A 288,358-nucleotide genomic window follows, 5' to 3' on the forward strand; every position below is an offset into this window, starting at 1 on the left:
TTAAGACAATAGAACATGCACTTATAAGAGACCAAGGTAAAAGTAGTTGTGGCCCTACTGAACAATTCTAGAACTGGCCCAAGGACAGCAGCATAGGGCATTTGAAAGATATCTTATAACAAGCATTTGAACTCTTTTGTTCCCCCTTCTGAACAGTAGATAAGATATTTCAGGGTCTTTGATATCCACCTTAGATCAGTGCTGTAGGAAAAAGAAAATTTAAGATGGTTAATTAACTTTGTTAAAACACCTGCAGTTAGTCATCCCATCAGGACACTTAGGATGCCCTTTCAGGACTACATTGTCCTTTGTTGTTAACATGTAGCTTACATAATAGCCAAAGTGCAATGCAATTAACTCCTTCCCCTGCTGAAATTTAAACCAGCAATTGTTGTTATAATTTACTCAGCAAAGCGTCAGGCACCTTTGCTCAGAGAACTTTCCAGCTCTGTTCAAAATATGCCTGATTTACTTTTATGGACAAGATAAAACAATATCAGTTGCTACATTTAATTGTTTAGTACTGAATGGTGTCTAGGGCCCAATTTTCATTTAGATTAGGCCCCTTTACATTGCTACAGCAACATAAAAGGGGCCTTAAAGGGGATGTAAGAGTAATTTACATCCATTTTAAGGCTCCTTTACGCTGCTGGAGCTTTACACTATTTTAGTGAAAAAGTGAATCAGACTCCTAATTAGGCCTATTTTAAAATCTGTTGTGGGCCATATTCTCAGCGGGTGTAACTAGTGTAGATTCGGTGATCTTGGTGGAGCCGCTAGCTAAGGAACTGGCCCAGTATCTTCTGCTGACCTCAGAATACAAAGCACCCAGCTGATCTGCATCTCCTCATTAACTCACTTCTAACTGAAACAGACTGAACTCTCTGTATGTTCAGACACGTACTGTTGGCAGTCACGTCAAGCCACTGACTTGAACTGGTGCAGCCAGGAAGAGTATCTGCATGGCACCATGTCTCCTCTTCTTTAGCATCCAAACGATTTTTCTTCAATCCCTAACTATCCCTCCATAATGTATTAAAGTTCCAGAAAATGTGGAATTGCCTTTCACACACGTGTGCAATCCTTTACCCTGAGCCTGAGTGTGACTGTTGTGTGTGTATATAAAGCATGATAAAACACAAATGGAGTCAACACAAATTCATGTTCCCTTAAATTTTCCTTTTCCATGGGGCATGCTGGTAGTTTTTACAGACAGATACTCCAACGAAAGACTCCCATCACTCACACTGAAAGAGTTAATTTCTGTGACCCAAATATGGAGACCCATTTTAAACTTGCTGGAAATTGCTTTTTAATCCTAGCTCTCGAGGATTTCCTTTGAAACCATCTGCTGTGCACCCTGGGTACTCTATTTTTGCATGCAGAATTACTATACTATAGACCTTCTTTTGTGTACCCAATACTTTTCAGCACATTCCTGAAATAAAATCCATAGTTTTAGTGTTTTCATTTTTGTTTTCTGACTTCAAGCACAGATTAGAAAACAATTGTAAAGGCCAAAAGCAATTATAAATGCATATCAAGGGCAAATAGAACCACAATTCTTTTCCCTTTGCAGTATTTTGAAATAAATCTAAAAATATAGATTTATATTCATAACGCCTCCTTATTTATAAAAGGTTTTACTTCTCATTGGAAATTGCTTCCTTCTCACTGGAGTCAATGGGTCATAAGCACATGCTTAATTTTAATTCTCTGAATAGGGATGGACTTAGTGCTTTTCTGGATCAGGGCCATAGTTTGGAGGTTGGAAGGTAACACTAAAATGCATCATAACTAGAGCCTGGTACATATAATAAAATAAATGTTTGCAGCTACTCACTTGACTTTTTAAATGATTTATTTTCAGACCCCGTGTGAACTTTTTGCATTTGCTTCCTGCGAACATTTGTTCTGCTGAGTTTTACCGGCGCAAATATTGGCAGAGAGTGAATTTTAAAGTCACGCTCACAAATACGTTCAAGGGAAACAGAATTCTAAATTGTCATGTGCAAGTGCTTGTTTCAGAAATGTTTAATCACAGCAAACCAATACTATGGTTTTTATGTGACCAATCACAGCTAACCGAAAAAGTAGGAATAGCTGAGACACACAGAGGACTGTTTTCAAGCAGTCGATTGGCTCAATCCATAGAGTTCAACAACAACTAAAATTGAATGCTTTCAGCAATAAGTATGTTTGAGGAAATTGCAGTCTGTCTGCAAGCATTCTGAGAGCAGAGAAGGATGTGAATTATTTGCTTTGTTCTAATGATATAAGGTGCAATTAACTTCTATGAAGAGGACCAGCTTAAGGCCTGTGCGCCCCTTACGTCTCGTGTGAGCCCGTGAGACTGAGGTCAGATCCTCAAAGGTATTTAGGCAGCTAAATCCCACTGATTTCAATGGGCATTGGGTGCCTAAATACCTCTGAGGATGTGGGCCCTCTGTATAGGGATTTATATCACCCACCAGGTTCATTTTCGAAAAAAATAATCACCTGGCATGCAGTGTAGGTGGATAGAAATATAGAAACTTTAATCTCCGACCAAAATATTCAGTTGCCTAAATGAAGACAGAATTCCATATTCTTTGATGCATTATTCTAGCACGTGAGCAATCAATGTTGGAAATGATTAATATACAGGAGAGAGCTACACATGCAGATGTTAGAAGAATGTGAGGAGAAAAAAAACCCCAAGCAAATCATTTTATTTCAGCAATAACAGATGTTGGAGCATCATCCTGCAGCCATGTAACTTTTAATGCAAAATGGCTTTCAGAGTGAGGGGTGGGGGAGTGGAATCAATGCCAAATTACCCATTTATTTCAGCATTTTCATTTTAATGAGATCCTGTATCATTTTGTCTTTACAGTTGTCCTTCGCTAATAATCCTCTCAAATGAGTTTTGTCTTAAGCATCAGTGAAAGAGAATCAGCTGTTTTAAAATGTATTTCCCCCCCTTCTATGTCTGTCTCTAGTACGTTCTACGGCAGAGACAAATTCTACTCTCACTTACACCAGTGTAAATCCAGAGTAATGCCCCTGAAACCTGTGGAGTTTTTCTGGATCTATACTGGCTTAATTGAGCAGATTCAGGCCCTGTTACTTTTCCTTAAAGTTGTTGGCTGATGTGTGCCCCACCACACTGAAGATCATTGCTCTGATACCGGGCCTGTGTCAGCTTCTGAAAGTCCCCAGAATACAGGCATCACAAACATAGCTTAAAGCCACCTTTGCACCTTACTCCATTCCTCTGCTCAGCTCAGGAATGGACTAACGGAGGCCTGTCTACACTAGAAACTATTGCCAGCATAGAGAAAAGGAGTACTTGTGGCACCTTAGAGACTAACCAATTTATTTGAGCATGAGCTTTCGTGAGCTACAGCTCACTTCATCAGATGTATGCCGTGGAAACTGCAGCAGACTTTATATATACACAGAGAATATGAAAAAATACCTCCTCCCACCCCATTGTCCAGCTGGTAATAGCTTATCTAAAGTGACCACCTGATGATCACTTTAGATAAGCTATTACCAGCTGGACAATGGGGTGGGAGGAGGTATTTTTTCATATTCTCTGTGTATATATAAAGTCTGCTGCAGTTTCCACGGCACACATCTGATGAAGTGAGCTGTAGCTCACGAAAGCTCATGCTCAAATAAATTGGTTAGTCTCTAAGGTGCCACAAGTACTCCTTTTCTTTTTGCGTATACAGACTAACACGGCTGTTACTCTGAAACCTGCCAGCATAGTAATTTTGTTTCGAGGGGGCGGGGGTGATTTTCTTTTTTACCACATTTTAATACCAGCAAAACCCTAGTGTAGACAAGGCAAGAGAGTGCTTTTGTTGGTATAACTTATTTCACTTGGGGAACTAGCATAAACTGCACCAGCAAAATCACCATCTGAATCAGGAGGGTTTTCCCAGTATACCTATAATGACAAACCCTTTCTTGTGTAGGCAAGGCTTCAGAATCAGGGCCTATGTGTCTTCACTGAGATATGAACGATCTTACATGCCCTGATTTCAGCTCAACACAATGGAAATTGTGGGGTCGTTACACCCCATATTCTTCATAGAAATATGGTTATGATATAAATATGGCACAACTAAGATATACTTTATGCAAGATGGCTCTTGTAAGATACCATTGGAAAGGTTATGATTTACTGAATGTGATTATCCAATTTGTATGCGTGTCTCATTTCTGTATCTAAAGTGAGGAATATGGACTATGTAACAATTACAGCTGTGTGTGTATTTGGGAGACACCCACTAGACAACCGGCCATCACAGCCTTGATGGCCCATTAAGAAGAAACAATAGAACGGTGAAGATACTAATCTCTCTCCTTCCCGAGAGGTGTCCTGGGACATAGCTGTGACACCACCAGGGCAGGTGGTTCTGTCGCCTAATACAAAATACCACCTTGGACACTGCTGGTTCATTTCCTCTGTAGGGGGATGGGGATCAAACAAAGTTTTCCCACCTTAGGTAAATCCTTTTTAAGGCTTGGGGTGGGGGAATGGTTAATCTGAACTCTCCTCCATGGCCTACCCAAGAAGAAAGATTGCTGAAAGTATCTCAGGGGAAAGGCAGGGGTGAGTCCAGACTGAGACAGGGGTCCAGTCTGTAAGAAGAGATAACTGGAACTCTAAGCTACAGAATCTTTGCATCCTGCCTAATTCAACATTTAGGGTGAGAAATTACATTTTGTAATCTGTTTCTTTAGTTTGCACTTTTTCTTTTATTTGCTCAGTAATCTGCTTTGTTCTGTTTGCTATCCCTTATAATCACTTAAAATCTGTCTTTTGTAGTTGTTAAACTTATTTCTTGTTTATAACATAACCCAGTTTTGTGCAATCCATATCTGGGGCAGGAAACAGCTGTACATATCTCTCTTCACATTGAGGGAGAGGGTGAATTTTTATGAGTTTCCGCTGTGCAGATTTTTCTATACAGCACAAGACAATATACCTTTGGGTCTTCACTCCAAGGGAGGTGCGCACCCGAGTGCTGGGGCAAATCCCTTAAGATGAGTCTTCCCAGAGCTAATCTCAGTGTCTGTGTCTTTCTGCAGCTGGGTGTGGCCCTCCCTGTGTGTGTGCTGGAGGAGGTTTAAGAGGCTGTCTCAGCAAGACAGGATAAAGGGGGCCCAGGCTGGCGAAACAGGCAGGCTCAGTGGCATCCCAGGACATCAGGTGGCACCTTAAAGGTGGGCAACACATCACACTCTTGTTTGTTTTTTCTAGGTTGATTATAACCAAGGCTTTCCTTCCAGTACAATCTGCTATCTGCAGATACAGCTTGAGTCTGGTATTGAGTGGGTACTTCAGTAACCACTGTACCCCCCAAACAGCTTGTTTGCCTACTCTACCTAAATCCTATTAACTTGTTTCTTCGAACCGCATATAAACCAGAGGATAGAAGATTTTAAAGAATACGTCAATGTATAAAAGCCATTCAAGTCTATCAGACCCATCCTCCTAAGGTACTGTGAGCAAAATTCTCTGTGGTGTAATTTCATCGACTTCAAGGGAGTTACATCAGCAGAAATATAGAAGGGAATCTGGTCCTTCATTTTCACTGGATAATATGTAATTGCTCTTGTTCAACTCCAGTGCCTGTGCCTAAAATACCATCTGACAGATTTATCAGTCTCTGAATGGAAAAGCGCATCATTGGTCCAGCTTTGCACAGACCTATACTTGGTCCACTGTCCTGAGCTTCTCCCTCACTTGCACCCTGGACACCAAGGCAGGTGAGATGAAAGCTTGGGAAGTCAAAGCTATAGAGCTAGTTTCGTGGGCCCCTATGTAACTTTAATAGGCCCATTCACACGCAGTAGTTGGTCTCTGCAGGATCAGGCCCGGAGATATTATTAGTAAAACAAGTAAGAGGAATATTTAAATTCGGGGTCATAGTCTCAGCTGGTGGAAACTGATCATCTGGCCCATGGGCTTTATAGTCACAGTACGGATGGGAAGTTGACACTGAAGTCAACAGAATAACTCCAGATATAGCTGAGATAAGGTGCAGGATTTCCAACCTGTCTGTCGCCTTTGCATTACCTGTACATAGTCCTGGGCCTTGTGTATACTAGGGATTTGCCATGATTACATTAGGACTGCCACATTGATGCAAACCCCTAGTGTAGACACGTTATTCACACCAGTGCTGCTTACCCTGGTTTCAAGCAAGAGTAAGCTCCTCTGATACAAACAGTGGCTTTACCCATCTGCATTAGGGGTTTATCAGTGCAGCTACAGCAGTGTCTGGAAAGGGCAAAGTGTAGTCAAAGTCAGCTAGCCCTAGCCCTGTCTTTTCTATTCCATCTCTCTGAGGTCTCTGAGGTCCATTGATGAGCTAACCAGGAGTGAAAGGGGATTTACTGAAGACCAGAAGCGTGCATTTTAGTCATCATGGATGCTTTTTGTCTATATCTTTTAGCCATAAAATGTCTAGAAATTTTGTATCCATGAACTACTGTATATCTTTATGAGCCACTCTTTTGATATATTTGAAAGTCCATTGAAGTATGGTTAGAAATCATTTTTCTCTTCTCCATTCATGAAGTGTCTGCAAAAACATGAGCTAAAAGCAATATCCAGCCCAGGGGAAATGAGGTATTGTCTATCTTTCTAAAGTTCCCTCCATTATCCAGATATAACTCTCTCTCTAACTATATATATATTTATAGTAACAGAGTTCACCCCTGGAAACTGGGATGCTTGCTAGGGAAAAATGGGACATTAAGCAGCTGTGAGAAACCACATCCACAGCCATGTGTTTTAGTCGGCTGACACATGCTGTCTGCCTCTGATGCGGCACAAATAAGTACAGGAAAGTTGCACTAGCAGTAATTCTGCAATGATTCTGACTTATGCTACATTGAATCCAATCAAAGTAAACAGCAGAAGCTTCGTTTAATTGATTCCCCCCTAACCCCCATTTGAGGAACCACTGCTAGAAGGTCAAAGAACCTGAAAAGTTTCTTCTGACCCCTGTTTCTATCATCTGACCTAGTCTAGTTCCTCATTAGTTCTTGAAGAATCCAATACGCCCTGCCTTACCCTGTCTCTCTACCCTTCTCCTTCTGTCTCTGTACATTCAACTGCAGACCCCAGCAGCTCTTGGCAACCCCAGCTGTTGGCCTCCTGGGTGGAATCTGCTTTGGCTTTCTCTCTGCACTGTGCTTCCTTGTGTACATTCTTTATGCACTTCACAGCATAAGAGATTTAAATTCAGTGGTGAGTGAGGCTGCAAGAGCAGCTGGAATATCAGTAGGATCTGAAAATATATGGGGCAAGGTTGTGAGAAGAGACTGTAAGGTAGGGCCAGAAGGGGCAGTTTAGGAATTGCAGGTTAAGAAGGATGTAGCTGGGGATACGCTGAAAGTGAAAGAACACTGCCATTTTGAGGAGTTGGGGGGTGGGAGGGGAGATGGAAATGGCATCACAGAAGCTCAAATTAAGGTTTAGTTGGAGGGATGTATGAAGGGTCAAACCATTATTTTCCTGTGATCTGGTTAATCTGACCCTGGTTCTAGATCTAGTCAATTTTTATCTGACTAACGGATACAATGCAGAGCACGTTTAGCTACTCTTGATAGCAAATATGCAGTGACATAGCCTGGTTTGTTTGTTATTGACAATGCTACTATAATCTATAAGACAAATATTGCTATGTGGGGAGCTATATATTTGCATGCATACCACTGAAGATTTAAATAGCATTTATGGTATATACAAATAATCATCCAGTCCAATGCCGATTAAAGTCAATGGGAGTCTATTCTCTTCAGTGGGCATTGGATTGGAGCCCAGGTGAAGGGCTGGGCATTCATAACTCTAACTGACTCACTCAAGATCAGGCCAACTATAGGTTGTCTTGAACAATTACATTGTGTTATGGTATTTTTCCCCTCCAGCCTAAAATGTCTGTGACTATTTATTTTTAGCTACTTAATTTTATTAGTACTGGCTCTTTAATGTTTCATTTCCCATTTTTATTAACTTTTTAAATGTATAAATTCTATGCTTATTTAGTCTTTAGATGCAGATAAGTTCTCCTTAAACATTCATATGTACACTTTTCCATAGGGCATTAGTTTTATGGGAGCCTAAGGGTTAATCGTCCTCTGCCAAGAGTGGAAAACTTTACCCTGCAGTTTTCACCTTGAGAGACAGACAAGTTTTTCCTGTCAGAGGCTTTCATAAGGGCATTTGAGGTAAAGGATCAATGCATTAACAGGTGGCTGCGGAACATGACATTTTTCTTAAATGTGCTTTTCAACATTTGTCCTTTTGTAGAGCAGGCGCCTTAATGGGGACAAATGGAGTGGAGGAAAATCAGAAAAATGCAAATTAGGTGCTTATTTTAGTCTAATCAATCTCTGTAAGGCTCTCATATCTTACCAAGCATGTGTTTAGGAGGATAATTATTATAATTGATTAATGCAAAAAGCTTATTTCTACCCTGCATGCAGCATTTAGAGAGCTTTGTAGCCACTCCCTCTGAGCCACATGGTTCAAAGGTAGTAAAGGGAACTTTAAAAGGGTTTCCAGACAAAATTTCAGATTATTTCATCCTAAACTGTATCCTTCAAAACCCCCACACCTAAAAAACCTGCTCTCCATATAAACCTCACATTTGCAGGTACCACTCAGATAATTGCATGTACGGGCAAGTCCTTGGGTGAGACTATATTTCACAGCACTTACGTGCCACGCTGTGGAATGTTAACCTTTAATATGTACTGTGCTCTGGAACTTTGCAAAAATGTCTAAAATTTAAGATGTGTTAGTAATAAATTGTACTTTCATAGCTCCTTCACACTGGTAGGTTCTAGCCGAGAAGCCAGTGTGTAAACACTGAGTAGTTTGAGGCTCACTCTCCGTTATGCAGTTGGCGAATACTGTGCCCCAATTCTGCCCACACTAGATTATTAGATACACAGCTTAATCATACCATAAAAATTATCAGTGACACATTGAAGCCAACAAAACTGGTATGGTTACTGTCCTAGCCAACATTCCCCACCTAACATATAGTGTCAGAATGCAGCCAACAAACTGATCATCATGATACAGCAAATGCCACCCTTGCCACTGTTCACTGATATATGGGATGCACCCTTCCATCAACTGCATAGCAGAAATTCCATTTGGACAGTGCTGCAAACTTTCCAGCTAGCTGAAAACATCTACAGCTCAGGCAGACAGAATGGGAGAGAGCCTCTGCCACTAATAGGAACTCCTACATCAACATCAGGTTGGATGAATGGCTACTTGGCTTTAGGCTCCCCAGCAACCTCTGGAGCCAACTTAATAGGTTCACGTGTGGTGTGGTTTGCGCCAAGACCAACCATGCCTGAGGCGTCCAGGCTGCCCACTGTGTATGTGTGGTGCTGTGGAGGATGCTTTACATGTCCTGGATGGTTGCTGTTTCCATGTTGGACTCCCTGGACATTTTCTCAGGCTGAACACTGCTGACTCAGAGGCCATTGAGTGGCTCATTTAGCTTTTATTTTACCTTGCTTATATATATATAATCTTCTTCTATCCAAGCTCTTAATCACTAATGAAATAAGGCTCACAACAAGCCTATGAACTAGGTCAATACTGTTAACTAGATAAGTATTCCCCATTTTACATATGGGGAAACCAAGGCAGAGAGGTTCAGTAACTTGCCCATGGTCACAGAGTAGGTCTGTAGCAGAGCCAATAATAGAACTGATCTCCTTACCTCCAGTGCTTTAGTTACCAGACCTTGCTTCCCTTCCTTTACCTTGGAATATTTTAAAAAGTGATGCATACTCTCACCCAGGCTGCAGCACTGTGGAGAATGCACACCGATTCACCATTGCAGCCAAACCAAAATGATCCTTTCTCTCACCCTTCCATGCCACATCCTAAATCTTTTGAGCTCTTGCCCCATGCTGCAACAGGTGCAAAAGCTCCTTTCAATTGCAAAAATATCTGTGCAATCTAGTTGGTGGTAATGTACCTCTAATCAGGAACTTGCTCCATTGCACTAACACCCTTTGCTGTCTCTGAGGTAGGGTTAACATCAGGGAGGACATGACCAAGAGAGTTAATCCTGATCTGCTTAATATGCTAGGATGACAATTTTCAGAGCATCAACCTATGGAGGAGATCACTTTGTAGATTGTTGAACTTTCCAAAACTTTGGGTTCCATAATAACTATTAAGTCCATGTGACTCGAGTGGCTTTGAAATGGAATTGTATAGGATTCCTGGTTCCTTTTCAAAATAAAGACCTTTTTACATAACTTTAGACTGTTCAGTGCCTGTCATGTTCCTTTTCACTTTGGGGGAGATTTTTCAGAAGTGGCTAAAGGATTTAGGAGCCTAAATCTAATGTTTAATTTTGACCCATCACCTCTGCAGGCTGTAGCCACTACTCGGGCCACATCAACACACATGTCAGCTCAGGTCATGTGCACAAATAGTAGCCAGAACTGGATAATGTGCTTAGTTGACTTACATCTACACAAAGGAGTAGTTAGTTACATGACAGTGAAGCTCTTATATGGTAACTGGCTATTGCTTCCTCTTCTTGCTACTTTTCTCCCTTATTTCTCCAGAAGACTAAATGGCTTCTCACATATGATGGAATATGAAGCTACAGTGGCTAGCTTCTGAACTATATCTATCCAACAAAGTTAGGTTAGACTGTGGCTTCTCTTTGGATGGCTCCCTCCTCGTTAGCTCCAGAGGCAGATTCTGAGATCACATCACAGCTATCTAGAGAGCCTTAAAATTCCACATTCCCTGAAGGCCGAGTTCCATGGACTAATATTAATCCTATGGGGAAAAGACAAGACCCTCCCCTCCAGGATACACGTGGGGTTTTAAGACAGCAGGACACTATCTATATGGCATCTGGTACCATCATGGTGGCATCAGGCACTCAGACACTGCAGTGATGGGGGACATAAAAGCACTTAGATCTTTGCATCAGCTAAGAGCCCAGCTGCTGTGAGTTCTGAGAGCTCTCTTGTTCTTCTGGATGACACATAGTTCCCTTTTGGCTTTAGTATTGTTTGAGAAATCTGCTTAGCTATAAGAATAAGATCCTTCATAAATTGTTTACGAGATCTGTGGGCAAAGACATTTAACATCCCAAAAGGGGCTGTTTGAAGCAAGCACCTGGTTCTGTATGTGTGTGTATAAATCTACACATTTCCCATCTTTTAATATGCTGCCATGGATGCTGTTTCTTTCAAAAACAGAGTCCTTGATGTTTGCAGAAACATCATTCTTACAACTGACTGATCCTTCAATGCTGCAGAGATGAATGATGTATAAGTAATTGATGTGAATCTCCAGAAGGGAGTATCGCTGTTAGTTATCTTGATATGAGAAATTCAGGCCTGAAGGATAAATTATAACCGCAAGATGAACTAGAGAAAAGCTTCTACTAGGTAGCTCATTTATCTAGCCAAGGTAGCTCTTAAAGGAACACTCTCAAGCTAAGAATCACACTTCTTAAAATTTCCATATTATATTATCAATACAACCTGAAATGATTAAATTTGAGAGAATGTTTAGAATCTAATTTCTTTCTACCATTAATGCTGATTATTTATACAACTCATTCAACTTACACAATAAATATACATAGGTCAGTACAGCTGGTTGAAAAATTTTAAAAATTTCATGGAAGATTTCAAAATTGCAAAGTTGTTTCCACTTTTTTCAAAAGTTTTCCCAACGTTTTTATAGACATTATTATAAAAAAATGTTATCAGTGTTTATCAGCAATTTTGTTGAATGAAATGGGGGTTTTCAGTAAATGAAAACAATTGATAATGTTCTAGATAAAGTTTCAGTTAAAAATGTCATGGACATTTTCACAAAAAAATGAAAATTTTTGAAAATGTCAATTATTTTTGAGACATTTTTCTTTTTTCTTTCTTGTTTTGTTGTTGTTTTTAAAGGCCATTTTATGATGAAAAAACTGCTTCAGGAATTTCAACCCTCTTTCCAGGTCAGTTTCATTTTTGTTTCCAGACAGTTTCACTTTCCAATTATCATTCAGGAGAGTGCAAGAAAAAAGATGATCCCTGTATTTACGGATCTGAAAAAGTTTTATTCACACATTGGGCTGAGGTTCAGTTCTGTTAGTCTTTCAGATGTATTGGGCTTTCCTATTCCTATACAGATTACTCTCAACTCCTCTAACCAGGTAGGTATCTTAGCTGTGTTATAGCCATCTTTACTGCTTCATGAAGAACAGAGGCTCTGGGGAAATAGGAACAGCCAAGAAAGCCCCCCCCCCAACTCCACCCCCACCCTCTGAAAGACTATTGAATGCTTCTAGATTTACACTGCAAAACATAATCTCTTTCTTTTACCCTTACAACAAGCCTTAGGGTGAGGGACGGTTGCTTTCATCTCATTTTCTGAATTATTTTAAAGTGTTAATGTACTGTAGCTAATACACTGGAGAGGGAATTGCATAATGGCTCTTTGAGCTCAATCATATTTCAGACCAACTTTTGACATCTTCTGTTTCAGGACCCAATTCAGCAAGATGCTTAACCTTACTGAATCAGGGCCTAATAGAGGGCCTTTCAGCAGAGTTGCAAAGAAGGGTAAGACTAATGCCTTCAAGAGAAATATATTGATACTGCCAGTACCCACCCCACAAATAATTCAAAACCTTGGGAAAGCACTTTTGTCTGAAGCATATTGTGCTCAGATACCAAAATGCATGATATAAATACCTAGGTAGCATGGTTGATGTATAGTATAATGATCTGTCTACAACTTCTGCAGCCAATGTATGATATGTGCCTTAAATACCTTATTTTCCCTCGTAGGCAGCACAACACAAGTTTATTTTCTAAAGGGAAACAAACAGCTGCCTTCAAATATAGAAATATTTAAAGTGATTCTCAAAATGTACGGTTTGCGAAGTACCATTTCATCTGGACTTTTGTAATCCAAATCAGTGTCCCTCAGATTTAGGAAACAAATCACGGGCATAGGTTCTCTGAAAAGACAGCAGATGTTTTAACCAAAATAATGCACGTGTACCTGCTCCTAGGTTCTCCTAGCAAGTCTAAACACTGACAGGGATTCTCCCAAGGCCATCAGGAAATCAAACACCCAGAGGTGGCTGCCTATTCAGGTGGAAAAATATCAACAAGGGCTCTTAAACTAACGGAATTCTCCATGTACACCGTAATGATTGATGTCTGTCTAACCACAGAAACAGATCTTCAAACCACTTGAACAAGTAATGCCCAGGTCACATATAAATGTTAACCATTTCCCAACTTTCATCCTCCCTTTATCTTTTCTGATCAAGCAGACTTGGATGGAGGGAGAAAATGGATTGGATGACACAAAAGCTCAGCGGTGGCATTAAGTGACTATGCTTGTGTTCAGGACTGACCAAAATAAATTCGCAAGGTGCAAAGTGTGTGATTAGTGTCATGTATACTTGTCTCTAGTGTTAAACCTCACAACCTTCAGCTGCATGCCTCACAATGCACCCAGCATGTGTGTATAAGAACACTGTAACAAAATAACTGTGCCATACAGTGCTAATTATACAATCCACTGCTAATGTACATATGTGAAAGAAAACAAGAGGATCAACAGCACCATGAGTAAGTGACAGTTCAGTGAACTCTGATCCCAGTGTTTGATGGGCTGAGAGAACTAGACTCCTATAGACTTTACTTATACAAGTATCAGTTGAGCTTGTTGCCTGAATGAGATTGCAATATGAGGCCCTAAGAGAATATAATTCCATTCTTGTCTACTTACAGGCAAGGGACACAAAACACTGGTGACCAGATCCTCATCTGGGATAAATCAGTATAGCTCTGCTGACTTCAAAGGAGGTATGCTGATTTATAACCTCCGAAAATCTGGCCCTGTGCTATTTTCAGCTAAAGTACTTTAGCTCACACAGGAGAGCATGGCCACAAAGAACTAGCGATATTTTTAAGTAATAAAACACAAGAGGCAGTGCAAGTGTTTGCCACTATTCCATGCTTTAGGTGCACTGTGGGGTACAAAGCTGAAGGTCAACTGAGTTCAACTTGCCTGAGAACAGCGACAAATTCCTAGAACTTGGGTGGCTAGCGTGGTGAGATTTCTGTTGTTGAACTGATATTGCCACGAAAAAAAAAATAATAAAGAAGGAAAGGTCTTTTTAGCTGCACATTTACTATAGATTACTCACTTGGGATTGGTGACTCAAAATTCCACTAGGCAATAGGGATCCCATCACAGTCACTTAACAATCTCTATCTGTTTCCCACCTGTAATATAGGGTTTACTGTGCTTTGAGATCTATAGATGAAAAGTGCTCTATAAATCCTACATAGTATTAGCTATGGTGTCGGTTCAAACTGCCTGTAATCTGAGACCACTCTCACATCCTGTAAATTCAGGAATCCAATGAAGCATTTGCACTGATAAACTCAAGAGGTGCAAATGTCTGCTCATGATTAGTAATTGCTGGCAATGGCAGTAGTAATGTAGTCAATTTTTCCTGTGGCAAGTTATGTTGTTTTTCTAGGGTATCAGCACAATAATCCAGCGCCTCTCTGAGTCTGCCTACGCATTCATTTGTACTTTGTAGAGCGCTCCCAAGTAAGAGAAAAATCCCATTGGTTCTAATGCGAGCAGGATAAAGCCAATTTTTGTCCTTGGGGTGATATAGTACCATAGCAAGCAGGACGTTTTGGCTTGTGCTCAGGATTTCAAGGCAGTTTTTATAATATGCTGCTATTGTTTGTGGCATGCAGGCTCTATATTCCCATGGCCTAGAGGTACTTCCAAGAATACAGACTGCTGGGTCACCGTGGTGGTAGAAGGTAGTGCTGGTTTGAGGAGGAATGTGCTTACAAGCATGGGCATTTACTGTGCATAGAGAGATTTCTGGCTTGTTTAATGATACAACTTGTCATTTCTGCCTAATGGGCCTTATGTGTACCTAATGGTTACATTACAATGTGCAAGCACCGCTCCTTACCAATATTATGTCAAGAATAATTTAATTACTATAAATGATTCATCTGGGTATGCATAAACATAGTTGTTGATTTAAATGGTTTCCCCCACCTCTCCCTTGATATAACAAACCATATTTATGTGTTGAACCTGCCTGAAGGCCTTCCCCATTATCAGTCAAACTTATTTCAAAATGAAGTTGACACAAGAAGACTTCAGAGGTGCTACTTTGGGTGCCATTCTGAGTTGGGCGTAACAGAAATACTTTCTCTCGTTATTCCTGTCTAACGCAGAAAAGCATAGAGCCTGATTCTGATGTCACTTATCCTGGCATAAATCAAGAGCAGCTCCAATGAAATTAGTGATGTAATGGAAGTTAGATCAGAGTATTTCTCTGTAGCAATGGGGGTGGGGGGTGAAGTTCATGAACAGAACAATAACAGGAAGTGAAAAAGCTGACACTTATTTTTAGGCTTGTTCCCCTGAACACTTATGCACATGTGTAACTTTATTCACATGAGTAGTCCGACTGAGTTTAATAGGGCTACTCCTGTAAGAAGAGTTACTCCTACATAAGTATTTGTAAGATCAGGCCCTAGTTTGCATAATATTTTATTTCTCTTTTTTCAGTTCTCTTGTATTTCTTTGTCTGCTACTATTTTTTCTTAATTCCATTTGCATTTCTCCTTTCTAGCAAAGTGCTCAGTTTCCTATGTTTGGCTTTATGTGCCGGAAAAAAAGGCTTCTTGAGGGGGAGGACATAATTCAAAACCTGTTAAAGGAAATGTTATTAGCAAGAAGATTTAGTCTGTATTTTAGGATAACGGTTTTGAATTAATGGGGGAAACTGAAACTAAAAGGAAACGGAATAATCTATTTTCTTTTTCCAAGCCAAAATGCAATAAAGATATCATATTTAGTAAAAACTAAATTTCATATGTAAAATGTCTCCAGTATAATGATCTAAGGCAGTGTTTCCCAAACTTGTTCTGCCGCTTGTTCAGGGAAAGCCCCTGGCGGGCCGGGCTGGTTTGTTTACCTGCTGCATCCACAGGTTCAGCCGATCGCAGCTCCCACTGGCTGGGGTTCGCCGCTCCAGGCCAATGGGGGCTCCGGGAAATGGCGGCTGGTATGTCCCTCAGCCCACACCGCTTCCCACATAAACACCCCAGGGTGGTTTGCAGTGAGAAGTGGAGAAAAAGGAGAAGGGAATCCAGACAGAATGGGCACGGAGTAATCATATAATCTGGATCAGACTCTGAATGAGTGTAGATCATCAGCATAGTTCCACTGACTTCAGTGAGATTATGCATGTGCTCAAGGTTATGCTCATTCTTAACTAACTTGTTGAACTGGGGCCTCAGTGACTCTACAACCTTCTACCGCCTCATAGTTAAAAGAGTTTTCTTTTAGCTCACATAGCAGAGGCCTGTCCTTTCGGTGCTGAAAGTCCTGGATTTGATCCTCCCTCACATGCATGATGATCGTGTGTGTGGTTTGCTACAGGTGCATGGTCAGGGAGCTGCATGGAACCTTGTAAGCTATGCTGCCAGGACTGCAAAGGGGACTGCCAACACAATGTGTGCATCTGTGGGTCCTGATGCTGAATCTCACATAGGTCTTTGGACTCAGTCTTTGTTCCAATTTGAACTTTGAAATGAGGAATTTGCCTTCCTACCTTAGGTGACCATGTCTGAAAAATAAGTCTTCAGTCATATTAAAACAAATTTAATTAATACATATGAGTAAAATCCTACGCAGATAACTACAGATATTATGATTTGAAAACAAACAAGTTCTGTGTCTCCCCTGTAACTGCTTTTAGGGCCTGATCTGAACACTCTGAAGTCAATGTCAATCTTTTTGTTGGCTTTGGATCAGGTCCTTGAGCACACTAACTTGGCCACTTTGATCCTCCCAACCTTCCTGGGCACATACTGAGTCCATACCCACATCCTCCCCAGAGCACCCAGACAAACTGAATTAGGCCCTAATCCTGCAAACTCATATACGTGGGTAAATGGATCTCTGTACCTGCATGAAGCCTCATTGACTCTTCCGCGTCTCTTCATTCTTGAAATGTGCCTTATTACTAGCTCCAAAACAACACCACAACACAAACCTTCCTACTCAAGCTGTTTAAGGTATAGGAAAATACTCAATCCCCCCCCCTCAATTTTATTAATAGATGCACTGATTTGCTTATAATTTTGTACCAAAAAAAAAAAAAAGTTTGAGATGAAGCCTCAACTAACTTATTCTTCATGAGAAAAGGCCTTTTAATATGGAGATGCTTTAATTCTGTAGCCTTTTTGTATTTTCTGTGTGTATTAAATATATTTACTGTCTTCTGTATGTGAGGAACCATTCACCTAATTAGAGCAGGATGTTTATTTGAAAAGCCAAAAAAAAAAATCTAATTAGCATATATTAACATAACACTGCATTTATGACATCTTAATGGCATCAGTAGGATTTATGAATAAAATATAACCCGGGCATTTACATTCTTCAGTGTTCTGTTGCTGGCTGTAGAGTTGTGTATTGGGGTGCGTGTGGGCTGGTAAACACCCACATGGTAAATTTTCAATAGGCCAGCTCAGAGGCCCTTTGTACAGATTCTTGTCTTTGACTGATCCACAAGTATCCTATTATGCTTTGTTCCTTGTGAAATATTACATAATTTTTTGCATGAATGGGTCAAAAGAAGGGATATACACAAGGGCTCAAGGGCATTTACGCACATAACTGCTTTCAGCTATGAAGTCAAGAGAGGCTTTCTAATATTCAAATTTCTGTTCTCACTAGTTCCAGCAGTATATGAATATTACCATATGCCCAGTACTGGCCCATGTATTGTACACAATACAGGATGATGCCACCCATTGTGTAGAGTTTTTAAATTAAGGAAGGCAATTGTGCATAACATTTTGAAGACTCTCCAAGTGCTATCTGGGCCTGATATCCACGGCCTTCCTCCATTTAACTTTGTGCAGAATTAGTGCAAGATGTTGCCAAAAGGATTCCACCTGTGCAAAGTGAGTGGCGAATCAGGTCCAGGGAAGTCCACATGTTGATCGGACATACTACCTTTTCACAAAGGAACTGGGCTGTATTCTGTGCAACTAACTTTGCCATATGCCATGTAGTTTTTAGTGGATTTAGGCAAGTAGGTCTGACACACATGTAGACTAAGTGCCAGTGTTCAGTGTTGGATACACAAACAGTCCTCTTGCTACCACTTTATAGCACCGTTAGTGTGAACAAAATAGCAACAGACAGATGCATGTCCCCATGAATAACTGGCTTCACCAGTAAAAGATGAGAATTGATCTGTCATGTTTCATCAACAACAGTCACCAATCAGATATCTCCATGCATCACTGAGACCAACAAATTAGTTTCAATCAATCTGGGCTTTGGCATGGTCTTGTGCAGTCTCTACCTGCACCGTCCAAACTAATGCAGGTTAGATTCTGCAAACAGCTTCACTGACATCAGAAGGACTACACATGAAATAAGGTGCTATTCAGCATGAGGAAAATTGCACAGTCTGGCCCTGGAGGATTGGAACGGTGAAAAGAAAAGCTGTGAAGCACACATAATAGTATATGACAACTTGATTCCGCACCCTACACTAAGTAGGGCTTACTAACACAAGCTGTAAGTGCTACTCATTGTGAATAAAGGGCAGCTGCATTAAGTTCCGAATGAAGTAACTAAGGGTATCTTAGAAGTGACGAGCATCCTGTCTATTTTTTCTGTACATCTTATATTCCCTTAAATGGTTCAGTAGAAAAGTTTTACACATTTCAATGTCACTTAATCTCTGTTTCTGCCCATCTTTAAAAAAAGAAACTGACTGTTTAAATGGTTATCTTGCAAGGGCTGTCCATCAATTTTTAAAAAATAATTCATTCCTCTCATGTGCTCATGGTCTTTTTAAATATACAGCAGCAGACTTTCCTGGTGATAGTTCTTTTGGTTTATGCTACAACATACTTTCATTTTTTTTCTTTTTCTTGCAGCTGTCAGAGCAGGTGTGGTATTCTGCAAAAAAGATGATCAAGTGAAAGCAGGAAGGGGAACCTTGTCCCCTTCTCTGAGTGTGTGTGGGACGCCAAAAAAAGCAGTAGAACTGGTAAGGAGACTACAACATGGGGAACCCAAAGAGGGGGTTTGCAGACCCTGCATGCCAGCGAGATATATGGTTCCGTCCATGCGGTCATCTGCCAGAACTGGGTGTGGATACCTCAGATAAATGCATCCCTTCAAACACTCTCTCTCATCAGCCCTCCACTTGATTGATGAGTAAGAACTGGCCCTCAATCTCATTTAAACAAACAAACAGGAAGGGCACATGAGACACACTACTTTTCCTAATAGTAACAGATAACACTTCAGTGGTGCTTTTTGGTCATTCGACTCAACACACACAATGATCGGGTACCATTAAATATCTTTATCTCCATTCAACAGATGGGGAAACTGGGGCAAAGTGATTTGTAGTGTTTTGGCCAAGTCACACACCGAGGCAGTGGTGACAGAGCCAGAACTGGAACCCAGCTTTCCTACCTCCCACACCTGTGTCCTATTTACTGGAGCACACTCCCAATGCAGATGAATACACCTATAGTTTAAGCTTGTGTGTGCCCATGAGCAGACTTGGAATGCAGATGCATTGGAGTACAACAGCTTTTGCTATACACTACAGAGGGCTTTGCAAGATTAAGTTCATAATGGAAGGCACGATCCTCGGCTTTATAGTGCAGTAATGATCATTGCTATTAGTTGTGATGATTAGTTTTCTTTTTTTTAAAAGGAACAATTTTTTCCAGATGTTGACATACAGTACTTTCCATAGTACATTTTAGACCAAGAATTTTATGTAAATAAAATAAAAAGTAACACAATTCACTAAGGACCAGATTCAAAACCCAATGAAATCAGTGGAAAGTCTCCTATTAACTGGAATGGGCTTGGGATCACATATAGATGACAAACTACACTGTCAACATTTGCTATGTGACCTTGTATCACACACCACTGTTCTGTCACATTTATTAGTGTTCTTTTTGCTTTTGATGACCCATTTCCTATACTTCTAAATTTCACCAATAATGCAGAAGTGTTCCTCTCAGGATGTTGGTTAGACCAGTGGTTCTCAACCTTCCTAGACTATAGTACCCCTTTCAGGAGTGTTATTTGTTTCACCTCATTTTAAAACTACTTGCTTACAAAATCAGACACAAAAATACAAAAAAGTGTCACAGCACACTATTACTGAAAAATTGCTTATGTTCTCATTTTTTACCATATCGTTATAAAATAAATCAATTGGAATATAAATATTGTACTTACATTTCAGTGTATCGTCTATAGAGCAGTATAAACAAGTCATTGTGTCTATGAAATTTTAGTTTGTACTGACTTTGCTAATGCTTTTTATGTAGCCTGTTGTAAAACTAGCCCAATACCTACATGAGTTGATGTACCCCCTGGAAGATGTGTGAGTAACCCGAGGGGACACATACCCCCCTGTTTGAGAACCACGGGGCTACACCACTCTAGAATGTGTGAGATTAGTCTTTTCTTGCCAGATAATACTTTTGTAGTGAGATTTAGATCAGTGTCTTGTTATAGTATAATGTTGCGTCCAACAAAATCTTCCCTTGCTCTAGCTGGTGTTTCCATAATTATTTCCAGTGCTGTTGCTTTGTAAGAGCAACATATTGGTGCAGCTATTATGAAAAACAAATGCAATGTTTCACAGTAATTCCTAATTATATCTCATTTACTGATTTTTATAGTAAATCCAGAAAGCATGATTCAGAATTCTGAAGTCAAACTCCGTTTGTAAGACAAATTATAATATGTGTATGTACACATACAATCTTAATACAATATATTCATTAGTAACCAAATTATCCAGAGGTGACTACTAATTCTGGAGCCCCATCTTGAGGTATGCTGGGCCTAATTTGCAGAAGTGCTTAGCAGCAGTTGTAGTCAATGATAGCTATTAATGCTCAGCACCTCTAAAAATCAGGCCTTATTTATTTCAAATTGGACATCCATAATTAAAAAAAAACCACCTGGCTTAGGTTTATATACATTAAACTGAGGCAAAGATATGTTAAAGCCCTGATTTTAAAATTAAACAGGATTAGGATCAGAAGTTAATGAGTAACATTTTTCTGGTTGGACCATAACCCCTGCCATCCCCTACAGGGGGCACTTGCTTAACATAGAGGTCCATATTCACCTCATGGTATGTATACTCTTCCATTACCATTAAAAGCCCCAGTCTTGCCAAAGCTTCAGCACCTATGTAACTTTGTTCACATGATTTCAACAAGATTACTCACATGTGTAAAGTAACAAGTACTTAGGTGGTTTGCAGAATCAGGACCAAAGTAAGTAAAAATACGAGGTACAAACAAATGCAGTGGAGAGTTTGCAAGTCTGTTAGAATAATGAATAAATCATAATAAAATGTGGAACACAAATTAAGACCTTTGAATGAAAGATACAATAGAAGTATTTTTATTAATTAGACATACATTGTGCACCTGTAAGGATATTTCAGGACCACAGCTTATTTTACGAACCACGCAAAGCAGACAAACACTGCTTGCTGTAGCAGACAAAAACCGCTACTCACTACACTTTCAAATCCAAGGAGCAGGTTTATTTTCAACACAGGTACAGAATACCACACAGGCATGATCAACTGAAGTGTAACAGACCAATGATTTGGCTACAGGTAGCACAAACAACGGATGTGTACAAACTAGGGCAAAGCACCTCTTTGTCAGAGAATAGCTTGAAACAGGACTATTCCTAATACTTATATCTTTTTTAAAATCTAAAAGACCTTTTTGCTGTTTCTGTACACAACGAGCAACACACAGGTATCATGCTCAGGGTACTGGACTTACGCCACAAGTAATTTACAGTGGCAAACTGCAGCATTTAATCCATCCTGGGTCCTGGAGAAGATGCTGAAAGGAATGCAGCCCCCAGTATGCTACTGATGGCTCAAGAAAGTACAAAAGATAATCTGTATGAATATCATATGGTGCTTCCCTGAGCTTATCTGGCGACCTGTGTGCTTCTGAGAAAGTGGTAACAGCTGCGTTGGGTAGCACTGATAGGAATGAGTGGAGCTGATTCAAATCTCCTCAGTAGCACAGTACCTGAAGGAGCTAGGCTCTGCCAGTGGAAACAGCCTGACATCTTCACACACAACTTTCAAATACACTATCAACTTTGAAAGACAATAAATAAGTACATTACAGGAGTTCCAGATTATGTTGGGACCATTTTTGCTCTTTCTAATCAGCAGCAAGCCAGTTTATAATTCATTTACAGATCAGTGGCAAGAGTAAGAAAAATGAGCTCTTGTTCTTTCTCTCCAGCCTCTCCACCCACTCCAGCATTTGTGACTTCCAATCTGTGAAGTTTGCAACATATTTAGTAAATACACTGATGCAAATTCATCCTTGCTGTAACTTCATTGACCCACTGTTCTGGGACATATGTGACCCATCCAATCTAACTGTGGCCCAGTTCTAAAAACATTTATGTAGGTGCACTGACTTCAATGTACTACTTATGTACATTAAATTACACAAGTGTTTGCAGGGGTAGAGCCTGAATTTCCATACAGAGAGGTCTATTTTAGGCATCTGCAAAGCACTTGTGATTATAGTATGTAGGTGCTTGCCTGGGAACAGCCACCAAAATATCACATCTTGTTTGCCATTTGCTCTTGATCAGAGAATTACACTAAGGAGGTTAGGTCCAAACTGGATTTTCCCCCTTTAATAATATTTCTTTCATGCAATCTGCAAAAAGTGTTGGCATCACGGAAGGGCAAAGGGTGTTTTAACAAGATCACGTTGTACCATTTTTGTGGGTTTTGTTTGTTCATTTTTAACTCCTTGCAGGTAATCCAGGAGTGATCTATGTGTGCTAAACTCAAATTGGTGCACACGCTGTTTGCCCTGTTGGTGGCTTCTATGCCTTAGATTCCTGCATTTCTCCTGAGGATAGTGTTTGCCTGCTTCCCTATTTAGCATCCCAGTGCAAGATACTTAGGGGTGAAGCTCTGTATTCTGAACCACATTCATGGCTCCCACTGACTTCAATGAGAGAGTGAGCAGGCATCAAAAGACACAATTTGGACCTCCTCCCCGCCCAAAATGCAAACAACACCTGATCTTAAATCTTCTCTCTTTTGATGTACAATAATGAAGTTTGCTCATTAGTGGATCATGACACTAAGAAAAATTCCACCAAATGTTGGTGGAATGTTTGCAAAACCGGACAATACTCTACATACAAATTTTCGCTGCCAACGTTTGTAAAATGTAATTGACATACCTAGTTTTACCAAAAATTCTTCACGTCTTCTACCAATGTGTCAAACAAGATGCTAAAGGTATTAACAGCCTATTCTTATCAGAATTCGGCTAATATAACTATTTTGAAGCTTTCAAGAAAGTACATACCACAAAGTCTTCCTGGTTCTGTGATGGGATTACACATAAAGTAATTTTAGCTTCTTCTGTACTGTTATAAAAACAGCACAATGATTTGGCTGTTGCCTTTTTAGCATAGGGACAGAAGTTTGAATAATAAGAGAAAGGGCTTGTCTCCACAGGGAATTTGACCGGCAGTATAATTATACCACTATAGTTCTGCCGGTCAATTCCCCTATGTAGATAAGCTCCCAGTGTCAGCTGGGGAGGAGTAAGCAGGGCTGTCAACTTGCTCACACTTGAGGATGACACCTGCAAATTCACTCTGTCAGTCATTCTTCCTCTGACACTGAATTGCTACCCTGCCTGTCTAATTAAAATATATTTTAAAAAACTCTCTCTCACCATTTAGTAAATTTTTATGCATTTCCCATAACAATACTTGGGTTAGAGTCTAAGGACAATGAGTTATAGAAAATTAAAGCTGCCTCTCAGATTTGAGCAGTATTTTCAAATTTACTCATGCATATATGGAATGTGTCCTTATTTTGTGTCTGCCTCTTTTGGCTCATACACATTGCATTTCCTTATACGATTTGGGAGAATCATTTTGAATTATTGGACTTTATTCACTCCAGAAACCACCACCTTAAAAATAAATCAAGCAAGGATGCGATATACAAAAATATACTTGGCTTATTTATTTTGGAGAGTGACCTTTATTTTAACTTTGGATAGGACTGCTGAGTATGCTAGTAAATATTCAGTAGCAGATGTTGTAAAAGTATTAAAACCTTTGTAATGTAAGATTTCACAACAGCGTCTGTTACTAAACCCAGGTCTGCACTTCAGACACATATCAGTCTACCTAAATCGCTCAGGGCTGTTAAAAATCCACATCCCCTGAGCGACATGGTTATACCGACCTAACGCCCTGTGTAGACAGCACTGTGTGAACAGGAGAGATGCTTCCACAGACACAGCTACGGCCTCCCGGGGAAGTGGATCAACTCTGCTGAGAAGTGAGAGAAGACGACCCTTGTTTTGGAGGGAGGCGAGGGTCGCTGGGGGTTTTAGAAACAAGGTTCTCTATTAGCCATACCCTGGCTCCGCTTCCGAGCTGGGTCAGGACACCCAGGTCCAAGAGATCAGATTATCTCTGACACTGCAGGGACCCCCCCGGTCTCCCTTTGGTTCGAGTCAGTTTCACTTGCTGGTTTTCACACCCCAGCAGGTTACTGCCCCTCAAGCAGCGAGCCATTTAAAACCAACCCCCCCCCTTTAAAAAAAACAACCCCACAAACGTATTTCTAGCAGTTGGGCTGGACCAACGGTTCTTTTTGGGCAGTTTATTTTGTTGGGGGGGGGGGTCAGAGGGGTTTAAGGCTCCCCTGGCCTAGATCCTTGATTCCACAGGTTGGGGCGGGCGGATAAAGCCCGATGCTGCCCTAAGGCGATGCACTCACGCCGGCCACCCTCAGGCAAGGAGGGCCACGCTGCGGGCGGCCTGCCAAGCAGCCAGCGGCGGGGCTGACAGGCCAGGGTGAGGGGGGCTTGGGGGCAACACGGAGCCCTGCGTCTGCGGCCTGCCCGCGCCTTCGTGCCCCCACCCCCGCGCAGCCTGGCAAGCGGCGGCTACCACCAGCCCTCGGTCATCTCAGGCTTCCGGAAGTTCCTGCTCCCTTAGGCCCCTCCCTCCACGCCGCCCCAGCTCCGAAACCGACCCCACTTGCCCCTCTTCTCTTGCCAGTAGCGTCCTTACCTCACCCCGCCCGCCCGCTCCTCTCGGATTGGCTGCTTCTCCTGCTCATCGCGTCCATCCCTGCCTCTGACTGGTCGTCTGGCCTCCGCGGAAGGTGGTACAAGCCGCTTCCTGGTCCGTCACAGGGAACCTCCCTGTTACGATTTGAAGTACGACAGCTCCATCAGCATCCGTCACTGGCGAGAAGGGCTGTCAATCAGCATGAGTTCCCGCCTTCAAGCTCTATTGGCCCGGTGACCTTTTTGGGGGTGGGTTTTAGCTGTGGGGAGAGCCGGTTGGTCAGTTGGGAGAAACAGAGCTATGTGATTGGCCAGTAAGGTGAAAAAGGTGCGGCCATTCGAGGTGAGGGTTGTGTGAGGTGAGGGAATCTCGCGGGGTCTCGCCGGCTCTGGGCGGGAAGGCGTGTGGTGATTGGATAGCAGGGCCAGGCAGGCGGGACTGAGTCTCGGAGACTCTGCAGCCGCCGAAGCCTACGGGCTGGCTGAGCTCCGCTCTGCACGGTGATTGGCTAGGGGCGGCTCTCGCGGAGCCTGGTGGGCCGGGTCCGATTGGCTGCGGGCGGGTGTCGGGCACGCGCCCCGCATGGGTGGTGGGGTGGGGAGGGGAGGCCGGGTGCGCGTGCCCGCCGCTCGCTCGCTGTGCGCTCCGCTCAGGGGCTCCGTGAGGAGGTGAGTCTCGGCGGCAGGAGCGGCGGCGGCGGCGGCGGGTCGGGCGGCTGAGGAGGAGGAGGAGGCAGCTGCCGGGGGGCGGAGCGGCGCCTTGCGGCGGGGGCCTGAGGACCCCCCCCTCCTTCCCGCACACACTCTGCGGGAGACCCTCTCCCCTCCCCCCATCCCGGCTCCTGCTCCTTCCCCTCCCTGCCTGAGGGGGGGGCTGCAGCCTCCGGGCTCCCCCCCCACCCACTGCCCCCCCCCCCGCACTGGGTCAGGCTGTCAAGGCCCCGGGGAGGCAGCCACAGAGGGGGCTGGGGCTCCTGCCGCCTCTCTCCCTCCTCCCCCCCTCGTTTTCTCTTCCCCCCCTTTATTCTCCTCTCATTCCCTTCCCCACTCCTTCATTTGTCACTTTCCCTCTCCCTTCTCTCATCCCTCCTCCTGTCTCACATCTTGATCCCCCCCCCATTTATTTTATCTCCGTTTTTTCCTCCCCCTTCTGATTCTCATCCCTTCTCTGGCTGCTCTGTGCGTGTGCACAGCGCGCTTCTCTGTCTTTGCAGGGAAAGTTGCGAGCCTCCCAAGTTTTTAGTCTATTTCAGGGGGTGGGGGTATAAAAGAGGGGAGTGATGTAGACGGCCTGGGGGAATCTCTTGGAAGGTTTTGACGTAGACGATGTGGGAATGGAAGGGGTAGGCTTGTCAGTACTCTCAAACTATTCCAGGGGGGTGACTTCAAATCCTTTTTCTGGGGGGGAGGGGGAGTGATCATTTTATTTCGAAAGACTGGCGCAAAAAGCCCCAACAACCTAAGGATGGAGTTTTAGTAGCCAACCACGGCAGAACTCTTGGGGGGGGAAAGGGGGGTTTGGGGCGCACAGGCTCACGTGTACGTGAAAAGGTTCGTCAGATTGTTTGGCTTGATGGAGATGTGAAGCTAGTTGAGCTCAATGCTTTTAAAGGTGGGCCGGGTATGATGAAACCTGACTTCTTTTAAAGTGTAGCAAATTTCATTTTTTATGGCCAAATGACAGCTTGACCCAGTTGTTATCCAGTCAAAGGGCATTTTTTTGAATGTCTCTTTGTGGCACAACAGCCAACGCAAAAATGATGGCGGCTTACAATGGCGGTACGTCTGCAGCTGCAGCAGGTCACCACCACCACCATCATCACCACCTTCCTCACCTCCCCCCTCCTCACCTCCATCACCACCACCACCCTCAACATCACTTGCATCCAGGCTCTGCGGCTGCAGTACATCCCGTACAGCAGCATGCCTCTTCAGCAGCTGCGGCCGCGGCAGCTGCGGCCGCAGCTGCGGCAATGTTAAACCCAGGGCAGCAACAGCCATATTTCCCATCACCGGCACCGGGTCAGGCCCCTGGACCAGCTGCAGCGGCCCCTGCTCAGGTACAGGCTGCAGCAGCTGCTGCAGTTAAAGCGCACCACCATCAGCACTCACATCATCCACAACAGCAACTGGATATTGAGCCGGACAGACCTATTGGATATGGAGCCTTTGGTGTTGTCTGGTGAGTACAGAAAATAAACTCAGCTAATTTTTCCTTTTCATTGTTTGCCAAATCATAACTCATTTTTGTCATTTGGGCCTGAATACAAGAAAGCTACTTACTTACAAATTGCTTTTAGTGATTCATATCTATTGTAGAAAGTTGGTTTCACTTGTTTTTGTGGGGCAACAACCTCATACCCTTAGGCCATGCTGTAAGGCAAGTCAGTTTTTGGATGACACCATTATTTTGAGACAAAGGCAACATATTTATACATATCTTAAGAATGAAATGGCATTTGTTTTCCTTAGAGGTGAACTGCATAGCTTTAAAATAAAATATTAATTTTAGATAACAATTGAGTAATGGAATATACTTTTAGACTTAAGAGTTTCAAATGGGAAATGTGAAAATTAATACTTTCTTTAGACACCTGCCAAGATTTTAGTTGAGCAGGCTACATTTGCTTTACGGTAACACGTTACAGACCACCTAAGACAGTGATCCCTGTACTTTGCACTTTCATCATAAATGGGTATTTCTAGTTTACCTCTGAATGTCCTGTCTTCCCCCCAGCCACTTATTTCAGTAGATTTTATTTTTGGAACGTAATCTCTTAAAATAGAATTTGTGGCCACTCAAACTTTAGCCTATTTAATTCCCTTTAGCCCTTCTTTCCAGGGTCATGGAAAGAAAACCAGTGTTTATTTTTCATTTTTATATGATGTTGATTTTAAATCAACAAATTTACCACTGACTGGAAGATGTTAGAAACACGAAGTATGTCTGGGTTTTGGTTTTTGATAGAGCAGGCATATTGCAGCACACTTCCTGTATCACAAATATGAAGTCACAAGCATATCATAATTGTGGCATGACCCCATGAAACTTCTTACTGCATTTGTTTAACATAACTTCTTGGTGTCATTTAAGGGACATCTGCCTTAGCAGCTTTCCTATAATTTCATTTTACTTAAATAAAAGTACTGTATCCTTTAAAGCTGTGATTGTCTTTGTATGCTGGTACGTACTGCAGCTCCAGAGTGTTTTACAGTAGAAGTCTTTGAAAAACAAGACTTTATTCTTTTTAAAAGATAGGTGATTGAACTATCCAGACAAATGTATTCATTACAGAATCATCTTTTTAAGAAGACAAAACATGTGGCTTAAACTAGATAAGCCTTTAGGGGCTGAGTTAATATTATAACCTGCATTTTTACTCTTTAAGAGGAAACTTTGAATTTCTAGATCTCCAAACTGTAAATTAATGAAATACTAATTTTTCAAAGTCAAAAGATGACGCATGCTGTATCCCTAGGAAAGGTGCTTTTGCCACTATTCAGTGTAACGTGATTTAAGTTTAAGATGATAAAAACTAGAAAGAAGCCCACTGTAAAGATATATCCAAATATTATTTCCACCTGTCCCTGATTTTTATTACTTGAGATATATCTATCTCTATATTTTGGAATATAGTTTACTGTAGGCTGTGTTAATTTTGGCTACTATGTAAGATCATTTGGTGCAAACATTTTGCTATTGTATGCATTTCCTTAGGTGTCTGTTTTGTCTGTTCTGTTTGCAAACTGCAAAAAGAGACTCCCTTTTGTTGTTAGTACTTTGTAAATATTTCTTTTTTTTAAATAAAAAGGTGCAGAATAAAAAAGTATGTCAGCATTAAGTGACAGCAAGAAAAAGGAAAATGTTGTTGAAATAGCAGTTGGCTGTGACTACAGTAGAATGATGGCCAAATGTTTCACTGGTATTAATTTAGCCCTGATCCTCCAATTGGATCCAGGCAGATGGAAGGGTCTCCCAGTGTGGCTTCAGTTGCAGAATTGTGATCTCCGTATTTACTTCAAGATAAACTGTGGAATTTTTAATTAAAAAGGTTAAGATCACCATAGTGTGGTGCACAGGATTATCCAGCATAGAATTTAGTATATTCCTATGCACTGAGCAGTTAGTTATGTTTAAATTATGTATTTGCAAAATTAGTTTCTGTTTTGCACATACTAAATATGATGAAGAGAGCTGTAGCTCACAAAAGCTTATGCTCAAATAAATGTGTTAGTCTCTAAGGTGCCAAGAGTACTCCTTTTCTTTTTGAGATAATTCAATGGTCCTTGCTCTGCTTTTGGCATTTGATGTTATTGTCTCTTCCAGGTGAAATGCATCCAGAATTTAAGATTTAGCATGTAAGCAAATTGTGTTTTAAAATATAAGAATGCATTTATAATTTAAGTTTGTTTATATGAAATCACCTAAGTTTATTTAGATATGAAAAATGTAAGTTTGGTACCTGTGTGACCTGAGAGCTGTAATGAAACCTAAACTAATTTTATATAATGAATCTCTCTCTTCCTAAACACATCATGGCACTAATTAATTGATGAAAAAAGTAATGCATATGATTTTGAAGGAAATTGGTATTACTTATGCATGTAGATGAGATTTGTAGAAGTAATCCTGCGATTTACCATTCAAATTTATTACTGAATAGTTAGTCAACTGGGACTTGATTTATCTTGGTGCTGAATGTAGCCAGTGAAATAAGTTATCAGCAATGGACAGTTTTGTAAAGGTATTGAATTTCCTGTTAGCTGGCTGGTAAAGATTTTGTTTTGACAATTGAATTAATGTTTGTAATTAACAGTGCCTGTTAGGTTTTGTTTACATCCAAAGGTTTTAGTTTATTTGGCTGGTATGCTGATGTTTTGGTGCAGTCAGTGTGCTGTTGTACTTCACCACTCATGAGTTGTCAAAGCATCATGCTTCAGTGTTTTCCATACTATCTCATTCAGACTTGTTCTGCTACTGTTGTTCGTATACACAGATTATATCCTTGTTTATGTGGGCACCACTGCAGCATAATTTGAGTGTCCTTGACAAATGTCATCTCCCTCAACTACAGGTAGATTCTGAAATAAGCTTAATTTAGCTGGTTTAGCCGTAAGGACTCTCCAACAGACTGAATAGCCATAAGTAAATCACTTTACAGTTCAGGGTCCGGTACATTTTAGCAAAGAATAAACAGGTACCTGCAGTAACTTAACCAAAGACTGGTACTTACGAAAGGTTGGTGAAAGTGAAAAAAAGTTGTTAAAGCAGTGAACCATTTAAAAGTGCCTTAGCTAGGGACATCTAAAATTTATTTAACTAAGGTCTGTGTTGTCAACTTGCCAACAGTCCAAGGACTACAACTTAACTTGCTTAAAACAGAGCAGTTTGTAGATGTCCTTGTCTTTAAAGGATCAGTGTCAGCTCAAACTTAAATATGTTAAAAATTCTGTCTTATAAATCTTTATCCTTAGTGAAAGCTGTGTGTATTCCTTATTTCAATCCTAAATATGTTTTTGCAAGACTCCTGTACATCCTTAGAATGTGCACATGCACAAGGAGCTGTCCTCCACAGGAGTGCTTCTGTGTTGCTAGGGAGACCTGCTGCCAGCTGGTGGGATTCCCCTACAAAGAAAGGGGCTGTGGCTCAGGGGCTTGGTATCAGAGAAGAAGAGAAAACGCTAGTGCCTGTAAAGCTTCCTCAGGATGGATGTAGAGAAGCTGAAGCAGCCACTGCAGAGCACCCCACTACACCCTGGGCCAATGATGAGGGGTAGATGCTGCTAGGGAGCCCCTTAGGAGAGCAAATGAGTAACTACTTGTGCTGTTTGTGGGAGTTGGATCTGGTTTTGCTGCCAGCGTGCTCCCACAATAGGAGGTGAAGACACAAAGGGATTGGGAACACTTGATGGTGGTCAGGAGACACTATATATGCTTATAGCTCCAATAGTATCTGGAGCACCCCTCCCAAAAGGGTGAGGAACCAACCAGTGCTGGAGAAGATCTGTTATGAAACCTTAAGTGATTTTGACAGTTTGCTTGCATATGTGGGGAGCAGGGGTTTGTGTGTGGGAGGGAGAATAGTGTTTTAGAAGGTGCTTACTACAGCCACTAATGTTAATACCTAGATCTTAAATAGTGCTTTTCATCTGTAGATCCCAAAGCACTTTTCAAAGGAAGGAGGTCAGTGTCATTATCCCCATTTTACAGATGGGGAAACTGAGGCATGGGGCTTTGAAGAGATTGGCCTAAAGTGACTGAGCAGGCCAGTGGTGGAGTTGGGAACTAAACTGAGGTCTCCTTAAATCTCCAGTCCAATGTCCTATCCATAAGAATACAGCATCCTTACTTGGGGTCCATTTCCTAAGGTGTGTGGGAGAAATCCATTTAGTTTCTTAAAAGGTGATGGTAAGGGACTGCTGTTGGAGGGAAGTCCAAACTTAAAGTGGTGTAAATGTAATGCACAGAAAATGTGCAAACTCTGAAAAGCTTAAAAACTTGGTAGGTTAATTTACTAGCATTCACATTTTAAGTACATAGCTTTGAATAGTGGCAACTATGACTTTGTATTCTTGTGTAGCTCATGGAAGAGGATGTATATGGCTTCCAGCTCATTGCATAACATAATGTCCTCTCACTGGTGCATCTGAACTGCCGGCGCTAGGATGTCAACATATATTTCTATACAAATTATGTGTATACAAATAAGCTATAAAACTGAAGACCAGTCCAATTTTGAAGTCTCAAAGTGAAATGAGTTTTAAAGTGTTCATTTGCTTCAAGTTGAAAAACAAAATTGTAAAGCTTAACCCTCTCCCTTATGGCTTACCAAGTGGTCTGGTTGCTCATATAAAGATGAGACTAGCTTGAAACTGTATTAAAGATAAGGACAGTCAGGAGATGCAGTTGGTCACTGGCCTGTACTTAGATCTGAAATGGTTAAAGCAAATACTAAGTAACTCCTGAAAACATGATTATACGTAATTGATATTGTTTTAAGTGGATAAAATATGGGCCTGAAATTTGTGTTTCAAAGTGAGGTACATCATTGATATTAAATGCTCCAGCCATGAAGATGTTTCTAAAATCAACTGATAACCTTTTAATATTTTTGTGAAAGCGTTTTGTGTGCTGAGCAAGAGTACAGTACATATGATTTTGTTTAGGAAAAAATATGTTGGATAGTATAGTAGAACAAACAATTGAGGCTGCAAGTTCAGAATCCTATAAACAAGTATAGGATAAACTCTCCTTTTGTGTCCAGATGCTGATGGGAACCAGGATGCTGTTTTGCATTGGGTGTTAATGCAAATCCAAGCTATAAAAGCCTAGAGCTAGTTTAGTAAAGTATGGAAACTCAGCATATAGTCGAGTGATTCAAAAGCTTTCATTAAACAGCTTTCAAGAGGAGTTTTGCTATGTTTGCAGACATTACTTTTTGTGGAGCCATTTTGTGTGAAGGTAATTTTCCAATGACACAAAGCTCACCTGTGAGAACCAGGAGAGACATTTGTGGTGATGGTGTTTTTTTTCCTGCTAGCAAACACTGTGTTATCCATGCAGCAAATGAATCAGGAAGTGATTCTAACAATCAGAAAAATATTCTTGTGTTGACTGACATCTGGGAAGGCAGTTACTCACTTTTTCAATTACTTCATCTGCAGCTTTGCAATAATCTAGAATGATTTTTCCAATATTGGCATATCCCCCCCCCCATCTTAAAGTTTTTCCTTGGAGTTTTAAATGCTAATGAGGCTGAGTAATACTTGAACTGCAAACAGGAAATGCTAGCTCACCTAGATATAGCCAGGTATCAGTAGGAGGCTGTGGAAGTACTGATAACATATTATCCATAGAGAAGGCCACTGCCGAAATTGTTGTAACAAAACAAAACATGCTAGTTGAGCAAACCTGAGACAATTCCAATGAGACTATTGGAAAAAAAGTACTAATATGACTAATGGTCTGGAGTTGGTCTTTGCCAAGTAAAGTATATAACTTAATTTTCTTCTTTTTTCTGAAGAAAGATCCCCTATTCAAAATGTGCCGTAAAATATCCGTTTTGCCCAGTAAACCTCTCTTTCCTCATGATGGACTCTAGAACTCTGGTTAGGAGTGCATAAATAAAATGGAAAAAAGTGCATGAGTGCGTGTGTAGAATTAAAAAATGTTCCTGACCAAGTGCTTGTTTACACCTGGAAAACTCAACTGCAGAAAAATGGGTATTACATTCAGCATTGCTGATAATTCTCTCTTCTAGCTATCTATAAATGCCAGTTCATTCAACAAATTTATCTGGTTTGTCTAGAGCAATGCCATAATCTGAAAATTGGATCTACACATTTCTGATAGAAAAGCATGTTATCACAGTTACTGCTTCCATAGTTTGTCTTGTTGTGTGAAGATCTGTTCAGAACACCCAGAAATATGAGATACTGAGGTTGGCGTTGATGTTGTAGTACACTTTCCTGACTTATACTTTAATCTAATGTGTAGGTTTGAAATGTGACCACTAATTGTTCATTTAGGCAAAAACTCTTTAGTAGTAGCAGGCTATCTTGAATGGATTGAAGACATTGGGTGGGACCATTTCAAACTTGAAAATTACATTAGAGATTTATCTATGAAGTATTCCTGTACTTGTATCATGCTGTAATAAATTCTTTTGTTGCCTGGGACATATAATGGAGCTAATCATCATTTCTTAACTAAGATATTATGTCAGTTTCATATCACTGGTGCTTAGAGGAAACCATGACAGAGCCTGAGGCAAAAGATGCAGTGCTGACAATGACAACGTGACAGAGCAGTGCATATATCGTACCTAACTCTGACTACCACACTTTAAGAATAAATGGGTATACATCCTTATATGGGTATGCTGGTATTGCTGAAAGGAGTGCTATATTTAAATAATTCAGGGTTGTGATTTTCAGAGTTTTGTTGGCTGTAAATATATACATCATGGTAGCATGATCTTATTCTTGAAATTTTATGTTGGGTATATTGAGATGCTCCTTATGTGTCAAAATTTCACTTCCCAATATTTGTGAAAAGAGAGAACCTATTTTAACATAGATATAATCTTTCCCAGGCGTTGCTGAATTAAATCAAATGTATGTAAATGACATCTCTAAATATTTTTTTGTCATGAGGTATTGTACAGGAAAAATGTTCTTTCAGCATTGGCATAGTTTCTTATTATATCCAGTTACTAGCTATGAAGAAATTATCTGGAAGCTGGGTGACATACTAAGTAATAAAGTCTGAATTGTTGCCTTGCAAGATGGCATAAAAAACAAGGAATATGGACAATATATTTTTTTTCTCTCAAAGGTGGGTGAGACTCTTTTCAGGCAAATCAGTTTGCAGTAAGTTATGCTCAGGTCATTGTTTCATGACTAACTTTATAGGCCATTTTGTTCTATTAGACCATTTGCAAGTCTTGATATTGTTTGTATCCATATGTAAATGCATGTTGGCAATACAGCACATGATAGAATCCAATATTTGTTCTTTCAGCTCAGCTCTGCAAATGTTGTAGCTGAACAGCTTGTAACTGGATTGGGAATCAAAATTAGGTTTTCACAAGATATTTATATTTCAGATGTGACTCCATCCCCCGACTAATGCATTGTTTTTAGCTCTTAATTTGTTTTTACTTAGGAGTTTTAGGAGAGAATACACAAAAAGCAGAATTTGAGTCACTTAAATTGTCCACTTTTAGAAGAAACAAAACACATGCAGCATTTAGCAACAGACCAAGGCAGGGTGGTAAGAGTGAAGCAGAGTAACAAGCATTTGTGTGGTGCCACGACGCTATGTTGTGGGGTATGCTAGTTGCCTAATTTCTTGGGAGAACCATGGAACTGGGGGAGAGAAGAGGGTAAGAATTAATGTGCTCTGGAGCCAGGGACTGGGATGCGGAATGGGAGGAAGTTGACATGTCTGATTCTGGGCTGGGTTGTGATTGTTGTATCTGGGACTCATTTAGCCTTAATCCACTTGGGTAGGATTTTTAAAAACTTACCTATGAGTCTAGGACATGAAATATGAGGTAATGTTTTGAGTTGTTTTCCATGAAAGGCAACATACATAGTATAGAATTGTTTCTTAGGCTGAATTTTTGTTGTTAAAATGAGTATCTTAAATAAAAAGACTTTTAAAATTGGAATATTTAGAAACCATTTCCGAAGGTGCTGAGAGTCAAAATTAGCTTTACATATATGTTAACTTTTTTTCCGGGGAAATCTTGAATGTTTGCGAGGCTACGCAGAATGGTGTGTGTGTTTGTGTGTTTTTGCAGGCTCCTGTATGGAAATATAGTTGCATCTGTTTTGAATTTCCAGGACTGCTTTTGAAGTTCTGCTTATCTGGCCTAGTGTAAGATATTGAAAAGTAGCTTGCCTGTTAACTTTTTGGTTTGGGTTGGACAAGACATTGCTCCCAGTTTTTATGGTTGTGGTTTTGTTATCCAGGTGGTGTATGTATTTGATGTTTCACTACTCAAAAGATTACAATAGAGAGGTGTCAGCTGGCAAGCCCCTTTTGTAAAGAGAGTGACAAAGGTTGTTTTTTTCCTGATTATTTCTACTTGTCGTGGGGAGAGGAATGAACCCCTTTTCTGGGTTGGTATGGAGTATGTGGGACATTGTACAAACACTTTGCATGATCCAAATTCTTCAGTTTGTTTTTATATAGGAAGATTAAAATACTTTTATTAGTTTACCTGTGGAGTAGATCTATCTTCAGACAAGCCAAATTTCAGATTACATGGTTGCCATTAGAACCTATTCCAATATTGTCAATCATCTGATAACCATTGTGTTCCCTGTACAGTACTTAGTATAGGGAGTACTGAAGTAACTTTAATTATTCGCAAATTAGAGATGTAAAGATTATGATGGAGACCCACTGCATGAGCTTAGTTGAAATAAACAGTGCTTGTTTCAGTGTGTGACTCTGTATATGTATGAGAACATTCAGTGCACATTGTGCATTCAAGTGTTGTGAAATTTAGTTTTCTAAATAAAGTAGCTATTGCACATGCACCAAAGTAATAAAGTTGAGAAATTAAAGGCAGTGATGTCAGAAAATCCAAAACTATATTATTCTTAGCTGTGGTAACGTCAGTATTGCATATACTAGACACAAGTTACCAACATATGCATTAGTAGCATTCTAGGTGATGTCGTTAAAGTAGTTGTGGGAACCTAATAATGCTGGATTTCGTGACACGTGTACATTTAAATTATGAACTATAATGTTGAATAAACATGGGAATTTTAGTTACTGAATTATAATAATCTAATTTGGGGGTTTGCAGTAATTAGGCCACTATAATAGTGTTACATGGATGTTCTTTATAGCTGCCATTTAAACAAAATGGATGACACTTTAACTTTTTTAAAGTGGTCTTTCTTGGTTTTGATATAAATGTAGTCTACCAAAACAACAAACCTACCAAACCAAAACCTAGAGTGTCACAAATGTTAAAACATGAAATCATGCTTTAAAGTACAGCTGGGCTATAGGAATTACTGGTAGCAACTATGGAGCAAATAGATACTGCAAAGTTTGTTATAAAAAATACCAACAAAAACAATGTAATACTTGAGGTGAGATGGGGGAGAAAATACTGGCAGGGAAAGATTTTACTAATCAAGGTAGAAATTCCATGGACTTTTTTTTTCTGTACTCTTTGCAACCATTAATATGTAAAATAAAAGGAGTACTTGTGGCACCTTAGAGACTTACAGCTAGCTCACGAAAGCTTATGCTCAAATAAATTTGTTAGTCTGTAAGGTGCCACAAGTACTCCTTTTCTTTTTGCGAATACAGACTAACATGGCTGCTACTTTGAAAGCTGTCATTAATATGTAGTGTGTATTTGCGTGCAATGTTTAGATTTGACTTTTTTTGTAAATTCTAGGTCCTATCTATATGTACAGTGCTGCAGTGACGCAGCTGCATCGTGTCTGGTGAAGACACTCTATGCCGATGGAAGAGAGCTCTCCCATCGGAATAATAAAAACACCTCCACGAGCGGCAGAAGCTATGTCTGCAGGAGAAGCTTTCCTGCCGATGTAGTGCTGTCCACACTGGTGATTGTCTGTGTAAATTATCACTTGAGGGGAGAGGGGGGAAAGTGTTGTTCATTCCCTGAGTTACATAAGTTCTGTCAACATAAGCTATAGTGTAGACATAGCTGTAATTTTTGAGCTTACAGATATGTCTATACTACACAGACTGTACTGGTATAGCTGCATTCCTATAGCTATCCTGGCATAACTCTGTAGTGTAGACGCAGCCTAGACCAATGGAAGGTGCTTATGTCCTTGTGGATTTTTCACACCTCTGACTGATGTAGCTATGCTGACAAAACCCCCATTGTAGACATGGCTGTGTCACTGGAAGAGGGCTTCCATTGCTGTAACTAACTTTGTTCAGGGAAATGATATTCCTACACTGACAGAAAAACTCCTTTTGTTGGTGTAAGCTGGTATAGTCTCTGCAGTCTAGACATACCCTAAGTTAGTTCCTTTGCTCTACTGCAGGGGTTCTTAAACTTCATTACACCGTGACCCCCTTCTGACAACAATAATTACTGCATGACCCCAGGAGGGGGGACTGAAGCCTGAACCCAACCAAGCCCTGCTGCCCCGTGACGGGTGTGGCAAAGTTAAAGCCCGAGCCTCACCATCCCTAGCGGGGGTCGGGGGCAAAGCCCAAAGGCTTTAACCCCAGACAGGGGGCCTGTAATTTGAGCCCTGCTGGCCAGGGCTTAGTCTTTGGTCCCAGGCGGTGAGGCTCAGGCTTTGGTTTTAGCTCTAGGCCCCAGTAAGTCTAAGCCAGCCCTGGTGAACCCATTAAAACGGCTTTGTGACCAGTTCGGGGTCCTGACCCACAGTTTGAGAACCCCTGGTCTCCTGGATCTTAAATTTTAATAAATTCCACCCAAAACAAGACTATTTGCATATTCAAAAGTAGAGGGGGAAAATAACTTTTTCTTTGCAAATCTGTGAAAATAAAGTAGCTTAACTTTTTAAAACTATGATAGCTTCACATTTTTCTGAAGCTGCAGACCAGTAGGAAACTAGACGCAGTCAGTTTTTTCAACTTTATTTTTTATGATTTCCTCACTACCTTTCTCTAATGTTGAAGACGTGAGAGGAAGTATTTGCTTAAGGATTAGCAACAGAAAAGAGAGGACTAAGGGGGGATATGATAGAGGTCTATAAAATCATGACTGGTGTGGAGAAAGTAAATAGGAAAGTGTTATTTACTCCTTCTGGTAACACAAGAACTAGGGGTCACCAAATGAAATTAATAGGTAGCAGGTTTAAAACAAACAAAATGAAATATTTCTTCACACAACGCACAGTCAACCTATGGAACTCTTTGCTAGAGGATGTTGTGAAGGCCAAGACTATAACAGGGTTTAAAAAAAGAACTAGATCAGTTCGTGGAGGATAGGTCCATCAATGGCTATTAGCCAGGATGGACAGGGATGGTGTGTCTAGCCCGTTTGCCAGAAGCTGGGAATTGGGCGAAAGGGGATGGATTACTTGATGATTACTTGTCCTGTTCATTTCCTCTCGGGTACCTGGTTTTTGGCTACTTCTGGAAGATAGGATACTGGGCTAGCTGGACTTTTGGTCTGACCCAGTGTGGCTGTTCTTATGAAAGCTATCTGGTGAACTTTGGATTTTGTTTGTGAGCTTTTTAGAATATAGTACGGCATATACAGCGCACATTACGATTTAGTTTAACATCCCTTTCAGATTTTGTGCTTAAAAAAAGAGAAAAAAGAAAAAAAGTCATTGTGAGCTGATGCGACAGTATTGTCAGGTTCACTCTTCTGTGTTCCTCAGTACCAAATAATTCAATTGTTAAACTCCTTTTCCATAAATCAGCCATTGTTTCCCAAAGGTAACTACTATTTGTACACGTACATGTTTGTGCGAGTGTAATAAAACCTTTACACACGTATGTACTGGAATACAATATTAAGTTTTGAATCAGCCTAAAATTTTATAAGCACAGGGAACACTTAGTAAAAGTGTCCTTAATTAAAATGTCATCCATTATTCAAAAAGTGTACACTTGACTGCAGAGTTGATTTACAAGCACTAATTTAAGCCTTGTCTACCTCTAGAGGATTTCATGCTATTTCTACCCTATCCCATGATGTGTCTACTTAAAAAAGTGGTTCAGTTGATTGTCATGGTAACAACAATCATTGCAGTTTACCCCAGTATTGTGTTGGGGTAAAATCTCGATTGATTGCGGTTCCGTCAGTTAGAATGCCATTGTGGATGCGACACACTAGCACAGTTGGTGCACTGCCAACACTGAGAGCTGTCATCTTTGTCATCTCCCTTAGCTGTCAAATTTCCTGAGTGAGAGAAATTTTAGTGGCTTGGCTGAGAACCTGCCGAGCTGAAGCTGAGGGAATTACTGGAGTCGGGGAGCATGGTGAGGAAGCGGGGAGGTAAGATGGGAGAGGCTGAGAAACTATGGAGTTGGAGAAGGGCATTTCTGGTAATGGTAATGGAGGTGGGGAGAAACATGGCTTGGGGGAATGTTTCTGGGGAGGGGGAAAGTGGGGGATGTGGCATGGGGACAGAGAAGGGAGGCTTGTTGGCTGAGGCAGCTGTCAGATCTTCAGTTGTCAAAGATGACAGCTACCTCTCCGGAATCAGGGTAAGGCAACTCTACTTTGGATACAAGGACAAGCTTTTACAGCACTTTGAGATGGCTAGTGTGGATGTGCTCAATTGCTTGTGCTTTAGTTAATTGTTCTGCAGACAACTGAGTGCCGAAGGTGTAGGTAAGACCTCATCTATACAGTTCTAAAGTACATCGTTTAGTAGAGGCTGTAAGTCTTTTGCTTTACTGTGAGTCAAACTAGCTATTATACCCAATTTTGTAGACCCCTGAGTGAGGCAATTGAAGTTTAAATGCAAGTGGCTTGTGACAAGCAGTGTAAATATGTATGTAAAGGATAGAAGTTTATGTGGTTAATGTTTTATTTATAGATAATAGTATTTTAACAATCACAGGCAGCCAGAAAGAAATCAGTGAAAGCAGTAGTGAAAAAGAATGGGTGATAGTTACAGGTGATGCATACCGAAGTAATTATGTGCAGCTCTAAATACAAGAGGATGGAAAAATTAATTTTTAGCAGAAAAATGTATGTTTGGCTCATTTAAAGTAACAAATCTTAGCTTTTAAAAATGTTTTTTCACTTAGTCGTTCTAAATTAAAACCATTCTTTAACATCACCCAGTATCTTATCATGTGCTCTATATGTGAAGTGAAGCTTGCCAACAGCATGCTTAAATAAGGACATACACCTGTGTTGAAAAAGGGAGGAAAAAATAGCTGTCATTGCTTCTAAACATGTAGACAATCAAAGCCCCATCCATGGCCAGGCTGTTGTGAGGGCAATGGGGAAGTGGGTGCACTCTTCTGCCTGCATAATAGCCACAGCTGCACTTCTAGTTGTCTGTTTCCTTTCTAGGAGATAAATCTTGTCCGAAGCATGGTTTAAAACTGGTTGGTTTGTTTGTTTTATGTCAATTTGAGGCCCCCTCACTTATGCTGTTAAATGTCTAGTCTCACTGTTCTTTGTGGGGAATTTTATTGGTAAATCTTTTCCCCTAAGGCAAGTCATGGTCCCTGCAAAAAGAAGCAGATCTCAGTAAGACTTCCCATATCTGTTCATGCTTGCCTACCTTTCTAAGCATCAATGAAGGATTTTTCCTATGTAGTGTATAACTTGCAAATATCTCTAATATTCACCAGAAGAATTTATACTTCAGTCCTACAGTAGGATCCTGTGGTGTGGACTTTTACACTAGCAAGGAATCCTAATGAAGACATTAGGGCCTTTAAACTCGGGTTTGGAAGAGGTTAGCTAACGTGCTAGCTACCACATGTTAACAGTCTAGTATAGATAAAACACGTGTTGAACTGATCAAGTTAAAACCTTTAACTTGACCAGTTTAACATGTTTACAGCACACTGCCTTGTTAACAACCTAATGTAGACATGTTAGCTAACACCTTTCAAATCTAACATGGGCTTGGAATTAATACCAGGGTAGAAATCTCTGCTGGTAGATCATGTGCTGGTAGATCATGGGACCTTAGTAGTTTGAAGGGGAAAAACAAACAAACTGACTAACTAAAGGCAGATCTGTATCTATAAAACTTCATTCTAGTCAACTGATTTTTTTGTTGTGAGCCAAATATTTCTGAATTTGCTACTATTGAGTTAGACAACACATAACAGTAAACAGAAAAACATTCACAAAACTGAACATTTTCCACTGAAACTTCTAACTTGTGTATGATCAAAAGTGCATTACTTTGGAAGTTGTTTCATGCTGGGGGAGGTCAAGTTAGTAATATCAGGATTTTTAAGGGGCTGCTACTTCTAATGAATAGTGTAAATATTGTAGCTGTACATTGACATCCATTGCAGTTTAGGTTGTCATCATATATCATTCTTCTCACTTGTGGGAGAATATACTTTTGCCATAATCTCTGGCTGGGAGTCACTGTTTTTATAAGAAAATGTTTTTAAAATTCACTGTTAAATTTAATAACTACTTAATATGCATTTTTGTACTACTGTGTACATCCTAAATATGAAGTGAAACAGTAGACTGGAACAACTCTATCAGGGTAAAGAAGCTATTTTACAAAAGATCGGAACAGCTGTGTTGGAGACATTCCAAACTGTTGGACAAACATAATCTTTATTTCAGGTGGCTCAAGCTTCCATGAAAGAATTACATTTTTGTACGTGATTTGCTAGGTTTGATTTTACAGGCTGTTAGAACAGCTTCAGCATTAAAGGACAGCTAATGCTATGTCTTTAGCTATTGCACTGTGTGTGTGTAATGTCTGAATTAAGGATAGACTTATGTCAGCCTTAACATTAATTGTCCTACCTTTGGTCATCTTGTGAACCCTCCAAGTTACCATATTAAGTTTTTTTTAAAGTGCTTAATAAGAGGTCTGAAAAGTAATAATAAAGGCAGTAAGCAGGATCACCAACATAAGAATGTCCATACTGGGTCAGACCAAAGGTCCATCTAGCCCAGCATCCTGTCTTCCAGCAGTGGCCAATGCCAGGTTCCCCAGAGGGAATGAACAGAACAGGTATTCATCAAGTGATCCATCCCCTGTTGTCTATTCTCAGCTTCTGGCAAACAGAGACTAGGGATACCATCCCTGCCCATCCTGACTAATAGCCATTGATGGACCTATCCTCCATGAATTTATCTAGTTCTTTTTTGAACCCTATTATAGTCTTGGCCTTCACAACATCCTCTGGCAAGGAGTTCCACAGATTGACTGTGTGTTATGTGAAAAAATACTTCCTTTTGTTTGTTTTAAACCTGATACCTATTAATTTCATTTGGTGACCCCTAGTCCTTGTGTTATCAGAAGGAGTAAATAACGCTTCCTTATTTCCTTTCTTCACACCAGTTATGGTTTTATAGACCTCGATCATATCGCCCCTTAGTCGTCTCTTTTCCAAGCTGAAAAGTCCTAAGTCCTAGTAGTAGCTTTCTTTAAGGAATAGACACCTAGAAGAAATGTACAGATTTCAAACATTGCATCTGAGACTTAAACCTCTAATACTCTTTAAGCTGCTGTGGCTAACACTACACTGATTATAGCTTACGGAGTTTACAGAAATTAGGTGCTGATAAATAATTTTTTTTTGCATCTTACCATGTGATATATTCTGATGGCATTAACAGTGTAATTGAAAAGTATGTAATAAAAGTGTTCTTTTCTTATTAATTGTTACAAATTCGCGTGGGCATTACAATGTGTCATATAGGTTCAAGTGGCCTCTGGAATCTTGGGACATTAGAACATGATTCCCTTCCTCTCTGAGTCAAATACTGTAAAATTGAGCAAAGGATAAAAAAGGTTGGTCAAGGACTGTGGTGTGTTCAGCCTTCTTGTCGTTTTGGACTTGGATTATTTCTAGTTTTAATCTCTAACCTCTTCCATTCCACATCACCCCATACCACTAGGTGATGAACTTAGTTTCCTTTCCCCTCCAAACAATGTAGCCTGAGAATGGACTACATCTTTGTTGATTTGGCAGTAGTGCTGAGATTGCTTGTGCAGTTGGCAAACTAACAGTCAAGCAAGAGTTCTGGCTCTGATCTTAATTATTTGGTAACATACTTCTTGAAAGCAGATAACATCCCCCAACTTAGTTTGTGTAGTTTTTGATATTCCTTATAAATATTTTTATTATTCCATATAAATATTGGCAACTATGTTTTTTAAAAAGGCATCATGGGCTAATCCTAATCTAGGAAGTAAAATGGTTATCATTTTATGGGTTCAAATGGCTTCTCAACTACTGAGTAAAATTGTTAGGTGGCTCAATCTTTTCTATTTGCTGTTGATAACCTCAGCATTTGTTTAGCGGACCCTGTGTAATCCTTATTTTATTTTTAAAAGGAGATTATCTTCTGGAGATTCTCCTAAAAGTAGCAGCTGAGACACACATGTGAAACAAGATCCAAAAATCAGACACCAGGAAGAGTGATGTGGAAGGATTTCTTTAACATAAAGTAAAACTTTCTATAATTTTGGTTTCGTGATTAAATAATCTGTATAACAGAGATCAGCAGGTTTCAGTGGGATGCAAATAAATTTGGTTCTAATAAAACAAGTTTTTATTTACTATATTTAAATTGGTGTCTTGGAGTAGTGTATTCCTCATCTGGACTTCAGTGTAAAAGGTAGCTCTCATACTAAGGTAAATTTATTTGGGGCATTGTCTTCAGATAAGAAAGGTCCTTAGCACTGGATCTTTATCGTGCTTGCATCATTGGAGGCAGAGATGGATCTATGAGAACTTCTCTGTCACTCCCTCAAGCTGCTGCTCCTGAATAATCTGTTAGTTCTCTCTCTCTGTGGCTGAAGGCAGGAAGAACTTAGACTGCTATAGAGCTTAGGTTCTTCTCTCCCAAAAAAACAAAATCTTAATTTCGGATTAAAGCTGTAATAATGATTTAATATTCCCTTTCTTTGTTTGAAGCAACTCTCCCTTTGGTACCACCAGAGCTAGCGTTCCCCCCTGTTTCTCCCCAACACAAATCCACCTTAGGTAGGGCTAAATGCACTTCCAAAATGATAAATATCTACATGGCTTAAATGGCATGTATTAGAACCATACAAAGCAAGGAATAGAGTTTTTCTATTAGTAGACATTGCTTGTTCCTTAAGGGCAATGGCCACATCTAGGGATGAGAGATCCTACTCGTATGAAGAGATTTCTAAGGTCACATTTCCCATTTTTTCCCAATGAGACTTAAGAACCTACTCAGATTTTCGGTAGGTTCGTAATTAATAGAGTGAAGGATGGTTGCAGTTACAAGGTGAGCTGTCCCCTAGACCTCTTTTAGTCCCTCCTAAGTGCATCCCTGAGGTAATAGGACTGGCTTCCTGCACCTCTCTCGAAGGTTGAACCCCACTTTTCAACTACTGTGGGACTGGATCAATGGGAGGCAGCATCCCCCATTTCCCAACCAAGTTACACCATGGGCCCGTTTGGCATGTGTAAGCCCTCTTCTTCTGGGAGCCCATGACTGCAGCTGATTAAAGTGACTTTAAATCAGCTTCTTCAGAACAAAGCATTATTTATTCACCCAAAGATACATAGCATGCAGGGTTAAAACAAAAAAGGCCTATACTCAAGGGATTTTTCTACACTGTAGTGTTTAATTGCAAGCTTTTGTAAATTCCCTTTCATGCAGTTACCTCCATCTCTGTGTTGGGAGAGAAAGGCTACACTGGTGACCTACCCAACCCCACTTCTTCCATAGGCCAACATCTTTAAGATTTTATTATCCTCTTTGAGCCTAAACTCAGGTCTGGGAAAAATAAACCTTGCCAACCTGGCTGGAGGTATTCCCCAAAGAGTATCTTCCACATTGTTTACTCAGAAACTCTTTGTCTTTTCTGGACATTACCTTAACTTTGCCATTGTTTCCTGTTTGTTTTCCACCAACAGTCTCCTTTTATTTTAACTCATTCCAGTCATGCAGGATAATATTGAACAGGTAACCTGTGGCACCTTGGATAGTCATAAAAATAATACAGATCTCCTTCGTTCTCCACTAGGATATAAAAGTTAAAATGACTAGAATCCTTATCTGTGGAAGTTATTGCAACTGCCCTGCGGTATTGTGAGTGACCAATAGGTCTGTTTCTGCCAATGCTGCAAACAAATACTATTTATTAATAGCTTCAGATCCGTGGACTTCTTAAAAATACTGACCATTTAGTTGCTTATGAGAAACTTAGTAGCCTGAACCAGACCCTCCATTCCATGCCCTATTCCCTTTTAGGGCAAGTCCGCCTGGGTGATTTTGAAGATTCTGTAGAGGTCAAAAAGTCAGTTGCACAAAAGCCACTTTCCAAAATGCATTTTATGTGAAGGGCTTCTATTTTCATGCTGCTGCAGAATAATATGCATTGTAAGTTACTTGACGCTGGTTCTAGAACTGAATGGAGAAGTGGATATTTGGAGAAATATTCTTTGTATTCTTAAGGTGCTTCAGTGAAAGTAAAATACAGTAAGTGCAAAAGGAAAAGCAATTTTTCTGGTTATGAACATAGGGTTTCAGATACCTATTTGTGTGATGTGCAAAAGCAATGCAAGAATATATAGTAATAAGTATCTCGGGTAGCAAGTAGATAACAAACAGTTGTCTTGCATTTCCATTTTACTGGGTGATTTTTATGATTCAGCCTTTGAGAGAAGTAGACCAGGCAGACAGTGATTGTGAAGCCAAAGAGGATTTGTCTATCTGAAAAGAAATGATTCCTGACAGCTTTTGTTAAGCAAATTCCAAAAGATGATAGAGACAAATTTACTTTTGATACAAGGCTTGTAATATCTGAAAGATAAAAGTAGGCTTGCTTTTTTGCCTCATTTTGTTTGTTTTGTGTTGTTCTGTGTTGTGGGAGATGTGGAGAAAGCAAACGGTAAGCATGGCAATACAAAAGGAAAAAAACCATGAGGTGGAAGTGGAACTGGAAGCTTTAGCAAGTAAATTTTTGGAGGAACAAAATGGATTGTTGAAAAGTCTGAGCGAAGATGAGATTAAATAATTTTAAATTGAAACTACCCCATGTGTGATAAATCTGAAGTAAAAAACACTCAGGTTCATGGTATTGGTAAAGCTTTTAATCAAAACTTAGTGGTCTTGCAGTCACTTAGCTTGTTTTATCAAGTCATGACTACTGTTTTAATAGTGTGAATATATCCAGAACAGACAAGAAAATAAGTAAAAAGAGGTATCTTGGAAAATGATAGAACCTGCCGACGTTATTTTAACACCAAATTTCCTTCAGGTGATCATTCCAGGAACTTTATTGTTAAGAGCGTTTAAGGGAAAACAAAAGTTAATTGTTTAAATTTTCTGTTGATTGGCTCCTGTTTCTATGAATTCAGAGAACATATGAACTTCTTAAGATGTTCATGAACAAACATTAGCACAAGTAACTATAATGACCAAGTGTATTACATGTTTTTCTGTATTTAAATGTAAATACTGTATAAGCAGGCAGAAGAAGTTCTTCCAGAATAGATGTATGTATATTAGTCATACTATCACATCTTTGTGACTAGGTTCTAATTGCTTTAGAGAGATTCCAATGTAACATTCCCTGTAAATTTTGTAAACCTTATGAACAGACGGAATTTATTTTTTCCCCCACCTCTTAGTCACTATGACAAGTTAATCCAGGCTCTTCTGAGCCGCTGATGTGTTATCTTTTCTTGATTGTTTTAAGGAGTGACACAATGAAACATATATGTTGAAAGTTCCAGTTTTAATTCTAGAAACTAAACATAATAAGTCACTTAACCTGTAAGATGCCAGTAATCAGTTGGGGGTGAGGGAAGTATCCAAGTAGTGAGTTTGAATTATAGAACAAAATCAAAGGGGGAAGGGAAATGAATACCTACTGTCATATCCTCTGTGAGGTTGTCTTACATACAGTAGTTTGTAGGTACAATTATTTAAGTAGGTGAGTTTTGTGAATTTATGACCATGCAAGGCAGCATATTACTTTCTCCAAACGGATCCAGTCTACGTCTTGAAGTAGGGTGGGTTTATAGAATATTTTATGCCACCAATCTTTCAGGCAGTATGAATAGCTCAAATTCCACATACTAGCAATGATTATGCATAACTAGTCTGATAGTGTATATATAGTAAAGAAAATATTGTCTCTGCCATGGTTGGTTTTGCTCAAAACAAGAAGTCAGTATATATTGTTACGTATCTCAGTTTGTATTGATTCAAGCATCTATGCTGGAGTTCTATCTTAACATGAAACTGCTTTGTCTTCTAGAGATGTAGTGGACAGCAAAAATCCGATGAAGTGAGCTGTAGCTCACGAAAGCTTATGCTCAAATAAATTGGTTAGTCTCTAAGGTGCCACAAGTACTCCTTTTCTTTTAGCAAAAATATTGTTGTGTTTTGCCTTTAATTACTTCTTGATATATAAAGATGGGCTTAAATGTACCCAAATATCTTTCTAATTGTTTTTTACGTTTGAAAAGTCAGGAATAAGCAGGTCCTTGCATCCAACTCTTTGCTGGACCTTGACAACTCTAGAGCAGTGCTACTCAAAGTGGTGGTCCGCAGACCGGTGCTGGTCCGCGAGTCAGTGGCTGCCAGTCTGCGCGCATATTGGGAAAAAAAAATTGCTGGTCCCCCACATCAGATAGCTTGAGAAGCACTGCTCTAGAGGATCTGAATATTGAGTCACCCAAAGCTGTAACCTGAATTGCAGCTCTCCTTCTGCCCTTACTGAAAGAGGAAAGGATTCTTATTCTCAGAATTGGAAACTTGGTCTGTGAATTTCTCAACTTCTTGAGGCAGCATGATCTAATGGAAAGAATACTGGACAGGGAGGCATGAATTAGAGCTGTCCCGAAAACAATTTCCCCCAAAATGTTGAGGTTTTAAGATCTGTTTTTGTTTGTCTGTGGAGTGAAACTGGAACATTTAAAAAAAAAAATTGAGCAAGACAAAGAACACAACCACCTCAGAATAGCCAATAGGAAATTGTAACCTGTTGATTAGGGCAAAAGCCTGGGACGTGGGAGACTAAGGTTCAAGTTCTGGTGTGTGTGTCTGTCCATCCATCCCAATCCTGGACCCAAGAAACCGTCTGGATGAAATTTGTGTTGAAACATGTATATTTTCACAAAACATTTAGTTTTTGACCAAATGGACCTGAGTCTGCAGAAAGATTGTTCCAGGGCTTCTGCTGCTTTTCTCAGCTTTGCTAGGCAGTAGCAGCATAAAATTAACAAGGCTCTGGTCGGTTTCTCTACTGCTACAAATCTTTGACACCTACTAACCAGAGCCAGACACAAAGAATGAAAACTTCTAAACTGGTGTCTGGACACACTATCCTGGTAGTGGTCCCAGCAGCTGGAGAGGAGTTGGGGACTAGGCTTTTCAATAAAGCATTACTCCTGATCCTCACTGGTAGGCTTCCTTCCTCTTCTTTTTTGTAGTTAAGCCAGTGAGTTTAGTTCTCTGGCTAATACATGCTTGAATTTTTCAAGCCATGGTCAAATATATTAAGCTAGAAATTGATACCTTTTTAACAAGAAATCAAAACAGAATGGTCCATATCGGGGTAGTTGAAACTAAAGAAATAAGGACATTCTGAATGACGTTATCCTTTTCTGTGCATGTAAGTACTGGAAATACCTCTGGGTGGCACACTGTTTATTAGCGGAGAATAAACTGTACATCAGCTTTTCAGTATTGCCTTCTGTATCTGCCCTTTTTATGCGTGAAGTAACTCTGTGCTGTATATTTTAATCTCATCAGCTTTTTGTATGGCTGGTGAGATCACAGTCTGATTCATCTGTTTCAGAGGTTGGTCATTTTAATTAATTTTTTGAGTTACTGTGTTCTACCTCAATCTAAAAACTCTGTTTTTTTAGGATAAATAACACAGCTTCTAAGAGTGTATAATTGAAACTTTCAACTTAGAATTTGCTTCCATTTCATATTGCTGTTGACTGAGTTGTGTACACACGTTTAGTTTCACTGATGCATTTTTATGAGTATTAAAGTGTTTTGAATTACAGTGAAATAAATTACACTTAAAATTCTATGTTCTGCAGTTAAATAGGCAATGGTGTAAGAAATCCCTTTAAGTAAGAATGCTTATGTTTTAAAATACTGTACTAGCTTCAATAATGAAGCAGTGATACCATCTTATTATAAAAGAAATGTAAACATTTGTGCCTACAGACAGGAGAAGTATGTATATTTAATTATATCTTGTAACTCCACAGTTAGGTATAAATCATAGGAAAATTAAGGTTTTTAAAAACCACTACAGAACTTGAAGTTTGAGGAAGAGAACAGCCGTTAGCTGCTACTCTGCCTTGTGCCATGCAGTTCTTAAAAAATCATTCCATTAATCTAGTAAGAAGCACAAAAGTAAACAGCAATTTGACTCAACTCCCATCAACAACAGTATTCTGTCATCACTTCCTTCTTGTTTTGTCTTCTCCCTCAAATTAACAGAATTGTTGATTTTTCTCCTCAAGGATGAAATACAGGAATTACGTATAAATGTCTTACTAACCTGAATGCTATTTTCTTCCACTTCCCCTTTTCTTCCTCAGTTTCCCTTTCTCCTTGTTTATTTTGTGTTCAATGTTCATCCTCTTCCTGTGTATCTATCTTATATATGTAACTTTTTTTTTTACAAGAAAATAACTCTTCATTTTTGTTTTGTTTCCCCTCCCCATTGTGTTGTCTATCTTTACTTTCTCATAGTCTTTTCCTGCTACCGAACATCCTGAATTAGGAGCTTCAATAGGCAGGATTCCTTCCTCTCTTTCCTTTCCACAAAGATAAAAGATATTTTAGCTACTGAGAGGCAAGCTCCTGATCAAGCAGTCTAAAAAAAGTTAAACTGGAGGAGGAGAAGGAAGTAGGCATTCAAATCAACTTGATGCATAGTGTTGTTAGATTAAATTTCCAACAGTGGAATGTAACTGCTGTTAGGTTTAACTATTGCACATTGTCCCAGAGAGAGTCTTTTTAAAATTCAGACATTTAAAATGCTAAAATGTTTTGGAATTTCAGCTACTGATTACAGCAGCATTGTAGAGAGTACTAGAATTGATTATGATAGATAAGCAATGCATTCTACCTGAAGATTGTACAGGAGATTTTTCAAAGCCCACAATGTTTCACTTACTGACTTCTGAATCAGTTAATCTGTTGTGTGTTATATCATTAGACGTGATGAAGAACTATATGCGTTACTTACCAGGCTGTCTGTCAGAGATAGAAATAGAAAGAATTGGAAAAATATTTCATCCAAATTCTCTCTCAGCAAATGTCAGTCTATCCAAGGACTTCATACATTACAACATCCTGCCTGTCTCTCTTAGGGTTTTCTGTAGTAACTGTCACCATAGTATCTATGCACTTCCTAAGTTCTCTTCTGAATATAAAGAAGAATGCTCTTTTTGGAAGCTTTTTTTGAAGCTTTTACAAAGAGATGAATAAGGAGCTAAATACTACTGAATGAAGACAAATACATCTGCTGAACAGCTGGTTTGTAGTTACTCTATGCTTGTTCAACACTCAGGTTTCGTTGTCTGTTCCTTGGCATTATGCAGGATGACTCTACAGTTTTGGTCACCAACACAGCTTTATAAAACAATAAACCACTAAGGGATTTTGAATAGTGAATAAATAGTGAATATTTCTAATGCTTATATATGAAATCTCAAAATCCTAAGACAAAAGATAAGGAGACTGTCACTGATGTGGTAATGACCCCAGCTGCTACAGCCAAAATAAAAAGTATCACTTGCAATTTAAATTATTCCTGGCTTGGAACAAATTTTAAATAACTAATTAATGTATGAGATGCAGAAAATGAATTTTCTTTAGTAGAAGTGATAATTATTCAAACAACTATAAATAAAAACTTATCTGGTATGCTGTTTATTCCTCTTGGATATGTCAGATTACTTTCCATTTTTTAGGTTATTTATTTAGTGACAATAAGTTTCCTGATGATACAGCATGCGATGAAAAAAATATTTTCTAGAGCTGGTGACAAGTGATCTGTGCAGATCATCCCTAGACGTAAATTTTGTATAAAGAACAGCTTTTTGGAAATGGGAAGGCATTTTCCTTTACCCAAAAAATAAATTTTTCTTTGCTTATGCTGAAATCAGTTTATAGTCCCAAAAATAAATGGAGAACAGGAGCTTGTTCATGAAGATATGATGGCTTTCTTAGATCTCCCAAAAAAATAAAAAAGAGTGAGAGAGAGAGATTGCCAGGAGTGAACCAGAAGTGAAGTCCTCAGAATTTAATTTAAATTTTATAATTACTTCTTTAAGATGAAAATGACAAGCAGTTCCTGAAAAAGGAGTTTGTTTCCACTACTTACAACCCAAAATAATGTCCTGCCATCCTTCCACCCTTTTTATAGACTGTAGCTTCCAGATCCGGATAAATCTTTCAATGAGGGCTGCCAAGAAGAAAAAGTGAAAGTTGTGTATATATTCTGAAATTACAAATTTGTATATAGTTTTTCATCTAAAAGGCCCCAAAGCCATCTACAAATAGTTTTCAGTTTGTTTATATATGGCCCATGAGTAGATACCAAATTCATCATAATCTGTTTAAAATATCTGACTTTCTCTTTAAATTTAAAAGTAAACTACCAAGCTAAAATTGAAGTTGAGTTAGTCTCAGATTTTGGTGCTGAAAACTTTCACTGGCAAATCTTAGGTGGGACTTTGATATTCAGCAAATAAACTTTATCAGACATTTACAGAATTCAAAATGACCTTGACACATTGGAGAACTTGTCTGAATTCATCAAGATGAAGTTCAGTTAAATCAAGTGCAAAGTACTACATTTAGGAAGGCAATATCAAATGCACAACTGCTAAATGGGGAATAACTGTCTAGGTGGTAGTACTGCAGAAAAGGATCTGGGGGTTATAGGGGATTACAAATTGGGTACAAATCAACAGTGTGATGATACATCTGCGAAAAAGACTAATATCATTCTGGGGTGTATTAACAGGAGTGTTGCATGTAAGACATGAAAGGCAGTTATCCTGCTCTGCTTGGCATTGGTGAGGCCTCAGCTGGAATACTGTGTCCAGTTCCAGGCACCACACTTTAGGAAAGAGGTGGGCAAATTGGGGAGAGTCCAGAGGAGGGCAACAAAAACGATAGAAGGTTAAAAATCTGACTTATGAGGAAAGGTTTAAAAAAACCTTGGGCATGTTTAGTCTTGAGAAAAGACGATTAGGGGGAACCTGATAAGTCTTCAAATATGTTGAGGGTTGTTCTAAAATAGGAACGAACAAGTAGACTTTTAATACCTTTAATATACAAAGATTGCATATTAGTGATTCTTCATCATTCACGTCTTATAGAATTATGCCATTGATTAAAAGAAAAAAAATCTACTTGCCTTTTTTTAAGGAATGGAGGGGAAAATGGGAACATAGGCTTCCTAAATGGTGTAATAACTTGGTGTCACCAAGATTCATGCATATAAATCAGGAGGTAAATGAAAATGTTAGAGCATAGCAGCTAGCCAGAAGAAGTTGCATAAATAGAGAAATATAAACTTGATTTGGAAATGGTTTCAGTTTTAAGCTTCCATGGAGTAAGGCAAATTAAACATTTTTAAAGGCGTTAACCATGACAGTATCTCTTTAATTTCCTATCCTTTCTTGTAAGTTAGATACTCTGAATCAATTTTTGTTCAAGGAGACAGATTTCTTTCAGTAATCAGTTTTGCTTTTAGCTCTGATTTTTAAAGAATAAGTGATAATGGCACACATGCTTGAGGGGGTGATTAGAGTGCAACATTAAAAGGCTTTTTAGGACATCTACAGTTGAAAAAGGAGCTCTGGAGAGGTCTGCATTTGGCAGCTGAACAAGATGTGAATAAAGCTTACCTTTGAAGTATATCATGAAGAGCAAGTTGCTTAACCCCTTCGTGTGAAAAATGCCTTTTTGGTTTTAGAGAAGGCTAAATATGGGTGTTTTTAGATTCAGCTTAAAGTTAACCATTAAATCTATTACTTGCATTCAATCCTGTCTTCCCCAAACAGATCCTGTACCCTAAAATAGACTACCCATCAAGCATATGTGTTAGAGAGACTTATATTTGGAATGAGTGAAACTTTGTCAGGTGCTCATAGTATTCTATTAGATATTTCCATGCAATTTTATTGCAGTTTTTGAGAATAGAAATATTACATTTGCCATATAGCAGGCTGTCTGTCAGAAGAAAACAGCCTTTATTAAAGGAAATGGTTTTCTTTGCAGCCTTTTTAACACATTGCTGGTGATCAAACAAAAATCCCAGGATACGAAATTCATTTTGGCTGCCTAAATTGCAGGAAAATATTTAGCTGGCAAAATACAGCTTTACAGGTCCCAGATGTCTAATTATAACTGTAAGACATTTTCTGCTTTTGTTTGCTAATACATTCATCCAGCTTTTATCAATTCACTTCTGCCTGCAAACAGGATATAAAAAAAATAAAAATAGAAAGGACATGACTAAAGCTGTGGTTCTGCAACTCTGTTTAATTTGTTGGGTGATCTGCAGTTGGATTGTGGACTGAAAACCAGGCGAGAAACTTAAAGTTGACCTTCAGAGTAAAAGGACAAAAAGAGGGACATATTTTGTCACTAAAAGACAAAAGAACTTATTGGCCTTAGAATATAAACGGTGCACATTTTACAATTTCGGTAAATGACAAAAGCTGAACCTAAATGGACTGCTAAAGGAAAAATTAACATTTTTTTAGCCAATAGAGTTGATATAATATTTTAACTTAAAACTGAGTATGCTATAAAGTTCACTGTGTGTGTGTGTGTGTGTATCACTGTGCTTATTTTTTATTTTTAACTTCTGATTTTGAAAAGATTAACATATCATATAACGTGGTAGATACATCTATCAGTGCCACAATGAGAACTATTCTAGCTAGCACCAAGTGCAAAATTAATGTATCTTCTATTTGTGACTTTTTTTTATTAGGATAATTTTTTACAGAACCTCTCAACATGTAATATAAAACACTCTAAAGTTACGTTCCTGTATCCATCGTTAGGCTTCTAAGTAAAAGACGAGATATTTCAGAAGCACTGAACAGGCAGCAGTTGCCTCTGAGGTAAATAGGCACATCTGCTTTAGAGAAGGCAGTGGCTTCCTGAAAATGGATGAGAGAGTGTTGGAAGGTCAGAGCTGCACTTGGGGAAGAGAGATGCGTCCTGGATCTCGGGTGGGAGGGAGGAGAGGGACAAGAGGTTCCTAGCCACACTCCATACACAACTCCGATTCTCCAGCTAGCCCACCCCCTGGCACAGCACTAGGCTTGCCTCAGTTTCAAGTCTGTGACGCAGCCAGGGCTGGAATGGAGTTCTCTTTGGTTCTAGTCCATTGCCTTAACCACAGAACCACCCTTTATCTTTGTGAAGGCCCCTGCTTCGTTCACTTCACGGTGATTCTATCTATGTGCAACTGTTCGATAGGCAAATTCAGTTGTAGCTTGCAGCACTTTGTTGAGATGGGGTTGAGGACTGGACATACAAGTTTTAGGCTGATCCTACTTTTGAGATTTTAGAGAGGATATTTACAAAATATTGGCTTTAAACAGAAATTAAGCTACATCCTTCATGTTCGGCTTCAGCTTCACCGTAATAGTCATTCTCCACCCTCACTTTCGAAATCAGATGCCCATTTATTTAGAAATCATTCTAAGTGTCTTCCTTTCAGTCCCTCAGGGAAACCCACAACTCTGTTCAGTCAAACAAAATTCTCTAAGATTTTCAATCTAATATATATTTTCTGGAAAGGCACCATGTTTTAATTGTAATTGCCTGCTCCTCTGATGGATGACGGGAATCATAGAATATCAGGGTTGGAAGGGACCTCAGGAGGTCATCTAGTCCAACCCCCTGCTCAAAGCAGGACCAATCCCCAATTTTTGCCCCAGATCCCTAAATGGCCCCCTCAAGGATTGAACTCACAACCCTGGGTTTAGCAGGCCAATGCTCAAACCACTGAGCTATAGCAGGCTTCACATTTTTTTGGCACCTTTCTGAATTGTTCCTTTCAACTGTGACTTTCTCTGACTTGAAAAGAAATAAATAAGAATTTCTGTGTTTCTTTTGAGAGGATTCATAAGAAGTTTAATATGGGCAACAACTTTTACACAGGTGTGTAGTAAGTTGAGGGTGAATTGTGTTTCAAGCCTGACTGAGAAATTCATAATGCAAACCGTGGTCACAAATTGAATCCAAGAGGTTGTAGTGAAGGTCTCCATTTCACATTAAGTTTTCTCCTAAAAAGTTTTAGTGCTTGGCATGTCTTCTCTGAGTTTAAAGCAATGGTGGTGGACTATATGCTTTAGATAAAGGAGCCAGTGTTTGGCGAAACAGCTATTATGTTCCTTTTATTTTTGTCCCATCTTGATGTTTCACTAGCTATTGACACTCTCTGGGATTTTCCCAGTATTGTTGGAAGAGTTTTGAGAGCAAAATCAGTGAAGTGATAAGGTTTTCCCAGCAGACTTATGAAATTTGTATACAAAGTTGTGTTGCCCTGTGACATGGCTGATAGGCAGTTGAATTTGCTTCCTTCTCCCTTGTTGCATTTTATACTGGCTGCAAATACTCAGTGAATACTGCAGACTTTTTATCACTTACTATGTAGTGATGTAATATTATGTAAGTTATTTATAATGCGCGCTTCAGTTTCCTTAAGAGAATTCTTAGAATAACTAGAATAACATTTGAAAGTTTAGATCAGAATTGTCACATTTTTCTCAAAGCAATTCAAGTTATGAAATTTTAACTAATTGCATGTATGCCAGTTTATTAAGCACCTACCAGGAAATATTGAGAATGCTTTATCTGGGTGTAATGATACTGTTGAATTATACCAATATCTTTAGATGTTATTGCTTGAAAAACAGGTTAGTACCTGGCTAGAATATTTTGTAGAAAACTTAAATTTTTTTAGACAAGTTTATTAAGTTATCCAAATTTTGGTAATATATTCACCACAATCAGATTATAGTTCAGTCTTAAACATTCCAATATTTTATATTGAGAATACTCAAATACAGCAGTGCATTTTGTAAAGGTCTGTTTTGTCGTATTTAGTATTTCCTCACGGAACGTGTTGCCTTGAAATCACTGCTTAAAATTCTTCATTGTTGCTGTCCTGTAAATTGGCATTGCTAATGTGGGACTTGTTTTCACAGTCTGAGCAGGGTCTCCAGAGGATATAGCTTCCAAGGTTTTGTAAACCCTGGAATTGTGCTTTCAGCCTGACAAGTTAATTCTCACTTTCTACACTCTAAGGATTTTTGATTAAAAACTTCAAGATGGGCTTTCTAAGTAGACCAGCTAAACTTCATGAACACTTTGAGAACTTTATCAGAAATGTGTAAAGAATCTGTAAGAGTAAATCACTCTGTATTTCAGTATTTTAATTAAAATATAGATTAGCCGGATGTTGCTAACAAATAGATAAACACTCTTTCAGTGAACTTATAAGGAGTTCTAAAAATACTTTCACCTCTAGGTCATTACTCAGCATACATCCCATGTTGATTGTGACTGAAAGTTTGTTTGTTTTTAACTAACTGATGGCTGTTTGCAAAACATTGAAATAATTGCAGTTTCCAGACTAGTTCCTAATAGACAGCTGTCCATTTCAAAGTCCCCCATTACAATTGGGTGTTTTGGCAGTCTCAGTCCCACTGCGTGGATCTGGATATTGTTTTCAATAATTTGTCATTACAGATAAATGCACTGGGCATCTGTTTAAAGATGGGATAGCTATGTTACTAAAAAGTGACATAGTATGGACAGCTAGGATGTAGCCCATAGATTAGTAGGTCCTTATGACATGCAGCCTAAGAAGCTAAGGACCTACTGTAATGAATTTGCCAAACCAGTGGTAGTCATATTTAATAAATCATGAAGATCTGGGAAGATGCTAGAGAATGAGAAAAAGCAAAACAATGTAAGGCTTTCCGAAAGGATGAGCAGTTGTGGCAATGATCATCTGCAAATGTAAATTTATCCCTAGCAAAATAGGGATTGAGAAACTGGACTTGTAAAAGTTTGAAAACTGCATTATTTACTAAAGCTAACACATTATTAGAGAAATACTAGAGAAATCCGTGTTTTAGACTAGTGGTCTAAAAATGGTTATAGTTGAGCATCTTTGCTGTTTCAAACCCTTTTGCCAGTGAAGAGGAATTATATTCAATTATTCAAGTGGCTTATTTATTTTAAACCCATCTGGATTCATTATGGAATTTTGCTAATTGCACATTTAAAACTGCAAAAATGCAAGTTTAGCTCTTAATAAAAGTTACTTGCATGCTTATATTTAAATTCCACAAACAAATTAGTTCACTAACTACTTGGCAGTCTTTAAAAACTGCACTTTTATGTACAATATAAAACTTTCCTAATCACTCAGACTAATAATTTTTTTGCAGGTCTAAAAAGCAAAAACAATTACATGAAAAATTGTACTTTCTGACTGATAACTTGTATGTTAATTTTCAGCTTGATTTTATTTTGCTTAAACTTTAAGGCTAAAGGTTCATGATGGAAATTATGATGATCTGTAAAGACATTTAAAAGTGCCTTGGTTGTTTTATAACAAATCATTACCACCTAGCATAAGAACAGCTTTTATTACAGTAATTCTGAAGCTTGGGAAAATGCCAGATAGTGGCTAAAATTACTGGCCAGTTTGGTTAATAAATGTAGACTGCTAAGTATTGGCAGGGGTTCTGGCAAACAGATTGTAAACTGCCCTCTATGGTATTATTCACCTTAAGCTAGTGGGCTTCAGCGAAAACAGGTTTTCCTTTATTGTGAGATACTCGCTAAATATATAGTAAAATCCACTTATAATGAAATTGGATGTAGTAAAACTGCATTTTTGAGTGGAATAAAAATCCTGAGTTGCTTTAGTACATTTCAGTTGGTTTTCACTCTGCTTTAGTTTTGTTCCACTATAAGGTCTTGGCTATATTGGAAAAATGCATCATATTACAAAGTTTGTTCAGTTAAGTAACATGGTTTAACTAGTTTCAGAGTAACAGCCGTGTTAGTCTGTATTCGCAAAAAGAAAAGGAGTACTTGTGGCACCTTAGAGACTAACCAATTTATTTGAGCATAAGCTTTCGTGAGCTACAGCTCACTTCATCGGATGCATACTGTGGAAAGTACGCAAGATCTTTTTATACACACAAACAATGGAAAAAATGGGTGTTTACCACTACAAAAGGTTTTGTCTCCCCCCACCCCACTCTCCTGCTGGTAATAGCTTATCTAAAGTGATCACTCTCCTTACAATGTGTATGATAATCAAGGTGGGCCATTTCCAGCACAAATCCGGGGTTTAACAAGAACGTGGGGGGCGGGGGGAGGAAAAAACAAGGGGAAATAGGTTACCTTGCATAATGACTTAGCCACTCCCAGTCTCTATTCAAGCCTAAGTTAATTGTATCCAATTTGCAAATGAATTCCAATTCAGCAGTCTCTCTCTGGAGTCTGGTTTTGAAGTTTTTCTGTTGTAATATCGCAACTTTCATGTCTGTAATCGCGTGACCAGAGAGTTTAACTAGCACAGAGTTACAGGATTTTGCCTTTGGTGTGGACGAGGTTAAGCATGACCAACCAGTTCTTTTAAACATCTGTCCACAATAACCAACTTCAAATCATCCAGCTATGCACATAGCTGACTCTGCTGCAAACACATTATTAGCCTTCCCTTATCCTCCCATCTCCATTGTTTTTGATTGATTGTTACACCGATTTGTTGCATCTTGTCTTATATTTAACTCTAATTTTTCTGGGGCAGGCATTGTCTTGTACTCTATATTGTACAGCATCTAGCACAATGGGGTTTCATTTCTGACTGGGGCTTTGAAGCACAACTGCAGTACAGTTAATAAATAGAAAAAACATCACCTGACAGCTCTGAAATATGACATTTCATTGTAGATATGCTTGTTCTGTGAAATTGTTTTTAAATCATACAGCTAACCATATAAAGAATTCCAGCAAATTGAAAGGCTATAGTTATATACCATTACAAAAAATATGGTAAAGTTGACTGCATTCTCAGGTTGCAAAGTGGTGATGATGGGTAAAATTAAGACACATGCATAAATACATGCTGTGAGGAAGAGATGTGGTGGTTGCACTATTATTCAAATACCCTATACCTTCTAGATCTATTGGGCCCTTCACTCAAATTGTCAGAGTTTTTTCTTGATCGTGGCTGGTTGCTTTTGCAGTTACTAGTCTTGGATGTCTGTTTCATGCAGCTAAATCCAAGTCAAAGCCAGGTTTTCATTGATGGCCCTAGATGGATGGTGGGTAATGCCCCATCCCTAGCTATCTCTTTCAATAATGCTCTTTTAACATATCTCCCAAAATAAAAGGATCTTTGTTTCATGCTGACTTCTGATTTATCCTTTGACAGCCACCTCCTTTGCTGTCTCCAGGATTTCATTTTATCTTCTTTGAAATATTGTCAGGTTGAGACCCCAGCTCAACAATAAAGACCTGGAAATCACTATAACTAATATATTATGTTTTCTTAAATGTATCTCCAAAGGGTACAACCTCTGTGGTGATATGTATCTTTTTAACACTGCAGCCTTTCACTTATTTTCTAGGGTAAAATGCAAGAACTTCACTTACCTAGTACTACTTTTCCCTCAATGAATACTTCTAAGCCTTGTTATTAGAGCTGTGTGAATCTTTTGTTGTGAAACCACATGAAGCTCTGTAGTTTTGTGACTTCTACATAAAATAGTGTAGCTCTGGTTTGTGAAAACTTTTGGGTCTGTGAACCTTTGTGATGCAGGGGAATGAGCATACTTTATAAAAGTTTTGAGTTTGTTACAAAACTGTTTCGGGTCACGTAGTGAAAGTACCATCATACGGGTCACCAATTAGCTGCCACCTCAGCATAGTCAGGCATGACAGCCATAATGCCATTTGAAAACAGGTATTAAACGATTTTGTGCTTGACTGTGCTCTGGTTATATATTTTCCAAAGCACAAAAAAGTAAGTGTCTTTGTGTTTTACATTGAATTGTTATGTCTGGGTGGGGAAAGAGACGAAGTATTTTGCATTTAGCAAAAAGCTCCAGCATGAATTTCTTACCTCAATGTACTTTACAAATGTTATTTTCATTAAAAGATGCTATGTAACTGCGAAGTATTAGGTCTTGGTGAGGTAATCCTGGGGCCTATGTGCACAATGCAAGCCCAGTAAAGTTTAGTACTTCAGTATAGGTACAATTTTTTTCATCTAATCTGTTCATAAAGTAGTAGCATGGACAGAAACAATTATCACAACAAAGAGATCACAACAGAGACAACCATCGTGCAAAAACACCCAATACATCTCAGTCCTTGTTTACACCTGGCAATTGATCAGAATAGAGATTTCAGAATAACTATTCTGCAGTGGCTGTTCTGGAATAGCTCCCCCTATGGATACTCCATTCTGTAGCAAAATTGGCCTTATTCCAAAATAATTATGCTATTCACAAAGCAGAGTAATTCTTCTGGAATAAAATCACTTTTATTCTGGAATTTTGTGCCCACATGAGGGAGTTACTCCCGAATAGCGATGCCGGTCAGTTTCCCCTTTGTAGACAAGGCCCTGGAAAAAGACTGTATCTGAGGGCCTATAGCTAAATGCACAGAACAAAGTTTAGGGAGATTGGGGCATCTTATTGTTTTCATAATTTTCCACTTTTAACCAGGCATTTCTGTCCTTGGTATACCCAAAACTGAGAGCTGCTAGCTTTAAATTGAATTTATATTTAAAATCCCAGTAGTGTGTCCTCCACCGCAGTCAATGAAGCATCAGTGGTTAAGTGTACCTTCTCCTAGGCCAGTGTCTCTGGCTGTTGCATGGAGATCCAGTCAAAGTTCCTTTTAGTGCACCTCCTGTAGGTGGCATCAGCATTGGGCCCTGTTTTTCTCATTCATACAGGCTCCCACACTCATATATTGCATGATTTTGCAGCGTCTACTTTTTCTTCATCAGCGTCTATCCTATGGCTGCTTGAATCTGTTGATGTCCGCCTTTCGCCACCCTGCTTGTGATGACAGGCCTCCTTTTCAAGCTGGATATCTCCAAAGTGCTAGAGCTCTCCAGAAACTTCTGTTAGGGTAGCAAGACAGTTTCTAATGTTATGTGTAGATGACATTGTGTGACAACCAGGGTGAAGTGACCCACACCAAAGACCCTACTCTGCAGTGCGATGACTTGGAGAGCAGGATAAAGGCATTGCACCTGCTATCATATTCTCCTCCTCCTGTCGTGGTTGTGGGTGGCATTTCCTTTTTTTTTTTTTTTAAGACCATTAAAATAGTTAATTATGTCTATATCCTTCCAAGTGCAGTCTGCCAACTTCTAGAACTCTTAAACCAAACATCCAAAGATAGGGAGGAAAAACACTTATGGAACTGTGCTAATTAGGTGAAAGTGTATGCTTCTCTGCCCAATCTGCAAAACCTGCAACAAAAATAAACCTACCTCACTCCTAACTACAACCCACAGCTAGCCACTTATAGATGGTCACCAGTCCTGTTTCTGATCGCAAATGAAGCGTAACTAGCACCATAGTTAGGGCATGGAGTTTAATCAAACTTGTCATTCCTAGTACTGTACCTCTGAATTCAGAGTGGCACCGGGGAGACAAGAAACTCAAGTGAAATTCAAGGGCTGTGAAGGTCAAAAAAACTGTGTAACCCCAAATCAACAAGGCTGATACATCTTTGATTTTTACCATAAAACTGGTGTGTGTGTGTGCGTGTGCGTGCGTGCTCTGCATTTACCAACTGAACAGTCTACCTTCTGCTCAGAAAAGAAAAGCTGCAGCCCATTAAGACAAAGTATTTTATATGCATCTGTGAATGTGGACAGTAATTGCCAGGAACCACTTGAGAAAGTGAACTCTTCAATTTGTGACTGTCAAATCAATAGAAATATCTCCTCCAAGGAAATGGTGAGGGAATCTACAACATTACATGTGCAATGCCTCACCCATGTCTCTTAATAGTGCTGTACTAATAGGATGGGTAAAATGACAGTATGCAATGTGTTCATTTTTTTTTTGTACTAAATGTTCAGTTCATCAAATCAGAGCAGATCATAGTCCAAACTTAAATTTCCTAGTAACGTTTGAACAAAGAAATCTAGTGTAAAACTTTTGTATTTTTAGAATAACTTCTCGAGTGATATATCACGTCATTTAGATATTCCCAGTGTTCAGTTAAATCTTATCAAACTGCTTGCAGTAGTGGGTTAGTAAGGCTCATTATTCTTTAGTGTTCCTGCGGAAAGAGCAGATATATTGGGCCTGATTGCCTTTTCCTGTTTGTAAACTTTATGCACCTGATCATACCTTTTCCACTCTCTCTTTTTTACCCCCCTTTCTATATTCTCCTTCTGCCTTATCCCCCAGTCGAAGTGATGTTGGATTTTATTTGCAAATTTGAAATAATCATTTTAGTAATTGAACTAAAAGCTTTTTATTCATCCTAAAAAAAGTGGTTTTGATGTATGCCAAACTGCGATCATCTATTGTAAGAAGATATACAATATGCAAAATGTCTTCATTGAGCCTTGGCCAAAAAAACATTGCTTAAGTCAGCAAACAAGTTACTGAGCCACCCTGATAGGAAGAATCTTGTGTCACTGTCAAGAACATGCAGCAGCAATGTATTTATTTTGAAGTGATCCACACATTTTACCCCACCCCCACCCCCCCAAGTGTCTTGTTTTCTTGGAAAGGGTACACCACATTGTTGTGGGTGAACAGGAGAAGCTCTTGGATGCTCATTACATGCCTAAAACATTTAGGTTAAGTTAAGGCTTTCTGAAAGAGAGTTGCAATTATTTAGAAAGTTTCTATTATCCGGTGTTTTGGACTAATCACCACTTTTACTTACCAAGTTTTTGAAAGTTTCTTTCCATTCTGAATGTCTTAGGTAGGTGTTGCCTATAGTACATGTGAGAGAAGGTTACTTCCCTCTTAACTTTCACTTAACAGTTTTCCCACTCCATCCTGTGAGAACATTCTTTCATTATCTTTTTCTGTATAATAACTGCAATTGAGTAGTCACAAACTTGTTTTTCTACCAGTTGAGACTCTAGAACAAAGTATAACCTTGCTAAATGAGCTGGATTCAGAAAGGAAAAAGGAACTACTGGCATAATCATTAGCCTAAGTGTTTGCCATAAACATGGTGGAAAGTCACTTGAGGCTTCAAAGGGTTAAATTCCTGAAAAGGATAGTTATCTGAAATAAGCATTACCTCTGACAACATGACATACCTAAGGGGCTGGGTCATTAATCCTTTCTGCAGCTCCACAATTTATCTTAAAATTATATTTTCCAAAGCTTTTAGCCTATAAATCCTCCACTCTGTAAACAAATATGTAAAACATTCCTATTTCTCATAGACTGTATTTGTCAAGGCTTCATTTCATTCTGTGTTTGTGAACAACATGCATAGTAAACAAGGGCAGTTTTCAGAGCGTGGGAAAGATGATTCGGTTGGTGGGACTCTGGACTGGGATTCAGGAGACCTGAGTTTAGTTTCTGGCTCAGTCACAGACTTCCTATGTGATTTTAGGTAAGTTATTGTTATCTACCCTGTGCATCAGTTCCCCATCTGAACAGTTGTGATAATACTTCCCCACTTCACAAAGGTGTTGTGAGGATAAAAATTAATTGTGAAATGCTCAGATCCTGTGGTGATGAGGGCTGTATAAATATCTAGATCGACTACACTTTTTGTTTAGAAAAAAATCTTGACTCTCCAATTTGCAACGTAAGTGACCGGTACTGTAGCGTAAGTGTCAGTTTCTAGTAGGACTTCCACTTTTTAAAATAAAGTGACCTGTGATTTACTAGGGCTATTGGAATCTCTGATCTTACAGGAAAATCCTCATTTGCCCTTAAGGTGAACATATTTGAAATTGGATCAAGGATGCTGCCAGAGATTTTCTGACACTCCTGGTAAATATACTTTACTCCTGGTAAATATACTCGGATTTTCTAAAAGCAGTGTGCTTAAATAGACTTTGATACTTTTTTCATGCTAAGTATAAAATGCTTAAGATTTGCAACATCAGTTTAAATTGAACCATGCAGTTTTGGGGGAAAGAAAATAAGTCTTCATGTTTAGCAGTGCTTTGTATGAATTAGGTTAAGGCAACATCAAGCCAAATCTTGGGCTAATAACTTTTTGAAAAACAATCATTGAAGTAAAAATGGGATAAACTGTAATATGAATGTCTAAATCATTGTTCCTAGTGTGTATTAGAATAAATGGCAGTTTTGTATGCTAGAAAAAAGCATACAGTATGTCTTTTGCCTATATTCAGTTTAAATTAGTCAATCCCAGAAAGTTGGTTGAGGAAACCTTGTTGCAGGACTATGATTCTTGGGTAAGGTGCAATATTTTAAATGTACCAGTGAATAAATAAAATAACTAAATGAACAAGAATGAAGACAAAACAAGTGGATTTTAAGAGAGGGCTTGCATTTCAGAAATAGGCATTTCTTTCTTGGCAAGTAAATGGCTTGTTCCTCCAAGTTCAGATAAAGTATTACAAAACCCAGTGTTTCTAAAAAGATGAACTTTCAACTCAGCTGAGGATGTCGAGTAAGCTGTTTCCCAGGCAGCTCAAGAAACACTTTTTCCTCTAGCAACAAAGACACTGTCACTTGTAAGACAAGATTCACAATCTAAACTGTCCCTTAAACTCTCTAGCAGGTTCTCTTTAAACTCTACTTTTGTAAGTGTCAGGCTACCTGAAATCTCAGTTTTAACTAATCTTTCATTTAAAAAAAAAAAAGAGTATCAATCTGTTGATCACCTGAGTAGATAACTGAACCCAATTCAGTAAAATGTGGATAGTTGAATAGGTAACAGGATGCACTCTTTGAAAATTTACCTTATGTTCTAGTTTTCATCAGGCTATTATTTGATTGACCATACTCAATGTCTGATAAATTGTATATTCTCTTTTGTACCATGTCATGTGTTATTCAGGGCCATTTCAAGAACTAATGTTGGCTTCGAATTTCCTTATGGATGCAGTTTAGTTTAATATGTTGAGTCCAAGACGCATTGTGGCTATAAAATTTTTTCATATGTAAAGTCTGTCAAGCTAAGTATTTAAAATTATAACAAGTCAAAACATTAACGTGTTTTAAATTGATGTGGCAATTTTTATCACAAACATTGTTTGACTTTGATTCAAAGTGCTATTGTTTCTCTCCTTAGAAATTTAGTTCTCTAAGTTTTTTTGTGAACTTCAGTGCGAATTTGAATCTGTAGAAACTTTCTTTATAGCTTTTGATTATTTGGCTGGGTCTAGCCCGCCAATATCTGAGAGATCTGCTGGATAACAAGACTGCTATTAATACCCTGCAGTTTTCCACAATGGAATTTGCATACATTTTGGATCTGAAAAATTAATTGTCCTTCAAAGCTAACTTAGGTCAAGGAATGTGCTAGTACTGTATTCCACTTGTGTGTGGTAGAATTCTGACTGCAGAATCTCAAGTCTTGACCAACAAGTTGTGTGGTCACTGTATGTGGGAGTCCTTATTGGCTATTAAAATATAGAGGTACTGTACAGTTTAGTTTAATCCAGGAGTTCTCAGGTCGAGTTGTGAGTTTTTACTGGCTCTTGGAAAATAAATGTGCTGTACAATTTATTGGTTAATCCAGTTAATTTACTGGTTAATTCAGGGACTCCTAAGTAGAGCTGTGTGAATAACTAATTTTTCATTTCACTAGCAGTTCCAAAAATTTGTGGGGGAGGATTGCTTTGGGTCAACCAGTGGTCATTGGTTCTGAAGCTTCGTCCACATGATTGCTTCCTAAATATGCTCATGAGTTGCTGGTGGTTATCATAATTTAAAAAAAATTGTTTACTAATAATTTTGATCACTTGTTCAATTTTTGTCTTGTTAGTAATTACTGGGCACACTTTCTGTGGAAAGGAACTATGCTTTTCTTGTGTCAGAACATGAACAAAAAAAGTCTTGTAGAGTTTCTAACTATATTTTTCTCTCTGTGGAACGTTCCATTGAGTGCAGCTGGTCTTTGTCTCTTTCACCAGTGCTGCCTCAAAGTAAAGTCACTGCCATCTGCACTGTAGGCAGTAGCTATGCAATCCATGAAGACTTCAGCAACAGTACCCCTACTAGTCCCATCTGTTGAGTGCATGTCTGTCTGTGTTGATAATTTTGTCCTTTATTTACAGACCTCGGTCTACTTCATGTGTGAATGCAAATCTTGGTGAAGGCAGGTGGAAAAACAGTCCCCAAAAGAGTCCTCTTGGAAATATTGTGCACATCTTGGAGGGGGTTATATTTTTTTAGTGCAGAAAAATAGATTTATATTGCACTGCCCAAAACTTTAAAGTATGGGTTTAAAAACTTATTTTGTATTCCTCCTAGCATTTACAGAATTGACTTCTTTAATGCACATTTGACACAAGCTTATTTTGCTGAACTCTGAAAATTTCTAATATAAAGTTTTTGCAAATGTTTGTATTCAGCATTTTTTCAGATTAAACATTCAATGGGACCTCTTTGAAATAGTCACTAAATATTTTAAAGAGAAATTGACTATATTTCAAGGTGACAGTTTCCCAAAATGAATTTAAAAGTAGTTTGCCTACTTTACCTGCACTTTAATATCTTTGCAATTTTTTTTGGTGAGTTGGTAATCACTTTGCTATTCTTAAATATTTTCTCTCCTTTGTTGATACATGAAAGACCCTTCTTTCCTTTTCGCTGCTCCATCTAACAGATACAGACATGCACAACTAAGTTGACACTACTGAGAACAGTGAAATTGTTAAAATGAACAAAATGCTATCAAATGCATGATGTAAACAAACAATCAAGAAATAACTTTCTGTAATCTTTTGGGTATAGTAATCTTAGGTGTTGCTTGTGACAATAGATGATGAAAAATAATTAGTTAGTTTTAAGTTGGAAACCCTTTGCAAATAGTTGAATCTGAAGCAAATAAAGTGGGGAGAAATTAACACAGGTATTGTCACCAGGGAATTTACTTTCATACATTGATTGCGTAGTAGCAGCGAAGGTCAAGACATGCAACAGCCTTCTTAGCAAGGCTGGCAGGTTCTTCATGGGGAGCGGATGCTCCAGCCCTAAAGGACCTCAGCCCTTGCCATCTCATACTCAATAGCAGAGTACTGTTGCACATGTATGGAATTGATCGACACACACCAAACTTGTTGTCATGCAACTCAACAATGCGCATTATAACAGGAGCGCTCCGATTGACTCATCTTTCATGGTTTCCAGTTCTGAGCCACATTGCCCCTCCTTACATTCGAGGGAGATTGCAGCTGGCAAGCTGCTTGAGAAGATGTGCCAACCCAAGCTTGCCCTTGTTTAGCGACCTTTTTAGCCCACCAGCTACATGTCTTTCATCGCAACACCCACTGTGATCGAGGCTGCCACGCCAGCACATGACAGTGGAGTCCCTGTGGCGGGAAGACTGGTGCTTAACATCAACCACCAATCAGTTCCTTGTCACAGACCCTCTTGCTTGCCCCCCCCCCCCCGACTTCAACCTACCATGTTGTCAGTGGCCCTTCTTAACCAATTCCGGACTGGGCAATGCCTCTGTACAGCCATCCAGCACTGTTGGGGTCTTAGAGGCGATCCACGCTGCAGCTGCGTCACAGATCAAACGGTGATGCCCATTGTCAAGGAGTGCCCGCTAACCAAATTCAGCAGTGAGCTCCAAGAGCTCCACTTGGCCACTGAGAATGCTATTGTTTGGCTCGGCGAATACGCAAATGCTAAATAAATAAATAACTTAGCGGGAATAATAAGGGGAGAGAATATCTCAATAAACTTGTGTTGTCTTTCACAATATATTTTGTAAAATGAATTTACATAATTGTATTCTATCATTATTAGGTACATTGAAGTTGAGTGTTTGTGGAAGGTAACTGAGTCATGTTAACAAGCTGTGTACAAATGTTTTTACAATGGTTCAGATTGTGAACCTCTCAGACACAATACTGAGCACTTACTCATACGACTAGTTCCGGTAACATTAGCAGAATGACATATGTGAATAAAAGTTCACTAGAGTAAGTAAGGAATTTACAACATGACTGTAAGTAGCTTGAGCCAAACATTTTGCCGTAAATGTAAAGTATTGGTATTGCAGATATATTTTTCCTTTAATATGTACAATATAACATGAAATCCTAAAGATGGTGCAAGTAAGATGCATTGTCTTGAATTCTCATAGTAATATCTAGATTAAATACTTATTAAAGACCTGGTTACATATAAACTAGACCTTCATGAACTCACTGTGAGGCTGTATTTACCTATTTAATTTTTTTCCAATATGGATAACATTTTTCTTAGGTTATTTTTAGTTTAAATCCTCTCAGTCTCTTATCTATCTCCAGCTACACTTGATGCTTAATAAGTGAGACCTTTGCAGACTTCTGTAGTGGCTTGAAAGAGCACCCCACTGACTCTGTGCTGAGTGATGGATAGATTCCCTGCCTGCTGTTCACTTTACTGCTAGATTCACCTAGGGTGCAATATCCTAACAAAGCAGAGCAGGGAATTGAAATGTGTTCTTCTGAGAACAGCAGTAAGTAAAGCTTCCTTTCTAGCTATTCTCTCAATTAGCTCCTAGGAGACTTTCATGCTTTAGCTAGTTTCTCTTGGGAATTTGTGACCTGATAACATATTGCTATAAATAATTATTTTACCAGTATCAAAGTATGTACTGTATACAAAATGCAAATGACACTTTTTGGCATCTCTATGAGATGCTGTAAATAGCAGTTGTTTTCAGGCAAGCTTTTTTTTTCTTTTTTTTTGGCTTGCAGTCTTGTTACTTCCAATCTTTGACCCCAGTGGTTAGTTTCATGCTGCTCCCTGAAGTGAAATTGACAATGAGTAGTGCAGAGCTCACCAGCGGAGGTGAGGGTGTAGAGAGCAGTGTGAAATTAACTTGCCGTTATTTTGGGGAGATCAGGTTGATAGTTAGATATTCTGGTGATTATTGGTTACATTGTGGGGGTATGATCAGGAAAAGCTGGCCCCTTTATACGTATGCTCCAGTGATCCATTTCACACATTTGATACCCCACACTCCAGAACAGGATACCCAGTAGCCTTTTCCTGACTAAAACCTACTTTTGGAAGGAACAGACCTTCAAAAAACAAGATGAAAGCAGAGGTCACTTTAGATCCTGCTTATTCAGCCATGATGGAGTTTAACAATTGTAACTGATCAGTGTATTTGGTCCACTAAGGATGAGGCCTACACCTGAGAAATGTGCATAATCAGGTTTAGAAACTTGTAATAGCTCTGGTAGTCAACGTAAACTAGACCAGACCATTTTATGGCTTGATCAGCGGCCTTGTATTCACAAGCCCCTTTCCTAGGAAATCTTCCACTGTTACTATTGGGCAGTGACACCGATGGTGTAATGTGTAAGTAACAAGCATAGGTGTAAATACGATGCTGGCATTCACTGACATTTTTTTCACTGTCATCTAACATGCACGGACCTTTTTCTTGCTGTTCAATAGGCATTACCACAATATAAGTGTTAAAGTATTATGGTGGCTTGGGTTTGCTACTCTATAGTTAAAGTTGAGAGGTTTTTTGTATGTAAAGTAAGGATTCTACTGTGTAGGGAAAATATGCATATTCTCCAGAATTTCAGCACTGACTTATTGGATACACCATGAAATTTCTGAGGATTCACAATTATAGTCTTTGAATTTGAGGGGAACTGATGTTTTGGTGAATGTGGAAAAGATGATGGGGAACTTGGGGTGTGTGGGTAAGTCAGGAAGTATGAAAAGCTGAACTCTTACGCTCTGATTACTTTTTGGTTCTCCAAAGTGGTATAAAATAATCAAAACATCTCAGTGAATCTGACCCTAAATTTCAGATTTTATTTGTGTGTGCGTGCGCACATGTATTTTGCATAACATGAATTTTATAAAAAAGATTGATAATGCCTATCATCATCATTATTAGATATCACGTTCTCTTTGTGTTTCTTGTTCACTGTTCATGTATTAAATGCTTATTTAATAAGTACGTTGAGGATTTAAGGTTGAGTATGTATGAATAATTCGGGGTGAAAAAGATTACATGGATGTTGTAACTATCCACAAAATAAGCAGCATAAACCCAAGAAATTCAGAGTTAAAGTTGAATGTCAAACGAATAAAACATGTTATGGCATGGAAATACACAGTTCAGCACCTGAACAACTTTAACTCTGCCCTGTAGTGTCACTAAGAAAGGGGGGGGCAGGGAGAAATCTAATGTCTTCCTTTAAAAATCAGTTTAACTTAATCTGGGACTACACACACTAGTATGCATTAATCATAAGTGTATGGTTATTGCATGATGTCATTGCAGGGTCGGAGTTAAGACTGTTCGAATGCTCTAACTATGCTTTCCCAGGAATGCTACCTCAGTTTCCCTAGTGATAGCATAGGGAAGCTTCACTTATAGAGATATTGAGGTTTAATGCTTGTTTGTAAATAGCTTCCAAGATGCCATATAGGGACAAGTATAAGATACTGCTCTAAGTAGTAGTTGCAAGTCTTCAGTTTTCCTTTAGTATGCTTGTAGCCAACACTTTTGAGTGCATTTGAGTCTTATTTTATATTTAACGTACAAAATCTAATTTTTTTTTGTAGCAAAATGTTAATTACCTTATTGAAAGGCACTGGGAGCCTGAATGCATTTTTGACAACTATGAAATATCTGTCAGGGATGGTTTAGGTTTACTTGGTCCTGCTCAGCTCAAGAGTCTGGAGTTTGATGACCTCTCAAGGTCCCTTCCAGCCCTACATTTCTGTGATTCCATTTGTCTACATTTAGATTAAATACATGGCCTCTACAGCCCTTATGGATAAAACTAGAGTGAATGAGGAAGAAGGTGGAGAAATCTGTTCAATCTGTTTTCAGAAATTATAAAAGTCTTATGCTTTTTTCTTTCTCTTTCACTGTTTTTTACATAATTTCTTCAATATAAGCAAGAGTTTAAATAATTTTATGGCTAAAAGGAGGGAACTGATTTAAGAATTTAGCTCTAGATATTATATCCGTAGCTTATTTTTAAAGACAACTATGTTTTAATTTTGTGATTAAAAGCAGGGAAAGCATTCCTGATTTTTAATTGTATTTTTGGAATAGGGAAGGGGAAATGGAGTGTGATTTCATAATTGGAAAACTGAATATTTAGTGCCCATAAAAAACATAATGTCCAATTGTTTTATTATTGAGCATATCAATTTAATGTTGATTTATCAGAACTATCAATTATGTAACTATAAACTCTAAGAGCTCTATGCCTTGCTGTGTAGCGGAAGCTGCTTATCTGCATAAACAAATGTGTTGGTCTGCAGAGTGACCAGTTTTCATGGATTAAAGTCTTATTTCTCCAACTGGAAAATGCTTCCACAAATTGGCAGTCCTAAACTCTTGCAATGTGTTGCACAGAATCGGCATGTTTTTATAGCAGAAGGAATGTAATGCTCCAGATCTGCTGCAAGAGAAATCCAACTGCATTAGCATGTTGTAAGGAGGCACTAAACATCTTTTTTTCTCTACATTGTGTCATGCTCTTGCAATTTCTTATGTTCCGTTTGCCTGTTGCCACACTACTTCAGTCAAAATTTACATCTGGGCTTCAGACTATGTTGTCTCCACAAAAACCTGTTGTCACATCCATTCCCTCACCAATCGTCTTTGAAGCTCTTCATGGGCAAGTGGACAAAAATGAGGTATGTGTAGGGCTGCTACTTCAATATGTCAATACTATTACAGTTATTTTGGTGGAATCAAGCCACTGAACACCAAAATGATATAAAGCTTTACCAAAAAATAAAATAAAAATCCACATGTACAGCCATGGAGGCAGTATAGATGGATAACTCTAGTTGTAAATAACTAAGTTTACAGTGTTGATCACACTATATGTTAAAATTTCCAAAAATTTGGACAGTTTGGATTGAGTATTCTTGTTGTGTTACATTAATCTCTCAAATTTAACATTTTGCTTGATAATCTCTGGGATTAGTAGTTTTAAACAATAGGTGTTTGCCATTCAGTTTTCATGTTTTATGAGAATCAGGAATGGCATTTCTTCAATCTACAAAATTATCTTTTAGTTCATTTAGTAATTTCCACCTGTGTCTAGTCGTACCCTTGTCTGAAGAGCAAATGTGCATGTGGGTGGGGGGTAGTTTTTAACCATTTATGGTGGATTAGTAGCACTCACTGGGCATTAGTGTACAGGCAAACTGTACTTTGTGCTGTGTTGTTCTTCTCATTTGTAAAACTTCTGCCATTCCAGCTTGTACATTATTAATTGTGATAACATATTTTTTACATTTGACAAATGTGCACTAAACTGACATTCTGTAATGTATTTACTTATGACATCAGCAAGACTTGAACTTTGAGTTCCAGAAGCAAGTATATTAATATGTAACCCAATTTACCATCTATGTCTGTCACTGATAGTCTTTGGATTCAGGTAAATCTAAGACTTTTACAGATTTTTATAGTTAGAGGGCAGCAGTGTTTTCCAGTAGATAGAGTACTGGATTGAGAGTCAGGAAGACCTGGATTTTGTACTTGACTCTCTTTGATCTACTGTGAGATCTTAGTCAAGTTACTTCCGCTCTCAGTACCTGTTTCCCCATCTGTAAAATGAAGACAATTGTGCATTCTCTTAAAAAGAGCTTTGACATGTATAGTTGAAAAGTACAGTGCAAGATTAAATTATTATTCTTAATGCCTTGCACTTTAATGTTTTTAAAAATAACAAATTTTCTAAGTAAATTGACTTAAAGTTTATATAATATCTATTGTTGTAATAATTAGGCCTATAAATTTACCGTAATTGCGAGCTCAAATGTAAGAAGTGAAAGTTTATAAAATGTCACAATCACCTATAATAATAAGTGCTGATGGAAGAAGGTGCAAAAAGGAGACAGACTGAATTAATCCAAACAAAAAGGCCTACTGATGTAACTCAAGGATTGCGTTAAGATCATGCCTGTTAAATAAGAGAAGTGTGGGACCGCGAATCACACCAATTTTGGTCCACTATCAGAAATTAGGCCTAATTGGTGAACAAAATAATGAGGGGATGGGGTATTCCACCCCCTCCCCTTCTTGAGGTCCTTAAAAGAAAAAGCTTTTGGGGGAATAATCAAGAAGCAGCAGCTGTCTGCTAACAACTGTTGCAGTGGGCTTTACCATCATAGCTGTCACCCTCACCATCTCATGGGACCCTGGGATCTATCATAACACTGTGGGACCTTGGTTGTCCTGAGAGAGTTCCGGACTGGGCTAGAAAAAGGGACTCAAATGATGTTAGGATTGCCACCTCCCCCAACTTTGGCTAAATCCCAAACTCCACCTGGGATGTGGCATTTTTTTCACGTAACCCCCACGCCCTTGTGTGTCCTCCTCCTTCTTGCCCTTATTTCTTTTCTTGTCTTCTGTCTCTCCTTTTGCCTTCTGTATAATAAGAGACTGGCTTAGCTGGCCAAGACTGTGTGTATTTTGAAGCACTGCTCTAAGCCTGTGACCTGAAAGAGGCAGCTAATAGCAAAGCCTTAAACAGCCCAATGCTGATGCAAGTTGCCAGGTCTCAGAGGCTAATAAGACCATGTGCAATGTCTGAGTTTCTCTAGCAGTGAGATGGCAAATAGGAACCAACCCCAGAGACAGAAGCTGCATTTTCTATCTTTGCTGTTCTCTCCCCTCTTGTGTTTATCTTTTAGTAAATGGGATTGGACCTCTGCAGCAATAGCTCCAGCCACTTCCAACTAATTTCTTCTCTTTTCCCCAAAATGACAATTATTACCATCATTAATACTATCTAAAATACTGTGAAAATGAGGATGGAAGGGAGGGTTCTTTTTAAAAAGTTTCTCCAGCTAGCAGGAAAAGAAACAAGGAATGTTGTTAAAATGAAAGCTTTACTTTCAATTTCAAAGGCTTTACCCGATTTTCCTTTTCTATGTGTTTAATAAAAGGTTACGATTTTTATCAGTGTGTTTGCCGTGGTACTAAGCAGGCCAGGATCTCTGAATACTAAACCTTGAACTTAGCTTGAAACTGTTTTATGTTGGGCAGTAACAGGCTCATGTTAACACCTTTGAGTATTTGGGCCTGTATAGTCCATCTAAATGAATGCAACCCACCTTTTACCAGTAAAATGAAGTTTCATTTAAGGTTTTATATAAAAATCGGGTATACATTATGATTTATATAATGTGTTAAATGAGACAATCTAATGTCATTAAAGCACTTAATACTAAAAAAAAAATTATGCTGTAAAGTTTAATGTAAAAAGTAACTGGTCAGTAAGACATCCGCGCTCTCTCATGGAGAGGGTCATTTTCACTCGAGATAACAGAAGCTGCCTTCAGAGCTGTTCATTATCTTTACAGCCTGAGATTCATTAGCTAATACAGATGGGATAACCAGTGTGTCTCAGCACCAGAAGACTCAGCACAGCAAGTCTTTCAGCAACAAAGAAAATAAAAGCATTCCTGTGTAACAGGCTTCAGCACTTATCTCTGTTCTCTGGTACTGTTTGTGCTGAACCAAAGCAGCTGCTCCTCCAAGTTAAGAGAGAACAAACTCAACATGGTGTGAAATTACTGCACTACCATTCACATTCATTAGACTTATATTGTTACCAGCTACAAGCATGACTGGTCTTTGCATGAATAATAAAATGAAATGCTACTTTGTGAGTTTTACCGTAGAACACTGACAAGCCAGAACACTAACCTTGAAACCACATACAGTAGAACCTCAGAATGACCAACGCCTCAGGAATGGACGTTGTTCGTAACTCTGAAATGTTTGACTCTGAACAAAACATTATGGTGGTTCTTTCAAAAGTTTACAACTGAACATTTACTTAATGCAGCTTTGAAACTTTACTATGCAGAAGAAAAATGCTGCTTTTAACATTCTTAATTTAAATGAAACAAGCAAAGAAACAGTTTCCTTTCCTTGTCAAATCTTTTTTTTTAAACTTTCCCTTTTTTTTTTTAGTAGCTTACGTTTAGCATGGTACTGTAGTTTATTTGCATTTTTTTGTCTCTGCTGCTGCCTGATTGTGTACTCCTGGTTCCAAGTGAGGTGTTTGGTTGACCAATCAGTCCTAACTCTGAGGTTCTATTGTATAGTACAGGGGTGAGCAAACTTTTTGGCCCGAGGGCCACATCGGGGTTGCGAAACGGTATGGAGGGCCGGGTAGGGAAGGCTGTGCCTCCGCAAACAGCCTGGCCCCTGCCCCCTCACACTTCCCCGACTGTCCCCCTCAGAACCCCCCACCCATCCAACCCCCCCTGTTTGTTGTCCCCTGACTGCCCCCTCTTGGGACCCCCCACCCCAACCGCCCCCCCTTCTCCCTGTCCCCTGACTGCCCTGCCCTCTATCCGCACCCCTGCCCTGACAGGTCCCCCGGAACTCCCGACCCATCCAACCCCTCCTCCACTCCTTGTCCCCTGACCGCCCCCTCCCGGGACTCCCGTCCCTAACTGCGCCCCCTTCCTGCCCCCCAGGACCCCACTCCCTATCCACCCCCCCTGCTCCTTGCCTCCCCCCATCCAACCCCCCCTGCTCCCTGTACCCTGACTGCCCCCTGGGACAACTTGCCCCTTAGCCAACCCCCCGTACCCCCTTACCAGGCCGCTCAGAGCGGCGGGACAGGCTTTTTGGAAAGCCTGGGAAGTGGGTGGGCGCAAGCTGTGCTGCCTGCGCGGCAGTGTGGCTGCAGGGGAAGGGGGACAGTGGGGGAGGGGCCGTGGGCGAGCCTCCCCGGCCGGGAGCTCATGGGCCAGGCAGGACGGTTCCGCGGGCCATAGTTTGCCCACCTCTGGTATAGTATCACCACATTTGGGTTAATTTTACAGCAACTATCCTGTCCAATGTTGGAAGAGGGTTTATAGTTATGAGACTTGAAAAATGCAGGTTTGAAGCATGCAGGAGAAAACATGGTAAATAGATGTGGTTATTAAAAAGAGCAGTTTCTTGGTATGGGTTCCTATAATTTTTTCTGCTTCCAAAATATGCAGCCCCTTACAGACTTCAGATGGAGCCTCTTCATAGGGGAAGCAAATCTCTCACAAATCCATGAGACTAAAAAGGTTCTTCTCCTCTTGTTCAATTAGAAATGATCTAATGAGAGACCAGAGACTCTCAGCTCGTATTTATTCCTCCTCTAGCAGAGATATGTTTAATTTCATACACAACTTTTCAGTCTGTCTCCAGTTTGAGTATTTTGCGAGTGCTGCAGTTATGAGATTGCAAGAGACTTTTAAGATGGCTGCAAATGCTCCACATGCATAATTTTTCCAAGATGGCTTTTACCTTTGTGCAGTCCAGTCACCCCCTGAAAGCCAAAGGAACTTCAAAACTCTTTCCAAGAGGTGAATTAACAAAGCAACACCTGGAGAGTGACCAGACATTTGTTAGCTTTTGTCATAAATATAAAGGGAAGGGTAAACACCTTTAAAATCCCTCCTGGCCAGAGGAAAACCCTTTCATCTGTAAAGGGTTAAGAAGCTAGGATAACCTCGCTGGCACCTGACCAAAATGACCAATGAGGAGACAAGATACTTTCAAAGCTGGGGTGGGGGGAGAAACAAAGGTTCTCTCTGTCTGTGTGATGCTTTTGTCGGGAATAGAAAAGGCATGGAGTCTTAGAACTTAGTAAGTAATCTAGCTAGATATGCGTTAGATTCTGTTTTGTTTAAATGGCTGATAAAATAAACTGTGCTGAATGGAAAATATATTCCTGTTTTTGTGTCTTTTTGTAATTTAAGGTTTTGCCTAGAGGGATTCTCTGTTTTGAATCTGATTACCCTCTAAGGTATTTACCATCCTGATTTTACAGAGGTGATTCTTCTATTTTTTCTTCAATTAAAATTCTTCTTTTAAGAACCTGATTGCTTTTTCATTGTTCTTAAGATCCAAGGGTTTGGGTCTGTGTTCACCTATGCAAATTGGTGAGGATTTTTATCAAGCCTTCCCCAGGAAAGGGGGTGTAGGGTTTGGGAGGATTTTTTGGGGAAAGACGTTTCCAAGCGGGCTCTTTCCCGGTTATATAGCTTTAGATGCTTGGTGGTGGCAGCAATAAAGTCCAAGGGCAAAAGATAAAATAGTTTGTACCTTGGGGAAGTTTTAACCTAAGCTGGTAAAAATAAGCTTAGGGGGTTTTCATGCAGGTCCCCACATCTGTATCCTAGAGTTCAAAGTGGGGAAGGAACCTTGACAAAAATCCTCACCAATTTGCATAGGTGAACACAGACCCTAGGCAAAACTTTAAGTTACAAAAAGACACAAAAACAGGAATATACCTTCCATTCAGCACAGCTTATTTTATCAGCCATTTAAACAAAACAGAATCTAATGCATATCTAGCTAGATTACAAGGCCCGATTGTTCTAAGTGCTGTACGCTCCAGAAGACATGGTCCCCTCTACAGAGAGTTCACAACCTAAAAAAAATGGTGGAGAAGAGATGAGGAATACATAACACATGTTGTCTGCAAGCAGTCGCTTGGTAATCAGTGTACTCTTAGTCCTCTCTGTAAATGAGTGGTATCCATCCTTTTTACGCCCAAGGTAACTTTTTGAATCTAAGAGCAACCCAGGATCTGCCCCACCCCTTCCCCAAAGCCCCATGCCGCTGATTCCATTCCCCGCCCCACCTTCCCCCCATTGCTTGCTCTCCCCAACCCTCATTCACTTTCACCGGGCTGGGGCAAGGGGTTGGGGTTTGACCAGTTGGTGACCACTGCTGTAGACTAAATGCCCTGGTTTCAGATAGTAAGTTTTATTCATCATGGAAGACAGACAGGAGGATTGAAAGTCTTTCTTGGTCTCTTGTCTTTTAAGGTGTATTTGTCCATTGCTTCTGTTTAATGTTTCTTTCCTCCATCTGCCATTACCTTAAACCTGTGCTCACATACGCATACATTAGTATGGGTTTCCTTTGCTGCATATTCCCATAAATATTAGCCATAAGTATTTAGCACCCAATCCAACTCCCATTAAAGTCAATTAAAAGACTTCTGCTAGCAGTAGTTGAAGCTTACTGAATTTCAATTTTTCAGTGATTTCTTTAGTTTTTGACCAAACCCTCTCAAATGTATGACAATTTTGGCATGTGGGTTTTTTGTTTTTGTTTTTTCTAAATTCTAGTTCTAACTTCAGGTGGAATTGGATCAGGACCTTTAAAACCAGATCATAAGTGAGAGGGGGAAACTCTCTCAAACTCCTTTTCATCTAAAGTGTGCACTATCCTTAAATGGAAAAGATGGCTGGACTCACTTTGCGTTGCCTCTAAACTCATTCATAAGGAACATATCCCAGAATTTTTTTGAAGCAAAGTAATAGTCTTTTTCCAGGATGCAGCTAAGGTGCATCTTGATATAATTTGTGGTATGGAAGACTAAGAACATGTAGTAGGTTGAAAGTGTTTTATAACATGTCAAGAAAAAAGATTTTTAGCTATAAAATAATGACCCATTATTTGGAAGGCAGCCTTCTCCCAGTATGCAAACTTTATCTGCTGATTCCTTGGAGAAAACACTGGATTATTTCTAATTGAAGTGAAAGGGGAAGGACTAATTGCTACATTGTCTCATACAGTGTTAATTTGACACAAAGATGGGTATTGACTTGAGGAAATATGTTTACTGAGGACCACTGGTTTATATGGTGCAGCTCAAACAGATGCAAGGTGAGTGAGAGATAGTAAACTTCGTGACTCTTGCTCAAACATACCAACATGGATGTCTTGCCCATCATTAGTATAGGTAATGAGATGTCTAGCTGCCTGAGGCATTTCCTTCTGAGAGGAAGAGACTGAAGGTGTGGCATGAAACTAAATTGCTGGTTGAGTTGCCTGTGTGGATAGAGCATGAGAAGTTTGTGACCAAATTTCTCATTTGAAGTAGCATTACATTTCCCAGAAGAGAAATTAGCCTCATTACATTTGGTTTTGGGCACCAATTCTCAGGTATGTCAACGTGGTTTTTATACTAACTAGCTTTTTTAGAAGTATGGTGCATCTTAATCCCATTTTCAAAGAATCAGATTAATGAAAAAGATTCATGAACAAACATTTCATCCGATGAAGTGAGCTGTAGCTCACGAAAGCTTATGCTCAAATAAATAGTTCAATCCTTGAGTAGGCCATTTAGGGATGTGGGGCAAAAATTGGGGATTGGTCCTGCTTTGAGCAGGGGGTTGGACTAGATGACCTCCTGAGGTCCCTTCCAACCCTGATATTCTATGATATGATAAATTGGTTAGTCTCTAAGGTGCCACAAGTCCTCCTTTTTGCGAATACAGACTAACACGGCTGCTACTCTGAAACATGAACAAACATGGCATTTCTGAGCGTGTCTGCAGGTATTCCATCCTGTTTCTCTGCAGAAAATACTGTGGCCAAAGAATAACAATAATATTAGGATTATATAAGGAGTACTTGTGGCACCTTAGAGACTAACCAATTTATTTGAGCATAAGCTTTCATGAGCTACAGCTCACTTCACGAAAGCTTATGCTCAAATAAATTGGTTAGTCTCTAAGGTGCCACAAGTACTCCTTTTCTTTTTGCGAATACAGACTAACACGGCTGTTACTCTGAAACCTGTCATTAGGATTATATAGTAGCAAATACTTTATTTTAAAGAGAGCCAATTTATCAAGTGATAATATTGACGTAGCCAGGGTAAGAATTGAGTGGCTAGAGGTTGTGGTAGGCTTGTAGCAAAACCGAAGTTTGTTTTGTTACAAGTACTTTCAGGTGGTACGACAGCCCCCAAGTCATCCTACCAATTGTTGTTGTTTTACTATTTCACATTCCTATTTTAAAAACATTTCTTCTCCATGTTGTTGGGACAATCGGGAAGCTTCCCTTAAAGAGAAAAAGTGATACAGAGTACATGGTGTGCTGTGCACTGCATGAAAAAACAAACTGAAAAACTAGAGATTTTTTTTCAATCAGAGTTGTTTTCCAACAAAGTTGATATGTCCCTTTAGACATACAGATTCATGTTTGTGACTTCCGACGAAGGTATTTTAGTTATGTCCCTTTTAGACATACAAATTCATGTTTGTGACTAAGTTACTCATGTTGAATTATTTAAGGACATGACCTAAACCTAGAAATAGGTGTGTGTATGGAACTGTTTATAGGTTAATAGTAAGGAGGTTTTTTTTAGGTAAAAGGAAATGTATGGAAGGTGTGAAACTGCAGTTGTTTCCCTCAGTGAAATCTGACTACAGCCCAATCATCTTTAGATCACATCCTTGTTTTATGACACCCATTCATGTCTTCCCTCCGCTCTGCAGGATGGAAAAAAGTGACCCAAGACAATTTGTCTGTAGCCTATTTACAGATTAATCCCGTTCTGATTACAGCACTAATTCAGTGCAGATCATATGACTGGAAACTGTAGAAACACGTGTTTGAGAGTGATCTTACATGCTGTCTTGATGTAGATTAGGGATTATTGCCACTGTTCCAGTTACTCTTTAAGAACCCTTTGAAACAACTTCAAGACCAGTAGTTTCTTTAGTTTATCAAAGTATTTGTATGGACAGATAACGAAGCTGAATTTTGTTTGCCTTTATTCACTGTAATTTAAGGCTGATTATATTCATCTCTGATTAGATCCTTCTGGTAATATAACTAAACTAGGACATATACTGTAATCATTCCCTCAATCAAAGAAGTTTGCAAACTGTTGCAGTATTTTGGGACCTTAATTGAACCAGATTCACAAGATGATGTAAGTGATTTTTGTCCAATAGTTAGCCCTCCTAGGATTGGCTATTTGCATTTCATTTCTGAGAAAAACAATGTGGTGAAATATTGGGATGTTTTCATTTCATACTGAATAACTTTCACAATCAGAGTAACAATTTACTGTAGTAAAAATACCCACTGTTAAATATACCTTTATTAGAAGCAGAAATTGGCCTTTTTGTTGAATATTCAGCTATTGTGAATTTTACATTCTGAGTGTTTTTTAGTGAGATTACTCAACATGTGCTAAAATAAATGAGCAGCCTGTTATCTTCAATAGAAGCTGAAGTCCACTTTTTTCCCTTGTGGAATTGTTTGTGCTAAAAGCCCATTATGTAGGACATGGCAGTGACATTTGGATGAAGGTAGGGATTTAAACTTCTAGCATGCATTCATTTCATGTAATTGCTTTAATGATTATAAGCATAGAATAAAAACCAACTGGATTTGGATACTAATCCTGTCATAGTATTCCTCTTAAACCTTTCCCTATTTTATTAAACAATGGTGCAGCCTCCAGAGATGATGCAACCTACCACTGTACATAGTACGCTGTACACAGATTAGCAAATAAATAAGCCTTCGAAACACTCACTACTTGAGCTGTTCTGTCATCATGTTCATCATAAGAGGAAGAATGAAGACCCTCTGTGAAATGTGGCATTTTGCTAATGGGGAGAGAGCATGAGTTACCTTCAGTTATTTTTCTGAATCTGTGCCTGAGCATTTGTCTGTAGAGTTTATTTCTTACTGTATTACTTTAGTGAGGAGAGGAGACAGTTACCTGAAAATGTTCTTCATGAATACTTTAGATATGTCAGGTAGAAATGTGCAAGGTAGATGAATATGAATTTAAAATGTAAGTTGGTACCTAAATGAGTAATTTTTCTGTAAGTAGTCATTTTAACTCTATTTGCAAATAGTACAAGAATCTAATTTGTAAACCTCTCAGTTTTTGCCCATGGTAGTATTGTGTACAATGAGATATTTTTTTTTTTTTTTTTTAAATAAAGCGTCTCAAATTTCAGTTATTAGCTGATTCTACTTAATGCAGCTTCATTGTGCCACTGTGAAAGTGGATTGCGTATATTTGAGAGAGAGATCAATCCCACTTAATTTAAGTATTTTTTTTTCAGTCAAACTGCGCTGCTTCCTTGAAAATAATTTGGTACTTAAACTGTAAGTTAAGATGCAGCTTGGTTTAATTGGATAATTTATTTAGAAACTTAACTACACTTACTGTATGTGCACTTCTGTCTTTTCATTTTCTACCTTTTTTCTGAAATGTGTAGATGTCCCCATGAAATGTGAAGCCAAGCTGGTAACTGTATGTTTATCCATATGTACAACGTGCCACAGTAGCTTGTATGCCATATTAGAATCAATAGGTGAACAGGTCCTTGTTCTGCAGTAGGTTGAGAAAAGTGGAATACTGATTCTATCAGGGTGTACAGTTACTTATATGTGTATCATCCACAGACGTTGAAACTCTTGTATTTAAAATACTTTGAGACCTTAATGCTTAGACTACCAAAATTAAATCCAACTTCAGACCTAGCTGTAGCTATTTAGTGAACTGCTCATTATGAATATCTTGGATGTTGTGAGATTTGTAATTATGCATTTACTTGAAAATAATGAAATTAATTATGTCTAAAAATCATCAGTTACTTGACAATTTAAATATTAGTTAATTTAAATATAACACTGAATGAAGTCTTTTGATTTGTGGAAGGTGCTCAGATGCAACAGAGACATTTGCATGTTGATGTGATGGAGGCCACATAATATCTAGGCTATGCAAGCCATTCTTCCGGTTTTAAGACAGATGGGCCTCCTTTTTGGGTGATTTGTCTCCTGTCTAGTGCTGAGACAAAACCAGACGTTGTTTTGTGTGCCATTTTGAAGAGCATGAAGCTCCGTCCGCACTGGCATGACCTTGCATACACAGCGTGTGCAAGGTCACACCGGCCAGGCTGGCTCATGCCTGTTCTGGAAGTGATGGAAGGTCCAGTATTCTGGGACTATGTGAGTGGCCACTCTAAGCTAGACAGTAACTAAAGACTAGATCCTGCTGTTGGACTCCTGCACCTGTGTGAAGTACTCCTGGTGTTCAGTGCAACTCTGTACAAAAGCATCTCACTGTGGGATTGGTCATAAAGCCCCAATCCTGCATCAGGCTGCAGTAGCATGCTCTCCAGGACCTGGGCAAAGCACTGTTGACTTTAGTGGGACTGTGCATAAGTGCTGTGCTTGGCACAAGGATCAGGACTCTAAGGAACAAACAATTCTGGCAGTTCAGTCACATGCAGAATTTAAAACCCATGGGTTATTACATCTTTACGCTGTGGGTATTTTTGCTCATACTACATAGTACAGTGCTTAAAATAGGGATAGCAAAATTTATTAGAGACTCCATGGTAGAATAGAAAATTGTTGCAAGAGATGGTTCTTTTTTTGAAAAATTTTTGAGATAAAAACAACTTGTACCCTCTTAATGTTCGGTTTCTACAATTCATATAAATTATTCCAAATGGATAAAGGAAGTCTTTTTTCCTTGGTGTAATGTTAAAGCTGTAGAGCCAAATTGTGAACCCCTTAGTCACATTTAGTACCCTGTTTTGAAAATAATTTCACTGAAGTCAGTGGGAATGTGTGGAGTAAGGTAAGCATAAAAAGAGGTGTTGTAATCTCTCCAGTAATGAGCACTGATTTGTGCAGACAATGGACTTTCTTTGACTCTGTCTGTCTGAATGCCATATCATCCCTCCTTTTTTGCCAGTTTGTCCTCAAGGAAACGTTTTACCAGCTATTGATTGCCTGGTTGTAAGCAAATTTTACACACTTAAAAACATGCTCTTTCTGTACTTCATATATAGATACACAGCAAAAAAATATATATATTGTGTTTGTTCTTTTTTTTTTCCCTGTGTCTGTTCTGAAGTGAGACTTGTGGGTTTGGTGTGTGAGGGGGAAAAAAGGACAGAACATGCAAATTGCAAATATTGCTTTGTAGTCGTATGTTTTGGGCTTCTCTCCACAAGCATCTTGAACCCAGTTTCTCCAACAGAAATCAATGGCACTGTCAATGGATATGTCTAAAGCTGACGTTTTTCTCTAGAAGACAGGATTCTTGAATATGTATGAGCATAAAGTTGAATCCTTCTCAGGTAAAAGCCTAGTCAAATTTAACTGCCATAGGGCTTTCTCCTGTCCATTGTATTCTTCTTAAAGAATACTAGGGGCATTTTATCTGAACTCTGAACCAGTGGAAACTGATGCAAAGGGACACTGCAGCCCTTCCCACCCCATGTCATTGGACTCTAACTTAAATTTTATCAGACCTGGTGCTTGGAGATGTGACGGGTGGGGCCCCTCAGAAGCCATAATGCACTTCCTCTTGGGGGACAAGAAAAAATCAGTCTAAAGTTTGCTCTTCGATAAATAGTGCAAGCCAGTGACTTTCCCAGTCCTCACTCAGTCTCTTTGCAAGTGAATTGTTCTGACTTTTTCCTTTTCACTACTCCTATTGTCCCCGTCTGTCTTCCGCTGCCTCCTCTTTCTGACATCTCGCCTTTCACTTCATATCCCAGCTTCACCTCCACAGTCTCATTTATTTTGATACTAGAAACTTAAAACAGGAGAATAATACTTTGTTTTACTATAAGAAAATTATTTCATGATCAAAACAGTTCATTAGGCAACTTTTCTTAACTAGTACAACATTAATTTTGTATAATATTGCCATAAGTAAACTCACAATGACATGTTGTGTAGTTTTTTGGGGTTTTTTTTGGTGTGTGTGCGCGCGTGTGTCTGTTATGTAGTGTTGGTGATATGAGGAAAACGCTCAAAGCGATCAGTAAAGAATTCAGATGACAGCATCAAAATTACTTCAGGGAAAAAGGGTCTTGTCAAACAAACTTGATATTGTTTTTCAATGAGATTACTAGTTTGGTTGATGAAAGTAACTGTGCTGTCATAATCTACTTGGACTTCTATAAGGCATTTGATTTAATGCCCCCCAGTATTATGATTAAAAATTATCAAGATACAAAATCAGTGTAGCACATATTAAACTAATTTAAAAACGTACTAACAATTAACGTTCTGAAATTGTAATGGGAATAGTCATCAAATGGCTATACAATGGGGTTCTACAGGATTGATTTTTGTCCTAATACTATTCAATGTCTTTATCAGTGATTTGGAAGAAAAGATAAAATCATTGCTGATAAAGTTTGCATATGACAAACTGCTTGGTGGAGTGGTAAATGACAAGTTTATTATACAAAGTGATCTGGATTGCTTGGTGAGCTAGGCTCATTGAAAGAATGAGCTTTTTTACTCGATCCAAAAGCAAGTGTTACATCTAGGAGGAAACAGCATAGGTCACTTTTACCAGGTGGGGTAATGTATCCTGTAAAGGAGTGACTCTGGAAGGGATTTAGGTGTTACGGTGAACAGCTGATTGTGAACTCCTGGTGCAATGCTGTTTACCTGGTACTATGTGCAGTTTTCGTGGGAATGCTTCACAAAGGATTTGGAAAAATTGCCGGGGCTTCAGTATGGAGCTGCAGAAATGATTCGAGGTCTGCCTTATAATGACAGATACAAGAATCTTGATTGATATATTTAGTTTATCAAAGAGGAGGTTAAGAGAAGTTCAGACTGGAAATAAGGTACAAATATTTAACAGTGAGAGTACTTAACTGTTGGAGTGAGAAATTTTCCATCACTTTAACACCTTAAATAAGGGTCGAATGTCTTTCTAAAAGATATGCTGTGGCTCAGCCAGAAGTTATGGGACTGATGGAGGAATTTATGGGTAAAATTCTTTGGCCTATGTTAGGCAGGTGGTCAAAACGTTGGTCCAGTGCCTAATTTGTAACAAAAGAGGTGCCAGGACTCAAGCAATTTTTTTACATTCATAACTTATGCAGCAAGCCTAGAGGTGCTGGGTCTATGAACTGCCAATCCTAGAGGTGCTGGGGCTCAGCCCTGGAAACCCCTGGCACAAATTAAGCATTGTATTGGTCTCTTCTTGCCTTAAAATCTTATGACTGTGGAGTTGAGGCATCAGAGTCCCATTTCTCAGACTTTAAAGTTCTCAGCTTATTCCCTATTTTCAGAGGCCAGTAACTTTAGAATAAAATACTTAACACTTGCAGGTTTCCTTGTAACTTCTGAATATACATCCTCATAAAACCCTTATGAGAAGAGTAAACATCGTACCCACATTACGGATCAGGAAACTCAGACACCAGTTGGAGTGATTTCTCCAAAGTGTTATGCTCAGAGTTAGAAACAAAATATAAATACTTGTCCTGAAAATTTTCAGTGTAAACTATTTTCTTTCTCAGAATCCAGAAATCTAACATGCAACAATCCAATACAGGGGAGAGAGACAGACATACATACATAGCAGGTGCTACCTAAAGCAGAGAGGCGCAACTCAACGCACCTTGCTGACTGGCTCTTTTGTAGGCTAACTGCTGAGGAACCAGATCACATGTTTCTTTTAGAGCCCCCTAGTCCACAAGTGGGACGAGGAATCCCCTTAGAATTTAAAATGAGAACTTGTAATTTTGACACAGTTTTCAAAACACCACACAAAGATGCTTGGTGGCAGATCCAAGATCAGAACAGAGTTCCCAAGTCTATGCTTGACAGTGTGGTTTAGTGGATTCATCTTTAAGTTGTATTCACCTCTATTATACTACCGTGCAATAGTTAACTCGTTCTTTTTAAGGAAAAGAAATGAAAGCAGTGTAGCTCTTTGACACTGCAAATTTGCATAACTGAACAGTGTTTTCATATTAATAGACTCTTTAGTGGGAGGCTGAAGGAAATGTTTGTGGTCTGACACGAGTTATGGTTCCAGTTATTGATCTGACTTCAAATAGTTGTGTATGTTAACAATTAAATTCACTAATGCATGATGTGCTCAGCCACTTAAATAACCAGGAGTAGATGAATGTGTGTAGAAATATAATCTAACCAAAGAATGATTGGAATTTACTTAATAAAGGACAGTAAATTTACGCTGTGTTCCCCTTGCTTACATGATATTCCCCCCCCTTTATAAGTGTATTGAACCACCTTCCTGTTCGAAAAGTATTGTAACCTTTAAACATTTTTTTTTTCTGTTCTAGAAAAGTTTACTTGAGCTTGTTTTTAACCTTTCAGTTTTTGTATTCTCTAGGTCAGTAACAGATCCACGAGATGGAAAGAGAGTTGCACTCAAAAAGATGCCCAATGTCTTCCAAAATCTGGTCTCCTGCAAAAGGGTCTTCCGGGAATTGAAGATGTTGTGTTTTTTTAAGCATGACAATGTGAGTAAAGTTTGAGTTCTTAGTGTACTGGTAGAAGTGTTAAGAAAAGATGTTAAACATGGATTATTTAAATCAACTTTAAAAATCCATTTGCTTTAGGATTATCTAAAAATCCAGAGGTTGCACACAGTGAAAGGATTAAATAGTTAGTTGACCTATGGGTGCTTGCACTCACTTATTCATCCTGATCTGAACTGACTGACATAGTGGAATCTCTACCTAAATTTCCTTTATTTCACTACCTTATGTTGTCTTCCCCCTCCTCTTTATATCCAGTTCATCTGAGGGTGTCAGATTACAAAAATGATTTTCTTGTATGTGGTTAAATGCTGAATTCAGATCAGTGGTCATAGTACTGAATTGTTGGTGTACTTTTATTCTTGCATCGGCCTCAATAGATGGGACTGAGGGGAAGGCAAAGCAGATTCATGGAAGCTTTAAGACTTTTTTTTTCTAGACACATAAGATGGCTTTTGAGGCATACATGAATCTCTGTTTGGCCAGCAGTCCCTACTCCACTCTGTTATCCGGTTTAAATGAGTCTGATTTTTTCAGTCCTCTTCCAACCCAATTTGGTCATGATACCACTAAAGTACAACCCATTAACCTGTGACAGTAATCTGATCAGTAAAAAAAAGAATCCTACCCATAAACTGACTCTGTGATTATTTCACCAGTCCAGATTCTGCTCAGAAATCTGTATATGAATTGTAGAGAAGTATAAACTGAGGAATCAGCTGGAGAAATGGCTAAAAAGTTGTTAGTGTGGCGGATGAAGGAGTTCTTCATACATTAAGCAACAGGAATGTGGACCCAGAGGTGGTGTAGACAGTGTCTCTTCTAATTCAAAGAGTTGACCGATTCATATACTACTGGTAGCAGTTCACATTTTACTTGCAGTTTCTGTTCTGGCAGATATGTGTATTGTATTGTAAGTATAACTTGATAATTCTGCATTGATTTCTTTGCTTAGAGACTCTCTCTATACAGCCCTTAATTAGAGCAAAGAGGCAATCTAAGACTTGGGAGATGGAGGGAGAAAAACACAAACTGGACTCTCAAAATAAGCCAGATGGTAACTAACTAAAACATTATAACAAAGCTGCAGCTTCCAGGGGTGGCCTACAGATCATTACTCAAATTTCTACAAAACAGTGCTCCAAGGTAGAATAGGTACTGTATAACGGACTTCTACACTAGCAAACATTTTTTCTTTGTCTTTACACTGATTCATAGCCACTGATTCATAGCCATTCGCCCCCCCATTCCTGGTAATTGCCTACTTTTCCAAAGTTCCCACAGGATTCGCAGACCCTTGGTGAAAATAAAGCTTGTGACAGTAGGGGATACTTTTTTTCCTCTTTATAAAAATGCCGTGAGACCTGAGTCTAAGAAAATCTTTGTTATGTTTTCTTTTTACTAAAGATGTCCTTGGGGTAATACATTAAATCATTTCTGTGCAGCTACTTCATTACAGGTTAACTTTTGTTAAGGAGTAAGAGGTAATAAACTGCTTTGGCAGGTGATCTGAAGCGGAGTCTGATAACAGAAGCAGTTTGTGCACATGCACTTAAATGCCATAGATTATGTGGTCCCCTGTTCCCCCCCCCCCCAAGTAGTTTTCTAGTCTTGTGAGGATTTAAATTCTGTGCAATTGCTTTCTCAAACGTGTCACTTTAGGGACACAACTTAAGTGACTGTCTGGGCTGTTGGTTCAAAAAGTGAATAACTTTAATGTCTGTTGTAAATGCCTTTATGGAAATGGAGTGATATGTTGGGATGTTGTTAAAAAGATAAATTGCAAGACAAAATCAGTCTTCTTTTTGTCTGTGTACTTAGTACTATTTTACATTTCAAAATGACTTCAAACTTCTTTCAGAGATTTTTGTGGTCATATTTTTACATTTGTGATACTAGGGCCAAGATATTTTTAAATGGGTGCCTTAAACTTGTGCTTTTAAGCTAGTATACAGGGACCTGAAAAAAGCTTTATTTTTCAAAAAGTGCAGAACACCAAGCACCTTGCATTGACTTACAGCTGCTGGGCACTTAGTACTTTTGAAAATCAGACCACTTATTCAGGCGTCTAATTGTGGATTCAGGAGCTGGAGTTTTGGCATCCATTTTGAAAATCTTGCCCTCTGAACATCTTGTCCTCAGTCTCCTTATTTTGATTATTTTGTTGGGAGAAGCAAAGACATGGGATAAATTCTACACTCACCTGCATGCTGTGCAATCTTGCTGAAGTCAGTGGGGCTGGCTTTGTCATGCAAGTGCAAAATTTTTCCTTGTGTCCTGTGTGTTAACAGAACACAGCATATGCAACAGTATTGCCATACAATATAACATGCAGTGATGTCAACTTTACAAATATTTGGAAGCCAGCTACTCTCACTTTTTAAAGAGATGTTCTCCAAATGTGAAGACCAGACTAATCTTAGTTTGTGGGCAGAATAAGGCTAAATCCTACAAGGAAAATGAGTTCGTTTACAGACAGAGATGTTGGTAGGTAGGATACAGAAAGTCTACTTAGGTGTTTGAAATTAATAAATAACAAGTAAATTATGCCAGCTATAAAGTTGGACTAAGTCATGGGACAGGCCAAGGTTAAACAAGGCCAAGGTTAATTCACCAGACAGTTAAAAATTGTGGTGTTTGTCAAATGCATTAAAAGGACATCTCAAATATTTTAAACAGTAGGCAAACAAAGTGTTAAAAATATAGCCTGACCTTGCCTTTGTCGTAAGTATTTGCTTTGATTTGACTAAGATTTCTATTTTCTTTCCGGTAAAATTGTCTTGCCTGTTGTTCCATAGGTGCTCTCCGCCCTTGACATACTCCAGCCTCCACACATTGACTACTTTGAAGAAATGTATCCTAAATATAAAATAATTTTAATTGAGGTAGGTGTGATTGACTTTAGACTACAAATTGTAAGTGTTTGATTTAATCTGTGATCTGTACATAGGGAATTGGAAAGAACTTGGGCCCAGTTTTCATAGCCTTTATGTGAATAGTTTTGTTGACATCAGTGGGACTGTTCATGCAAGAGCAGTTTGTTCATGTTATGATTAGAGATGAACAGGTTCAGGATTGATCATGAAGCTTTGACTTCATGAGTGCCAACAGGCAAGTGGGGTATAGTGCTGCTTACCAGCAGGCACCACTTGTAGTTAAGATTCCTCCAAATACTGTCTTGAAAATTACTTCCAAGAATTATGTCTTTATTGGTCTGTGTTTATTAGGTAACATTCTAAAAAAATTCCTAAAAATGCCCATCTTCCCATACTCACGCATGACACATACCAGGATATAGAATTTCTAGGGATATTCTTACACAACTAGTGATGTTTGGCATTCGTTATTCGGGCCTCATATTGAAGTAGAAAACAGATGCCCCATGAAAATATACATGGTTTACCTAGCATTTACACAAGAGCCCAGGTGGATAATTTTTTGAGAAGTCATGAATACCGTAATAGATTACCTAACATTAAGATATTTCTCAGATCACTGGAAGAGTGTTGATTCATTCCAAAAAACAATATTTGACAACTATGAAAAAATACATATGTATTTTGTATTATTATTTATGTTCAGTTGGCTGGTTTTGGTTTTTTTAGGGGGGATGAGATTTAGAAGTTAAGTGTACTGGGAACATATTTAGTGATTGATTATCTGTGACCTCTTAGTTGCACATTCTTATATATTATAGAGAAATAGAAATAATTAGGCAATATTATGGTTAGAGCTCACTTGCTTTAATAGAAATATAATTCTAAAATATTTTTAGTCTTTTGTATGTCACCCATCACTACAATATATAAGTAGTGATTTGTACAAAAAGTACATAGGAATATTATGATTCTGATTTCAGCATCAAGGGCTGTTGTTAAAATAAGAATCATTTTGTTCCTCTTAGCAAGACTTTACCATCTTACAGATCTAGAGATCCCAATAAAAATTTTATGCCTACCCTGATATCACTAATCTATTACTATTTTTAGAGTTAATTTACACATTTAATACACAATGTTAATTTATGGGAAATGTTGGGGAAAGTTTTAAACAGCTCTTAATAGGGAAATAAACCAGATAATCACTGTATACTGGGACTATTTGGTTATAGACATATTTCCAGTGGAAAGGAATTCATCAGACTCCTTTCCATGACTGATATTTAAAGTAAACTGCAAAACTTTACAAACATTTTAAAATGTTTTAAGAACCCAAATAAGTAGCAGAATATATTTTGCAGACTTAAAAGGAAAAGGGTATTTTAAGGAGCAGATAACTTAGGTAATTGAAAAGTTATTTTTGTTAAGATACTTGGTTAATATTTCACACTGAAGAATCTATAGAAAGGGTATGTACTCAGTGGGCTTTTTAATGCACGAGTGTTTTTGTCCTTTTCCTTTTTTATGAAGCTTAGGTTTTAGAGACTATCTAAATAATTTACTAAACTCACTTTCAGTTTCTTATAGTATATCATCATAACAAGCATCAACATAAAACTTGTAAATAAAATAATAGCACTTTATTAAAAGATGCAAATAAATTTGTCCTTAATGGATTGTCAAGATTCAAGTTCAGTATTCTGTGTCCTGAAAACGGGTCCTGTTTTAGATTGTTTTATGGTTTTCAGTTGTGGTAAGGGAAATGCAAGTTAGAATTTGTCAAGTAAATGAACTGTTCAATAAATACATTGTTTTTAAAAGTTACTCTCTATGTAACTTATATTATGTATATATCAATTATAAATACCATATCTGTTGATTGGATTAAAGCATAGTAGAATAGTTTGTAAAATTCCAACATGCAAGTTACAGTAATGAAGTCTTTAAGTTTAATCAAAAGTTTATCTGAATTGAGAGTTCAGAATGAATGTACACTCACCGATGTACACTCTTATTAAAATATTTTAAATCTATAGAACCAAAAAGCAGGTCACAGCTATATTACCATAAATTTAATGGCTCAAAATGCTGATGTACTACGTGCCTGAGGAGATATCTGAAACATTTCTGGGTTTTGTTCCCTTTTTAATTCTCTATTTTTCTAGTGGAATCCTTTGGTCTTGTAATAAATAAATCTTAAATAAATAAATGGTGCTAACTTTCAGATACAGTTAAAGTCCTTGTAGTTGTGGAAGAAACCCCATTTTATTGTCTGGCTTTTTTTCAAGAACTGTAAATGTACAGCTTACTAACTGAAGCTTGTTATATAAGAAACAAAGTTCATAGTGATGGAAGATAGAGGAATCCAAGGTCAACCGCAGAGCTGTTTTATTTTAAATTGAATAATAAGACAATTAACGTGGGCAAACTACATGAAACCAACTGTTAAAATTTTGGTCTTAAACCAATTAAGTGAAAGATTGAGAGTTGCTGAGAAGCTGTTCAGGGTAAAAACACACAGGCCTCCGTTAAGTGCTGTATTTCAAATATTTCCCAGTGAAAAGAAGATTTTTATAGACATATGGGTGAGGTATGGGGGTGTGTGTGTGTGTGCACGCACATGTATGTATGTTTGCGTTTTTGTGTGTATGTATTATAAAATTAAGACTCTGGAGAATATTCTTTCTTGCATACAGGCCTCCATATTTTGATAGTAGGCCTTCAGCCTTCTCTGCTGCTTTTTTGAGGCAGAGACAAACTTGTGGGCACTCACTGAAGAGCCAGCCTATTTCTCTGTCTCTTGAGCTGCGGAGATTTCCTCTTCAGAGGACAGTCTTCAGAAATAAATAATTCTGTTTCACTTGAACTCTGAAATATATTGGATCAACTTGAAGTTCTTAAATTTAAAAATAAATAAATAAATAAAATTGGAAAAATAAAGATAACATCTTCTGTGAAAAAATGTTCCCTGTTTTTGGACTGACTGCTCAAAATTTTGAAATTTCCCATATTTTTCAACTAGCTCTAATATTGGCTGCTAAAAAATATTCTACTTTAAAGTGAAGTTTAGTGAAAATTTCAGTAGCTCTCCCATCTTATAGGATTCGACTGTTTTGCTGAGATGGAACAAATGCCAGGGGAATGCAATGCCGGGGGCGGGGGGGGGGGGCGGAGAGTGCCAGGTTGCTGCTCGTTGTTCTCCAAGTGCATTGAAGATGCCGACTATTCTATGTCCAATAGGGCTCCACCTCAGGGGGATGGCCTGCCTTAGAAAGGTGCCTGTACAGCTCCCTGCACCCAACTGTGTGTCTGTTGCTCTCGCAAAGCAGGAATCTGGTGCCAAACTGTCTTCAGTCAGGCCAAATGTAGCATTAGTCAAAGCTCCCAACACAACTATAGGACTCACCTTGTGCCTCCGATTGTTGGCTACCTGGATTTGGCCCTTATATTGGAATACAATTCTTTTTTTCTAGAAAAGATAACTCAGAAAGTGCATCTAAAATGCCAAATGGAATTTTTAGGTTGGTTTTACAGATTATGTACCTTTTTGGTAGGAAAATAGTTAGATAAATGTCTCACTAAGGCAGCTGAAGAAGAAAGAGAATCTCTGTACTGTCCGTATATGTGCCTGTAGGGCACATGTAGTTTTAGCTGAATAAAAAGTCAGTCGGACGGAAATAATAACAAATTCCATGGGGACCCTGGTATCTTCTTGCTTTTGTGTTTTCACACCACTGAATCTAATTTGTCAACCAGTAGTGGCACAGTATTCGATAGTGTCTGTGAAAAAGCTTAGCTTGCTTTTTTCCTCATCATGCACTAACTGTAGCTTTTAATTATTTAAGGGTTTGAGATTGGGTATTGCATAAAGATATGACACCATGTTATGAATTGAAGTATGTTTGCTTTATTAAAACTACCTCTGTAGGTTCATTCAGCACCTGATTCGTGAAATAGCAAGTTCAGAGCATGTGGCAAAAGGCTGGTAGTAAGAAGAATCTGGGTTCCATTCCTGCCTCTCTCATCATTTTGGAATGTGCTCTTGAGCAAGTTGGTTGCGGTACTATGTTGTAAGGATTCCTCATATCCGTCGCAGCAATTCTCATTTAATTGATATAAATTACAGACTTATAGCAGATACAAAATTATAGTTGTTATTCATTTCAAAATTATAGTAGGAGGAAATCTAAACAAAAATTGCAGCAGTTATTTTTCTGATTGATTTAACTATTTGCAAAAAATTACCAAAAGATGATTGTTCCTTAAATGTTTCAAGCCAAGTAAGTTTATTTTCCCATCAGCATTGCTATAACATACGACCAAACACCAAGCCATAACTTCATGTTATAGCATCTGTTAAATTAATTGTCAGTGTCCTTGTTCAGTCTGGTTTATTTTATCTGAGTTCTTTTAGTTTGACCTTTGCTTTATGTTTCACTCTGATACTTGAGTCAGGGAGGGAGAAATGGAAAAAACAGGTCCTTTTTATTAGACTGGAAAAATCATTTGTAGTTAAAAATCTATGTTGTACACCCATCTTGCAAAATTACCGTTGCAATGTAGATTTTTCTCCATGTCTGGAATTAGAGGTGAAGTCAATCTTGGAATTGGTGCTTAGAAATTGCTTACACAAAATATTGAATGTTTAATTAGACTAGTCTGTAGTGAGATGAGTTTTCTGTACACTTATTGTATGTTGATATGTTACTTCCCCAAACACCTTTCAGGGTTAAGAAAACTGCAAGATAATTTGTAGCTTCACAATAATCTGCTGATTTTAAAAGCATTTGTGCAGTTGGGTCAGAATATTTAAAAAAAGCTTTTTAGGTAATGATTTGATAACACATACTTGTATAAAGCTAGGGACTGTTTATTTGGCTGAGTCAGGCATAAAAATCTTTACAGGATTTATTTGTGGGTTAAGTGTACCCAACTCATCAAACAGGATTGACTATTTCCACAGGATTTTCCATATAATTACAACATAGAATGCAGTACTTTTCCTCTGTGTGTAACTCTCAAGGTTGTATAATTCATTAAATATTTCTCAGCTTGCATAAGTGGCCAGATCCTACATCTCAAGGTGGCATAAAACTAAATGGTCACTCAGGCATTTCCGTCATGTTATCAAAAATACAAAGTGCTGCCTTCAGTTAGAAAGTGGTGTGTTGTGGGCTGGAATGGGGCATTTAGAGAATCTGAGTAGAATAGCAATTGTTAATTACAAAACAGAAATAGAAAAAGCATTCAAGAATGAACTAATAAATTCTAGTAAAAGTTAGATTCTTCATTTTTTCTTTCTATTATCCTAACATTTTCAACTTGCAGAACCTTAAGAGAGTGGTGCTTATAGTACTGAAAATTGGTAAGGTTAATCTCATTCAAACTTGGTCACGTAAGGGAGGATGACATATATTAAACTTGTAATGTCTGTGGTGGTTTTACACCTTTGTCTTGTATGCAAGATTTGGGGATAATTTTTAGTTGAACTTTTTTTGCAAAGAGTCTTCCAAATTTTGGATAGGCCAGTCAGTTTTGTGTGTGTGTACTAATAAGATGTGAGGGTAGTTCTAAGTTTTGTATAAAATAAAATACATGCTGTAAATAAACCAAAATTATTTAGACTTTAAATGCTACAGAAGGTCCTTTAAAAAAAAAAAAAAAAGAGAGAGAGAGATCTGACTCCTTCAGGTAATATATATAATATGAGAAGATGAATATATTGCCTGAAGGAGTCAGATCTTTTTTTTTTTTCAAAAGGACCTTCTGTAGCATTTAAAGTCTAAATAATTTTGGTTTATTTACAGCATGTATTTTATTTTATATTTATACAAAAATTAGAACGACCTTTGCATCTTATTAGTAATACCGCCATGACTACAGGGGTCATTTTGCAGCATGTGTAACGTGTCTAAATTTTGTTAAGTCAGCTATTGTGCAGAAATCCTAAATTGAACAGTATAACCTCATCCCTCTAGTTTTAATGCCTTTCCTGGTTGAGATTGTGGAGCTGGTTAGAAATTTCAATATCTCCTCTCCCCCCCCCCCCCCCAAAAAAAAAAAAAAGATGGTTGAACTAGGCCAGTGGTTCTCAAACTTTTGTACTGGTGACCCGTTTCATATAGCAAGCCTCTGAGTGTGGAAAAAAAACCTCCCCCCCATATAAATTAAAAACACTTCTTAATATATTTAACACCATTACAAATGCTGGAGGCAAAGTGGGGTTTGGGATGGAGGCTTACAGCTCGTGACCCCCCCGCCCCATGTGATAACCTTGGAACCCCCTCAGGTTTCCCAACATCCCCACCCAACCCTCCACCCCCGCCCATTTGAGAACCCCTTTGGTAGGCTGAGCCCTTCTGAGCAGATAAGGTTGGATGATGCTCCAGTTGCCTGAGAAGTTGCTCAAGTGACCATCTTTCAGAATGAGCCAAAGCTTTTCTTTGGGTAGCATTTTCAGGCTGTTCTGGCCTGTGCTGTTAAGCATTTAACTTTCATCTTTTTAATATAAACAAAAGCAAATGTTGAAGATTTAAGCCAAAAGCAGAAGAGTTGAAAGGGAACTACTGTGACTTGGCTTGTTCAAGCATTTCTTGCCATCATACTGCTGCCCTTTGTTAGCTTTCTGTTTCCAGTTTTTATTTATACCACTTTGTTGTGAATTATAAACTGACCAGAGATAAATTACACCATCAAATCCTGTTGGCAACTCGAGGGCAGTCCATGATATTGAAATAGCCATTGTAAACTTCCATCAGTATGATGGCTGCAAACCATTTCCAGAAATTTTAAAAAGAAGTGTGTATGTGTAGATACACATACATATTCACACAGATAATATATTTTTGTTGGGGAAATCATTGTATTTCCTATATTTTTGTATAAAAAAACCCTAAATTTCTACACAAGGTAACATCCATGAGTATTTAGAACTAGGTACTGATATTTTTCTGCAATGTTATCCTGCATACATGGTAGTGCTCAAGTTGAAACTGATTAATTCAATATCCCACATTTGTTCATTATACAGTCTGCTTATCCTACAGGAAGCTTTATTGTATTTGGTTTCAACCTCTAACTGAGCTCTTTGGAGTTTGAATATATCAGTTTTGTGGAGTATTGCTGGGCTTTTGGAAGGCTCTTTTTACTGGTTGATCAGGTTATTGTTATTTTTCTATTTTTGATCAATTTAACTATTTTTTTTGACCAGCTGAAAATTTGTCATTTTTTTATATTTAGATAACCTTTGCTTGGGAAATAAACTATTTTGTTTTGTTTAAATATAATACCTTATATTGATTGCTGCATAAAAATATGAACACATTTCAAGGTCAGTGATTCTAACCGAAGTGCATGCAGATTTTCTGTTTCATACCAAGTTACTGGTTGCAAAGATGGGATATTCTTTATGGTTGGCTCTTTCATAGGAACGATAGATAATACTCCAATCAGTGTGCATAGCTATTTCTTTCATGTGGACAGCAGTGTCTGAGACAAATAATCTTCATAAATTGGATTTCAGTTATCAGCGCTTGTTAAATGCCCTCATTTTATTACGCGTCATATGAGTTATAAATCAGATCTAGGTTAAGGATTGCTTCCTCTTTGGGACTGTACTATCAAGAATATTTAAATTGGGTAACCATAATCTGTTATATAGATGTTTTTGAACAATTCTATATGTAAAAGAACAGAGGCATTCATTTTTTTCATAAATGTAACTGATTTTAAGGATAGTGTATTGACAGTGTTTTAGAAAACTCTACATAGGAGTTTTGATTTTCGTTTCTTGACATTTGGATTGTATTGTTCATATGAAACTATTTTATCTTGTGGTCTGATTGCTCCTTTCCAGGGAAATGATTCTCCTATAGAGGCGACAAGTGGCATACTTGGTTAAAATCTGTTACGTTCAATGCACCAGTTCATATTTGCTTTTAAAAATCATGCTTTTTAATAGGTTTGTTTTAATTTTTAGATAGATTTAGTGCACATAAAAGCTAGCATTTTGATTTTTTATTATTTTTTTTTAAATTCAAGTAGATTCTGTTTATTCATTATTTTTGGGTGCCTAGGAAGTTTATTATTTTAACCCGTTTGCTCTGGGAGTCAGTTTCTTGACATAAACCATTGCAACAATTGAACACTGAAGACCCTCACCGTAGAGGTATTGAAGAAAAATTAATGTATGAGAGCTTCATTGTATATGTTTGTTTTTTCCTTGTTTCTGTTACTACTAATGGTAAGTGAACTTGAAGTTGTCCATTTGAAGTTTTAACAGTTTATTTTTAAGAAAATAGCTCTAGAAGTTATTGTAGTTACTGTTCACACAATGTCCAATTCAGGGAAACAGTAATTAAATTTTCATGGAACTTGAATTTTTTAAAAAAGTGTCTGAACTTGGGAAAAATTAACAAGTAATGATAGGGACTGCCAACTCTTCTCCCTTAAATCACCACACGTTTTCAAGATGGTAACTACTTTGGTTATTGCCAATTCAACCTGAATTTGTTACTCCTGGATTTCCTTCAGAGGTTGGTTGCTCATTAGTTTAGTGACTTGTTATAGCGATTTTCCACTTAAGATTTCATGTTGGCAAGCAGGGTAAACATGGTAAACATCTGGAATGTCACTGAAAAATTCCATCTCCTGATAAGGAGGAGCCATACCCAAATATTTGGCTTTGCTAATAGACACAAGGGGATAAAACTAATAGGTACCATATTTCCCTTGTTATGTATTGCATATAATGAAAATGAGGGTAAAAGTCTCTTCACAAAATGTAGATCTTGGTTCCTTGTCCTGTAGAACTTTTGAAGGTTCAACATCCCACCTTTTAAGATGTAAGACTTCACAATACACATGTTCCAATCCCTCTACCTCCCGAAAAGAAGTCCTCCAGCAAAACTAAGGAAGACCAGACTTGGCATTCTTGATATTTCTAACGGTTAAAAAGGAAAAAATCAGAATCATCGTCCCCTCTACTTTAACATGCACCTTTAAACCTCTGTACATCTCTTGTAAAAGGAAACATTCCAATCTTTTTTTTAAAAAAAAAAGCTCTTTGTAGGTCAGTATACGAGAATTCTAGTCCTAATAACCCACTTTTAGTTGCATTCTGTTTAATATGGAATGTTGTTTTAATGTCTGTATATGAATTTCCTTTGAGGTTTTGTAGAATTAATTGCTTCACTGTTGCCAAGTACAGTAACAGCACACGTTGCAGATGTGTACCTGTGCTGCTGAACGTGAACTAGTAATGGGCAGATGCCATGGAATGTTATGCTAAATGCATTCCATTTGCCAAGGAAACGTCTAAGATGCGGAACCTAGAAGCTTTTCTGGGAAAGGGAGATGTCAGTGAAAACAGGCTGGATGAATCTTTTATTTCCTTGGTGAATAAGCAAAATCCCAAGCTCATCTGGTGAGTGAATTTAAGGCCTGAATACTTAAAGACTGGATTGAGTAGAAGGTCAGGCTGTGGCTTTGAGTATAGAACGGTTAGGGGGTGGCGGGGGGTAGCCTTACAATTCTGAAAACCAAGGATTTGTCTGGTCTACACAGACCTAGGTATAACACAATAATGAAATGAATTATTATTCACAACTTCAGTTATTTTAGTGCATATCTGTGTGTTAATGCTTATTTCAGATGGAGTGTCCTATTTTGCTATAACTAACTATTAAAAACTTATATGTGTTGATTTAGCTATTTTGATTCCAGTTAAACAAGTAGTATTGTAAGATTAGAAGTAGGAAGGCTGAGAGGAGCCCTAGTTCAGGAGTGCAGTTAAGTACACACTAACTTTCTGTAATTTTGACTTGATGATGTGTATAGTGTTTATTTTAGAAAGCTCTCATTCTTTCATGTCTGATTCAAATCTTTTCTACTTTTATATGTAACCCGTTTATTAGCCATCTACCTCTAGCTTGTGGAGGATGATTTATTTAATATAATAGTAATAAAATATTATGGATGAGAGTAGTCTAATGTGGCTGCTTGTGAAGCACATACTCCGTATCTAAAGAGGATTCTAGGGAGATGACCCTTTTTCCCAGATAAATGTAAATCCTTAGACTAAAGGTAGTTTGGCAGCAATGAAAACTTTTCCTCTGTTACGAGATCTACCAAATAGATGGGATAATCGTCATGTTCCTCTCTTATTACACAGAATCTGGTGAGGTTTAACTTTTATAAGTTATTTATAACTCATAATTCTAATTTTTGTATATTCTAAGTTTTCTAAATTTGGAACAAGCAAGTTTTTGCATTTTAAAATCTGTGATGATCGTTCAGTATATCTTACCTGTTTATTGATCTAATTGTCCCAATCTAACCTACTGAGGAGACGGCTATAAAGACGACATTAGGTAATGGTTGAGGCATTTGCCAGTCTCTCTATTTTTACAGAGAAAATAGCACAGAAAATACCTTCCTAACATTACTCAGTTTATTTCCATGTTGTAGCATGTATACATGGATAGAAATTTGAACTGTGCTTTTGTTTTTGCTGCAAGTACCACTCAAGTTCTTACTTGCGAGAAATTGTACATGCGCTTCTGTGGTAGGTTAGCTGTGTTGCTTGCACACCTCTCCAAGCTATTGACTGGGAAACTTAGCTTTTTTGCCATGATCTGCAGGTGCTGTTTGCCATCCTGAGCAGAAGTTTTTTGCAGACTTCATCATATTGCTGTTCTTTACACATACCTAACCTCCAACAGAACACTAAGGCTCATTCGCAAGCAGTAACAATTTACTTTACACAGGTGTAGAAGCTGTGTTTGATTGTTCAAAGTGAATCCATCTCTGAGCTGGAGTTGATGGCATGTCCCCATAACCATAGGCATGGAAATGGTACATAAAACACTGTGGTGCAGAAATCCATCCCCTGTTACTCAAGCTTAGATATTCATTCTGGTGGTATGATATGCCTAAACTCATAGCCCACTGTTAGCGTGACATAGGTACCCATTTATAAAGTGTTTGTCCGTTTAAAATATGCATAGGTGCCAGTCAGTTACCTGGTTAGAGCAGTCTAAGAATGCACTTTTTTACAAGGATTCACGACCATTAATTCTAATGGATGGTATTGCACTGCCGAATAACTTAATTTTGTTTCATTGTTTATGTTTAAATAACTTTACTGAAAGTGGCATAACATTTATAGAAATAAAATCTGAACAATAATATACATAAAGAAAATATAAATAACAAACTTAGGAATCTAGCAATAAAAAACTCAATCCCCATGGAAAATATGGAGTGAGAATCTGTCCTCTACAGTAAATACCAGATAGTTGAATGAAAAATTTAGTCATAAGATTCCAAATGTTAAACAATCCATCTTGACAACATAGCTCAAATTATAGGGCGAGAAGATGGAGATCTAATGTCTTAATAAGAAGTTGTATACCCTCCGTATAGTACTGAAGGATTAATGGAACATCTGAATTAATAGTGCACCACTTTTCTAGTATCAATGCAAAATATTGCTTTCTAATCTTTTGTAATATTGAATTCTGCAACTGCAGAAAGACAGATGTTCTCCTTCTTGGCCAATAATTATTGCAGGCTTCTCTAGTCACTCTTTCTCTGAAGATTTTCCTGATTAAAGCTTATGCCAGAAGCAGCTGAAGATTAACAATATTGTCACTTTTTGTCAATCACATGTGTCAACCTGAATTGATGCACCGAAGGAAGAGATGTGCAGCGGACTTTCCCATTCTGTCTTAAGAGCTCTCTGACTGACAGTGTTTCATGAGACATGACCTGCACAAATGAATCATTTAAAAATTATTCCAGCTCCCAATGAGAAGGATGACTGGTCACACTATCAGAGTGCCTATTAGAGTACTCTGACCTCTCATTCTTTCACAGGACCTTTTCAAAATGTTATACAGTAGGTCTTTTTACTCTTTGAATTTCTATCTTCTCCTTCCCTCTTCGTTACTCATCCTTCTTTCTTGCCGTCTTTCATAAACATCTTAAATCTGTTGCTTGTAGCATAATATGCCATGCTGCTTGCACCTGTTGAAAATGTGATATTTCTAAACCAATAAATTATGGTCTGCCTCCCCACCACTCCCTGTATTTTCTGAGTAAAGTCTGCCTTTTTCTCCCCTTTGTATTTTCTGAAGGGCCTTAGCTATGGACTGAAAATCTATTTTATGCATCAGAAAAATAGAAATACCTTTATTCCAAAAGCTGGAAAACCAGTTGGATAATGTCACTTGTAACTGAAGCTATAAATCCTAGAACCTCCTGTCTATGTGCACAAATGCACCACACTGACAAAGGAGTTATCGTTTGAGGCCAGATAAAAGTATACATTCATAGCCAGGAGTCTAACCCTAAATGATAAACCAAAGTGGTGTGGGGGTTTTTTGCCCAGCCTGATCAATTATACAGTCATTTACTAATTAGCAAAGTATCTAAGTTTATATAGCTGAACCAACAGTAAGAGTAAATATGCCTTATCTATGACTACGCTGAAGTTGGCATGTGACGTATCTTGACAGAATTTCAAAGGGGTGCAGCTTTTAAAATATATGTTCTCAGACACACGTGTTGAAAACAATTTCCATTTTTAGACTTTTGTCATCGTATTAGTTATATGGGCACAAGGGAAGCATGTTTTAATGATCTGACATAAGCTCAAAAGGGACAGTAATCTAATTCAGGAGTAAGATGCAAGAAAGAGGCATTTTGTATTGCTTCTTGCATTGATGAATTAAGCACTAAGATTTCTGAGACATGGCCATCGGAAAATTTTTGTCAGCCTCCCATGGAAGTTTTTTCTGCTGACCAGGCCTCTTGTTGATCAGTGATATCAGTTCACACCTGCATGAATGTTACAGGATGAATGTCACTGATACCACCGAAAATGGCTAAGTGAAGGGTTCGTACAGCAGCATACACTGGCTAATGGCAAATAACCTATTTTTATTTTTGAAAAACTAACAGATCAAAATTGTATCTTTTCTGTGTAATCTTCATTTTATAGAAACAATCTGCTTTTTGGGATTTTATTTTTACTGTAGCCAAATATTGGTTTTGTGAGGTTTTTCCTTAGTATTGTCTGAATATGAAACCGCTTCTGTCTAGAAAATGTGCCTATAGTTAGGGAGATTTGTATACATACTGAAAAATATCAAGCAAAACAGCGTCAATGCTTTTCTTTGCTTTAACTTATCAATGACATGAATGTTAATCACAGTAACCCCTGTCAATTTTTACAAAACCGTGAATCATTAGCAGCCACCTTGGAACCACCTAAAATTTCCTGAAAGTGTTAAAAATATATATACTTCAAAATAACAGACAGTTTTATGATAAGTTAAATAATACTTGCCACTTATGTAGCCCCTTTGATCTCAGGATCTGAGTACTTTACAAATTAGCCTCATGACTCCCCTGTGAGGTGGATGATGACGTACCCATTTTACAGGCTAATCCAAAGTACTCTTAATTGACTTGCCCACAAGCCATTCATACGGTACCCAGGAGTCCTGTTTCCATCACCTGAATAAGTACTAAACACTGATTTTTCTTTCTTTGACGTTAGTTTCTTTTTTTAATGTGCATAATATTGGATCATTATTCCTCTTGCAGATTATGCATATGAGAGTGTAGTTTTTAGTCAGCCCCCCCGCCCCATTCCACTCTTATTGCATCATTAATCACTTCTTTGTCTTAAATCGTGACCACAAGATTGTGACTTTGTTGTTGAGCAAATAGAAATTACATAATGAGGAAAGTCTTAATATGTTAGCTTTGTGTAGAAATACTTTACAATATTTTGTCATTTTCTCAATATCCTATGTTCTCAATTCCAAATGTCTGAAGGTATTTATTTAAAAAAAAAAAATTGGTAGTAACTTGTCTGTCAGTTTGTCACCCATAAAAATACTTCTCCCCTTAATTTGTACTGCTTCTTACATTGCTTCCTCTTTTTATGCATGGCTGCATTTAACAGTTGTACTGCAGCCTTCCATGCATACTGTGCTGTATCGAAGCTGTAAACTGCAACAAGTGCATAATAATACAAGCACTTGAAGAATTTCCCATTTAAACATCAAATTAATTTAATCTTGAGTCTCAATAATTATATAATTGAGAGGATTTAGAGAATAATCTTAAAATAGATGGTGTAACTTATTGCAGGACCACAGGCCATGTTCGGTTCTCTCTTCCTTTCCCACGCCTTCAGGGAATGAATCTTCACTCATCATACCACTAGTTAAATAGGAGATTTTCAGACAAGTGGTTTTACTGGGCATCAGAGAGCCTGAACATTTTACTCTTGCCAACCAGAAGAACAGAGCCCACAACACCCCTTACGCAATAGATGGTGGTTCCACTGCCAGTTAATAATTAACATGGGTTGAGAGGAAATGCCAGCATATTTTTAACTATAAGTGAGGATATATAGAAATATAAATTTCATGAGATTTTATTCCATTAATTCTTATACTATTCTTAACCAGACCAGCCTTTTCTTATTTTGCATATTAATATGAAACAGGTGTATTACAGGAGAATTATAATTAATGGGTTATTGCATTTGGGAAGTGGCAAGAAGAAACAGACATGGCACCATGTCCTAATGTGCTAAAGTGGCTGAATGAGAGAATTCCTGTCTCTGTTTCAAAGGGCATCCTGAAATGTGAAAATTATAAGAACTTCTCTGGTTAGAAAATAAACTGTTGAAACCTTTTCCCATGGTAACATAGCAGTTGAACACATCTTCCACCATTTACTTCCCCAGGACCTTGCTAATTCATATTCTGCTAATCCACATACCCCATAACTTGCCCAAGACATGGTGGTCTCATCCCAACCTAAATCTGAGTTTTCTGAAACTTCTTTCCTTATTAATATACTATAGGTAAAGCTGTGAGATTGTCACGGAGGTCACCGAAGTCATGGATTCCATGATTTTTCCGTGACCTCAGTGACTTCTGGTGCAGTTGACATGGGGGTTGCCTGAGGAACTTGGGCAGCCCCTGGACCAGTTGCACCAGCTGCTGCTGGGGCAGTCTCAGGCCACTGCCTTCCTCCCACCCCCCAGCAGGAGTTTGTGGGGGTGGGGGGGAGGGGGGAGGGCCTCAGGGCAGGGGGTTGGGGCACGGGAGGGGGTGAGAACTCCAGGCGGTGCTTACCTCAGGGGCCTCCCCGGAAGCGGCAACATTCCTCGGCTCCTCGGGGGAGGCAGTGCCAGGGGGTCTGCGTGCTGCCTTCCCTTGCAGGCACCGCCCCCGCTGCTCCCATCGACCACAGTTCCCGGCAAATGGGAGTTGCGGAGCCAGCGCTCGGGGAGGAGGCAGCATGCAGAGACATGTGGCTGTGCCTCTGCTTAGGAGCTGAGGGATGTTGCTGCTTCCAGGGAGGCACGGAGCTGAGTAGGGAGCCTGCCAGCCCAGCCAAACCCTCCACACCAGCACCAGCGTGGGTCCCAGGCCGTGCGCCACTACCGCGCCCTCCCCCCAACCCTCCGAGCACCTCTGGCACCCCTGGGCCACCATCCTCCCCAAGATTTAGTCGGGAGTATATAGTACAAATCATGGACAGATCACGGGCCATAAATTTTTGTTTACTGCCTGTATCCTGTCCATGACTTTTACTAAAAATACCCATGACTAAAGTGTAGCCTTAACTATAGAACATGAGTTATATTTATACATTATTGAAATTAAGTTAATGCATCCAGGAGCAAAGTACGCTTTCATGCAATATTCTTGGTTTGTTTACTTACTTGTCAGTTTGCAAAATTTACTAATTTTGGTGGGTCTCCAAGTCGGTGTGAATTAGTGAGAGTCTATTGTGATCCGCATTTTCCTTTATAATTGTTCTGAAGCAAACTGGTACACTTTGTAGTTCTAATTTTATACAGCTACTTAACTAATTATAGCTGTCAGTAGCAATTTTCATCTGCTGGTAATGTTCAGTTTAGCTCTGTAATGTAGCTCCAGTGACCTCCTACTGGCCAGCATATACTATAGATCAATTTAAATAGGAAAAATGCAAGTGTCAGTTAAAATATTTTATTGAAATCCCATAACTTTAGACATAGTCTGTTATTTTAGCTAAATATTAACAGGCCTAAGCAAAGGCATTGACCTGGTTGGGCACCAGCTGTTTAAGAGGCTGCCACATTTGCAAAAGACAGATACACTGAGCAAGTCCTGCTTTCACTCTTGTTTAGAGATCCTCATTAAATTATCCAGACACAATAATCAGATAGCTGCTGTTCAAGTTAATGGCACCTCTGAGCCCCTGTCAAGAGAGCTTTATTTAATGCGCAACAGACCTGGAGTGGTGCAGGTGCCATTTCAGGCCCTCATTTAATTTAAGCGGCTTTAGTTGGCATGACAACTAGTTGAGACATCTGGGAGACATTATGCTAGGGATTGAGATTTAGGAGGATTTGTGGTATAGCAAAACAGAAATCTTATAATAAAGTGCACAGTATTGCTTTTGGGTTTTTGAATATTTTATTGGAAAATGTAGAATTTCAGGATAAGTTGCAGCCAGCAGGTAAAAGGAAGTGTAAAAAGGCTGGCATACCTATTAAAAGGAGGCCTTTGCAAAGTGAAAATTGCTTTATTAAACTAAAAATTATTGTATTCTGATGTTGCTGAACTTTTCTTTGGGTTACATTTACTAGAGAAGTTCTAGGGAAGTTTTTGTTAGAAAATTATGTGATGTGTCATTAATTTATGAAATATAACTCAGTGGGTTTTAGTACTGTGCCACTTTAAAAAATTGAATGCATTTTTAGATGATGTATAAAACCTGGTTAGATAGGGCACCTAAAAAATTGGATACTTGAAAGGAATGAAGTGACCGGTAATGTATATGAAGCAACAGACAGGTTTGGTGGGATAAGCAATCATTTGGCTGGGGAAGAAAGGAGGTTGCAGGATCTTACTGGGTCATCATACATGAGGTTTAAACTGTGCTGATTCACTAACCAGAGGAGTGGTAAGAAGAAGGGGTCGAAATTCCTGAGAAGGCTCGTCTGTTTATCAACTTACTGGCTTAGAGTTCAGAAAGATATCTGTCTCACAGTTAGTTTGCTGTCATTTGCAGAGTTATTTAGCAGAGGATTTAGCCTAGCTATAAGTATTGAGGTAGTGGATGCATCGACGATCTAGTGGTTTTACAGGTTAAAGGTGGGGTTTTTAAAAAGCACTCAACTCAGCATTGACTTAATCGTGTTCCCACTGCAATCATTGGTAAAGCTCCTATCGACGTCAATGGCTGCAGAGTTAGGGTCAACACTTTTGAAAATCCCACTGAAAGGTGCTGAGTTTACAGAATTGCCATGGCTGGTGCGCAACGGATAGGAATGCTACTGGATTTTGCCTCATTCATAAGGATTTTTGTTTCCAAAAGTCAGTGTCAGGTGTGGAAAGATAGAATTTTCTCTTCTGGATTAGTCCATACATTTTGTTATCCTGCTTCTGGCAGTGGCCTGATGCTTCAGAGGAAGGCAGGAAAAATATTATGCCCTTCACCAGTTGTGCAGTGCTGTATTTTTGGTGGGTGGAAGTTGAGCTGTTCCTGTCCCCTGCAGATGATCAGCTTATATCTCGAAGCACAGGAGAGCCGATTACAATTCTCTTATCTTGAATTGCAAATGAGAGAGTGTGGTTCAATGAAGAAGACACTGGACTGGGTCTTGAGAGACCTGTACTCTATTTCTGGCTCTGCAGCTGACCTGATGTGTGACCTTGGCAAGGCACTTCCTCTCTGTGCCTTTGTTTCCCCTCCTAACCTTTTTGGTGACTTGGATTGTATACTCTTTGGGCCAAGGAATATCTCTTAACTGTGTGTTTGTACTATGCCCACCACTACTATCTAACTAAAGCGGGGGCTCTAGGCATTATTATAATATTAATAATAATAATAATAATAGTGTATTGAAAATAAGGCCACAATATTTGACTGACCATCTGCAATAGTGAGTACATTAAGTTACTTGTATATTAGTACAGCAAATCCCAGAATTTCCCTTTTCTTTTCAAATGTGGCTGTCCCCTGAAAAGCAGCTATGTCAACAGAGTATGTTTCTTTATTCTTTTATCAAACTTGCTCAGTTTATACATCAAAATAAGATTTTCTGAACCGTCAGCATTAGAAATTCAACCTGTTACTTGAAAATCAAGACATACTGGCTCTACTTCAGACTGTCCATCATTGCAGATGCTCATCAACAATAAAGAATGCAAATCAGTACTTAGCTGGCAATTTTGTTGATGCAGGAGGCAGAATAAAATACAACTTGCTTTTCAGCAGCTATGTAGGCTCTTGGTTGCTGACATGAGCAAAAATGCGTCAGTAAAGTAAGCAGATATGTCTGATGTGGTGAGCAGCTATCTTCAGCACCCAAGGTACCCTTTTTGGTTTTTTTTTTTAAGAATTACCTTTTTGTCTATAACCCCGCATTCAGGAAATTGACAACTTCATCAATTTCCTGACAATGTTGTTTCTGTGTTCCCTCTGCTGTATTTCTCCATTTGTGAAAGATAGTATTTTGCAATTGCTGGTGCTGTCTGAGCAGACATGCCCCCCTTCTTAATTTACATCTCTACATTGATGTCAGCAAGAATAACAGCACTTGGAATATTCAGCTACTGTTATCAATCACCAGCAGGCTCCTACACCTGTTGCTTTGTGTGTGACAGCACACCAGTTGGTGGCTTTTGCCTTTTCTTCCACATAGAGGTGCTATTTTTTTAAATTAGAGCTTGAAAGAGATTTACAACCAGTGATTTGTATGTGTGTGCATGGGAGGAGATTTGGAGCTTGTGGAAGTGAAATATTGATAGTACAGGTAGAGATGGCACAATGCATGCAGATACTGTACAAGCTTCCTATAAGAGCAATGCACTACTGACCTACAATACCCATGCTTGGGCTCTATTTTCCAACTGTATTGACCTCTATCAACTGGTCTGGTTATGTGATGTGGATAAATTTCCACTAAGGATTAAGGTGATGCCACCAGCATCGCATGTAATTTATTATTTAATAAGAATTTTGAGCCCAAAATTACAGGTTTTAAAATACAATTAAATTAACACTGGGCATCTTATCCTTCATGAGCCATGTTTTGGCTTTCAAATAATTTTGTAATGTATATTCATAAGTGTAAATGTGGCTTTGTTCAGTAATTAAGTTTTCTCTTGTAACTAAACTGTCAAGTAATTCTTGTGGAGGTCTGGAGATTTGACCTCTATTATATCAGTCAAGAAGCTTTATTCTTTTGTTATTCTACAGCTTTGAGCTATAAGAATTAAAATTCTTGTGAGCAAGAGTAACTGTTTCAAATGGATTATATGCTGCACTTTCTGTACTTTCCTTAACTAATAACTTGAAGATACGTTGTCACTGAATTGATGCAGAGTGACCTCCATAAGATTATCGTCTCTCCTCAACCTCTCAGCTCGGATCATGTCAAAGTTTTTCTTTACCAGATTTTAAGAGGTAACTTTTTTGTTTAAAACTGATGAAACAATATTGAACTAAGTGGTGTATTCTTTCTTGGTAATTTTCTCTTGGGAGTAAAAGTTCAGAAACTAGTGAGGCAAGTCTTTGTAATGTGTAGAACAAAATATATTTAACACATTGTTTTGTTACTTAATGTTGTCTTTGAAAGAATAGCAAAGGTGTACACGAAGCTCTTGGCCTTGCTGCTTTTTTAGGGTACTGTATGTATGAAGGTGGCAATCCTTGTTCTTTAACCTGAATGACTTCTCTAATGGTTACTGAAAAGATGAAGCGCAACACTGATTTTTTTTAAACTATAGATCTTATGAAGTAAAGTGGCCTTTTGGATTAGGCTGCCGAGAAGACACCTGAGGCCATCCTATCTGGTGAATACATTTTAGCCAGAACTAAATATGATGCTATATTGTAAAACAAAGTAACTGAAATTATTGTAGAAGTGGCCACTAAAATTGGCTCAGTAAAAATAATCTCATGATAATACTGGTTATACATTTAGATCTTTCAGTGGATTCGGAAATTACAGATTCAGTTTACTGAGTTGGACTTCTGACTTTTGATGAGGCTAAACTGCCTCACTTCCCATGTGTTTTATTTGTTTTCCACAATGAAAATCAGCTGAAAATAAACAGAAGCCATTTTTTCTTGATAAAAATAGTTATTGGGTCATATTCAGCAATGTCAGAACAAGGAGGTGTAAAGTACATCCAAAGGCGGTATTATCCCCCAGCCAAGCCTGTTGAACCAGAGGAGAGGTTTATCCCTCTGAAGGACATATTGTGTTTGTGCCTCTGATATGAGTTGGCTTCAGAGTAAGTGATAGTACACATCAATTTTAATTTCCATCAAGATGACAATGTCATGCTGCCGGTTGGATCCTCTTCTGTGAATAATTTTTTTTTATTCCATCTGCCCTGGTCACTTGACCTTTGACCTCAGCACTACCCATTTTGTCCCATATCCCTAAGTGAGGATCTGGTCACTTTTCTGTTGACCAGATTTTGTCCACTACATTCCAGTACCTAATGAACTTCACACCGACTAATTACTTTCATGGACGCTTACTCCATGGTGAGCTTTAGTGAGGTGCTTCCTGAATTTTTTGTTTGTTTGTTTAAAATGGACTGAAGTTGCAACCACAGAGACTAAAAGCACAGGGGAAGCAGCTGTGAGGGGGATAACTAATGTGAATGGTGTGTCCTTCTCCCCTCCCAGCCTGATGAAAGTTGAAAGGCCTCTAGTGGCAGGGACCAAATGCTCTGAGTTGCTTTGTTTTGTTTTGAAATTTTTTGTAGTAATAAAGTTAGCCCTCAGTAAAGGGCCTTGGGCTAAACTGTAGTTTGGGACTTTATTTTACATTCCATGGCTGGTGTATCTGCACATCGGTTTACAAGGTAATAGAGAACAGAAAATCATTACAGCAACTGTTAGCTGTAAAATAATTACATTGAACCAAAACCTATGTTGTATATTGTACAGCCTCACCCTACTTCCTCTTGAACACTCCTCTTAAAAACATCTAGTTATGCTTCAATTGAACGTTAGTGCTTCAGAAATTATGTAATTGAAGTAGATATATTTATTTATAAGAACTGTTTATAATGATGATTTTTATACAATAATATGTGTACTTTTATAGCAAAAGAGAGGAAGAAAGTATATGTTGAAAAGTATGTCTGCTTAAATAATTTGCTCTCTATGACCTGGATCCTGCAAAGACTTATTTATATGTTTAACTTCATTCTTGAGTAGTAAAGTAGTGAGGTAAAGTTAATGGGACTACTAGCAGTGTGTAAAGTTAAGCAGATGCATAAGTCTTTGATGATGCCTTTCAGGAAAATATGCCTTCGGTCATAGGTTATAGTAGAGAATGTATTTACTTTGTTTAATGAGGACTTGTGGCACCTTAGAGACTAACCAATTTATTAGAGCATAAGCTTTCGTGAGCTACAGCTCACTTCCTCAGATGCATATCGTGGAAACTGCAGCAGGCTTTATATATACACAGAGAATATGAAACAATACCTATTCCCACCCCACTGTCCTGCTGGTAATAGCTTATCTAAAGTGATTTCCAGCACAAATCCAGGTTTTCTCACCCTCCACCCCCCCACACAAATTCACTCTCCTGCTGGTGAAAGCTTATGCTCTAATAAATTGGTTAGTCTCTAAGGTGCCACAAGTCCTCCTTTTCTTTTTGCGAATACAGACTAACACGGCTGCTACTCTGAAACTTTGTTTAATATTTCAGGTCTGAAATATCTACATTCAGCTGGGATTTTACATCGAGACATTAAACCAGGGAACCTACTTGTGAACAGCAACTGTGTTCTTAAGGTGGTATCTAAATTTATTTAAAATTTGTACAGTTTATTATATATCGGGGTCATGGTCAAAGAGATTTGTACTTTAATAAAATCTTTCCCCAGTTAAGTGTGTTCATAAGTAAAAACAGCCCCACACCTCCCCCCCAGAAAAACAAGAGTAAAGCTATACGAACAGAAAAATTTTTCCACTGACTTCAGCAGGAACTGCTGTGTGCTTAGCAGGTTTGAAAAGCCTGTAATACGTTTAAGTGTTGCTACAACACTGTCAGTAACACATTGCCACCGTGAAGGTGGCAATGAATGCTGGAGATTTCTCCCTTAATTTATTTTTATACTTTTAAGGGTGAGGAAATGTGTCCTACTGTAATTAAACCAGCTTTATTTGTTTTTAATTTAATTAGGTCCTTATTTTGAAAATCTTGTCTGGCTACTTTTTCCTTTATCCTAGTAAAAAGAAACTATAAAAAAAATTAAGAACAGCAGCAGTCTGTAGTGACAGGAAAGGCGAAATCTCACTGCTGACATCTTTAAGGAGCACCATCACAAAAGGAAATGTGTATTGGAATGAATCATTTTGAGCCCAGGAAGTTGTCAGTGATCTTTTAAGGGCAAAATGCTGGATTGGGATTTTAATATTAAACTTGACAGTGTAATGCCAGCTGAAAAATATATTGTCATGTCAAGAAAATCTAAATAATTGTAGACATTTTAGGTGTTTAAATATTTATGCAACTAAACAACATACTTGGCCCTCCTCAAAAACAAACACTTTATTTAAATAAATAAGTAAATAGAGCTTGCTTATGCAGTTATTGCAGTATGCAGACTTTTAAAAACAATTAATGCTGGTTTGGGATTTTATACTTTGTTACTAAAGACATATCTGTGTGACATGCACTAAGTATTTTGGTAATTTTTTTTTATTTATTTACCTTCTCAATTTAGATTTGTGATTTTGGATTGGCCAGGGTGGAAGAATTAGATGAATCTCGTCACATGACTCAGGAAGTTGTCACTCAGTATTACCGGGCTCCGGAAATCCTGATGGGCAGCCGTCACTACAGCAATGCTATTGATATTTGGTCTGTGGGCTGCATCTTTGCAGAACTACTTGGCCGAAGAATATTGTTTCAGGCACAAAGTCCCATTCAGCAGGTATAACTACATTTAACTGTAAAAGTCTTCCCTGTATTGTACTGCAGAATTCCTTGAAACGATCGCATTTGCACCTCACACCTCTGCTCTTGTATTACCTGCTTTACACATAGGCAAAACACTTTCCAGTTTGGTCTGTGTGGAAATAAAGTGAATGTGATCTCACTGGGACCAACAGATTTTACCATTTAGCAAAAAGAAAAAAACCTTTACGGGGTTTCAGTTGATATTTACATGCTTGTACTGTGTACACGGTGCTGCATTTCAACTTAATTTAGAAAAAAATAAATTTGGCAAGTAGTATGATTAATGGTCAAATTGCTTCAGGATTGTTTTAGCAGAGTTCAGAATACATGAATTTAAACAATATTTTGATCTGTTGTATAATTAATGAATGATTTTAAAAAGAATTTAAACAGTAGATCGGAATACTCCCCCAACACTGAAACCTTCAGATTGTCAAACATAAGATTTTTAAACAAACAAAAAAACAAACAAAGCCTTATATGCATATGCCCTTTTGATGTTCCTCAACCTTGTTCTGGAAGAAGCAATTCTCAGGATGAGGGTGTTAGTCTCACATCACCCTCATCTTGAGAACACATCAACAGGGGTTTCATCTGTAGTGGTGACTTCTGTGGTGTGAACAGCTGTCCTGTAGGAACTATACTGAGATGATCAACTTATTTAAAATCGGTCCCTGAAACATCAGTGTACCTACGGATGTTATAGGAACGCACCCCAGTGACTTAAAGATGGAAGTCTGACACTGAGCTGTTCAATATGGTTAAGGGGGGAAAGTTATAGTTAAATGTTAACTATATGGGAAACTATAGACGTGGGCCAGATTCTCAGTTGATGTAAATTGGCATTGCTCCATTGAAGCCGCTAACATCAGTTTACACCAGCTAAGGATCTGATCAGCTAATTCCACAGTGGTACTGCTGGTTTCATATTTACACTTATGTTTGGGTAATTTACAATATATACTTTCCCAATTTCAAAAGGAAGAAAACCCTAACGCATAAGCTATCTCGTTTCCCCCATCTGGTTATTTGTTTTACTACTTCAATACCTATACTTAAAGATAATTTGTTGGGAGGGTGGGGGCTAGACATATCCTCAACACCAAGCAAAAGTGTTAAGTGTGCAAACAGGCACCTTTATAGATTGGGATCTCTGCTGGAGAGTAGGAAATGATCTCATATTTGGAGGACTGGCAGCTTTAACAGCAACAAATGCTTTGGTGGTCTGTAAGCAATAATCACACTCTTCTATTTTGTACTGACAGTCAAAGTGGGTTGTCATCCATATTAGCCTGTACAATGATAATGGCTTTACTCTGCAGGGAAAGCTTTGCAGTTAATCCATTAGCTCAAGTTCATAATAGTCATATAGGAACATTTGGAACTTGAGTGCTAATCTGCCCCCTGACTTTTTCTAAGAAGTTTTACCTGGCATATGGCAATGTCTTTTTTCCACCATAAATATGCATGTACATGCACACGCTTGTGGGAAATAAGAGTAAAAAAAAAATCATACTATAAAGTATTTATTACATACACAAATAAAGAAATGTAAACAAGACAAACCCAAAACAAGGCATTCTCTCAGGTGTATAGGGTAGCGAATATCTTTTTGTTCTGTGTTTGTTCAGTGCCTATCCCAATAGGGTCCTGGTCCATGACTGGGGCTCCTTGACGCTACAATAATACTAACAACAACTGCCCTACAGTTGACTTGCTTTCCCACTACCCAAAACCAGACTACTCTTCCCTGGGTCCTGGGCAGGCCTTTTACTTTTATTTATTCTTGCCTCCCAAACAAATTCACCACTCATGTAATTTAACACCATTTCTTTACATCGGCAGTTCTACAAAGGAGATGAAATCATTCTTTATCTAATGGATAATTTAAATTCAAGAACATCTCATTTTAAAAGGCTACACAAATTTGAATACACATAGATTAAATGTCCATCAGTAGATATTTAGGCTAAAAAGAAAACTACAGCAGGTTCTGCTAAAGACGTTTTTCATGTTTTGATTCTTTGCTCTAAAGTAATATTAAACAGATTAAGCACTCTTGTTCACATAAGAATTTCTCACACTTGAAGGCACTGGAATTTGGCTATATATAATAGTTGGCATAGTAGTTCTGATTATAAGTTGTTTTATCACTGAAAAATATGTTGCTGTCTACATGCATTTGTATGTGGCTGTTTTTACCTGTCTTTTGTGGCTCAGTGCTTTTCGGTGTACTGTTGACATTCAAACAAGACTAGACGTTCAGTTTGTAGTATGCATAACGTATTTTAAATGGTATTTTCAAAAATTATAACAGAGCAAATCTAGTTTTTCAAAATTACAATAAAACGTTTCCATAAACCTATACTAAATACTCCCAAACATGGTAGTGAATGGTTTGTTTGCCTTTGCCTGTAATCTAGTTTTATTTTAGTGTCTTTTTAAAACTGATTGCACTTATGTAGTTTATTAAAAGTAAAATTTACCTTTGGCAGTTTATTTCAGACTGAATCAGACTTTACAAATCCATTGTTCCAGCTTTGTGTGAATTCAAAGATAAGCATATCTCTGAAATTAATCTCTAATGTGTGTATTCTGTACCTACAGTTGGATTTGATCACAGATCTATTGGGAACACCGTCACTGGAAGCAATGAGGACGGCTTGTGAAGGCGCCAAGGCGCACATACTCAGGGGTCCTCATAAACAGGTATGAATTGCACTTCGTTCATTCACACACACACACACACACACACACGAATGAATTTTATATAGATATATAAAAATTCATTCGTGTGTGTGTGTGCGTGCACACACGCGCGTGCAATCTACTGAGCCTGCTCTTACCCTCTTCAAGACTGTCATTCAGTCGGAGTTTATAAATTTAGTGTTTCATCTGTGGGATTTTTCCCCCCTCAAACTTTCCATCTTGGCAACTAACAGACCAACAAAAAAGGCAGACACAGAACAATGGAATCCATTATTTTGTATACATCCTGTACAATAAAAGTATTAGCTTCATCTCTGTGAAATTCCATGTTTTATTAAGATAAACGTGTCTAAGAAGTTCATGGGGAAAACTAAAAATAATTAACGTAACTTTTATGCAAGAAGTTATCAGAAGTTTAAAAAACACCACCTGCCATTCTTCCCTATTTGTCACCTGTACTTTTATAAATAATTTATGTAAGCATCTCACCCATCTGTATTCATTAAAGTGAACTGTTAACATGTTGCCTCTGCCTGTCAGCCAATCCTGAATTTACCCAAGTTAGGCTCTTGTATTAGCACTGATCAAAACTGCAGCTAGTCAAAATGCTGTTGAGACAAAGCAGTTTTTCATTTGTAAATTGCACTTGCGGCTGCAACCTCACAAATATTTCTCTGACTGGCATGGGCAAAAACCTTCCAATTTTAGGACAGGCCGCATCATGATAGTCGCTTTAAAGGAGGATGTAAGGAGAGGCCTGGATTAAAATCAATCGTATAGTTCAGAAAGCTGCAGAGCCGCTTCTGTATTGGCAGGAGGTTAGATCAGTAGGTCTTTTCCACCTGTAATATCTAGTTCTGTGGAAACAGAACACGCCATCAGTTGACCGACAGATAGTAAAAATGAACATAACACATGGCATGTATATTTTATATCACTGAAAAATTTGATATATGTATGTTTGTGTCTTTGTTCTTTCTTTATATTAACGTGAAGCGCCACGCTCATACCACAATAATAATAATACTAAAGAAATAAGTGCTTTGTGGATACACTGCTACATAATTGCAACTCAGGAGTTCCTATCTCCTAACCATGTTCAATTCAAGCTGCCTCTACACTGTTGTGGGATATTTTTTATATTTACTGTTGAAATGCTCTCAGGGTCTTCTCTATCAGTTTTAAAATAAGCCGTTTCGGTTTGCAAACAATTGAGGAGAATGTCCCTTAGTCTTCTAAAATATAAATATAAATATACTGTACATTTTTTTTAAATGAATACTAGACTGCTTAATTTGCAGTGTCTGAAACAGGAGTGTTTATTTTCTATGTTTTGCTTACAGATGCACTGGATCACAAGAAGTTATGAGCAAACCTATACCCAGCATTAGAAATGCATACCTTTTTAAAAAATAAAATAGTTTTAAGTTCTAAGCATTTATATCCCTTTGTGTCACAGTTTCCAAGTGCTGTACAAGCATGAGTCAGGCTTCATATGAGCACTGGGATCAGAACTCAGGAGTTCTTGCGTGCAAACCATGTACAATCCACTCCACCAAGATGCTTCACCAGTGTGTGATATTTTATGTATATAAATATCTCCTGAGGTCTAATCTCAGTGCTGATACTGGCCTTGGACACACCACTTAATCTGTCTCTTTATACCATCTGTATGATGGGGATAGTAACAAGAGTGGTAAGAGGCTTGACTAGTTCTTGTACAGCTCTTTGAGATTATAAAGTGATGTTAATGATAGAACATTTCTGGTGCTCTGGATTTGTACATACATTGAATCTCAGGAAGGTATCTGTAAGCAAACTGCTGAAAATAAACTACTATTTCAGATACTGCAAAACAGGCAGTCTAGCATCAATTTTGTTAAAAAATTTAAAGTGTACAGTCCTGTACAAGATCAAGGACATTCCTCAAATGCTTTAAAACCAAAATTACCGATTTCAAAAATGATAGAAAAAATGAGAGTATTTCTAGGGTAAAAAAAAAAGGGGGGGGATGGGTGGGTGCGGGGGGGGGGTTATGAATAATACAAGAGAAGGTTTATGGGCTCTTCAATTCTTGTTTAACCCCTGGTATGGCTTGCACATGAGCAAAGTTAAGCACATGTGCTTAATTCTTTGTAGTATCAGACCCATAATTTGTTTAAGGAATTCCATGAATCCATATCTAAGTTCTAAGGAATGAGGAAGATAAGAAGTTCCTCATGAATACATAAAAAGAAAAGGAGGACTTGTGGCACCTTAGAGACTAACAAAGTTATTTGTGCATAAGCTTTCATGAGCTACAGCTCACTTCATCGGTACTCCTTTTCTTTTTGCGAATACAGACTAACACTGCTGCTACTCTGAAACCTGTCATGATACATGTTTGTCATTTCTCCAAACTTTTATAGTAACAATTGCTATCCTTCACTGGTATGTACTTAACTATAAAACATAATTTGAGAGCAGTGGTACATAGAAAGTTAGAAACAGAAAAACCTGATCTTAGAATGAGTTTTATGCTGTGGGAGAGGTTCTGTATCCGTGAACTTTTCTTTTCAGGGGATAGTGTTGGACACGGAGTGACGGGAGCTAAATACAATTTAACAGCCTCTGTAGGAACTGAATTTATGTTTACATATTTAACTACAAGCCAGTACCACTTCTGTCTAGTTGAAGGTAGTGAATACTGAGAATAGTAAATGCCAAAAATAGCAATACCACACCACCCTCTAGAGAAAAATTTCTGCACCCCAGCAGAATCTGTCTGATATTTTGCATCAAACAACTGCATAATAACAGACGAGGAAGATTTATTGATGTGTTGCTGTATGTTCAGTGTGATGTAGTAAGTTAAATATTGTAGGTATGTGTAATGTACTGTGCTAGCTGTTGTCCTTGTGACATTGATGCAGAATGGATACAGACACTAATGCTGGTAACTAAGACGTGGATATGGGGGACTTGATAGCCATCAGATCCTATGCTCTGACATGAATGTGTGCCATATAAATACCTAAATAGACACATCACCACCTGCTGTCTGTATGGTGTAAATGATAGCTTTTCTGATATTCTGATTTGAATGCCTTAGGAGCTGCCTTTATATTTTGTATCAGCAAATTTCATGCGTACTAAAAATACTTGTGCACTTTTGTAGCACCTTCCATTTCAGGGGTCTTAAATCAAATTGAGTTAGTTTTTGCCCTAATTTTCACCGGTGTCTTAAATATATGGTTGCACATTGCCACAGATGGGTTTTGTAAAGTAGTCTACTCACACCTGTTGTATTAACTCATATTGTAAAAGAGGCCATGAAGATCTCTGACGCTATATTTGAAAATAAACACATGTAAAGCTGCAAGTACACTTCACACCAATATGTTATGGAAATAATACCTTTGCATAAATTAGCAAGCAGTATAAATTTTAAATAGTTCTAATTAGATATTTGAGTGATGCTCAATCAGTAGCAGCAAAGAATTGTCCCAAAACAACCCATGTGAATCCTTTCAGGAATTCAGGTTTTTTTAAAATGCTGTATAAACAAGTGTTCAAAACACAAGCTATCACCAAACTTGTGAAGGAATTTCGAATTTCTTTCTAAACCAGTCTAGACACTGTAGAACCAGATGAGTTTTAGTCCTCTAAATTTGTTTGAATATCTTTGATGGTGTTAGATGCAGCTTTTTAAAATCTGATTTTTCTGCCCCCCACGTCCACCCCCACATATACTCCCCCCAAAAAAGTCCTTTGAGGGGAAAAAAGCAATCAGGAAAAGCACCATCTAGATTCCATGAAAAACTACGCAGGTTCTCAAAACTCACTCCTCTGGTGCTGGTGTGAGCTTTTGCCGTGTGAAAATGCAGGGGATTATATTGTGTCTGAAAAGGTTCTGATAAGATTATTCTTCTAGCTATATTTAGAACTTCAAGTACATTTCAGGTTTAAATTTAAATTTGTAAAATTCGGTTTTAGAAAAAGGTGATTACGCTAATTCTAAATTGTTAAATTGTACCAGTTTCTTAATTAGTCTTACAAGATAGCAAAACTAAGAAACAAATTCTGTTGGAAATTAGCAATTACTTTGTAACATACATTGCTTTTAATCAGCGTACATGATAAATGGGAAAAGACTTAACTGCTTTATGTAATAAAACATCCAGGAGCCATCTTCTGGATTAAATATAAATTTATATAATTCGTTCAGTGTGGAAGAAAGTCACACATTTTTGTCGTCAGTTTTTCTTTTTAATAATGTTAAAAGTGAATTTACTGCTAACTGAAGGTGATTGGCCAACAGCACTGGAATATAAGTCCTTTCTTCATACACAGAACATTGTCAGTGGCTACTTACAATGCTCACTGTCAGTAATGTGCATCAGCTTTGACCCTCTTACTTCTAGAAGGAAGGGTCCAGGATTTCGTTCTCTATGTCCAGTTCATCCTTGAGCTTTCTTTTATCAAGAAAAGGGTTTCAATGATGGTTACAACCTGTTTCTTTACTGAAGGGGCCTGGATTTTGACCCCCTGGTGACCAACACCAAAGAAGTTCAGTTCCTACCAAATTCTTCCTGCTACAGCACCTCTGTTTAGGACTTCTCCTGGTTTCCGACCATTGTGCTCATTACATATCACTATGTGATTTATTGAGGCACCAGATGTGGGAGACAGCCAGACTCTCTAGGGGGTGGGAGAGAGAGAGAGAAATTGCTACTACAATCTGCCTGGAGTGGGGGGGGAGAGTAGAGTGTGGGGCGAGAGAGCACACTCTTCACTTGTGTGTTACACAGTCTTTTCTGGAGTGAAGGAGGGTAGTTTTAGTTTATTTTCTGCCCTAAATGAATGGGTCAAACTAGTTATGCTTGATGCCAGTGGTGATACTGTTTTTTATGTAATGGACACTGGCAAATGAATTGAGAACACCAAATACTGTGGAATGGTAACAACATCATCACCGTTTGTACAGCACCTAGCACAATGAGGACCTGTCTATGACTAGGTCCTCGAGGGGCTACGGTCATACAAAACTTAATTGTAGCAGAGGCTCCATTTGAACAAGTTACTTTTATATCTGAGAAGTACAGAAATCTGTCTAGTGACCCTGTTGGGTAGGTTTAGAACAATGCACTTATGCATTTGATATGGCACTAAAAACATTTTCTTTTATAAAAAGATAGTGTCACAAAATCTGACCCGTGTGCATACATTTGTGTTTGCTAACAACCTGTGACAGACTCATGCAAAGCATTAGAATTGCGATAGAATATCAGTTAAACATTGGTGCAGTTCTGTTACAATCCTGTAAATCCTTCTAACTCATTCACACGTACCATGGAGTCTAACCCTTTCAGTTAGTATTGTCCTATAAATACAGTAGCTGGCTTTCAATTGCTTGGTTATATTCTAGGCGGAGTATTTTAGTCCTCTGTCAGCAGAACAGTATATTCCTCCCACATCTCAATAGCAATTAATCAGACACATTAATGGAGCATTCTTTATAACCCTTCCTGTCCTAATGGCTCTTCTCAACACCTGCACTCACTAGGTCTCCTGCAATGAGAGTGCTTTTTGAATTTGCATGGCAAGTAAACAGATGTACAGGTACTGTTTAAAAAGGAGGAAAATGATAGTGTATGAAGCTTTGAGAGTAACAAACTTCAAAGCAGGAATTTTAGTCTATGCAGTTTTCTAAAGAAAATACAGCTTTTTAGATTTGCATAAAGGGGTCAGTTCTATTTTTATCTGTGAAAATTACTTTAATTAAGAAGCTGCCTTTCTCTCTACCTTCATCCTAATTTAAAATTCACTACACATTAGAGGAGTTACTCTTTACCCACTTCACGAGAATTTCATTAATTTCTACTGGTGAGGGGGAAAAAATGGGTCTTGAATAACTGATTCCAAGTGCAGGCTTTCCTCCACCTTCAAACAGGGAGGGAACATTTTCTTAACTGAATTATTGATACCTTTTCAGGAAGACTATGGCATAAGAGAATTGAAACTGACCTTCTATGAATCAAATTTAATGTGCATTAAGAAAAAGGAAATGAAAGTGGTCCAAAAATCTATTTCCTATGCATAGGTCTGATGATAGGAATAATGTGTTTTAAGATACAGAAGTTTAGTGCTTGATCTGGGAGACTGATGTAGCTGTGTAATTAAAGAAAGAGAGAGAGAGAAAATAGTTCATTGGCAACCCATTCCAGTGTAACAGGTAAGTGGCTAACTGTTTAAAATGGACATTATACAGAATCATAATATTTTGTTTTTAAAAACATTAGGGCAGTATTTCTGCCAGGATTTTAGAAAAGGGAAGAAGGGATAGGCTATCTATCTGAGGGGAGGGAACTACTAAATATTTGAAAACCTTTAGTAATTGCAGTTAAATCTTGATGGCGTTACCAGAGACTACGGTTAAAAGTTAAGGGAGGCTTATGGGGCAGGGAATGTCTGAGGGTAAAAAGTTGTTCTCAAATGGCACCCATAAGGATGTTTAAGTAAATCTTGCTAAATTGGTATCTAGATATCAGTGTGGCAGAGACTAGATATAATACAGAGACTGAAGAAAATGTTGACCGTGTACTTCAATCTGTGTAATCAGTTTGCTTAAAGCACTTAGGAGATTTTTACTTGCCTTCAGATCCCTAATGTAGGGAAGATTACTTGCTGTCCAGTAAATGAACACAAGAGAAGTGCCAAAACCCTGTAGGATTAAAGTAAAAAAGACGACAACTGCTTACAAAAACAGACAGAGAAGTGAATTGCACAGCTATGAGCTCATACGTTTGATGGGAGGCGAAACTGGCTTCTGTTGTGTTAAACTACTAGATATACACAGGAAACAATGAATTAAAAAAAATCTGGATGATGGCAATGTGAGACAGGATACAGATAAGGCTGCATCTGAACTGGGAGTCAGAAGATCTTTCATTGTTTGTTGTAAAGATTTCCGAATGCACATTGAGGAAGAAAAGTGTCATGAAGCTATGCGACTTGAAGATTTCCGGTGGATTGACCTAAGAGTCTGGAGTTGGCAAACTATCCCTTCTTTTATCACTGCTACAATATAATCTGTTTATATTTTTCTAAAGAATTCTGTCAAATATTGCCTATTTCAAATACCAACATGGTTAGGGCCTTTGGATTCATGAAATATTTTAAATTCCTTTTCCTGGTGATGTTTTTTTAAATAAGAATATTTAAGCCTTTCTCAGAAGGATTGTAGTTTTTAAAATACAGTTTGCTCTAACTTTAGATTTTTCTCCTCCCCATTTATTTGTACAAGATGAGGAAGCATGTGGAAGTGTCTGCAGAGCTGTCTCTTCCTACAATTTAAAGAAATTATGAGCCTGACAGTTCTTTCCATTTATTAACTGGAATGAGTGCCACTTTTTAGCTCCACTAGTATTTGAGTGCTTTCTTTTGGAGTGCAGATCAGCTGCTGAGTTATTGTAACTACCTTTGACATGCAACTCCTGGCTCAGGTGCCTCACTACAACACAAGGTGGAGCTTGATGAAAAAATAATAATTCAGAGTTCCTTAAACTGTGATTCTTGTCCTGCTTATTTCTAACTACTGCAAAACCCCTGTATGCCTGGAGATTTGATTGTGTTGGGCCGGATGTGGATTTAGAAGGGAAAACCGAAAAACACTGAGATTAGAACAGTGTAGGAAATGATGCAGTTTACTAAACTTCAGCTGTAGGAGCAGTTTTGAACTTGCACATAAGTTCATAAAATAAATGAATCAAGAAGCCTTTAGAAAAATACTCCCAAAGTCTGTAGACAAATGTACCGTATAGGTTTGGTTGCCACTGGTACTGAGATTAATGACATCGAGAATTTCTACAAAGGAGCATTAAATAGTACATGAAAGCTGTAGTTCCTTCGGGAAGCTCCAGTGTTATAAACTAGAGAGAAAAGCTCAAACAGTTTATAGACTGCAGCAGAGCTATGAAAGTAAATTATATTAATGGATTCAGTCCATAGAACTTCTTGTATACTGTACAGGAGGGAATTTTTTGATAGTCTTGGGACATGATTCTTTTGCTTTCTATCCTGGCACAGAACAGCATGGTATCTAAATGACTTAACCATAAAAGAACTGTTAGTATTTATTTTTACAGCGCTCCAAAGTGTGCTGGTTGTTAGGGTACAAACAAAAAGATGTCATCCCTGCCTGAAATGCTTAAGTGCCAATATAAGATTTGGGAGCTTTTGGAAAAACAACAAATAACTAAGACTAATAATACATAGAGTATTACGACGAGTAAAAAGTCACAAAACAAGTTGACAACATTAATATTTATAATTTGAAAAAAGCAAACTTTATGAAATAGAACATCATTAAACAAATGCGGACCACATCAGCAAGGTAACTTTGAACAACCAGACTTAATTGTTAGGGCCCATGCTTCGTTCAGTGCACAGGATGGACCTGCTCTGGGGATGAAACGGGGTGTGTAGTAAAGGAGGCTGTCGTCTGTAGGGCGTCAGCAGAAATGGAAGGTGTGTGGTAAATGAGGCAGGGGATTGCAGGAAGAGACAGGAGGGTCTCAGTTAAGGCAGTTGAACACTACCCCCAAGAATTGAATTCTATCCTTGCTTTTGCCACAGAGTTCCTTTGTGATGCTAATGCAAGTCACTTAAACCAAACTTTTCACAGATGGTGACTAATGGTGTCATCCTCATTTTCCACCCAACTTGAGACCCTGCAGTTTGATTTGCAGAAATGCTGAGAACTCTCAGCTGCCACTGAAGCCAGTGGGAGCTGTGCTTCAATATATAAAGTTCTTTATAACGCTAACTACTCAAAAAAGTCAGATTCTAGACATCTCAAATTGGGCACCCAAGATCAATGAATACTTCTGATCTTAATCTCTGTGGTTTAGCTTCTCATTTGTAATATTCCCCTCACCTCACAGAGCTTTTGTGAAGGTAAAGTAATGTTTGTGAAGCACTCAATATTAAATCCCCTTAATATTCAAATTAATAATTCTGTCTTCAGAGCAAAGTTTGAATAGCGTGCAGTAAATAAGGCCTAGGGCCACACATTGAACAATGAGAATGAAACAAAATATTGAATAGTTGCTCCTTAATTGAGCATTGTCACTCCTGTGCACTGAATGAGGCAGGGTTCCTGTGGAAAAATGGTATGTGATCATTAAGGTATGATTTTTGTCAGGGATATTTTTAGTAAAAGTCAGGGACAGGTCACGACTTCCATGATTTTTTGTTTATTCACCGTGACCTGTCCCTGACTTTTACTAAAAACATCCCTGACAAAATGGGGAGGGAGGAGGGTCCAGCGTGCTCCCACCCCCACCCCCCCGAAGCCGCTGGACATTGCAGGGACCCCATTGCCCAGTGGCTGTGAGGGGACCCCCTGCCACCCTCTGCTGTCGTAGGCTGGGAGTTATGGGGGGCTCCCACTGCCTGCGACTGCTGAGTACTTCCAGGGTCCCTCAGCTGCTGCCACCAGCATCTGGGAGCTGCAGGGGGTGGGGGGCAGCTGCTTGCGGTGGTTGAACAGCTGCAGGGGGGCCCTGCTGGTGGCAGTTAGGGAGCTCTGGGGTCCCATCCCCCCAGCCCACTGAGTAGCTCCGGGGTCCCTCTGCTGCCACCGGTGGTGGCTGGGAGCTGCGCATGTGGGGAGCGGGCTGCTTGCAGTAGCTGAACCTTGCATGGGGGACCCCTGCCAGCAGCAGTGGCTGAGCAGCTCAGGGGTCGCTGCCAATGGCAGTGGCCAGTCAGTTGCGAGGGGTCCCCCACCTGCAGTTCCTGGACAGCTGTGAGAGGATCCCCCCCTGTCACCCGCAGAGCCTGGGCTGCTGCAGGGTCCCCCGCTACTGGCAGCAGCTGGTCAGCTGCAGGGCCCCCAATGTCACAGAGGTCGTTGAAAGTCGTGGTTTCCATGACTTCCGTGACCTCCATGACATAATCTCAGCCTCAGTGATCATGCAATTAAAGACTGTGTTTTATAACGCATTTGCACAAGGGGCTGAATTAGTGTTGCACAGGCAACCGTAACTCTCATTCCCCAACTTTTAAATCCTTGACTTTGCAACCTCTACATTCTTCAAACCTGTCTTTTGTGTGTGCAATACTTGATACAGTGGACAACCAGTTGATACTCACCAGTGTTGTGCAGATGCTATCACTTCAAAATTAAGTGTTTTGTACTATGTTGTTTCATGGATTACCTTGAAGAACAAGCAAGCAATGGCCCTGTTGAATAGTCAAGCGAATGCACATCGGACCTAGATATCCTCACAAAAATATGTCCAGAATCGGGGAGAATTAAGAAGCAATGGTCAGAATACAATTCAAATGGATTTTTGTTGTTTATCAGTACAGTCAATTAACTTCAGTGATGCTGTAAATTACCAAAGCCATATAAAATAAAAAATGATAAACAATGCCAGCCTTAATAGCTAATAAACAACAAAAAGTTATCAGTCTCTATCAAATGGTTGTTATCTGACTAACAGAAGATTAACATGCCATCTCCTCAAACCCAAATTTGAACTTTGTTTCAAAACACTGGGTAAGAGGATAAAAGGCAGGGGATATACTTCTTAAAAAATGAATGGGAGTTTGTCATGAATATTTTAAATATATACCTATATGTAATGTCTATCAGAAACTCTTGTTTCCTCATACTTGACAGGCAAGTTACTGTTACTAAAAGTATGTGGCTCACGTACGCTTCTCAGAAGGCAAGGTTATCACAAAAGCGTGCAGTGTATTACCTTGTCCTGTAGAATGTATCTGGCCTTAGATACATTAGTAGATAAATGCCACCTATGGAGAAATGTTTTTTAAAAAGCAGGGGGGGAGGGGAGAAATACATCAAAACTTTTGTGCCATTTGAAAGGAAATTTTCGTAAATAGCTAAAATAGGCTCTTTGAGTTCTGGTACCTGTGCATATTTCACTATAGGTATGCATGCACTTCATGTGCCTGAAACTGGAAGATGTTTGCTCGTAGTGTCTGTTGGTCCATGCTGTGCAGTTTCTCTCCTCATGCTCTCAACTGAGGGTATAAGGGGAGGAGTGGACCACCTGCCTCTCCAGTTCTTTCTGACCTGTGCATGGTCTGAGACAGAACACTCCAGTGTCCTTGAAGTTCTTACTTCTGTATCTCTAGTTATTAAAAATAGTGGTAGATAGTTTTAGCTGTTTTAGTACAGTTAGGGACTGGGAGTTCTTTTTCCGATTTGCGGGTCCCCTCTGCCTTCTTTCCAGCATGGACAAGGAGACTCGTTAAGGCGGCAAGGCATGATTGTCATGCAGAATAAGGTGAATATTCATCTCCTGAGAAGTTTGTTGTCTTAAATATTGCAAACATACAACATTGTTTCTTAATTTCCAAATGAGTGTATTAAATAACTTTATTGTAATAGAGGGTAAAAGTTTTTGATACAGTCAAATGGCACTGGTTGCATTAAACTGTTTCTAATCTTACAAAGACATCTAACTTTCAAGGTTTTTAAGTCCGTGTTTTGTGTATGTAGTGACAGTCTGAAATGACTGAAAATATTTGGCTAGTGGGAGTAAAGAGTTGTCATGAATGTAATATTCAAGTGCAAAGTGAACCATAAATCCACACCTCTGCCCCTTGGACTGAGTATGTGTGTACACACTCCACAGTATTTTCCTGTTTATCCAAACACTGTATTATCGGAATCCCTTTCTTATCCCCTGTGTATCTCGGGAGTGACTAAGCAGGGCTGTCAGTGGAGCTGCAGAAGGCTCCCTTTGCTGCCCCAGGACCTGTGACACCCAATCCCTGCAAGCCCCTGGCTGCAAGGGAGTTCACCCTGCTGCTGAATGGCTCCAGCCCTCTTGATTTTCCAACCCTCTGATTATCCAAATAAAAGCCCTGTCCCCCATGCTATTTGGATAATCTGGAGTAGACTGTATTTGTCAGATGACCCATTTAAAAAAAAAAATAGAGCATCACAACCTTTCATAGTAGAAATGGTGGTGCTGCAATAGGCCATTGGGAACAACTCAAAATCTTTCAGCAACAGGTGCCATGGTGGTCCATCAAAAATCAACATGTACTCATAGGTGCTACGCAGTGGTGTCTCAGGTACCCCAGATAACTAGAATATGAACTATAGGGCAATACTGCTGATTCTGTGTGGTAGCTGGTGATAAAAAGTTGACTTTTTGAATGGCCACCACTATATAAATTTACTTGTGGGGGAAATTGAAATAAAATTGCAACTCAGTCTAAAGTCTTTATTAAGGAAAAATCATTGATGATCTTACATTCAGATTTGCTGAGTTGAGCCATAGCAATGATATTCATGTTTGAGGTTCATCACTTCCAAGGCCAGAAGGGACCATTGTCATTATCTCCTCTGATCTGTGTAGCACAGGTGGTAGAATTTCCCCAGATAATTCCTTTTGAACTAGACATATCCAATCTTGAATTAAAAATGGCCATAGATGGAGAATCTACCATGATTCTTGCTAAAGTGTTCCAATGATTAGTTGCCCTCGCTGTTAAAAATTTGCTCCTTGTTTTTAGATTGAATTTGTCTAGCTTCAACTTCCAGCCATTGGCTCTTGCTATACCTTTGTCTGCTAGATTGAAGAGCCTATTATCAAACATTTGTTCCCTATTGTAGGTGGCAAAAAAGGTGTATTTCCCTTTCAGCGAAATGTATATCTTGGTAATTGATGTAATAAGCACTTTTTTTACACTGTTATATTATACAGGATTGATACGACATGACTTGGATTAATAGTTTTTTCCTCCCTCTTACAGCCATCCCTTCCTGTCCTATATACACTTTCCAGCCAAGCTACACATGAAGCAGTTCATCTCCTTTGCAGGATGTTGGTCTTTGATCCAGTAAGTGTTTTTATTTTTTATTTGATATGCAACACGATCTAAATGACGTATCTTGTTATATTTTGCATAGATGAACATTGTGGGTAAAGGACTGTTTTTCCTTGTGTTTCTTCTATACCACTATTTTTGTGCCTTCTGTTCTGCAAAGTCCATATAAATGGTCCTGTGGGCACAGAGTACACTGAACAATCTGGAGTTCACCTACAAATAATAGCCTCCCTTTTAAAGAAAGAAGGCATGGAAATGTGGCATATGAGGGTGTTTGTGAATCATGCCATTTTTCTCCCTCGTTTAGTTAGGTGTAGGTAGCAGAATGTTAGATACTTTGATTCCATTCTAATCAGTGATGCGTGGGTGTGCATAGTCGTGTAACATGAACATTTCCTTCTGTATTATACACACCATCACATAGGGGATTTTTCGGCATGCACCTGTCTTTCTAGCCCTTGCTACTGCTGTGGACTTCAGCTCTTGGGCTTACACTGCAACTTTGTCATTTAAAAATTTGATATCTAAATTTGTAGTTATTTCTGCACTTGCACCTTGAGAGGAAAATCCTTAAAATTGCAATTGAATAAGATAAGACAAGCCAATGATGACTGTGCTGAGTAGCAGGAAGCCAGCAGCTGATCATCAGAGTGCTCAGAAGGATGTAGCTTTGCTTTTAACTGAAAATACTGTAAAAGCTTTTGGCAAACAAACAACAGGGAAATTTAAAACAAACAAATCAAATGTTGAATAGTAACTTATTTACATATAGCCTGATTCTCGGAAGCACTGACTCCCAAAAATCACATTGAAGTCAATGGAAGCTGTGGGAGCTCAGCTACTTTGAAAATCAAGCCAACAGCCCGAAGAACAGGTGCTGTATACTCTGATATTTCGAGACAGGAGACAGTGTAGTCTAGTGGCTAAAACAGATTTCCAGGATGCTGGCGTTCTATTTCTAGCTTTGCCACTGTTTTGGGCAAGTCACTTAACCTTTCTGCTGTTTTTTACTCATCTATGAGGTGAGAATTTAATTATGCTTTGTATTTGCAATAGCAGCTTCCATCAAAAGATCTCAAAGCATTTTACAGAAGTGGGAATTAGTCCTTATTTTACAGATGTGGGGAATCAGAGACATGGAAAGATTAAGTGGCTTGCTTTGTCACATAACAGCCAGTTTTGACAAGTTGGAAATAAAATGTAGATTGTATAATCAAAGTCCACTGCTGTAACCTCTGCGTCATCCTAGCTACTTTACTGTACTTCAACAAGGGTGCTGTGAAATTTAATGTATAAGGTGCTCTTAAGGACCTCAGATGCACATGCTTAAGTCGATTGACCTTAATTGGCTGTAAGTATGTACTTTTCATATATGCTTAAATGCTTTGCTCAATAAAAGCTTAAACTTAAGCATGTGTTGAAATGATTTTTTGAATAGATGCCTGGACTAGCACGAAGGATTCTTTGCTACTGTTAAAAGTATTAGGGAATATTTTGGTTATTGTAGCACTTAATACACACATACACTCTGTATAAAAATATAAATATAAAAATATACATTACCCTGCTTGTTTTTTAGTACGATACCCCCCCTAGTGGTATATTTGTCAAGTATACTTAATATGGGATTTAGAAAACATTAGAGGTGAATCTGTGGGAAAGCATTCTGTATACAAAACAAGGCACCGAAAATATTTACTTTTTATTACAAATACTCTGTTTTTAATTTAATATTTCAGTCCAAAAGAATATCCGCTAAGGATGCCTTAGCTCATCCGTATCTCGATGAAGGGCGATTGCGATATCACACTTGTATGTGTAAATGTTGTTTTTCCACCTCTACTGGAAGAGTTTATACCAGTGACTTTGAACCCATCACTAATCCCAAATTTGATGACACTTTTGAAAAGAACCTCAGTTCTGTTCGTCAGGTGAAAGGTGGGTATCTATCATGCACTCTTTGTGTTTAGGTTTGCATCTCCCTGCTCTATCCTGGGCAGTACATAGTTGGAATCTTCACTGTATGTAGTGAGCCAGCCACCCTGACCCATTAAGTCCTTGCCTGTGGTAGGCAGAATGGAGTTGCAGTTTCTCTACCAAATAACTTTATTTTCTTACTGTTTTGATAAAGAGAATGCCATAAAATAGTTGGCATATTGACTTCTGTCCCTACTGGTACTTTCTCCTGAGTTGACAATCCATATTGGAGAATGGTGTGTGGGAAAGGTGGTATTTTAGCAGGGAATTGTATTTAAAAAACCACCACAACCAATGTAAGGAAAAGAGTGTGGATCAATGACTGTGCTCCATAGAAGAGTCAGCCTTCATCAACAAGTAGTTTGCAGAAGCTGGGTAGTTTCATAGTACTTCCACTTAATTCTATCACTTTCTGTTCACACTGATACTGCCGTGTCAAATGCCTTAAAAGCAGCTGCCATCATAAGCTCTTTTGCTGGTGCCATTCCATAGATCTGGCAGTGGTACAAGGGGCACACTCTGAGTCTTGACATGCCATGACGAGAGAACTCAATGTTGATGCTTGAAAGAAGGAACTACTGGGGCAGAAGATCACTAAACACTAGACGTTGTTTTGTACCACTAGAGACAAGAAGTCCAATCCCAACATAACAAACAAACCAGAGTATAACTGTTGGGTTTTTAAAATGGCCTAGCAGTATACCATTGCCTTGAGAGAATGAATGGGGACAAAGGCGGAATGTAGCATGAATAGGGATTTCATTTTACAAGAGTTATCCTCAATACATTTCTTTTAGACAAAATATAGGGGGAATAACATGCATTTCTGAGGGTTTTTGTCTTGATTCATAAGTAACAAATGATTTAAGAATAATCATTTAGGAGAAGTTCATTTCTCTGTCTCACTCAAAAAAAAAAAAATACCACAATACTGCCATGAAACCCTGAGTTATCTGCCCTGTTGGTACCATGTTTCTGAAATGTTCAAAGTTTTTGCTTGTGTGAATTTATAGAACTTTCTTTGATCCAGTCAAGCTGCCCCTTCTGTTACCTCACTGTCCAGCCCTTTCTAGTGACGTGCATCCCTCTGCTGTGCTTTACGTAATCTCGTGCACAGTCAGAAATCAAGCTAGAGAGAACTGTTCTCACTCCTCTCAATTTAATTACTAGGATGCTAACAAAAAATAGATATGCGGGTGTAAGGCTTGTTAGACTGGGAACTTGAAATCCTAAAATGAGAACATTTCAATTAAAATGTTGATTTTAAAAATTCCTACTATGTGCCATATGCACAACGTGTCTATTTTTAATTTCATTTAAATTTCTATTTTAATACCTCAATAGAGAGGTATCTGTTAATGTACTACTTTATATGTGTAGATATAGAGAGAGGTTTCCAAAACTGATTTTTATTAAGGATTTTTGTGAACATTAATATATTTTTTTATTAACTAGGGAACAAATGAATGTGCTACTTTGTGCCTAGTTTGGTGCTAAGATGCAAGCAATGTCAGCTGTACATCTCATGAAGCAAGGCCACTGTGTACTATTCCTAATGAAATAATGCCAGTCTATTCAAGGATAAAAAAAATGCCACAAACCCGCAGAGCCCATACAAAAATGGCAGTTGGAGTAGGCATTCATTTTCCTAACTTGTATATCTATTAGGATCGGCAGCTGCATGCCACATCTTGGATGCCGGTACCAAATTGGGTCTGATTTTTACCCATTTTTAATTTTACTGTGCTCTCAAAAGCCCTGCAGTTCACTGACCTATAAAATGGATCTGCGCTCACAAACTGCTGCAGATATGCAAGGGAGAAAGAAATATCTGCTCTATTATAGGCCATGTAACTTCCATCCTCCTCCTCCCAATGAAGTTGTGCATGTAAATTTGGGAGGAGTATAGCATTCGCCTGGAAGAGATCCTTCATAGGTGAGAATGGCAGATTCCTCCCACAAGTGATGAAGCAGTAGTCAGTTAGCAGCATCGTAACTCCTGTCAAATACCTTGTGTTATTTTAAAAACAAACAAGCAAACAAAAAAAAAAACCCCTCCTATAGCTAAAACATTTTATCTATATAGAAACCTTGCCCCTTTTCCCTCTGTTGCATAATATGTGTGCACATGACTTCCACATTTGTAATGTCAGATCCTGCTGCTTGAAGCTGTCAGGCCAATCATGTGGGAGAGCCCTGGCACGTTGCCAGCATCAATGGCCCTGTCGTACGTCCTGTGTGTTTGCCATGTTGGTCCCAGGATATGAGAGAGACCAGATGGGTGAGGTAATATCTTTTATTGGGCCAACTTCAGTTGGTGAAAGACACGCTTTTGAGCTTACGAGGCTTCTCAGCAGAAATTGGTCCAGTCAAAGATATTACTTCGTCACCTTGTTTCAATGATCTAGTAATCCGTATCTCCTGCCAACATTCGCACCAAAGACCGAATATCACTGTTGTTACCAACTAGTCAGGTACAGAATGAAACCCGGTGTTAGCAGTGGTCAGTGGATCGTTGTGAAAGCTCCCATCAGGGATTTCTGACAAAAGTGCAAATTCTTGCATGCCGCCCTTTACTTGAAGTTCATACCAGAGTCTTCTCCTAGAAGATACCATTCCTGCCCTGTTTCCATCTCCGCCAGTTGCCATTTTTTCTCCTGCATAAGGAGATGCACAAGCAGGTAATGTATGCAGAGTTCCCCTTACTCTGTGAGGGTTGATTTGTTGTCACCTCGCCAAGTAGTACTATAGGCTTTTGCTTCATGAATTTAATAGCTGCAGAGTTGCTGTGTATTTAAGCACCAGACTGGACTGATCAGCGAATCTGGATGCAGAAGTTTCTCATTTCGGCTCTTTATATACTAATAAAGTGTAGTAGGTATGAGGGTTGCGTTCTCCATGCTTGCAACGCTGGTTACCGCTATTGAGAGTTTTAGGCACTTCAAGAAATTGCCCTTTTACATTTTCATATTCAATCCATAGTCCGTCATCACTTAGTGTTTTAGTGGGGGATGGGTATTTATTTTATTTACTTTATTTCTATATATATATATATATATATATGAAAGTACCGTGGGCATTTGTGGTATTTAGTAGGATACATCACACTGATGATGGGAAAACTGCGTGGCTTATTTTCCACTCTTGTCCCCAATAATCTTATTGTGTATACTTTCACCCAAAAAACCCCATCTTTGCTTCTACTCTGCATTGCATCTAATCAAAGCAAAAAGTGCTAACCTAATGGTGTCAATTGTTTCTTGTACAGAAATAATTCATCAATTCATTTTGGAACAGCAGAAAGGAAACAGAGTACCTCTCTGCATCAACCCTCAGTCTGCTGCTTTTAAGAGCTTTATTAGGTAACTGTATGTAATCACATCTGATATTAATTCACATTTCTTAGTTGTACAGCATTTTTGATACATTTGAAATGTTTTTAAATTTTGAATTAAGGGGAGTGGGGAAACTTTCCATATAACTGTCTTCTGCTAAGAATGGTATAAACATTTATGATTAAACTTAAAGGTACTTTTATTTAGGTGATGCTGAACTTCAGTAAAACATGTAGAAAGTTCAAGTAATAGATCATCTGTTTGTGAACAGATAAGTGTGACAGCATGTAAAGTGTAAAATTGAGAGATTTGTGTACGCAGTAGAGATTCTGATTTTAAAATTGCACTGCAAAAAAAGACAAATAAAATGATGAATGGAGAACCATTATGAAAATGAGCAATTAAGGATAATGACGAAAATGTATGCTTAAATATTTTAATGTAAAAGGTTATTGATCTGAGTTTTAGAGATAAATGTTGGTGTTACCAATCAAACCTTAAGTTTCTTGTGCTGCTTGTCTGTTACCCATTGTTAATGAACACTGATTTTCTGTTTTTGTTATATTCTAGTTCCACTGTTGCTCAGCCATCTGAGATGCCGCCATCTCCACTGGTTTGGGAATAAAAGTAGAAGATGATATACTACTGAAGATGTAATGTAGCTTTCCACTGGAGTCTGGGATTTGCAATTCTGGAGGTTAATCATGCTTGTACTGTAATTTTACTAATGAAGTTTTAAATTAACAACCACTACTTGTATGATACAAATAATATTTAGAGATGTACTAGACTTTTAATCTTGTAAAGTGGTTGTGCTTTTAGAAGAAAATATTTTACCCAGAGTTGCACATGTTTTATGAATTCTGGCGCAGCTGTGATGGCTCAGCTCGGAACAAACAGAGAATTGAACCAAATTTGGGGAGGTTGTTTTTTGTTTTGATTTTTTTAATTGAAGTGAGATTGTAAAAAGGATAGACATACATTTTGATATTGAGCCATTCCTGAAGATTTGGGGTTTTCTAAAATTAAGGAATACGGAGAACTTGATTGCGACCAATCGTGAAGTCACATCAGATGACCGTGACCAGACTATGAATGGACATGTCACCTGATGATCAAATCCTATAAATAGCTTCTCACTAGAGCTGTGATGGTAATGTGTGCTGTTCTAAAATCAAATGTTGTGAGTAGAGAGAATGAGTTTGTGACTAGGAGAGAATAAACTTCTGTTTCCTTACCCAGTATAAATATATATATATATATTTAATCTATTTTTATTAGAAGTTTTTCTGCTCTTTCTTACATAAAACCCCCAAGCATGCATCTTCTATGTGTGTAAATAATTCCATTTATGGGCTAATTTCAAAGAATCCTGACATCATTGCTGTATAGAGAGAAACTAGCTTGCACATTTTAGGTCTGTGAAATTTTGTGAGAATTTTTTCCTGCACTGGACAGTTGAGAAAAAAAAGGAAAGAGAGAAAGAAAAGGAAAAAAAAAAAAAACAGCACATAGGGAATTATGTTAATTGTGTTTGTGTCTTTAGGCAAAACTGTGGAAGTCTTGAAATGTCACAGTAGTAAATAACTTTTATTTCTTTTTGGCTAATTCTTTTTTCTGTTGGAACACTGAATTATTCTGTGCATATGTATATATGAACACAAATTGAAGGCCTCTACCTCCTGGAGTATACAACTTGGTTTGTTTACCTCCACATGATTATTATTTTTTTTTTTAGTTCAGTGTGGAGACTTGAAACTTGAATGTCCCTTCCAACTTTTATATTTAAAACAAGACAAGAAAATTGAAGACTGTTTTTCACCTGTACAAAGAAATACTAATGGATGGTCTTAAATTTTGAGCATTGGTCTGGGGAAAAACCTTGGTGTTTGTTATGGACAATTAACTGTTAAAGTTATTGTAAGTTATCTGTATTTAGCAGAGTATTTTCAACAAGAGTGATCTGAGCTGAAATTGGAGACTATTAGTAAGTTATGTTTGGAAGTTTTAACTTCAATGAAGTAATTATTTGCTGTGAAAGAAACAAACATTGAATTACTAAACAAAGATGGTGCAATATCTTTGTTTTTTATGAGGCTCTTGAGAATAAAACCAACTGAAACATTTCAATTCTCTTGAATGAGAAACATGTTTAATTAAAAGAGCCCAGGAAGACACTGGTATGAAAGGTAAAATCTCAGAGGTTGGACAGTTAATGTGGCACACTTGCTGGTCACTTTGTAAAATGTAGATTTGAAGTACAGTGGTGAAAACATTAAATGTGACATTTGAAAAAGTGGTGTTATCCTTTCATTTCCTGACTCATTCCACCTCCCCCAAAAAAGTTGGCTAGCTTTTCAGTTATTCTAAACTTGATTTAATGCTGTCTGAAATAGTTTAAAGTGAGAAGACTTTAAAGCATCTTGATTTGGAGGGGGTCGTTTAGTTGATTTACTTTTTATGAAGCATCCAGTTATTCTAATTATTTTTTGAACCTTATTGCAACGCTAGATCATGGATGAAGCTGAGAACCACAGGTTAACAGAAGATAAATAAGAAATTGGTTTACACTTAGATGGGCGGGAATAAAGATATGCACTCAAGGATGGTTGGTCCTACTTTCTTTTTTCTTTGTTTGCAGAATCCACGTAATTCTTTCAAAGTGAAAGCTTTAATGGATTTTCTAAACAACTAATGTACGTAGCCCAGTATTCAGCAGTGCTGCATTAACAAACCAGAATGGAAAGCAGTCCACACATTTCATGGTTATGAAACTTTCAAAGAATCAAGCAAGTAACTTAGATAGATACGGCTGCTAGAACCCATAAGAAATAGAATAGTCTTATAGATGGGGAAGGATGGTGTCATGGCCTGAATGTAAGACTAGGAGTCAGAAGATCTTGAGTTATGTTCCCCGCTCTGACATGGGCTTCCTCAGTGACTTCAGGCAATTCATGTAACCTCTCTGCCTCAATTTCTTCGTATTATGATGAGCTAAATTTCAACATCAAGTTGGTGGTGGTGGTCACATTTCTGTTTCATGTATGGATATCACTAAACTGGTGTCAGTTAATTTATTTGGTACGTCTTTTGTTTAGCCAGCACTGCTCACTCAATTCTGCTTCAGCGTAGATCTTCCGTTTTTCCTGAATCTGGTTATTTTAAATGCAGATATGAAATGGATTGCTGCTAGAACTGCTCTCTTCTTAAATATGTAGTGTTGTAAAGGGTTTACTTCATAATGTTATGAATCGTAATGTTCACACTGTGCATCAGTACAAAGCCTGTTGGAGCTAATTGCCAGAGCTTCCAGTGTGGGTCTCCTCAATAAACACACAAGGAACAAAATCGTGTTGAGATCTATATCATCTATGTATCTATATCTGCACTGGCCCAAATGTGGGACAGGCACCCTGAGGAATGAGTATGCACACACAAGGGCAAGAGTTTTTAAATGTGTGATGACTTTAACATTTTCTGTAGCCTCAGTTTCTTGGTTCTGTACATAAATTACAATTAAATGAGAGCAGCATCAGGTGCTGTATCTGTGGGACAAAGATAGTAATTCTAGGACTAAAATGCGGAGCATTTAATATATAATTAGCCATTCTGCATAGATCTTACTCTGACTACTAATTAAAAATGGGAATTTGTATTGAAATACCTCTTTGCATCCAGTAAGGCTAAAATTTAGCTTACCCGTTGACCTTGATTTTGAATTTTCTGGGCTGCATTTTAAGCAGTTTAAATTCCTGTTGTACAAGGGATTAAACAATGTTGTCACTACTGATCTATAAGCTTTTGGACTTTAGCTCATGCTAAATTTGCGCTGATTAGATTTGCACTGATAATGGGTGCAGAATTAACAAATGGGAAAAATAATTTTAAAACAACTGTCTTTTAGTTACCACAAAGATGCTACTTGACAAATACACTGCATAGGATGCAAAAAGAAAAGGAGTACTTGTGGCACCTTAGAGACTAACCAATTTATTCGAGCATAAGCTTTAGCTCACGAAAGCTTATGCTCAAATAAATTGGTTAGTCTCTAAGGTGCCACAAGTCCTCCTTTTCTTTTTGCGAATACAGACTAACACGGCTGTTACTCTGAAAACTGCATAGGATGGTTTCCTGAGGGCAAGAAGGGAGAAAACAAGGGCAGGAAAAGATGCAAAAATGGACATAAATATTGGAAGCACTATGCTCACAATACACAGACAACCAGCAGGTACTTTGGTTGAAAGCAAGCCTATGGCAGAGAATAGTATTGAAGAGACAAGATCAACTGTGTAGGAGTCGATTACTAGTATCCACCGCCTAATGGATCATGAAATATCATTGGCTGGCTGCATACTGATTGGCTTAGAGAACAAAGCTATTCTCTTCTTCAGCCAATGATAAGCTCGTCCACAAAACTAGTTTTCAAAAAGAAACTACATTTCTGAACTGGCTTTTTGAATTAACTGCTGAGTTTTTTTAGGGGCTGGCCCATAACCATTTTGTATAATTTACTACGTTGTGATTTAGTCATTATTTCTACATGTACTAGTTGCATTATATTGGCTTATTGGCTAATCCAGTAGGTTTAGTAGGTTCTGGGTATGTATTTGCAAATTACACATAAGTGTATATTTTTCATAGCTTGCTTTTCATAGCCTGGAAAAGAGATGACTAAGGTGTGATGTGATAGAAGTCTATAAAATCATGAAAATGTGGAGAAAGTGAATTACCCAGTCACATAACACAAGAACCAGCGGTTAGCCAATGAAATTTATAGGCAACAGGTTTAAAACAAACAAAAGGAAGTATTTCTTCACACGATGCACAGTCAACCTGTGGAACTCATTGCCAGGGGATGTTATGAAAGCAAAACTACAACTGGTTTCAAAAAAGAATTGGGTAAGTTCTTGGAGAATAGGTCTATCAATGACTATTAGCCAAGATAGTCATGGATGCAACCCCATGCTCTGGGTGTCCTAAGCCTCTAACTGTCAGAAACTGGGAGTGGATGACAGGGGGTGGATAACTCAATAATTGCCATGTTCTGCTTATTCCCTCTAAAGCACCTGGCATTGGCCAGTCGGAAGACAGGATACTTGGCTAGATGGACCGTTAGTCTGACCCAGTTTTGCCGTTCTTATATAATGACTGCACTTTCTTTATTTGCATCAACAACTTGGCTTAATTTGAATGTTTGAGTTCAACTGCATTTAAATCTCCAACACCATTAAAGAATTTAGTCTTCTGAGGTGGAGATGGGCTGGGATCTTCCCAAACTGAGACAGCAGCTTGAATACACAAGCAGAGACTAAAATTGACATATAATGCTTATTGCTTGGTCTTCAGTGCCCCTGACCAGGTATGAACCTCTCTCTCCACACACAGGAGGACCCGGTCCCTTGCATTAACGAATGTTGTGTGTGGGAGACTATACAGTACACTTGGTCATAAGTTACAATTAGGTTAGTATTGATTATAAATCAGACAGCACTAGAATGAAATCTTGGTCCTATTGACCTCACTGGAGCCAGTATTTCACCCTATATGAGCCTGATCCTTAGTTGATGTAAATCAGTATAGTTCCATGAAGACATACCAGCAAAAGAGGACATGGTCCAATGTAGCATTTGAACAGGGAGAAAATGTTTAAAATTTAGACCCCCTAAAAGTTAAGGGCTTTCCAGTAGAAATATTGGCACAACTTCAGGTAGACAACGCCACCAGAGCATAAAGCAAGTGTGTCCAAATCTAGTATCCCATTTGAACTGCCAACAGGATTTGAATTTTCAATAAATATTAAAACCAGTTGTTCAATCCATTGTGTAGAGACTTTCCCAGTCTTACTCCCTTACACTTTATATTTCTTGTAGTAGTAGAATATCTTAAGATCCTTGAAACGCACCTGTTCTTCAATTCTCTGTTTATATGATAACTCTTTGCTGTCAGCTGTCACTTCCTTGTGAAAAGCCTGTATCTGGCACCGGTGTCGATCAGGTAGTATTTCTATTCTGGAAAGCTTTGTTTCCTATCTGTATTAAGGGAAGATGTGTACAACCACTGCACAATAATAACCTGATACATAAACTGGATCTTTAAGTAGTCAGTTTCCAGTTCAGGAAGGGAATAAGCCTGGCTCAGTGATTTGAAGTAAACCTATTAATAGGTTTAAAAAAGCTCACTTATGTTTGAGACAGGAACACAACCTGCTACTGGGAAGTGTGTCGGTACTAACACAGAAACTCCTGCTTCATCTAGCGTGAGGGTTGAGATCTTCAGAGTACTCTTGGGACATTTAGCCACATTCTCCCCTCTTACTCCTGGGATCTTGCCAAAGCCCGTCAGCCTGCTGAAAATTTGTATCCAGGAGGAAGTTAACTAATGGGACAGCCAGAAAGCGTTAGCTTTGGACTCGGCCGGGGGCCTGGTAAAAGTAAAGAAATGAACATGAGCAAGAGTATACGAGCATCTTCTCGAAACGACTTGTGATTCTTCTGCTGACCAGAAATTCTTCTCTGCTGGGTGCTTTTGAAAATCTCACCCCTAAGCTACTTCACTGCACAGGTCCCATTGAAAGTCAGTGGTACTTATTCTCCTGAGTCCCTTTTGGGAATCCATAATAGTGTAAATGTGCACACAGAGGACTTCTGACCCCCTGCTTCAAAGGCAACCTACTAAATCCTGTGCTGGGTGGCGGGACGAGGCCTTGAATACAATCTAATTTGTTGAGCCGAGCTCTAAAGAGCGAACCCATGCTTTCTTTTTTTCCTCACCAAGCTATGAAAACGGTTTTAAGCCTTTAAAATAGGTTGTAACGCAAATCTAGTAAGGCCGCCTCCTGTTGAGTCGAATGGAATCTTCCTTCAGGGAAGGCACCAACCGCAGAGGTGTTTTGCCTTCAGCCAGATGGGTAGCCCTTTAAATTGTGAGTTGTCCCAGCAGGAAACCAAGCCTCCTGAGAGTGCAGCCAATGGGAGCAGGAGAAAGCTGTGGCCTGTTGTGTCTGTTGCTTACCAGCTGACTTCCTGCTGCTGCACTGCCCCAGGGAAGGGATGGCTGCTGTTACTGGCTTGCTGGAGTGGGTTTTTGCCCTGTACTTCCTCACTCACATTCCCATCACTTTACTGATAGACCTGCAAGCGCTTGTACCTGGGGCTGGCATCCACCCGCAGAGTGTAAGTAGCTGCCAGGACTCTCTCAACGACATGGTGATTTGTGTGTGTTTGCAGCTCAGTGCAAAATCAGTCGGGACTGTCTGACACAAGGGTTTGGGGGAGAATTGATTCTGTGCAAAGGGTTTGAATAGCAATGACTTTGTGCCTAGCAGTTGGCTTGAAAACCCTGATCTTTGAGAAAAGGCTCAGCTCTCCTTCTGCAGTGTTAATGAGCCAAATTCACTAGAAGAAAAGAAGGACTAGTGGCACCTTAGAGACTCACCAATTTATTTGAGCATAAGCTTTCGTGAGCTACAGCTAATTTTACAGCCCTACGATGAGTCAGTTTTTTGCAATACCACTTAGCTTTTACATAGTATTAAGTATGAATATGGATAGTATGTCTTTTGCCAAGCTCATTAGTCTGGGGTCACTAGGATAAATTTCACTTGGATTAGTTCACGAGGGCACAAATCAACTGGCTTCCAAAATTGTTCAAAGGATCAAATGAAATCTGTGCAAGCTTCCTCTGCCAATTAGATCTACACAGTAAGTCAGACAAAAGCAAAAAACCTCCTTGCTAAAATCTCTCCTACTTTTATCTTCCCAGCATGCTAAGCTATTGCAGAAGTCTAACCTAACCAGCCTAGAAATACCTGAATATCTGCTTGACAGGAGATTTCTTTTGCATATGGAAAGCACTACGTGTTTGTCTTGTCTTTTTAAAAGCCGAATACAGTCTGAAAGAGAGACTGGAAGAGTTCAGGGCACAGTACAGTTGTTCATTGAGTGACTTATGCAACACTGACCTCATGATTTTGTTTTCTGTGCAAAACCCCACCATGAATGTGAGAGAGGCAGAGATAACTGGTTCCCAAAATATGACCAATCGAGGTACAATGCGAGTTATTTATAGATCTTCATTTTTTGTCACCAGGGTTTGATCTGTATGATAGAAAACTGTAAATATAATCTGTATCCAGCAATATTAGACGGGGACTTGAGGTCATTAGCTCAGGCAGTTTAACTGTTGATTATTACTTGAATGAATCAGGAGGCTTCTTCTATTTTAGAAGCCATATTTAAATTAAAAATTAACTAGCAAATCTCAATAGACTTTCAACCAAAGGCCACCTAACGAAACCACATTTTACATTTATTTGTCTGTCATTCAGACTAATTTGACATTTAGCTCATTGCACTGTCAGCTTGGACAAAAACCTTTTTAGAGGACTGTTTAAACACCATGGGCCAGCTGTATGAAGGTATTTAGATGCCTAAAGATGCAGATAGGGGCCTAGTGGGAATTACAAAAGCACCTAAGTGAATTAGGCATTGAACTCCTCTTGTTTATAGTGCCTAGGAACCCAGTGGTCGACTAGGGGTGCTGTACAAACATAGTCACTTTTGTAAATTCCACTAGGCACCTGTCTGCCTCTTGGAGGGCCTAAATACCATTGTAAATCTGGCCCCACGTGTCCTCACAGTGGCAGGGCCAAGAAGAGTGGAATTCTAGGATCTTTCCTCTCTCCACGAAACCTGGCTTGCTCCCTACGTGTAAAAAGGGATCCGGAGTGGTCTGTGGCTGCTCACGTCTGAAGCACCAGGCTCTGTGTAAGGTTGTAATAACCCCGAGAACATGTGGAATAAAATGCCGCAGAGTCGAATGTCTGCGTACGGAGCGTTTTCGCCACTTCGAGAGGCTTTTGCAGCGTAATTCCCATTAAGACTAATAGCTGCACAGCGGAAGCCTTGTGTGTCAAGATGAGACTGTATCTTTAAAAAGGTTTTGTGCGCTGTAATGATGGCTCCATTTAATGGGTCACGTAAAATGCCTTGTTGTTTCTCATTGCAGCTAACGCTAAGCGTGTTAAACTGTTGTGTTTTTTTTTTTTCTTAAGCTGACGGAGTTGTTAAAATGGTACGCAGTTACCTTTAAAGATCCCATGATGCTGGAGCCCCCTGCATGGTTTAAGTCGTTTGTATATTGTGAAGCCTTCTTACAAATGCCTTTCTTTCCCATTGCAGCGTATGCATTCTTAAAAGGTTGGTACAGAAAGAATGAAAGAACAATATTGGGCATGCAGTCTTGTTGCAGATATTAATTTTAAGGGGTAGAGAAAGCTTGTTCTGTACATTTAAGCCATTACAAATGCATCAAGTGGGGGGGGGGTTCCTGTTTTTTCACTAGGAGTTTTGATTCAGTAAGGAGTGCGGGATAGAGCCTGTAGGAAAATAATTAAAATAAAAACAGGAAAAATTATTCTTTCGCTGATGCTTGTCAAGCCTGGCACAATACACTTCATTCCCACAACTTTATCTTAAACCAGAAATCCTAGGTTTCTAGGTAATGGGGCCCAGTGCGGAGAAAACAGCCCTGTTAGGACATGGGGCTTTTATTCCAGGCTCTGCCACGTGCTTCTTGTATGACCTTGGACGAGTCGCTTAACCCCTGTAAAATGGGTATAAGGATACTCTGCATCTACGTGATACCTGGTGGCCGACCTAAAAATATAATTCTTGAATCAAGTCTGCATGTTGGTCTTTTTTTGATGATGAAAATATTTTATCAGCTTGCTTTGAAGAGATGTCGCAGGACTCCTATCTGCATCCTGTCTTTCTAAGCTTCCAGTTGGCATGCCTTGCATTGCCACTCTTCCACCTAATAAAAACAGATTAGTTTTCCTGCTACTATATACTCTTTGCAATTGAGGCTCGTACAGTCTGGGTTAATTTTCTGTTGATACTTAACTCTCTTATAGCAGTTTTCATGAGTAGATCTCAACATGCTTTCACCCTCTTTAGTGTATTTATCCTAAGGCTGTTGAATGCTGCCCTCTTATTTCAAACAAATATTATACTTTTCTGCCTCGAATACAGGTGGCTGCAAATGGATACGGACTCCAGCAATTATCTACTCCAGTCATGTCGCTACAACTGTATTTCCTATCCTTGCACATATCCTGTTTCACGATTTCTCCGCGTCCAAGCATCAGGGTCCAGAGACACAGCAGGAACGCCTTGCTCTCTTAGCCATCTATGTGCCATATTTGCTGATTCCAGTTCTGATCCTATTTACCATGTTGTACAGCCCCCAATACAACCAGGTGGAGAAAAGGAAAAAGAACTAGTGGGGAATCGAAACAGCCTAAACATCTAGCCCCATCTGTTCTCTGAATTTAGTCCGTCCAGGTCCTGTGGGATAAGTGCCCATCTAGTGCAGTCTGCTGCCCCAATTCACACCGGTATGAGTCCCAAATAATGAGTCCCCATTGAATTGGCTGGAAGTCCCTGCTCTTCCCAAAACAAGTAGCCATTCCCCCTGCTGCTGTGGCTAGAGGGACCTAACTTCTCTGGGGCTGGCAAACAGGTGTTTTTCCTCAGTGCGAACAAAACCAAGAAGTAAAGCCTTTGACGTACAATACTGAAACGAGAGCATTGCCCTTGTGTTCTGCCTCCCTTTCAGCTGCTCTCCTCTCATGGTAAATATACCTGTGTGAGAAACCACGGATCCCCTGTCTGTTTAAAAATAAGACACACCAGAGGCTGCATAATTGTGCAGTGTTATGACTTAATTAACTACAGGCAGCTGGAGAGCAGAGAGAGTTTGTGAGGGAGGAGGGTGTTATTCTGTATCATTTTTATTAGACATAAAAACAGGGTCTGGTTCTGCCCTCAGATACATATGCACGCTCCCATTGGCTTAGGTATGGCAGGGGGAAGAAACTGGCCCATGAAAGTTAAGAGTCTGATGGAATATATGTTAATGCAACCACATCACCTAGTTGTGTAAGTCTTAAGATTTCATAACTTTGAACTTGTGAGCCAAAACTCTTGCCACTTTGTTATGTATGTTTGATTTTGTGCCTGGCCACGTTGAATCCAAGCCCTCAAGCACCCCCTTATATACCATTGCCTACCGTCTGGAATGACACTATGATCCTTTTTTAAAGAGTCTGCATGTGCCAGCTCCATTTTTGATTATGGACTCGAATCACCAGTTCGAGTAGATTTCAAGACCTGCCTGATTTCTGAATGCTAAAACGTAACTTACTTTGACATACATCTGCTTTTTTGTATAGCACCTTTCTTCCCAAAGGGCCCTAAAGTCTTTTCCTAATTGTGTGTGAGCAGGGATCATTTCACCCGCTTCTGACCTGCAGCATCCCTCCCAGCAGTCCTGGGTTTTGTGGGGCTAGCCTGCTTTGACCCCAAGCCCATCTCAGTTGAAGTGAACATTTCCCCCATTCAGGACTGCCTGGGGAGGGGCAGGTTTCAGAGTAACAGCCATGTTAGTCTGTATTCGCAAAAAGAAAAGGAGGACTTGTGGCACCTTAGAGACTAACCAATTTATTTGAGCATAAGCTTTCGTGAGCTACAGCTCACTTCATCAGTTTGCCCTGGGCCCCCCATTTGAGAGGGCCCCCAAACCTAGTGGTGGTGTGACCTGGTGCAGGGCATTGCAGCGTGACTTAGGTTTGGCCTGTCCCCCACCTTTCATTTCCATCTACGGAGGGGCAGATGGGCCAAACCTGAGTGGCACTGCATCCTCCTTTTCGCCACTTGAAATGCTGAGGTAAGCTGCAGCCGCACCTGGGATGAAATGCACAAATGCAGCCTAGTTTGACACAGACTGACAAGCGGGCTGGTCTTCTGTTCCAAATCTCTTCCAAAAGGTTGAGCATTAGCCTCGAAATGGTGGTAACATCAGTTGTTCATGACGTCAAGGACTATTCTGTCAGCCACGTGCCAGGGTCTAAATTACAAAGGCCGACAGTTTCATGCCTGGTTGCCTAAAGGTAGGTGTACAACTCCACATCTAAGCACTTAATAAGCAGCCTGACTTCCGTGTCGGGTGCTGAGCACCTGCAACTTCTGTTGACCCTAACACAGAGGTGGGCAAGCTACGGCCCGTGGGACCATCCTGCCCGTCCCCTGAGTTCCCGGCCAGAGAGGCTAGCGCCTGGCCCATCCCCTCCCCTGCAGCCTCAGCGTGATGTGATGCCAATGCTCTGGCCCACTGCTCCTGCCGGGCAGGGCAGGGCCATGGTGTGGCTGCAAGCTTCTGCCACTCTGAGGGGCGTGGTAAGGAGGCGGAGAGTCGGATAAGGGGCAGAGGGGGAGTCAAGGGACAGGGTGCAGAGGGTGGTTGAATGGAGTGGAGGTTCAGGGGCAGGGTGGTCAGGAGACAGGGAGCAGGGGGGTTGGATGGGTCGGGAGTTCTGAGGGGGGCAGTCATGGGGTGGGAAGTAGGTCGGGCCAGGCTGTTCGGGGAAGCACAGTTTTCCCTACCCCGTCCTCCATAAAGTTTCACAACTCGGATGTGGCCGTTGGGCCAAAAAGTTCACCCATCCCTGCCTTAACAGGATTTGTGGGTGCTCAGCTCTTCTGGAAATCAGGCCATTCTAACTCGTATCTAAATGTTGCTTTTGGAACCTAGCTTTAGGCATCCATTGTCTAAATCTGTTTACCGTTAACGTCTGCTCATGCCGCAAAGACTTCAGGCTGGCAGCTTAGAGCACTGTTAAAAATTCCCAGGAACCTGTTGTTCTGAATGTGAGTCTGTGAGCCTCAGGCATAATCTGTCTTGAATTCTGCTGTATGTTTTCCAGTTTGGGATTGTCGTGGGTGGGTTCGGTTAGTCACAAACTTGCCTTTGTGTGTATTTTTTTTTTTTACTGGACAGCAATTCTCTTCTGTCAGTCCAAATATAAACAAGCTATTGGTCCTTCTTAATAATGTTGTATTTTGTGACTGTAGACATGAAAAGCTGTATTTGGTAAACTATTCATGTGACACTCCAGTGAACTAGTTAAATCTAAGGAAAATAGTCTCTTAATTATACAAATAACACGAGCAGCTGCTTCTTGGCAGGTCCAAAACAAATCTGAAAATAAAGCAACTTCTAAAAACAATAATTTATTTCCTGATCTCAGAAAGTATAGTAAACAAACAAAGGAGCCATGTAATATAGCAACAGTAGTGTCCATTCGAAGATTAAATGAATTCAAACTACGGGGACCGTACAAATTTTTTAAAAACAAGAGACAGGTTAGAACTCTTCTTATTTACACATCTGCGGAAAACCCCTCCTTTCTGCCATTTTCATGTAAGTTCACAGAGTGACGTTAAACTCATTTTTTGTTTTGCCCTTACCCACGCTGCTTTGCTCACTGGTACACAATACAAAACTGCACATTTGAGAACCATCAGGATACTGGAAAGGTACAAGTTTGCCAAGTCCGCTGATGTTGGTCTTAAATCCTTTATTTCTGAAAAATGAATTGGTCAATGAATTCATTCTGGTCAGCTTCTATTTTACACAGGGTCTCATACTCTACTCGGTATCTGAAAGAGATAGAGAGAGAGAATGGTTACAACCTGTACTTAGAGTTTAAATATTGGGGCTGAATTTCTAGTCCACAAAACTAGTGATATTAATAAAGTTAGTAACATAACAAATGTGACTCTGTCCTTTTAAAATATTAAACCAAACTGCTGGTTGTGGCTTCATGTAACATCTTAGCTTACCTTTCCAACTGCATTTTCTTCTCGGTTATTAAAGCCTGAAGCTGCTGCTGCTGAGCCTCTCTTTGCTTCGCTATAGACTTTAGCAAGTTTCGGGCACCAATTGCCTATGGAAACAAGACTGGCTTTTAGTAACAGAGCTGTATCACCATTTACCACTGTCATTTCTAACAAATTTTGTATAATTTCTAACAAGGGAACTTTCCAAGTGGTTTTAATAATTAGACTTCAGGAATATCGTATCTTTGTAGAGTTTCCCTTCAAATATTCACTACTCTGACCCAGGTTAGTAACCTGCACAAGGTCACAGGAGTGCCAAAGGCAAAGCCAGGTCTAGAAATATTACTTGACCACTGGATTGATTGGGGCAAGGGAGGGACAGGTAAGCTCAGAATTAACCATTAGTTCTGAACTTTTTCCAATATAAGTTAGTTTGTGGGACTTTTTTTTCTAAAAAAAAACACCAAATGTCCAAGCTTGTTTCTAGACTGACCTATAAAAAAGATCTTAGTGGTACGTATTTCTACATGTACATCAACAAGAACATTCACAAAAGTAAAAGCTCTTTGTTTTCTAATCAGCCGCTTCCTTCGGCCAGGTGCATTCGGTGATGGCACTGCCCATGGCGACACATCAAAAGCCGAAGCTTAATGGCCCACGCACTCAATTTTGGCCCCACTGAATGAACTGGTGGAAGGAAAATACTGATTAGAAAGACAGAATCTGTTGTTTACATGCAAATATAATAAGCTGCAGGGCTGGGAAAAAACAAACACCTGGATGATATGACACTTTAATGAGCTTGCTTGTTTGTGTGCCACTGGCTAGTACTAGTCCTTTAAACCCTTGGTAACAGACAACTATGATAATCCAAAGACAGGTGTTAACTGCTCTACCACCGAAAAGATCCTTAAAACAATCTCAGGTTTCAGAGTAACAGCCGTGTTAGTCTGTATTTGCAAAAAGAAAGGGAGTACTTGTGGCACCTTAGAGACTAACCAATTTATTTGAGCATAAGCTTTCGTGAGCTACAGCTCACTTCATCGGATGCATACTGTGGAAAGTATAGAAGATCAAATAAATTGGTTAGTCTCTAAGATTCCACAAGTACTCCTTTTCTTTTTGCGAATACAGACTAACACGGCTGTTACTCTGAAACCTATGATAATCAAGTTGGGCTATTATACTTGATTATCATACACATTAAGGAGAGTGATCACTTCAGATAAGCTATTACCAGCAGGAGAGTGGGGTGGGGGGAGAGAAAACCTTTTGTAGTGGTAAACACCCATTTTTTCATGCTTTGTGTGTATAAAAGATCTTCTACACTTTCCACAGTATGCATCCGATGAAGTGAGCTGTAGCTCACGAAAGCTTATGCTCAAATAAATTGGTTAGTCTCTTTAAGGTGCCACAAGTACTCCTTTTCTTTTTGCTAAAACAATCTGGATCATACAGATTGAATAAATAGCTAGATTGCTTAGATCGTACGGTAGGTAAGGCAGGGGCTGTCTGTGTATCGTAAAGGACAGAGCACTTCATGGGCCAATAATTAAATGTACAGTACCTTCATCTTCTCATTTTCAGCTGCTTTTGCTAGTTGATCAACAAGTTCTATTAAGCTACCCACTATTTTCTGAAACTCTGCAATTTCTGCAAAGGGAAAAGTGGTGCTATTTAAGCTAAAAGTATTCACCGAAAGGACACAAACATTCTTTTTCTATCGCATTTGCGTGCTTTTTAGCCTGGATTTCTTAATGTTTCATAGTCTTAACCCTTTTTAAAATCAATTGTATTCGGCATATGTTAAGTTTAGTAGCAATGAAGATCTTAAACTAAAGATGAAGAGGAAAATATAATGAAAGGCCATTAAGCATTGATGAGGTTCGGAGTTCTTGTCTCCTACTAGGACATCTAATCTTAGCCTGACTTGCCTATATTCTTATTGATTCAGATCTAAATTTAAAAAGAGATGCCTATACAAGGATAGGTGCCCTAACATACCAGAAAATCCCAGCAGCAAAAATAATCATTGCAAATAGAAACTCAGCCAGCCACCTACCAAAAAACCCTCCTTTCCTATATCGGAAAAAGTATTTATTACATGTGATGGAGACAGGAATTTTACAATAACAGCACATTTAATTATCAAAGTCTCTGCCTTCATTAGCTTATAACCAATGAGCACAGGTCAGACACTAAAATTCACAAGAAAGAAGTTAATCTAACACTATAATAGCTTTTTTCCACCCGGTTAAAAAGACTGTGTTGGCTGAGAGAAGACAATGCAATAGTCTCTGCATACTCGACTCACTGCCCGTACTGACTTGTCAGCTTCAGAAAACGTTTGGAAATTGTCAAAGGTTGCGTATGGGGGAAAATATCAATATTATCAGGCGTTTCATACATAGGGTTTATTGTGGGAAGCAGCTTGGCAGGCAGAAACTGAGCTCCAGGGCCGGTTTCCTTTACAGGGAACTACCGCTGAAGAGCATGGATAGAATCACAGGTTTGGAAGGGACCTCGAGGGGTCCTCTAGTCCAGTCCCCTGATGCTGTGTGTGTAACTGTTGTGAAAAGCCAGAAGTAACAAGCTATCTGCTTATCAATTAACAAAAACACTTCTAAAAACAAAAGCAGACCCTTGGCTTAGACTCCGTGAATGCATCCTTTCTTCTTCCACTGCTCTTACTCTTTACTGGGTGCCCGTTTTCAAACAAACAATCTGATGACAAAACTAACTGAGCTGAGCTAGGGATGGACGTATGGTATTGTATCAAAATTCCATCTGTGAATGGTAACTATTTCCAGTTTTGTCATTAGATTGACTCTTTTAAAGGTAGTAAAAGGCCACCCAGCAGCAAAAGCAGTATTTAGACCTGATATTTAGTATTGCTGAGAGCTTGACCTGGGCAGAGCCAATAAAAGGGAAAGAACTTACTGTCCACAAAAGCTTTGCATTCCTCTTTGAGTTCAATTGTTTGTTGTGCAACCTCAGGGTCCAAAATTCGTAGTTTATTCAGCTCATCAAAGTGAAGACTTGCATCTCCTAGAATGCCTTTGGCCATCTCTGTCTCGCTTCAGGATACAACGCAGAATAAGCTGCTTGCATATAAAGGGAGAAAGAAGTGAACAGCATGCAAATAAGAGCATTAAATTCACAGCAGCTACCCATGGAAACGATTCATGGGATTGTGGCCAGAGAGGTAAGTGAGGAAAAACATTATTATATGATTCAAGATGTCCCTTAAAACGACCCACACAAAGGTGCAGCAATTACTAGTCCCGTCCCCGCACGGCCCCGGGACTGGCTGAACCACAACTTATTATTTGTAACAAGTAAACAAGGGTCTGTTTAAAAAAAAAAAAAAAAAAAAAGTTACTTTCAGTTGTAAATTTCTCAGCCACTTTCAACTCATGCTCAGAGACTCCAGAGCCAGACAGAACCTTAAAAACACAAAGTTGTATAGGTCCATCCCAATGCCCAGGAAGAATTACAGTAAGATACTCTTCACTTGAGCCCCGGCAGCTGGTTGATTACAGGGGACATGGGGGAAACTGGACCATGATGCAATGAGAAACAGCAGCTGGGCCCTGGCTCTCCCAAAGCTGCTTCTCTCCCTGGAGTGGGAGTTTGAGCCAGGCCAACAATCAGCACTTAATCCATCCTTGTGCCACCTTATGACAAGAAGCTGATGTCTCAAGGGCTGGAAGTCTCTAGGATACGTGTGTGATGAATTGATCCCTGCATGGCAGAGGTTGAGACTCTGAGCAGAACCTGGTGCCTTTAGGAGTAGAGGAGCCATCACAAGTTGACAGAGCAAGGCCAAGAAATGTTCCTGAGTGCAATGCAGTAACTGAGAGCCTGCCAGGGGAATGCGCCCCAAGGCAGAACTTCACTTTCTAACTACCTCCACATGCCAGCTCACCTCCAGCCTTCCTCCTCAGGGGGCAGACCTCCTGCCCCAACATTAGACTTTCCAGGGAGGGTTGGGAATCTTGAAGAAAACATCAGAGGCAGTGCTCCCCCCCCCACGTCTCCACCAATGATTTTCTGCAATTCTCCCACCCTTGGTCTAACCCAGGTGCAGCTCCCGCCCCACAGCAATGATGATCAAGCTCCTGTCAACCCTGTGGTCTGCTGTGCCTAGGGCTGAGATGGCTGGTTGGGGGCTGACTGTCCCAGACCACGTTGAAGAGCAGCAGTGGGAGAACTGCAGAAAGCTCTTGGGGAAGATGCAGCCTTGGCGGGCCGCCTCCCATCCTGCTCCCCCCAACCCCAGCTCCTCAGGGAGCAGAAAGGAGGGGGGCTGTCGCAGAACAGGTTGGGACGGGGGGGGGCAGGTAGGTAGCGCAGGGGCATCAGGACTCCTGGCTTCTGTCCCCAGCTCCGCCAACGACCTGCTGCCTGACAGCTGCCAAGTCCCTGGAGCCGTGCCTCAGTTTCCCCTCTGTATCTGGGGAGGAAGCTGCTTCCCCACCTCCCGGGGCTGCTTCTGAGGCTGGCTGGGGGAGGGCACAGACCAGGCTGTGGAGCGTCCTAACCCGTTGGAATTAGAACCCAGGCGTCCGGGAACACCTCCCCCCCCCCCGGCCGCTGGTATTTACCTGCCAGATTCCTGCGCCCTTCCCCCGCCGCGCTCCCCCCGCCCCCCACTGCGGCCTCTGGCTGCCACGGCGACTGCCCGGGTGTCCCCCCCGCTCCCCCTCGGAACGTACCATTCGGGGGGGGGGGCCCGGTGCATCCTGGGAGCTGTAGGCCCCACAGGGGGACAGCACGTGGCACGGGGGCGGGGCGCGCTCCGGCCGCGGGGTTCGCGGGGCCCAGCCCGGGGCCTCCTCCTGCGCCCGGCTCTCGCCCCTGCCCCACCCGGCCCCGCGCCCCGGAGCGGGCCCCGCGCCTCGCGGGCGCTGTTCGGTGCCGGGTTTCGGCCCCCCGCGAGGGGCGGCTCCAGGCAGCGCTGGCGCGTGGGAGGCGCCCCACGGCATGCTGGGAAGCGCGGCCAGTCCGGGGGGCGGCGGCGGCCCCCTGAGCCCCTCGCCCCGGGCACGGTCGCTCTTCAAACCGCGTGGCCAGCGCTGGCCGCGCCTGGGGGGGCGGTGCCCGCTGGGAACGGCCAGTGCCCGGGTGGGGCGGCGCCACGGGGGGGGCTGTAAATCATTCAGACAGAGTGGTCCCGTCCAGGGTGGTGACCGTGTTGCATGCTGGGGGCTGTCGTCCTGTGGGGATGGCGGCCCCGGGGCATGCTGGGGGCTGTAGTCTTTCCGGGCGGGCGGCCCCGGGGCATGCTGGGGGCTGTAGTCTTTCCGGGCGGGCGCCCCCGGGGCATGCTGGGGGCTGTAGTCTTTCCGGGCGGGCGGCCCCGGGGCATGCTGGGGGCTGTAGTCTTTCCGGGCGGGCGGCCCCGGGGCATGCTGGAGCCCGTTGTCCCAGTCACAGGGAGCGGTCCCGGGCCGCGGGTCCCGGCTGTGGCGGCGGGAGGAGCTCGGCCCAGCGCAGGCAGGGGGCGCCGCGGTTGGAGGCTGTGCCCTGAGCAGGGCTGAGATTCGGGCCCGGGACCCCCTGGAGCGGGGTCTGTGAGGCAGCGTCGCTGGCAGCCCGCGGAGCGCGACGGCCCCAAGGCCAGGTAAGCAGCCGCGGGGGGGCGGACCCGGGGGGGAGCCGCGGGGGGGGAGCGGAGCCGGGGAAGCAGACCGGGTGGGGGGGGGAGCCGGGGAAGCACCCCGCGGGGCAGGGCGGGGGGGGGGAGCCGATGAGCCAGGTAACTACCCGGGCGGGGAGCCAAGGAGACGGGTACCTACAGCTCGGGGCCGGCCGGGGAGCCGGCCAAATATCCGGGGTGGGGGGAGCTGCTGAGCTGGGTAAATACCCGGAGGGGTGAGGGGGGCGAGGAGCTGGGTAAATACCTGGGGGGCGAGGGGGTATGAGGGGGGCAAGGAGCTGGGTAACTACCAGGGGGCTGGGGGGGGCGGGGCAGGAGCCGAGGAGCCGGGTAACTACCAGGGGGCTGGGGGGGGCGGGGCAGGAGCCGAGGAGCCGGGTAACTACCAGGGGGCTGGGGGCGGGGCGGGAGCCGAGGAGCCGGGTAACTACCAGGGGGCTGGGGGGGGGCGGGGCGGGAGCCGAGGAGCCGGGTAACTACCAGGGGGCTGGGGGGGGGCGGGGCGGGAGCCGAGGAGCCGGGTAACTACCAGGGGGCTGGGGGGGGGGCGGGGCGGGAGCCGAGGAGCCGGGTAACTACCAGGGGGCTGGGGGGGGGGCGGGGCGGGAGCCGAGGAGCCGGGTAACTACCAGGGGGCTGGGGGGGGGGGCGGGGCGGGAGCCGAGGAGCCGGGTAACTACCAGGGGGTTGGGGGGGGGGCGGGGCGGGAGCCGAGGAGCCGGGTAACTACCAGGGGGTTGGGGGGGGGCGGGGCGGGAGCCGAGGAGCCGGGTAACTACCAGGGGGCTGGGGGGGGGGCGGGGCGGGAGCCGAGGAGCCGGGTAACTACCAGGGGGCTGGGGGGGGGGGCGGGGCGGGAGCCGAGGAGCCGGGTAACTACCAGGGGGCTGGGGCGGGGCGGGGCAGGAGCTGAGGAGCCGGGTAACTACCAGGGGGCTGGGGGGGGCGGGGCAGGAGCCGGGTAACTACTAGGGGGCTGGGGGGGGCGGGGCGGGAGCCGGGTAACTACCAGGGGGCTGGGGGGGGTGTGGGGCGGGAGCCGGGTAACTACCAGGGTGCTGGGGGGGTGTGTGGGGCGGGAGCCGGGTAACTACCAGGGGGCTGGGGGGGGGTGTGGGGCGGGAGCCGGGTAACTACCAGGGGGCTGGGGGGGGTGTGGGGCGGGAGCCGGGTAACTACCAGGGGGCTGGGGGGGGTGTGGGGCGGGAGCCGAGGGGCTGGGTAACTACCAGGGGGCTGGGGGGGGCGGGAGCCGAGGGGCTGGGTAACTACCAGGGGGCTGGGGGGGGGCAGGAGCCGAGGAGCTGGGTAACTACCTGGGGAGGTGAGGAAGCATGCACCAACCAATCTCCTAGGTACGTACCCTCAAGGAGTATATGTAACTAACTGAAGCATCCATCCAATATTGCCAGACCCACGCACACGCCAATATCATTGGCCTGGCCAAAAGGATTCATGAGACTGGCCAAAAAATAATGGGACTTAATAGCAAGCGTTGGGTTATTTTTATTTGCTTTCCCGTTTTGGAGCCTTTGGGTTTCCAGTTTCAGCCTTCTCCTTGTAATGAAAGGAAAAAGGGACGGGGGGGTTGGATGGGCCGAGATTGGTTTCGTTCCCGGAGCTGGGGCTTTAATAATAACAATACCTGTCTCTTATCCAGCACTTTTCATCAATAGCACTTTTGGTCTCAGAGCGCTTCACAAAATGCGAAGTATAGTGAGACTTACGGTAACTTCATGAGAGTTGGCAACTCTTCTCCCCTCTTCTCCTCATTGTTTGTCGTCGTCATTCATTAGCTGTATTGCAGTAGTGGCTAGGAGTCCCACTCCTGGACCAGAGCCCTGTGGCGCTAAGCGGTGAACACCTGGAACAAAAAAGATGGTCCCTTCCCCAAAGAGTTTTACAGTGTTTTCAGGTGATGTGTCCTACCCAACAGTTAGCTCATCGGGGCTGGGGCCATATTTCTCTCCACCTGTAAAGCGGGGCTAAGAATTCTTAGAGTTCACCAAGGGGTATAGTGAGGGTGACCTAGTATTTGTAAATGTAAAAGCACAGAGGCACCCATAACCAGAAATATTTTATTCCTCTGTAAAGCAGGCCCCCTGTGGCGGGTCCTTCTCATGGGGGTTCTGAGGATAGCCTGAAGATGGAAAGTGCTCTCTTTTTATTTAGAGCAGGGAATTCTTAGATTCCCTTTTCACTCTCCCCCCACGCCTCTTACCTTGCAAATAAATTCCTGATTGTTCAGTCGTGATTTTCTCTGCAATCTAGCCGAACCTGAGGAAAGGTCTCTCTTTTGCCACCCTACAAATATGCAGTAAAGAAGCTGCTGAAACATACCCTTAAATATTGTCCACGGTACCCAGTAGAACTCCCTCCCATGATGGACTGATTTCATTGTCTGGTCAAACTACTACTAGTAGCGCTACCTAGCGCTTATACAGTGCGTTTCATCCAGAGATCTCGACGTGCTTTACAAAGGAGGTCAGTAGCATTATCCACACTTTACAGATGGGGAAACTGAGGCACAGAGGAGAAAATGACTTGCATAAGGTCAGCCAATAGGTCCATGGTAGAGCCAGGAATTAAAGGCCAGTCTCCTGAGTTCCAGTCCAGTGCTCTATTGGCTAGGCCATGCTGTCTGCCAATAAGTATTCTTTCCTACAAATCAATTCTTAATATGAATAGGAGATCTGGTTTCAGTTCCTAGTTCTGCCACTGACCTTGGGCAAGTTACTTGTCTTCCTTGTGGGTAGTTTTTCCCATGTGTAAAATGGAGATAATAATACTGATCTCCATTCCCACTTGAAAGCTTGTCTCTTCCACCAGCAGAAATTGGTCCAGTTAAAGATATTATCTCACCCTCCTTCGTAAAGCGCTTTGAGGTCTGATGAAAGGCGCTATGTAAGAGTGTGGTGGCGGTGTTTGTCGTCTATTTAGATAGACTGTAAACTCTTTGATGGAGGTACTGTCTCTTGTTCTGTGTTTGTATAGGGCCTATCACAAAGGAGCCCTGATGTCAGCTAGTGCCTCTAGGTGCTATTGTAAAACAAGTGAAAACTAATACACCAGTTTGTCTCTATCTTCCAGCTCCCTACTGGGCTGGACCAAGAGATGGGGAGTGTCCTCTATAGTGCTTAGTTTGCAAATGATGCTGTTTGAATGCTTCTCTTGAGCTGTTTATAATAGTTCTCAGCTGGGACAATTTTGTGATGTGAGCTATGAAATGTTGTATTACGGTGTGTACACTTTTGACTCTCTCTCCTCCCTCACAAGGCAGGAAAGAAGGACAGAATAACAAACTTTCCCTCTTACAGTAAAGACAGTAATTGAGGGTTTCCTTGCTGAGTGTGGGTGAAGTTTCCTAGCCTATGTCTTTATTAACATGTTAAATCAATGGTGTTTGCTCTTATGTGGCTTGGCTAGTTGGCAAAAAGAATTTCCCCATTTTACTCTAGTCTCTGCTTCGTTGGAAAAATGACAACGCTAAGACCCTGATTCTGCAATGAGGTTCAGTCAGGAAGACCCATGTAGGGTTCATGGGACTCTGATGGAGTGTGGAGATCTGCCATTCATTGCAGGATCAGACCCTTTAATTCTGTCCTTTACAAAACCTTTATTATCACTCAGTCTGAAGGTCTTTAAAAGCATTTTTATTTAAAACTACATTAACTGGGCTTGAAAATTAAATTTTGTAAAAACATACTTTATGTAAAAACCTAGGACTACTTTAATTGTTTAAAAAAAATCCAAATGAAGCCAGTTGATTTTAAATCAGTATATTTCCCACTTAAACCTACAAGTGAATATGCCTATAAACAAAAATAAAACTGACGTAATTGATTTTCCCCCCCCAAGATAAGAAACACAAAGCACCGAAATAATGGAGGATGGATTATATAGTAGCAAAAGCACAGGTCGGGGTACCTGAAATAAGATAAAAATAAAAGGAGTACTTGTGGCACCTTAGAGACTAACCAATTTATTTGAGCATAAGCTTTCGTGCTCACAAAAGTTTATGCTCAAATAAATTTGCTAGTCTCTAGGGTGCCACAAGTCCTCCTTTTCTTTTTGCGAATACAGACTAACACGGCTGCTACTCTGAAACCTGAAATAAGATATGAGACCTGTGCTTTATTCCCATTCCATTCCTATGACAGACTTATTAAGTGACCTTGATAAAAAGTCCTGGACAAATGAAAGGTATTATTTTGTTCAGTGATCTTGTCATGTGACAGTACTCACACAAACAGGTCTTGCTGATCACAGCTTATAGTGATTAATCGCCTGTAGATCAACAATTGAGATGTGTGATTGCCTGTGATTCATACTGGTCTCTGGGATGCTTGGTGTTAATGTGATCAGCTAGGAAGCAACTTCATTGTGTTCAGAGGTAGAAAAGAATGTATGCTTTGTTTTCTAGGGCTGTTCAGCTCAAGGTTAAAAATGTTGATAGCTCATAGGAGTGCCATTCGAGCCAGTTATAACTTGACTGACCTGTCTTGGCCTAATAAATGCTTTGTGGAATTTGCTGTGTCCTTGTGGGTTGCAGAGTTTGCTTCCTATTCACTGTGGCTTAAGAGAGCCCACCTGTCGTGATTACTCAGATACAACAGTCAAAATGGGAAATGATGCTATAAGAGCATTCTTCTATGCCTGTAAAGTCAGGAGTTCTTCAAATCTCTTACAATTAAGATGCCGTGTGTAGCTATCAAGAGGTTTTTCTATACCAGATGGATGGTTAGCTCTTTCATGCTGTCTGTATGGTGGATAGCAGGTTATTTGTACAAGGCCACTGATGGTACGGAGAAGTGAGATGACAAGGAGAAGCTTGCAATCTGGAATGGACAGATAAGTAGACTATGGCATAGTGGGAGGGAAGGAAAAAAGATTTCAGCACTGGTAGCACAGTGAAATTTCTCCTGAGTTCAGCAGAATGCAGTGCAGTGCCCATGAAATCTAGATCCAGATTTTTCCAGTTAGAGGATTTGGGATCTGACATGTTAGATTTGGTCCATCTTTGCTCTTATTCTTTTGGTTCCATTTCTTGTTTACCTTGTGTAGGGATGAGAGAGGAGAGCAGAGGCAAGGGTGGGGCTCAGACTGGATTCGTGACAGGTTAACTTAGTTTCTCATCTGCACTCATCAGTATGGGATGTTCCAGCAAACAGATCCCAAACAGCTTTCTCCATATTAGAACTCTAATACAGCATCAGCTACCCTACCTACAGCAGGAACAACTATGACTGGAAGGATGTACCAAGAAATGGAGTATGGATGGAGAAATGGAGTGACCCAAATGGTGATTACAGGGTTTAACTGTAATAATTGAAAACTCAGACTGCCACAGCTGCTGTACCGATTTCCAATTAAAAGAAAAGATCTGCAAGCTGTCGTTTCAGCTAGGGGAAGTGCAGGAAACCCTCCTATTGTGTAGGATGCGCTCTGAGCAAGAAGTGTAATATCCTTCTGGGAAGCTGAGAGAGAGAGCAGAGTTCCGGCCGCTGCACAGATTCATTCAGACTGCAGTGTTTCACAGTGGGTTCAGGTTTGGCTGATGGCTAAACTTTGCAAAGTCCAGAAAAGCTTCGTTTGGCCAAATCTGGTGGAAGTGCCATTATTTTCAATCGATCATTTGAAATAAGCTGCAGAGTTTTGTCTCTTATTGAAATGAAAATCAAAACCAGATTTTTTTGGTGGAGGCTCTTTCATTAGACACTTACCGAATGCCAATGGCCTGATTATTTTCTCATGATTTTGTTGTGAGGAAATGGCTCATTTCCCGACACATTTGTAATTAGGTATGCACTCAAACCTTAATGTTGAAACTCAGAGAATTCTTCTATAGTTGCCCTATTTCAGTCTTTCATTCAGCCTTTCAGTGATGCCTGCTGATAATACCTTGCCTTTCTTATCAAAGTGGTTTATAAACATACATTAAGACCAGCAATGTTCCTGGCTGGCTACTAAAATAAAATCCAAGTTCTGTCTTTTTAAAAGAAAGGGGGGAAAAGGAGGACAGGGATAACCATCTTAGGTGGGATTTTTAAAAGTGCTCTAGCTCTGCTCCCGTTGAAGTCAATGGAAGTTATTGTCTTCAGTGAGAACAGTAACAGTGCCAGACCAACAGTGAGTGCGGTCAGAAACCATAGAGCTTGTCTAATAAAAACTGAAGAAGATTCCCTCAGAACTCCGTTGCGGAAGCTATCCAGCTGCTAGGTGTTGGTAACAATCCACCTAGGCTAGCTTTGACGTGGGAACCCCAGGGTGAAAGACTGTATCCTCTTACAGTCCCTCCCTTCTATGATGCAGGCTGCATGTTTTCATTGCAGACGGTAATTCTAGGCCTTCTCCTTGATCTCATCCTCTTCCCCTTGTTTCTAACCCCACCCAGGGATTGAGCAATTTATGACTATTCCTACCCTGCCCTCTCCATCCGGCAATTCTTGACCCTCCCAACCACGGCGGAATCCATCAAGCCAACCCTCTGCAGAGTCGTCATCTACTTGCAGAAGGAGATGTCTGGGGACACGTGCCTCACCACCATCTGCCGGTCTTCAGGAGCCAAGCCCAAAACCTGCAGCTTCAAAGAGGGTAGCCTGGGCAACAAGTACGTGCGGCTCAACGTTGGGGGCTCCTTGTACTACACCACAGTGCAGGTGCTGACCCGGCATGACACCATGCTGAAGGCCATGTTCAGTGGCAGGATGGAAGTGCTGACTGACAAGGAAGGTAAGGGAGTGCCGACAGGAGCCACATGCGTGTCTGAGACTAGGACTCTGTCAATGCATGGGATTTAGGTGGAGATTTCTTGTCAAAGGCACCAAGGGGAGTAAACTTTCCCCTTCTTTACCAACATTAGTTGGAGCAAGGAATCCTAGAATATCAGGGTTGGAAGGGACCTCAGAAGGTCATCTAGTCCAACCCCCTGCTCAAAGCAGGGCCAATCCCCAATTTTTGCCCCCAACCCCGAAATGGCCCCCTCAAAGATTGAACTCACAACCCTGGGTTTAGCAGGCCAATGCTCAAACCACCGAGCTATCCCTCCCCATCATTTGCTCCACTCCTGTTGCAGCTGGTATGTGGATGGCCTACGCTGCTGTCAGGACTGAACAGATGCGTGTGGGTTGGCACTCGTAGGATCTTGTGTAGAGGCATCAATTGAAACGTGGGAAGGGGGCAGACAAGTGGCAGCGCTTTTTATTGTTTGAAGCACCGACTCGTGTTGCCAAACCCCGGTGCTGCTTTTTGGGTCTCCGTGGCATGTGCTGCTTGTTCATTACGATATTAAATTTAAATTGAGGTAGCATTTAAAGGCCACAGTCAGGTCAGGGCCACATTGTACTGTGCACATGGATAATAAAAAAGATAGTCGATGCCCCTATAAGTTTACAGTCTAAACAAGCTTAACTCGGCAGCTTTAATTAAATAGGAGAGCAAGGAAGAGCATCCATATGAGCAGTGGCCATGAATGCTTTCACACGCCGCCTAGCAATGGGCTAGGCCAAACTACACATTTAAGAGCAGAAAAAATGTGGGCTCAATAGAGCTGTGGAGTTATGTTGAGAGAGACCATCCCTGATTGAAGCCCTCTAGATACATTCGCTCGATACAAATATAAGCAAAAGCAGGAAAAAATCTATTTGCTCATCCCAAGGAAGAATGTTCTTGGATGTCAGGAGTGTGGGCTTGGGAACATGGGGATCTGGATTCTAGCCCTTGCTGTGCCATGTATTTATTGTGCAAATTTGGGCAAGTCGCTTAACCTCTTGATATTTCATATGGCTCATCTACTCATAAAAGTGGCACTGGTTAACCTAAGGGGCGATGTTGCACCAGGTTTAAACTAACTCAGTTCAGCTTTGTGTATGGATATTGTACTTTGGTATGAAGCTGGCATATATCGGTGTAGCTTGCCTGTCAAATATTCAGTTTAACTAAATCGGTGTGATAGCATATCTTTAGTGTGTTAGACCAGAATGGCTTTTTCCTCATTGGTTTCACTGGCCTGTTCTATATCTTGGCATCCGTGGAATGCTGATCTGATTTCTCTCTCAAGAACTGGGAAAGAGGACTGGTGAAACCTCTGCCAAATGCCAGCAGGTGGTGTGCAGAACTTAGACTCAAATCCCTTTAGAATTTGCAAACGCTTTTGGCAAGTCTCCTCTAGTTTTTTTAATACTTTCTTAGTACTAAGCTGCCTGGCAATACTGCATCTGCTTCTCTGCATGGCAATGTACGTTGGCAGGGGTCTACCCTTCCCTTGTAGAGGGTTAAGGGAAGAGTCATGTATTTTCACTTAGCTTTTCTTATTGGATTATGCATATTTGTTGTAAACACTTGAAGAATATTTAATTGCTTTAAAATATCTGTTACTACAACAGTCCAATAGATCTCTCTTATTGCTGAACACCTAGATCTTGATATTTATTTGTGTTTGAGTTTATCATGTTCTCTAGGCGCAAGAGATAAAAACCACAAAATCCATTCCAACAACTTAAAAAAAAAATCAAATAGGACTCCTGAAAAGCCTTCCCACCCCAAATTCACTCTCATGCCTATTATTTTGGAGATTGGGTTCCAGTGTTCACTGCGTTTCACATGGTTGTACTATTCTGGCACCATGCAAGGTTATTGTTTGCCCACACAACCTGTAGGCAACAGAAATGCCTTAGACATGAAGGCAGTAAGAACCAACTTCTCTGGTATCATGCTGAGCTTCTTTAAAAAATTCCCCCACATTTAACAATAATCATTTTTATAGATCTAACTGCCTAAACGGTCAGTTAAACAGAACTACTGTAATAGTGCCAATTGGTACCTTCCAATAATATTTAAATGGATCCAAGTCCCCAATTGATTGGAATCTAATATAGACAAGGCAAGTCACAGAAAACAGTTCTGGGATGAGTGTGTGTGGATTGATCAGTGGAGAAAACAATGCACTAGGATTCTAATGGGGTGTTTTTACCCCTGTTAGTAAAAGCCTGAGTGTTTTCAGATTCTTTCATCTCGGTCTTATTGGGCTTTGGAATCTGCGTGGAAACTTTTTCCTTTTGGGAGGTTGGTGGTTGGGCCATTGAGAAGAGCAATTCCTCCGTCAGTTTCTCTTCTGAGGGCCAGATCTAGCTCCCCTGAAGTCAACAAAGACTCCCACTGACTACCTTGGGAATTTGGGCAAGCTCTGTTGCAAGAGGCACTAGGAAGATGAATTATCCACAGATGAGGCCTGAGAGCTGTTGCACTGAGATTCCATGTTTTGCCTCCTTGCTGAGCTGCTGCTTGCCTCCCGTGGTACGGTGCTGCACTCAAATGTCGTGGTGTTTGTCTTTCAGGGTGGATCCTTATAGACCGTTGTGGGAAACACTTTGGTGTGATTTTAAATTACCTCCGAGACAACACTATCGCGCTTCCAAAAAACAGGCAGGAGATCAAAGAGCTGATGGCAGAAGCGAAATATTACCTAATTCAGGGCTTAGTAGACATGTGCCAGGCAGCTCTCCAGGTAAGACATGGCAGCAGCCTGAGGTTTTTCCACTTCTAAAAATTATCAGGGACCTACCTTCTGTTGTACATGCTTTGAAAGTGCTTGTGTTTAAATGAGGTACTGGTGTAATGAGGTACAGTCTGATATGAAGTCTGAAATGTCTAAAGTCAGTTTTGATCCCCATCTGGGTCTCTTTCCAAGGCAGATAAACTGAGAGACATACCTCTTGCTCTCTCTCTCTCTCTTTTGGATAAGAGCTTAAAACCATGTTGTTCTCTGCTCTTCCTTGACAGTAAGTGTCCTGTGATGATTCGTGGTAGAGAAGGGATTTGGAGCGATGACTTGGCCAAAATATCCCCAGCTAATCCCACTATTGTGCTTCTGGCTTCCACCCTAGAGGGGGCGGAAGTTTAGCAGTTCTGAGTGTGTACGTGGTTTGTGAAGCACTTTGGGAATAAAGTGCTATCGTAGCCTAAATAGAGGCAGGATGGTTCAGTGGTTACAGCCTACAACTTGCAAGACCCGAGTTCAAGTCCTTGCTGTGCCACAAACCCCCTGTGAGACCTTGGACAAGTCACAGCTTCTCTGGGCCTTCGTTCTGTAAACTGGAAATAGTAACATTTCCCTGCCTCCTCGGGATGTTGAGAGTATTAAAGATTGTGAGATTCTCAGATACGGGGGCCATGTAAGTAGATAGACAATTGATTTTGATTTGTTTGGATATATTTTCTACTCAAGAAGCCGGTAGTTGGCGCTCTAGTTCACTGCATAAGGAAGCTGGAGTTAGCGTCTGCTACAAGCGATAGCTTGTCGCTTGTACGACAAAGCGTTTGAGTCCATTTCAGTGAGGTACATTTCTCTCCAACAAATGTGTGATTCGTGATGACTGAGCTACAGTGGGCAGTTGATAAAACTGGCCCAAGCATTTTCCCCTGCCCCTTTAACCCACAGCAGGCTTGGAGACTGTAGGAATGACATCCATTTGCATCTGAAAGTTTCAATTATCACTGCCTTTCGGAGCTAAGAAACATCTCGCTGTATTTCTGAGTTGCAGCTCAAGGTAATATGGTGGGGTTACTATAGCAACTTTGTGCTCTTTCTCTGCATTGGAGGGCTTGGGAACATGGCTGGAGGTGCCCACAAGTTAGTTATACCTCTTACTTTATTTGAACCAGGACAAGAAAGACTCATACGAGCCCGTCTGTAACATCCCCATCATCACGTCACCAAAGGAAGAAGAAAGGCTCATTGAATCCTCCATGAAAGTAACTGCTTTTCCGTCACCACTCACTCTATTTCTGCCAAGCTGTTTATAGTACAAAACTCACCTGCCCTGCCTTTGTTCTTTTCTCTCCTAACAGCCTGTTGTCAAGCTGCTTTATAACAGGAGCAACAACAAATATTCCTACACCAGGTATGTCTTGAGTGTTCCACGCGGACAGCAAACGTTCCTCGTAGGCTACCAGGGCTGGGTGTGCAAGGGCCTGATTCTCCTCTTCCAGGAGTGTTTCTTTGTGCACCTGAGTGCAGTTACTCTTGATTGACAGAGGATGATCAGGCTCCTTGGGTTGCAGGGGGAATGCAGCCTGTTAGAGCTCAGTGTGTGGGTAGTGGAGGTGGCTGTCTCTCAAAGCGCTCAGAGAAGCGTGACTGCTAATAACACTGGCTGAAGCCAGGCAGAGTAAGGCAATGCAGGGTAAACTTCCACCCACATGCTAATGCAGTTGTGACCTGTATCTCCCTCTGCAGTTCCATTCCTGAGCTCCCATGCAGCCCTGCTAAGCCACCTTGGTCCAGACCTACAGCACCCCTAGTTATTCCAGCCCCCCCCCCTTTGAAATCAATTAATTACATCGTTGTAAAGGAGATGTAAAAGGCAGAGATGTGAAACACATCAGAGCAGGAACTGCCCCTGTAAGGCTCTAGCAATAAGGATAGTTGCTCTCCTTGTGTGACACTGAGGAAAGAAACAGAGTGTTGTTCGGGTTCTGTGGTGTCACTCTGGTGACACCACTGCCAAAGTGGCTCCTGGTTTTCCCAGATCAGGAGCTTGAAGCAACACAGCCAGCCCTAAGGCAGGGCTTACAGAACCCTAGCCATTTGCCTTTCATTCTGAAACACCATCATGGTGGTTTTGTCAACCTCCTTGGGTCTCTAGAGACATGTGCTGTTTGTCTGCCAGAGAGACTGATTCTAACAAACGTGTAACTCCAGGTGGCCACTAGAGAATGCTAGAAGGCAGCACATTCATCATCCAGCTGGGGGGGGGGGGGCGGTGTTTTCCACGGTACTCCTGGCCGTGCTTCCCTTTATTATCCAGCAATGAGGCTGCACTAAAGACAAAATAGCATATTCGTCAGGAGGGGTCTGAAGTCGGAGAGGCCCTAATAAGAGCGACTGGAGCCGTACGCAGGGACATTGTGGCTCAGTTATTATGCCTTGATGACAGCTGTATGAGGCATCTCTTTATAGACACTCTCTCTTACCAGGGTAAAGAATATTCTCCCCCGCCCCGCCAACTCTTCCCTATCCTCGTCAGTGAAGACAGCTTGCTCACTTATTGTGTCAGTAAGGAGACGATGTGACAGAATGTTTTGGGAGCCAGGACTCCTGCGTTCTTTTCCCAGCCCTGCCACCTGCTCTGTTACCTTGGCAAAACACTTAAAGCCTCTAGTTCCCCACCTGTAAAATGGTGACCATTACCCATCATCATGAAAAATACCTACAGAAGAATCTCCAAGGTGCTGCATAAGCACAAAGTGTGATTTTTTTTTTTTCCCTAGGGTTTTAAGGGTTGTCCATTTTACTATGTTGCGTCTACAGCTCTTTTTCTTGCCTGGCTATCTCTCCCTCCCCTTCCACGTTTGGAGGCCTCTGAAGTTTGCCCAAGCTAGTTTGGCCCAGGATGACGCAGTGGCTTGGGTTTGCCACAGTACGTCTGAACGCCATTAGCCGAATGCCAGACCAAATCGTCCCACCAATACTAAACGCTGAACTTCAACACTTCTAGGATTCGGGGCCAATCGGTCTCACGCCCCAGGGAGCGGAAGACTTTGGCCTGCTCTAAAAGTTCCTCAACCTGTCCTCAATTTGATCGCCAATGGTTCTCAGGCCTCTAAAGCGAATACTCCCTGCCTTAGAGCCTACTTCTGCCACCCTTCTCATGGGGCGTGCCTTGCTTCACAACTAGTCCCACTGGCCTCAGCAGGGCTACTAGGGCTTATCTTCATGTACAGTGCTGCAATTGCACCACTGTAGTGCTCTAGTGAAGATGTTACTATGCTGACGGGACAGTTTCTCCATAGGCGTAGTTAATCCAGCTCCCCGAGCGGCGGTAGCTATGGTGACGGGAGGTTAAATCAGTATAGCTCCGTCGCTCAGGGGTGTGGATATTTCACACCTCTGAGCGACATAGTTGTACCAATATAGGTTTGTAGTGTAGAAGTGGAGCACCACGGGGTGGGACACCAGCATCTGGATTGAATCTGGGGCTCTGGACCCAGAAGAATGAGCCTTTGCTGCCTGAGCTAAACGACCAGGTCTGTTAGCCACGGCTGCTGCAGGCTCATCAACCTCTGTGTGGCCAAGCCACACGTGAGGGGTACAGAGCACCGTTCCGAGTGGGTTACATATGTTTGGTTGAATTGGGCCAAAGTTAATGCCAAAGTAGTAGGGACCTGTCTTTTAGAGTTGGTCAAAGTGGGTTTTAGCATCAGCTTGACCGTGTTGTTTACACGTCTTACGATGTGAATTACATTACATCGTTACCAAGATAGGCTCAAGGTCACTCAACATCTTTATTAAACTCAAATATATTGAAGTGATACTGTGGGTAAAGTTCTCAAGGGCAGTTACATCACTTGGATGCTTTTGAAAATTGTGCCCTGTATCATCCTAGGTACAAGGAGGACTCTGTAAAATGACCGTTCTACTGACCTTGGACACGTTCTGTGACCCTTGCGTTGGCTCTCTGGGGTCATTTCCTGTTGCCATGCTAAATAGAACCATAGTAAGCATATGATTTGATTAGCTCCGACGTTGGTCAGGATGCAGGTTTTGATTGTTGCTATAATGACATAGGAAACTGCTACCATTATATTAATTACATCATTTGACCTCTAAAGGAGCATTTGCTCGGGGGAGCAGAGCATCCTATTTGTGTTCCAAGTTGGCTGTTCTCCAGTGCATAGCAATGAGTCAGTAGCTGTATCCTCCAGTTTAGATTAATGCTTGCAGCCATGGTGGGGTAGGAATATTAAGCCTGTGCAGTTTACGGTGCAGGCCAATTGCTAAACCACAAAGACCTTTTTACTGCCTTTGCTGCTGTGTTTCAGTAACTCGGATGATAACTTACTGAAGAACATAGAACTGTTCGATAAACTCTCTCTCCGCTTCAACGGCCGAGTCCTCTTCATTAAGGATGTTATAGGGGATGAAATTTGCTGCTGGTCTTTCTACGGACAGGGGCGGAAGCTCGCTGAGGTCTGTTGCACCTCGATAGTGTATGCCACAGAAAAGAAACAAACCAAGGTACTGGGAATTGTCTTCCTTGAATCTTGTAGTTAAGTAACAAAGTTGGTAGCGCTTTACACAGCCACGTGAGATCTCTGAGACTCAGACCAGGTCAGAAGGAGAAGGTAAGGTCAGGGGTGGTCTCAACTCGCTGACTGAGTGCCGTTGATGATCAATGAAATCCAAATGACTGGGGCCACTCACTGGCTAGCACAGTTGTTCCCCGACTTTTTACTGGTGACCCACCCAATTGCCTTTTGTCTGCATTATCCTTGCGCGCTCGCTCTCTCTCTCTCCAACCTTCTCAACCCTCCAGTCCCCTGGTTCTCACTCTCCTAGCTCTGCCCCTCCTGCAGCCTCAGCCAGGCTGTGATGGCTGCCAGGTGTCTGCTCGCTGACTCCAGCCACTTCTTCCATGCCACTGCTGTCCAGATCCTGCTCCCTATGCCACTGCCAGAGGAAGCAAGAGCATGGGAGGGAGGGACTGCCTCTGGGGCATGCGTGACCCACTTAGACCTTTCCTGTGATTCACTGGTGGGTTGGGACCCTCTGCTTGGGGAACACTTGGCTAGCAAGCTGCATTCTGTCCTGGGCATATCAGTATCCAAAAAATGCTGACAGATTGAACAGAATTCAGAGAAGAGCAAAATATGATTAGGTCAGTGGAAGGAATAAATAAGGAGGAAAGATTGAGAGAGGGAATTTCAAAAGCACTTCAGTAATCTTTAGGAGAACAATCCCATTGAAAGTCAAGAGGACTTGGTGCTCCTAAGTCACATAAGAGCATTTGAAAAATCCCCCCTTTGAATGAAGGATCTAATTCTTCTCCCAATTAAGCTGGTGTAAATGACCTTCAGTTGAATTACTCCAGACTTACGCTGGTGTAACTGGGAGCAGAATTTGACCCTATGTGTGGCTTGACTAAATGATAATGTGTGATGGGGGCATAACCATCTCCAGAAGGTTGGAAGATGCAAATGTCAAAAGAGGAGAATTGTTCAGAGGGGAACATGTCAGTATAAATAAAAGTAGGGTAGGATAAAATAGACAAAAGGGAAATTTGGGCTGAATATTAACTGTTTTAAGAAGAAAAATTTGTTGCTTTATTATTAATTACAGTGTGATAAATCTAGAGTAATTCCCCTGGCCTCAACAGAGGTACTCCTGTTTACACTGATGCAGGTGAGACTAGAATGAGACCAGACTTTGCAGTCAAGTATCAGAAATGACATCCTGACAATGAGATGTGGTAGATTCTGCAGGAGTCTCCCAAAAGAAGTGGCAGATGGCCCAAGAGTTGGGACATCAAAACCTCGGCTAGTGAAAGCACTAGAGAACATAAAGTAAAATCATACCCTGCGGGATGCGATGAGATTATCTCACAGGTCTCTTCCTCTTAGAACGGTTTAACTGTCTTTACCTCCATCCCCACATGCATTAGCATTTGAAATTCCTTCACCAATAAGTAGTGGAGTGGTTCCTGCCTTGTTACCCAGTCTGCATCAGGAAAAAGCATGCTGTCTCTTCCCTAGGTTGAGTTCCCCGAAGCGCGTATCTACGAGGAAACCCTAAACGTTTTACTGTATGAAACTCCACGCGTACCTGACAACTCTCTGCTGGAGGCGACGAGCCGGAACCGAAGCCAGGCATCTCACAGCGAAGACGATGAGGGCTTTGAACTACGCGACCGAGTGCGCCGCATCCACGTGAAGAGATACAGCACTTACGACGACCGGCAGCTTGGCCACTAGCCTGCTGGCAGAGGAGAAACGGTTTGCTTTGTTCATAGAGCTTAAGGAATGTGCGGAATTAGTCCCGGAAGCAGGGGATTGATTCTCAAATGGTTTCTCTGCTTCCTAGAGAAGCAGCCAAGCATCTGTGCGCGCAAACCAAAAGCAACACTTAAGGCCAGAAGCTTTTAGAGTCATTGTGATATTACTTGTGCACCATGCGGTGTAAATAGAGAGAGCAGTTCTTCATGTGCTGCAGATGGGAGGGGATCCCAAGAACCTGCCTGTGGAGCTCATTTGTTCTGATATAGGTTGCGGCCACCAGGCATTGTACGTCTTGTGAGAAGCGATGTATTTTTCCATTTGAGGATGGTTCTGTTTGAAAACCCATTGTCAGAGACACCATAAGAGCTGTGTGCCGTGGAATTGCTTAGTTTTGAAATTCTGTTGCAAATGAAGCTCCGTGGGATTCGTAGCACGTTCAGCAAATGCTACGTCTTGCTGCTCAAGCTACTCTTTCCTTATGGAGCAAGTAGTTAGATTCCCATGGCATGAGAGGAGGCGAATTTCCCCTTTTGTGCAAAGATCACCCTTGGTGCTGAAACTGCTTAGCCTGTCTCACTTCAAGCCAAGCTTTCAGGAATCAAGCTAACAAATAGCCCAAATGGGGGAAGTTTAGAGAGTAAATATTAAATGACGTGATTATTAAGAAAGAAAAAAAAATCCTAAAGGTGTGGAAGCTTACAAGAAAACAGAGCCCTGGCAAAATTATGGGCATGGTGGGACCTCTACCCTCTGGGGCTTTGGGTGGGGAGAGAACCCTGTGTTAATAGATCCTGGGGAATTGAGGGAATCTCTCTAGAATTAGTCACTAGATCAAGAGGGCCCCTAAGCGCTGCTTGGTGTCATGTTTCCTCAAGCTCGGAAAAAAACGGTTATTGAGGGAAAATAACTAAAGTGTAGAGCAATGAAAGCTCACTCACCCTCGCACAGTTGGGGTTGTCCATGTGTTTCTGTTCTAAGTCCCCTCTGAGGCCAGGAGGTGGGAGTGGAGGGATAACGGCCATTACACCTTGTTAGAGAGTGGAGCTCTGTCTCTGCACAGCCCCAGGAGAGAAACTTTTTATACTGAATTTTAAACCGTTTCTTCAGCTGACCTTTTTTATAATTGTTTTTAAAAGATCTCCTGTGACTCAAATGGATTTTTTTAAACATATATTTTAAAAAAGAGAGATGTGTCAAGTGTGTGCTCCTCACCTCTTGGTACTACAGTGGCAACTCTCCTTGGGCTTAGGGGTTTTTGGACTTGAGCTTTGATCTTAAACGTGACTATCCAGTGAGAGAACATGATGGTCCCAACTTATTTGGTAGCCCAGGTGAAAACTTAAGGGATTGATTTTTCTGAAGTTCTGAGCACCCACAACTGCAGCTGAAACCAGTGGGAGCTGCAGGTGGTCAGCACCTCTGAAAATCAGGCCCAGTGTTTTCCTATCTCTTCCCCCTTGATGACAACTTGTGATCCCAGCTGGCACTTCAAACATCTGGGTTTGCTGACTAACCAAGACAGCCAGCTTTAGGCTTCAAATAAGAACTGGCCTCCAATCTCAATGTTTGGTTGTTGTTTGCAGGGGAAGGGGCAGCCCTACTGCACACAGGAGATGACTATATAATGTGCAATTAGCTGTGTGCCTTGGTTCATTATTGCATCTAGGATTGTTTTAATGCAGGGCAGCAATTTGTAGAGCAGCCAGGAATTAATTGCCACCCGTCTAGACTGGCTTGTTGCTTGCGCGGCGGTGGTGGATGGTAGGATTTTTCCGAGCTTGATTTTCCAATGTTTTCATGAGAAATAATTTCTTTTTTCTATTCATAGGAGAATCTGAACTTAGTGTGTTGGGATGGGGGTGAGAGTCACTGCTCGGGAATATCCTGATGTAACTGGACTGGTTCTGAGTGCGAAGCATGGACAAGGGCATGCCAGGGTTTCTACCAATTCTTCTGACTGAGACTGACCTCTGCTTCTAATAGATACAAACTACAGCCTGCCCCGGCTTACGCTTAGGCATCAGCAGTGGTGCAGCTATGCTGGTTGCTAGTCACCAAAGGCTGAGTTGGGGCTTGTCCCACGTGTAGACAAGGTCTTGATTTAGAATTGATGTTTTGGGGCCAAATCTGGGCAAGTTCCAGTTCAAGCAAGTAAGCTCCAGTTTCTCAGGATTTGACCCTTTGTAATGATCAAGCTGGCTGACTTTCTGTCTCAAAGGAAAAATAAGGATTGTTTCGAGGCCTTTTAAAATATGTGAATAAGTTGCCACAGGTGTGGGGGTTTTATTGCCTTCAGAGTAGTCTGTGGAGAGAGAAATGAGGTTCGGATGCTAGACTGGCCTAGCCTCCCAATGTAATAAACCATTTAAAAACCCAAACTACTCAGTACGTTTAGTGCTCTCCCTCTCTCCAGACAAACATCCCAATCTACAGCAGTCTGGTTAGACAAAAGATTTTGAATACTTCAACTCCATGGAGCTTTAGCTTTGAAAATTCATTAAATGGCCCATGGAATGTGTTGTTTAAAAAAATAACACTTTCAGGTTACAGTGTTAAGTATATTTTATTTCCCTAGGTGTATTTAAGCTATAAACTGAATAAGCTAGAGAATTGTTTTATTTATTAATTGGCAGATAAAATGCATAAACTTTGGTAAACTCTGGGGAAAAATATAGTCACGTTTGAAAAATTGGCCTAATTATTTTGGGTGCCCAACTTGAGACATCTTAAATGAGCTTGATTTTTAGAGGCTGGTTGATTGGTGCATTCTGAAGATCAGTTCTCTTTAAGGAGGCTCAAGCTGGGCATGCAAAGTCATTAATCGTGTTTGAAAATCTTGGTGATAAAATCTTTCATATCTAGGTCACCAGCTTAAATCCAGATCACCTGTCATTCGAGCAGATGATGATTTTTTTTTTCCCTCTTTGTTTGGTGACTGAAACAAAAAAATCTGGAAAAAAAAATTATTTCAAACCAAGAAGGAATTTTTTTGTGTTTTATCAACAAAATGAAAAACTATATTGTTTGAGTCAAACAAAACATTTTGAAGATTCTTTCAAAGCAACGCTTCAAAATATTTTGATATTTCCAAATGTGTTTTTAAGGTTTTTTTTTTGGCCAGAACTATTCATGACCCAAATTCACTGATAGTTTCAGAACCCTCCCCTTGTGCATTTTTTGACAACATTTCTATTCACCGAAAACCCTTGCCCCAGTCTAGTTGTGACCACAAGCTGTTACCCTCTGATGGCTGTTTAGTGGCACATATTTGACATTAATTGAGGGGTCTCAGTCTAGTTCTCAGTAGCCAGGACTCCACATCATAACACCTCCACCACAATTGGCAACAAGTGACTCGTTGGCAGAATGGCCAAGGATGGAGAGGACCATGGAGACTGAACTCCCCTTCCATACCAGGTGTAAGGTAGATGGGGAGAGTGCTGTGGTAAGCGTGCTGTGCCACTACCCATGCTGTACCCGTTCTTTAGAGAAATGGGAGACGTCAGTCTCCAAGACCATCAGGCTGGCGCCCTCTTCACAGCACTACGCTCATGTGCAAATTTAAAAGCAAAATCCCATGGGATTATTTTCCGCAAAATCTTTCAGTTCACAGCGCGAAGCTGTGATGTGCACGGGGCCGGCTGGGTATTTTGGAGGGAACAGATATTTGGAAAGAATAGGGGGTCAGCCTCCATTAGGTGTTTTTGTCTTTTAAAAACAAGATTGTGTGTGCCTCTTTACAGAGCGTTAGTTGCTACAGATTCTCTCTTTGTTTGGCCACGCCTCCTGCATGTGGAATGTGATCTCTTCGTTCTCCTCACATCCAGCAGTGAGTGTTGCCCCAGTCATGCCACCACACCTGCCTTTTGCTGAAAGGCCTCTTTAAAACACTATAAAAACCAATAACCTGCTTTTTATTGCTTTCTGTGATGTTTTGTTTTCCAGATGGTTTTGACATCACGCCAGCAGAAATACAGCTGCTGAGATTTGTTTTGACTAAGGCTTTTGAGATCTCTGAATTCCGGTTATTTTAAAAAAATGTCAATTTCCCCATACTATAACTTCTGAAATATGAGTTCTGTGAATCCAGGGACCCTTGGGATGGTTTACTCCTTTTTTTTTTTTTTCCTGGGAAACTAGTGGGAGCAATCAGTGCTGTTCAGGGCATGGTTAGGTGACAAGTTAAAATGCCTGTGGCTGCTCAAAACTAGCAGTCCCATTGTTACAAGCAGTGGTGCACCCGCCCCAGGAATAGACCAATGGTGGGAGAACATCGGAAGATCCTCAGCATTCGTAGAGAAAGGTAGGGACCCTGTGCTAATAAACAGACCTTCACAGTGTGAAATGACTGTAATGTTAGACTTGCTAAGTAAGACCGTACTGTATCTATACAGAGCTTAGAACATTTCTTGGCCCGTGTGATTACCTCGTTGGACAGTTTTACATAGTCTCACTAAATCCAAATGCAGCAATGGGCAGTGTCATTGTTTCCTTATTAAATCATTGGAAACTTTTCTTTAACCAAAAGAGTTGAATGATCTAAAGATTTTTTTAAAAAAAGATTTCTGCATATTTCAATACAGAATGTTAATTGAATGTTCTCTTTTATTGCACATAAACCGTGACATGTTGATTGTACAGTATGACTACCTAGATTCTGGTTATGTTTAATAGTAGTAGTTTTGATGTAACTTGTGCTCTGTATTATCATTTTAACCCTCCTTTATTTACTTAAAGGATGTAAATTGCTTAGATGTTATTGAATCCTAGGTTACATTTTTGACATTTATATAATTGAGAACAAGTACCATTGTGAAGGATAATGCAGCTTTGAAATAGTCATTGTACTAAGCACAGTCTTTGCTTATTTATAGTAAAATACCCTTTGCAGGGTTGACAAAGCAGCCATTCTTGCTGAGAATATTTTCTCTGCTGTTTTTAAATAGCACATATTATGATCCCCCCCATTCCGACAGCATAGATTTTTTTTTAATTTGAGGCATTCACAGCTGCGCGTTAAGAGATCTGTAATAACTTCCTACAAAGACCATAATCACCTACATTTGCGTTCTATTGATGTGCCTGTGACTCTAAAATAGCCTTTTGGAGGAAAAGAAAAACCTCTTTGCCTCATTTGCAGCATGTGAATTTTAACTACACCAGCAAGCAATCATTAGCTGGTGCAGTCTTTTTGAAGTCCTGCTATCGTCTGCACACTTGTGTTTAAGTGAACTTTATGCATTCAAATTATGAAATTAGACTAAGGAGATGAATGGGAAATATTAATGGACATCTGTACATGACCCCTTTGACAGGGGACTGTTTATGTGGCATCTGTGCTGGGAAAGCTGCATTCTCTAAAATGGGGTCCTAATGAGTTGCAAATGCCCTCCTCCTCTCTATAAGGAAGGGGACTTGGAGCTTTCCAAACGAATGTCTTATATTAAGCAGCACTTTAATATCCATTTTAATTAGGCGATAACATCAGTTGGGATAGCGTTGCAGGGTAGCAGTCTCCCACTGCTTGATAAATGCCGAGACAAAACTAAATGTTTAACCTTTGCCTTGACATTTAAGCTTCAGAATGAGACACATTTATCCCATGGTAACGTTCCATTTCGCTGACTTTTTCTCTTGTACTAAATGATGAAAAATAAATAAATAATCTGGACCGGTGGGGCCCAGGAGTGACTGACGCTGTGCTATTTCTGAGAGCTGTATTCTGGCTGGTCTAGAAAATGCTTGTTCTGGTCTTCAAACACCCAGAAACCAGAGTAAGTTGTTTTTTTTTTTTTTTTCCTGAATGCTTCTGACCAAACAATCCAAAACTGAATCATGTTTTCTGACAATCCTTTTGCGTTTAAAAAAAAAAATCTCCTGTATAACCAAATGTAATGCCAAACCCCTTCTATTGGGAAAATGGAGGTTTTACTGAGAGACTTGCCCTAATCCCAGCATCTGCCACTGACTCGCTGTGTGACCTCAGACAAGTCACTTAACCTTGGTGAACCTCATTTTCCTCATCAGTGAAAATCGGGGTGAGACACTCCCTACCTCAGAGGGAACATTCATTAATGTTTATAAAGCACCTTGGACTACTGTAATTGTTTTTACCAGAGACGTCAAATTATTATGGTGACTGTTCATAATTTAGCTGACATTCTGTGAACAAGCTGCTTTCTGACCACAGGAGCTTTCATTTTGTTCTGGTTTCTAAATCTCTTAAGGGTCAGTCTTGCAAGGGAAATAAGTTGATGGAGTAAACTTATTAACCAATAATACAGTATTTTCCTCTGACTTTCTGCAGTGCATTGAATGGAAATGGGTCACTGATTTTTAATAAACTGTGTTATATTTTAAGTGGCTCGTGTTGAATTTTCATTGGTGTTAGAGATTTTTTTGAACTGACGCGTGTAAACCCAGAGTACACAATTCTAGCTCATGCATTGGTTCCAGGTCTCACCTCCAGCATAACATTCCTTGCACCACAGACATGTAATGCCAATTCTTGATCCGTAGGTTGTGGGCACTGTTAAGAGTGCTTGCCTTTCACCCATTTGACTAAGTCCATCTCCCTACAAATACAGGCTAAACTAGAGTGTCCATCTGATGCCATTCTCCCTATTTGTATGCAGTCTGCCTTTTTATAAGGACACCGTAGATATTTCCCTACATCACCATGTTATGATTTTTCTAATTATGATTATGATTTTTATTTCTATATATCCAGAGGCTGATATGGCTGTTTTTATCTGTACTAACTTCAGTGCTTTTCATGTTCACTGTAACAATTTATGATCTCTAGCTGATCAGCAATTCGGTGGTTCTTTTCAACAAAGGGTGAAACAAGTGAGATTTTTTTTCACAGCTACTCCTGCAAGATGCATTGACTGTCTAGAATGGTGCATCCTTTTTGGCGCTGTCTTAACCGTCTTGGGCATGTGTTCATTCGCCTAGCAGCTTAATTTAGCTGCTTCTTTTGCTGCTGGCACCTGTGTATTTTTTTTGTAGCCACCTGGTTGAGATTTCTAGTCTGAGTGTGGTTGGTATAGGAAGGAGCCTTTCCTCACTTCAACTGTTTTGTTCTTCCTTTCCTTCTAATGCCGGCAGTCTGGGTTTGCTACAATGTCAGACTCCCCCTATCGCTACTGCGTCATCGGTTCCAACCTCAGCCACAAACTACCATTGGTTCCCATAGTCCTCATGGAGAACTTGCTTATTCATGATTTGGCAGCTTCTACCCCGGCTTTATGATGCGGCCTTGGACATTATAAAACTCAAGAGCATGATGGCATGAAGCACCATAAGAATTCATGCTCTCCCTCCATTACCTGCTCCTGTGGCCCACTTGTTCCCACTTGTTGGGTGGGGCAGTGGTTCCTCGTGATTGGGGGATGTGTGTTACTCCTCTGCATCTATTTTGTTGTCATCAAGCTTCCATAGAGTTGTGTAATTTGCCACACAGATTGGGAAGCTGCTATTTTTTTCCTCTTCCGCCTCTGCTAATAGGGTTTCCATCTGTCACGCGCTCTGCTCCTCTATGCAGTCCAGATCAAGTTGCTCCCAATGTGAAGACTCTTCCATTCTCCTGAATATTGTATAGTGTGGTCAGTTGTCTCCAATGAGGATCTAAGTAGGCATGATATATTATGCACATTCCAGTAACACCTAGAGCCCCCAACAGATTTGGCCCCATTGCGCTAGGCACTGTACATTTTCAGAGATGGTCCTGCCCCACAGATTCCTAATTTCAGCTTTAGAAAAGCAAGCTTTTCTAAAACCCAAGTTCAGTAGAAATATTTCCTTTTTTTTTTAAAAAAAATGATGTCACTTAAAAATAAATATTCCCTGCAGTTTTGTGCTCAAAATGTTGTTGTTCTACCAGGATCTGAAAGTGAAATTGACTGTGAATCAAAGTGAAACTGACTAGTCCTTTGTAGTGGCCAAGATGACATTAAAACATGATAAAGTCTTTACAAATGTAATTTCTTTTAAATTTCAATTAAATCTAAAGTGTTAGCAAGACAGGTACATATTGGTTTTTTACCCTACTGCACTGCCCTTTTAAAAAACAAACAAAAAAACCCCCTGCTCCTGTAACATATGGTGAATATTTAAGCTTCTTTGAATTTTTCTAAGTCATAGCCTGTCCTCAGGTCCAGGTTTGCTCACTTGCTTTGTTTGGAATGAGTACAGCTCATTTCAGGCAATAAGTTAGCAATAGCTTTTTGGCAAAGGATGGAAGTGTAAGAAACGTGAGGGGAGACCAGAAGCTTCTAGGTACAGATACTTGCTACTTGTTTTGACTCTTTCAAAAAGCCTCAGCTGAGCTGCAAAGGCCCTGTTAGCACCCTTTGTTTGAAGCTGGGCCGAGCGTTTATTGCAAACAGGTGGCGCCAGTTTCCTTGGCAGTTTTACAAGGAGGAGGTGGGGTGAGGCTACTGTTTCTGGCCACGGTAGGGGCGAGAGCAAAACGTGAGAGGACCAACAGGTCTAACTTTCTGTTGAGAGCAGAAAGCCGTTTGTATGAATTGGGTCGCGGGTATAGAACATCCTGCTGGGCGTTGAGTGGGAGCTGGTAAATCTGCTAATTTAACTCAAGGGCCTTGATTTGATTTTTGCAATGGGATTGCCCACCACGGACTGCGGGGTCTGCGGTTACTGGCAGGTCGAGCAGAGAAAGCAGCTGTTCAGCGAGAACAAATCCTCTGCCTCCCGTCTCCAACGCCTCACGCGAACTAGCGCGAGGGGCAGGGGGGCGATACCCTGAGTACAGAATGTCCAGACCCGGCTTGTACGCTTCGCGCAGGGAGTCGAACGCGCCGCACCCTTCGTTGCCGTGGTTACCATGGAACGCTCCCGAGCTCAGAGTTCGACAGGGGAACGTTGGGTCGCTCGCTGCCGGGGGGCGGGGCCAGATTGTAGGGCCGAGGGCCTCAGGGATTTGGCGTTTCGGGGCGGGGGGGGGGGGAAGCTGCGTGTCGTTTTAAGGCCGCCTTCGAGAGTGACTAAATCAGCAGGAAATGTCAGTAAACAGATTTCTGGAGCCGGCGGGGGGGGGAGTCTGCTCCGCTGCCCTGGGCTGAGCAAGGCCGCGGGCGGGTGCCGTTCCTGGGGTTTTGCGTTTGTTACACGGCAGGGGTTTAAACATAAAATAATTTCCCCTTCTCCTCTCCCCCCCCAATTTGCGTGCAACGTGACCGTGCACCAGTGCCGGTGTCTTGCAGGGGCAGCCCTTGTTTCGGAAACGCGCCGCGCAGCCTCCTCGGGGGGGGGGCTTGGTGGGTTTCATTCGCCGCGGCGCAGGAGCCCCCCCCCCCGGGGGTTTTATTCCCGCTTGACGCACCCCCAGGTGCAACCAGCTTCCCCGGCTTGAAGGTGCCTTTAGCTCCGAGGGTCTCCGCCTCCCAAACCCCGCCGCTTTGTTTCCCCTTCCCGGCGGGCAGCGCTAGGTCCCGGGGGGGTAGGGGGGGCGCTTCCCCCTTGCTGCTGATCCTTCCCAGCTGCGGGGGGGGGGGGGCGGATCGCGCCTGCCAGGGTGCACCGGCTCCGGGCGTGTGCAGGTGTCAGCCGGTATCACACTGTTATTGTTGCCAAATAACGCCCCCCCCGGGGGCGGGGGCCGGGCCAGGACTCTGACGTCAGGCCGGAGGCTGGGAAGATGGCTGCGGAGAGGCGCCCAGGGCGGCGGCGGCGGCGGCGGCGTGGCTCTGCTGGGCTGGAGGGTGCGTGGCTGGGCCCCCGGGGCCGGGCCCCCGCCCCGTCCGCAGCGCGCTGAGCCCCCGGGGCCGGCGGAGCCCCCGGCGGCAGCCCCGGCCCCGGCCATGAGCGGCTCGGGGGATGCGGCGAAGGAGAAATTGCTGTGGAACGTCAAGAAGGAGGTGAGAGCCCGGGGGGGGCGGCCCCGGCCCCGGGGGGGCTGCGGGGTTCGGCCGGGGGGGGTCCAGGTTCCCTGCCCCGGCCCCTGGCGGAGCAGGGGGCATAACGGGGAGCAGTGAAAGCTGCCCCCCCCCAGTCTGCGGATCAGGGGGGTGCCCCGTTTGCAGTCCCGGGGTGCGGCAGCGCCCCCCCCCTTAGTGCCAGCCCCCCGTGGGGGGGGACGGAGGTCTGTGCTGGCCGGGGGGGAAATCGGTGCACCGGGGGTCTGGCGCCAAGGACGCACCGGTGCCACAAGGGGGCTGTGGCCGAGCCCAGACACACCCCCAACCCCAGCGCCTTTGGGGGATCAGTGAACCCCCCAGGCTCTTCCCGCAGTGGCTGGGGGAGGAAGCGGTGCAACACCCCCACCCAGCGCCTGTCTGCCCTGGGGAGGGTCAGTGGAATGAGCATCAAGGGGCTTCCCCCCCCCCCAGCAGCTCCTTAAACTAGGGTGGGGGGTGAGCCTGGGCACTAAGAGGGGAGAGAGCAGGGTTGGGGGGACGTGCCCGGTTAGCTCAGGGGGCAGCCCAGGCTCAGCGGGAAGGGGAAAAACTCCTCCCCCCCCCACCTTGCCTCCGGTGACACTCCCACAGTAATGGGGGATCAGAGACCGGCTCATTCATAAAAGAAAGATGGAGACGTGCCCAGAAGGGTGCCGCTTCCGGATCCTTACGGCAGCGTCTTGACCTGGCCCCGTGTAGGCTCTTCGGGGCAGGGACTGGCTCACGCTGGGGGTGGTTTAATCGGTGCTGGATACGATGGAGTTCGGGCACATCTAGCGGGCAGCCGGGCCCAGGAGCTCTGCCGGGGGCAGTCGTGCGCGGGGCGCTTCTGTCGTCCCTCCACTTGTGCCGCCTGCTGTGGGTTAGATCGAAAGTGCAGCCCCGGTAATGCCGATTGACGTCCACAGAGCCGCAGATGCTGGGCGTCTGCACCAGGGTGATCAGCCGAGACGAGCCCCGGGTCAGGCTCTCGCTGGAATCAGTCGCGGAGCAAGCTCAGGCCTGAGAATGATGTCCCGAGGCTCCAATCCTGCAAATAACGACACCCATGCCAATTCGGAGGCGCTGACGGGGCGAACACCCCCTACCCCCCACAAGGTTATTGCACTTAAGGGTCCGTAAGCGGGGGAGTCAGGGGGGCAAGCCGTGGCCTCAGACCGCGCTAGCAGCGGCTGGGCTGATAGAGTACAGGATCCCTTTAGGCAGGGGTCACACACGAAATCAGTGCGACTGGCAACGCTCTGGACTGCTCTCCAGCTGCATGGCCAAAGTGCTGCTGAAATTTGTCCTGGCTGACCCACTATACAGACGGAAGGGTGGCTAGCCCATGTTGCAACCTGGCGCATGAGGGCAGGGGCCTGTTCCTGTACAGGAGCTCCTGGGAGTCCACCGACACTGTGCGGGTAAAAGAGAGGGGAGACTCCCTAGCTGGGGGACTGAGCGGGGATGAGAACAGTGTCCCTGCTGGTAGCAGGGACTGGAATTTGCTCTCACCGCTAACCCCCAAGAAATGTCTGAATTGCCACTCCTGACAGATGCCTAGCATTAATCATGGGAGTTGTCCGGTTGTCTTGACGAGCGCACACCCATGAATGAAGTTTCCTATGGATTTAAGAGTTTGCAGGATTGGGACGTTAGGGCTTGTCTACACTTAAAACGTGGTAGCACTTCAGTGTAGACACTACGCCAGCGGGAGTGTGGGTAGTCCACCTCCCCACAGACAGTAGCTCCGTCAATGGCAGAATTTTTCTGTCAGCCTGGTGCGGTCTCCATGGGAACTTAGGTTGACTTCACTACACTGCTCGGAGGTGTGGATTTTTCGCACCCCTGAGCGATGTAGTTATGCCAGTCTCATTTCCTAATGTAGACCAGGCCTTAGCGAGCGTAAAACGTCGCTATCTGAGGTCAAGAACATAATCCAGGATCCTGTTTGTGAGAAATAGCACTGGGCGAGTTCTATGTATTCTTTCTATTTCAGGATTCATAGGCCCAGGGCCCTGTTGATCTAGGCACTGTGCAAACACAGAACAAAAAGATGGTCCCTGCCCCAAAGATTTTACAATCTAAGTAAACGCTTTGGCCAAACGCTCCGGCTTTTGTTGCCAGTGAAAAATCAGGAGTCGCTGCTGGATTTTTGGTCTCAAGTGACAGGTTTAATATTGCAACAAAAAATTACGCTTCTGATGTGATGAATTTGTTTAATCTATTTGCCAATAAGGCTGAAAGAGTTAAGAGTTTGCCTAGAGTAAATAAAATAAAGCTCTGGCCAGATTGAATTAAAATGTAATTTCCCTCCAGGAGGCAATGAATGGGAAACAGAGGCTTTGTTCAGCTGCAGTTGTTTAACCCTTTCTACAGTTGCCTTTGTGACTTAGCAAAATAAGCAATCCAAGAATCTATCAGATCTGCACAGCCAAATTACTGAAGTTCATTTCATAATTGTGTTCCGAAAGGTGGCATTAGTGGGGCCAAAGTGCGGCTGCAGTTCTTAGCAAAAACTTTACCAAGCTGCCCCTCCACTTCAAGAAAGGAAATTTTGGAGAGTTGCATCTAATCTAATCTATTGGTTTTATACTGCTGCAGTGTCCAAGCCCCTTCTATGTAAAATCAGTAGCAATAATAAGGTTTCTAGTGTATTTCGTAAAGGGGTCATTTTGGGTTCTAGTGGCTGGAAGATGAAGTTGAGACAAATTCAACCTTGAAATAAGACTTAATTTCCGAGCAGCGAGGGTAGCTAAACATTGGAACAGTTTAGCAGGGGAGGTGGTGAACTCTCCATCACTTGAAGTCTTTAAAATGAGATGAGCTATCTTCCTAGAACGTGGGTTTTAATCCAGCTTCTGTGGGAGATTCTGCAGCCTGTGTGTACAGGAGCTCTGACTGGATGGTTGTGTGGTCTGTTCTGGTCTTAGAGTCTCCCTGTTCGTTCCCTTCCTTCATGGGCGAGGGTGAAAACAGGAAGCTCTGCATTGCCCTCAATGTGCTCATAACTCTGCTTTAAAATAGTGACTATATTCAAATCAAATCTCATGCTTCAGGTAGATGCCTGCAAGGGTCAGGAAGGAAATTTTTTCCCCAACGCACAATTGGCCTGATCTGTTCTGGTCTTTTTCACTTTCCTCTTTCTTAAATGCTTGTCTGCTGTGTCTTCATGGGGCCAGGGTCCAACTGATCACCAGATCTGGGATCAGGAAGGGATTTTTCTTACGGGTCAGATTGGCTGTGACTGTGTGTGTGTGGAAGAAGAGGGGGGAATAAGGCATGGGAGGGGGTTGCCTTCCTCTGCAGCATGGGGTATGGATCGCTTGCTGAGATCATATGGGCATATCTCATCTAATCAATCCCCTGCTGTTGCAGAGGCCTTGGTGGCACCTCAGTCTCTCCTGTTCTGTGCCTGTGTCACAGTTTAGTCTAACTCAAGTTACTGGGCCTCATGTAGGGGTATCTGGGTGCAATTTAATGGTCTGTGATATACAGGAGGTCAGACGAGTGATCTAATGGCCCCGTTTGCCCTTAAGCTCTATGAAACTACGAATCTGGCCGTAACTCACTCTTTTGCATAGATAAAGCTTTTATAAATCTCTCCACTCCTTTGTGGTATTACAAAAACATCACGTGGGTTTTTTTTTTCTGTGTTTAGGAACAATGTTTTTGGACATTCACATCTTGTAATGATGCTTCTTATCGTTATGTGGTAGTTTGCCTAAACATTTGTATGGCTGTGATCCGCTCTTGCTTAAATTAAATTAAGAAGGCTTGATCCTGCGTTCTTCGGGCACCCACAGTTCCCCGCTCTTTCAGCGGTTGTGCAAGGATTGGGTCCAAAGCATGACCACGAGGGGAGGGGTTTGTTTAGGGAGAGGCTAAAAAAGGCCAGTTTTGGAATCTGGGGAACCAGGGGTTAATTAGCCCTGTATTCTGTGGTGGGGTAGTTAACCCAGCATGAATCAGAATTGCATCCACATGAAATGGTGGGGAATAGACAATATTCCATTATCAAAGGCAACAATCTAGCACGTGATTAGTCATCCTCTGCATTTATCAATATTTTCACTAGCTAAATTAAAATATCTATAAGAATTTAGGGACTAGCAGACTGGATCACACCCAAGGTCCTGTTAATCCAGTATCCAGTCTCTAACAGGCCTGTACCAGTTGTTTCAGAGGAAGTTGCAAGACACCCTGCAGGAGGCAATTAGGGGTTAGCCTGCCCACAGGGAAGATTTCCTCCTGACCCACATTAGTAAGAGATTGTATTAAGCCCTGAAGCATGAGGTTTTATATCCCTTTCAAAACTCTTATAGTCTCTTCAACCAATTAAGATCAAAACCGCAGTCAGATGACTTTGACAGCAGCAGAGATAAGAGAGATTTCAGCAGTATCTTGACTTGACAGCCCAGAAAAATGGCTCTATTGATACGGAGACAGAATTGGGCATTGAACAAGGCTCAGTGATGAAGCCGTGGCTGAGCCGAAGTCAGCTTGCTTGTTGTAACTAATTAAGAATCTTAGTGGGGCTGGAGTTGCAAGGTTCCTGCTTCGTGCTTTTTCTTTTCCCTGACAAACCAGTCCTCCCGTGGTGCTAATTTCGCCCGTTGTTGTACAACAGACAGTTGCTCTTCCTCTGAACTGTATTAATAAAACCGGTGTCTTAAGACACAGCCTGTTTGTGGCATGTCTGACTTGTGTTGGGTCCAGGAAGCCCTGTCGTGCTGAGCTGGACAGATGCCCAGACTCTTCTATGCATAATTAATAAGGACATTTGGGATATGACCGTTCCTGCCAGTTATACGTTAGAGATGGAAAGGACCTATCAGCTCAGCTGATGCGTGAGCAACAGCATATTTGCGGTTTGTGAATAAGGCAGTAAGAAAACTATGAGCATGACTGGTCTTGGGCAACCGGTTGCGCGTCGTTGGGCCGCACCCGTATCTTGCCCTGTACCTGGCTTCTCTGCCTGTTTCCCTCAGCCGGGCTTTTGTGCTGATTTCCATTCTCCTCTCCTGTGCATGACACATGTCAGATGCTTTTGCCTTCTTTGTACTAAACCAATCTTAGAACGTGGATGTTCTGGGGGAGAGAGTGCAGGACTGGGAACCAGGAATGCCTGAGTTCTGCTGTCAGCTCAGACGCATCCTCCCTCCGTGTCCTTGGGCAAGTCACTTAACCCCCCTGGGCTAAAGAGGGATGATAGCATTGGCCTTCCAGGCGCACTTAGCATCAGGTTATGTAAGGTGCTTTGAAAGTGCCAGGTATTACTGGTCTAAGTGCCACCTATTATTGCTCCTGGACGTTCTTCTGGGGGTTCAGGTGCAGTATAATGTGTGTCCCCCTCCCCCCGCAAATAATGCCTGCAGCCTGGCCTGCTCCTGAGTAGAGCCCCATGAAATGCCTTTTTATTTTGTATAACTTTTCATTTTATTTTTTGGGGAATTTCATTTTGTTTCTTTTTATCCCGGGAGGGGGGGAGTCGAGGATCAGTTCCTGCCCTGGAGGGGGTGGGAGGTGCTGGGGGAGTGAGTGGCAGAGCAAGCCAGCCCTGCCTTCATCCTGCAGTGGTGGCATCTGCCCCACCCATTGCAGCCTGGTGCACAGGGTCACAGCACCACCCAGGTTTGGCCTGGCTTCCCCTCTGTCATGATGATGGGCTGCGGGGCGCGAGGGGGAGGCCGGATCTGAGCAAGTGGTGCTCCGACCCTCGCTCGCGATCTCCGGAGTGGGGCCCAGCCCCATGGGACAGGAGCCGCAGTAGCGAGTGCTGCGGTGGGGCGCTTTATACGTTGTTGTTTGTGTTGATTTGTATTTGCAAAAGACCCAGAGCTTGGCTCCTCAGTGCAGAACTCTCTTCGCGCAGACTGGATACCCCACCTGGCAATTTGCTTTGGTGCCAGTGGCATGGTAAATATCCCGGCAGTCTGTAGCTTCACAAACGGTAGCTGTTCAGCTGTTACATGGACGTGGGGGAAAGGCCGACGGAAGGGAGTGAAAAGCGGGGGAGGTCAGGTGGCAGAGTAGAAGGGCACAGATTCATGGCGGGAATCCAAACCCCAGGGTTGGTTTGTAACATGCAGGTGGGGCCCTGCCATTAGACGAGGCCAGACAAATCCCCACTTCTGAACAGCCACAAATGTTGGGTGGTTTGAAACCCAGACCTGAATCTCTTTACTGAAGCCCATCTTTAATGTACAGGTGTTCTGCTGGGATGATATTGGGTTCACTGCATACTCAGGATGGGGAAAAGCCCAGCATCATTCTAACAGTAATGCTTAGCTCTGATTATATAGCCTTCTTATCTAGAGATCTCTAAGTTCCTTATAAAGAAGGGTAAGTATTTATTATCCCCATTTTACAGATGGTGAAACCAAGGCACAAAACTGGATGTAATTTGAGCAAGGAGCCACAACAGTGCCAGAGCCCAGATATCGTGATTCCCAGCCCAGTGCTGTATCCACTAGCCCAAATGTCTCTTAGCCTCAATCTTCCCCTGAAATTACAGTATATGATGATGTGTTGCTCAAAACATGCTGTCATCTTCATTGGATCAAACTTTGGGGGCAGTAGGAGAGGGAAAAGGACAGGGTAGATTTGATTTAAATCAAAATGATTTGATCATCGTGATTAAATCGAGTCTTCCTGACTAGTGATTTAAATAGTTTTCTACATAAAAGCGCATTCTTGGTGGTGGTTATAACCTTAATACATATTCTTCACAACTCAGAGATGTAGGTTTCATTTTTAGAAGGTACACACTATACATTTTTAAACAGTGATTTATTTTGAAAACTTTTCAGATTAGTTTTACAGCTGTATCGGAAAATGAATGAATGATTGTTTGGTTATTTCATTTACCAAAGGTAATTGAAGCAGATATTTATGAAGTTTTTGGGAGTTGAACTATCTCCACTCCAACAGGATGATTATTAATATTTGGACGATTTTCTTGCCATGTTGTATTAGGAGGAGAACATCACCAGACAGACATTTACATTGTTTTATTTAACTAAAACAACAACATTATGTATTCTGGATTTTTTTCTTTAACAGAAAACATATAATATTTTAACAAAACAAGCATATGTCCCTCGCTCCTCACATTTATCTCCAGACTTCTCCTTGTCCAGATCTATTCTGCCCCCCGCAATCTTCTATTCATTGAACTTTTTGAAACTTTGCACTTTTAGAGAGAGGTAAGGGATTGACTTTGTGTACACAAATCTGCAGAGGGACAATAGAGTTGACGTCTGTTATTTCTCACCTCTATATATATATATTTTTTATTTATTTAAAAATATTTTTGCTGTTAACAAGCATGTTATCTCTGGAGACACAAATCTACAGTTTGAGAACTGCAAAACTAAGCATCTCTGATGGTATCTTCTAGACTGAGTGTGAGTCCCATGGGGTAGGTAGAAAGATTAGCCTAAATAATCTATACAAAAGCCTGCGGAACCCCATAAGATGGGGTCCCTAATCCATGAACTGTTGAAACTCATTTACAAAACTTTTCTAAAACATTACATGAATATACTGTCTCATACTACAGAATTAGAATTTATAATCCCTATTCCATGATGAGATATCTTTGAGCTATAATGTATCTTAATTAAAATTATCTTTAGATAGGCTTTTTCCTCAAAAGGCATTTTATTAAAAAAATCCTATTTAAATAAAAAAAATCAGATTTTTTTTATTGATTTTTATCCATCCTGGAAGAGGAATAGCCATGTAGCGACTTAGGAGGCCTTGTAGCCTAGTAGATAAGGTAATTTTAGGCATTCAGGACTCCTGGGACACCGGAGACTTGGCTCCTATTCCCACCTCTGTAACTGGCCTGCTGAGTGACCTTAGGTGAGTGATTTCACCTCAGTTTCTCCATCTGTAAAACGGGGGCTAATTAGACTGACCTTCTCTGTAAAGTGCTTTGAGATCTACTGATGAAAAGCCCTATACAACAGTATTATTCTTAGTGAGGTTCAGTCTGCTGCTATATCTTTTTGGAAGTGCTGTAGACATTAAAACTTTTTTTTAAACCTGTTTGTCCGATGACGTTCCAGCCCGCACGTATCTCTATGTTGTAAATGTCTTATTTCCCCCCGTGCGACTGATGCTGTTGATTGAGTTTCTTTTTGATCACACTGAAGGTCATGTCATCCATGCCTAGGGATAAACACATTTATCCACCGTACCCATGAGGTGAGGGCTGCTTTCCTGCTTGGATTCGCTTCTGTTGCTGATACGCTGGCCCCAGCTTTGGTTTGTATTTAGTCTTGTAATGTTGCTTTTGGAAACAGCTGCAGGTGTCTGGCATCTTGTTTTGTTTTCTGGAGAATGTTGAAAAATCTGCCCCGATTAGGCATCATGCTTTGTTGCTTTCTTGACTTTAGCGCTCAGAGATATAGCATCGTAGTCAAGTTTTCACTGTCGGTTTATGATGGACTATATTAAAATTATATGGAAAATCTAAATGCGTTGCTTCCCGCAACATGTCTTATCGGTACTAGAGATACTGGGAGCAAACATGAACAGAAGGCAGTGTGGGCTAGTGTTTAGAGCAGGGATCTGCAAGATGAGATCTGGGTTCTCTTACAGTTTGTCCTTGGGCATGTCACTTAAAATCTCTCTCTCTCTCTGCCCCTCAGTTTCTCTATTTGTGATCAGCGAGGAACTTGGTGTGCTACTATGCTTTACTACGTATTTAATTGGGATACCACTGTGACAGCAAGGAATGAACTTGGATCCTTAAAAACAAAACAAAAACCCTACTACTAGAGTTGAAGAAAAATCTCCATTTTGCTATTAGCAGTATCCTCCTGCTCCTGAATCATAGACTTCTCCCACTTGAGATAAAAGAGAATCCCCGTTCACCGTTAGCGGTATAAGGCCTATTGCACAGTTGAGCAATTCTGATTTCATCCACTCGAGGCCAGTGGTGGTACCTATTAACCAGTTCATTCCAATACTTTCCCACCTTCTTTTGAAGGCCCTTTTGAATGCCTCTGATGTAATGCCCATGTCTGCACAAAATATAATTGTGGGCAAGTATCTGCAAGACGCGTTGGAGTCAAGGGAGAAAAACATCCAAAGCTCTGACCTGGAGTCGGATCACCCTGATCCCAGAGGGAATTAAGTACAGGTGTATCAAGCTCTTTGTGAAGGGTTTTCTGGGAGAAATCGAAGGGATCGTCAGCCCGGTGATCTCTCTCCTCCCTGCTCACAGTGGGAATTGGGACCCTGTTGAGCACCGCAGGAGACAAGGGGCTCCCAGCATTTCTGCTAATGGGGGTGCACATTCTCTGGATCCCCTCTTCCAAGCTTGCCTGCAGCGGGCTGCTGATTTGAAGATGCTACCGCTGGCTTTAATAGGATATCGTGAATGTTCCTTCTCAGAACGTGGCTCAGAAGGGATGTTACAGACCTTTAGATGAAAGCAAGAGCTGGAAGCTGCCTTGAAAAGGCTGCTGCAGCTTCTCACCTAATCGGGGCAGATTTTTATCTGGCATCATGTATGAATGGGCTAAAAATAGGTAAGGACTGGAACAGGCTTCCAAGGAGATTGTGGAATCCCCGTCACTGAAGGTTTTTAAGAACAGGTTAGACCATCACCCCTCAGAGACGGTCTGGATTTACGTGGTCCTGCCTCAGTGCAGGGGGGCTGGATTGGGTGACCCCCTTCCAGCCCTACATTTCTATGATTCTCTGACTTCATGCTGGGACTGAATTGCTGGCTACATTTGAATCAGAATTTTTTTGTTTGAATTCAGAGCCGTTGCTGGGCGCAGGCTGTTTTGGGCCCACGCCGTCCTCCTTTGCTTACCGCCCAGATGTCTGGAGACATGGGCCCTGTTGCTTTTCTCAGAGCTTTGTTCACGTGACTTAAGCGCTTGAGCAGCTGAGGAACATTACAGGAGAGTGAAGTTGCACGCGAGCCAGCCTCGAAATCACTAATGTCCTGCTCTCCCCCAGGCAAGCGAGCCAGCCTCGAAATCACTAATGTCCTGCTCTCCCCCAGGCAATACACCGACACGCTCTTTGTCTGGGATTCACAAAGTAGTGGCACCTAGCTCTTGTACAGTGCATCATGTCAGGAGATCTCAAGGCGGTTTACAAAGTGGATCAGTATCATTATTCCTATTTTTATATAATAGCCGGTGTGCTTTGCCTCCTCCATACCGCATCTCAAGCAGAGCAAGCTTGCTTACGTGGTGTGGTTTGGCTGGGAGTGACTAGGTGAGGAAAGAAGCTCCAAGGATGGCAAGTGAAAACCCGCATGGAGCCCATGGCTTTAACTTTCATGTCACGAAATGACCCAGTGTATTTCCAGACGACACTGCCATATGATGAGCACTGTAGGTTGGCCCTTGACGTTGCATTGAAAGTGATGACTACAGTCCAGGACAAGTGGAAAGCTGGCACATGGTCCAGATTTTGAGTTTAAAGAGAGAGAGCCAGGAAGTTTAAGGCAAAATCGTGGGTTTTGTTCATACCTGTATCTGAGTGTATGAGTTTATATAAATCACTTTTGTCTACTAAACAAATCAGTGACCTGTTTGTCTTAACCCAAACATTGTAATATCTGCCTAGTGCATGAGACTCTGAAAGTGAAACTGACTAGTTCATTTTTATGGTCCAAGCCAAATGGAAGTGTTGAAGGTAGATATCATGTAGGATTTTAAGAGTTAGGGTGGGGCTTTCAAAGGCACCTATGTAACTTTCAGTGAGACTTTTGCTCCTAAATCGTCTAAGTGCCTTTGAAAGTTCCACCCATAGGTTTCCTGTTTTTTGGGTTTTTTTTAAAAAGCTTTGTTTTTAATCCACTTAAGTTTATATTATTATAGGGGAAGCGGGTAGTGACTCTGGTAGGTGGGTTGCCAAACACTTACCATTATAAAAGAATCTTGCAATACTTTTTTTTAAGAGCTCTAACACCTCCATTGTTTGCAGCCTATGAAATTCAGCGCGGGGGAAGCCTTTGGCTAGAGAAGTGCCTTTTCTTTGTCCCAAGGAATTCCATTTAGGTTTTGCTGAGAGAGAAACTCAGACAAATCGCCATGTCTACTCTCTGACTGCATTCCTTGAGAGAATTTTGGCTAAAACTGGTCAGTAAACAGGATGAATCTTTCATGAAATTTGGAGGGGGAGACAACCTTCAATATAGCTTTAATTCTGCCCCCTTATGCATATGCGTTGTGGTCCAGCCGTTAATTATATTATCATATACTAATTTTTTCCAAAGGAACCCTGCTTCATTCAGTCACAGAATGGGCGCACCAGGGGTCAGAATTAAGGTTGCAAAGACAGCCTTAAATCTGGTGTTTTCAAGCTTTGGAATGCTCAACTTTGCAACCTAAATAATGTTCTTTGTGGATGTAATCATTAATCACACTCTGTGTAGAGGCTGCAACCCGAGCATTGGCACTGAACGTACACCGAGTAAGAGGCAGCCTTTCCCCTGAAGATTTCATAGTCTACATGGACCGACAGAGGGTGAGAGGGGGAACAGAGACGCAGGGATGTAAAGTGAGGGTTTGTCTACATGGTGCTTTAATCTACCCCGCAGGGGTGTAAATTTTAGTTCGCTAAACGTTCCCTAGTGTATGTCAATGTCGTTCCACGGGTGCACTGGGGAACTTTTAGTGTATGACAGCAGGGTCCCCGTGGGCCAATTAGTGTGCAACATGCTAGTGTGGATTGAAAGTTACACCTCACTAAACCAGGTATAGACAAGCGCTGACTTGCCCAAAGTCAAACCAGCCGGTCAGTGGCAGGGCCAGGAAGTGTCCCCCGATCTCCTGGCTCCCAGTCCAGTGCTCTTTCCACTAGATTGTGCTGCCTCTCAACAATGGTACATATGTAGGATTTCCAACCTGGCAGCATCACTTTATGTAGCTTGCAGTATAACTGCTAATGCCTGACTGTTACATCACACATGTTGCTCTTGTATTCTCCTCTCCAGTCTCAAATAATGTGGTTACCCATCTCCATGGGGGCGTTCTCAAAGGCTGCTTCCCTTCACTCGCTCCTTAAAGCAGCAGTCCATTTCCCATGTCACATTATTTCCAAATCGCCTCAAACTTTAATGATCTTCTAATATTTTTTTTCACTGCTTATACTGAATCTATTGAAATTCAGTTCTCTTTTGTGCCAAATGGCTTGAAATATATATATAAATATTTTATTTCCCGTCAAACCTTTCAGTTGAATCCTTTTGGAAAGGCTTACTGATGTATTTGCTTTTTTCGCGGGTGTTTCCACTGGTAAAGAATTTATTTTGTTGACTCTAGTAGAGAGAGAGATGTAATATAAATTGAAGATTTGACTCAACTGGGCTTCATGCCGAGGCTGGCTATAAGTCTGTGTTTCAAACGTCTCTCTCTCTGCTGGAAAATCTATTGTGAGAAGGAGGCCCATAAAGCAGGCTTTTTCCAGCTCTTTATTTGCTGCTTACTGAAATGGTGCTTTTGCCATGACTGTACTCAAACCAAGCTCTCGTTCCAGCTGGGAAACGAATATCAGAAGGATAACCTTAGCGGCTTCCCTCCTGAAAGATCCCAAAGCACTTTAGGAACTGGAATTGTTTTTCTTGCCACTGAAATGCAGCTGCTTCTAGGATGAACCATGGCATCTGTTTGACATCCCCCCCACCCACCCCCCCCGCCGCAGTGCCAAGCAGCTCTTGAGCAGAGGAAGTGAAGAATTGGTCCAACTGAGACTGATGGAGTACTCAGTAATTACCCCAGCTGAAACTGGCCAGGATGCTGGGGTAAATGCTGCCTCTTGAAAGAAAAATGATGTGGATTTTAGACAACAGCAAGTGACCAGAAGCCCAGGTCTGGGTATTGTCCCCAGCACCCGCAACGCTGCAGTGTCCTGTGATAGCCCTCCACCCTGGCGTGATGTATGGGGGGAGTGTCCCCTACTGAATCACCAAGCCTATTTCCTGCAGCACCTCGGTGATCTTTGGAGCCCTCCAATCTGAGCACTAACCTGCTTATAACTTGCCTAGTGTGAGTGGAGTTTCTGCGTCGTGGCTCTTAAAAGCAGACTTGTCACAGCTGTGAGAAACAAGACGAGTAACTTGGTCGTACGCTGTGTTCATATTCAGTCTTAGTGACACAAACACAAGTGTGGGGTACATGGCACCCTGCTGGCACCAGGGCTACCGACAGTGCTAAGTAATTATTTAAGTAAGGCCCTAATCCAGACCCTTGCAACCCGACCCGAAGCCAGTGGGATCCAACCTGCTCTGGCTCGGGCCAGGTCGTCTCCGATCCCCTCCTCCGGCCCATGGGGTCGGCTGAGTGTCAGCTGCATGCCCTGTTCCTGCCAGCGGCCGGCACCTTGCTTTGCTGTGCGCACTGCGGAGGGAGGGTGCCGCAAGCTGCAGGGCCTCTTGCTCCACAGTGCGGGCGGGACACAGCCAGGTGGTGGTGGCCGGCAGGAATGGGGCACACAGTTGCCACCGCGCTGACCCAGCTGGCAGGAGGCAGCTGAAGGAGGATTGTGGGCCCGGGGCAGCAGGAACCCCCCCCCCCGGGGGGCCAACCCCCAAACCTGAGGCAACGGCATTGACTCTGGTTTGGGGGGGAGTTGCTGCCCTTCGGTGTGTGGTGCTGAGCCAGTGTGGGGAGCGGCCAGCTGGCTGGGGTTGGGGAACAGGCTGTGGGAAGATGAAAGGGGCGGGGGGCAATTACCCCAGTGGCTCCGCGGAGGAAACAAAGTCAAGAAAATGGAGTCCAGGCCGGTGGTTAGGCCCTTGCAGCTGGCCCCGGACCTGAACACGACAGGACCTGACTACAAGTGTCGGGTTTGGGTCAGGTATGAAAACAACATGACACACGGATCCGGTTTGGACTGGCCGTGATCTGGAGGGGTTTGGGTCGGGCTTTAAAAATAGGCCCGAGCAAACTTCTAATCCTGTACTGGCTTCCAGTGATTTCAGTGATGCTGCTCAGCCTGGGTGAAGTGAAGCATGTGAGTGTTTGCAGGAGCCGGGCCTTAGCCACTTGCGTTCCCCAGCTCCAGGGAAAAGAGACTTCAAATTGTCCGGAAATGTTCATTTCTAGCAAATCCGGTTTCAGACCCCCCCCCCTTTAAAGGGTACGGATGGTGGGCCAGCTGCCCTCTGTTGGGCCAAGACACCTCCCTGCAGAAGTGGGCCAGCAGCAGTCCCATGACAATCAGTAGATTTCTCTGTGTGGAAACCCTCAAGCCCGCTGTCGTCAAGGGATCAGGGCAGGGTTAGCTGCTTGCCAGGGGACGAGTTGTGCGCGGCCTCGGGAGCGATGAGGAATTGTGAATGATGGAGGGACTCCGGAGGCCGCACAGGCACGGCGCACAGGGGAGGGTGATGAGGTGAAACGTGCAGATTGAGTGATGTGTGGAAAGCCCCCCTAGGGCTGTGTTTTTCCTGCTGCCAGAGTGCGACCTCTGCCCTCAGACTCCGAGGGGAGTGATTGCCAGTTCGAGGTATTGCAGGTAACCACCTTTCCTTCCAGCAGCTCTTCTGTCTTGTGGCCGGGTCACAGAAGGGACTGTGTGAGCACTTTTCAGCCCTCGACAAGGCACTTAAGCACATGCCTCACTTAGAGCACGTGGGTGGTCTGGTTGTCCTCAGTGGGCATCGTACTGGGTCACAGACCTGGCCCAAAGCAACACCCGCTGCTGTGGCGTATCAGTCGGGGTAGGCAATGATGCTGAGCAGGAAAGACCCGAACGCAGGAAGAAAAGAGGAAGAAATTAAAAGGGGGCGAGAAAACAGCATAGAAAATGGTGCGGAGAGTTAAAGATCCAGACTTCTGTTTCTAGGAGACGATTAGCTATGTCTGTCTTCCCCTAATGTCAGCCCTGGTCCTGCAAACTGTTAGCCGTGCCCGCCAGATTGCTCGTGCACTCACGTGTGAATGGGCGTGCAGAGTCCAGCCCTTAGACGTCAAGGAACGTCTAAGCTTTAGCAGTTTTAAGGTCTGTCAAAATAGTGCCTCGGTTAAGATAAGTAGTCTGGATCTTGTGCGCTAGCAGGGGCTGGGATGGTTACCTTGTTTGCAGGGTTTTTAAGAGTTGTTTTGTTGTTGGATTTAAAAACAAAACCCTAAAGACATCCCTTCTTAGGGCTGGTTTAGTAAACGCTTCTTTAAAACCATCCTTTAGACCGATGTTTGGTGTTCACTTACCTCTGAAGAACTTGGCCACTGCAGGAAGTAGGATATAGAGCTAGACGGAGAGTTAGATAGTGGGGTGGATTAGAGCGATGATGTATAATAATAATACAGTGCACTCAGACACGCACATTTCATCCAGGGATCTAAACTCCCTGTTCAGAGGTGAGTGTTAATATTCCTGTTACAGAGCATCTGTGTAATATTTTTCACCCCTAGATTACAAAGTGCTATACTCGAGCAGGAAAGTTATGAACATCCTCGTTATCTAATAGCTGGTGAAACGGATGCATATAGAGTTTAGATGACTTGCCCAAGAGCGAACAGCAAGTCAGTGGCAGAGGCGGAAGGGGAATCCAGGTCTCCTGACTTCTAGTCCTGGGCTCTATTTACTGAGCCATGCTGCCCCCTTGTAACAGGAAGTAACATTCCCATTTTGTGAGTGGGGAAACCGAGGCACAAGGACTGAGCGCCTCAGCTCCCCCGATTTAGCTGTCGTTGTGGGTGCTCAGCCTTGGAATGATCTGCCCACAGTGCCCCTCTGAGTCAGTAGCAGTCACAGGAAGCCAAAGCTCTCATTGCTGGTGTCTGATCCCTTTCTGCTCTCATCACCGCAGTCCGTCAGCACTAACAGTCGTTACCATGGTGAGGTTAAAGCATTATCCCTGTTTTACAAAGGAGGCACTGAGTGATGAAGTGACCTGCTCAGGGTCACACAGGATATGTCTGCACTGCACACTCTGACTCACTTGGAGCCCAGCCCCGCTCCCACCTCCTCCCCCCCACACATACGTCAATCTGACTTGGCTCAGCCAGCACTCAGGACCAGGGTCCTAGGTCGCTGCTGGGCGGGTGGGTCAGAGCCCAAGTACTGCTGTGACTGGTCCAATCCCTGTCATTTCGCAGTGTGGACCCAGCTCAAGCCCCAGACCTGAATCAGAAGGTCTGCCTAGTATGGGCTTGGAAACACCCAGTCCACCATCCTGGGTCCCACAGATCTGGGTTTAAATGGAGTGTGACATACTCCCAGGGCATCTGTTGTCATGCCAGGAACTGAACCCAAATTTCATGCTGGTCAGTCCAATGCAGCAAACCAGGGGTTCGAAAACTTTTTTTGCTGGGCCCCGCTTTGAAAATGCTTCAGGCTGTGACGACCCTTGTGATAGCAAATGACTGTACGTACTCACAGGGGCATACTCATGGTATTTCCACCCTTCCTTCTGCGCTGCTGCTGGCTACCTTCAGAGCTGGGCAGCTGGAGAGCGGCGACTGCTGGCTGGGAGCCTAGCTCTGCAGGCGGAGTCACCGCCAGCAGCATCCATCTCTGCCTCCCCATAGTGATTGTAATACCTAGACTTCTCCCTCTAATCCCGGTAATTTTTTTTGTGATCTCACAACACCCCTCCTCCTCCACAGTAGCCTTGCAACCCGCTTTTGGGTCAGGATGCCCAGTTTGAGAAATGCTGGTCGAATTGCAAGATCATCCCTCCCTGCTAGCCAACCTTCTCTCCTGGTAGAGCCTACAGCCTGGATTTGCTATGCCAAGTCCCGCTGGATTCAGAGCGGTTCACTAGTTTAAACAGGTCTCTGTGGGGGGCGGGGGAAGGGGCTAACGTTTCTGGTAACAAGATTAACTTACAGTTTGCCCAGATCTTCTCTAGAGTCTCTGCATGGGTGTCTGTACGGGTTTAGGTGTGAAAAGCCTGATTTCAAGCTGCCAGCAGACCGCATGGCAGAGGACGGAATAATTCCCTATCTAGAAATGTTCTCCAATTTCTAGCCTTTAAAAAAACCCAAGAACACTGTTTCTTCGGATCACAGAGAAGAGATTGTCTTGGTTCCCTGCCCCTGGAGCTTCTGAGAATTATGTGGCGACGACGAATAATGTATTCCGGCTTCTGACATTTATCGTCTGCTTTTCCTGCCCTGAAAGCACTTCCTATTAAGGTTCACAATCTCCCCAGAACATTTGTGAGGCTCGCTCTGCCTTTAAATCGCTGTTGTGAGTAGAGACTGTGCTGGAAATGGCCTTCTGCGGCGATATGTAATTATTTTCTCAGACCTCTGACCTGAGGAGAGATTGCCGGGTGCTTTTAATACAGGTAACCAAATGGGGAATCAGAATGTTTTGCTGTATCTTATTGGTGGGTCAGTTCAGAGGGAAGTCGGACAGTTCTCTGGAAACGCCTGATTATTGGAAGCGGCCTGGGAATCAAGAGATCTGGGCTGAGTTCTGAAGACTTCCTGTGGTATCATGGGCAAGTCACTTAGTTGCTCTGTGCCTCAGTTTCCACATTTGCAAAATGGGAACCACCACCCTTCCTTTCTCTCACCCTCTGTCTGTTTTGCTTGTACGTACTTTGGGGTCTTTTACAACGTGTGTGTGTGTACAGCGTCTAGCACAATGGTGCCCCCGTCTTGGCTGGCACTTTTTGGTAGTACTGCAATAAGAGTAATTGAGAAAAAGAACGGAAGAAAGTCAAAGGCAGATAAAGGCTTCTGCAAGTAATGACCTGCTTTGCTGGATGTTTAGATCAGTGAAGTGCCCTTGGTACTAAATCTGCCCCTTTTAAATGCTCAGAGCCTAATTTCAGACATTACAATGTCAGCCCTGCATGATGTGGCTCGAATTTCCCGTAAATGTATCCACTGGTATAACACATGCTATAAGTCACACTCGGGTCTCAAGTGGGCATAACAGTGAGATGTCGGTTAATGAAGTTATTGGTAACACTCGGATTTAGTACCAGCGTTGAGGGTTTATAAAAACATTGGCAGAGAAGATTGTACATGAGGAGTTGGGCCTCCAGGGCTCTGTTCCCAGCTTTGTGTCATATGTGAGCTTGAGGTAGCCACTTAGCCTCTCTGTGCCTCACTTTCCTTTTCTATAAAATGGGGATAACAACACTGCCAGACAGAGACAACCCGGGCCTGCCGATAGTGGGGGGCCAGAGTGAGAGCAGCCGGCTTCAGTAGTGTTACTGAGCATGCTTGTTTTTCACCTTCTGCCTACGTCTGCCGACACAGGCTCTGTCCCAGTATAATCTACGGATGGAAAAGTGCTGTCGAAGAGCTAGGTATTTTTAATTCTTGTTTGCAGTGTTCCCTCTAATTTTTTCCACCCATGTGCGGAATGAATTTTGTTATGTGCCCCAAGATGGAGGTGATGTGTGACACATCACCTTCATATCGGTGCACATAACAAAATTCATGTGGTGGGGGAGGGGGCTCAGGGATGGGGGGCGGGGGAATGAGCAGTTTGGGGTGTGGGAGGGGGCTCAGGACTGGGGCAGAGGGTTGGGGTGCAGGGGGATGAGGCCTCTGGGGTGGGGCCAAGGATGAGGGGTTTGGGGTGTGGGAGGGGGCTCAGGGCTGGGGCTCAGCTCAGGCTGGGCTGGGCCAAGAGAGAGGCTCCTCTCCCCCGGCCGCAGCAGGTCCGTGCTGGGGCCAGGCCAATGGAGGGGCGCCTCTCCCTGCCGCAGCCCTGAGCCCCTGTGCTCGGTTTAAAAGGCAGCTGCATGGCTGCGCAGCTCAGAGGGAACTTAGGTAGGGGGTGACTTAAAAAAATGAAGCAGATAAATTGGAAAACCCTCTACCAGGGGCACAGTTCTGCTGGTATAAGGGTGCCTAGTGCTGGCATAGCTCCTAATACAGTGATACGCTGGTAGAAGGCCCCTTTAAGTTCTGTCTATACTGGGAGCGTTTTCCTGGTATAGTAATTCCATTCTATTCTCCTGGCCAAGCAAAGCGAGTGCAGAGGCAGCCTAGGCCTGTAAAGCCGGGCTTTTCCCCAGGATAGTAAAACCACCTTCCCTGCGTGACGCAAGGACTCCTGGTGAAAGCCCGCTACGTCCTGTACAACGACATCCATACCTGGGACTTCCGCCAGCACGGCTGTGTTGCTTGGGCATCAGAGCTTGACCGACAGAAGGCTGCGGGGGGGGGGGGGGGGGGCCGTATGCTGCTGTAATGCCCCCCGTTCCCTACGCCGCTCTTGGGTGTGGATGAGCCTGGGCACCGAAAGCTCGTTAGGGTGGAGGTGAACGCTTTTCAGGGTGTGCAGTGCTTGGCGCTGTCCACTGATTGGGACCTCTGCGTGCGACAGCCGTTCAAATAGTAAAATCACTGCGGTAGCTGTTCCCCTCTCCCACTAGAGGATCTGGAGTCTCTCTCTCTCTTTTTAAACTGTATTCTTCCCCCTTTTTTCTTGTCCCCAATGAGGTGTGTTTATGCAGTGACGCTCTGAGTCCTCTATTCCTCTAAAGCCCATCTCTTCCCTACAGTATTGAACATAATAGAAGGTGACTTGATTTCTCCATCTTCCCTGGCTCTTGCTCATCTCCTGCTAAAACCATGACTGCCTCTGTGGCTATCGCTTTCAGAGCGGGGAGATTGAAGAATGCAGGTCAATACATTTTATGACCTGATCTATCATTGTAAAGCTAACCAGAGGTTGAAATGAAAACCTTCGCTACCCTGTTTCCTATGCACGGGGTTGCTGGGAAACCAAAATGTAGCAATCTCCTTTATATTCAGCATCTAATACTAGTTGTTTTTGGCTGTTACATCTCCTGGGGGAATCTTCAGAGCAGCAGTGCTGGCCTCTGGGGACCTTTTGCAAGGGAGTTTGTATTGTTTTGAGCGGTCATGCAAAAATATGCCACCATCATCATCCCGAAAGTCAGTTGCACTTACAAAGCCCTTTTCATCTTCACAGCAACATCTGATCAAATACAATCAGCTGTGTTCTTTGGTTTTCCATTGCCTTTGAAACTCTCTCCCCTTTTGAAGGAAATGCAATGGCAGAAAATTGGGGATATAAAAGATTCACTTAAAGATCCAGAGAGTTACTCCTCTTTCTGCTGACAGTAGAATCCTCACTGGCACAGCCTGGGTCCTGGTTGCCCTGGAGGGGCTTGTCCACAAAAGAAGATAAAAGCCTACTATAGCTGACAGTATAACAATGCCTGCGGATAGGTGGGGGTGGTGACTCTTTCTATAGCGCCTAAGAGCCCTCAGCATGGACCAGGTCCCTGTTGTGCTCTGTGCCGTATGAACACAGAACAAAATGACAGTCGCTGCTCCAAAGAGCTTACAATCTGAATTTTCTTCAGGGTTTGAACCCAGGATCTCCTGCCTCAGTTGCTTTAGCTAAAGGACTGGGTCCATTTGCTTGAAGACAGCAACAGAGTCTGAAACCACTTTATGTGGACCAGCCACTACAGGGGGACCACCCTGGAATAGTGCGGGGTTGCACCAGCTAACAGAGTTCCTCCTGTAATACAATCAGCAGTGGCTCATGCTTTTAGCTCTGGGGGCTCTGAGGTCCAATGCTGCTGCCAGCTCGAGCTTGGGGTTATTCTATAAACCCCAGGTTAAATATTCCTCTGGAACTTTTTTCTGCCTTGGTTGATATAACTTCTAGATTATAAGAGCCCTGGCCTATGATTGATCCCTCGGAGCAGGTACTGCTGTACTGCGAATAATGACAGAATGCGGAGTACTGAACGCATGGCTTCAAAAATGTTTGAGAAGAGTCAGCTGGGCAAATCCAGGCTTATCTACCGGCGTTTACATGTCAGGGTAATTCATGCAGGGGGCTGCCCCCGTGAGAACTTTTAAGCATATAGATCAAGAGTCCTTTCTTACTTGCGTTAATCCCCGATTGGTTTTCGGGGCTTAGTATCTTTAATGTATGATCTTTAATGTATTTATCCTCCCAAAACTCCAGTGGGGTTGAGCAGTGCTGTTATCCCCATTGCAGAAGGGGAAGTGAGGCCCAGAGAAACAGTGTGATTTGCCCAAGGTGTCACAGCAAGTCTGGGGCAGAGCAGGGAGTTGACCCTGTGTGTCGCTCCATATTGTGGTCCCGAATCAGCAGGCTGACTTTCAGAGGTGCTAAGCACCGGCAGGTCCCCTTCACAACAGCGACACTTGTCGGTACTTGGATCCTCTGTCGGTCAGACCTGTTTCTGAGGGGCTTAAGTATGGATTTAGAGAACATTGTTCACCCACCGAGCTCAAACCGTTTCACCAAAGGAAGGTCAGTATCATTATCCTCATTTTACAGATGGGGAAACTGAGGCAGAGTAGTGATATCCTTCGCCCAAGGTCAGTGGCAAAGCTGGAATAGAACTCTGGTCTCCTGACTCCTCACCCAGGGCCATCTCAACTGGAACATTGGCTCATTGTTAGCTGGCCTTTGACTTCAGATGGAAATTGAATAGACAAAGCATCCTTGCTAGCCTGGCCTTTTCATTTCCACCTAGCTTGGTCCTGCTTAGTTACGTTTATCCAGATGGTCTCAATCTGGCACTTCACAAAGGGGAAAGGTTAGGGATATGTTTTATTGTTTTCCTGCCAAGGCAAGCACAAATCAAGCTTGTAAGTCAACAGTGGTGTAAATACCACTCAGGGGTGGCTAAACCTCTTCAAGAGCTGCGTTAAAGAGTCCACTCTCAGAGCTGGGGGCCTTCTCTCGCGACGGCTTCCCCTTTTGACTACGTCTCAATCCTCCGCAATCCACTCCTTCCCATGCTGCTTCTGACTCGTCCAAAGCGCCCCCCCCCCCGAAACGGTGGGACAGTGATCACAAACGGTCCTATGGGTCTTTCCCTTCTTGCCAAGCCCCAATGTTCAACATATCACAAGGCTGGCATACAAATCATGAGAAAGAAAGAAATAGTTCTTTGTGTGTTCTGTGGCCGGAGTCTTTAAAGTGTCCACATTTGCGTTTCCAGGCTTTCTCTGCAATTGTGAGGGCTAGAAAATTAGTTTTAATTAAAAAATAAAATAACCCCGAGTGAGAGTCTCACATAATCACATGACTCCAGCAGCTGGGGCTTTTAGATGGGAAAAACAACAGATATTGCAAGACAAACATGAGAATGGACAACACTGTTTCAGACCATTACGGGGAGAGGGAAGGTTGGGAGAGGGACGCTTGCATGACAGGCTGTTTGCTGAATGGCCCTTTCAAATTCTCTCACTCTGTGGGCAGCCCTTCCTGTAGGGGACAGAGGATGTTCTTTGCCTACACGGGCAAAGTCATTGCCACCCACGTGCTGCCCCAAATGCTAAGCGCTCAAAATGGGAATCATTAAGAAAGGGATAGATAATGAGACAGAAAATATCATATTGCCTCTATAGAAATCCATGGTAGGCCCACATCTTGGATACTGCGTGCAGATGTGGTCGCCTCATTTCAAAAAAGAGATATTGGAATTGGAAAAGGTTCAGCAAAAGGGCAAGAAAAATTATTAGGGGTATGGAACGGCTGCCATGTGAGGAGAGAGTAATAAGACTGGGATTTTCAGCTTGGAAAAGAGACGACTAAGGGGGGATATGATAGAGGTCTATAAAATCATGACTGGTGTGGAGAAAGTAAATAAAGAAGTGTTATTTACTCCTTCTCATAACACAAAAGCTAAGGGTCACCAAATGAAATTAATAGGCAGCAGGTTTTAAACAAACAAAAGGAAGTATTTTTTCACACAACACACAGTCAACCTGTGAAACTCCTTGCCAGAGGATGTTGTGAAGGCCAAGACTATAACAGGGTTAAAAAAAGAACTAGATTAGTTCATGGAGGAGAGGTCCATCAGTGGCTATTAGCCAGGATGGACAGGAATGGTGTCCCTGGCCTCTGTTTGCCAGAAGCTGGGAATGAGCGACAGGGGATGGATCACTTGATGATCTCCTGTTCTGTTCATTCCCTCTGGGGCACCTGGCATTGGCCACTGTTGGAAGACAGGATACTGGGCTAGATGGACCTTTGGTCTGACCCAGTCTGGCCGTTCTTATGAAATGCCACTGATTGGGCTGGCGACTGATCACTCGTCTGCTTTCATCATCAGCCCAGTGTGATGGTTTTATTTCCTGTTCCATGCCAGCGCGTACCTGAAAAGGCCTAAATCGGTATCAAAGTTAGGGTGACTGGTCTATAATTCCCTGGCTCCTCTTAGTACCTGTCTTGAAAAGGGGGTACAGTATTTGTCCGTCTCCCGTCTTCCGGGACCAATATTTCCCCTGTAAAGCTAAGACGGAGAAGGGTAATAAATGAAGAATACATGAAGCTTTGACAGACCAGTAGTTGTGCTGAGCGTATCGGTGGGGGGAGAAGGGGAGCATATGCTCATCTCTTTTTAGTAGCAGCCCTAGATTCCAACACGCTGGGTAGGAAAATTATTTGTGGGTTCAAAACGATACTGCGCCAGTGTGTGGATGGGGAAGGGGGTGATGGGTGGTTGTCTTCTACCACAGCGGGCCCACCTTTTTGTGATGAAATCTGTATTGCCTTTATTTGGGGAATGGGTCTTAGGTCGTTCATCACGATTCAGAAATGAGCGAAACCAGCAGTTACTGGGGATTTGCCTCTAGAACAGGCCCAACTGATGCCGTGGCTCCGAACCCGCGCTCCGCGTTGTTAGGGAGGATTGCGTTCACGCGTGATAAATGAGCGTCACGAGGCAGATGCACTTCAGCCGGCAGCGGTAGGTCGAGGAAGCCCTGGTGGGTTAGATAGGGAAGCAGATGGAACGATAGGTAATTGCAGCGTCTCTTAGGAGAACCTACTTTTGTGGCACATGGTCAGTTTTCTCCCTCACCCCCTGTTTTCAGGGGGTCTGAATTTACATTGCTGAATTCCCTCTGGAGCGGAACAGCTGGGCTCTTGGGCTGGAAAGGAATTGAGTTTTCAACCATTTTTTAAGCTAACGGTGAGCAGCAGGCTTTTGTATGCATTAGTATTTGTATTACAGCAGTGTCTAGAGACCCCGACAGCACCCCAGTGTTCTAGGGACTGTACACACACATTAAAAGCCAGCCCCTGTTCAATCAAAATAAATATTGATAATACGTATCCCTTTTATGCTAATGTCAAAACAGTGCTCCAACCTCCTCTGGGCTGTGGCATTATTGTCATTTTGCACAGGGCTACACGGCCGGTCAGAGAAGTTAAATGATGTGCCCAAGGGCACACAGCATATCCTGTGGCAGAGCCAGGAACCAGCCTAGGATTCCTAATCTTGAGGACAATGCTTCACCTTACTGCATGCTGTTGTCTCCAGCTTTCGCTTTCCCCTTTCCTTTCCTTTCAATTGGCGTTGCTGCCTCAACTGGTTTGTGTTTGTTTACCATGGGGGTGGGCGGGTGGGTGGGGGAGCTGCTGACCGATACATTATTGCACCATAAAGGAAGCTGGAGAGTGGGCCCCTGGGAGGATGGCACTAGGTACGCAGCCCGTGCGATGAGTGGCTGCAGAGCAGAATCTGCTGTACGTGCATGAAGGATGAAGCGCAGAGTCAGAGCTCCGGACTAGCAATATATCAATGAGTCAATCGGTTTTGACTGTCTCTTGTTGTGCTGTTTGCCTTTTCTACCCCCTTGTTTTTAACCAACACGTCAGGTGGTGGCTAGATGGGAAGGGAAGGGACGTGCTGCAAGACAGCCCAGTAAATCTATCCCGCCATGTGCTGCAATGTGGCTCTTTATCATATGGGGAGCCCATGTGCTCTTGAATGGCCTGGTGCCTTCTGTATACTTCCAGTTGCTCCTTTGTCCGATAGCAATGACGTTATGTTGGCCCCAGGTTGCTGGTGTCCCTAGGGGGTGAGTAGACAGTCTCCGAGGAAAAGCACAGAATTTGTACGTGCGTCCTCCCTGAGTGAACTCTGGTTTTCCATGTCCCAGTTCATGCTTAGTACTCGCACGGCATGCTTCATCCCCCAAACTCTTTCCAAACGTGACCTCCCCGAGAGGTGCTGAAAGTAGGGGGGCTGCCACACCCCCTGGCTTGAAGTGGTTTCCATCATATACAGCATTTACAGTTTTTGGTTCTGGCTTTCAGCACCCCCACGCATACAAATTGTGCCATCACCCCTGATCGCACCCCCTGCTAGCCAAGTGACCATTATCCCCTTGGTACGGGGAGGGATGCTGAGGGAGAGGTGTTCAGGGATTTACCCAGACTGCCTCTGTGACCTTGGCTCACCCCTTTCTTTGCTAAACCAGGCCACTACTTCATAGAAGTGTATCCCTTCAATGATTTACTCAGACTGCCTCTGTGACCTTGGCTCACCCCTTTCTTTGCTAAACCAGGCCACTACTTCATAGAAGAGTATCCCTTCAATGAGCACTGTTAGAATCTTTGAACTTTCTCCTTCTCGTTCGCTGTCACCATCTGTGCCCTTTATTTTGGATCCCAGAACTGTTTGGCTACAGGCATCTCCTGCCTATTGAATGGCATGTCCATTGGTTAAGGCACCAGCCTGGGACTCAAGAGACCGGGGTTCAAATCTCTGCTCTGCTACAGACTGTGTGTGTGACCTTGGTCAAGTCACTAAGCCTCTCTCTGATTCACCTCCCCCTCCCCGGTACAATGAGGAGAATAGCACTTCTTGCCTCACAGGGATGTTGTGAGGTTAAATACATTAAAGATTTTGAGGCACTCTGATGCAATAATGATAAGGGGCAGAGAGAGAGAGAATGACACAGGCATGCATCATTTTGAAGAGAGAAAATGCCTAGCCTCCCAAAGTGTAAAGAATCCATGGAAGTTAGGAACCTCAATACATTTGAGGTTCTGGGCCTAAATTGCTTGCAAATGACAGCGAGATCTACTTTGTCCACCTGTCTGGATAGATATTCATTCCGAGTTAACCAGCTCTGATCCTATTGGCTTTGAGATTATTTTTGTCTTCGTGCTGAGCACATGGTTGGCACTATAAAGCCAGAAAAATGTCCTTGCTCCAAAGAGATCACACCCTCCAAAATGCTTGTTGGATTAAGGAAAGTGCTACTGAGCTTGTCCGTCCTCTGGGGCTGGGGCCGTCTTTTTTTGGTCTGTAGTTGTCGTGTGCCTAGCGCGATGGGGTATGGGTCCATGACTAACAATTATGATAAATCTGTAGACTCTAATCTTCTCCGTTATATGCTACATCACCTCTGCGTCTTATAAGCCTGGCCCTCAGGAACCTCCCAATTCCTAGCTGACCTGCATTTCTCATCCTCCTTTCAAACCTTTCCCGTAAACCCCCCCACCCACCCCCCCAAAAAAAATATTGATCACGTACCCCTACCCCAGTGCAGGCAAAATGTTTCTTTCCTGGTGGAAGCTGGCTCCTCCAGGCAGGTCAATTTAATCAGTTGTAAAATTCATCTAACATTCCGCCAAGAACAAGACCCACACCAAAGCTGAGTTTAATTTTTTGCTTGACCCAGGAGCGATCTTTTTCCCTCCAAAGCCGAGGTGCTGACCTTGAGCTGTATTAACGGCTGCCCCTCTCCTGCCATGCTTGACAGATTATTCCTCACTCACAGAGGGGAGGACTGGAGCATGTTGTGTTCTCTGTGTAGCTTATTTGCTGGAAAGTTTTGCAGCGCTGGAAAGAAACGTCTGCTATAGAAGCCACAACGCCTCCACGCTCTCTATACAGGCTTCCCATAGCCTGTTGTTTGTTGATGGTATTGTGGTAGCATTTAGGAGCCCCAGTCATGGACCACAAGACCCCCTTGTGCTAAACGCTGTACAAATTCATAACAAAGAGACAGTCCTTGCCCCATTCTGGGAAAGGGGGGAGGCTTGGCTGACCTGGAGTTCCAGGAATACATAGGCACCTATGGGATTGTGTATGACTTAGAGATATGGTGAGAAATGGAGGGGACAGGATCACACAAGTAGCAAGAGCCGAATTTTGAGGACTCCGAAAGCAAAGAGGAGCGTGAGTTGGCTGCCAGTATGCTGAGCAGAACAGCACCTTTTCCTTGGATCTAAAAATCCAAGCTTTCGATCCCTGGTGACATCGGGTTTTCCAGACCTGAACTCCTCCTCCTCTTTTATGACTGGCATTTAAGCGAGCTAACATATGTTCCAGCAGATGTGAAGGCCTATCATTAAACCATTTCATCCTTTTCCACCGCTGAGCAAATAATGGCAGATAAGTGGTTTTATGACTCTTTGACTACGTGGAAGGTGATTGCACATCCTAGGAGTGAAGTGAGATCTACTTAGGAGGAAATTATGGATTGCTGCCTAGCTTTTAAGGGGAGGAATTGTGCACATGGGGATAAAAGCATAAGTATGTGTAAAGTAGTAGAAATAGACAAATAAAAGGAGACCAGGGTATAATATTAACGGCGCTGAGGGGAGGCAGTCTTGCCCATTTAACTCTCCCACATGGCTGTTTACACTGAGAGAGGATGGTGCTGTGGTTAATGTATTAGACTGGGACTCGGGAGATCTGGGTTGAATTCTGTGGCAGACTCCTTGCATGGGCTCGAGCCAATCACTGAATCACGTGGAGCCTCAGTTTCTCTTCTCTAAAATGGAGATGCTACTTTCTTCCACTATTCATCATCTCTGCTTAGACTGGAAGGTCTTTGGGGCAGGGACTGTCAGCTACTCGGTGTTTCTACAGCACCTAGCCCAATGGGGCCCTGGTCTCAGTGCCAGTAATAAGAATACACCAAAACTTTCCGTGAACAAGTTTTCCATGCCAAATGTTTACCTTTGTCAGTATATAGTAATACTTAAACTCATAGACATTAAGGTCAGAAGGAACCATTATGATCGTCTGGTCTGACCTTAGCTCTCATATAGGGCTTTTCATGCACAGACCTCAAAGGAGGGACTTCTCTACAGAGGGGGAAACCGAGGCACAAGGAGGGACTTTCCCAAGCTCACCCAGCAGGCCAATGGGAATAGAACCCAGGTCTCCTTAGTCCCAGTCTAGTGCTCTATCCACTAGGCCTTGCCGCCTCCCTTGCATGTATAAACATAAAATCGGATGTATGAATGTAGCAATGAACAAATGTTACCCTGCTTTATCACTTTATTTCAAACTTCCTGCATTTAGAATGAAATCTTCTCCCAAGTCTGTTTCTAGCAGATCTCAGGGGAAAGAATTTCAAAGCAGCATGTGTGGGTGTCTGCTGTGGAGCATCTGGGTTTTTGTTTTTGTTTTCTGAATCTGTGGGAGCTGCACAGTGAAAACCCTGCATGCCCCCCTTGAAAATAGACTTGCTTCTGTCGATTCAACCCGCCTGCAAAGAGATCCGATGTCGGGAAGCATTTGTCTGAGCGGTTGCTACGAAATGTCACTACCTTGCACCCTCACCGTAAGCCATTTGCAATCAGCCTGATCTTGGGCTTTTCTCTCTGCCTAAAAAGAACACGGCTTCTACTCTGAAATCTCTCTGCCTAATTCGCTTGAAAGGTCACTGGAAACCTCTCTGAGGACGCTTGTCTCATTATAGCACTGAGAGAGTCTGTGGGTTTGAAAAACAGCAGAATGCACCCAGTGGAGAAAGACAGGGGATAAAATGATCTTATTTAATGGACTGAAGTAGCTATGCACAGGAAGGCAAATGCATGTGTCATTGCAAAGGCTTTGTGCAGTACACTGAAACTTGCACTAAGGTCTTTACCTGCCGATGGTCCCACTGGACACTTTAAAGTGTATTTCTTCTCTTCAGCGAGGATTAGTACAAACAGAATCATGAGTCCCGTGTTTGTCTCTCAGTGGCTTCCCTACGGAATGTGATTATTTAAAAATAAATAACGTCTCTTCTAACTTAGCAGCCCTGCAAACTCAGCCTGGGATCTGAGAGTCAAGCTGGGTCCTTTTCTTCTCATTCCTCGTCTGACGTAATAAAAGCTCCAGAGGCCAAACACTGCTCTCAATTGCACCTCTGCAACCTCGTTGCCTGCAGACGGCGCTCTCGGCAATGCCTGCTTTCGGGGGTTTGCACAGGTGTCAGTGTCCGGAGCATAGCGCCCACAAGAGGGAGTGGAATCCAGCTTGCTCGCTGAGCTGCGTTGGCTGTGTTTCGCTCCTGCAGCAGCTAACCTTCGCTCCTGTCACTCTCATGAGCGGATGTGACTCTGAATCTGAGGCGAAGGGCTGGTCCGTACCGCAGCCGGAGGTGTGACCAGAGCACGGGCAGACGCGCCCACGCTGGATTTGATCCAGCTCGTTCCAGTAACAATGAAGCTGGGGCAGCCCTGCCCGGGACCCTGGGTATGGACTCAAGCGAGCAGCGAGCCCGTGCTGCTATGGCGTTGGAGCTAGCTGGATCGAAGCTGGCTCGGGTATGGCATGGTCACACTTCTGAGTACAGTGGAGACACGGCCCCTCGGCGAGTTGTCAAGCGGTGGCCAAGCAGGGAGCTTGACCTGGGTTCCCAGCTCCACGGCTAGTCCTAACCACTGGGCCATCCTCCTTCTGTATTCTGCTCAGGAGCAGTCTCACCCCGTCAGCACAAGAGATCAGTGTGGCCTTTGTGTCCCAGCCATTGCTAACGGTTGCAATGGCTGCGGTCTTCTGACTGCCAGCCGGCCAAGGAAGCAGCCACCATTGTATCTAATATAAATACGCTGCTAACCGTTGTCGTCTTCTAGCACGTCGGTGTGGTAAGAAGCCGCTCATTGGCCTACGTTCCTGTCATTCAGGGCTGGAGATAGTGTTTAGCTCCATGGTGCAGCGATGCCACCGAGGAACTATGTTCTATAGTCTGAGTTGGTTACATCCACAACACCTCTGCAGGACTACACCTGGCTTTTTAGTCTGTCCTGTCTCCTACCCTGCAGCTTGCTGCTGATTTGCAGCTGGGGTGATGCATTTAAGGGCATTTCAGTTGTACTGGGGCATAGGAATGAATCCTGGAGTAATGTCTGGAGGAACGAAAGCACAAACAATTCAAGTAAACGTAAAGGTCTGAATTTGGAGGGGAATAAAAGGGAAAACTATCTGCCTTGGACTCTCCTTGCACAGAGCTGATGGAACCAACATGTAAAAATCTCCCTATCAATATGACAAGTTTCAGAGTAACAGCCGTGTTAGTCTGTATCCACAAAAAGAATAGGAATACTTGTGGCACCTTTAGAGACTAACCAATTTATTAGAGCATCAGCTTTCGTGGGCTACGGCCCACTTCATCGGATGCTATCAATGTGCTTTGTCTTTTCTTCCAGGTAAAACAGATAATGGAAGAAGCCGTCACCAGGAAATTTGTGCATGAAGACAGCAGTCACATCATCGCCTTATGTGGTAAGTGATACATTTGCAAACGGCTTCAGCTAACCGGTTGCCTTTCTTCTTAATTTCCTTATAAAATCATCCCCGGTGGATGTAAGTACACCACTGTTGCACTGCGAAAGCAGAGATGTGAATGTTACAAAAGTTAGAAAATTCAGAATTCAGCCCCTTCCTCCCCCAAATTGGCCTGCTAAACCCAGGGTTGTGAGGTCAATCCTTGAGGGGGCCATATGGGGCAAAAATTGGAGATTGGGCCTGCTTTCAGCAGGGGGTTGGACTAGATGACCACCTGAGGTCCCTTCCAGCCCTGATATTCTATGATTCTGTGAAACGACCTCACGTTTAGCTCCTTGTATGGTCTCATGACAATGATCACATACCCCAGTGTCTGAGAGGTGGCGTGGTCCAGTGCATGGGGCTCTGGGGTAAGACTGAGAAAATCTGCATTCTAGTCCCATCTCGGCCGCTGACTCGCCGCAAGTCACTTCTCTCTCCGCTGTCTGTTCAGATTGTAAACTCTGTATGGTAGAGGTGATCTCTTCACTATACGTTTGTAGTGTGCCTAGCACAGTGGGCCCCCCAGTAATCCGAGCATTCCTGGGGGCAGCAGTGTGGGTTAGTGGGCTGAGCAAAAGTTTGGGAACAGGAAATAATTCTTGGACAAGTCATTTAACCTGTCTGTGCAAGTTTCTCCATTTTTAAAATCGGGATCGCCACCTACCCTTTTTATGACGGCTGTGAAGACGGCCTGCGTGTTTGAGAGTACAAAATGCTAGATGTGGGCTACATATTGTTTGGAAGCAGCCTGGTTGTCTTTGAAGTAGGCTGTGAAGAGAATTTAGTAGGTCCCTTGAAAAAATGACCCTCTGTGTCTGAGAGATTGGGATAGCTAGGACTAATACTTAGGATTTTTACAGCTTTGTCCTGGGTGATATTTTTGCACCTGTGAGATTTTCAAAGCCACATGGGAGACTTGGCGGTCCATTTTCCATCCCTTTCCAGGGTGTTCAAATCTCCTGGGCAGCTCTGAAAATTTCAGTCTTGGCCTTTTGTATATTTAATACAGTTGTCTGCATCTACAGGTTACACATGATATTATGCATCAAGCCACATGCTTCAGGTCACAGAGCTCTCTAATTGGAAGGGTGCATTGATTTCTCCATCTAAAGTTCCTTCTTCAGAAGACTCATTCCTTTCTGCATTGCTAACATCGATTTTCCTTGCAAAACGTAATGAATAGGTAGCCTGGGCTAGGTGAAAACACTTTAATCACCACCTTTGACTGCTCTTTGCCATCTTGCACCGTTCCTCATGAACACACCACACATGTACGTAATTAAAAACGGACCCATGAAACCTAATCAAGGCTCCCATGGAGTAATTCTAATACCTTCTCATTTAGAGTTCCTCTGGGTCAAATTAAGCCTTGTCGTAACACTGTTGACTCTAGCTGCATTATATCCAACCTGGATTTGGCAGTTTGAAGGGAATTTAATTTATTACAAGAGGTGCAGGAAGGAGAGAGGTTTGCATTGAGAATTGTGCATGGTGAGAGTGTCAAGCTCCCTTTCCTGCGTTACAGACCTAAATACAGCAGCGTTGAGTGAGTTCCCGAAAACCAGAAAGAGATACTGACCATAGCTACAATTATCCAAGCTGAGTAAAGTGCTAGTCGACAAAGCGGTGTCAATATTAGCAAGCAAGTTTAGATATTTCAAATTCTTTGACGCACTTGTGAGTCTCAAAGTTCAGCTTGGAGGGGGGATCACACTCTGGTATCCTCCCACTACAGCAAAGGGTCCGCTTCAGCAACCTCTATTCCCATTAAGAAGTACCTTCATCCATGAGTAGTCCCGTTGGCTTCACTGGCACTGTGTGAAGAATAAGGTGCTTTTCGGTACAAGTAAGGATGGCAGAGGATGGCCCAAAATGCCTTTCCAAAGGCTGTGGTCTTTCAAGAATAGAAATAGTAAAAATCAGTAGCGTTTTTGATGCCTACGCCATCCATTTGGCTACAGAATGTTTCAAATCTTCATTGGCTCATTTTACTTTCCATGGCAGTGTGAGCCAAGTGCAATGATGTATGCTGGTCATGATCGGCAGACACTTAGACAGATGCTTAGTCCCATTGGCGTTCCTTGCTCAAGAACATAAGAACGGCCATACTGGGTCAGGCCAATGGTCCATCTAGCTCAGTGTCCTGTCCTCTGACGATGGCCAATGCCAGATAATTCAGAGGGAACGACCAGAACAGGGCAATTATCGAGTGATCCATCCCTTGTCACCCAGTCCCAGCTTCTGTCAGTTAGTGGTTTAGGGACACCCAGAGTGTGTGCTTGCGTCCTTGACCATCTTGGTTAATAGCTATTGATAGACTGTCCTCCATGAACTTGTCCTCTATTCTTGAGACTTAAAGGCAACAGTTTACAATAAGAAAATAGTTTAACATAATCAGAAAAACTCCTCAGCATAAAGACCATCTCACTCCTATGGGTGTGGATGGCTGTCTTGCACCTGAGTGTGGGGAGGGGGAGCGGAAGCTGAGCTGTAGTTAACCCAGTGTGTACCAAGGGCCAGGAAAAACTCCTGCCCCCTCAGCAGAGATGTCAAAGTTTGAATGAGTACTGAGATAAAACTCCCCTCTCGCCCCTGGAGAGTGGTTGCTTCGGGTTTGGGTTGAGGTCCATGCCTGTGGCGGTGGGGTGAAACTTACACTGCCTGCCCTGGTGGATAAATAGAACTGCATGGCCAGTTTCTCAGAAGAGCTCAGCTCCCATTAAGACGATGAGCTGTGGGGTGATAAACTCTGGTCCCTTCATTTAGGTGGCTAAAATGGGCACTGTTGGGTTCCGGGCTCTTTTGACTATCCAGCCCACACTTGCAAGGATTGTAAAAATCTGTCACTATTCACCAGTATTGGATACAACCTCTGCCCCAGACCCCCACTCCCCTACACCGATCACATATTGCTGGGAATTAAAACTTGTTTTAATTGCAAAGGAATGTCTGCCCATAAATCCTTGCCTCCCCTCTACTGATACTTTAAATACTCTTTGACGTGCGATCAGATTTAGCTGTGGGAGATGCTTGCTAGCCTGTGGAGAATATCTATCTAAATTCCTCTCTCGGATTTCAAAGCACACAGGTCCTGTGGCTAAAAATATCTAATGAAGTATTGATAGTAGCTCAGAGGTCCAAATAGTGGAAGCTGTAGCTGGCTTTAAAAGCGCGTGGGGTTGTTTGAAGAAATAACTATTGATGGCAGGTCTTGAATGCAAAGTGCTAAGGATCACAATTTCTTTTCACTTGCAAGCTTTGGGTCTGGAAACCAAGATTCTCATTCCCACTTTCACTTTTGTGCCTGCCCGTTAACATATGAGAGGGTGATTCTGCTCTGCAAACATGGCTTCTTGGGCTATCTATGGTTATTGTGTGCCAAGGATAAATTTGCGCAAGTTTCAGGTAACATATATACATTTCCAGACCTGCAGACCTCAAGGCACCTAAAGGGAGTAGAGTGCCCAATTTCAGTTGGATTTCAGTGGAAACTGGACAACAAAATTCCATAAGATGACTAAAAATCCCAGCCATAGAATCTGCAGGTCAAATTCTGCCCTAAATCCACTTTGAGGAATTGTGAGGATATATCATTTGAGATAAGTAAACAAAATGGCTTCAGTCTCATATTGGATTTATGTAAATAGAGGTGGGGAAGGGCCTTTGCAGCCTGTGTATATGGCCCCTCAAATGCCCCTCGCATGTAGTGACTTCATTCATTTCAGTCACAGAGGGCCTATGTTTCACACAAATTGAGGGTCCTCTTGCTTTTCTTGTTGAAAATGATATCCACTGGAAATTCTCTGCAATGGCAATTTCGTGATTAAGTGATGAAAACTACAGGAAGGAATCCCACAATGTCCTGCATAAATAATAATGTCCCTCTAATTTGGGGTCTTTATCACACATTGTGTCCCCCATTTAGGATGTGGAAATATGAGCGTGTGAGAGACAGAGTGTGTGTTGCATATATTATTCCCCATAGTAACAAGACGTTTGTACTATATTGATAGGAAGAATAGCCCAGTTGTTAGGGAACTAGCCTGGGACTTTGAAAACCCAGGTTCAAATCCCTGTTCTGCCACATGCTTCATAAGAGTGGCCCTACTGGGTCAGACCAAAGGTCCATTTAGCCCAGTGTCCTGTCTTCCGACAGTGGCCAGTGCCAGGTGCCCCAGAGGGAATGAACAGAACAGGTGATCATCAAGTGATCCATCCCCTGTCGCTCATTCCCAGCTTCTGGCAAACGGAGGCTAGGGACACCATTCCTGCCCATCCTGGCTATTAGCCATTGATGGACTTATCCTCCATGAATTTATCTAGTTCTTTTTGAACGCTGTTACGGTCTTGGCCTTCACAACCTCCTCTGGCCAGGAGTTCCACAGGTTGACACTGCGTTGTGTGAAGAAATATTTCCTTTTGTTTGTTTTAAGCCTGCTGCCTATTCCTGTTTGACCTTGGTCAAGTCACTTATTCTCTAGGGATAATAGCACTGCCCTACCTCCCAGGGGTGTTATGAGGATAAATACATTTAAAGATTTTGAGTTGCTCGGATACTATAGTAATGGTGGCCAGATAAGTGGTATAAGTCCTTATACCAGCCTCAGTATCTGAGCACCTTCCAGTAATGCATTAAGCCGTGTGACTAACTTCTGTAAGGTTACATTGATGCTGGGACCCACATTCTTGTCTGTTTCCTGTATGGTTATTGAAGATCCATATGGTCTGTATATGATACAAAGTCGTCATTGGCTACATTTAATCCACTGGGTGAGGGTTTAGTTGACATTTTGATCCCTGCTGTCGGGAACTGAGATGATTAAATCTGGTCAGTGCACGCTGTTCAAAAGTTGTAGTTGGAGTGAGCTGCCTTTTTAAAATCAGCCAGATCCTCTCGCTCACCTTCTCAGGGGGATGATCGCTTTGCGGGGTCTGCGATGGTGGGCTATTGCCATAACTTGGTGCTGATGCTTGTTACGTTGGCTCATCTCCTGTTTGAGGCTTGAAGCTTGTGGTGACTGGGTCGAGCTGTCTGGCCCCGAAGAAGATGCTTATGTCAAAAAGCTGGCCAGCTTGTCACTTGTGGCAGTGTATTTATTAAGGACTAAATTGTCCCGTTAGGCCTGGGCCTGAATAAGACACAGCTGACTAGGTATGCGGCGCTGTGGGTGATGCGGAGGAGAACGGGGCACAGAGACACTCTCTTCAGAAATTCCTCTCCAGGCTCCCCTTCTTGTGCTGGGGGATGGGAGAGAGTCATTTGCTATGTCCCTTTTACCACTTCCCATAAGCCTCCTGGTAACTCTATGGTTCCACCTACTCCCCAGCCACTCAGTACATCCATGGCTACTCCTATTCCCCACCCACTCCTGCCTTCCCTGCCCTGAGGGGCAGCTCCTCAGCTCCCCAAAGCACTAGGAATTGCCATGTGATAACCCCAATGTTGCTAGTGAGATGGCAACGGATCCTTCCCCTGTCTTCCCCTCCACCCACCCACTGCTTCCCTGCATTTGGCCAAGTTAGTAGGACAAGCTAGCCCTAACTACGTATTTTATAGACCTCTTTCTCCTCGTTGTTTGTGGTTGATGCACAATAGCACCTTCTTTTGGAGTGGGTGGCTTTGCAGCTGTTGCTCTTTGAGGCTCTGCTTAGTGGGTGCCTGCATTTAAAAAAAATGTTGTCTTTATTTTTTAAGTGGAGGCGCCATTAGACACTGTTTTAGTTTCTCATCAGTAAGACAGGATGAAAAATAATACTTCCCTTCTCCCCCTTGCCTTTCTTGTCAGCAGAGATCCTGATCCTCCACAGAACACCACACTGGCAGACCTCTGCTGACTTCAGGGGAGAGTCTGCATTGTTTCACGTCATAGCATCAGGGCCTTCGATTTTAAGTTTTCTGGGGCAGGGACTTTTTCTGACTATGTACACGTACAGCATCTCGCAAGCATCAGTACTGCCAAGCCTAAGTATTAAAAAAGCAAACAGGAGCCAAGTTAAAAAAAACAGGAGCCAGGCCTGGAAAATCATGAGATTTAGAAAAAGTAAATTTGGGGTTGTTTTTATTGGTGTTGGGGTTTATCTGGATCACGTTTATTTGCTTTTCTCCGCAGCCAGGAGGACTAGAAATTTGCTTAATTTTTTTGGAAATGATGACCCAGTTTCTCACTGACTCCAGAAGCTGGAGTTTGAAGGTTCGCACCAAATATCGCGAGGCGCATGAAGAAATTGTGCAATATGGCTCTGATCTGGGCTGGAACGTGAAATGTTGTGTGCAGTCACCTCGCAACATAGTGTGTGTGTGTGTGGGGGGGTATGGTGAGGGCTAAAGTCACGTGATACAGGTATAAAATATACAAGCCGTCTCTCATTTTCCATACCGACTGCACCGTATGCTACGCAGTTTGCAGTCCTGCATTGCAAAGGAATATTAGCCTGTGTAATGTCTGTGCAAAAGGGAGAAAAGGCAGCTGTTCGTATTGGATAAAGCCTTCATCTGAAATTAAGCAACGCTGTCAAAAATTCCTGTTGCTGTCCCCAGATGGGCTCTTGTTCTCAATGTGTGATATTGTGTCAGGACTAAGGAGTGAGTAACTCTTCATTAGCCAGCTTGCTGTTGCTAGGCAATCTTGATTAGCCTAAGAAAGTATTCTGACTTGAAGCTGCTGCTTTGAATGTCAGAAGAGACAATAATTAACTCAGTACAAGGAGTAGGTGAAGCTGGATGTTTTGATACCACCTTAGCTAATTGAATAGAGAAACAACAGTGTTTCCAGCAGACTTGGCTAAACAGTGCCTGGCTGGGCCCTGCTTTGGGTTTTCCAGCTCTCTCTCTCTCTCTCCAGGAGATTTATTCTCCCTCTATTTAAAACTCAGTATGAGAGTCACTTGCCACAAGTCTTTTTTTATAAATATAGAATACTTGTAAATCATTTTATGCTCCTGCAAAGCTGGGCTTAGCAAGAGCCTCTCTAAATGCACTGTGATTGCTTTTTGGTCCCTGTTATGCACTGTGCTAATTGCAAGACTACTAGTCGCCCTAGATCTTGAATGGCTACAAGAGTCTGTGTGACTTGGCAAACCCATGCTCCTTTCTCCTACATGTATCACCATAAGCCCTGCTCACTCTGCATGTGGTAGGTGGGACAGGTGAAACCAAGGTACTTTTGAGAACCCAAAGGAGAAATGCAAAGGACTCAGAACAGTCAGTGACTACTGAGTCCGATGCAGATAGATCCACCCACCACGATGCATATAGTGTTTAGGGGGGAGTTCGCCCAGCCTCGCTGGCTCCATTGGTCCTGCTGAATGGATGGAGGACAGTGCTGGAGCGGATGCCCCTGAGAGTTGGGCTCTGTGCCATCTCTGCTTAGTCCAACGTGTGGAGGGAAGTTTAGGGCCCCGGCCACTGGTTCAGTGAACGTGAACCACTGTGTAGGGATGAACAGCAGTCAGGGTCTGCAATAAACACTGCTGTGGAACCGTCACTTCCTGTCCACGGGCTTGGGGGTTGACTCCGTCCCCGCCCACCCTCTGCACAGTTCCCCAGACAAACGCCGAGTAAAGGCTCGAGGGGGATGAATTAAGGTACCCCTGATGTGTTGTAGATCCCAGATCCATAAGGGCTGCTGGTGCAGCTGTTCTCTGGGCGTGAGGCCAGACTGGCTGCCCCTATGTGGAGCCTCCAGTTCTCTCCTGTCCCCTTGTGGAGAGGGAATACTAGGGCCACAGAGCCTACATGAGTCTGGAGTAGCAGCTCTACTTCCATTCTGTATCCTTTGGGAGGATCTATCCTCCCATTACCCCATAGAATTCCCCAGCGCCCTGTTGAATTACTGATGTGGGGTGCGGGGGAGATGGATTGGCCCAAAGGTCAGAGATTTTAGCCAAAGAATAGAAAACCCCTGCATACATTTTAAAATGTTCATGGTGCTGTCTAGCTACATGGTACGGCCATGTCTATAGGAATCGTAAAAAGACGGATGACATGGTCCAGATCCTCACCTGATGTAAATTGGAGTAGCTCCATAGACCTCATTAGAGCGATATGCTTTTACCCTAGCTAAAGATCTAGCCCCTTGTCTTCAAATACACTCACAAAAGATGCTAGAATTAGTTTCACCAGGAGTTCTGCTAAGCCAGATCTCAATAAAAAACCTGCCTTCAAATAATTTTTCCCTGTGTGTATCTCATTCAGAGAATTTCTGAATTAGCTGCTTGTATTATATTGTATTGTAAGCACGTTGGGGCAGAGACTTACCTTTTGTTCTGTATTTGTACAGTGCCGAGCACAATGGGCCCCGGTCTCCAATTGGGGCCACTACATTTTTCTGTACTACCGATGATAATTTCTTTAGTCCTATTGGGGTGAAATTGTAGGGCAGGCGTTTATGGCTTTTCTTCTGCTGGACCTTGACATGAGTCCAAATGGCTAACTTCCCACGTGCTCAGGTGGAATATTCACCTGCTTCAGAGGTTCAAAACGGTTAGGGCCACTACATTCCCAGCTTCATCAAACACAATGCAACAGAGCCTGAGAACAGGAGCCCTCTGTCCTTGCTCCTTGCATTGGGTGATTCGGGTCCTGGAGCAAGGAACGAGCGCCCAGAGTTTTGCTGGGTTTCCTGGATCCTGCCTGTGTCATCACTGAACCCAGAGGATGAACCATCCCTGGTTTCCCAGGCTGTGATGACACCCCCACTGGAGGAGGAGCACTGAAACGACCGACGCTCTGGTAGCACACACTTCCCCTTGACAACGCTTTCTGCATTGGGCCATAGAGTCAAAGGCACCTTATTGCTAATCCTCGCTTTTGTGCCCCCATCCCCTGTCCACGTTCTCCTGTGTGTTACTAAAGGAAAGACCATGGTTCAGGACCAGGGTCAGCTCCCCTCGGCCAACATTTCAACCCAGCGATTGGGTTGCCTTCCCCTCCGTGCTGTCCAGTACAGAGCTATCCCATGGTGCCACTTGGAGGTGGCTGATTGGTGGTTTTCTCTGTGATCTGACTAACAGGAAAACCCAGCATTGACACAGGCACTGTTGTGGAAAAAGCTGGACATAGATGAAGGTGTACTCAAACCTATTTATAGCTCAGTGATGTCCCTTTCCTTTAAGCACATCAGATTTTTAGACTTCCATTTACATGACTCAAAGCTTTACTCTCCAAGAGCACTTTGTACCGACATTGTAACGTGGCCTAATGAGGAACACAGCGGACAGGGTTTCTTAAAGGGACATAAAAGCCAGGCCAGCTAACTGCAAAGTCCTTCTGAGCTGCATTCGTGGGAAAGAAATGAATGATGCCAGCACGGGAGGTTTTGTTTGCTTTTATTCCACCCACAGCTCTTTAAAAGCCACCCACAGCTCTTTAAGTGGCAGGAGCTATTGCAGTGTGTCGTGGAATGAGTCAGGCTGGAAAGTTTGAGTAGCATTTTTGCAACTGAATTAAGAACACATCTCTAGATTGAAAGCTCTCTGGGGCAGGAGCTGTTCTATGTTTGTACAGTGCCCAGCATGGTGGGGCTTTAAATCTAGTTCTCTGGTTGGTCCTGTAATACAAATCCTATTAGGCAGAGAGATTTTCTTGAGTGGTGTAGGTTTAAGCGTGTGGGTTTTTTGGTAGTGTAGGTCCGAACCAGACTTCCGGAGTTGCTCTCCCTGTGCTGGAAAATCTTCTCTCCAGCCCTGCTTCATTTACACAATTGCAAAAATTATTATTACTTTTTTATGTAGTAATTTTTGAAAGAAAGGAAGAGGGTGTTATACATTCACTAGCAACAAATTCAAGTCTGTCCGGATCAACGTTAGTAGCATGGAGACCTTCAAAATGATCAGCCTGGATTTAAATACTCTATAAATACCCCCTTTATATATTCCATTTGTGGGTAGCACATACCTTTACTCTTAGCTAATATATTCACTTGGTAGAGCAGAGGCTTCCATTCCGTTGTATGCCTTGTAGAGATTTTATTTAGTTGTCTTCTTCTTTCATCTGTTTGCTTTTAAAGCATCGCACTGAGCAGATAAGATCTGGCTCAGTTAGCATGGAGACATGCATTTCTTTAAGCTTGATTTGTTTCTTATTGTGTGTGTTGTTCGTGCTTGCTTCCTTCTGCAGCCAATGTGCTTTAACGTTGTGAGCTTGATTGGCGAAAACTGACCGTGTCTCTGTCGTGATTTCTAAACCCAGTTCAACGTATTTGGAATCTGAAGGCTCAGTCTCTGTGCTGGCAGCGTCTGAGTTGCAGAGCAAGCTGAATCAACGGTTTATTACTGGGCTAACCACCGTCGTGTTTGATGCTGTTGCAGCCACTGTGTATATATAGAAAAAAGGGCTTGGATTTGCTTAATAACTAAGCTGGTGCCTTTTAAATGGTAATTACACATTGATTTATGGTATATACTGGGATTTATAGCCATAAACCATGAGGACCTTACTCAGGCAGAAATCCCACTGGCTTCCACAAGTCGGTCTGAGTAAAAAAGAGAAATGTTCCTTGGGATTTGGGCCGTAGAACAGGTTGTCACTGTGACTAGCTGAGCATAATCACCACTGACACACGTGAGCTATGTTAGGATAAAACTCCTTGCTAGAACAAAGTTAATGTGTTGGAGGAACGTCCCTCTGATTAGGAGCAGTTAGCAGTATCTGGGATGAAATTTGCTCTAAAACAGTTTCAATAAAACTACTTTAGAACCTCATTTTGTTGCCTTTATTTGCCCTTTGCGCTGAGTAAGGGTTGTGTGCCTATTCAAACTCCCTGGAGTGCAACTGCAGAAGGTATTTGTGTGACTCCCTTATGACTCAAATTCACTATGTTCCCTCCCCGCCCCCTAGCTCTAACTCACATGAGTTCTCGGGGCTTGTTTTCTGCCCCATCCTGCTTTTCAACCTCCGAGCTTCTTCCTTGCAAAGCCCCACGATGCCCTGGTGCTTGGAAGGGACCCAGGGTAGAGAGGTTGACCAAGTGGGGAACAACGGCACAAACTGTGGAGGAAAGCCAAAAGCAGCTTGCACTGATGGTGCTTAGTGGTTGATCCTACAAGGTGCTAAAGAGCTCCTGACAGCCAGCAGCATCAAGCGGCTGGCTGTAGCCCTGAAATCTCCTAGATCTTGGTAACGTGAGTGTGGAAATTCCCTGTGGATGCACCATTTTTAAACCGCTTCTCCGGTGTCTCAAGCACACTTATAAGATAAAAGGCACCGTCAGGCTGTACACAGGATGTGTCTTCCCCCACTTCTTCTCGTGTCTAAAACGAGGTCATGGAACCTTGAAACCAGATGTTTCTTTCTTGTTTAGGCTCCCCCCTCCCCTTCATCCATTATTGACCTGTGCACACACTGGTTTGTTGTGGAGTGCTCTTAAGAACTGGGCTGTGCATGCTGGTTTGTGATTATAGGTTTGCCTGTACCTTTTGGGAAGATGCGACTATTTAAAACGCATTTGAAGTGTTTGTTCTGGAGGAAAACCTAATGGAGTAGAAATGATAAAATCCCACGTCAATCCCAGTTACTTGGGCTCTATGCGGCTCTCAGGCCTAAGGCGGGATGACGGGCACGCAGACATGGACACTCCGTAGCAGCCACTGTTCCTCTGCACCCCCTCATTAGTTGCCCTCCATCATTAGAACAGCCCAAGCAAAACTCCATCAACATCCTGCCCTAATGCCCTGCAGGCAGATTCAGCGTTGGCATGGAACCCTCTACCCGGGCACCCAGCAGTTCCTCTGTCCCCATCCCCGGGCAAGGGTGCCCACCGTGCTTCGTTCGTCAGCATGGAAGAGACTCCAAGGACGACTCTGCAACTTAGCTGGATTGCACCCATAATTGCATGGGCTCTCTCAAAAGCTATCAGAAAATGAAACCAGGCAGGCTCCAGGGATCTTTGTGGCATCCCTTGTGATGGGTGATCCCTTAGGGAACTGGAACTAGGGAGGTTTCCAGCCTGGGTTGGGTGGCGCTGTTTCCCTGGTAACAGGAACTGGTGTTGACATCTAATCGTGTATGGACCGGGCCTCACTTCTTCAGCTGAACGTCTTCTCTATAGGGTGAGGAAAAGGCGGCTCCCTACTTCACCTCTCTTTCCTCCAGCGCCCTTCCTTTCTCCAGCTTTCAAAGAGTCAGGAAGAACATTTTGTCACCCTCATCAGAAAGACTAACCCCCCTCCCCCCCAGCTTGTCCGTTTGCTAAATGAGGCGACGGTAGAAGTGCTCCCGCCTCCAGTCCATCATTATCTAATACAGACGTGATCGGTTTGCAGTAATGAATAAGCAGGAGCTTCCAGCTCAGTAAAATATGCCTGAGCCTTGCTTGTCCCTAGCCACCAGCAGCCTCGTTTCCACTCGGATGCGGATTCCTTAGAACTGACAGGATCGCAGAGAGGGAACTGAAGAATTAACAACTTGATGAAATTGCCTGCGAGCCAGAGACTGCAAACGTCAAGGGAAATGCCTGGCGGACGAGTGTGAGGGCTCGATTCTCTGCTTGAGATAAGTGGCTGCCTCCGCAAAAGCCACGTGTAGAGGAATGCAAAGGGGGAGAGTTCAAAGCAGAAGGGCTGGGAGTCGGGATCTGGGTTCTGTTCTTGGCTCTGCCCCAAAGTTCCCCCTGGGGACAAGAAACTTCGCTGCTTTGTGCCTCAGTTTCCCCATTTGTAACATGGTAACGATATTCCTGTCCTGCCTTACAGGAGTGTTGAGGATTAGTTCGGGGATGCTTGCAAAGCACTCTGGGATATTCAGATGGAAGGAAACCTAAAAGGACACAGTGTCATGGGTGTTTGTTAATCAAAAGGTTCCTCTCACGGCACCGTCACAAGTCAGACAAAGGGTGTTTAGGGGAAACAGAGGCACTGAGGGTTTTTTGCTCTGCCCCAGACTTCTAGAGAGACTCAGGTGTCTGGCTGGTGGGTCCCATGTGCTCGGAGTCTAACCGATCGCTATATTTGGGGTCAGGAAGGAATTTCCCCCTGTCGTCAATGGGACTGGCAGAGACGCTGTGAGGTTTTCACCTTCCTGTGCAGCCTGGGGCATAGGTTACTTGCAGGTTTAAACGAGTGTCCGGGGCGGATTCTCTGTAACTTGAAGTCTTTAAACCGTGATTTGAGGATGTCAGTAGCTCAGCCAGAGGTTAGGGGTCTATTACAGGAGTGGGTGGGTGAGGTGGCAGATCTGCGCCCCTTCACTCCGGCGTCCTGGCCAAATTCCGGCCGGAGTAATCCCATCCTGTCCCGGTGTTGCAGGTGGAAACGGCACCATTTCCTTCTCTCTCTCCTTGCTATTGTGTGGTGGCTCTTCCCCACAGCCGTCACTGCGTGTCCATGGTGGGCCAAGTCACTCCTGCACGGAATGCTAATGCTTCACCCTTTCCCTAGCACCTTCCCTCTGAGAGCGTCCAAGCCCTTCGCAGACATCCCTTCAGTAAGCCTCAGAACTATCCCGTGAGGTGAGGGGTTTCCTTGTTTGACAGATGGGGAAACTGAAACATGGGTAGCCAAGTATCTTAGACTTTCAGGCCAGAAGGGACCATCGTGATCCTCTTGTGTGATCTTTTGCACATTGCGGGGCGCAGAACCTCACCCACCCACTCCTGTAATAGACCCCTAACCTCTGGCTGAGCTACTGACATCCTGAAATCATGGTTTAAAGACTTCAAGTTACAGAGAATCCGCCCCGGACACTCGTTTAAACCTGCAAGTGACCTATGCCCCAGGCTGCACAGGAAGGTGAAACCCTCACAGCGTCTCTGCCAGTCACATTGACGACGAGAGAAATTCCTTCCTGACCCCAAATATAGTGATCGGTTAGACTCTGAGTGTGTGGGACCCACCAGCCAGACACCTGAGTCACCCTAGAAGTCTGGGGCAGAGCAAAAAACCCTCAGTGCCTCTGCTTCCCCTAAACACCCTTTGTCTGACTTGTGTATTTAGACTCGAAGCACTTTGGAACTTTGCTGTCTTCGACTACGTGTTTCTACGGTGCATAACACACGAGGGCCCAGATCTCGGTTGGCACCTCTGAGTGCTACTGTAATATTAGGAAGAAGAACCCAGCTCTCCTGACGCCCGCTGGTGTGCAGCAGTCCCAAGATCACTTAGCAGATTTCCACCACCTCTGCTTTTGATATTTCGCTCGTGAGAAATCCACGATTCCCCATGCCACGCCTCAAAAAAAAAATTGCCATGACACACATGCAGCCCTATAATATCTACATTGAAGACTAGGAAATAGTCCTAGTCATTTGAAGACTCCTTTTCCTCCCCTCACGAGCATGTGGCTCATGTTCTGAATCTTCCCAAGCTAGTTTTCTCACCGCCGTCAAGCCCTGCCTATCCGAGGTCTTTCATTAGCTCGTTTTTTTTTTAAATCTGTTCCTTTATATTTTAAGTACTGAGGTTCCACTGAAAGCTGAAATACCCCATATTAAAGAGTTTCTTTCCCCCCAGATACACAAAGCCAGCTCAGATTGTGCTATAACAACTTTTCTTTTTTTCTTTACTTTTTTTTTTAAAAAAAGGCCCCTTTCAGAGGCTTTCAATTGCATTTTTGAAATTAGAATTTGAATAAGATTGAAAGGGCTGCGTCCTATTTGCAGCAAATGTATTTGATGTGCGTATAGTGAGCTCTGCTGTTCCAGCCCTGTGCTGGGGATTTGGGCCTGTAACTTCACTTAATGCTGATGGGTACCAAATATTCTAGGCCAGGTGGTGCCTGCCAAGCCAGAGCCCTGGTGAGAGGGTGTGTGTAGACGTGCCGCTACCGGAACTAGAGCGCCGGAGGAACATGAGGAAGAGTAGACCCTACCGTGCCTTGCGAAAGAATGCTGCATATGCGCCCTCACGCTATCCATACTAGCAAAATTGCAAGGGTCACAAGGGGAGGGGGGCTGTAGCTTGGCTTGTTCCATGTGTTAACTCTCAAATAACGATTCTTAGTTATTTGTATTACAGCCGTGTCTCGAGCTATCCCCATGACCAGGGACCATGGTGTCAGGTGCTGGACGTGAACATCGTGAGAAACAGTCCCTGCCCTGAGGCGCTCACAGTCTACATACACAAGACAGACAAAGGGTGGGAGGGGAAACGGGGCACAGAGAGTTGAAGTGACTTGACCAAGGTCAAACGATAGATCAGTGGCAGAGCTGAGAAGGGGAGTCAAGAGATCTGGGCTCACGTTTGCTTCCTTCTCAGCTAGGCCACACTGGACCTGTCATTATCCTGGCATGATCATTGTACTCTTGCTGTTACAGGCGGCCCGGCTCTATTCCCTGGTGCAGAGGAAGGGTGGGCCCCTGGGCTCCATGTTGCCCATCCCTTTTGAAGAGGCTAATGCCTGTATCCACGCTCACCTTATGCAGCCCTAGCATCCAGGCGTGCCAGGGCGGCGCTTGTAACTAGCAAAATCTAGAGGCATAGGGTGTAGAGGCTTCTGATGCTCTCTCCATCCTGCCCTTGCAAACCCATCCAGGGCCCTAGTCATATTGAGACGGGCCTGGCGTGTGTGTGTGTTACAACAGCAGTTACTTTTGTTTTGGCAAGGATGCCTTACTGAGTATGCAACCTCCCCTTAATATTCTCTTGTAGCGATTATGCGGCCGGAGGTTATAAATTAATTTACAGGCACGAAGGCCTGATCCTGCCCCATTGTAATCCATGTGGTTTCTTCCCTCCCCACTCCCCGATCCCTGCACACACGTACATTTTATCTTCCTCCATGACGCATGGCTAAAGCTGGGGCTAGAGAAGATGTCAATGGTTCAGGTCCCCCTTCATATAATAGAGAGGGGGCTGCAGGCAGGGTGTTTGCTGTGGGAATACTCTCCCATCCTGCTCTAACATAGCTCAGAAAGGTTGAGTTCCAGGGTTCCCTGCTGGGCCCATTTGTTTCATCTGAGCTCTGAGGAGGAGTGGAAAGGCAGAGCCAGTGGAGGGGGTAGGGTGTTTCAGTTGCAGTAGTGCCTCGGAGCCCCATGGTGCTCGGCGCTGTACAAACACAGAACAAAAAGACAGTCCCTGCCCCCAAAGAACAATTAGTATTTGGTTTTATGAATTTAAACAATCGGCATGATGCTCCAAGCTGGCGTTGGGGCACTTCTTATTTGCATTTATTCAGCAGACCCTTAAATCTTTGAAGTATTTGTATTAATTTATTTTTAGAATCTGTCTAGCCCTCGGGCTTCTGGAAGGCTGCTGGGGCAGCCCATCCCTGGGCTTACATTTCAGCACCTTTGTATAAAATATCCAGCAAAGGGTCTTCCTGCTTCGGGTGGTACAGATGATGCTACTTCCTTTTTGTTTTACTTGTAGGTTTTCTTGGTCTTTCATTCTGCCTTGTTTCCATACTATAGTAAATCAAAAGCTACATTTTTTTTCAAAGGAATTTAAGGGCGTTCGATACTTACCTTGGATTTCAGTGGGGTTGAGGTGCGTAACTTACTTTAAATCTCCCACCTGTAGTCCCGAAAATAGTATGCAATCCTTGACACTTTCAACCCTGTTGATGACCTAGATCACTCCCCGAGTCCAGTCCCTGGTAAAGTAGCTTCTTAAAGGTCCGTCTGTGATCCTAGATCAGTGGTTTTCAATCTTTTTTCATTTGCAGACCTCTAAAAAAAATTTCAAATGGAGGTGCGGACTTAGCCACAGTCTGCGGACCCCCAGGGGTCCACAGGGACCACAAGTTGAAACCCACTGTGTTAGATGAGGTGACCTCTTGAAAAGGAGGCCAGGAAAGCTGGCCATAAAAAACAACTTGGTGTTCAAATATTTTTTACTGATTAAAAGTGGCAAGGAGAGCTTTGCACTGCCTGAGTTTCCAGGATGCCGAGTGAATAGGACAGGGAAATTCTAGCTCGCTTTTTAACCAAGCTCCCAGGGAAAATCAGCAAGGAACACAGGTCTGTGAGTTATTGGAAGGTTCTCCCTGTGTGAAGTGAGAAAAACTGACAGTGACCTACTACTTGGTATCTTATTTGTTCTGTGACATTTAGGAATCAGTGGGCTGCTACTTTCCACTGAAATGATTGCACAGCTCCAGGTGGTTTGACTTGAAGTCCCTGAGGTATGTTATGCACCTGTGCGGCCACAAGACGCAGCTTGGCTAAGCTGAATAACGCCATCTTGATGTCTAAATGGGATGGGCAGGGGGCATCTGTGTAAGTGAATTCATGCTGCTCAGAGATCTGCTTGCTGCTGTCGCTTCTGAGATATTTGCAGCAGCCGCGGGAAGCCTTCCGCTGTGCCTGTGGGGGAGACTTGCTGTCCTCTTCGTCAGTCCATTAAGCACTAATAATGGTTCCTGACCCTCTGTTGTAAAAGAGACAGCAAATGAGGGCATTTTATTTTATGAGCTGCAGAAAGCTGGGTCATAGTTCTGATTTCCAGTGCTCTTGGGAGAGGGATGACAGACAAATCAATTGTGGAACGTATCAGGAAATGGTAGGTGTGACACTGGGCAAGATTTTTCAGTTGTAGCTCGTGGATTTTTGGTGCCCCGTATAAGACGCCTTTTAAAGGGATCTGATTTTCAGAAAGAACTGGGCAGCCTCTCTCTGAAAATCGGGTCCCTTCAACCGGTCTCTGGCCACTGGGAAACATGTGAGGGACTGAGAATCGTTAGCCATCCTGGAAAATCCTGGCCCTTGCCAACCCCTCCAGGGCCTTCGTCACACTGAGACAGGCGTGGCCTTTCTCGTTCTGGCTGTGCCTACACTCAGTGTGATTCTCCCGCTCGCCTCTACGTCACAGCGGAGCCACAGCTGAGCACATCCCCACTTGGTTTCAGGCACATTTGTGATCGGCTCAGCTCAGCCGTGATTCTGCCACCACGAGCATGTGGACACGAGCCGGGGAATCACTGGTAGCTCATAACGTAGGCATAGCTCACATGTGTTTTAAACAGTGTACGCTGCAGATAGGCCGGTGCTTTGAGCACCAAGTCTGGACGAGTTTGAATTAGAGCAGAGCAGCATGAGTTTCCTAATTTATTATTATTATTAAGTATTATCTGTATCATGGTTGTCCCTGGGAGCCCCAGTCGTGGACCAGGACCCTATTGTGCTAGGCGCTGTACAAAGACAGAACAAGATGGCCCCTGCCCTAAAGACCTCACAATCTTAGCACAAGATAAGACACATGGTGGCAGATCGGTGGAGGAGCACAAGGAAGTGAGACCGTATCGGCCAAGGTCTCAGTACATCAACTGCCTAACCACAGTCAAGTTTTTGGTAGGCGTCCTAGCAAAGGAGAGTTTTAAGGAAGGATTTGAACCAGGACAAGAAGCTATAATATCTGATCCGTCTTACAACCAAATCACCTGTTTGGCTAGTAGATATGGAGATATTTATTTCCCTCCGATCTCTCCTTTACCTTCACTGCCTTTGTTTAATGCACTTTATATTTTCCTTGTTTATTACATCTGCTGAGTTGTAATAACAGTCTCTGATCTCCAATTCTCACCATTCCATTTGTATCTATTATTCATGGGATCATGTTTTAAGAGAACCTAATAGAAATGAAATTTTAAAAAGCAATCCATACCGTGCACATTCTGAGCTGCTCGATGACTAGATTTTGCCACCAAATGTGCCCTACTCCTGTAAAAACAATAATTAAATGTGAAGTGTCTTTTACATTTTTTTTTTTTATGTTGAAGATATATTGATAACTACGCTGGCTAAAAACAGGTCGTTTTTTCCACGCTGAAGTTAACCGTGCAAACATTGTTGCAACTGGCATAATTATTATTTGATTTGTCAAAGTCTTTGTTGTTAGCTACACTGGAATCCCGGCTGTCATTTAGAGGAATGTTTATATTGCCTAGCCTTTGTCTCAACCGTTGGGGTGATTTACCTTGGACATATATTTTAAATAAATTAAGTGTTGGGATCCTAAATTCCTTACTGTAACATCGTGACATTAAATTTCAGACAGATTCCTGGGAATTGGAGAAACCAGCCATGTGAATCCAATCTGCTTTTTGTCAATGTAAATGTAATTCTTACATTTTCAGGAGGCTAATGAGTTAAAATTATTTGGTTTCGTGTGTCCAAGCCCGTAAAATCTGACTTTTTAACAAGCTTTTCCTTTTAACTAACTGCACAAAAAGCTATTTTCTGCCTGAATAATAACCCTGTTGCTGGTAATTAAACCCATTAATTAGAAAATGCAGAATCCCTATAGTGTATAAATTGAAAATCTCCATTCTGGTATTGCAGAAGTGTCGGCATCCTACGACTGTATTTAATGGTGCTCTCTGGGCTTCTTTTTAAAAATCGTATTCAGGGATTAAAACTTTACATTGGACCAACTCTGAGACCTGTGTCTGGGTAGGGTGTGATTCGCCCCTTATAGAGACAGGGCAGGCAGTGTTCCCTTCACTGCCCACCCTCTGAGGTTGTATCAAGGAAGGGCACTGTGAAAGCCAGAGGAGGCTGCATTGGGGATGGAATGGGAACCATGTTTCCCAGTTGCCCTGCCCACTTCTTCTGCTGATACTTTTGGGCAGGACTGGCTTCCCTTTGGGTCCGCTGTCAGAGGAAAGGTTGTGGCTACTTCCTACCATTGCAACTTTTCCCTAACCACCAGCAAGTTTCCAGGCCTCAGCACGCTAGTTAATAGTGGCATAAACCAGGGGTGAATCTCTCCTACTCCCTGTTCCTGGGCCCTGGTACAGCAGAGCCTTTCCTGGCTCGGTAGAGAAATAAAGAACATGCTGTTGAATGCTGAGCACCCTGGATGAAAATGCTGGTTCACTCTGACACGGTTGTATTACCAAAACGCCTAGGAGAATCCTAGAATATCAGGGTTGGAAGAGACCTCGGGGGTCATCTAGTCCAACCCCCTGCTCAAAGGAGGACCAACACCAACTAAATCATCCCAGCCAGGGCTTTGTCAAGCCAGGCCTTAAAAACCTCTAAGGATGGAGATTCCACCACCTCCCTGGGTAACCCATTCCAGGACTTCACCACCCTCCTAGTGAAATAGCTCGTGAAATAGCTCATGGACCACGGCCCCATTGTGTTAGGCACTGTACAAACACAGAACCAACAGAGAGTCCAAATCCAAGAAGACGAGAGAACAGATGGAGACAGACGGACAGAGGAGCACAAGGAAACCGTGAGCTAATATTGGTCAGCATTTTATGCTGTGAGCTCAGCACAGCAACAACCAAACAGTTGTGACGTTTTTGGTAGGTTTCATGGCAAAGGAGAGTTCTAAGGAGTGTTTCAGTACTGAATGAGAGGTGATAGGGCATTGAATCCAAGCAAACCTGGCCTTAATTAGTTCTTAAACTTCAGGATCCCTCCCCCATCTCCCCTTCTCTTGATTGCTGTTGAGAACCCAGTAGACAGAAAATCTAAACAGCAGCACTGGAACGGAAAGAAAAGCATACTGAAAACTGCAGCTTGCCTCAATGCAACTTTCTAATTGACATGGATAGCTCCAGTCCACTGAGTGGAGTGGGCACAGCTACCTCGCCAGCTATCATGTCGTTCTTTCCAGAGTCTGGCTACTAATTCCTTTTTGCAAGGGCCGACAAATAATTGTTTTTACATCAGCTTAGTGCCTTACAGATTATTTCACAGAAGGGACAATTCTGAGTCTCTCGATACTAAATGAATCCTAGCTTCTTAGCTGCAGGATTAGATCCGGGCTCATTAATATAAATCCCCAGAGACAAGGATTTATTTAAAAGGATTTGAGCTTTAATTGCACTGTGCCAAAAGTAAGATGAATTGTCTCTTTGTAGCCTAGAGTTCTGAAGAGAGAATTTGGGATAGAAAGTATCATTTCCTAGACCTGGACCCAGATGCCCTCTGGATCCACTTGCCCTCAAAGACTGACCTCTTAATAACAAACCCAATTTAAAAAGTAAATGCCTTGATCAGTTGCTGGCAGCCTTTCCACTGCTGCAGACGAATGAAATCTATGCACGTCCTGCATTGGGATGTTGAAACATTCTTGTCATGGAAAAATGTGTGGGGCTGAGCAGATGTGCCACGTTTTTGCTAACAGATCAGAATGTATTCTTGTAACGGATCATGCAGACTTTGGTTTTGCACAGCTGGAAAGTGCTCAACTGCTACAGTGAAGACATATATGGAATAGACAAGGCCGTCCCCAGGGGGGTGTGGGGCCCAGGGCGGAAGTGATGGATTCGTCTCTTCTGGGACCAACAGCACCGATCCGTGGGGCCCCCCAAAGCGCAGGGCCAAGAACGGAAGTGACAGATTTTTCTCTTCCGGTACTGACCGCGCCCAGCCCACAGGGCCAGCCCACAGGGCCCCCCAAAAGCATGGGGCCTGGGGAGGTCACCCTGATTCGCCCTACTCAAGGGCCAGGGCTGGGAATAGAAAAGAATAGCTTTGACTAGCTTACCTGCTTGATAGGTTTCATCAGCGTATTGCTGTTACAATGTTGATGCATGCCGATTCGAAATGAAAGGTTGAAACGGTTCGTTTTGACATTTTAAAAAAAGGTGTGTTTTTATCTGAAATTATTTCCTGAATTGGAGCTGAATTTGCAAATAGTTTCAGTGCCCCAAAATTATTTTAGCAAAATTACAATTTGCCAAAAAAAGTTTGCCCAGCTCTAGTGAATTGCACTCTGAAAATTTGGGGCTGCTCTTGAAAATCGGGCTCTTAACTCTGTGGCTTTACTTAGAGGGCAAACTCTTTGGGCCAGGAACCAGCTTCTTCCTCTGTATGGTGCCTAGCGCAGTCCGGTCCTGCTCCATGACCAAGGCTTCTAGGTCCTACCACAATATAAATAGTATCATCCTTTCACACAGTTCCTGGGTGATCAGTGTATGTATGTGCTTGTTTGTTTGTTTTTTTACTGTTGGTCACGGAGTCTTCCAATGGAAAAGCCACACAGCAATAGTGACATTGGATTGTTGGGTTCTTTCACTGTAAATCTGATTGCCACTTTAATGTTGTTGTTTGTAAACCAAACATTTTCATAATTAATGGCCAATAACAGCATTGACTGTAACGAGGCAATTAGCCCCGTATTCTTTTTTTCCATATTGAATTAGCTTGGCTACGTTTTTTTGAAATATAGGATTATTGTTTGCATTTCAGTCAGGAGCAAAAACGGAAACGGAAGTACAGTGACCCTCTCCCTCCCATGAGTATTGTAAAAAGAAATTACCAAAAATCGAGGTTTCAGGGATTTATTATAACTCCGTTGGAGGGAGAACTTTTGTATTAGGTGTCTTGTATGATCAAAGAGCCAGACGCCCGTATTCACGCTGGTTAGCGTCTTACTCTGCACGGCGCTCCGTTGACTTCAGAGGGACCATTTGTGTGGAATGGTACCCACTGAGCATGAATCTGAGCCACTCTCAGCGTGGGTTGAACCATAAAAGCTTTCGTATGCCATGAGGAGAAGGGTGGTTCAGTGCTTAGGAATTCAGAAGCCCCAGGTTGAGTTCCTTTCCCTGCTGGACTTCCTGTGTGACCTTGGGCAAGTCACTTAGTTGCTCTGTTTCAGTTCCCCATCTGTAACATAGGGTTGGTAACACTGCCCTACCTCACAGGGGTATAGCGAGGATAAATATATCAAGGACTCTGAGCACTCCGGTACTATGGGCATGGGGGCCATATAAGCATCTTAGATAGATTTAGTCCTCAGCACAGACTAAAGCAGCCTGGGGCTTTCTCTATATCGTGGATGAGATTCTGAAGTGAGAGTAGGTACTGGTTTGAATCCCGCCCAGGGCAGCAGTGGCTGAACTATACTGAGATTCAATGTCTGTTCTGAAATTCTTTTGGGTCTCTGTCCACATCCTGTTAGACGGGTGCCCGCATCCTGGCTGTCGCCTTGGCAGTTGGGTACTCAGTGGCCCTCTCCCACTGGCAGTCTTGGTGGGATGGCTGAGGCTGGAATGGGCAGAGTGAATTGCCCTCTCACCCCTCCATGGTCCCTCCCAGTGAGGCGTGGGGGGAAACTTTCACGGCCATTGCTCGGCCTGGACCCATTGTGAGGATTGAGATCTTCTTTCTCCAGGGCTGTCGGCACAGCACTTGCCATCAGCCCTAAACTTACCCAAACTTAAGAATAATATAATGGCTGCCGGGCCTGCTCATTAACAGCTTTCTCCTAAGGGATTGTTAGTGCACACAATGACCGGGCCTGTGTTCGCATCGTCTGCATATTTCAATCAGTATTATGCGGCGGCTAGGCCAGTCTCTTACACTATGTTTGTGCAGCACCTAACATAATGAGGCCTCAGTCTAAGCTGGTGTCTCTGGGCACTAACCCATTACAAATAATAATAACCCCCAAACTCTCTCAGCAATGGAACTGTAGGTAAAGAGCAGGCTTGTCAGAAATCCATGGAAACGTTTCAATCCATCTTGCCAAGACCGTGGAGTCTGAGAGACCACTCTGCTGTGCACAATAGCAGGGCAGTGCGTCCACTCCCAAAGAGCTCAGACCTGTGTTTCTGTGGCTTTAAGGGTTCTGACCAACTCGGCTCTTCTGGGTCAGCGTCTCTGCGGCTTGCGCCGAACAAGTCACCAGAGAGAATTTTTGCAAAGTCCTTTTCCCATCCGCCAACTGCACGTCCTGGGTTTGCTGACGTGCCAAGTTCCGTGTCCTGCTTTTGAGGCAGCTCGGATCTCCCTCATGCATTTCCATCGAGACCACCGTGTTGGCTTTTGATTAAGCAGCTTTGACCCTGTTGAAGAAGCTGTACCAATTCAGCTGAAAGCTGAACACAGGAGCCCCATTGTGTAGAGTTGTGACTGATGAGAAAACAGCTTTCTTTCTAACTGGCCTAGTTTGTCCTCCAGTGTTTATTAGAAGCTGAAACGAACTCTGAATCGTAGGAGTCTGGGATGGAGAAACTGTATTTGGGGATCAAAGCCCTCTTTAGGGTCAGGGCTTAAAGTGGTCTTTGAGAAAAATAATGGAGGACCAGCTGTTTTGGTAAGACCGTGCTTCCCGCGTGCCCCTCAGCAACCCAGCTTGATTCTGAATAGTTCTCTTTGCAGGTTTCTCCCCATTTTAAGCGCTGCCGAGGATCCAGTGCAGGATTCTCTCCTGTGGTCTATTTTTCTCGTGCTTTGCCCTGTCTAGTGTTGACTGTTCCCAGGGTGGGTTTTGTCCCTGTTCCATAGATCACACTGATGGACGCTTTTCTTCGTGGATATTTCCCTAGTTTTGCCTTTTCGCTCTGCCTGTTACTCCCGTTGGTAGGACTGCAAATGTCAGAAAGTGAGGAAATAAAGCAAGTCACTCGACATCGGAGTATCTGAGTCGCTGAGGTACGAGCGCCATATGAGGCCAGACTGACTTGATTAAGCTCTTCTGTGTCATTCCCAACCCATTCATCACATCCCCAGGTAGGCACTTCCAGTGAGAACGTTGGTCCCTTTGGGGTACTTGCTTTTTAAAATGGCAACAGACTTGCCCTTCCCTCCTGCCTGCCAGAAGAGATACCAGTAAAGATGGGTTTTCTAATCGCCAGGCTGTGTGTTCGTGAATTTTGGAGCCGATGTGATATGTGATTGTACCCTTCAATTGCAGATGACCTAGATCCAAAGTGAAACCAATGGCTAACTTCAAAAGTCTTCCACACTGAATAAAACTTGAGAATCGATCCTTCTGAGAACAGAAATCCATTTACCATGCCCCAGGGTATCTCCCCCCGCAACACACTTGCCACCGAGTGTAAAATATGTGTGTAATGTCACATAAATGGGTTTGATTTCTTCTCTCCTGAGTGTTAAGAACTGATCTAAAGAGTTGCACAAAGGAAGCCATTTCAGGTGCATGGCAGCAGGAGGTTTTACTGGGCCTACCAAACCCAGGAGCTGCCCTGGGTATTCTCAAGTGCCATCTGTTAACTTCATACAGCCCTCCGATCATTGAGAACCTGCAGCTCCCATTGACTTGCACTGGAGTTGAGGGGATTTAGCACTCAAGAGAAGCAGGCCCATATCGTGTAGAAGGGCCACAGATGGGTTTGCTCCCCTCCAGCCCATTTTTTTTCTCCTAGATCCTGCCTGGAGTTCTGATGTTGACGTCCTAGATCCTTTTCGGTTCAGGCTGACGGCGGCGCTCGCATTGCAAGCGCTGGGTTATGAGCCGTATTGTATCAGTCCCGGGGAAAGTCCCATGGGAGGAGGGAAACCGATCCCAAATCAGCTGCAGTCTCCCCATGTGGGGGAAGGTTTGTTTGTGGCTGGGCAGAGAGCATGCTGCCTCCGATCCATGAGGGTCCACTGGGAAATCAAGCTTTGACCTTGTGGGCCCAGGGGCACCCGTGCAGATGGACTGCTCCTCTGGTCTACCCTTGAGACTGGATGAACCCAACATTGCTGAACCCAAAAAAAAATAATAATAAATCTCATGATTTTTAAGCAGCTTGTGATATTTTTTGGCCTGATTTTTGAAGGAAGTGCAGAGCAGGAATTGATACTGCTCCATGCTTTTCAGACAGATCTTTCACCAGGCGTAGGGCTCCTGGCTTCTGCCCTCTTTTGGCCTTGAAAGCCCCCTGGATACGGGCTTCTGCAGGCTCACAGGACTGTGGGGAAACATTCCACAGAGCTACCTTCCCCACTTTGCTCCTTTTGGGTCTTCTCTACCCTCTTTGCTCCCCTCTGTGCGACTTAGCGCTGCGTCCTGTGACTTGACTGCAGAGCTGAGTCGCAGGGAGGGCTGTGAAGTGGGAAACCCTCTGATTAGGACATAGATACTGTCTATGGCAACAGGGAATTGCCGGCAGAAGCAATTTCAGGTTGTTAAGTAGACCCGCTTTCAAGTTTGCTCTGTTATTTACGTCTTCCTGCCTCTTCAGCTCAGTGAGGTGATAAAATGATTCGGCTCAGCCACCTGGATTGTGCTGGGGGTCACGTGCGCCGCGTCTAGACAAGACATCTCCAGAAGCACCGACCCAGTCAGATGACTATGCTTATTAACGGGGCGAGTTATGATTGTCAGAGTGAAATGATACCACTTCTTCTTCGAAGCACCGGTTAACGGCTAAATACAAATCCCCTCTGCAAAACAAGAAGCCAAATGCCAAGGCTGGGCCTTGTGTAGTACAATGATGATAAAGTGGAGATCACATGAGCGGATGAAATGAGCTGCATTCCCCGTCAATTACCTCCTTCTGCGCATTGTCACAGAGCTTGTTTACCACTTTCCACGAGACGGCCATTAAGCGAGGGCAGTAATTGTAGAAATTATCGGATTGCTCTAAACGGTGACTTACAAAGGCTCCTCCTGTCTGCGGAAGGCAATGGATATATCTGACATGAATTATTTTCCTTCTGTAAAGTAACTCATTTACTAAAAACATTATTAGGCCTTTTTGACTTAACCCCAGGGCATTGTTAGTGGGTTATGCCACCCTGAGGAACTCCATCTGCATTGATGCCCACATCCCGAAGTGCCGAGGCAAGGCAATCTCTGGTCTATTGCAAATCAAACCATGGGATCATAAAGAAAACTAATAAAAACTATAGTAAGACAGCAGTGTTATCATTTTTAACAAGCAAAATGGACAGGTTTGTCCCCCTTTTGTGAGCAGGTTTCCTTTCCCATTATTAATTTCTTATCAGTAAGAGGGGTGTGGGTGTGGACACACTCCTTAACATATATGCGGTGGCCTTGCTCACATGAGGAAAATGTGTAAGTGACTTTCCAGCACTGAGATCTGCTGTAGATCAACCAGAAGTTATGGGCTTGATGCAGGAATGGCCAGGTGGAATTCTGTGGCCTGTGTTATACAGGTCAGACTAGTGATCTCATAGTCCCTTCTGCCATTTAAAATGTGTGAATCTTATAGTGCGTTCTGAGCACACAGGCTACAGCTACACTGAAGCGTCCACCTTTTGTTAGGAGTGGTGCAGACAAGCGCTCACAAGCAGGTGTTCCTTAAGCCCTGCGCACACTGGGCACTTCCCTTCAGAATTACCCCCTGTGGTAGCAATGGGTGGAGCTCTGGCATACAAAGCTCCGGTTTCCGTCAGAATTCTACCCATTGTACTTTCTAGACTGGCCCTGGGCTTGGTTAGATGACCTGATTAAAACACAGGCCGCTGGTCTATGCTAGCATTCCTGCCATCGCTAGTGTCGATGGAGCCATGCTAATGATAGCAACTGGCGGAAGTGTTTGTGGGGGGTGGGGGAAGACTACGGATAACAAGAACCTCCAGACCTGTAATACTAAAAGGGATGTAAACCCTCATGCTTCAGGGTTTAAGACAACCCCTAACTAATGCAGATTAGGGAGAAACTTTCCTCGTGGGTGCAGTTTTAGTCTATAACTGCCTCCTGCAGAATTCACGTACCTTCCTGTGTAGCATCTGGTACTGCCCACTGGACTAGATAGACCATTGCTCTGATCTGGTCTGGCAGTTCTTTATCTTCCTCTGTGTGTGTGTATCTATTCATGCCATCCCTCCAGGGGAGGTTAAAACCTTACGTCTGTGTGTGGGTTTGAGGATTTATTAATGATGAAGCTGCTGAAGATCGATGGATTTCCCCCCCCCCCTTTTTTTATGCTGGTTCCAATTTCTTTTGTTGTTGTTGAAGGTCCTGGGTTATGTATCGCTGCTTTGTAGTGTAACTCTGTGATCTCTGCTAAATGTCCAAGGCTTTTTTTTTAAAAAAATTAAAAAGAGAAACAAAAATCGTGTTATGATCTGTCCGGTGATAAGTGTAATGAGTGAGTAATGTATTTTGATGCAATGCAGATTGCAGCCAGCAGCCTGAATCTTAGCAGGAATAGAATAATCCATTAGATGTAACTACATTTAGTCATGCATGTGAAATCCTTTTAACAAAAAGGGGTGTAATCACTGCAAAATAGGCAGGCAGGAGTCCATGATATAATAGATTCATATTAGTAATCAGTCATTGAAATAATGCTCCTTTATATGTGAATAATGGCACTGGAGAGATGACATAATAAGCCTTTCTGGGTTTCAAAGACTTGGAGCTAAATCCTCAAGTCAGTCAGAGCTGGTCTGAGTCAGGACTGATTAGACACTTCCAGACTTGTCCTATTAACAATCAAAGCGTCTCCATCCAAAATCCAGCTACTTCCTCCTAAGCAGGAACTGGCTTCTGTGCCCTTGAGCCCTGTGGTGGCGCGAGATGGATCCTGCCGAAGTTGACAGGCTTGGTGTTTGACCCGTTCCCAGTTTAAAACGTCTCCCAGATGGGTTCCCTGTCCTGCCACCACCGCGACCAGCCTCTCCAAAACAGAGGCTAGAAGCGAGCAACAGACATCTTCATCAAACAACTCCCAGCAGAGCCCCGGTCCCTAGGCACGGAAGGGCCCAGATCTAAATTGCCCTCTGTCTTTTTTTGTTCTCTGCCTGGAATTGCCTCTGTACACCTCCCCCTCTGCTCCTTGAGAAGTGGCTTTCTCACCCTGTGCTTGTACTGAGAATCCATGGAGCAAGGACTGCTGGACTCAACCGAGAAGTATCTAACTGTAATCATTAATCAGTGCCTTTAATCAACATGACACTGACCTTAAAGCTTCACTGGCAGAGACGGCCAGTGTTAAATCTTTGAGAGGCAACATGGTGCTAGGGGGTGGGACACTGAACCGAGAGCCAGGAGACGAAAGTTCTGTTCTCAGGTCTGCCCCTGGTGTGATCTTCACCCCTGTCCTCCTGTTTCCCCACCCGCCTTTTCTCCGTCTTGTCTATTCAGATTGTGTTTCTACAGTACTTGGCACGTGGGGGGCGTCTCAAGACTTGCAATATAAATAGTGGCTAATAATCATTTGAGAGTAATTGAGGGCACATGCATTGCCGTTTGGTAACGGCAGAAATTAGGGACATAGGAATTCTCTACCCCCCCAAAAAAAGAGGACTGCTTTCTCTGTCTGTCTCCATCTGTGGCTGTGCTGGTGGAGGAGAGGAGGTAGAATCTGCACAGGGCCTTTGTCCATTTTCCCTTTCCCCTCCCTCCTCCTTCTCCCTGCAGTGTGGGCGTGGAACGCGGGCACTTCTAGCTTGGCTGGCTATGCCAGAGAGTGCCAGATATGGGCAGGAGCCCAGCGTGTACTTGACGGCAGAGCTCACGCACCTATTGAAGAGACGGTGGGTCATCTTCTGCAGTGGGTGCTCCATCTACGGGGAATCTGGAGTCCTCTGGGAGCTTCGGTTGCCTCATTGTGTCTCCACGCCCCTCACACGGCCAATGATTTAAAGCCACAGTCTGATCCCCTAATGTGGAAAACATGCAGGGCCACATTCGCCACCCAGCGTAAGCGGTGTAGCTCCCTTGGCGTCGGGGAAGTGATGCCCCCTTTGCACCAGGAAGGAGCTTGGCTCAGAGTGCAGAGAGTGGGAAGATCCATCCAGCTTCACCTCACCAGCCTGCTGCACATCAGCGAGCGGTGCCAGGGGACGAGCCAAGTAACTCGAACGCTGTCTGTCTGGATCAGAGCGGCTCCCGCATGATTGGGACCAGCCACAATTAACGTTGCTGGCCTTGGTGACCTGTCTGGTGGAAACCTCTTAGAGCGCATCTCCCCACCAAACCCCTTCCTCATGGGCGGAAGTTTGCTTTAAAGAGGGCGTCCCCATGCCCTGAAACAGCCCACGCCTCTCCCTTGACCTCATAAAGGTTTGTATCCCCCCAGCTTTGTTCTAAGTCCCTTCCATTCTATTCATCAGTGTCGCCTTGGCACTGGGGTATTTGTCTTCATATTAAATGCGTCGTGTTGAATTCCCTTCCGCTGTTGAGACCAACGAGGTGCTGCACGCTACCGATCGGCCCTTTCCCCTGAGCGGTTTGTCGGCACTCTGTGCTGCGAGGGGAAAGTTGACGTTTCTTCGCTATAAAGTTTGGCTCAGTACTGTGACTTCTAGAGCTTTTGTCCCCTCTGACTACACGGGAGTGTTGATCATGCTGTTGGGTGTACAAAAGACCCACAGTCTCTTCTGATTGGAGCGCCTTAAAGGCGAGATGATGGTTTCATTGCTTTTTTGTTTATTACACAATATGCTCTTCATGGGGAGTCCAGCATGGCTAATTCTTTCACTTTTAAAGCTTCTATTAATTAATGTGATGCTGCTAATTAATGAAGTACAGTGAAACGGGAGGGGAGCTATGCCGGGACCACACACTGAATTCAGTTAACGACAAAAGAGAGCCAGAAGGTGACTCGGAGGGAAGACCTGGTTGTAAAGATCCCCCCACCCCAGCTAAATAGCTGGGATGCAGTAGACCCACCGTGCGGTACATCTCGGCCTCTCCTAGGACAGGCTTTTGTCACGCAGTACATTGTCAGTTGCACCACACGTTTGCAGTGCAGTCAATCTTCCTGCTGCTCCGAGCTGTTGCCGGACAGAATTTGGGAGTGCAGGGAAGTCCGCCATGACCTCTGGGCAGCAATTGGACCTTGTTTCACTTTGGTCAAATGCCACTGAGGGCAGCGGTGATTACAGAAAGGGCAGCTGGCCTAGCCTCTGGCCCTGACCTCTGCACTCTGCGAGTAGCCTCATTGACTTTACAGTATGTAAAGTGAAGCCCCTGTGCATGTCTTTCCAGGATTTGGGCCTAGCTGTTTAACCCTATTAATGTCAGGAGAGCAGGGGCAGGTGGAAGGAGAGCTGACTTGGGTTTAGTTCAGTGATTGTTGCTGAGAACCGTCCTTAGACATGAGTGCACGCCAAATGCTCTCAACTGAAACAATTAAGGGGGCTCTGCCAAATGGATTAGTAGTGATTATGTTTTGGTATTGCTATTCACGATTTATATTGCAGAATCTAGAGCAGCGGTGGGCAAACTTTTTGGCCCAAGAGCCATAACGGGGTTGTGGAACGGTATGGAGGGCCGGGTAGGGAAGGATGTGCCTCCCCAAACAGCTGGCCCCTGCCTACTCCCACTTCCCGTCCCCTGACTGCCCCCCTCAGAACCTCCCACCCATCCAACCCTCCTGCTCCTTGTCCCCTGACCACACCCTCCTGGGACCCCCCACCCCAACCACCCCTTCTGAGAACCCACCCTCTATCTAAGCCCCCCTGCTCCTTGTCCCCTGACCGCCCCAGCCCCTATCCACACCCCTGCCACCTGACACGCCCCCCGGGACCTGACCCATCCACCCCCCCACTTCTTGTCCCCTGACCACCCCCTCCAGGGACCCCTGTCCCTAACTGTCCCCCCATCCGGACCCCCCCTGCTCCCTGTCTCCTGACCACCCACTCCCTGAACCTCCACCCCATCTGACCGTCCCCTGACTGCCCCCCGGAACCTCCTGCCCCCTTACCATGTCGCTCAGAGATGCAAGACAGGTTTGTTGGAAAGTCTGGGAGGTAGGCGGGTGCAAGCCGCGCTCCTCACATGGGGGAAGGGGGAAAGCGGGGGAGGGGCCGGGGGCGAGCCTCCCCGGCTGGGAGCTCAATGGCTGGGCAGGACAGTCCCGCAGTCTGGATGTGGCCTGCGGGCTGTAGTTTGCCCACCTCTGATCTAGAGGCTACATTTTGCCAGCTACTGTACAGCAGAGAGACGGCCTCTGCCCCAGAGAGCTTACACTTTCAGTGTAGGTCCTACAGTGTAGGACCTTAGAGAGCACGTGGATAAAACACAGGGAGAGCAAAAGGAAATGAGACTATTCTGTTTTTATCTCTGCATTAGAACATCATTTTCAAGGTTTTATAGATAGAAATCCTTGACTATACCAGCATTGTCAGAGCCCCTTTGTAATTCTTTGCCCTTGAGAATGTCAAAGCACTTGACAAACATTATTGAACTAAGAATCTTAGTATCCCAATGAGGTATGTAATTATCATCTCAACTCTGCTGGGAGGTAAATGGAGACAGTGAGGGTCTGTCTACGCTGCAGCTGGCTGCATGCTTCCCAGCCCGGGTTGATGAGCAGCTGCGTAGACATTGTAGACCAGGCTAGCGGCCTGAGCCATGCCTGCTGATCCCCGGGGTCAGTACTCACGTGAGTGCTCACATACGCGGTGAGTGCGAGTCTCTGGCAGAGTGGGGAATTCAAACCCAAACCTCTTGACTCCAAGTGCTGGATTTTAGCTGCAAAACCATCCTTTGTGGATTGTCAGAAGCAACTATTGATTTTAGCTACCTCCATTTCGGGGGGCCCAACCTGAAACCCCTTAAAAGGGGTCTGCTTTTTCACAAAGCAGAGCACTGCCCCTCAGAAAACAAAGCCCTTTTAAGGGGTGTCAGACGGGGCACCCAAAGTCACTAGGAATCACTTTGGGAATCTTGGCTACACTTTATAGTTTGGATTGAAGTAATGCCTGGGGGGGCCCAATATGCTCATGTAGCCTCTTTATTTTGACCTAAGGGTTAACTGCTAAAATGTTGTGGTTAGCAGTGGGACTGTTTTCCACATTAATTATGTAACTCAGCTTTGTGCAAAAGGGGAAAAAATTCTGCTGGGAAGATAATGATGTTTTGACAGAGAAGATCTAATTAGGAATCTCACTGCGTGATTCTGAAGCTTGTGTTCTGGTTTTTCACCTCCAGAGACCCCAAATCCATAACAGTATCAGTGTCGCCAAGCTTCATTATTGCCAACCCTCTGGCATTCAAAAACCAAGAGTCACGCCCCTCCCAAAATCATGAATTTTGCCTTAAAAAGCACCCGATTTTGAAACAAATGAATTTTGATTTGTCTTCTGGGTTTTGAGTCTATAGGGTTCCTTTTTCAAACCTGTGAGAGAGGGAATTTATTTTTAAAAAGAAAGAGAGAGAGAGCGGAGATTCTCACTCAATCCTATGACTGCAGCAGCTGAGGCTTTAAGAAAAAGATCCCAAATATCGCAGGGCTTATGATAAAATCTCAGGAGTTGGCAACGCAGGTTTCTTTAATTTGATCTGTTTAACCCAGCCAAGTGAAAAATGATGGTCTCTGCCTTGATAGCTGCCGGGGCGTCCCTCAATCAGTAACAGAGAGGCACTGCAGATTTGAATTACTCTGTGTGTCCCTTTCAACGGCTCTGAGCATCCCCAACTCCCATCCATTTCAGCACCTCTGAAAATCACGCCCTCTAGGTACAGAGGCTGCAATCTTTTTATAAATGAAATGTGCCAAGACGCTTGTGAATGGCAACGTAGTGCTGGGAATGAAAATTGAATAGAGATTGGTTTCTCTTTGTCAAGTCCATAGAAACATGTCAACTTTTAGAATATAGCCAGAGACCGATGTAAATAACCATTGTCTAGCCCGACATTGGACTGCTTTAATCCTCTTGGCTCTCTGACCTTGGCATTTTTGAAGGCTCGTTTAAAACAAAAAAAAAATAAATCGCCCAGTGGATTAGTTGTGAAAATGCACATAAACAAACTGAGATTCCCCTCTGACTGCTCCTGCTGTTCAGAGGTCAAAGCCAGGAAGAACGTGAAGCTTTTTCAGAGATGGACAGTGTCTGTAAAATTGTTATGGAAGTTGTCAGGGTTCCCTCCCCACTCTGAACTCTGGGGTACAGAGGAGGGGACCCTCATGAAAGACCCCCTAAGCTTATTTCTACCAGCTTAGGTTAAAAACTTCCCTAAGGCATAAATCCTTCCCTGTCCTTGGATGGGTACTGCTGTCGCCACCAAGTGAGTTAGACAAAGATTCAGGAAAAGGACCACGTGGAGTTCCTGTTTCCCCAAAATATTCCCCCAAGCACCTTCACCCCCTTGCCTGGGGAGGCTGGAGAATAATCTACCAACCAGATAGGTAAACAAGGCGAGCACAGACCAGATCCTTGGGTTTTTAGGACACTAAAAACCAGTCAGATTCTTAAAAAACAGAACTTTATAATGAAGAAAAAAAAAAGGTAAAAGAAACACCTCTGTAAAATCAGGATGGAAGGTAATTTTACAGGGTAAAAAGATTTAAAACATAGAGGATCCCCCTCTAGGCAAAACTTCAAAGTTACAAAAAACAGGGATAACCCTCCCTCTTAGCACAGGGAAAATTCACAAGCTAGAACAAAAGATAATCTAACGCATTTCCTTCCTATTACTTACAATTTGTAATCTTAAATGCTTAGTTCAGGTATGGCTTTAGGAGATGTATTGTCACTGACCCGGAGAGAACACAAAGAAACACAAAACAAAAACCTTCCCCACAGATTTGAAAGTATCTATCTTCTCCCCTTATTGGTCCTTTTGGTCAGGTGCCAACCAGGTTATCTGAGCTTCTTAACCCTTTACAGGTAAAGGAGGGATTTTATACTACCCTTAGCTGTATGTTTATGACAGAAGTTATAGTCTGCTTTGTAAATAGTTGCATCCAAAGAGAAGGTCAGAGTTTATTGTAATTAGACAGAGGCACATATCAAATGATATAACTGAATACATTAACAAGCTGTGGCAGTCCACCCCAGAGGTGGCTGAACTTCAGAAATGAGAGGTTTTTCTGCTTTAGGGGAATAAAGGTAAGAGTGTATGTGTGTGTGTAAAATATACATACACATACTTACACACCTTTTTTCCTTAAAGCAGAAGAACCTTCACTCTTTACTGAAATGCAGCCACTTCTGGGGTGGAATGCAACAGCTTTTTAACAGCACCCAGTTTCGGATGGGAAGTGAGTCATGTTCTCTTGAACTATTTAGAGCATTTCACTCGTCGTCCACCATCTTTTACTTTAGCCCTCAGTCCTCAGATTTCACTAGACTGATCATTTAAAGAAGCAGCCATTGTTTTGGATTTACTCTTAATAGTCTTCAATTGAAACACACCTCTCATTGAAAGGATATCAAGTTGACTTCAGAGGGCCAGGATTTCCCACTCGAATTCTACTTGTAGTGCTGCCACAGACTTGTTCTGTAGCCTCGGGCAAGTCACGTCCCTGCTGTCTGCCTCAATTTCCCCCATCTGTAAAATGGGGATAATGATACTTCCTTATCCTATGAGTGAGATGTCACAGAAAGGCACAATAGAATAGTTGCTCAAACGAACCTTAGGTGTTTGGAAACTTGCATGTAAAGATGCTTTCCCAAAGGGAATCTCCAGAAAAATTTCAGACAGAAGGTAATGTGCTCAAATCAAAAGTGTAAAGGACACTGACCTTTTTTTTAAAAAAAAAAAAAAAAAGAGTTGAATAGCATGCAACAAACAGGATGAATGCTGCAGGGAGTGGGGGGAGATAACGGGGACAAGTAATCATAAGAGAGCTAGTTGATAAAGAGTTTACAGTGTTCTGAATCACATGGAAGGGACTTTGCGTGCGCATTGTTTTAAGCCAAAAGTGATCCTTTCTGAAGGAGTGGAAGTGGATCCTTTAGCCTGTACTGAGGGTTGCGTTGGTGGATCCTAGTCAGACCTAAAAATGCAATGCTCTGAGTGATCCATGGGCAGTGCTGCGGGCTGGCCAGAGCGGAGAGGAACACGCAGTCCCTGGATTGGGCAGTTAAGGCAGGGATTCTCTAAGGAGCCCAGTGGAGTCAGCTGCCCAATTCAGGGGACCTTGGCCACTGACTCCCAGCCTTATGACATAAGGTGCTCCTCCTGCCCAGTGCCGAGGTCCTCTGTCGTCTCCCATCACTCGGAGCCTGGTGGGCTGGGGCAGTAACAGCCAGTTGGGGTGCTTTGGGCAGGCTGAGGCAGGATGATCTATTTTAAGGCATGGGCCTAGAACTCTGTGGACGTGGTCCGGTTCCTGGCTGTGCTACGCGGGCTTCCTGTGTGATCCCAGGCAAGTCACTTAGTGGCTCCATGCCTCAGTTTCCCCATCTGTAAAATGAAGAGGATAATACTGCTGTGCCCTCACAGATGAAGGTCAGCATTTGCTGCTTGTGAGGCACTCTGCTGATCAGGGCCCTGTGAGTACCGTGGGGGGCAGGCATAATGTGATGAGTGGCCATTAGCATGGGCAGGTGGTTGGTTGAGGCTCCCTACCTGCACAGGGCAAACATTCGGACAGAATGCTTCGCGGGGGAGGGTGCTGGGGGGAGCAGTGTGCTAAGCATTGGTGCCTGTACCTCCATGGGGAAGGTGTGCCATGAACCGCCCTGCCGCCACATCTACCTCTGGCTGCCAGGTTGAGAAAAGGGGCCAGGGCAGGGCCCTCGCTCAGGCCAACTGGCCGCTCGCTCCTGCTTTGGGCTGAGGAGCCCTCCTGCATGCATTGACCGAAGATCCAGCATGCCATGCAGCAGATTATTTATTATTTGTACCAAGGCAGCAGGACCCCACCGTGCTAGGTGCTATACACGCACAGAATCAGATCACTTCCCTCTTCCGGCAGCTGCAGCTAGGAATGGAGTCGACACTCTGTCATGATGAATTCCCCTCCCGCCCCGCCCCGAAGACTGATTTGGTTTCATACAAGAGTTTGGCTCCTTTATTCCTTATTAAGCTTTTCTGAAGCGGTCCATTGTTTCATAATCACGCAGCATTAGTGCTTAGCGGCAGTCGTCTCTGGCTCCGTTCGGTGGCACCGTGTGCTGGCAGGTTGGGTGTGTTAACGAGGTTATTTGCCTCCCAGGCACTGTACTGCTCCTGCAGTGTTTGTATGATCATGCAGCAGACTTCAGAGGCACTTTTCAAATAAAAATAAGAAACTTAGTCAGCCAGGTAAAACCAAATCAGTACCAGAATAACCAGCTCTTCCCGGGGCCCGTGAAATAGCCAGCAGCGAAATGGGCTTTTTTCCCCTTTTGCACTGCTTCATGCCAGTAAATATCTGACCAGCGATCAGAAATGGACCCCTGGAGTCGAGGCTGGAATGAGCCTCGTACTTCTGTAATGAGCTCTGCCACTGTCCCACGCCTCACACATGCGGGAGGAATCGTCAGCTGGAACGTCAACACCGAAAAAACCCCGGATTCTACTTCGGTAAGATGAGAGAGAGCCCGTTCAGCACTGAGAGAGCCTGAGGCAGTTCTAGTTGTTAGGGTCAGCCACTAGAGGGAGACATGATTCCTCAGTCACGGAGGGGTCCAGTGGTTTAGGAGCTAGCCTGCAGTTTTGGAGACCTGGGTTCAAGTCCTTTCTGCGCCACATTCTTTCTCTGTGACCTTGGGCAAGTCACAACCTCTCTGTGCCTCAGTTCCCCATCTGTAAAATGGGGATAATTCCACTGGCCTTCCCTGCAGAGGTGTCTGGAAGATAACTCCATTAAAGACCGTGGGCATTCAGATGCTACAGTTGGGGGGGGGGCTATATGTGATAGATGATCACAAGTACTAAGCCAGTATCATGTCAACTAATATGTTGGATAAATCTTAATTGCAGTGTTTTGGCAAGGATCGATTTACTCCCAGAATCCCGTATGGTCCATCCTTGAAAATTGGGTAAGCTCCAAAACATGGCTTTCCTGTTCACACATAGTGTTTGCACTGGTGTTAATTGGCCTTTGATTTTGGGGATCGGGGCAAATTTCCACTGTAGACAAGGCCAAAGAGCCAGTCCCTGCAAACTCTTACTACCCAGTGCAATACTTACAGGATTGGCAGCATGGGTAAAGGTTAGGGCACTGAACTAGTATTTGGAAACCCTGGGTTATATTCCCTGCTCTGCTACTGACCTACTGTGTGGCCTTGAGCAAGTCACTTGACTCGTCTGTGGCTGTTTTCCTTCCTATCCCTTGTCTTGTTTATTTAGCCTGTAAAATGGCATCCCCAGCACATGTGTTTGTACAGCTCCTAGCACAATGGGGCCCTGAAATGACATTCAGCCCAGGAAGGAGTAACTAATAAAAGCATGGGTACGTCTGGGAGGGACGAGTGTGCTATCAGTGACAGCTGGTGAGCTCCATTCTAGTTTTATGCACCTCTCCTGAGTTCCATTGTGTTGCCTGATTTGTCTGTGGGCCGTTGAGATCCAGTATTGCATTCAGAATAAATGCTGGGATATTGGCAGGTTGGGGGATCACAACGCGGTCAGAGAGCAGGAGTTGGCAGTCTGATCTGGCTTGCCCCAGTTTAAAATGGCTATCATGACAACATACCTGCCTCCCTCTCAGGGGCATAGTGAGGCCTAGTTTATGCCTGTAGAGGGCTATGGAGAATCTCAGGTGAAAAGCGCTTCTGAAAAGTGCAGCGTGTTCACATCATTCCATGACCGCTGTCCACAGCGCGTCGCACCCTTTAACGCCACCGGAGTGTGGGGGCGGTTGTGTTAGGTGGCACAGCAGTTTCGTTGTCTCCAGTCAAGGCCGACTGAGCTTTCTAAAGGTCTAATGAAAGGATGCACTTTGGATGGAAGAAATGGGCAGACTTGATCCGCGGCTGCGTCCCTGCAGTTTTATGCTGGCTTGACTGTCTGGATTTCACCAGAGACAGAGACTTCATTGGACTTGCCTCAGGCTAGAACTGCAGCAGCAGGTGAAGCAAGACCTGTGTGGTTTTTGTGTTTTGTTGTTTTGTTGTTTTGTTGTTTTTTTGTCAGAATCATAAAATAATTGCTTTAAAGCGGGCTACATTTTACCTAGAGGGGAACATACCGTTGTGAACATCATGCAGCTTTCACAGTGAAATCTAGGGAGATAGAATCGGCCCACAATGTCCTTTTCTTTCGAAGGCTGAGCTCAAAGTGCCCATCCTTAATAACCCTGTTGTTCTGACCGAGCTGGGGAGCTGTTCTCTCTCTCTCTCTCTCTCTCTCTCTCTCTCTCTCTCTCTCTCTCTCTATCTATCTATGATTATTCTAAAGCAAGCAGGATTTAAGTAACCCCAAAAAGGACCGTAAAGCAGGAGACTGGAATCAAACAATTCTTAGCATTTTGATCAGCATTGTGTGGACCGGAGCTCTGAGAGTTTGACAAGATATTAGACGACATAATTATTTCCCCTCCTCCATTCTTGTTTTCTTTTTCATGTTTTTTTTTCTGAACACCTGCGCCCTTCCTGGTGAATCTGGCAGTTCCACTGGGAATTCGACTGTTGCTTCTTATCGGGTCAGCGAAACCTGACAGGGCCCTCCCTCCATGGCTAAGGGTGCTGAAAGCACATCTGTGCTTGTCTGCTGGTCCCATTCAGATCCCTCTGGCTGTATGCAGCAGTATCCTGACAGCACTTGATCCGTAGACTCAAACATGTCATCAGTAACTAAACATCCTGTTTACCGGAGCTCTGGGGTAATGGTGTGTGTTGACATAAGGTACTGTTTGCATTGGTTGTGTGGTGTAGGGATCAGTGTTCGCTTTGTGACTGTTCCCTGAAAGACCCCTGATCGTTCAAACGGTCGGCTAGGACTGATGTTCGAGAATTACATGCATTTTTGGAGTAACTTTTTTCATTGATCAGTGAGAGAGATTTAAAACGAGGAAAAATACTCCAACCATTACCACTGTATTTCCTCTCACGTCAAATGCAAGGTGGCAAGATGTGCTGCTGAGTGACGTAGACTGGGCAATAGACCTCATTCCATATTCCCCCTGTGCCGGTCAACCTTCTGGTAACGAATCAGGGCAGCTTGCATAGTCTGCAAAGGGAGACGGCACTCACAAGCTGGAGCGTTAGCCACTCCAGAGCTGGAAAAACAACATCAGATTCCCTCTTCCCAGTCCAAGCCTGATTTAATATTTAAAGAGTGAAGGTCGGGAGACTTAGTCTATCCCCAGCTCTGCCACTGACCCACTGGATGACATTGGGCATGTCACTTCAGCTCTGTGTACCTTGGTTTCCCCTCCCACTCTTAGCCTGCCTTGTCTATTTCAATAAGGTCTTTGGGGTAGGGACAGCCTCTGCCTCTGCGTGCACACAGTGCCTAGCACAAAGGGCCTGGCGGAAGGACTCTCACACAGACCTGAATAGGCTCCTGGGTTGAACATTCAAGGCTGTCGGGCCTCTCTAGGCGGAAGCATCATCTGGGGTGAAGGTGCTGGAGTGGGACTTCAGAGCTAGGAGTTCTGTTCCCCACTCAGCCCCACACTTCCTTTGCGCCCCAAGGCAACTCGTTTAAATCTCTCTGCCTCAGTCCCCTCTCCACCTCCCTGCCACATGGGGCTTAGAGAGGCTGACTTGGTCAGTGTTTGAGGCAGTCAGATGCTGGCACGAGGGAGTCCTTAGCTTGGAATGACCTACTGCATGTCCCTTGCGGTGAGCATCCAATAATTACCGATTGTGCATGTGATCATGGCACTCTGGCCTGTGCAGGTTTCACTCCTTCTCTTTCTTTTTTAATCCTCAGTGTTTCCTTTCTTTCCATTCTTCTGTGTCCCAAACTCCCCTTCCCCTCCCTCCATTTCTTGGTGCCTGCCCCTTCCTTTCCACCCCATCCTGGTGGTCTTGGGACAAGGGCCAGAACTTGGGTCTGCACCCTCTAAGAGTGTGTCTACACAGCGAAAGCTGGGCCGGGCTAGTCTCGCTGAGCTAGCTTGAATGCAGCTAACATGGGTAATAATAGCAGAGACATCAGCACAGCACGGGCTAGAGAGCTGAGTACGTCGTACCCAAGGTTCGTGCCAAGCTTCTGCAACCCATGCTGCACTGACTTCGCTGCAACGGTTACAAGGGGGATCCAAGCTTTTGCTGTGTAGAAGTAACCTAAAGCTGCAGCCACACTGCAAAATGACAGGGCTTGGACCCACGTCACAGCAGGACTCGGGCTCTGACCCATCCCCCTAACAGGCTCCTGGGTCCTGCGTGCTCACTGACCTTAGTCAGACTGATCTGTGTGTGGACGGAAGCAGGGCTTGGGCTCAAACCTGAGTCAGAGCACAGCATTATTGTGTAATGTAGACACACCGTGGCGATCAGTCTTTGGAAGGGTGAGTGTGTTGTGCAGGGAATTAGCGGCCATTGGCCTCTAAGCATGTGGACACACTGGTAGCCCTATAACTATAAACTTGATTCTGAATGGAGATTCAGGCCCCAATCCTGCATCGTTGACATGAAAAGGAGTTTTAACCTGCATGTCAATGGGATTAGGAATGCGGGTGCCGGTTCACCATGAGCACATGTGAATCACTTACGAAAAGCGGCATTTAGCAGACAAGGAACGGACAGTATAGTTGTATTAGTTGGGAAAATGTCATCCCTGCACCGAAGCATCTCAGAGTTAATAAAGTATGCATGGAACTTGAATGACTTCAGCATCTGGCCCGGAGCAGAGTGATGAGCTTCGCTCAGACAAAATTGTCTCCTAAAAGCTCGTTAGCAATTAGACACGGAGATGATCGCTAATTGGATGAGTATCAAGGGAGCGAAGAGAACACTGTAACCCCATTGTAATGTTGTTTTTATTAGCCAGCCATAGCTAAGCATCTAGCCCGGCTTCCTTCTGTTTTTATTTCCAGTCTTGGCTTCTTCTCCTGTCAAAGTCAGTATGTCTGCACTGCCATACACCCACAGCATGCCCACATCAGCTGACTCGGGCTTGCGGGGCTACAAAATTGCAGTGTAGCCATCCGGGCTTAGGAACCCTACACCAATTTTATAAAGCTTGTCTCTCTCCCCAGCAGAAGTTGGCCCAATATTACCCCCACCCCTGCTCTCTCTGAGCTGCACAAAGACGCTCCTAGCAAGGAATAAGAGCACCCATGCGGGGCGTTAGTGCCAAATGGCTACTGTCCTTTAAATTCACACCCCTCGTTTTTCTCACAGTTGCTTTGCCATGCAGACAAGCCCTTAGACCGTGTCTACATTAGAAAACTGACCCACCCATAACTGAACCAATGGGCCAAAAAGCATTTATACTGTTCTGCCTGTCGACCTTCCAAGCAAATTCGTTCAAAAATTTTAAACCACGAGTAGTGGAAAACATTTGGCCTGTTCCGGCAGTAACATAACACTTGTCTCACGCCAAATCATGGCTTTCAGTGTTCAAATCCGCCCCCCCCCCCCCTTGCAGGATGGTGCTCTTTTATTGTTATTTTTTTTAATCGGAATTCAGTAATATTCAACGGCTTTCACCCGATAGAGCCGGGACCTCCAGCTGGAACTTCAACTGCTGGTCTGGATCCTGCGTCCTGCTGCTTCAGAATATTCAGCTTGTCTTTTATGGGGGGAGCGGACCTTTTTCTTTCACTTATCAGCCGATAAAGAGCTCACTCTTTTTTGAAATGGCGCTGTCTTCAAGGGGCCCTTGTAATTAACCCATGGAGTTTAATTTGCAGCTAAGGCAAGGCTTGCCAGAAATTCCATGCAGCGTGATCTAGTGACTAGAAATTACTTTGCTGCCAACAGCTTTTGAAGATTAACGTTTGCAGCATCTCCTATTGCCTGGAGATGGTCTGGTCTCCCACTGTGTGCTAGATTGCCCTGCCGGACTGATCACTTTATAGAATATTTTGATTTTAGACTCTTGAGGCTGGTAGCTGCTGTTCTTGTCCTTTAACATGTTCAAAAACAGAGGACTTGTACACCTACTGAGCCCCCCTTTTCAGAGCATGGTGGAATCGCTCCAAGTCCCTCACCCCTGGGCGCCAGCAGAACCAACCCTAAAGCTCTTACGCTTCTCTGGTTTTGGAGTCACGCTTCTCTGGTTTTGGAGTCAGGTTTTCAGAATGACTCGGGACCCAGCAGCTCCCCCAAAATAGGGTGCTGAGCCCTTTGGAAAGAATCTGGCCACTTATTTTGGTGCCTAATTAAGACTCTGCTCTCCTGAAAATCTGGCCCATGATGTATAAGCCGCGTGGCTGGGTATCTTATTGTAGAGTTACTGGGGAGTCTGTTGTAGGATAGTCTAGGCTGGCTAATGGAGTCACAGACCTGACTCCTCATTTCAGTAGGAGTTAGGCACCTATGTGCTATCAAAAAAATCTCCCGTCTGATAGTTAAAGTGGTTCTGATTCTCCTCGCTGTGTGAGTGGAGCACTGGATTGGGGCTCAGGGGACTTGCATTCTGTTCCTGGCTCAGCCATGGGCCTACTGAGTGACCTTGGACAAGTCACTTCACCGCCCCATGCCTCAGTTTCCCCATCCCCTCTCAAATGGCGATAATTATATTGAAGGTGCTTTGAGATCTGTGGATGAAAAGCGCTATATGAGAGCTGGATAATATCACATACTCCTGATTGAAACGACTGATGTCCCATCATTGGAGTCAATGGAGTTACAGCTGTGTAAAGCAGGTGTGACCGTGATTGGTCTTGAAGTCAGGACTCTAGTTCTATTGCCAGTTGCTCACTGTGTCACAGAATCATAGAAGAACAGGGTTGGAAGAGACCTCAGGAGGTCATCTAGTCCAACCCCTTGCTCAAAGCAGGACCAATCAATCCCCAACTAAATCATCCCAGCCAGGGCTTTGTCAAGCCTGGCCTTAAAAACCTCTATGGATGGAGATTCCACCACCACCCTAGGTAACCCATCCAGTGCTTCACCACCCTCCTAGTGAAATAGTTTTTCCTAATATCCAACCTAGACCTCCCCCACTGCAACTTGAGACCATTGCTCCTTGTTCTGTCATCTGCCACCACTGAGAACAGCCGAGCTCCATCCTCTTTGGAACCCCCCTTCAGGTAGTTGAAGGCTGCTATCAAATCCCCCCTCATTCTTCTCTTCTGCAGACTAAACAATCCCAGTTCCCTCAGCCTGTCCTCATAAGTCATGTGCCCCAGACCCCTAATCATTTTCGTTGCCCTCTGCTGGACTCTCTCCAATTTATCCACATCCTTTCTGTCTTGGGGGGCCCAAAACTGGATGCAGTACTCCAGATGTAGTCTCCCCTGTGCTGAATAGAGGGGAATAATTACTTCCCTCGATCTGCTGGCCATGCTCCTACTAATGTAGCCCAATATGCCATTAGCCTTCTTGGCAACAAGGGCACACTGTTGACTCATATCCAGCTTCTCGTCCACTGTAATCCCCAGGTCCTTTTCTGCAGAACTGCCGCTTGCTTAGCCAGTCGGTCCCCAGCCTGTAGCAGTGCATGGGATTCTTCTGTTCTAAGTGCAGGACTCTGCACTTGTTCTTGTTGAACCTCATCAGATTCCTTTTGGCCCAATCCTCCAATTTGTCTCGGTCACTCTGGACCCTATCCCTAGCCTCCAGCGTATCTACCTCTCCCCCCAGCTTAGTGTCATCTGCGAACTTGCTGAGGGTGCAATTCATACCATCCTCCAGATCATTCATGAAGATGTTGAACAAAACCGGCTCCAGGACTGACCCCTCGGGCACTCCGCTTGATACCAGCTGCCAACTAGACATCGAGCCGTTGATCGGTACCCGTTGAGCCTGACAATCTAGCCAGCTTTCTCTCCACTTTATTGTCCATTCATTCAAGCCATACTTTTTTAACTTGCTGGCAAGAATATTGTGTCACCATGAGTCACATAAGCTATCTGGGCCACAGTCAGTTTTCCCCTTCCTTGAAAGGAGTGTAGTAATATCTGCCTCCTAGACATGTCGTGAGGCTAATGTGTGCAGAGCACTTTGAGCCCCTTGGATGACAGGGGCTGGAGAAGACTAAAGCTAGAAGCTATTAAGCGAACATTTGGAGTGATGTTTTAATAAACAGAGCAATGGCAAAGAGAGGAGTTTATGAAGTAGCTCATAGACTCCTTGTCCTATATTATAATGGGGAATTCTGCTAGAAACAGGGTATCTTTCCAAATCATTTTTTTTTTAATTGTGTCCTTTCTTATCCTTTCCCATCTGTTTCTTCTTATCCATCCCTGGTAGACGATGTGATCTAGTGAACAGGACACTAGACTGGGAATCAGGAGACCTGCGGTCTAGTTCCAGGTTGCCCACCGTCCCCTTCTGTAACCTTGGCCAGATCACCTTACGTATCTGTCTCAGCTTTTGCCTCCCACTGTTTGGCTTACTTATTTAGATGGTAAGCTCTTCAAGTCAGGGGCTGTCTCTCACGATGAGTCTTTATGGGGCCTGGCGCCATGGGGCCGTGATTTTCAGCTGGGGCTTCTTGGAGTGTCTGTAATACACACAATAAAGAATCGTGTTCTTAGAGCACCCATCACCAGAGTATTTCCCTCTGTGCGTTATGGACCGATTGCCAGACGGATGCTTAACAAACACAAAAAAGTAATAGCGGCCTTAAAGATCTTTCCGACATGAAACCAAAATTAAACATTGAAAAGCATTTGCATTTCCAACTGATTTACCACCCGCATTGTGATTTCTCAGCGGACCGATCAGATAAAAAGCTGCAGAGAAAGTACGATGCCTTTAGCTCGCTAAGGGCTTGTCCGCATTTGAAATGCACTTCAATGTAGACGCTACCTACGCCGAAGGGTGGGGTTCTGCTGTTGGCATAGGGAATCCACCTCCCTGAGAGGCGGTAGCTAGGTCGGCTTAATTACGTTGCTCGGGGTGTGGATTTTTCACGCCCCTGAGCGATGAAGCTGACTCAACCTAACTTCTCCAGTGTAGACCTGGCCGTACTAAGATAACATCTCAGTTGTGCTGAAGATGCCCTGGGATGATGATGATGATGAGCCCCGAGGATGAGGATGATATCTATTCACTGGGCTTGCAATGAAATCCCAGCCCTCCGATGGCCCGAGTCTTAGGCTGAAACAATACCTCAACGCTTCCTAAGGAAACTGAAACCAATGAAATGGTACATCAGCCACTGAGTGCCACACATGAGCAGAGGTAATGGCTGCATGCAACAAAAGCTAAGAGATGCACAGTAATAAAGTCTGGACTGTATTAGACTAAATCAGATTTGGTATTGGGTTTAGTTCATGGTGGTAATTGTGGGGAAGGGATTTAACTGGATTTATTGCAATCGCTCTTCCCTCGCCCTGATACTCTCTGTAGCAATCTATTCGTGCCTCTGAAGCGTGCCTCTAGATGACACTATAAACTCCTCAATTCCGTAGGTTTATGTGTGTAGCCCTAAAAATTATTTGCAATCAAAAACCTGCCATTCAAAATCCTTACTCAGGGACGGGAGCGACTGGAAAATCATTTGAGGGAAGGAAAAAAACTCTGGGCCCCCTGGAGTTATTGTAACAATATGAAAAACACTGGAAATTTCTTTTTAAGGTTTTCTTTCTTGTTTGTTTGTTTTGTTAAAGCCTGTGGCTGAGATGTTCAAAGACACCTGCGTGGTTTGGACACCCTTTCCCCATTCATTTTAATCAAAACTGAGCATCCCATGTCTCTTAGACACCTTTGAAAATCTCAGCCTTTGCTTTTAAACGCACCAGTTTGCAAGAATGTGTTCCATAATTTGTCTGTAATGAAGAATAACCCTTCACCTACATGAGATAGGAGGTCTGTCGCTGCAGGTCTTACTCTTACAAGTAGTCTCAATTGGAGTCCCCTTCAGAGGAAGGCTGGCCAGGTGGTTAAGGCACTGGACTGGGACTTAGGAGCTCTAGATTCAGTTCTTGGCTGTGCTACAGATTCATTGTGTGTGACCTTGGGCAAGTCACTTCATCTTTCTGTGCGTCAATTCCCCTTTGCTAAAATAGGAATAATAATTTTCTTTGTGTGTCTCGTATGTGTAGACCAGGGTGGCCAAACTGTGGCTTGCGAACCACTTTTACCATTAAAGTGCGGCTCGCGGAGCCCCCCACAGCCTCCCATTCCACCCCTACAAGACTGGGTGGGGGGAGCTCAGGACCTCTGCCTTGCAGCTGGGTGGTGCGGGAGGGACTTCTGTCCAGTGGGGAGAGAGGTCTTAGGCCTTCAACCCTGTGGGACGTACCTGCCAGGGCTCGGGGCTTCAGCCTGAGCAGGGCTGAAGTCCCAACCCCTGGCTTCCGACAGTCACGTCCCAGCTCTTGAACATTTGAAGATTGTTGTATGAGGCTCAGAGGGCCCGTATGTTTGGCTGCCCCTAGTATGGACTGTAAGCTAGTCAAGACAGAGACTTTCTGACTGTGTGTGGGTGGGGGGTGGGGGTGGTGTTTGTGTCTATTATTATTTGTTTTGCAGTAGCCGCCTACAAACAGAGAACAAAAAGAGGGTCTCTGCCCTAAAGAGCTTACAAACTAAGTACCTAGTGCAATGGGGCTTGATCTCAAGTGGCCCACAAGGTGCTACAATACTAATAAATAGTATTAAAGTCTTGAAAGTATTAAAGTAGGTAAAGTCTGAGGACTCTAAGCTAACCGTGCCCCTTTCGCTGGAGTTTGGCCTGTGGTGTGGGTAGGTTGACTTCATCACTCTTTATTATCTGAGTGTTTTGTTCTCTGCAAAACAGTGCCACCCGCAATTATTTTGTGAACCAACCACTCCATGTGCTGATACCTGGTGTAAATGGTCCAAGGGTCGCACGCGTTCAAAACGATCCGGGGGGGGGGGTCCCTTTCCATTTTCAAACGGTTCCTTGTGCTACCACATGGAGGAGCCGTCTCGTCTTGGTCCTGCGGCTCCTTGTTGTAGGTTTGGGTCCGACGGCCGTGTGTCGGAGATCAGAGCGAGGCCTGTTAGAAAAGGGTCAGGTTCCTTTCAGATTTTCACCAGGGCCGGCGCGTTACACAGACATCTAGTGTCCCGCCCCACCCAATCTCCCTGGTCCCTAAAACGTAGCAGCTTTCCTTTACAACCGGGCAAATCCATCGTCTCCTTCCAACCCACGGGCTCCCTGCTGGTACGGAAGGCACAGCAGAACCTGTGGGAGCCTGCATGGAGGGCGTGGACCCAATGCGTGTAATGGAACCTATACTTCTGCAGGGGCTCCCTCTGCTCCAGCATGGAGAGGATTTTGGGGCTGGACTAGTGCGTGGTCCTAGCAAATACGTTCCGTCCCTGACCTCAGCCGATAGATCATCCCAGCGTGTGCTGCCCGGCTCTGCCAGTACGCTGTGTGCTGAAGACAGGCCGGCGTGTCGTCTCCTTGTCTCTTATCTTCCCTTGCTTTCGTTTTTTTATTTTCACACTTCAGCCTTACAAGTCCAGTTCCCTGTGCACGGTTTCCATGAAAACAAGCTATTTAGCTGTAGCTAAAGCAAAATCCATCTGCTAAATGAATTCCATTAAAAACCTCTCTGAGGTCCCTCATCTTGCGCCCCTCTGCCTCGGTCTCCGGAGCTCTCTTAGCATATAGTCCATTAGACCGCAGCGAGATTTCAATAAAGGGGAAAGGGGAGGAAACTGAAGTCACTTGTCTCGTGCAGAAAGGTCTGGCTGGGTTTATGTAATAAAAAGGAGACATTTTTCGAAGCTTACTGGGGAGGTGGTTATTTGGACTGCAAATCCATAACCATATCCTCAGCCGGTTAAATGCTGCAAGGGATCTGCCTCAGAATTGACTGGAGATAATGAATTTTAGGACAGCTGCTGTCAGCTGAGTGATGTGAGCAAGGTACCGGAGCTGAGCTCCTCACGTTCGCTTTGGAGGCCCCGCCGCTGGCTGAGCTTGTGGCTTCATTAATGGTGTTGGCCTGTCACAGACAGGACGTCGCTCGTCCAGTCTGAGCATTGGGAAAGGCTGCCCGCTTTGGGGATCAGTGTTACCTGTGCGTTTTTGGTTTTGGAATTGTTTGTTGCTGTGGTGGCTCCGAGAGGCCCCAGTCCGGATTGGGACCCCGTTGTTTTAGGCGCGGTACATGCATATCATGGAAATATGGCCCCTGCTCCAAAGAACCAGCGGGCTCAGTAATGTGTATGTATGTCCGCCAGCCTGCCTTTTCCACCCACTTCCTCTTCTCTGCACGCCTGTTGGAACGCCTCTGGCTCTTCTGAGCCCCGGCGTTGCAGGCTCCATGCTGTTGCGGCCCGCCTTCAAAGAGATGCAATCACATCCCTTCCCAGTGACTACTGGCAACTCCCAAAAGATGCTTGTTTCCCTTCAGGGCAAGGGAATAGTCTCCACGCTCAGCGACTGCCCACACGAGGGGTGCCTGTTTTGATTTCTGGGTTGTTTGCAAGAATCCCATTTATCTGACCTCCCCCCTTCACAGAATGGTTGGGGAATGCAGTGCTGTGTTCTACCCCATCTGTACCAGAGATACCTAAAGCCACGTAGGGATTTTTAGCATGTATTTGTATATATTTCAGTCCAATTTATAAGGGAACATTGGTGCAGTAAACAAGTGGAAACAGGGAGTGGCCCGTGCAGATGGTTCAGGCTAATTGGGATGTGGGAAGAGCAGAAAGAAGTGTGAAAACCGTATCCTTTCATTTATCCAATTAACGTTTCTCCTCCTTTCTGACACCCCCAACAGAAGAATAGGAGGGTACATCGTGTTCCAGGTAAATGAGCTCGTTCCATCTGTCCCCACCCCTAGCGCGTGCGCGCCAAGAACTTGCCGTAGAGAATCAAGTTCAGTTCAGATGCTGGCCGAGAAAGAAAGCGAATTCCCTTGGAAGCTGGGGCTTTGCCATAACAGAACGCGGTGAGCACAGGGAGCCGGACGGCGAGGCACTGCAGTTCTTCTGCTGTGGTCCCAGGGGCCTTGGCACAAAGGAGGGGAGAGCGGCTGCTGCTGCTTCTGTTGGGAAGTGGAGCGTTTGCAAAGTGTGTCTGACGCTGAGCTTTTACTCCTGATTGTTTAATTTGTGTTGTGGCGGCCGTTGTGGACCAGGAACCCATTATACTAGGCACTGAGACGGTCCCTGCCCCAAGGGGCTTACACAGTGTTTAATTAGTGCCAGGGCGTGGCAGTTTAGAGCCCTGGCACCCCTGGGCTTACCGCGTCAGTTGTGAAAGTAAAAAAACTGCTTGAGCCCAGCACCCAATTCCTTGAGCTTCTGGCACCTCTTTCGTTACAAATTAAGCACTGGACTTACAGACAAGTCTAAGACTGGAGACAACAGATGAGCGAGACAGTACCGGCCAAGTTGATGGGCAGTGGTCTCTGCAAACCACCTGCCTAACTGTGGTGGCAAAGGAGAGGTCTGAAGGCAGAGAAGGAGGTCGCTTTGTCGACGTGTACAGGGAGTGCCTCCCAAGGGCGTGGGGCAGCCTGGGAGACAGCACAAAAGTTTTTCTTTGGAAATGCAGCAAGTAGAGAACGGAGACCAGCCGCACGGGCAGATCAGAGGCAAGTGCTGACAGCTCATTGTCAGATGAGAAATGATAGGCAGGATAGAGAGAGACTGGGAAGGGCCTGGAAAGTTTTTTTGGTCAATTGATTCTGATGTGGGTGTCTGATTTTTGTTATGGGTTTTAAAAAAAGGGAGAGAGAGAGAGAGAAATCCTGGGCACTGCGAATGTTGAGCACCACTTTTCTGGCTTCTGTCTGTCTTAGGCACGTATGTGGCCTCCATTACCGTAGTGTCTGGGTACCTCACAAAACCCCTGTGAAGTAGGGCAGTGCTGTTATCCCCATTGTACAGATGGGGACCTGAGTGCAGAAGAGACCAAGTGCCTTGCCCAAGGTCATGCAGGAGATCAGTGGTGGAGGAATGGTACCCAGGCCTCCCACAGCCTAGACTAGCACTGTAAGCACTGGATCATCCTTCTCCTAGGTAAGGGAAATACTGTATGGAGCACACTTTGGAGAAGCCGTACGTAACGCTTCAAGGGCTTGATCCAAAGCCTGCTGAAGTCAATAGAAAGACTTGCACTACCTTCAGCGGGCTGTGCATCCGGCCCAGATTTACCACAGAGCCAGCCGTCGGTTTGTATGAATTGCCTTGAGTACAGAAATCTGACTTTGGATCTGATAAAAGCCCAGGCCAGTAACACCAAAGGAAAGGCAGAAGCCAACTGCAACCCTGACAACCCCCATGGCTCTGGGGACCTATCGCAATTCGACCTGAACCAGGTTCCAAAAAAATGAGACCTTAACTCAAGGCTCATTCAGCATTATAGAAGCTGGCCACATGGCACCACTGAGTTTGGAAGTAACCTCGGTTCCTCAACAGCAGAGAGTGTGCCACAAGAAGCCTCCTGTTAGATTTGAGGGAGGACAATTTCTGAGGCTCTGCCGTCACGAGAAACTGCTTCTGTGTAGCCACCCACGGCAGTGACGGGAGGGGTTCTTCTGTCACTGTCATTAATCCAGGGATTAGATCAGTTTAACTATGTCACTCGGGGCATGGATTTTTCTCACCCCTGAGCCGTGTAGTTGGTTCGACCTCATTTTTTAGTGTTGACCTGGCTTTAGGCACCGGATACCCACCTTGAGGACAAGATCTGGTTTGGGATTTCATTTCAAACTCAGGTGCCAACTTTGTTGAAAGGTTTGCAAACTTTTTGACCTGACTCTTGAATAAAACTGGGCTAGTCCTGATTGGTTTTGATCGAAAACTAGAACCAGGGCCCATTCCAGAATTCAGACGACATCATTCCTGAAGTTTTGCAGGGTTGGGTTCAAAATCTAGCTCTGGCCTAATAACTTACATGGCGGCTTCACCTGTAGAAGAAACCCTCCTGAACTCCACAGTTCTGCAAGGTCTAGCCAGTTTAATTGGAGGCTCGGTTAAGTTTTACCCAGCTTCTGAAGCTTTATCAGAAAGAGACATTTCAAGTGAAACTCTGGACATGTGATCCCATCTGACCTGAAACCAAACAGATTCACCCAAGCTCCCTATGAATCCAAACAGCCTGACTGGCTCTCGTCCGTACTTCTCACCCCTTTTAGGTCTATATGGAGTTATTGGAAGCGCTCCTTGGTGTTCATTGTAACTGCTTGGCACGCTCCTGTTGATGACCTTTCTAAGTTTGCAGCTTGCTGTGAAGTGCTGTAACAAACCGCTCTGGGTGAGTTGATACCTTCCGACACGCCGAGCGGTAGAAGAGGTGCTTGATAGGAGCGCTTCTCTCCAACATGGTACAACTTGACCTAATAAACTGTTGTGTAGAGCTGTGGGGCGCTCTTAAATAGCTGCCATGTCCCACTTCAGAAATGGCTGCCTTTCAGAGAAGCGTGAAGTAATCCCTGGCTGCAGTTCTGTTATAAAAGTTTTGGTAATTCTTTCAGTCTGACCTCCTTTATATCCCCGGCCAGAGAATTTATCCAGTTAACTCCTGTATATCACCCAATAACTTGTTTGACTAAGGCATATCTTCAAATCAAGACTGGATTCCTCCCTGAAGACTGGATGAGTTGGAGTTGGAGAATTCACCGCTTCCCTTGGTAGTTTGTTCCAGTTTTTGATCACATTTATTGTTTAAAAATAAAAAATTGAGGTTTATTTCAGATTTGAATTTGCCTGGAGGCAGCTTCCAGCCATTGGTTCTCATTATGCCTTTCTCTGGTAGATTAGCACCTGAAAATACCTGGTATTTTTGCCCCATGAAGGTACTTACACATCCTACCCCAGTGACAGTCATTTCTTGATCTTCTTTGGCAGGAGCCTAAGACACCCAAGAAGAAGCAGGTTTTTTGCATGCGCTTTAAACCCATTTGACATTTCCCATTTGGCCAAGTTTGGTTCTGAGTGGCTGATCAATGTGGTTTTCCAGTGTGTGGGGGGGAAGGGGGCAATGGGAATCTGATGACATGCAATGAGATTATTACTGTCTCTGCCCAGGGCTACCAATGGGGTTGAGGTAAAAGGGGAAGTTTGCCCCAGGCTGAGAGAGCCTCCCAAACCATGTGGTGGTGTGACCTGGCTCACAGGGTCGCAACACCGCTCGCTGGAATTTGACCTCTTGGCCCCTCTGTCATGATGAAGCGGGGCCAAACCTATGTGGTGCTGCAATGCTGCCCATCAGGTCGCAATGCCTGGAGCGAGGAGCTGGGCCCAGCCCGTGCAGGGTGAGGGAGGGAGGGCTCCTTCTCCAAACCCCTTTCCCCCTCATTGTTCATTTTTTCTGGAAGAGTGGGGGGAGTCCAGATTTTGCCCGAGTCCCGCCCCCAAACCACTGGGTGGTCCTGTGTCTGGACACACACAAAAGGCCGCTTCATATAGCCAAGCTGAGCTGATTGACTAATGCTGCGTGTGGCCTGGCGAGCTTGCGGGAGGGGTGGGTTGGATTCTAATGGGTACCCTCGGGGTGCTTTAGGCCTCTAACTTCTGATGCATTGGGCTAGGAAATGCAGGCATGGATGGATTAAGAGACAGCCCCTACCATGAATACCCTATCCCCTAAACAGATAGGACAAAGAGTGTCGTCTTATCCCTGTTGTACAGAGAGAGAACTGAGGCACAGAGAAATTTAAATAAGGTCGCACAGTAGGTGGATCCAGGGATCGAAACCAGATCTCCTGATTCCCAGGCCAGTGCCTTAACCCCACGGCTGTCCACCGAAATAGGACAAGTGTCTCCGAGTCCCAAGAATACAATGGTTCCATCAAATGCCTTTCCTGCCATTTCCCGTCGCACGTACATCACGTGTGTGTTCTAGTCAATTAAGTAGCATTGTCATGACAGGTGGTGGTGAGAAATGTCACAGTGACATAATTCCACATTGCGGCTTTCGGGACAGGCGGGGTGGAGATTACCCTTGGTATCAGCCACAGCAAATATTAATAATTAAAGCCGTGTCGGCTGTGGATTTTACTAAATTGGTTTCATTAATATTTTATTGTCTTCTTAAAAAAAACCCAACTGTTCCTAAGCAACAGCGATGCTTCTCTTCCCAGCTCTGTTCCACCCTGGCCAATTATTTCTGCTTTATTTGAAACATCTCATGTGTTTTTTTCAGTGATGCGCCGGCTGCCCTCTCCCCCCGCCTCCGAACTGCTTTTGGGCTGGGATCCTTGCAGTGGACAGGCTCTGGGAGCCTGCTCTGTTCGTCTCGTGCAGCTCCACTTGGACTCGTGAATCCCCTCGAGCATCTGTGCAGCACTCAGCCCTGCCGCACAGCCTCGGAGCGGAGACAGCCCCTCTCCTGGGGATGATGCAGTCAGCCCGAGGCACCTGCTTAAAGCCAGAGCACAGGAAAATAGTAGCTGCCCATCCCATCGGGAGGTGGTCTTGATGAAAGCTCATGCCTAACTGCTGAGGGGTCAGGCAGGGATGTCCTGTTCCTCCGCTCAGCATTGCACGTTCTGCTTCGGTACGCTGCGTGGCTGGGGAGCGCAGGGCTTGCTGTCTTAGGAATCATTAGCCATTGGGCAGTACCCCAGTGCAGGATGCGGGCTATCAGGCTTGCTGGACCACTGGGCTCCTCTGGGGCAGCTGAGCCTTTGGCCCAAGATGTGCAGAATTGGAACCCTGCGGTTGTTAAGACAGTGTGCTTAGTCGCTGCTTCTTCGAGTGGCTGCTCATGGCCAATCCATAGTCGGTGTGTGTGCTCGCCACGTGCACCGGTGCCGGAAGTTTTTCCCGTAGCGGTATCCGTAGGGGACCGGCTCTGGAGTGACGGCCGCAAGACGCGGTATAAGGGGACCCGTACTGGGCGGCTGGATGCCTCCGTCAGGGGGTCGGTCGAGCCCCGCCTGTACTATGCCTGCCTCACCGGGCAGTGACAAGGGCCTCCGTCAACTTGAAGTCCTGTCGATGCAGGGGACCTGTGCTGCCCTCACGAGTCGTTGCCGAGCAGCATGAGCTTGCGGTGAGCGTCCCTGCAGGTCTTGGAGGCGCTAAACGAGCCGGTTGCAGAGGCTCCCAGCCTCAGCTTGATTGGATCCCTAGTAAATTGTGTTAATTGGTGATCAGAGACCAGCTGCCGCTCGGTCTGGGGCTACACGATGTTACCTCCTTTCTCCATCGCTGCGGCCAGCACCAGCCTGCTGGTCATGGAGGCCTGTTATCTCAGCCTCCTCTTTGACTCGGGCCTCTGTCTGGGTCCTTGCATCTAGGCAGTGTCTAAATCTGCTGATAACTTCTTCCACCACGCCTCTAAGAATAGCGTGCCTCACACAGGGATCCCTGGCCCTACGGCAGTACAAATAATAAACAGAGCTGCCTGCAGCCAGCACGTGGGTGGGTGAGCCAGAGCGGGAAGTGAGAGGAACCACCCACACAGAGGCTGGCCACACCTTCAGTCCCTGAGTCTCCTCCAAGGAGACGGGTGGGGAACCTACCACGCTGAGCAGTGGTGCTTACACATCCACAGGGTGTGGCGGGAGCACCAGAGTCCAGAGACCTGGGTTCTGTTGATGGCTCCACCCCTAACCTGCTCTCAGCCCTTGGGCAAGTCACTTTCCCGCTCCCTGCCTGAGTTTCCCCTCCTGCCCTGTATCTGTCGTGACTGTGAGCTCTTGGGGTCAGGGGCTGCCTTTTGCTGTGTGGCTTGTACAATACTAGCGCAGTGAGGCCCCAGGGGCAGCGGCCTCTAGGTTCTACTGTCACGCAACAGTCATAGTCATGGGGATGGCACGGTAATGTTCTCAGGGCCGCCCCGTGGTGAGGCTGTGTCTGAAAAGCCCCAACAGAGCCCGAACCCTACAGGAGAGTAGGGAAGTTAGCAGTAGCCTGGTACCTGGGAGGGGTTGTGGGGATAAGAGGAACACACTGGGCCCTTATCTACCCTACCAAAGGAGAATCACCCCAGGCATAAGGTACCTGAATTTACCACCCAGGCTGGAAAAGTAGAATTACTTTGCCCTGTGCTCAATAGCTGAAACTTTCAAGCTACCCAGCCTGGCTTCTCTCTGAGGCTCCCCACACTGACACGAGCCCCTCCAGACACATCCGGCAAAGTGCTCCACAGCCCTTTGTTTCGTTCTCGCTCCAGCTGTTGTCATGTCTCCACTGTTGTCCTTGGTCTCCTGCGTCTCGTTGGTATTTCCTTCTATCTGCCCACATCCACTGCACGCCTTCGAGTGGGGCAGCGCGTCAGAGCTGTAATGTCGTGTGTGTGTGTGTGATGCAGATGGGTGACGGCGGCTTCCCCGTGGGCCGCACTGTTCCTTGTTGCTTCCTTCTGGTTCTAAAAGTTCTTGATCCAAACGCGAGCTTTCAAATTGTCCTGCCTGTTCCACTGTCTGCTTTCTCAGATCTGCTCTGGGATAAAAGGCTAGCGAGGGATACATTGCTGTACAATCTGCTTTTCTCATTGCCGGAATGCATTCCGCCCCTTGCAAAGACCACGCTGTGTATTTATTTCTCATCAGATTGGTCTTTAGGAGACTGTGAGAAGGTTGCACAGTGGAAGGAGGCCAGGAAGTTCAAGTGGGGTCCATGCTTGCCTTCAGACGGGGATGGTGTTGTGGCTACGGCATTGGGCTGGCACCCAGGAAATCTGGGCTGAGTTCCTGGCTCTCCTAGCCACTCGGGTACATACCGAGGGTCCCGGCTGCTGCTGTTGTTGTAGCCACATAGATCCAGGCTAGCTTGGAGATGTCTACACATGAAGCAGTCACACCTCTGACTCCAATGTAGACGTATCATGTGTGTACAGTGTCTGGGCACAATGGGGCTCTGGCCTTGGTTCTGGCTTCCAGATGCTACCATTATGTAAATAATACTAACTAATAATGTTTCAAAATTAAAGGTACACGTAACTTGCCATTTTTGAGATCTGCAAACTTGTTTGTAACTGTATTTACAGTTCAGCTGGAGAACAGTAAGTGGGAGCTAAATGTATATTAATAGAACTCGATGAATTACAGCCTTTGCTTTTTACAACCGGGAAGGGTAATTGGCAGGCTTATGAATACTTTACACTAATAATAACCCTGTCAATGTAAATGACAACTGAAGTAGCCTTCAAACACCAGCGATTTCTAATATGGGGAAATGTGTGACCAACAAAATAAATAAAATCAAGGGATCGGTATTTTATCCATCTGGTTTCCAAGATAGTAGCCACTGTGTGCTGTTTACCCTAGTAAATCAGCGGACTGTAAGATCTTGAGTATCCCTGGTTAAGGAACTGATTGATGGAAAGCATGAATTCTTTAATTAAAAATGAAAACACATGAAAGCCTTTTGTTGATGAAGGATAAGCATGAAATGCGTTCTAGTCTCTCCCAAGGGCCAGTGCATTTGCAAGGAGCTAGCAATAAAACTAGGTTGATTCAAACCATCTATTTGTTTGGAGCAAGGCCTGTGTTTAGAATTTTCCTGTAAATGAGGGTTTATCTGGAGTGTCTATTACAAGTGCACTGAAGAGGGCAGTCTTGGCCAGAGGGTTGCCTGCAGAGCCACTTGAGGCCGAGCACAAACTCACCCTACGGCCTTGATTTAGACAAGGATTCCCAGACTAGGACACCTGTGGGAATTGGTGTGGATTACTACTATTCCTATGATTTATTATTTAGTTATAACGGAGATCGGGGCCCCGTTGTGCTAGGCACCGGGCAGACCTATAGTAAGAAATACAACGGCTTACAGTCTAAATAGACAAGACAAAGGGGAAAGGGAGTATTGTTATCCCCAGTTCACAGGTGGGGAATTGAGGTACAGAGAGAGTTTGGGCGAAAAAAGGTGTGTTCTTCACTTGAGTTAGCTACCACAGGGTCAGCTCTCAAAACTCAACTTGCTAACTCATGTGCCGGCTGGGGCCATCTCCACAGTCCAGCCTGCTGCCAGCGTAGTTAATCAGAGGTGTGATCCCGTTGGAGTCAGGCACCTCCGTGCCCAGTGGGATTTTCAAAAGCCCCCATCTGTGTGATCTTTGGGTGCCTAAACATCTTTAAGAATCTGGCCCATCTTTAAGAATCTGTCAGTTTCCTGTCCGCAAAATGAGTATCATAGAACCTCATAGGGGTGTTGGGAAGATGGATCCATTAAAGACTGCGAGGTGCTCAGATGCTCCAGTCATGGGAGCCGTGTAAGCCCGATAGAGGAGGGTGCAGGAAGCACTCCGCACCTGGCAAGTTTGAGCTCAGCGTGCAGGCAGGTATTGCGTTCTTCACGCTTAGCTGCCAGGCTCTAATGCGGAGGTAATGTATGTCGGTTTGCTATTGGTGATGAAAATTTAATGTTGCGATGTTAGCAGCAGGCAGTCTGTGGTAAATTGCGATCAATAAACATGGGCGAACGTTGCTCAGAGGCTGGAAAGCAAACTCCGGAGAGAGGGGAGTGCTCTGCGGAGGCTTCAGGGACTTACTTTTTCAATGAGTAAGCAATATTGTCCGCCTTTGGGTATGGCGTTGACTGGATGAGTCATTTGCAACCTAGATTTAAACACGAGCAGGCATGAATGGCTTTTTACCCCGATTGCACAGCTATTGTCCAGGCTAGGCTCATGGCTCTCTGCAGCAGCTAAAGTGTAATGTTCAGATTTCTGCGGGGCATTGCGCAAGACTGAAATAAAACCAGTGTGGGCTTTGGAGTCCCTGTTTGGCTGGTGAACTTCAGAGTCTGTTGCGATAAGCATCGCAAGATGAACAAAGACCGCTCCGTAGCATCACAGGTACGGAGCTCGCTGCGCTAAGGGGTTGTCGGGTTTCTAATTGCACAAAACCGAATACCCTTGCGCCGCCCCCTTCCCTGAGGCCCCGCCCCCAACTCACTCCATCCCCCCTCCCTCTGCTGCTTGCTCTCCCCCACCCTCATTCACTTTCACTAAGCTGGAGCAGGGGGTTGTGGGGAGGGAGGGAGTGTGGGCTCTGACTGGGGGTGTGGGCACTGGGGTGGGGCCAGAAATGAGGGGTTCAGGGTGCAGGAGGGGGCTTTAGGCTGAGGCCGAGGGGTTTGGAGTGCGGGGAGGGGGCTCAAGGCTGAGGTAGGGGGATGGGGTGCGAGTGGGGGTGCGAACTCTGGGGTGGGAGTTAAGGAGCGGGAGGGGGTTCCGACCTGGTGTAGGGGGTTGGGGTGCAGGTTTGGGCTCCAGCTGGGCAGTGCTTACCTCAGGCGGCTCCCGGTTGGTGGCTCAGCAGGGCTAAGGCAGGTTCCCTGGCTCCACGCAGCTCCTGGAAGCAGCCAGCATGTCCGGCTCCCAGGCACAGGGGCAGCCTGGCGGCTCTGCGTGGTGCGCGCTGCGCACTACCCGCTCCCGCAGCTCCCATTGCCTGCTGTTCCCGGCCAATGGGAGCTGTGGAGCCGTCACTCGGGGTGGGGGAAATGCGCAGAGGTTCCCTGGTCTCCCCTGCGCCTAGGAGCCAGAGGGACGTGCCAGCCGCTTCCAGGAGCTGTGTGGAGCCAGGGAACCTACCTTAGACCTGCTGTGCCGCCGACCGGACTTCTAATGGCCTGGTCAGCAGTGCTGACCAGAGCCACTAGGGTCCCTCTTCGACCGGACGCCTGGCAACCTTTGCTGTACCTCTGTCCCCTTCCTGGTCTCTCTGAGTGCACCCTCTCAGGTGTCAGGCCTCTCTCTCTCTTGGAGTGGGATCACATGATTCTCCCATCCCTAGACTGGGCTCCGGTGTTACAGCATCCTGTATCTCCATTGGTTCTACCCAGCAGGTCTGACTGGGTTTTTCCCTTCAGGAGTCTGTGTCCGGCAGCGAATACAGTGACCAGACAGTCTGCTTAAACCCAAGTATTGTTTAATCTTAACAGCAGGAATAAAGGATAACATAAGAGAAAAAAGGTTTTAAAACAAGTCCCTAGTCACGTCCCTCTTACCTAGAGGCTTCCCACCTAGCAAGACGTAAGGGAATGAACAGGTTTCCCCAGAGACTTCAGTGAGAACCGCATCAATCCCACGCTGCTCAAGCCAGGTGTGCTGCAAGGAACCTGTATTTTTCCACTGTCCAGGGATGGATATCTCCATCCAGCCTTCTTGCGGCTATTTGATGTACGACATTTCCTTCTATTAAAAAAAAAAAAAAAAAACCAACAACCCACACTCACAACACCCCCACCCTCACCGCCATTAAATCCATCATCTTCCTCAGTGAAGTCTCTTTCATTGTGTAAAAGATGTAGAAAGTCAGCCCTGTTCCCCGAAGATCTCCAGCGCTAATTGTCCCATCTGGATTCAGACACGCCTGGTTATGTCTGTTCCGATAAAGACGCAGTCCTAGGCCACTTCCTCTCCTTTTTCCTCCCCCCCGCTTTTCTCTAAGTGTTGTGTTAGTCGCCAGGAAAGCAGGGCCGATCATTAGCGAATGCTCTGCAGGTGGCTGTGGGCTTGGCTGTCCAGTTCAGCTGATAGGGCACCAAATCTGATACATCGATGCCTTTTTAAGAAGCAGGAAAATAGGTCATAACTCCATCCCCATCCGTTGCTTTCTTGATCTAGGTTGTCAAATCTGTTCTGTTGTATCTCGGGTCTGATACCACCCTCTTTGTTGTGTGCCTCGCAGAAGTGCACGGAGCGACACGACTAACGTGTCACACGTGGCTTGTTCGATCTCTTCTCCTCCGCCCAGGGGGCGAACGAAGTATAGGGTTTTGTTTTGGTAGGCTGGTTTTAGAGGCACACACCACTGCACAAAGTTGAATTCTGCCGCAGTAGGGTTGCCGAGCAAACACCCACCCCGTGATGTGTAGGATTAATACGTAGCATGTAAGGATTGGAAGATAAATGGATGATTTGTCCTACCCTGCTTCTGCAAATCAAGATAGCGCCGTGATAAAGGCTACATAGTCCCCAGATTAGCTTATGTGCAGCGCGTTGCTTTCATGTCAATGACCTCGGTATATGGAGAAACGTTTAACGTGTTGGATTAGGAGATTTGTCCAAGTGGGGGTGGGATGAGACACATCCTGCCTGATGAGATTCTGCACAAAGCTAACACAAACTACAAGTGTATGGCAGCATCACCCCCGCAACAAGGGAGGGGTTGGGGAATGTGCCGCCCTGACAGTCTGTCACATCCCAATAAGCAAATGTATCCAGACTGGGGGAATCACCTGATTATACAGGACGTGGGATCTCCCTAAGACAACAGGGAGCTCCTGCCAAAAAGGAGAGGTCCTCAGTAAAAGCACATATTTAGCTCAGTGTACCTCCAAGTTAGGGCCTGATCCTGCCTTGTGGAGTCAGTCGGAGCAGCATCAAGGTGTCGTTCACCTTCCAAGGGGATGATAGTATTCACGTTTACATGTCCAGTGAGATTCTTTAGGCAGTATGGCCTAGTGGATAAAGCACTGGACTGGGACTCAGAAGACCTGGGATCTACTCCTGACTCTGCCACTGGCCTGCTGGGTGACCTTGGGCAAGTCACTTCAACACTCCATGCCTCCGTTTCCTCATCTGTAAAATGGAGATAATGATACTGACCTTGAGATCTATTGATGAAAAGTGCTATATAAGAGCTAGGTATTACAATTATTTATGGGAATTTAAAATATAGTATTTTAGGGGACCCATCACTGCCGGTCTGGTGCTTGGATATACCAATTACGAGATCAATTGCCAATTAGTAATCTCATAATTACCAATTACAAGATCGTTACCAATTACTAGATCTGGTCTTCTCTCTGCTTTTCAGTTCCTAGAAGGCCAGCCTCCTGTTATGTAATCCACATAAATGGCTCCCTGAGGCACAAAATTGTCCACAGGAAAAAATATAAATATAGACACACCTGCCAGGATATTTGGGTTTATGCAGGTTTCTGCAGAACCTGACTGCGGAGTCCAACTTTCATCCAAGGCTGTCAGTGCAGTTAGCAAGCCTGATGACACCCCCGTGGGACAGGTAAGTGTATTGTTATCCCTGCTTTCCTGATGGGGAAACTGAGGCACAAAGAGAGTAAGAGATTTGTTTGAGGCCACACAGTGAGTCCACAGCTGAAGCAGGAATAGAACCCCTGGGTCCTCATTACTTACTACCCTGGCCCATATTCTCTCCCTCCCTAGATATGAGATGTTTCATTAGATGGCCTTTCTCTCCTTACTGACTTGTGCCAAGAAGAATGGAGTGGAGGATCCATCCGAGTGCTCATGGTGATGTCTCCTGTCCTTTTCCAGGTGTGGTGGAGGCATGCCTCCTGCACATGCTGAAACGCAGAGCCGCCGGCTTCCTCCGGACCGATAAGGTCGCTGCCCTCTTCACCAAAGTTGGCAAGACGTACGCGGTAGCTGGGGACATATGCAAGAAAGTGCAGAAACTGCAGCAGCAGGCGGAAGGCAGGTAAGGCCAAGGGCTGTTCTGAATGTGAGACCGTCATGGCAGCTTGAAGGGGACAGCTAGAACTGCTCGGAAAATTACTTTGGGCAACTTTTGGGGGAAAATTCAACCGGTCAGAAAAACTTGTAGAAAATGAATTTTTGTCAAAATTTTCTAAAGTTCAAACGTTCTCAAGTGAATGGCAAAGGGCCAAAGGGCAAGAGCTGGGTTTGTGCTCCATTTAATTTTTACTCTTTATGTGAATCACGGTGTACCCAGGAGCTCCAGTCAAGGGTCAGGACCCCCTATTATACCAGGTGCTGTCGAGACAAATAACACAGAAGACAGTCGCTGCTAACGGGCAGCTAGGTATCGGCCAGGATGCAACAGGTGGACAAAGCAGACCGATTGGGTGGAGGTGGGTGGGAGCAGGTGACAGAAGGAACAGAGCTTAGTGGAAAAGCAGAAGTCGCGGCTCTCCCCTTGCCAAAACCAGGGCCAGATGGGAGCGATTCACCCACTTTGTGGCAGAGGGCAGTTATTTATGGAGTAAAGAAGGCCTGAACGTTTATCTTTGCTTGCTTGTTTGTTCCCCTTGACCACCCTTTTTTCTTCACGTGCGTTGGGAGACCTGATAGGCCCACCAGAGGAACAGTGCAAGAGACACCAGATTCAATACACCCCAATCAGCATTGTACACGACGTTTCCACTTTCAGGCCATGATCCTACAGTGTCCTTCCTGCCGACTGATTCAGCAGAGGTCATATAGGAGTAGGGGTCCCTCCTGTGTGGAGCTCATTCCAGGATCAGGGCCTAATAAACGATGAGATAAACCAATGACTGGTAACAGACAATAGGAGGGAGGGGTGAAGGCAAGGGAGGAGGAGGGTAACCATGATCAGGCCCTGATTGATTCAGCAGCCTGGGCCTCACTTTAAACATGCGCGTAGTCCCATTGAGGTGAAGAGCCTGAGGCCCTGATCCTGGAAAGTCTAAAGCACGTGCTCTGTTTTACTCACTGTCAGTGATTCCATTGAAGTCAGTGGAACTACTCACATGCATAAGTCTTTGCAGGATCAGGGCCTTGGATTGTAAGCTCACTGGGGAAAGGACCCCATCTTCCTATGTGTTTGTACAGCACCTTGCACAATGGGGCTGCTGAACCTGGACAGGGGTCTTTGCACTCGTAGGAACTTCTGGTCTCTTGAATATCTTGTTGCACTAAGTTCCTGTAGTTATATAGGTTTCCAGTGAGCATGAATTGATGTTCCAATAAAAGATATTCGCTCACCCACTGTGATGTTTCTGAATATAAACATCATGAATATAAACCTTTTATTTAACTTCCTTTTATTACCAAACTCTTTCATTGATGTATGTTTAATAAACCCTTTCCTTTTCCAGTTTTTTTTTTTTTTTTTTGCCTCTTTATTTATTTAAAATCTCTGCCTATTTCCATTTTATTTGGTCTGGTTTAAACGTTTGGCAGAAAGACACTTTTATTAAAAATTCAACATCCACACCCCTTCAATTAAGGGCTGAGAAAGCTCCCAGTCCACTGCTCCGGGACCTCCAGCTGTGACTTCTAACAAAACAGAGCAGAGGAGACTTGAATTCAGTTCGCTGAATGTATCAGATCTGAGAAACTGGCTCCCTGCTATATCCTGAGGCCCTGATTCACAGAAGCATCCCTATTTAGGACAGCACTTAGGGCATGCCTACGCTGCCCCACAGTTAAGAGCTGCCTTGACGAGGCACTGATATTCTTACGGCTATTTGTTTGTGTTGTGGCAGCACCTAGGAGGCCCTGTCACGGACCAGCACCCCATTGTGCTAGGCGCTGTACAAACACCAAACAAGAAGATTGTCCCTGCCTCAAAGAGCTTCCAATCTAATGGATTTAGTCCACGTGCGTAAGTGCTTTCCTGCGTCGGCACTTGGACTAAAGTGCACTCGGCAGGAATGTGACCCGTGAGCACGTTACCGTAAATTGTTTTCTACGTCCTGTGCGCTGCCTAGTTCGGTGAAGCGTCCAGGGTGACTGTTCTGATGATTGTATTTATAGTCTTCATTTCTTATATTATTCGTTGGTTGCTGCATTGACGGCATTCTGGATGGAGCAGCGTTCTCCTTCGGTGCCGCCTAACTAATGGCACAAGCAGTGTTGATGCAAAACATGGGGTGGTGGGGGAGAGAAAAAGCGCTCCCATTTCAGGTCACCTTAGTGCATCAGAGAGAAACAAAAAAGGGTAGAGGGAAGGTTCAGAAGGATGTTTACATGGATCAGAAGGCATCCCTGGCAAGGTTCCGCGCGTACGACTGTGTGTGTCAAGAATAATCCATATTGGCCTGTAAGGCAATATACTCCTGGGTAGCAGGAAATACGAAGCTCGCTGCCAGTGGGAAGAGAAATGAACATGGCTCCAAGTGTGAAGGGGAGGTGGGGACAACCGTGCACAGCAGATGGGAGGCTGATGCAAACTGGGATGGGCCAGCCAGTGTGCTGTCTGGGCAGTGGAATGCAAAGCCTGGGAAAAGGCAGTGGTGTCAATTTCGTATTTGCGCAGCTCACTAAACCGCTTCCCACTGTGACCTGGGCTTGTCAATCTCTGCACCAAGAAATGGCCTGGGGAGGGAGTGTGTGCAGGTCAGAAGTGGCATGCCTGGGCACCTCTGAGGGGGGTCAGCCTGAATCTGGCCCTGGGTTAGTAGCTCATGTTAAGAATCGATCGATAAGGAATAGCGTGTGCATTTGAGCCATTCCCTTTAATAGGCTGGAGGCTATTTTTAAAAAAATCCAAAGGAAAGTAGGGTCGAGGCAGGCCAATCAATAACCTGCAGCATGGGAACTGCTGCTGGACATGGACCGCATTGCTGGGTACGGCGTGCAAAAGAGCGCTCGGAACTCAACTCTGACCCTCTGCATTTGGCGCACCATCCACCATCAAAGCCAGATAACGCCTGATCTGATTTAAGAGCAGATTGGCTGAGACAGTGGAACAAATTCATCCCTGGCATAATCCACTGATGCCTCCCAGGGCTGAGTCTGGCTCAGCGTCTATCATCCGTTCCGTTGAATTATCTGTTTCCTTGAGATGAGCCCCACCTCTTGTCCTGTCCTGCTGCCTGGCGTGCACCTTTCCCAAACTTTGGAACTGGCTGGGCTCTGCGTACATCTCCCTCTAACTCCCCTCCTTTACCGAGCTCTGCATTGCTTTGCAGGTGTATTCTGTAGCCACCGCAGCCCCTGGCCAGCCACCTCCCACTCCTTCGTTTATTTCACTGGGACTTGGATGAGTTTTGATCAAATGCACTGCTACTGGCTAGCCCTTTGGAAACCCTGAATTCATTGTTAACATCTCATGCCAAGCCCTCTGGTTCTCAACTCAGATCATTTGGACGTGACCTTAAAATTTGACCCCGATGGCTGTTCTGTAACCATCAAAGATCTCATGGAACTTTCATAAGAGTAGAGATTTTCCATAATTCTCCCCCGACTGTCTTATTCATGGGGCTGCTGCCTTCCATCCCAGAGGTGGCTGCATTTTGGGTGCTGAATGAATGTTTAACCCATTGGTCAGTGTTTGTTACAGGTCCCCCGCTGTGCCTGATCCACACGGAATCTAGAGTCTTATGGCTCCAACTAGAAATCTTTGGCTCTTAAACCAAGCTATAGCAGCTGGCTGTCACATACACAGCTGACAAAGCACCTTGAGATCCTTCAGGATGGGGGATGCTGTCGAAATGCAGTTGATGAGTCTCCAAACGTTAATATTTGAATGTCTGCATCCATCCTTTCTACAGTCCTTCCTGCAGCTATGCAAGGGCTAAGTGAAGTTTGCAGTTGTATTTGATTAGAAATAAACGTCTGCGCCTTTTAGGCAGTTGATTCTCTGGAACATTTAGATTTTTGCTCTGTTGGGTGCAATCTCAAACAGACCAGAATAGCAGCTGCTCTGGGTTCAATGGACCTGCTATACAGTCTATCTAATCTAATGGAGCCAATCTACAGTGGGAAAATAAGATGGAATCCCAAATCCCCCCACATTTGGAGGAGATTTCAAAAACTGCATGTGGATTCAGATTTGATTTTTTTTGTAAACAGGTCCCTGTGAAGTGACTAGTGATTTTGAGTGTCCCAGTAGTTGGGTTCCAACTTGAGATGCCTTGAAGGGACCTGATTTTCAGAGGGTACTAAACATCTGGCCCCTGAAAATCAGGCCCCTTTAAACCTCTGTCTGGTTATCCCCAAAATGGAGGCACCCCAAATGATTCATCACTTTTGACCCTATCTTCATAATGGGCTGAATAAAATTCTGGATCCTAGCACCCCAATGCAACGGTGAACATAAAACATAGTGACCACATCTGACTTCATCTGATGCACTTCGTGTATTCCAATACATGTGCACGCAGAGCTCTGTCAAAGTAAAAATCTGGACTCCAACAACTTTCACTGTATCCCTTTTGCAGGAAAAATCAACCGAATGGCCAGGAATCCCTCAAGAGGCAGGGGTCTACCTCAAGCAAAACGCCTGTCCTGACGCTGCAGGCCATCAGACACATCTGGGTGCGGACGGCCTTGATTGAGAAAGTGCTGGACAAAATCGTCCAGTACCTGGTGGACAACTGCAGGTAAAGAGCGGGGCAAACAGCTGGCAGCACAAAGGTTTTGTTTGTTGGACCAACGTGCGCTGTGTCTTTGTAGTAGCGAACGTCGTCAGTGTCCCATCCGCAAACCAGAGCTGAGCAGAAAAAAGTTTAAAAAAAAAAAAAAATCCCCACAATTTGTGTTTTTGTTTTAGAAACATTTTCTCAATGTTTCAAAGTTTCAATTAAATCTCACCCTGCGGGAGAGCTCGAACTAGTAAATTAATCTTACACATTTAAAATAAATGTATTTTTTACTACTTTTTTTAAAACTTTGCAAAATGTCAGCTGGCTGTAGTGTAGGGGTAAAATTATCAAAGGACCCTAAGTCAGTGGTTCTCAACCTTTCCAGACTACTGGACCCCTTTCAGGTGTCTGATTTGTCTTGCGAACCCTAAGTTTCACCTCACTTAAAAACTATTTTCTTACACAATCAGACAAAACAATACCGAAGTGGCACAGCACACGATTACGGGAAAAATTGCTGACTTTCTTGTTTTTACCATATAATTAGAAAATAAATCGATTGGAATATAAATATTGTACTTACATTTCAGTGGATAGTATATTAAGCAGTGTAAACAAGTCATTGTCTGTATGAAATTTTAGTTTGTACTGACTCTGCTAGTGCTTTTTCTGTAGCCTGTTGTAAAACTGGGCAAATATCTAGATGAGTTGATGTACCCCCGAAAGATCTCTGCGCACCCCCAGGGGTACATGTACCCCTGGTTGAGAACCACTGCCCTAAGTGACTTAGGCACCTAAGTTCTGTTGACTTGCACATTGCAATAAGAATTAGGCACCCAAGTCATTAAGGTGCTTTTGAGACTCTTAAGCGAGAAGCTGTAGCATGCCAGGAGGGCATGTGTGCTCTGCACAGGAAAGGGGAGCAAAAGGAGGTGAGGAGTGAAAATTTAGAAAACTGTAGGAAGGTCTGATTGGGGTCGGTCAATCCTGTGACGACATGTTGCCTTTATTTGAAAGGGTTACGTTTGTGATGGAGATTTCCCCCTTCGAGGCTTGCAGAGAGCTCAGGCACCTTGTGGACGTGATGCATTTGGATTCTAGCAGACATGGACAAACTCTTTGGCATTCTACTCAAGTCTCCTCCTGGCCCCGTGCCTAGGCATTGGGCTCCCCAGGGAGGTTGTCCTCACCTTATCTCCTCCACCCCTACAGCAAACGCAACAGAATTAGGAGTATCCTGGGGAGACTTTGGTGGTCTCAGAATAAAGGAATGGTGGAAACCCTGAGGCCTGGCCTAGGCTAGTCACAAACCGAGAGCATGTCTGCAACATGTCTGTAACTTGCTTTGCTCTTATCGTGGAGACGGGTATGCTTGGCTGTGCAAAGGAGAATGGTATTCGGGGGCAGTTAAAGTATTGTGGTAAACTCAGGACAAACAGCTGCAAAATGGGGGGGTAGTAATTAGTCCCAGGGGATTAAAAGGCCCCTCCCTATCCACTGAGGAGAGATAACCAAGGGCAATAAGGTTCAGCTGGAGAAGGGGTTGCTAGGGAACCATTTAGGTTCAGCTGACTCCAACTACTTGGGACCTTTTTTAAACCCTCCCCTGGATGGTAGGAGGGGGAGAGTGAGGGAGTGAGAGGAGCAGAGAAGCTGCCAGTAGGCTGTTTGCAGCAAGACACCAAACCTTCCCAATAGGGAGGCTGCACTCGCTCCCCAGAAGGGAAGGAAAATAAGCACAAGGGATTGACTGAGGAGAGGAGTAGAAGGACTCTGGGTCACCTATAAGGATTCGCCTTGCCCCAAACCTGAGTCTCCAAGGCTAAAAAGGACTGAGCCAAACAAGGTATTTTGCCAAAGTGGCTAGACTCTGTCAGTCTTCACACAGTATTTCCAAAATCTGGGTTAGGTCTTCCTTGGAAGCAGGTCAGAAGAGGAATATATTTACCTGTTCTGTCTTCCCGTTGAGAGGGAAGAGAGAGGTCTTAGTGATGATCAAAAAAACTATTTTGTTGGGGGCATCTGATCCCAGTTTGCTTAAGCAGCCATTTGTGATTTGTGTGTTGGGGAGGTATGGAGCATGGGGATATCCTGTGAAGACCGGTGAGCTAACTCTCCTCCTGTGTTAAGCCAGTTTTTCTCCTGATAGCAGGGTAGCATGAGTGAGGCCCACGATCTCTTTCAGAAATGCTCCCCTTTTTCAGGAGTATAATGGTTACTTCCTCAATCAACAAGATTTGGGGCCATAGCTTCAAAGTTAGGTGTGCACGACTGCCTAAATGATCTCTGCAAACCAGGTGCTCTGTTTGCACCTGCGCTTGGCCAATGACAAAGCATGGAGATGTGCATATCTGATGCACTGCAAGCACATGTTGTCGTGGGTGCCTGAATTGGACAATCCAATCATCTGTCAGTAAAACTGGTTCCCAATCCAGTCTAGTCCTGTACCTGTTCCCAATCCAGCCCTGCCAGTCTTGGGTCCTGGACCTGGGATGAGGGGTGTCTTGTCTCTTTGCTTCTAAAGCAGCATCAAGGTTGTTTCTTTGTTTTGTATTGTTGTGTTTTCCTTGTATTTGAGTCCATGCCAATTATGCTAAAAAGTTTTTCTTTAAAGCAAGAGAATATTTCTGATCAGTGGGATTACATCACTTCTTGAATCCCTGGTGTTTTGGTGGCTTGGCCTTTAGGAAATTGGAAATAGCATAGAGTTTGAGCCCCATCTAGTGGAAGATACAAGCAGAATGATATTCTGTTCAGAGAGACAAGATGGGTGAAGTAATCTCTTTTATTGGACCAACTTCTGTTGGTGAGAGAGACAAGCTGTTGAACCACACACAACTCTACAGATCTGGGGAAGGTAAATACAAGTTGGGACGGATTGTTAAGCGTAAGGGGTTCACACAATTAAAGGTTGGCAGGCAGCGTGGTATGTTACAAATTGTCATAAAACTAGTGTCCCAGTTAAGTCCAAGGCTTTTGGTGTCTAGCAGAGTTATGAATTTAAGTCCCCAGGCTCATCTTTTGAAGGTGTTGAGCAGTTTTCCCTTGAGGATCAGTACTGAAAGATCAGATATGGAGTGACCCCTGTGTGAAAAGTGTTCACCCAAGAGTGCACGGTGTTTTTGTCCTTTATAATTTTCTGTGTGAGTTCATTCAAGAGCATAGTGATTGTCTGGTTCCACCCACATAGTTGTTGGGGCATTTGATGCAGGGGATGAGAGACACTGTGTTGATAGGCATGTTTAGGACCCATGGACCTTGAAGGGTGTGTTGGGGGGGGTATGGAGCATTATAGCAGGGGAGATGTGTCTGCAGGTTTTGCATCAATTGTTCTGGCAGGGTCTGGTGCTGCTTTGAGTTGCTATGTCCTGGTCTGTAGGGAGCTTGCTTCTGATGATGAGCTTGGCGAGGCTGGGAGGTTGTTGGAGGGCCAGAAGAGGGGATTTGGGAAATATTTCTTTCAGGGTGTGGTTTCTATCAAATATTGCTTGATGATTCCCTATATTGGGGTCAGTGGGCGGTTGTTTTCTGTATTGAAGCGGGCTTTCCTGGGGTGTGTGGGCCCGTTCCATGATGCGATCTACTTCTCTGGTGAAGTGTCCTTCTTTTGTGATGGCGATTTTAAGTGTGTTTAGGGTATATCCTGATCTTTCTCGTCAGAGCAAATTCCATGGTATCTGACTCTGTGGCTGTAGATGACGCATTTCTTAGTGTGTCTGGGTTGGGTGTTGGATCTGTGGAGCGAAGTGTGGTGCTCCGTGGGTTTCTTGTGTATTGCACTAAGAGCGGCGCTGCAATGGTTGACTCCAAGTTTACACAAAAAAATTGTTCATAATTTATATATAGAAACATATTTTTAAAATAGATTAAATCACTTTTTTCCGTTTTTAGTTGTGATTACCTTAATGTAGAGCCTGTCTGAGACCCAGGTAACTCGATTGTCTGCAGTTGCCCTTGGGATGATCGCTTGGCTGCAGAATTACGTTTCAGTAGGGTTTTTGTGGTTTTGCTTCAAAACTGAACCTCTCCTTCTGCAAACTTTTACCCCCGTGCATGTGCTTATTCCAGCCTACCCTTCCAGCTTCTTCAGCAGGGCTGCGGGGAATAACAGTATGCTCCCAGAGTGCCTGTCTGCAGGATCAAACCTGAAGAGTTGGACGGCAGCTCTGGAGAATGCCTCTCCCCCCGGAGGCCTTTGACTCTTTTTGGGCAGGCTGTGGTAGGAACTAGCAATGGATGGCATTTTCAAAAACACTGGTGTGACTCAGGAGCATGAGTACCTGTGGCAGTCAATGGAACTCACGCTCCTAAGTGACTTGGGAGCTTTTGAAGATACCAACACGAGACTCTAATCCACTTCCATCTTTTATTCCCAGCAAATATTATGAGAGAGAAGCTTTATTGGCAGATCCTGTTTATGGACCAATCCTAGCTTCTCTCCTTGGTAAGTACTTTCATTGTTCGCTCCGGGTGGTTTAGGGTTTGGTTTTGTTTTGTTGCTTATTGCATTTTCCCAGAAGCAGAGCCGGGGGGGGGGCGGGGAATGGAGACAGATCACCTTGTTTTCCTATTTATTGCTGGCTTTGATGATAGAGCAGAACCGAATTTGGTTTTCTTAGAGCACTTTTCTAGGTGTGGTGTCCCACAGCAGGGAATTGGAGGTACTAACTGCGCAGTGACTGTGTATTAAGTGCTCAGCAATATTTCTCCTGCAGTCTCCTAACATCACTTGGTTTATTGAGCAAGGGAATTTGGTCAGAATGCCAAGGTTATCTCCTGTGCTGTGAGATCATTAACTTCACCAGACACGAGCAAAAAGGACCTCAGTTTAACATCTGACCTGGAGGATGAGTGTGAACAAATGTCCGTTCTTCTTGAAGATCCTCTCTCATTACTGTCCTCCTAGTTGGGCCGTGTGCACTAGAATACACCAAGCTGAAAACAGCTGACCACTACTGGACAGACCCGTCAGCCGACGAGCTGGTTCAGAGACACCGGATCCATGGCGCCCATGGGCGCCAGGACTCACCCTCAAAACGCCCGGCGCTGGGAGTAGGTATTTGCAGCATGCCCCTTCTCTGTTATTGGCACAGAAGGAAACCCCACAAGAGGGGAAGAAGGGTGGACGGGTATTTAGATAACACCCACGGGCAGCCTCCACCTATTACCAGGAATGGAGAACGCTTTTTTGTGCATGCCTTCGTCACAACTGAAAGGCCATTTGGCTCCAAATGTTCCCTCCAAATTTAGGGAGGTTTGAGATCCAGATCTGGAATTTTGTGGCTTGAGACGCCAGGGCTTTCACTTGCTATGCTGATTCCCTGCCTTGGGGAGGAGCAAGCCTCTGTGGCTGGGTTGAGGGGGAGCGCCCCTCACATGCCTGTAAAGTCCAGGGCTGCAGAAAGTAAGTCCATCCGGAAAGAGATTTCTCGAGATGCCCTTTTTAGCGGAGCTGCTGCTCTGAGCGGCCTCTTCATACAATTGCGACTGGTACCGTGTAAGCTGTGTGCTGACCGACAGTTCTCGTATCTCCTAGATCCGGAAACAGCACTCGAGCGGGAGCATGTCGGAAGACCGATTTGCAGCTTCAGCTAGAGAATACGTGGAGTCTTTGCACCAGAATTCGAGGACTCACCTGCTGTATGGGAAAAATAATGTCCTGGTCCAGCCAGTGAGTATCTGAGCATCAAGTGTGTTGAGTTCATGTTACTGGAGCGAGATTAATGCTGGCTGGCTCAGCATGGTAGAGCCAGGAATGGAACTCAAGTACCGTGAATCCCCAGCCAGTGCCTTATTCTCTGGACTATACAGCTTCAGAGGCAGTGTCTGAATCCTGAGCTGGCCCAGCAGAAGGCAGATGCATCATCTGTCTGAGCCATGTAAGCTTCTGGGATGGAAGGATGCTGAGTGCCATCCTTTCTGGCTCAGCCCGGGTGTTGGGTGGAGCTTTGACTCCTTTCCCAGGCAGAGACCTCACTAATGGTATCCACCCACCCCCCTTCCAGTTAAACTGTGATATGTACTGCAAACAAAAAAGGAAGGAGAGAACTGGGATCAAGCTGGGATTAAAATTGGCCAATTTAAATGGGTTTATACCCCTACCCATCAAACGGACCTCCTCCCACATTAGAATCATAAAATATCAGGGTTGGAAGGGACCTCAGGAGGTCATCTAGTCCACCCTGCTGCTCAAAGCAGGACCGATCCCTAATTAAATCATCCCAACCAGGGCTTTTTCAAGCCTGACCTTAAAAACCTCTAAGAAAGGAGATTCCACCACCTCCCTAGGTAACGCATTCCAGTGTTTCACCACCCTCCTAGTGAAAAAGTTTTTCCTAATATCCAACCTAAATCTCCCCCACTGCAACTTGAGACCATTACTCCTTGTTCCGTCATCTGCTACCACTGAGAACAGTCTAGAGCCATCCTCTTTGGAACCCCCTTTCAGGTAGTTGAAAGCAGTTATCAAATCCCCCCTCATTCTTCTCTTCCGTAGACTAAACATCCCCAGTTCCCTCAGCCTCTCCTCATAACCCATGTGTTCCAGTCCCCTAACCATTTTTGTTGCCCTCCGCTGGACTCTTTCCAATTTTTCCACATCCTTCTTGTCGTGTGGGGCCCAAAACTGGACTCAGTACTCCAGATGAATAGAGGGGAATGATCACGTCCCTCGATCTGCTGGCAGTGCCCCTACATATACATCCCAAAATGCTATTGGCCTTCTTGGCAACAAGGGCACACTGTTGACTCATATCCAGCTTCTCGTCCACTGTCACCCCTAGGTCCTTTTCTGCACAACTGCTCCCTAGCCATTCGGGCCCTAGTCTGTAGCGGTGCGTTGGATTCTTCTGTCCTAAGTGCAGGATTCTGCACTTGTCCTTGTTGAACTTCATCAGATTTCTTTTGGCCCAATCCTCCAATTTGTCTAGGTCCCTCTGTATCCTATCCCTACCCTCCAGCATATTTACCTCTCCTCCCAGTTTAGTGTCATCTGCAAACTTGCTGAGGGTGCAATCCACACCATTCTCCAGATCATTTATGAAGATATTGAACAAAACTGGCCCCAGGACCGACCCCTGGGGCACTCCACTTGATACCAGCTGCCAACTAGACATGGAGCCATTGATCACTACCCGTTGAGCCCGACAATCTAGCCAGCTTTCTATCCACCTTATAGTCCATTCATCCAGCCCATACTTCTTTAACTTGCTGGTATTAAACAGATTGCTAATAGGAGCCTCTCTAATAAGAGGGTTCTCAGTGGTCTAGAGGGGTGGGAGTCAGGAGACTTGGGTTCTAGTCTTGGCTTCTGTCACTGACCTGGTGCATGACCTTGGGTGAGTCACCTCACCTCTGTTCCCCCATCCACACTGTGTTTTGTCTATTTAGATTGTAGGCTCCCCGGGGCAGGCTGTGCGTACATGTGTGTATGTTCTCCGGGGCAGGCTCTGTGTGTGTGTGTACAGTACCTAGCACAAATGGGGGTTGGGGTGTCTTTTATTTCAGTTAGCTCCTCTCAGTGCTACTGCAATACAAAGAATAATTTTGCATTTAGATTAATTAATATATAGTTTAGAAACCAATGAATGGCTGCTTGTTTCAAAGCTCTTATATCATTCAAGTAGCACGCCTCAGCCACTGAAGGGTGGACGCACACGTTTTAGGAATAGTTTAGGGGTTCGATTTTTTTTTTCCTTTTTTTTGTCCTGTCCAACAAGGTTGTTTAGCAGGGTTGATGTGTCTTCCTCATTTATTTCTGGTGGGTTTGGAGGTGTTAAGTCTGCCCCAGGACTGATGCTGTGAATTGACAGTGTTAGACACCCAGAAGACAGATTTGCTACTAGATCTTACCTGCAGAGGAAGGAAAGCTGCTTGAAAGAGGGTTATGAGTTGATAGAAAACTCTCGGCCCTGCCAGGAGCTTTAATTTATTACCGTTTCTGCAGCTCCTATTCACAGACCACTTGCCAAGGAATAAAGAAAGGGTGTCGTTAATTAGTTTGTATTATGGTAGCGCTTAGAGACCTCAGCTGAGATCAGGCCCCCCGAGCAGTAGTTCTGTACAAACACACAATGAGACATAGTCCCTGCCCTACGAGCTTACACTCTCTAGAAGGACGAGTGGACAAGGGAGGAAGTGAAAATGGAGGCCCAGAGTGGGGAAGTGCCTTGGTCCAGGTTACACGGTAGGTGGACCTGGGAATAGGACCTTGTGTCCATGTCCAGTGGTCTGTCCTCAGGACCAGAGTGGATCTGAAAACGCCTGTTGTCACCTTTAAGCCTCGACCTTCATCCCTCTCCAATTTCCAGAGGTGTTGAGCTCCCACAGCTCCCATTGGTTGGATTTGTGGGTGCTCAGCTCTTCTGCAGATCAGGTACGCCAGAGCCCTAATTGTTAGTGGGGGAGATGTGAGTTTGGAAGCTAGGTGGGGATTCCAGAGTAAGCCATCATGGTGGCTAATGGCCTAGGTCCAAGTGCCATTGGAAGGGGACGAAGCACTGAATAAATGTGGCTAATTGAAGGGACAGGGTTGGCCTGTTGGGGGATCTCTCATCACAGCTGACTTATTCCTCAATAACACACACCACGATTTCCATGTGCTTTTCTTTATTTATTGTTTTAAACAGAAAGACGACATGGAGGCAATTCTTGGCTATCTCTCCCTTCATCAGTCAGCAGATAGCTTGACTTTGAAATGGACTCCCAATCAGCTCATGAACGGCACCCTGAGGGACTCTGAGCTGGAGAAAAGGTAACATTCCCTTTGCTAGATCTCTATCTTGTATACTTCACCCAGCTAACTGTAACAGGAGTAAGAGACAAGCAACAGGGCTGATTTAACTGAAGGGAGCATGCTCCATCAAATAGGGCACTGGGCTAGGAATCGGGAGACCAGGTTCTATTGCCACTGGGCTGCTGTGTGTTCTTGAGCGAGTCACTCCACTTTGTTGTACCTTCGTTTGCCTTCTTGTTGTCTGTTTTATCTATGTAGATTGTAACCCATTTGGGCCAGGTGCGCGGTCTCTTACCATATGTTTGTACAGTGCCTAGCACAACGGGGCCTTGCTCTGAATGGGGATTGCTAGGTGCTGTCATGCAAATAATAGTGATAATAAAATGCAAGGTTATTTAAAAAAAAAAAAAAAGGAGTACTTGTGGCACCTTAGAGACTAACCAATTTATTTGAGCATGAGCTTTCGTGAGCTACAGCTCACTTCATCGGATGCATACCGTGGAAACTGCAGCAGACTTTATATACACACAGAGAATATGAAACAATACCTCCTCCCACCCCACGGTCCTGCTGGTAATAGCTTATCTAAAGTGATCATCAGGTTGGGCCATTTCCAGCACAAATCCAGGTTTTCTCACCCTCCACCCCGCCACACAAATTCACTCTCCTGCTGGTGATAGCCCATCCAAAGTGACAACTCTTTACACAATGTGCATGATAATCAAGTTGGGCCATTTCCTGCACAAATCCAGGTTCTCTCACCCCCTCACCCCCCTCCCAAAAACCACACACACAAACTCACTATCCTGCTGGTAATAGCTCATCCAAAGTGACCATTCTCCCTACAATGTGCATGATAATCAAGGTGGGCCATTTCCAGCACAAATCCAGGTTTTCTCACACACACCCCCACCCCCATACACACACAAACTCACTCTCCTGCTGGTAATAGCTCATCCAAACTGACCCCTCTCCAAGTTTGACTCAAACTGACCACTCTCCAATAACTCTGAAAGGTTATTTCAGCTATTTTCCAGAATAATTTATTATGAAACACATTCTGGACACTCGGAAAAATTAGTAAGATTTGCTGGGTGGCCATGCTGAAATAGTTCTTGTTTTCAATTTGTGCTCACTGGGATCGCCTCATTGGATCACAGAGACGGCCACATAGTGTTGCCCCAGCATACATCAGATAATATAATCCAGATTTAGGACCCATTGTAAAGGAACAAGTCTTATTTCAGCGATCCAGGGCTGGAGAACAAAAAGTCTGCCTCCCATTATCACGAGTCTCATTTTTCGGGTGCCCATTGCAGGATCTCAAAGCACTTTATAATCCATCCTCGAAGCAGCCCTGTGATATGATTACCCCTGATTAGAAGAGCGGTCCCTCTAATCCAGTATTCTGTCTCAGCTAGTAGCCAGTACCTGCTGCTTCAAAAGAAGGAGAAAGAAACCCTGCAGTAGGCAGTCATGGTAGAATGTGCCCCTAGGAAATGTTTCTTTCTGACCCCCGATCATTAGACTTCACAGCATAAACCAACTAGAGGTTTCATATCCCTTCAAAGCTGTTTTAATTCTTACGGTTATAACTCAGGAGTGTTTTGCATTCGTTAGGAAGATCCAATCCTCCTTTGAGTCCCACTACGCTCTGGATCTCAATGATAAGCTTCTAGCCTGTGCAACTTACTGCCACAGTTTAAGGGAAGGATCTTGCTTCTGTTGAATTTCATTGGTGCATGCGACATTGGGCCCCATGGGGCTTGCCTTGACGGTTGCATGTAATTTGTGGCAAAATAGAACCCAGGTGTCCTGAATCCCAGCCACAAAACCATCTTGAGTGTGATGCTCTGGGCACTTGATTCTTGTTTTTAGCCAGCAGATGAGTGCTGTGTGCATGGGAGGGGAGTGACTGTGAACCTGCAGGCTTCAGCAGTATACGCTATGCCAAACTCGTTCCTCTGCCTTTTACTTCACCGTAAATTCCACTTAATCGGCCAAGTTTAGTAAGCTGCTCTTAATTTAGTGCCGTGTCTGTGCTTTTACTGGGCAGTCTGGCCACTGATTATTAAAACCATTTAATCTCTTGCATTTTTTTTCCTTTCAGTGTGTACTGGGACTACGCCTTAATAGTGCCATTCAGTCAGATTGTCTGCATTCACTGCCATCAGCAACGTAAGCATAACCCTCTTCAGCCCATAGGGTGCCACAAAGGCTCAGGGGCCTTGTTTTCTGCAGGGGGAATGTTAATGCTGTTCGTGTTTTATTTTCCTGCCTCTTCGGCATTTATTTCCTTGCAGGCAGACAGAGGTTTATCTTTGTTTCTTCGTGTAACTCCTCGGCCAAAAGCTGTTCCAGTTGTCTCTTGAGGCTTGACTTTGTCCTAAGTGTTGATGTAACACAATGCTTCTGGGTGGGTTGTTGGCAGCAGGGATCACACCTGAGACCTGTGGGTCTAAAAACATGAGCCTCTCCTCTCAGAGATCCAGCTGGGTTCGCCAAGGCTGCAGCAGGCTCAATCCTCTCCAGATGTGGCTGTACCTCAACAAGCTGTGTAAGCTGTGGGTGCTCAGTTGCTCTGAAAATCTGGCCTCTGCTTTTTAATTATTGCGGGACAGAAAGGGGGTAATTTTAATTGTTGGATGCCAAGTCATTTTATTTTAAAAAGTTTCTAAAAATATTTCTGCAGTGTTGTAGCCGTGTTGGTCCCAGGATATTAGAGAGACAAGGTGGGTGAGGGAATATCTTTTATTGAACCAACTTCCATTGGTGAGAGAGAGAAACTTTCCAGCTTACACAGAGCTCTTCTTCTGGTCTGGGACAGGTACTCAGAGCGTCACAGCTAAATACAAGGGGGAACAGATTGTGTAGCATAAGTAATTAATATTTCAAGGGACCATTCAAGATGAAGTAGCCAGTTAACACCTCTCCAGTCACGGAGGAAAAGGAGAAAAAAAATGAAACAAGAAATGCCAAACCTGCAGAGGTATCTCCATTGCTAGGATGCTCAACACCCCCACAATGCACCTTTCAAGATCCATGGGTACTACACATGCCCATCACAACATTCACTGCCCTAAATAACACTGCTGTGGGTAAAACGTGGCCATCGCTACGCTCTTGAATGAACACACACTGAAAAATTATAAAGGACAAAAACGCCATATCCCCTCTAAGTGAACACTTTTCACAAAGTGATTGCTCTGTACCTGACCTATCAGTCTTCAGGAAACCTGCATAACAACCTCAAAAGACGAACCTGGGAGTTAAGTTCATAACTTTGCTAGACACTAAAAATCATGGACCGAATAGACACACTGGATTGATGGCTTATTACAACAATCTCTGACCCACTATCCACCCCCACAGTGTTTTTTTAATAGCATAAAATGACCTTGCTATATTTATACATAAATATATACTCAACAGGGCCATGGCTCACTGGAACAATTTGTAACATACCACCCTGCCTGCTACTCTTAACTGACCACTTCAAACCCTTTTAGGCAGAACAATCTAATTCTCAGTTGTGACCATCTCTAGCATGTTCCCCCTTCTGCTAAACAATCTCTCCCAACTTGTAATTATCTCAGACACTCTGCTTCCTTCCCCAGGCTTGAAGAAGAGCTCAGTGCAGCTCAAAAGCTTGTACAAACAGGTAACCGTCAAAGATATTACCTCACCTGCCTTCTCTCTCCCAGCTCCTGGG

At 43.3% G+C, this 288,358-nt stretch overlaps 5 protein-coding genes across 13 annotated transcripts in view; 4 read left to right on the forward strand and 1 right to left on the reverse strand.

Annotated features, from left to right (window-relative positions):
- The first annotated feature begins 26,181 nt into the window (after positions 1-26,181).
- Positions 26,182-136,768, forward strand: NLK (nemo like kinase). 2 transcript variants are annotated; one of them, XM_084651087.1, is made up of 11 exons: positions 26,182-27,433; positions 87,550-87,679; positions 90,496-90,551; positions 109,961-110,067; positions 112,340-112,425; positions 113,361-113,570; positions 116,204-116,305; positions 129,086-129,172; positions 130,900-131,098; positions 134,406-134,505; positions 135,043-136,768. In XM_084651087.1, exons 1-10 carry the CDS (start codon positions 26,976-26,978, stop codon positions 134,501-134,503), a joined length of 1,533 nt encoding a protein of 510 aa, XP_084507213.1. In that variant the 5' UTR covers positions 26,182-26,975; the 3' UTR covers positions 134,504-134,505; positions 135,043-136,768. The 2 variants fall into 2 exon arrangements, with proteins under 2 accessions (XP_084507213.1, XP_084507212.1); XM_084651086.1 differs by having other exon boundaries at positions 26,184-27,433; positions 134,406-134,499.
- Positions 136,769-141,489: 4,721 nt separating this feature from the next.
- TMEM97 (transmembrane protein 97) lies at positions 141,490-145,047 on the forward strand. Its single transcript, XM_084650928.1, has 3 exons — positions 141,490-141,644; positions 143,525-143,669; positions 144,504-145,047. Exons 1-3 carry the CDS (start codon positions 141,522-141,524, stop codon positions 144,752-144,754), a joined length of 519 nt encoding a protein of 172 aa, XP_084507054.1. The 5' UTR covers positions 141,490-141,521; the 3' UTR covers positions 144,755-145,047.
- Positions 145,048-147,522: 2,475 nt separating this feature from the next.
- IFT20 (intraflagellar transport 20) lies at positions 147,523-153,240 on the reverse strand. Of its 3 annotated transcripts, none has more exons than XM_084650931.1 (5): positions 152,870-153,240; positions 151,092-151,252; positions 149,719-149,804; positions 148,155-148,258; positions 147,523-147,971 (listed from the first exon to the last, which is right to left on the reverse strand). In XM_084650931.1, exons 2-5 carry the CDS (start codon positions 151,216-151,218, stop codon positions 147,890-147,892), a joined length of 399 nt encoding a protein of 132 aa, XP_084507057.1. In that variant the 5' UTR covers positions 151,219-151,252; positions 152,870-153,240; the 3' UTR covers positions 147,523-147,889. The 3 variants fall into 3 exon arrangements, with proteins under 3 accessions (XP_084507057.1, XP_084507056.1, XP_084507055.1); XM_084650930.1 differs by lacking the exon at positions 152,870-153,240 and adding an exon at positions 152,759-152,849; XM_084650929.1 differs by lacking the exon at positions 152,870-153,240 and adding an exon at positions 152,759-152,847 and having other exon boundaries at positions 151,092-151,255.
- A 314-nt stretch (positions 153,241-153,554) lies between these two features.
- On the forward strand, positions 153,555-175,947 carry TNFAIP1 (TNF alpha induced protein 1). The gene is made up of 7 exons (XM_084650927.1): positions 153,555-153,777; positions 160,208-160,545; positions 163,149-163,318; positions 164,476-164,565; positions 164,662-164,714; positions 167,635-167,830; positions 169,345-175,947. The coding sequence occupies exons 2-7, from the start codon at positions 160,332-160,334 to the stop codon at positions 169,561-169,563; spliced, it is 942 nt and encodes a 313-aa protein (XP_084507053.1). The 5' UTR covers positions 153,555-153,777; positions 160,208-160,331; the 3' UTR covers positions 169,564-175,947.
- A 3,304-nt stretch (positions 175,948-179,251) lies between these two features.
- The window catches only part of SGSM2 (small G protein signaling modulator 2), a 142,076-nt gene continuing 32,969 nt past the window's right edge, over positions 179,252-288,358 (forward strand). For 3 of the 6 annotated variants that reach the window (XM_084650857.1, XM_084650860.1, XM_084650859.1), the window contains exons 1-9: positions 179,253-179,468; positions 209,634-209,709; positions 271,156-271,318; positions 275,769-275,930; positions 280,289-280,356; positions 280,819-280,964; positions 281,449-281,583; positions 284,540-284,664; positions 286,757-286,824. In XM_084650857.1, coding sequence (XP_084506983.1) covers positions 179,412-179,468; positions 209,634-209,709; positions 271,156-271,318; positions 275,769-275,930; positions 280,289-280,356; positions 280,819-280,964; positions 281,449-281,583; positions 284,540-284,664; positions 286,757-286,824 — 1,000 coding nt within the window. In that variant the 5' untranslated portion in view covers positions 179,253-179,411. Of the gene's footprint in view, positions 179,469-209,633; positions 209,710-271,155; positions 271,319-275,768; positions 275,931-280,288; positions 280,357-280,818; positions 280,965-281,448; positions 281,584-284,539; positions 284,665-286,756; positions 286,825-288,358 lie in introns of all 6 variants that reach the window. The other 3 variants (XM_084650858.1, XM_084650862.1, XM_084650861.1) reach the window with 3 other exon arrangements.

The sequence above is a fragment of the Lepidochelys olivacea genome (genome assembly GCF_965140295.1).
Source record: "Lepidochelys olivacea isolate rLepOli2 genome assembly, chromosome: 17".
NCBI classification, from domain to species: Eukaryota; Metazoa; Chordata; order Testudines; family Cheloniidae; genus Lepidochelys; species Lepidochelys olivacea.

Bases quoted from the DNA above. Each gene is read 5' to 3' on its own strand.
- IFT20 (XM_084650931.1), bottom strand. From the start codon at position 151,218: ATGGCCAAAGGCATTCTAGGAGATGCAAGTCTTCACTTTGATGAGCTG. The intron at 149,805-151,091 runs GTAAGTTCTTTC...TTCCCTTTGCAG, and splicing joins ATGCAAAGCTTTTGTGGACA to AAATTGCAGAGTTTCAGAAA. The intron at 147,972-148,154 runs GTAAGCTAAGAT...TATCTCTTTCAG, and splicing joins AAGAAAATGCAGTTGGAAAG to ATACCGAGTAGAGTATGAGA.
- TMEM97 (XM_084650928.1), top strand. From the start codon at position 141,522: ATGGCTGCTGTTACTGGCTTGCTGGAGTGGGTTTTTGCCCTGTACTTC. The intron at 141,645-143,524 runs GTAAGTAGCTGC...TTTTTTCTTAAG, and splicing joins CTGGCATCCACCCGCAGAGT to CTGACGGAGTTGTTAAAATG. The intron at 143,670-144,503 runs GTTGGTACAGAA...CCTCGAATACAG, and splicing joins AGCGTATGCATTCTTAAAAG to GTGGCTGCAAATGGATACGG.
- NLK (XM_084651086.1), top strand. From the start codon at position 26,976: ATGTCTCTTTGTGGCACAACAGCCAACGCAAAAATGATGGCGGCTTAC. The intron at 113,571-116,203 runs GTATAACTACAT...CTGTACCTACAG, and splicing joins CACAAAGTCCCATTCAGCAG to TTGGATTTGATCACAGATCT. The intron at 116,306-129,085 runs GTATGAATTGCA...TCCCTCTTACAG, and splicing joins TCAGGGGTCCTCATAAACAG to CCATCCCTTCCTGTCCTATA.
- TNFAIP1 (XM_084650927.1), top strand. From the start codon at position 160,332: ATGTCTGGGGACACGTGCCTCACCACCATCTGCCGGTCTTCAGGAGCC. The intron at 163,319-164,475 runs GTAAGACATGGC...TATTTGAACCAG, and splicing joins TGTGCCAGGCAGCTCTCCAG to GACAAGAAAGACTCATACGA. The intron at 164,566-164,661 runs GTAACTGCTTTT...CTCTCCTAACAG, and splicing joins TCATTGAATCCTCCATGAAA to CCTGTTGTCAAGCTGCTTTA.